This window comes from Homalodisca vitripennis, chromosome 5 (assembly GCF_021130785.1).
Source record: "Homalodisca vitripennis isolate AUS2020 chromosome 5, UT_GWSS_2.1, whole genome shotgun sequence".
Classification (NCBI taxonomy): domain Eukaryota; kingdom Metazoa; phylum Arthropoda; class Insecta; order Hemiptera; family Cicadellidae; genus Homalodisca; species Homalodisca vitripennis.
Window position 1 is genome coordinate 147,722,903 of NC_060211.1, and position 288,358 is coordinate 148,011,260.

At 33.5% G+C, this 288,358-nt stretch overlaps 5 protein-coding genes across 5 annotated transcripts in view; 4 read left to right on the plus strand and 1 right to left on the minus strand.

The window, feature by feature from the left end:
- The first annotated feature begins 2,321 nt into the window (after nucleotides 1-2,321).
- On the plus strand, nucleotides 2,322-3,731 carry LOC124363947. The gene is made up of 2 exons (XM_046819217.1): nucleotides 2,322-2,529; nucleotides 3,510-3,731. The coding sequence occupies exons 1-2, from the start codon at nucleotides 2,327-2,329 to the stop codon at nucleotides 3,628-3,630; spliced, it is 324 nt and encodes a 107-aa protein (XP_046675173.1). The 5' UTR covers nucleotides 2,322-2,326; the 3' UTR covers nucleotides 3,631-3,731.
- A 22,973-nt stretch (nucleotides 3,732-26,704) lies between these two features.
- LOC124363654 (spondin-1) lies at nucleotides 26,705-188,153 on the plus strand. The gene is made up of 21 exons (XM_046818915.1): nucleotides 26,705-26,862; nucleotides 116,001-116,191; nucleotides 160,656-160,932; nucleotides 161,841-161,985; nucleotides 163,103-163,215; nucleotides 164,317-164,410; nucleotides 164,923-165,046; nucleotides 165,845-165,975; nucleotides 166,884-166,977; nucleotides 167,151-167,240; nucleotides 168,876-169,038; nucleotides 173,460-173,706; nucleotides 175,313-175,468; nucleotides 176,819-177,060; nucleotides 177,193-177,208; nucleotides 178,918-179,128; nucleotides 182,774-182,841; nucleotides 184,088-184,228; nucleotides 185,598-185,679; nucleotides 187,015-187,050; nucleotides 187,198-188,153. Exons 2-21 carry the CDS (start codon nucleotides 116,008-116,010, stop codon nucleotides 187,356-187,358), a joined length of 2,775 nt encoding a protein of 924 aa, XP_046674871.1. The 5' UTR covers nucleotides 26,705-26,862; nucleotides 116,001-116,007; the 3' UTR covers nucleotides 187,359-188,153.
- Nucleotides 188,154-193,294: 5,141 nt separating this feature from the next.
- On the minus strand, nucleotides 193,295-231,376 carry LOC124363003 (general vesicular transport factor p115). The gene is made up of 17 exons (XM_046818042.1): nucleotides 231,164-231,376; nucleotides 229,334-229,562; nucleotides 227,546-227,714; nucleotides 224,093-224,189; nucleotides 219,339-219,540; nucleotides 217,198-217,301; nucleotides 215,006-215,235; nucleotides 214,193-214,347; nucleotides 212,412-212,617; nucleotides 210,635-210,757; nucleotides 209,852-209,962; nucleotides 209,151-209,331; nucleotides 205,071-205,324; nucleotides 200,777-200,866; nucleotides 199,824-199,907; nucleotides 198,036-198,212; nucleotides 193,295-195,892 (listed from the first exon to the last, which is right to left on the minus strand). The coding sequence occupies exons 1-17, from the start codon at nucleotides 231,239-231,241 to the stop codon at nucleotides 195,824-195,826; spliced, it is 2,559 nt and encodes an 852-aa protein (XP_046673998.1). The 5' UTR covers nucleotides 231,242-231,376; the 3' UTR covers nucleotides 193,295-195,823.
- Nucleotides 231,377-231,951: 575 nt separating this feature from the next.
- LOC124363004 (serine/threonine-protein kinase 16-like) lies at nucleotides 231,952-257,448 on the plus strand. The gene is made up of 6 exons (XM_046818043.1): nucleotides 231,952-232,261; nucleotides 237,097-237,331; nucleotides 239,792-239,996; nucleotides 243,084-243,238; nucleotides 244,050-244,184; nucleotides 256,103-257,448. The coding sequence occupies exons 1-6, from the start codon at nucleotides 232,152-232,154 to the stop codon at nucleotides 256,217-256,219; spliced, it is 957 nt and encodes a 318-aa protein (XP_046673999.1). The 5' UTR covers nucleotides 231,952-232,151; the 3' UTR covers nucleotides 256,220-257,448.
- Nucleotides 257,449-265,171: 7,723 nt separating this feature from the next.
- LOC124363005 (ATP-citrate synthase) overlaps nucleotides 265,172-288,358 on the plus strand; it is a 64,767-nt gene continuing 41,580 nt past the window's right edge. Inside the window, exon 1 of the mRNA XM_046818046.1 lies at nucleotides 265,172-265,373. The gene's annotated coding sequence lies outside the window, so the exon portion shown is untranslated. The remainder of the gene's footprint in view (nucleotides 265,374-288,358) is intronic.

Below are 288,358 nucleotides of genomic sequence, written 5' to 3' on the forward strand. Positions count from 1 at the left end.
AACGTCGTGTGGACCCCAGCGGAAGGATACGTTAGTCAGATTTCATCGCCTCAACCTGACTCGGATTATCTTGATTATCTCGTTTTATAAAACTGACCGGAAACAGCGTGTGGACCCTAGTAGAAAGATACGTTAGTCAAATTTCATCGCATCAACCTGACTTGGATTATCTTGATTATCTCGTTTGTTCAAACTGACCGGAAGCAGCATGTGGATACTACCGGAAGTGTCACATATTCAAATGTTATTGCCTTAATCATTCTCGGGGTAGTTGGATTATCCATTCAAGCCAGATTAATAACTACTAGATGAAAAACTGTAATAAAAATATTAGTTCAACGGTAGACTTTGTTTTGTTAGTTCTTTCATATACGAAGTACTTACTCAGAATAGGCATAATCTTCTTGAACATTCATGTCATCATGATGGATTGATAATTATGTTTTTTGTGATAAGGAACACATTGTCAGCACAGAGTCAAGTATTGTAGTGTCCGGTCATAGTACAAGAGTAGTCTACAAAGTGTGAAATAGGTGGGGTTTGGTCATATAAGAGAGTAACTGATTCTGTTGCATCGGATACCATATTTATCATATTACACGCACACGAAAAATCTTAGGATGGTTATGTATTTTAAAGTTTTTTAACCATTTTTAAAGTTTTTAACTGTTTTAAAGTGTTAACTATTTTAAAGTATTTATAATTTTACATTTTTAAGTATATAAAGTTGTATGAATACTGGTTAATTTGACCAAATTTAATTTAAAGTAACCTGTACTGATTTTGTATACTTGTATTTCAATAACATATGTCATGTTTTAAATAAATACTTGAATGTTGAATGTTATATTACATTTAGTTTTGTGCTCTAGACAATTAGCTTAGAATTAAGATGAAAGTGTCGCATGCTATACAATATGCGAGTTGTTTTACAGCAATAAAGAGATTTATTATTATTATTTAGCAATAAGGAAATACAAAACGGGAAACAAAGGGGCAATAATCATCCCGTGGTCGATAATTATAATGATTAAACGAATTAATTAATTTTATTATTTTTGTACCATTCGATACTGTGAATAATAATATTCTCGTACTAAGTAATGGATTAATAAACTAATTATCTTCAGACAGAGACACATACAGAACACAGAGAACAGAAGGACACATACAGTCGTGGTCTACAAATACAGTTTTGTTTTTAGGTTAAGCGTACTTGCTTCTAAGAAACTGCTAAACAAAAGACAAATATATATGTGCAAGGTTAACAAAAATGTTGTCTATACTCCCCTGTCAGGCCTTAGGATGATGCCTGTAATAGTTGACCTAAAAATATAATCATAAAGGATATTTAATATGGCATTTGAGTCTTTGTTATGACTGGTAGGACGCCAACAAACAACACATTTCTATTTCTTCGATTTACGTATATGCATGTACGTTCATTAATTATTACGATGGTTACTAACCGATCGCTATAACGTGTTTCTGTCACGCTGTATGTGAAAACTAAAAATTAGATGGGTAAAGTAAATGAAATATCCTGCTTTGCAAATAATATTAAACTTGAAGTACTGTACATATTTTCGATGTCTATACTTGATCGCATCTACGCGTAATGCACGCAGTGGATTTAAGCCGCTTAGTGGCGTTAAAAAAACACGCAATTAATAATCAGGTCTCAAAATTTGTGTAGTTGTATACGCAAAATATATCTTCTATATACAGAGTGTACCACGAGGAGATTTCAACGTTTGATTTTATATTACTTGCCCATTTATGCACCGAATAATTTTCTAACTCTACACAATTAATAAAGTAGAGTTAAAAATATTCTGTGAAAATTTCAGCTCAAACATACAATTATTAATATTATAAAACATTTTTCGTGCTCCCGTACACCAGCTTCACTGGGAGGTACTAAACATTTGTAGTGGTAACCTCCCCCATTCATAATTGAATCTAGTATCATCTACTATACCGTATCTAGTATTCATCGACCTATGAATCTAGGTAATTTTATGTATGTACGAGTAGTATGATGTAATGGCGGGGGGAGGGTAGCATTACCGGAATATCTAGGAAGTGTCTAGCCTATTCATTCCACCGGATTATGTTTAAATTATGTACTATTAAATATTTCAACACAAACAAAGTGTATTGTGTACATTTACTACGTGTAATGTGTTTACTCATAATGTTACAAGAAGAAGTAGCGTACTAATATGAAATATAAGTATAATGTAAGTATAATATTTTACTAATAATATTTTTCAATATAACTTCCATTTGAAACATACAGTTATAATTTTTAGGGATGGCATCAATGCCAAAGAAAGGTCGTCCATCAACTTTTGCAGTAGATGAAACTAGGCGTCTCATTTCAACACATAGGGACAAAATTGTGGTAGATGGAAATGAGAAGAAAAACCACATTTGGAATGACATATCTAGTGCCATCAATGCAATACCCGAGCTGAAAACCTCTGTATCTGCATCTAATGTTTATCTTGTGGTGAAGGAGAACAGGTAGGTTCAATGATTTTATAAGTTTTAAAATAAGATGTCTATTATGTATGTGTATCGATACCAGGCGCTCTATAGTGTTCCACTACAATAGGGTTATTCTCACGGTTTTTAACTTTCATAATCTTATTACTTTTTGCGGTATTAAGCTTTAATAAGATTAAACCTCCGCAATCTTTGGCAACCATTGGTACCGAGAACCTCCTTTTTGAGAACATTAGCGACATTTCATCTTTTCAGAGGGACAATATTTATTCTGTAACGTTAAAAGGAGTTTGAGATTTTTTCTGAACAAACTGTTATAATATTGGAAATTAAAATTAGTTTTAAGCACGTCTTAAAAAAGGGAAATCTTTCATGATTTGAAGGCACAAAATGGGATGGTAAGAATGCATAAGTTTGAACTTTATTTCTATTGGCCTACAGTCAAAATGGCTGCCAATAAATGAGAATATTCAGTATATTATATTTAATTTTTTATGGTGTTTTATGATCGAAGTTGGTTTTCATTCGTTTACATTTTCTCAATCAGAGCACGAGGCAAACTCGACGATGGTACTGGAAAAACCATAGACAGAAAGTGAATTTCAAACAGATGGAATTTGATTCTTTATAACCAAATTATGTTTCGAGACCTATCTATGTATATACAAGGAAATTACCTGACTGACTTATTGACTCATCAACGCATAGTACAATTATTAAAGTTAGAGACATGACGTGTGGTATATGCCTTAGGGTGGTCCGAAACAATGTTCATTAGACTTAAATCTAAAATGTATCAGGAGATTACAATAGCTTTAAGAGACTACGATTGTCTCAGAAGTGTTTAGAATATCATAGAAAAAGAATATGTCAATTATAGTGTCCTGTTTTTCAACAAGAACGGTATGAAGTCGTTATATATTCGTAATATATATTCATTACTACTTCATTGCAATCCTGCTACTTCTCTTATCCATTACTGATCTATGTTCTTAAAGGTACGGGCTCTTAACTACTCTTCTTCATTATGATGGATCTACCAGTTCTGTGGAATCCCCGAGAGAAGAACAAATATCCTCGTCCAGAACGAAGACAAATATTCGACGAAATTTCCAGTGATGAATTTGCAGGAGAAGTTAAAAACTTTAAAACTACTTTAAGCAGGAAAGGCTGAAAGACATGACACCAGATCAAGCCACATACAAGGACGGGAAGACTGTTAAGAGGACATATGTTCAATTAAGACGACACACATTATGGACACACATTTTCAATTCTTATTTATGGACATATACAAAAGTGCCATGTAAAGTTTCGTACTCCAGAGGGCGAGTTTTAATGTCGGGTGTTTTGCATGCTATTACGATTGATGGTCATTGCACTTTTTGCAAATCAAAACTTCATTCCTTCAGGTTCAAGTTGCCAGAAGAAGGGGAAACTGCTGAATTCGTCTGCAAATATGAAGGAAATTTTAATATTATACACCAAAAAAGTTAAAAAGAGATTTAGCTGGACATGTTTTAAAAGTAGCTTTCAATGGCGTTATAGACAAAAATGTAGCATCGACCGCGTACCAAAGGCTTCGAGCTGATAAACTGATGTGTTTTGGAAACCAGAACCTGCGAATTTGCCCTCTACAAGTCAGTTAAGACATGCAAAAGCCAAACATTGCGCTTTACGGGCAGACGAAAACTCCATTGTAGCTATGGTGAAAGCTATGCATGCTTCTAGATAAGTTAACATAATAAGACACGTTACTTACGACAAATTGTGAGTCGGGTATCATAGTTCTGCGCAAATTCAGGTATATAGACAACACTGAAGAATAACTTCCCTTTTCTGCATCAATTGATGCCACTGGAGGAGTAGTGAAGCGCTTAGAATGAGCTCCGGGAGTAAAGACAGGCAACTTACGTTTGCACAGATTTGTGGTTAGGGGAAAGGAATCACAGAAAATGTATCCAGTGTGCAGCCTTCTTTCGGAGAGTTATGACACATAAACATTGCGCCATTGGTAGCGTGCTTCCTCCACAACCATCATGTCAGCCTGCGTCCAAGCTTTTACTTCATTGCCGTCACTTAAAGCTTACTGTGGGCGCTGTGCACAACTCTTGGGTCTTGCAGATGAGATGAATGTTGTGTGCCTGACATTCCAAACTGTTTTGTTCGGAACGATGTAGCACATGTTAAACCAGTTATCACTTGGAAATGTTAAAAACATGCATTCAAAATAACAAAGCAGCTTTACGTCAGGTGTTTATGTCGAATTCTACAATCCGCCAGCATCAAAGACGTACAACATATTTTAAAACATGTAATTACAGTTGCTATATCACCTACGGAAGGCTCGGATATGACAGAAAATCATACACCATGTAAAGAAAGTAAACAATTTTCAATTAAAAAATTGGAGAATATACTACAACAGACGAGGATGTCACTGAACAGGAAGAAGTAACAAAAACGAGAAGTCCAAAAACATAGAGTATGAAATGTTCGGGGAAAGAAAACAACATATTTTATCGCATGGTAGTCTCAATTATTGAAAATGCTGAGTATAATAGAGTTGTTAGCAACCGAGGAACCCATACCTACTTGGACAAGTATTATAAATCCTATCTTTGAATACGGAGGAATTACGGCCAGTTCAGCTGCGGTCGAATCTGAATTCAATTTATTAAAAAAAAAAATAACTTTCAAACACATAAAATTACCTAGGAGAGTTGATGACTTTGTTTTTCACCATATATCGTCTATTGAAGGGGCTATAAACATTGCTGTTGCAAAGGAGAAAGATGATTTCAGCAAAGATATGCTTGATGTTACCTGTGATACAGAAGTAGAAAAATCCAAGAAAGAATTAGAGTCGAGAGCAAAAGAGAATTGGAGAGAACTAGTGACTGTCGTTGAAAGTGGGAAAAGAAAGCACAGCTCATATCTTCAACCCAACACGGAAATTACAATTGCTGATATGTTAAGTGCATGAGCCTTGGTTGGGATTGGTCTACTTAAAAATGGAAACCTATTTGGACTTAAATCATTGCAAGTTGGCAAAGAAAAGGTAAATATTATCAAACACTTGTACATTCATAGTCTAGCACATTGTTTTGTATACCATTTTCTGATAATGTGCAGTTCAGAAATTTGACAGAATTTTGAAAATAGATTTATGAAATTTGTTAAGTATATGGTACTGAAATGAATCTCAAGAAAGACATACTTGATAAGAAGTATAATTAATGGCTGAGTGTATAGAAATTGCCACTTTACTAGAGAGTACTAAAAGAGTACCATGTGAGGTATGTATTTCACCATTGGCCACACAGATGTTGCCTTCAGAACCTATGAACCAAATTCCGTTAATGAGCACAGTGTATGTACGACAACCTAAGAAAGGGATATACACCCCCCTACCTAGTGGGCGGGGAGGGGGGAGTTTTGGAATAGTACTTTTAACGGTTTATATAAATTATCAACTTGAAATTGGTTTGTTGCAACAATCAAATTAACTGACCACGAACTATGCACAAGAAAAGCTAATTGTTCATTCAGCTTGGAGGTTACAGAAGGTGTATCTTTTCGATGCCAAGGTCAGAGGATAATCACAATGAATCCAGCCGACTATCTTATTTTAGAATTAATAGAAACTGTTAGTAGCTCAAGTTTAGTACAGTGCTTACTTAAGGCACGAGACCTGCCACATTCATTAAAGGTCAATGAAAGACAATTTGTTTTACGTGGATGTATCGGTTTTATTGGTTCAGACAATATAAGAAATGTGGGACACTATGTAACCCATGCACAAAGGAATGATGGAAAATGGAAAACGTATGATGATTTACAGAATACAATAATTCCTACAGTAACCAAAGACAACATTAAATGCCAACTTATATTATACATCATATTAAATCAAAATTACGTAATAAAATACTAAGTAATGTATTACTAAAGGTTCTGCATTTTTATTGTGCTCTGTAGTTATTAATAAGTTAAAATATGTTGAACTAATATTTGTGTAGCCTATTATTTTTAAAGTTCAATAATATAATATTATGTTAAATAAATAATATTACAACTGTTCAATTAAATATACATAAGTAGTCTATCATTATAAAAATGGTATTATATAGTTAATTTTTAGTTAAGTTTACATTTATAATGTTTTAAAATTAATTTATAACATTATTATTATTATTATATCAATGTACGTTGAACAGACAAGGGTGTTAAATAGTTTTATTATGTTATAACATTATGTTTATAATGTTATTTGTTTATTCATTTATAAAATATTTAAATATGCAATACGAATAGATGATGGAGATAATAAAACTTGTATGTTGTTATTGTTTGTATTGCAAGAAATGTGGTAATTTATTTAATAATGTAACTCAATTCTCCAGCATGTTAAAATTATTAAAACTGTAAATGTTTATTGATAATCAAGGGAAAATGTCTTGTACACACCAAAAAGTGGTTAAAAGTTAATTTTTTTTGCTATTTTAAAACTACTGTATTATAAACATATTATAGTTTAAAAAGCGCAATGTATATTACCATCAATAAACTGTACAAAAATTAAAAACTGCGTAATGTTTTTTTAATCATATTTATCGACGTCAGATAGCGATCTCCATCTATTCACTGTCTCAAGCACTTCAACTATCTAGATTTTTACTACTTTAATAAAGTAAGTACAAAAACATTAATAGCTCGTATTGAATGTTATAAAAGTAGTATGATAACGCAATAATGTGTGGGCCAAGAATGTAAGTGTCCATTTGTTCTCTGTCTGAAGATTATTCATTTATTAATCCATTAGTTACTTAGTCAAAGAATATTTATTCACAGTATGGAATGGTACAAAAATAATAAAATAAATTAATTCGTTTAATGACTCTTATTATCGACCACGGGTTAAGTGCCCTTTTGGTTCCCTTCTTCTTTTCCTTATTGCTAAATATCTCTATGATGGTACAAAAACTTTATAATGTGGTACTCAATAGTACAGAAATGGTATTAAAATATGATGTAACTTTTAAATAAAAATATCAACGACGTTATTTGTTCATAAACGAGTCTGCTACAATATCATTCGTTGGTCTTACAAAAAGGTACAAACATATGGTATTGTATTAACATAAACTTATTAATGTCGTGTGCAAGTGTTCACCTGTTCCCCGGTTATATGTCACATTTCACGAATAAACTACTGTGGTACAAAAATATTAATGGGTAGTACGAAGTGCAAAGGTCGGGCGTGTGTTACATCATTATCTCTTGACACAGATCATTGCTGTAAAAATGTTAAGGGTGTTAAAATAATCTTAACAAACAACTTAAACATGTTTTATCTTGTTACTGGATTGAACAACTTATGAAACTCAAATGTTACCCAAAATAGTTGAGGACCTACCCTTTAACAAATAACTAAGAAAATTAAGTTCCAGAAATATTTCGATGTTATTTAAAAATCATTTAAAATTATTTTTAAAATAAAAGAATCGTACAGCTAAAAAATATTAAATATAACCTTATTGTAGGTATTACGCCAAATTAAAGATAGACTGGTAAAAAACAAAATGATGTCTACTTAAACTCTGGCTTCATCTCAAGCGGTTTTGGTTCTTTATGTGAAAATAACAATTCAATTGATTTATTACAATATGTTTTCAAACAAGCTTAACCATACAGTCAATATACTCTCTAAACAATGTTCTTATAAAATTCGTAAAATTGTTGCAAGTCCTCAAACTCTTATTATTCTCTAATACAAAATCCACTACCCCAATTTCAAAATCTGCCCATGAGGATGCAAAGCAATTTGTCATGTTCTTACGTTTTTAGCATCATTGAAATTTGACCGTCAAACTTTGTAAGCCGATAAGTTATGCATTGTTCTTTTCGTAAAAAGATAGTAATGCATGTTTTGTCACTTTTATAAAACCTAACCTGTTGTAATAATTTTGAAGCAGTCAATTCAGTATCGAACAAGAAAATAGTAGCTGAGAAGCATTATATTTGATTTTTATTACTCTTGCAACTGTTTTAACACTCAATTCCTGAAACTTACTCGCGGTAAAATTACAGTAGTCTTATTTCGTTTGTAATATTATTAGTTAAGTTAAAATATGGCTCACGCCAGTGCTGAGGTGTTTGATGAGTGCATGGTTTTGGGCTAGTGTTATCATACTTAACTGCAGCAGTTGCATTTTACGCTGAACGCTTTCCTGAAAGACATCACGATTAACGAAAAGTGAGAAGCTGAGCTGGTCGTGTTCGAGAAACTGGAAGTGTGCATTGTGGTCACAACAAAGGCAAGAAGGCCTGCTAGAAGAAAAAAATTCGCCGATGCTTTAGCGGCTGCTCTACAAAACCCACAGAACTTAAGCCGAAGTATCTGGGTGAGTCAAACGACAATTGCGAAAATCCTTCACGAAAACAGGTTGTCGTTACATCTAGAGCTTATCGAAGACTTTATCGTATCAACTTTTGTGTTTGGGTCCAAAAGAGAATCAATGAGAACCCTAACTTTAATGGTGTCCTCTGGTGTGATGAGGCGATATAACGTACATTATTCGGTCATTCGAGAATCCACATTAGATGCGTGCAGTAGACAACCAAAGCTAAGGTCCCTGAACACGTTTTTGGCTTAATTGAACAGAATAATTGGTTCTCACTTATTTGCAGGAAATTAAAATGGAGTGTGTACAATTATTTCCTTAACAATGTCTCGCCTAACCTACTGATGGATCTTCCGAACGAAGTTAGGCAAAGAATGTGGTTGCAGCAAGATGGTACCCCTCCACATTATGCTATCATTGTTCGTAATACACTTCATGAACAGTTTCGTGATAAATGGATAGGATGGGATGCAACAGTCAAAACCTTTATGGGAAGTTGAAGTTTGTGGTTTATGCTACAAGACCAACTGCCAGGAAGAATAATGGTGGTAAAATATGAAGTATCTTCATTTCTTCAGAACAAATTTAGCGTTCAGTAGACAGCTTCACTGGGCGGTTGGAGCTTTGCTTTGGCAACGACGGGAAACAGTTTGAGCACTCGTAAGCACCAACACGTAAGCGTGATAAAGGCCTTTACAAAGTATAAGTTGTGTGTTCAACTGTCCTATTATAAACTATTGCCTGGATAAAAATATTTAAATTATTTGAAACTGTTATTTTGCCTACAGAATCGAAACCTCGAAATAAAGCTAAAGTTTAAATACTTTTTTTGTTTTTTACTACCTTTAATTTGCTAGTTGAAATTAAGTTACTACCAAATTAGAGGTCGTGAAAAATTCTTTTTCTATTTAAACTTTGCCTTTATGTAAAGAGGTTTTGGTTTTGTAGGTCAAAATAACATTTTCAATTGATTTATTCCAATATGTTATCAAACCCAAACAATCAACTAACGGTTGTATTTAATACCTATATGATTTAGTTATAAACATTTTTTAATTTTAAAAATGTAAATAATTTTAAATGGAGAAATGTTTGGGAACTGATCTTTCTTAGTTGTTTTCTGGAAGGGTGAATCCTCAAATATTTTGAGTAATATATGGAGTTTCATAAGTTGTTTGATAAAGAAATATAATAAGCCTGTTAAAGTTGTTTTTGTTTTTATTTTCGATACCTTGTAAATGTACAGCTAGATAAATTAAAAATTTTTAATAAAAGGTCTCCTCCTCAAATACCTCATACAGATTGGGAGGATTCAAAATAATTTTATCGAACTCTTTTATGACCACACTATAAGGGGGGTTTAGTTGAAACGGATATTCTATCTTCACTCGTACCGCTACAATCAGTGGCCCAGGGTGTACAATCAGGTAACCATGGTGACAACGAGAAGTATCAGAATGAACAAATGTGCACACAAATTGAGTACAGTCACAATGGCAGATTTTATATAGTAACACATTTAGCCTAACTCAACCAGAGAAAATATAATAAAGCGGAAAGTCAATGACAAAATTTGATTTCACCGCACTCTTGCTTTGTAGTAACCCCCCCCCCTCCACCTTTTCATCGGCACTTTTATATTTAAACACTGATATAAAACCTAAATTAATAGACCAAAATGTAAATGTATCATGGGACAAGATATCGCAAGAAAGATTTCATCTGCAGAGTTTCCAAACATCAGCGAAGCCTGTTACACTACACGTGTTGTGGCGTACTCCTGCCTTGTGTTACGCTACACGTGTTGTGGCGTACTCCTGCCTTGTGTTACGCTACACGTGTTGTGGCGTACTCCTGCCTTGTGTTACGCTACACTGTTGTGGCGTACTCCTGCCTTATGTAACGCTACACGTGTTGTGGCGTACTCCTGCCTTGTGTTACGCTACACGTGTTGTGGCGTACTCCTGCCTTGTGTTACGCTACACGTGTTGTGGCGTACTCCTGCCATGTGTTACGGCTTCCACATTTATATAATATTTGTTATAAGTTACTACCAAATTAGAGGTCGTGAAAAATTCTTTTTCTATTTAAACTTTGCCTTTATGTCAAGAGGTTTTGGTTTTATATGTCAAAATAACATTTTCAGTTGATTTATTCCAATATGTTATCAAACGCAAACAATCAACTAACGGTTGTATTTTAATACCTGTATGTTTTAGTTATAAACATTTTTTAATTTTAAAAATGTAAATAGTTTTAAATGGAGAAATGTTTGGGAACTGATCTATCTTAGTTACTTTCTGGAAGGGTGAATCCTCAAATATTTTGAGTAATATATGGAGTTTCTTAAGTTGTTTGATAAAGAAACATAATAAGCCTGTTAAAGTTGTTTTTGTTTTTATTTTCGATACCTTGTAAATGTACAGCTAGATAAATTAAAAATTTTTAATAAAAGGTCCCCTCCCCAAATACCTCATACAGATTGGGAGGATTCAAAATAATTTTATCGAACTCTTTTATGACCACACTATAAGGGGGGTTTAGTTGAAACGGATATTCTATCTTCACTCGTACCGCTACAATCAGTGGCCCAGGGTGTACAATCAGGTAACCATGGTGACAACGAGAAGTATCAGAATGAACAAATGTGCACACAAATTGAGTACAGTCACAATGGCAGATTTTATATAGTAACACATTTAGCCTAACTCAACCAGAGAAAATATAATAAAGCGGAAAGTCAATGACAAAATTTGATTTCACCGCACTCTTGCTTTGTAGTAACCCCCCCCCCCTCCACCTTTTCATCGGCACTTTTATATTTAAACACTGATATAAAACCTAAATTAATAGACCAAAATGTAAATGTATCATGGGACAAGATATCGCAAGAAAGATTTCATCTGCAGAGTTTCCAAACCTCAGAAACACACGTACGTGTTGTGGCGTACTCCTGCCTTGTGTTACGCTACACGTGTTGTGGCGTACTCCTGCCTTGTGTTACGCTACACGTGTTGTGGCGTACTCCTGCCTTGTGTTACGCTACACGTGTTGTGGCGCACTCCTGCCTTGTGTTACGCTACACGTGTTGTGGCGTACTCCTGCCTTGTGTTACGCTACACGTGTTGTGGCGTACTCCTGCCTTGTGTTACGCTACACGTTTTGTGGCGCACTCCTGCCTTGTGTTACGCTACACGTGTTGTGGCGTACTCCTGCCTTGTGTTACGCTACACGTGGTGTGGCGTACTCCTGCCTTGTGTTACGCTACACGTGTTGTGGCGTACTCCTGCCTTGTGTTACGGCTTCCACATTTATATAATATTTGTTTAACGAGACTTTGTTTTCTATACTTGTATTTTATGGACGACAATTGTTTTACTTATCTGGTACCTGCTGATTCTTCGAATTTCATCTGGACCTGTGAGACCTGCAATATTGTCTATGGTACTGTGTGCAACTTTAAAAGTGTTTAAAATATTTTGAAATTTGAAAATCACCCCTTAGAACATTTAAAAGAGAAAACGTTCACTATCCCTGCAATAATCCAAGTTGGGATTACTACACAGTAAGATTTTCCGTTATTAAATTTAATTAAAAATATGTACATACTGATCCATACATTTTTAACCTACTACATATAAGGCATCATGTAAGTTAACGCCAACCCATAAATGGATGTATCACATTAAAAAAGCGTCTACTGTCAACAGCTCGTAGCTTTGTGCGACCAAGGTTGTTATCTCTAATACTAATAAGTTACAGTTATAATTTGATACAATATTTATATTGGAATTTGTAGTTATATGACCCATTTACTGTGGAATATAAGCTAAATAAATTTTTTTATTGAACATAAGAATGATATATTTCAATGACGAAACTCGAACTGAAATCTTTTATATCCGTTAACAATTATATTGAATACCAAAGACAAACACTAAGTTTATGACTTGCTACTCTGAAATAGATTAATGTAAAAATGACAATTAAACATTTTGCACTAATACATCACACTGATTTTCGCGAATCCTGTTGCCAACGCGGATGTAGTTTTGAAAATGAAATGCCTGTAAACTGGCATAATTATCAAATGCCTCTACGGAAAAATGTTAAGATGAGTTTTTAAATTCCTTGGACGTTGTTCCTTTTTAGTGAAATGTGGCATTCTGTCGATAAAGTGAAAGACTGCCTGCGAGAGAAAGTGTTATGTCTCTTTTTCTGTAATTGTCTCTGTAACTAGTCTCACATCCATGTATGTCTCACCCCTTGAAACCTTACATCGCCGCTCGCACACCCACAGCAAACCAACATGGAAACGCGCGCCCATGGTGGCGAACGGGATGCCGGATCAAAATTAAACTAGGTAAAAAAAAAAAAAAAACCGTGGTCAGTATACTCAGGTTCATTTACTACGAAAACACAGGCCTATCCAGTCAATATAATTAAGTATATATATATATATATATATATATATATATATATATTATAAATAAAAAAAAATAAATAAAATAAAAAGTGCCTGCAGTAGTATATACCTCGAACAATTCTTGTCAGGTGCACCTGCATACAAAAAATTAGACACGCCATAATTTGAAACAAGAAATGCCAATTCCACCCGGTATCCTTCGGCTAAGGGCGGGCTCCTAATGAAATCCAAGAAATAACTAAATAATATCTAAAACTAACTTAAAATTAAATAACAAAATATAAACTATATAAATGGCAACAATAACAATAACAAATAAATAAAGAATGCAGGGTATCACAGATTTTGACTAGCAGAAATGTCCATCATGGTGGCCGTCCCTCAGCAGAGCGCAAAGTGAAGGTTCTCTGCGACCACGCATGATGGAGAGATGACAGGAGATAAACAGCTCATCAGTGAGGGGCCGTAAACCTAGCCGCACATGTTAGAAGGAATCAGCTCAGCAAATCTAACAAAATACTAAAATAAACCAAAATTTTAAACAGGAGCTACTCCTAACTAGTACACTACAGCTCAGAGTCTTTACGCCACTCTGCCGGAAAGGCCAAACGCCTTCAAAATCAGTCGCCTCTGCAGCCAATAAACCACACACACACTATATAAAACACACATGAGCCGGGGAGATATAGGTATTGAACCGGCTCAGACTCCCCCCCCAAAAGGAGGAACTCCCCTCTGTTAATTTCTTCAAAAAGAAGAACCGAACGAAATGCCTCTCCCCCCAAAGGTTGAAGAATTATAAACCGGAAACCCTGAAGTATGCAGAAGGGAAAACCAAGAAAATCCAGTTGGAGGCAAGAATCCCTCCAAGAGTAGCGTGGGTACAAAGAAGAAAACAGGAACCTTGATCAGGAAGAAGGAGCAGAGGTGATCAGGCCTCTGGACCTAAAACCCTTCTGCACAGACTAAAGAGAAATCACGGATGACTCCGGCAAGGCTTCAGATGGGATATGTGCGCCTTCCTGAAAATCTTCTCGGACTGAGGATCTCCCAGTCGGGCAGTCACCGGAGTCAGAAACTTCAAGATGCGGTGGGGACCAGTCCACCTGTAGCAAAGTTTAGCAGCTCTTTTGTCCACAGCCGAACTGACTGGGTGAGCCTTGCAGTAAACTAGATCCCCCACCTGGAAGGGATTGGCAATACGACCTCGGTTGTACTTCCTCCTTACTAACTCCCTAGCCCGAATGAGATTCCGCCTGGCTGCCTCCCAAGTGGCTTTCACATCGGGAGTACCAGGAGGTGGCAGAAGATCGCTAATTTTCCAAAGGTTCGCCAAAGGGTTGTTTGGCGGAAAGCCAAATAATAACTCGAAAGGTACCGCCTTGTGACTTTCATGCTGGGCCGTATTAAAGGCAAATTGGATCCAAGGTAGTTGTTGATCCCAGGTGGTCTGATTTTCCGCATGAAAGGCAATGAGAGCAGATCGAAGATTGCGATTAAACCGTTCGGCGTGAGAAGGCTGAGGATAGAAAGGGGAAGTAGTCACATGGCGGATTCCGTGCCCAAAGCACATTCTTTTAAAGATATTAGAGACAAATTGTGAACCATTATCGGAAACTAAGGTGGCGGGGATTCCAAAGTGTTGAAAAAAATGGTTACGAAGTGCTTGCACCGTGAGCTGCGCGGTAGCACTCCGCAATGGGAACAACCAAACAAACTTGGAGAAGGCATCCACACAAACAAGTAGGAACTTATTTCCGGACTTGCTACGCTGGAGAGGCCCAACATAGTCAATGAAAACCTTCTCCAAAGGTTTTTCCGCCACCTCAGATGACAAAAGACCCAACTTGGTATTTTGAGCGGGTTTGCTTAGCGAGCATAGTTCACAAGAACGTACTCGAGCTGCAATATCCCGGTCCATACCTTTCCAGATGAACTGATCCCTAATCTTCGCGATGGTCTTATGAATTCCTAGATGTCCACCCACAGGAGAAGAATGAAAATACTGAAAGACCATCGGTACAAGAAAGCTTGGCAGCACTAACTTAGGTTTTCTCCGCTGCTTGTCACGGCAGCATAGAGCACCTCGGTACAGAAAATAAGGAGGGTGGGCACCTCCGTTTTTAAGCTCATTGATGATAGCAGTCAGCTCGGGATCCTTAAGTTGGTGTGGAACAATGTCCGAAAATGCCAGAGGAAAGTCTAGGAGCACGCCACAACATGGCGGCTCTGATAAATTCTGGTGGTCGTTGGGTAAGTGATACATGCGTGACAGAGTGTCCGCTATGATATTTTGGGTGCCTCGCACGTGCTGCACTGTGAACTTAAGGGCAGAAATTTGGACTACCCAGCGACCAATCTTCCCGAGCTGACGGGGGTGGGCAAGGAGCCAAGAAAGTGCCTGGTTGTCGGTTTCCAACAAAAATTCTTTATGTTCTAGGTAACGCCTGAACTTGTTAATTCCAAACACGACAGCCAAACATTCCAGCTCATAAACAGAACAACTCTTCTTCTCACAAGGGGTTAACGTGCGTGAAGCATAAGCTATGGGCTGCCGGATACCATCTACTTCTTGGGATAAAACAGCAGCAACGGCTAAGGAGGAAGCATCAGTTTGCAAGACGAACCTACGACTGAAATCAGGCATAGCCAAGACTGGAGGCTGCATCACTGCCTCTTTCAGCTGCTCAAAAGCAGTCTTCACCCCACTCAAACTTGGCACCCTTTTTCCTAAGAGAGTTCAGAGGGGCCGCCACTTCAGCAACATTGGGGATGAAACGACGATAAAAATTTATCATTCCCACAAAACGGCCAATCCCCTTGGCATCCTTAGGAGGAGGAAACTCCCTGATTGCCTGGGTTCTCTCTAGATCAAAACAAACCTCGAGAAGAGACAAGATGACCCAGAAAACGATATTTCAGGCTGAGCAAAACTCACCTTTTCAGGATTGACGGTAAGGCCAGACTCTCGCAGCCTAGTTAGAACTTCCTCCAGATGAGTCAAGTGCTCCTCATAACTCTCACTGTACACAAGCAGGTCATCCAGATAGTTGAACACGAACTTAAATTTGACATCATGAAAGATAGAATCCAGGAGTCTGGTGAGTGTTTGGGCCCCCACAGCCAAGCCCATTGGCACTCGGGTGAACTGGTACAAATTCCAAGGCACACAAAAGGCAGTGAGAGGTCGAGACTCGTGTTTTAGAGGAATCTGATGGTATGCCTGATTAAGATCAAAAATGGAGAAATACTTGGCCTTACCAAACCAGTCGAAAGCAGAATGCAAATCGGGGAGAGGCACGGAGTCAATTTCTATCTGAGCATTGAGCTTTCGATAATCCAGGACCAATCTGGACTTCCCATTAGGTTTCGGCACTAGAAACGCTGGACTGGAAAAATTTGAGCAAGACGGCTCGATTACCCCACTCTTAAGTAAATCATCGATCATATTTCTCAGAATTTCCATCTTGGGCGGAGCAAGCTTGTATGGATGGGAACGTACAGGACGGGTGTCTGTAAGACGAATCTCGTATTCCAAGAGATTGGTCGTGCCCAGTTTGTCAGTGAGGACTTCAGGAAAACTGGAACAAATCTGCCTTATGTCCTCAGCCTCTTTCGGCGTAAGATGTCCTAGTTGGTCAGGAGGAGTCAAGCTCTTATCTTCCATCTCTAAGGCAGCAGTCCCACGAGACTCGACATCAGAAAAGGGAACGAGCACCCGCCTGGCGAAAGCAAAGAAAACATGACTGGAGGCCAAATCCAAAATCATGCCAGTTTTTCCGATAAAATCTGCTCCCAAGATGAAAGGAAAAGTCAGGTCCTTAGCCACCAAAAAGCTCCAATCCCAAGAGAAATAATTAATTTTGATGTGAATCTGGGCACTACAGATAATAGGTAAAGGTGTGCGTGAAGCAGTCCAGCAGATAAGTGAACTAGGCTCAACCTGCCGTATTAGCCCAGAGGATTTTAGATCTTCAAAAAACGACAAAGAAATCAGGCTGCGTGCTGACCCAGAATCAACCAGGGCCTTCTGCACCACATTCCCCACAAGCACATCCAGTTGTGGGCAGGTTGAGCGGGCAGCCCTTACTCCCTGCGCGGCCAGAGCAGCAACCTCCCCTCTCGGCCAACGATGATATCTGTCCCCAAGTCTATTTCTTTCTGTTTTCTTTCTGTTCTGTATTAAACCAGCTACCCTTTTACCATCAAAATTATGTACATTTTTGCCCTCAAAATTACCTTTACGGCACGAGTCGGGCTTACTCGTCCGCAAGCTTACTAGTTTTTTTTATTAAGTGGACAAAACGGTCTAATATGTCCCACTTGCTTGCAGCCATAACAGGTAGGAGGCTGCCTACGGGAAGGAGCAGCTGCTGGCTCAGACCGCACCGGAGCATGGACCGGCCCCGGAGGCAAGATGCCTCGACATGGCCTCCCTTTGATCATGCATCCTGAACCCCTCTAGAGATGATGGAGAGGCGGTCCAAATCCGCAAAAGATGCGGGACGGCTACAAAAAATCAAACGGGAGCGTTCTTCAGGTTTAATGCCCTCCAAAATAAGGCTCACCAACTCTGTTTCGCTCAAGCTCAAGCGCAACACCCGGGCTACATCCCGTATCTCCCCGACAAAATGGCTCAACGTCTCGTCTGGTGCCTGAGGACGGTAAACGCGTTCCACCCGCAAGCGCTCCCTAACCCGAGCAGGTACAAAGAACTCCAAGATCTCGGCGTGGAACTGGTCAAAAGTGGCACCTCTCTTAAGGCAGTCTAGAAGGCGATCAAAAAGCGGCCTTAAGGAAAACTGCGCTAAAATCTGCATAAGCATGGCATCTGTCATACCAGGAAATTCTCTCAGCTTAAAAAACTTCCAGAAGGAAATGGATAAGTAAATTAGTGTCAAGCCCATCAACTCTGGGGAAGTGTTGTAAAACACTCCCCAAAGGATGGGGCAATTTGCCAAAGCTAGAAAAGGAAGGCACAACTATAGATGATGCCTCACCAGCCGCTTCAGGAGGGCCACTACCCATCGGAGACATAGTAACTCTGGGAGGCTCGAAAGAAAGAGCCGGAGGACGGTTAGCAAAGGTAATGGTAGTGGGAACCTCCGTTGGAGTGACAGCGGTAAATAGTACCCCCTTCTCTTTCACCGAGCGCACCTCACTCAAACCATCTAAGGCTTGTTTTAATTTGTTACTGGCCGAAAAGGCCCAACTTTTAATATCAGAGTCTAAACTAGGAGCTGACATAAGTAAAACTATTCTGTCACGCCAATGTAAAAGTTGAGATGCCAATCTAGCCTTTGCTGACCCGGACATGGGAAGTGACTCAAAATTAATATCGTCTTCTAACTCTTCCATTCGGGTTTTACAAAACTCAAATTCAGTATTAATTTGGAACTCTGCATTCCAGCTGCGGTCCAACGCTATACAATCCCGTAATTGAGCTCTTAATGCCCTCACATCTCCCTCGGGCTTCTGTCCTCTCGCCAGGACCTCAAAAACCAACTCGGGCTTGCGCAGATGTTCAGGCACCAGGGAAAACGCCATACCAAACAATTAAGACAAAATAAATACAACAAAGCGTACGCAACAATTACTTAGTAAACTAAGTGGACTCAACTCACAAAGGGCTTACACTGACGAGGTCCAAGTGAAGAACTTAATACCTGCTACCTAATAGAAGGATACCCTGCAAATATACACTAACCACAACCTACAAACACAGAAGCAATAAATATAACAAAACAACACATTGATAGGGGAGAAGTAGAGTACAGTTAGGTAAATTTAGCGGTTAAGCAATTTAGAGTCCCCTGCTCCCTGCAAAGGGTAAGTCTGCAGGAAGCAAGACACTAAACCAATTCCACCCGGTATCCTGTGCTAGGGCGAGCTCCTAATAAAAAAAAAAAATGTGTACTCTAACCTCCCCCTACCTAACACTAACCTACACCAACAAACAAAACCAGAACTGAGAGACAGCTGAGAGAGCAGGTAACCACGATCTGCTACCATTGAAACCTTACATCGCCGCTCGCACACCCACAGCAAACCAACAGGGAAACGCGCGCCCATGGTGGCGAACGGGATGCCGGATCAAAATTAAACTAGGTAAAAAAAAAAAAAAAAAAAACACCGTGGTCAGTATACTCAGGTTCATTTACTACGAAAACACAGGCCTATCCAGTCAATATAATTAAGTATATATATATATATATATATATATATATATATATATATATATATATATATATATTATAAATAAAAAAAAAAAATAAAATAAAAAGTGCCTGCAGTAGTATATACCTCGAACAATTCTTGTCAGGTGCACCTGCATACAAAAAATTAGACACGCCATAATTTGAAACAAGAAATGCCAATTCCACCCGGTATCCTTCGGCTAAGGGCGGGCTCCTAATGAAATCCAAGAAATAACTAAATAATATCTAAAACTAACTTAAAATTAAATAACAAAATATAAACTATATAAATGGCAACAATAACAATAACAAATAAATAAAGAATGCAGGGTATCACAGATTTTGACTAGCAGAAATGTCCATCATGGTGGCCGTCCCTCAGCAGAGCGCAAAGTGAAGGTTCTCTGCGACCACGCATGATGGAGAGATGACAGGAGATAAACAGCTCATCCCTTGGACCTCATCAGTGAGGGGCCGTAAACCTAGCCGCACATGTTAGAAGGAATCAGCTCAGCAAATCTAACAAAATACTAAAATAAACCAAAATTTTAAACAGGAGCTACTCCTAACTAGTACACTACAGCTCAGAGTCTTTACGCCACTCTGCCGGAAAGGCCAAACGCCTTCAAAATCAGTCGCCTCTGCAGCCAATAAACCACACACACACTATATAAAACACACATGAGCCGGGGAGATATAGGTATTGAACCGGCTCACCCTTCATAGGACACATTTCCAAACATAAGGAATACAATTATTTAAACATTTAATTTCGTTTTACAGTCAACAGTTGTAACAGAGAAATAAGTTATGTACTCCCTTTTTTGTTCAGTAACGTGGAAAATTAAAAGAATAATTTTCGTAAAATGTAATGAAAGCTCTTATATTACTTAATACATGAAAGATATTTTATACAATTCTTGCGTTGCGATAAACGCAAAAATGGGTTTTTTGTACAAAACAATAAATGTAGGCAGAGAGCACCGATGGATGGTTTATATTCCAATAATAACATACCGTTCAAGAATAAACGTCAATACTTGTGTTTTGATTGACAGAAATTGCTAATGATGAAGACATTTATTTGGAAAAGATTTCTCTTGCTATACGTAAATTCATAGTGGTTTTCTAAAATACGTTGTTTCAATTCGGAATTTCTTATGACAGTCTAAGGCAATATAATAGTCTACCTGTAATTCCTGCAACGTTTTACATTACTATTTAACAGGGCAGTTGATGACTAATCTTTAATCTAAAAATCCAATTGTGTCTGAATGTGTTTTACTCAATCACGTAAATACTACTGGAGTGATTGTATTTAAATTGTATACAACATTTTACATTCTTGGGCTCCTGGTTAACCTATAGGTCTATTATTATTTCGAAAAATTCCTCGGTCTTGAAAACTCCCTTTTTGACTTTATCAGCGATGTGCAATCAGTAATTGTGATTTTGTAATAATGTATTCTTTGTAAACATTGTAATGTGGTAACGTACTAATATGTTTAATTAATTTATAAAGCGTACAGTTAGCATAGTAACAAAACTTCTTATTTTAACCTTCTCTGTAATCACTGATGAGCACAGAGGTTATCCAAATAATAAAATAGGAAGTTCTAGTAAAATTATATTTATGAATGAAAACTTCAACCAATATTAAGAATGCAGTGCTTGGTCATTAGTGTAATGCAGATATAAAAGACAAACTTACTTAGTTTAAGAAAAATCTAGGCTTATAGAAAATCTCAACTACGGCACCAGAAATATCTTTGAACGCAATAAACTACAATGGCCGTAGGGACAGAGCCGCAGCTACATATTGTTGCAGAGGGAGGATATCCTAAAAATGCCTCCTTTTTCCATTATATCCATATCCAATATCCATTAGATATATTTTCCGTCACATTTCGTCTTAACACTCCCCTGTTTATTCATGTACTATTACATACTATTACATTGACTTTGTTTTGAGTAACAAAAATTTGTTTAAACTTCGAAAACATAGCTCTAGCAATGCGTTAAAAAATAGAAAAAAAACATGAGTCTTGTGTTTTACTACATATTAGCTTTTATAGTTAAAATATTAAAACAAATAAAAACAAAACTAAACTGTGATACTCATATATTGTTCGACTACGATTATTCTTTCGGTTTAACGCAAGATAAAATTACGTTGAATATTTGTACTAGTGGAGAAGGGGTGGGGTTACGACCCCAAACTACCCCTGGATACGCCTATGGGTAGTATTAAAGCTATACGTTATAAATTGTAAAATTTTCTTTAGGGAAAACAATGCAGAATTAATTAAGATGCGATAATACTTATATCATACAGCTGTAATGAAAGTAATGACGAAAACACATTTGCAATTCTTAAAATATTTTCAATATTTCATAACTTCTTTAGATGAACGTATAAAATTGCTTAATGTGCTTTCCAATTTTACTGTTAAGGTTGAGGTTATCAGCTGCTAGCCTATATTTTAAGACGATAAATCTATCTTTACAAATTCCTCATTGATACATCACTAATTCTTCTAATTCTCTATATTGATGAAAAGCCGAAATTTAATAGATGTGCAGTTATACATTATGCATCTCACCTTTTTTACACCATTACTTTTTTAATATTACCAATTCAAATTTTTTTAAATAATACTTTAGTTTAATTTCCTACAGTATTTTATTAAATAATATTCGGATTACTATAAAAACTAACATTTTCGTACATTTTTTAACTGACATTCGATTTCTTCACAAAAAGTAGAAATTATTACATCAATATCTGGCATTAAACCATTATGGTTAGTTAAACAACATGTAGACAAGAGAGATATGAAATTTATTCAATCTGTATAATTTATGAATGCTTTTACATTGGGCGATAAGAGCCTGTAGTGATGATCACCCCTTAGTTCCAATAAGAACAATTTTAAAACTCGTGCACTTCTAGAACCATACTTAAACAAATTAATATTCAAATTAATATTTTGTTACGTTATTATCTAATAATACTAATAATATTACTTTTTATTTAGTAAAACAATATTATGCATTATCTCTAAAAGATGCAACAGAAAGTTAAAACAAAGCGGCATGAATTATACATATGAGTTGTAGCAACACAGTAACACAATATCAAGTTGATATGATAGCAATAGAAACACATGTGCTTTCTGTATTAAAAAAGTCCAAAATGTGTCTCTGTCGGAGCTCTTGTTGTGTCTTCTAGAAAACTGTCGCTTCAGAAAGTTTACTTCATGACCTGTCTGAAAATAGAATATGCAATACAGTGCTTTTGGTTACTTCATAAATGAAGGGCATTTTCAGGTTGTAATGTAATGTATGTTAAAATATGATGGAGCGCCGGTTATAAACATAATTGAATAGCTTAGAGTTTATGTTGCAACTTAACAATTTAACTCACAAACACAACACAAATGAGAATCCAATACTTAACCATCGCATATACTGAAAGAAAGAGAAAATATAGTGTTTGAAACGAGTTTATACTTGTACGGTATTATTCTGCCGATGCATAAACTTGTAGAGGATGAACATAATAAAACACAATTAAAAAATTAAATGATTTATGTTCAATAGAATTGGAATAGTATTCCATTCGAGACTGAACTATAACTACCCACAGCTTCACTTGCAATACCTTATAAACGGGGTGTCAAAGGAAACTTATGAAATAATGCTTAATAGTATTGTACCTTACATATATACAATAAATGTAAAACTATTAAGATGCATAGTATTTTACATAGTTTGAATGATAAATTGTTTATTTATAAACAATAAGTATATAGTACTGTACTGGTTTCATTTTTTTTTATTTGCAGAAATAATGTTTGTATTTATTAGAGCCTTCAATTGTTTATAAATAGTTATAAGGAAATGTTTAGTAGGTACTGAATGCTACACAGTGTTGCCATTTTCTCCGTGGAAAATCACGGAATTAATTATGATACAACAATACCACTTATAGAACACAGCTCTCATGAAACATGATGAAAACACGAACACGATTGTAATGTACATTCCATATCTTCAGTCTTTCATAACTTATTCAGCGGAATAGATAAGGTTGCTACATGCGCTTTCCAATTTCACTGTTGAGGTTGAGGTTATCAACATTAGTCTATTTTAAGACAAGAAATTTATTTCTCGCATGTCAAATTCTTCATTGATTCATCACTTATTTATTTACTTCCGGATGTAATAGGTCGTAGAAAGCTGAATCTTTTGTATACGTCTAGATTTTGCACCTAATTTGTTATATATAGATTTTTTTTTAGGTAGATTGCGATAAAAAGTCTGCTTTTGCAATCGTCCTCACGGTGAGAAATATTTCTACATAACTTCACCAAAGATGACTTTCAGAACTCAAAACTACCCCATGTTCAAAATATGTGTGCTATATAATGCGGCTTGTGGAAAAATAACTGTCCCAAAAGAGCCTCAACAAGTTTAAACTTGTTACAAACATTTACCTTGTAAATATCTCGTATCCCGGCTAACTTCTTTGGTCAGGTTGGTACGCCATTTCGTTTCAATATGGCAGTCATTAACACTTAAAATATTCACAACTCCGTTATTTATAAAGCTAGAGAACAGAAGAAAAATATTTCTGGAATGCTTATAACAATACTTAAACTGTTGTAATTAAAAACCTTTTTGTTAACCCAAATAGTTTTCGAAACACTAGGTGGATGTAAATCTCTTTGAAATAAATTAACAATATTGTAGCTGTCACAAAACCAACCTACTTATTTCGACCAAACCAGAAGGACTATTTATATTGCAAATTTAAATATCTTACACCTAACAATATTTGCTTTCGCATCAATCTGGAAATCTGAAAATTGCGCTGCCATATCTTGTGCTCTGAGCTGTTACCAGTATAAACAGTGACTCCTATTTGCCTGTTTACTGTTAAGAGCAATGTAGTAACAATAAACACTGGTTATGTCCACACTGCACTGGTTATGTCAACACTGCACTGGTTATGTCAACACTACACTGGTTATGTCAACACTACACTGGTTATGTCAACACTGCACTGGTTATGTCAACACTTCACTGGTTATGTCAACACTGCACTGGTTATGTCAACACTGCACTGGTTATGTCAACACTACACTGGTTATGTCAACACTGCACTGGTTATGTCAACACTTCACTGGTTATGTCCAACTACAAACACCGAGTCCCACAGACAGATTATGTTCTCAATAATTTTGATAATGTGAAGTTTTTACTGTTCGTTATTAAAAGAAAGAACAGATATATTTTTTTTTTATATCGCCTCCTTAGGATTTAAACATTATATTGATAGAAAATCTACCCTCCAGGTGAACATTTTCGACCTATTTGCAAATATACAATTAAATTGTAATAAAACGACGTAAAACCTATAAATATATACAGTCTTATATATGCCTAGATAAACACATTAATTGTGTAGTTAGTCTGCAAATATGTAAATAGTTTGTCTGCAGTGATGGCGGTGACCAATGCTATTTTAATGAAGCTATTGTTGTGATTTCCACAATATTTCCCCTAAATTGTAAATATAAATGAAAAGATATAAACAAATATAAACCAAGTTTATATAACATTAAAAAATGGCCAAGGTGTTACAGCTCTCATAAAAATTACTGAATACAAATATAAAATGTAACTTTCGGGAACTCATGTTTTACGTACCTTAAAAGTACATTTTGTCAGTGGTTTATTTACAATTTACAATTTGTCAGCCCATTCCAAATATACTCTAAAAACCTTTCAAACATCTATTTTCTTACTTATTTTATAGTAAAATTATTACGGTGGTAAATTAAACATTTTTTACTTTTTTATGCAATTTGTCTAAAACATGTTCCGCTGAATAAAGATATGATACCTTATAAACCTCATTATTTTTCAAAAATATATTTAGCATATTCCTAACTTCTCCTAAACGCCGCTTTACACAGCTCTCGTTCAGTGTAAAATTTAGACATGAATATATATCAGTAGGTATACAATTTTTACTCATTTTTAGTTTAGACCATAATGCTCTGTACCTTAATTTTCGACGTTATGATTTAACAATCCCAGATGATCTGTAATGTCGTTTACTTCGCAGTGGAGATTTGTTCTACTAGTAACTTATTCTGTGTAATCTATTCTATTTCATACTTAAATGATTAAATTTACATTTACACAAAAATATGTTTAAGTGACATGCACTGTTATCTTATAAATTTTTGGAAAATTGCTTGTGTTTTGTCAAAAATCTGTCTGTCGCCGAGAATTTTTTCAACTGATTTTGTAGGCAAGGACGTATATAAGGGGGACTCAGGGGCCCCAGGACCCCCTGAAAAGTTTGAGTCAAATTGCACTCAGTATTTTGATTTAAGCTAGAACACATTTATGAAGTCTTAAACATCATCAATTTTTTCGGGGAAAGATTCTCAAGCCCTTCCGGTTTTTGGAGGGTATTTCATACCTCCTAAACCAGTCAGTGTGACAGCCCCCTCTGAAATAAATGTCTATATACGCTACTGGCTGGAGGGTTTGATTATCTGGAAAAAAACATGTGGACAATTATTACTCAAAAATGTATTTTATGGGTTATGACACTTGAACCTCCCCCTCCTCCAAATGCACCGTTTTATACAGCCCTCGTCCAGTGTAACATTTAGTTATAAAGAGATAGATATTCAGTAGGTATACAAATTTTACTCATTTTTAGTGTAAACCTTAATCTTCGACTTAACAATCCCAGATGATCTGTAGTGTCGCTTACTTCGCAGTAGGGACGTTCTACTAGTAATCCCCGCCTTCATTGATCAGTAATAATAGTTAACTCACCTATAACTTGTTTACATTACGCATTTGTTTCGTATAATATAATTATCAGATACACAAAATACGAAAGTATCGCAACTGAAAAGCAGGGTTAACCTTGAAAGAATATAAAATTGCACCACCAAGAATACACTCGCACCCATTTTGTTGAGGCTCCCCACAAAAATGTAAACTGGTCCAATTGAACATGACGTGGTATCCTGTTTACAACAATTAAACAAATTGACCTTCGGCGCATGTGGCCAGTAAATTAGCCAGTATCTAGAACTGAACAATATTAATTCTTGTGTGCAGTTCCCCGCCGCGCCACCCCACCAAGTCCGGCGCTGGTGTCGCCTGTCGGACCCTATGGTCGTCAGTCGTAAGCTACCCTTGTAGGGAGAAGTGCGTTCTTTTCGTTTGGTTCCGAGACAGTCGAGTTTCCCGCTCTGAGCACAAATCGTCTTAACGGGACATTCAGGTATTGTGATTTTCGGTTTTATAAAATTCTATGTACATTATTTTTCCTACACAAAAATTAATTCGTCGAGAGTAAAATATATTTTTTATAAATTTATATATTAAGTCATAAGCATATATAGAATACGTATAACTTTTATATCAAAAAGTCTCTTTTGGGCTCTTTTAATGCCCTAAAACATTCAAAATATAATGTGAATTGCAGATTTTAAAACCAGTCCGGAACTTACTATCTATTTATTACTAGTTACTAATTTTAAGTATAATTTAGGCATTTATAACTTAATTAAGAAATAGTTACAGTGCATGTTGAGCTAAACACTCGGTAAAATAATTGGTTCCCAAACTAAATGACAGACATGCGGGACAAATGACAAATGATGCAGGAATTATTAATGTCACACCTGGACAAAAAGACTACAACTGGAAACTGCTGAAAAAATTAGAGGTTACTTGAGAAATTTCATTACATTAATAGTCTACTACACATATAATTAAAACGAGTTAGTACTGAACACAAATGTACATAACAAATAAACATAATTTTAAAACTATAAAAGTTAATTAAAGAAAAAAAAACCGCAGGTAAATTAAATGAGCTGATTTAATAGAATACCATAGAACGTACGCGTTTAAAAATCCATATAACATTTGATTGGCACTAGAGCTTCGCCGTCCCAGACAGCACAATGGTGAGCATATCGGCTTATTATCCCAAGGTCCTGGGTTCGAATTGCGGCTTGGGCATGGTGATTTTGCACACGATCAAATGATCATATTAGCCTAACTTGGAGTAGTAACGTGAAAATTGTTCTGGACTAGATCTTCAGACTATCCATAAAAAAGTGCCCATTATTTTAGTCAGTAGAGGATGATAAATCACTAATTTACCTTCCACCAATTCGTTTCAGGGAAAAAAATAAGGAATATAATTTTGAGTACTATTATTATTTTTAAAGTTATACGACAAAGGTTCACTTTCAATATCAATTTCATTCCCATAACAATATTTTACATAGGGCTTTAAGCCAGTTCTGAAAAAATCGACTTATACGCATTACGGACTTCGTTTGCATTCAATGTTTTGTTCAGAATGTACCAGCTCTTTGGGAGTTAGCATTATTTGATAGACAATCTACCCCTCCAGGTGAACAATTTCGACCTGACCTCAATTTATTTGCGCATTTACAATTTAAAGTACTAAGGTGACGTAAAAACTATAAATGTGTATACAAATATTTTAGTAATAGTCTAAATACATACAGTCGTATTTATGCCTACATAAATAAACTAATTGTGTAGTTCAATAAATGTAAATAGTTTCTCTGCAGTGATGGCGGTGATGGTACTTCACTGAAGCTTTTATTTTGCTTTTCACAATATTTACCCTAAATGTTAAATATCGGCGAAAAGCTATAAACACACAAAAAACAGATTCGTATGCCCAAACTTTTTAACGTAACAACAGTGATCGGATTTAGTGAATAGATGTAAAAATGAAAAAAATGTAAATTTCGGGAACCAATGTGTTACGTACTTTAAAGATAGTTTTCGTCATTGATTTATTTACAAATTTATCCACACAAAGCAAATTTAATTCAACCGACCCAAAATTAAATATTTTAATTTTGAAAATCTGACAGTTGGAGTGTACTTCAGACACGAAGGATGTGTGCCTGAAGGGGGGGGGGGTTACCACAATAGGAAAATCATGTCTAATGCTGATGCTCAAGTTGCTAATTTATCGAGTTACTCGTGAGGAAACTCGGCAGACAGGACAGGCTTACCTACAATAACACCTCACACGTTCGTGCATGACAGGTCTGTTCTCCTTCCCCGCCAACAGTAGTGATATTCAGAAAAGCAGATTTTTTTTCTACCTTTAGAACTTTGAAACTATTCTGTATTATCGATAACAATATGCTCTTATTAGATAGTAAGATATTATATGTTTAAAACCATGGTATTTCTTTGTTTAAAGTTTGTTATTGACGACGGTTTGAAAGGATAATTGGATTTCGGACATTCATCATCGTTATATGTTACAAAATGTATAAGATAACGTTTTCGAGGATTTAAATCCACCCTCTTCTTCAAGTGTGAGATAGTTCTTATCTGGCATTTATTCTCACGAGACTGTGGCAACTATTGTTTTTGACATTTTAAATCTCAATTTTATGTAATATTAATTATTAACAGACTCTGATAACTTCAAAAACCAAGAAATACAAATTTAAGCTTTCTCTAAAAGTCTGCTTATGAAAATACGTTTTATTATATACCGAGGAGAACCGCAGGGAAATTAAACAAAATACTGATTGGCGTCTTAAATTTTACGTATTTTTTAACTTTTAATTGAACGAAAATTAATAATTTGTCTTGTATCGGATATTAGCATACGCATGTGTTTAAATTCTGAAACGTCTATCAATGTATTAATCTTAGATAGGGATGGAAACTTTTAGTAAATTATTTATAATATACTGCATTCTTAAAGCGCTGTGTATTGTACATGTGTTGCAATACAATATTATTTAAATTTAAATAATGTTCAGCTAACCTTTATTCCTACATTTTTTAATGTTCGGCCTTTCTACAACTACCTAAGTAGGTAGAAAGTGAATAGGGCCAAATTCACTAAACGAGAGTGATCAAAATGTATTGCGTGAATGCTAACAAATTTATGATCAGTTCAGTTATTTCTATTTTTAAAAGGGTATCATAAAACAAGGATTGAAAATTATATGCAAGCGAATTTGAATTACCACGATTCGATTTTTTGAGAAAAGTTGTTAGTTTTCTGTAGGCTAGGAATCAAATTTCACACCCTGGAAGATCATGTAAATCTCTCCACACAAGCATATGTTACACATTTATGTATAGAGAGACATATTATGAGTATTGTGGGGAAACTGTGTTGGAAGATTTAATAGACATTTTCTGGGAAATGTACGCCTCAAGGAATGTTTTTATTTACCAATTTGAACAAATGCCATACAAATTATAGTACAAACTAATTAAGGATTTAGATAAACTTACATAATTTACATCGTTTCAGATATTGCACTAATATCTTAACCTCCGCATAAAATTAAACCGATTGATTCAGCTAATAACTATGATTAATTTAACCTTGATTATTCATTTGAACCTATTAGTACAGTGGTATAACATCGTATCGTACTGTAGAAAGGTACCGTTCCATATTCACCACTCTCCGAAAATATCTTCTTGGTAAGTTATTAAGAGGTAAATAATGTATTATTTGGACATACCGGAAGTATATTTATGTCCTACTATTTCAGAGAAGGTTTTCAGTAAAAGTTTAAGTAAAAATGCAACACCTAAATTTGCACCTTGGTTTATTGATTCATTATTCTATTCTTAATTTCCCGCGTTATAGTCTGGATTATAGAAAATCCCGGATTATAGAGATTAGGGATTAGTTTGCCCAAATGTTAAACGGAATCGAAATGAGATTGTAAATAACAAATGAACAGAATTAAATGAGAAAACGGGATACGGATTATCTCATTAAAATTAATATTGTACTCAGAAGGAAAATGTTCAGGATAACATTCTTTTAAAGGTAATTTTGTGGTATTATAATAGATGTGTAGTTCGTACATCTGTTCAAATATAATAAGCTATATATAAGAGTGAAACTACTGAAAATATAAATAAATTTTAATTCATTAATGAGTACAAAAATAATATAACAAGCCGAGGCCAAATACAAATTATGAATTCTTGAATTGTGATTTAGAGACTTTATAAAAATAAGAGAAAAATGTTCATATTGCATTATTATAAATAAAAAACAAATCTTGTTCTATCTCAAGATGATGGAGTTGACGGTGTTACCAGTGTACGAGTATGTCTCATGCAAGTAATGAGCAAGAACTTTGTAACACCTTTAATTACTGTGCCTCCCTATTTGTCTCGATCTGTTATGCGGCTTAGTAATGTAAAAATACCATCTTTTGTGGACAGGTTGCCAATGAATAAGACTTTCTCTTGCACGTAGTTAACTAAAACCCCGTAGTATATTCAATTAAGCATGGCGCACACTGCAGACGCGCCGCGCCGCGCCGAACCGCGCCGCCTTTTGGAAAATTCCGCTGACCGTCGCACATACTGGGCGCGCTGGGCGCGCCGAACTCCTTCCCTCACCACAGCTGCAGTGCTATCAATAATTAGTGTGCAGTCGTATGGTTATGTTGTGTCGTTTTGTTTAATAATTTACACGATGAGCAGCTCTGAAGATGAAGATCTGTTTTTATTTTGTTTTCTTCAATCATAGGAGGAGAAGAGCCAAAAAGAATGTGGGTTCATCCTATAAATGAGAAAAGGAAAAAAATACGGGGAATTTCACCACCTTTTCCCCGATTTATTAAAGGACAAACGTACATTTTTCCAATATTTTAGAATGTCCCCCGAAAAGTTTTATGAGCTATTGAACATGCTTAGGCCTTTCATTGAAAAACAAGACACATATTTTAGACCAGTACAAACAAGACCAGTTTCACCTGAAGAAAGGCTTGCGGTTTGTTTAAGGTAAGTTATTAACTAAGTCTTTATTAAATACAAAAATATGGATAAACTTACAATAAAGTCGTTTTTATTAAATATATGCAAATAATGTTTTGTAAATTTTTATATTTTCTGAAACCACAATTTACTCATTAATTTTTTTTTCTTCTTCGGTTAGAAAACATAACATCAAATGTGTTTTCAGCAATAAATTATTATTTAACAATGTATCGCTGGTCAGGGCTTTTTTAATAAGGAATAGGCTATTTGTTTCAAAAATGTAATGTATTTTATCTGTAAGAAAGCATAGTTTCAAAAATAACACACAAATTATGCATACAGTACTTCCTACATATTACAATAAGTTTTATCATGTGATGTTGTATCACTTGACCCTGCTGAGTTTGAGGTGTATGGACAGTTACTGGATCCATCAGGTGAAACAGCAAACCGTCCCTCTTGTGCCCCTGGGTATTGTCCCATCTGACCAATAGGAGTTGGTAGTTGCGGCATATATTGGGTACTCTGAAAAGGAACTAGTGCTGTGGGTTTAGGATCTGAGCGTAGAAATGAATGAGCGGTGTTATATGACCCAGAAATGGCCTCTAGCTTTGCATCATGAATTATTCTGGAAATGTTAGATTTTTACGTCGACTGCTATACCTCACCGACGATGGCCGAGGTAGTACGAAGACAGCCGAAGGTAACCGCGGCTAAGTTGAACACATGCAAACTATTAAGCCGGAATTATTTCCAAATGGTACTGTGCCTCCCCTATTTGTTTCGATCTGTTATGTAGATTAGTAACGTAAAGGGAACATATTTTGCGGTCAGGTTACCAATGTATAAGACTTTCTCTTGCACGTAGTTAACTAAAACCCCGTAGTATATTCAATTACTGTGCCTCCCCTATTTGTTTCGATCTGTTATGTAGATTAGTAACGTAAAGGGAACATATTTTGCAGTCAGGTTACCAATGTATAAGACTTTCTCTTGCACGTAGTTAACTAAACCCCCGTAGTATATTCAATTACTGTGCCTCCCCTATTTGTTTCGATCTGTTATGTAGATTAGTAACGTAAAGAGAACATATTTTGCGGTCAGGTTGCCAATGTATAAGACTTTCTCTTGCACGTAGTTAACTAAAGCCCAGTAGTATCTTCAATTACTGTGCCTCCCCTATTTGTTTCGATCTGTTATGTAGATTAGTAACGTAAAGAGAACATATTTTGCGGTCAGGTTGCCAATGTATAAGACTTTCTCTTGCACGTAGTTAACTAAAGCCCCGTAGTATCTTCAATTACTGTGCCACCCCTATTTGTCTCGATCTGTTATGTAGATTAGTAACGTAAAGAGAACATATTTTGCGGTCAGGTTGCCAATGTATAAGACTTTCTCTTGCACGTAGTTAACTAAAGCCCCGTAGTATCTTCAATTACTGTGGCCTCCCCTATTTGTTTCGATCTGTTATGTAGATTAGTAACGTAAAGAGAACATATTTTGCGGTCAGGTTGCCAATGTATAAGACTTTCTCTTGCACGTAGTTAACTAAAGCCCCGTAGTATATTCAATTACTGTGCCTCCCCTATTTGTTTCGATCTGTTATGTAGATTAGTAACGTAAAGAGAACATATTTTGCGGTCAGGTTGCCAATGTATAAGACTTTCTCTTGCACGTAGTTAACTAAAGCCCCGTAGTATCTTCAATTACTGTGCCTTCCCTATTTGTTTCGATCTGTTATGTAGATTAGTAACGTAAAGAGAACATATTTTGCGGTCAGGTTGCCAATGTATAAGACTTTCTCTTGCACGTAGTTAACTAAAGCCCCGTAGTATCTTCAATTACTGTGCCACCCCTATTTGTTTCGATCTGTTATGTAGATTAGTAACGTAAAGAGAACATATTTTGCGGTCAGGTTGCCAATGTATAAGACTTTCTCTTGCACGTAGTTAACTAAAGCCCCGTAGTATCTTCAATTACTGTGCCTCCCCTATTTGTCTCGATCTGTTATGTAGATTAGTAACGTAAAGAGAACATATTTTGCGGTCAGGTTGCCAATGTATAAGACTTTCTCTTGCACGTAGTTAACTAAAGCCCCGTAGTATCTTCAATTACTGTGCCTCCCCTATTTGTCTCGATCTGTTATGTAGATTAGTAACGTAAAGAGAACATATTTTGCGGTCAGGTTGCCAATGTATAAGACTTTCTCTTGCACGTAGTTAACTAAAGCCAAGTAGTATATTCAATTACTGTGCCTTTCCTATTTGTTTCGATCTGTTATGTAGATTAGTAACGTAAAGAGAACATATTTTGCGGTCAGGTTACCAATGTATAAGACTTTCTCTTGCACGTAGTTAACTAAAAACCCCGTAGTATCTTCAATTACTGTGCCTCCTCTATTTGTCTCGATCTGTTATGTAGATTAGTAACCTAAAGAGAACATATTTTGCGGTCAGGTTGCCAATGTATAAGACTTTCTCTTGCACGTAGTTTACTAAAAACCCCGTAGTATATTCAATTACTGTACCTCCCCTATTTGTTTTATCTGTTATGTAGATTAGTAACGTAAAGAGAACATATTTTGCGGTCAGGTTGCCAATGTATAAGACTTTCTCTTGCACGTAGTTAACTAAAGCCAAGTAGTACATTCAATTACTGTGCCTCCCCTATTTGTTTCGATCTGTTATGTAGATTAGTAACGTAAAGAGAACATATTTTGCGGTCAGGTTGCCAATGTATAAGACTTTCTCTTGCACGTAGTTAACTAAAGCCCCGTAGTATATTCAATTACTGTGCCTTTCCTATTTGTTTCGATCTGTTATGTAGATTAGTAACGTAAAGAGAACATATTTTGCGGTCAGGTTACCAATGTATAAGACTTTCTCTTGCACGTAGTTAACTAAAACCCCGTAGTATATCTTCAATTACTGTGCCTCCTCTATTTGTCTCGATCTGTTATGTAGATTAGTAACGTAAAGAGAACATAATTTGCGGTCAGGTTGCCAATGTATAAGACTTTCTCTTGCACGTAGTTTACTAAAAACCCCGTAGTATATTCTATTACTGTGCCTCCCCTATTTGTTTCGATCTGTTATGTAGATTCGTAAGGTATAGAGAACATTTTTTGTAGATATGTTTGGCAATGAGTTGCTCTTACACGTAATTAATTAAAATCCCGTAGGACCTTAAATTATTGTATCCTCTGTAATATTTTTTGTCTTATAATGTAGATCACTAACGTAAAGAGAACAGTTTTTTTTTTAAACAGTGTATGAGTGTCTCATTTGGACGTTATAAGGAAAACTCCTTAAACAATCATTTCTATGACTCATTAAACCTACAATCTTTTGTCTAGATTACTAACACAAATAGTTTTTATTAACGAGATGCCATAGTATAACAGTCGACGTTCTCATAATGGACCAAAACCCTTTCAGACCATCATTTGCTCAAACTGTCGTCTAGTTCACTCTAGGTCACCAATGTAAAGAAAACAGTTTTTGTTGACGTGTCGCCAGCTTATAAGTGTCTTTCTGTCATGTAATGGGCGAAAGCTCTTGAGACCATTAACTACTGCACCGCTTCCATCTTCTCGATCACTTTGTTATTGTCCAGATCAGTCGGAACTACTTAATTTAAAACGCCCACGTTATTATAATACTAAATTGTGTAATTATTATCGCTCTTAAGTTTAATGCCATGTTTATTTTTATATATGTACTGTTTCCTGTCTTTTAAAACCCTACTGTATTGGCGGCCAACTTGATTTTAACACTTTAAGAACAATTAATTGCAATCAAACAATAATGGAATATGCTTCGTTCTTGAGATATTATTACTAATATGCATCCATTTTATTTGTTTTTTTACATTTTTATTTTTTTATTCAGAAAACACTCTCAGACGTGCTTTTATACCATTGTTTAAATATTCAAAACGAAATAATTGCACAAGAAACAAACAAAACAAATATTTGCCATCGTTCAGTGAAATAAGAAATCAGTAACACTACGTTTCGAGATATGCAATCTGATCTCTTCTTCAGGTAGATAACTAACATAATACATAATTACAAACTAGGTTAAAATAAACTTATCGTACCAAAGCGTTGTGGCACGCCTAAGTCAGGAATCACAACCACCATGTTGTTTGTCAACTTCAGTAACTCTAAAAACATGCACTTAGTAAAAATCTATACACAACACTAATCATTAAAACTGAACTACAGAATACAGGTCACAATACGTCCGCATTCGTCTACTAACCTACGACAGAAACGTAGTGTTACTGATTTCTTGTTTCACTGAACGATGACAAATGTCCGGAAAAATCCTGTTTCCTTGACAATCCTTCCATCGCCAAAAATAACCTTCAAAAAAAAAAACAAAAAAAACAAATAGTTTGAATACGTATTTATCATTATTACTTTAAATTGAGACATTTATCATTACTTTACGACCAAACATAAGAATAAAAAAGTGTTTTAGGGTTAACATTGCTCCTATGTACTAAAATCAAGGTAGCTTCACTAGGGTTTGCTCTTAAAGGTAGGATATTTAAGGTTTGTATTGGAAAAATATTAGTGTGGTGTTATCCCACGAGAAGAACAATATATCACACCAAAAATGTGATTGAAATGCTGAAAATCCGAGTCTTCTAACAGGGACAGAGCTTGCTTTAAATAAATGGATTACAATCACTAATCACCAATCACTAAAACTTAAATAAATATACGGAACTTGTGTTGGAATTTATGTGTAACAATATGTATTTATTAATAATTATTATAGTTGTTAATCCAATAATAAACTACTCTAAATTTAAATATCATTAGAGTTTTTGTAAATATGGCGTTTGGTTCTAACTCGTTTATAAAATTCAAATTAGCCATTGGTTAAATATAAGTACTTCGAATGTTACAGTGAAGATTTGAAAGAATTAATTTTCAATTAGCTACGGAGGCTTTGGTAACAAAGTCCTGGAATTGAACAGTTTTCGATAATCGATTTCCTACTTTTACGAAGGAAAGTAATTTTGTTGCTCTAAACTTTATCGTTTTTTCATAGATTTCACGACTTTCCGGTGTTTTAATTATTTAAATCCTTTAGTTTTAAACAACCTAGTTAGATTTATATATTGTATTTACGATTAATGTTATGTGTGCACATATAACTGTAGTTTAATGTTATTACCATAGCATGGTATCGAATCGAAGCTTTGTATCGAATTTATGTTAACAGAGTAAAATAAATATTCAATTTTTTATTATTATTTATTATCGTTTGAACGTTGAATTTGGAAAAATATTCTTTACACTGTACAGTGTGTATAAAAATATGGCGCTTATCAACTTAAGTTTGTGCAAAGCCAATTAAATTCCCAAAGGTCGTGGGGGTATTGGTTGTATTGTTAGCAACTACGAATATATTCGCTTAGAGAGACTGAGTTCAATTAACTGAAGTGGAGATTCTAAGTTAATTTACCTTAATTGAACAGTGGCGTCAGTGTTTCAATCAAATAACAATCAAGCTGTCCACTCCAACAAGTCAGGTTATACCAGAGATATCCTCTTTCGGCTTAATAACACCTTAAGTAAATAATACGTACTCAAGATAATTAGTATTTTAAAAATTATATATTTAATTATTGTGATTGAGTAAGTTGCGAGCGATTTGTATTGAAGCTCAGTACAGAAAAGACGAAGCTAATTAAGAAGATTTAACTTTTTTTACCATCTGCTTCATTAATTTAAAGTATATAAACTGAGGTTTCGTCATAGATAATCTTTATTATAGCGGTATATCAAGAAATTATGAGATTAGCTATAATCGTTGGAATATTCCAAAACGAATCTGAGAGAGTCTATAGTGGATAGCCCTGAAGTTAGAGAGTGAGTTCGAGACAGTTTCTTGGTAACAAGTTCTGAGTTTACTCGTACTTTTTAACGTGAAATCAAAAATTTACCACACTTTGGGGGCCTAGGAGGTACATTATTTGAAAAATAATTATACAAGACAAAAGTATAAGCCTCTAGAATATGATCTGAAATTTTCACCTTGGATAGATATTCAAATGTTGCCATCTCTAATTGGGAAGCTGCCAAGTCCATTACACTAGATAACGATTTAGCGTGTGAGATCATGCAACTGCTTTTGCTACTGTTAACACATGAGTTGCAAATTCATGATAGCTTGACTTAAATTTTCCATCGTCTAATCTAACAGCGTGACTCTTGCAGGAGTATAATGAAAAGGCGCACCAACCGTCAAATCTTCCCCATCCCGCTTACATTCCTCGAAATTGCCTTAACGAATTTTAAAGAATATAGGATAGTAGTGATGAAGTTGAGGCTGGTGCCTACATATAGGCTAAGCGTTCTGTGCGCTCGGTCGAGGATGTACTAGTCTTCCACAAAACATTGGGCCACGGGTCTCGGAAAATACCGAATGGCTGGGTTCTAAGGAAAAAGCCCAATTTTCGTGGAAAAGGCGACCCTCTCCTCTTCCTGTTCATCAGGCGTCGCGCGCAGATCACATGGCCGATCTATAAGAAAGTTATTCTTTTCGAATTACCCCCCTCCTTTCATCCAACACGAGCGACGGCTTGATAAACTACCTAATCACGCAAAGTACATACAACTGCATTGTCATCATGTTCCATCTAAAAATACACGCGTAGATACCTTAAAGAAAACTCTCCTGGTAATGTCCTTACATAGACGAGTCAAGTGTGCCAAAGTTATTACCGTATGAGATGATCGTCCACAACAAATAGATGATACCATTAGCGTCAATTGAGCCAGTCTAAAGTACTGATCATACTAATAATCAATAAATATTTGCAGTGTTTAAATCACCACAGAACCTCTACTCAAGGTAGACGTACGGTACCCCACAGCGTAACAAGCTTCGCTAAGTTTCGAGGTCGTGGATGTTTTCTTGACGACATCCTCATGGGATGGTTTTATACCATTGTCCGATAAACTGCATCAAACTAACTACCACCAGAATTACTATAGATTGCGCTGTAATCAAGCTAGGAGAACATCCCCTTTGGATTCCCTAATGCTTGAGGTTATTGAATTTTTTCTCGGTTGTTAGTCCGGATGAGGGAGATCCCATAGATAGAACATGTACCGTCACGCAACGCGATTTCACTTGTTCTGAATTACTTCCATGTACCGTTCTTTACTCATAGTAATTATTTCACCGCTTTGATTGTCTAAATAATAAGGCCCAATAACACCAAAACGTGCAAACACACCATACGAGTACAGTCACTTTTCAATATGCAGAGGTCATTGATGGATTTTGCCTAGAATTCTATCTTAAACGGTAACGACAACGTGTTTACATTACCATAAACCTCAAAATGATCTTCATCAGACACTACTAAATACTGAAAAAAGTTTCCATGATTAACGAGGAGTAATAGTCTTTTGCTAAAAAAATACACGTGATTTAGTATCACCAGGATTGTGTTTTTGTATATCTGCTAATTTGTAGGGATCAAAATTCAAATTACGATTTAAAATTCATTGTAAAATTGTCTTTGGAATTCCTAATCCGGTAAATTGCTTCCGGGTTGATCGATTAGGGATTTGCAGAACAGACACACGCACATTTTCAACGTTGTCTGGAGTATGTACAGACCCTAGGGCCTACAAGGTGGTTTTCCTTTTCTTAAACTGTTCACCCACCTTTTAACAGTATTCCTGTAAGGAACGGCTCCCTGACGAGGAACATGTTATTTGTAACGAAATAACCGTTGCGTAGCTGTCATAGACTCATTATTTTTAAAGAAAGCTTCGACAACAAAAGCACGATATTGAACTGTCCACTACTCCATGATTATTGAAATGGCATCAGCTGTGTTTAATCGTTGCAACAAACAAGACTCTAAACATAATAACACTGGAGAAACAGCTGTTTAAAAAGGGTCCGATTTTATTGGACCACCCATTATTATTTACAGTTCTATTTAGAACTACTTTATTACATATAGTAGAACGTGTGTCAGCACATGTCCCAGTACCCTTGCACAACTTGATTGTCGTTTTAAAATTGTATTATTAAATAAACAATCATTAATATTATCTTTTCAGCAGTTATGCCTTTACATGCCTCAAACAAACCTTTACACCATCAACATTTTTTTATTCCATTACCTAATAAATTTTGTAATGTTATAGTTGCGTATGTAAAGATGTTCGTCTGTAAGTAAAAGTTCTGTGGTTTATAAATTGTAACGTTTAATTACTAAAACGCGTTTCTCTTAGAAGTACACGCCTCATTAACCGATATTTCTAATATAAATAATGAGGCTTCTGAGTATTTTAATACGAACTCTTTCGTTACGTTCTGCCGTATGCTTCGATGCTCTTTATATCAGTTTACTCTGTTTTATAAGATCCTTGTACAGGCCAATTGCCTGAGGACGAGATGAACAAGGATAAAAAATGAAGGCCTCTCTTTGAATTAATATTATTTAATGTCTAAACTAATCGCAGTTTTAAAAATCAACTGCAATTAAAAGAGGGTACCAGTTCGTTAAATGTAGTCAAAAACTAAGGTATGATTAACAAAGAGAACTTTTTATTTCAATATTTGGAAAAGCTTTGAAAGGCCCTTTAAACCATGATGAAGAGATGAGGGTGAGGGGTGCAACTCGAGCTAAGAGCAATCAAGGGCGGGTTAACAGCGAAATTAAGCAGCCCTTAATGTATGCTGCGGCCACTGATGTCTAGGGCTTTACAATTACTTAGGGAGAATTAACCTTGCATTAGTAAACACACAACTGATCCTTTGTGTACAGGAAAATCTGCGATCGTTTACTTACAATTTAATGAGTTGTATATGATTTAGGACTTAAATTCACCTGAATAGCTTATTTATACAGGGTGTACATAAAGTCCTGCACGGGTATAATATTTTCTGAACGATAACAGATAAAGAAACAAGATTTGGTACATCAATACTACACCTAAAAATCTACTTTTTTGAAGGAACTATCAGTTTTCTGTAATATCATGGGGACGTCCCCGCAAGGAGTCAGAAGGAAATCTTAAATAGGAGCATAGGTCAATATGGACATCATTGTAAAGGGCTTATCTAGCAGAGTTTAATGCCGCAAACCGCACTCAAAAAGATTGGATCCAGTAACAAAATGGCGCGCTGTTCAAAGATTTTACTTGGTTACATTTTATTAGTAGCCATAACCCCAGTAAAGCAAAACTGCAACCAAAACGAATACTGCAGCTAACTACTACATTATGCTTTGTCAGTTGTACAGAAGTGAATTATGACATTAGTTTATCCTCAAGGGTTACAGATTTGGTCCTAAATATATTGATAAACGGGGAAAACCTGATAACAGTAACGATTAGAAATCTCTTATCTTTGGGTCGCAGTTAGGACTTTCCTATTAGCCAGTCTATTCATAGTAGGCTATTCTAGTTTTCTTGTTTTAGTAGTGCTGTCCATCCATTTTATCAGTGCGCTTTTAGTACAAAAGAGTTTGTCGTATTGCTTGTAGTTCTTTCAACTACACTATGTCGCTTGACCCCCCCCCCCCCCCACCCCCCCCCCCCCCCACCCCCCCCCCCCCCCACCCCCCCCCCCCCCCACCCCCCCCCCCCCCCACCCCCCCCCCCCCCCACCCCAACGTTTTCCATTTAAGATATATCATCCAGACCTGTGTATCCAGCTAGCACAGTTAATAATTAGCCCTTTTACGGTAGCACGTATCTATTTAGATATATCATCCTGACTGTGTATCCAGCTAGCACAGTTAATAATTAGCCCTTTTACGTAGCACGTATCCTATTTAGATATATCATCCAGACTGTGTATCCAGCTAGCACAGTTAATAATTAGCCCTTTACGTAGCACGTATCTATTTAGATATATCATCCTGACTGTGTATCCAGCTAGCCACAGTTAATAATTAGCCCTTTGCGTAGCACTTATCCATTTTAGATATATCATCCTGACTGTGTAATTCAGCTAGCACAGTTAATAATTAGCCCTTTACGTAGAACGTATCCATTTAGATATATCGTCCACACTGTGTATCCAGCTAGCACAGTTAATAATTAGCCCTTTACGTAGCACGTATCCATTTAGATATACTATACTGACTGTGTATTCAGCTAGCACAGTTAATAATTAGCCCTTTGCGTAGCACGTATCCATTTAGATATATCATCCAGACTGTGTATCCAGCTAGCACAGTTAATAATTAGCCCTTTACGTAGCACGTATCCATTTAGATATATCATCCAGACTGTGTATCCAGCTAGCACAGTTAATAATTAGCCCTTTACGTAGCACGTATCCATTTAGATATACTATATCCTGACTGTGTATTCAGCTAGCACAGTTAATAATTAGCCCTTTACGTAGCACGTATCCATTTAGATAATATCATCCAGACTGTGTATCCAGCTAGCACAGTTAATAATTAGCCCTTTTACGTAGCACGTATCCATTTAGATATATCATCCAGACTGTGTATTCAGCTAGCACAGTTAATAAATTAGCCCTTTACGTAGAACGTATCCATTTAGATAATATCGTCCACACTGTGTATCCAGCTAGCACAGTTAATAATTAGCCCTTTAACGTAGCACGTATCCATTTAGATATACTATACTGACTGTGTATTCAGCTATAGCACAGTTAATAATTAGCCCTTTGCGTAGCACGTATCCATTTAGATATATCATCCAGACTGTGTATCCAGCTAGCACAGTTAATAATTAGCCCTTTACGTAGCACGTATCCATTTAGATATACTATACTGACTGTGTATTCAGCTAGCACAGTTAATAATTAGCCCTTTACGTAGCACGTATCCATTTAGATATATCATCCAGACTGTGTATCCAGCTAGCACAGTTTAATAATTAGCCCTTTACGTAGCACGTATCCATTTAAATATATCATCTAGACTGTGTATCCAACTAGCCACAGTTAATAAATAGCCCTTTGCGTAGCAACGTATCCATTTAGATATATCATCCTGACCGTGGTATTCAGCTAGCACAGTTAATAATTAGCCCTTTACGTAGCACGTATCCATTTAGATATATCATCCTGACTGTGTATCCAGCTAGCACAGTTAATAATTAGCCCTTTACGTAGCACGTATCCATATAGATATATCATCCTGACTGTGTATTCAGCTAGCACCAGTTAATAATTAGCCCTTTACGTAGCACGTATCCATTTAGATATATCATCCTGACCGTGTATTCAGCTAGCACAGTTAATAATTAGCCCTTTGCGTAGCACGTATCCATTTAGATATATCATCCTGACTGTGTATCCAACTAGCACAGTTAATAATTAGCCCTTTACGTAGCACGTACCCATTAAGATATACCATCCTGACTGTGTAATCCAGCTAGCACAGTTAATAATTAGCCCTTTACGTAGCACGTATCCATTTAGATATATCCATCCTGACTGTGTATCCAGCTAGCACAGTTAATAATTAGCCCTTTACGTAGCACGTATCTATTTAGATATATCATCCTGACTGTGTATCCAGCTAGCACAGTTAATAATTAGCCCTTTACGTAGCACGTATCTATTTAGATATATCATCCAGACTGTGTATCCAGCTAGCACAGTTAATAATTAGCCCTTTACGTAGCACGTATCTATTTAGATATATCATCCTGACTGTGTATCCAGCTAGCACAGTTAATAATTAGCCCTTTGCGTAGCACTTATCCATTTAGATATATCATCCTGACTGTGTATTCAGCTAGCACAGTTAATAAATTAGCCCTTTACGTAGAACGTATCCATTTAGATAAATCGTCCACACTGTGTATCCAGCTAGCACAGTTAATAATTAGCCCTTTACGTAGCACGTATCCATTTAGATATACTATACTGACTGTGTATTCAGCTAGCACAGTTAATAATTAGCCCTTTGCGTAGAACGTACCCATTTAGATATACCATCCTGACTGTGTATCCAGCTAGCACAGTTAATAATTAGCCCTTTACGTAGCACGTACCCATTTAAATATACCATCCTGACTGTGTATCCAGCTAGCACAGTTAATAATTAGCCCTTTGCGTAGCACGTACCCATTTAGATATACCATCCTGACTGTGTATCCAGCTAGCACAGTTAATAATTAGCCCTTTGCGTAGAACGTACCCATTTAGATATACCATCCTGACTGTGTATCCAACTAGCACAGTTAATAATTAGCCCTTTACGTAGAACGTACCCATTCAGATATACCGTCCTGACTGTGTATCCAGCTAGCACAGTTAATAATTAGCCCTTTACGTAGAACGTACCCATTAAGATATACCATCCTGACTGTGTATCCAGCTAGCACAGTTAATAATTAGCCCTATACGTAGAACGTACCCATTCAGATATACCATCCTGACTGTGTATCCAGCTAGCACAGTTAATAATTAGCCCTATACGTAGAACGTACCCATTTAGATATATCATCCTGACTGTGTATCCAGCTAGCACAGTTAATAATTAGCCCTATACGTAGAACGTACCCATTTAGATATACCATCCTGACTGTGTATTCAGCTAGCACAGTTAATAATTAGCCCTATACGTAGAACGTACCCATTTAGATATACCATCCTGACTGTGTATCCAGCTAGCACAGTTAATAATTAGCCCTATACGTAGAACGTACCCATTTAGATATACCATCCTGACTGTGTATCCAGCTAGCACAGTTAATAATTAGCCCTATACGTAGAACGTACCCATTTAGATATACCATCCTGACTGTGTATCCAGCTAGCACAGTTAATAATTAGCCCTATACGTAGAACGTACCCATTTAGATATACCATCCTGACTGTGTATCCAGCTAGCACAGTTAATAATTAGCCCTTTACGTAGCACGTATCCATTTAGATATACTATACTGACTGTGTATTCAGCTAGCACAGTTAATAATTAGCCCTTTGCGTAGCACGTATCCATTTAGATATATCATCCAGACTGTGTATCCAGCTAGCACAGTTAATAATTAGCCCTTTACGTAGCATGTATCCATTTAGATATATCATACTGACTGTGTATTCAGCTAGCACAGTTAATAATTAGCCCTTTAAGTAGCATGTATCCATTTAGATATACTATACTGACTGTGTATTCAGCTAGCACAGTTAATAATTAGCCCTTTAAGTAGCACGTATCCATTTAGATATACCATCCTGACTGTGTATCCAGCTAGCACAGTTAATAATTAGCCCTTTAAGTAGCATGTATCCATTTAGATATACTATACTGACTGTGTACCCCCAGTAATTACAGTTACCAATGATCTCTTTACATAGGTCTATTATCCTGAAATGTTTAAGGATAAGTAGGACATAACCACTTATTTATTGTCTAGTAAAGAGTTAAGTGTGTATTTTAATTTTCATATTTTATTTCTTAAAAGGCTCTAACAGTTAAATAAACTATTATAAAATTCATTTTTTGCTTTTACCTGAATATTTAATCCATTTCAAACTAAATTTACCATAGTAAGTCATTGGCAGATACGTCCTTTACATAACCATATTGTAGTAAATTATGGCTTAAGTCTTTATCAATTCAGAGTTTATAATAAGTAACACAAGATTATTTGCTGTTATTTGTAGAGGAGAATATAACGATGTTTACATCTGTCGGATCAGTCAGAGACAGATCTGTAAAAAATTACGGTACTACCGACAATTGATGGCAGACTGCGTGGGTCTGATGCGACTAGACCAGCGGTTTTGGCAGCTATGATTTATATCATATACGTTTCTAAAAGATTTACGTTGATGTGACTCAACCAAACATATACAAACTTCAACATTATTAACTATTGGAACATTTAATTCCAAAATTGCCTTGTAGTGGTGAATGATAAATAATGATAATTTGGTACTATTAACAAATTTTCTCTTAAATGCGTTTAAAGTAATGAAATGTAATTATTTGTAAATATATTAAATTATGGTTTTAGTTTTTTAAACCTGTAAGCTAAGGAAATATCAAAACTAGACACAATAATTTGTATGTTTTGTTTTCTAATTGTTACGGGCCAGTAAAAGATGACAATTAGTATGTCAAGTTATACAAACCCCAATTGTTTGATATATGTCACAGATGCTGCTACTAAAGCAGCCCGCACTAAAGTAGTCCGATTACATTTACAGCAGTGTTGCCATATCGCTGTTGACCACTAGCCGTTTCCGCAATGACGTGGGATATGGTCACTACTGTCTGTTTGATTTAGTACATGTTGTCTAAAAGGCATACGAATGCAATTAAACGTACGTATATTTGTTTGTAGTAAGGTTTAATGACGTAATATGTTTATTGCACCATATATTGAGACGGATCATTAATTTTTCATAAAGTTGGCAAAAGTGTTTGATACGGTGGTATAAAGGGGGGGGGGGGTTGAAACGTAACAGCCACCGCCCGACACTCAAATCTAGTCCAACTACCCTTTACGTCCTAGATCAAAGTATGTTATGAATTATGAATAACACTTAGATGTTTTCACGTCAGAATCAGAGGCAGTACTGTTGTACGCGAGGCGAGTCTCAAGCTTCTAATCTACGTAAAATATTGAGGAAATCTAGTTTTTATAATTTTTACAATATTTTAACACTGTATAATTCTTCATATAATAATAATAAAACCATTAACTATCCAATAATCATTAATTAACCATACCAATTATAAACCATCACCATTACCACCACCATTACCAACACCATTACCACAATTACCATTACCCATTAATGAATACCATTATTTACCATTACCTATACCATTATTTGACCATTAATTATAATAATAATTTGTTGTTTTAAATTTTCACTATTATTATAGTGAAAATTTGTGTACAATAGTATTAACACATACGACGATTTTGATATTACTGTCAACTAGATGTCTGTTATTGTTCATTTCAGGTATGAAAATTACTAAATAATTGTGACCACTACGATAACTACTAAATATAAAATCTTTGTTTGTTATATTATAGATGTTGTCATTTACTTAATAAGTACCAGAAGTAATTTTAACAATACCAAACTTTTTTACGACACCAATGCTGGGAACCTGTTATGAAATGTAATCACGAAAAAGTGGTACTGTTTGTGTCAGCGACTATCAGTATGTAAAACCTAGACTATCAAAACACCTTGAACTAATAAAATAAACTTTAAAAACAGATATGTTCAAATGTACAGTTAGAAATTAGTACCAAGATGGCGGCCGAAACTTACATGCCAGGTTTTCAAAAGGTTATATATAGTATATCTTCCAACTGACTGGCTATTGTTTATAGTAGAGTTTTTCGAAAACATTTGGAACATTATTTGTTTGATGTTTGTTCAAACTGACGATGGAAGCTTTGAAAGGATAATAGGATTTCTGACATTTTCCATCGTTGTATATAACAAAATGCATAACACAACGTTTCGAGGATTGAGATCTATCCTCTTCATCAGGTTAAAAAATAGTTAGTCCTTGTTTAGTTAGTCTATTTAGAAAATAGATGTAAATAAAGGGGTTAAAAACTAGTTTTACAACAATTAAAAATTAACTATCGTGTATGACGTATGATTAGACCACATAGTGGCGAGGACCTAGTTATACAACTGTCATGACGTACAATGTAAGGGGGTTATACATTGTTTGCCCTGTCTTTTGTATAACACTGGCCCAGAACGAAAGCAAAGTCTGTTGCCAACAGTTGCAGTACAAATGACATGTTGTGCTCCTAAACGGTAACGACAGGTATGACCCAGATAGGACTCTATCTGCAGCAAGGAAATTGTTGTTCTGAGTTTTTATTGTACAACTCCTACACACTTTGCTATCCACCGGCATTTAGACGCTGTTATACGTCTCCTCTGGAGTATGATAATGTGGATATCAAAATGTTCTTTGATCAATGTAAAATAGACAGTGGATGGTTTAAGTGCTTAAAAGCTAATTGTACTCGTTGGCCATCCTGATTTTAGCTAATTAAGAAAAATTTTATACTTCACGCTTTACGAGTATTTTTAGGTGTAGAATTATGGGAGATGTCTTATTTTAAAAATATTTTTCATACACTCCTAAACGACTTATTAGATTTTCTGTTAAAGTCTATAATTTTAAGTATTATAAAAAACATAGGAGTAAGTTGGATTTTTTTCTGAATTTTCTATAAAACTATAAAGTAGCTAAAATACTTTTAGATTCCGTACTTATCATATAATGCTCATTCAAATACTTTTTACTTTTTTAAATATTTTTATTACTTAATTTTTATAGCTTTTTATATTTGTTATAATTGTTTATATATTTTATTACAAAAAAATCACCTTTTTACTTCATAGATAAACAATTTTTAATAAAAGAACCGTTTTAATACGTGTTAATCACATAATTAAAATTAGAAATTCATAATAATTCTAAAACCAGAATTAAGATATTCAAATATATTTAAAGTTTAACATTGTTCTTATGGAGGAAAACTCTAACGTAGTCAAACTTATGCAGATTTAAAGTTTGGTGTATTGATTTGTATAGAACCTATTTCATTTCAAAATATTCATTTCGAAATAACAGCAATCTGGTTAGTAAATTTCTGGGTTTCCCATAAGCAGCCCATAATTTGAATCGAGTTTTGGAAAGAGGCTGCCCGTTGCTGCGTTGGGGCTGACAAAAAGATACTGTTTATAGGTTTGCTCTAAGACAATGTTTTCTCGAGAGTTTTACGGACCTCTGGCGGATGTCGATGTTATGGTTGGTAGATTGGTGTTGTGGGGGGGGGGGGGGGTGCGAGAGGGTGAGAGGAGCCGAAGATAGCGAGCGTGTTATTGTGGCAGCTGTTCAGTTTCTCAAGATTTACTGTCGTTGTTTCAAATATAAAACTAATCGCTCCTGACATTTTTTTATTACTTAGAACTAACCATATTAAAATATATAAAAATTTGAATTAATCTACATTAATATGACTCTCCGTCACAATAATCATATTTATTAGAGTTGTGCTTTTCATGTTATTCAATATTCATTTCGATCGTCAAATCACTCTTGTTTCCGAATTTTAACTAATTTTGCACGATTTAAGTCATACTATTGAAGTTACGGATTCTTACAAAACACAATTTTCAAATTTTTGACTATCTAGTGAACTGAGTGACTTTTAGCATTGTAGAAACCTAATATCCTTTACAGATCAGCTTCTAATAACATTTAAAAAATTCAGTAAATAATTTGAAGTTAAAAAACACCTAAAGTAGCTGCAAAATGCCTGTTATGCAACTTTTATGATTTTAAATTTCATTTACTCCAATAACATTTGTTCTGTAAAATAAAAGTATAAAAATTGCGCTCTGGTTGTGAAAATGTTACTGAAAAATTTTTTTGATAATCAAAGATAAATAATTGCGCTTCGCATCAAAATGGAGCAAATTTCTCACTTTGACTATCGTGAAACACCCTTAACTACACAACTAATTTTAATGGTGATTTTTAATAGTTAAATAAGTTATATTTTAATAATACAAATTTATCAGACCGTTAGTAATTATGATAACATTTAATATTTTGATTTATTATGTTATAACTATGATTTATAAACCCTTTCCATGAATCCACATTAAAATTAACCCTCGTACGGTAAAAGTTACAACACACCTTAGCAATTCCAAGAATCGGAATCAAATCCATAAAAGTTTTATAAACAATAAGTATTTGCACAACGTTGTATGTACAACGTACACATTTTTTTATCAAAACTTACGTATATAACCGGAAACAACTATTTTACTGTATTTTATAATTTGATTAAATCACCAGTTCTTTATACGGTGTGATATATTTTGAAAAACTCATGTTCCAACCCCAATTCTCCTAAAAATAGTACATCAATACTATAATATTATTAAATAATTAAATATTGCCGGCAAATAATTGTGGAATAATTTTTCTAATGTCGTGAAAACCGTGATACGTCAAAGTAAAATAAAACGATTTCACGGATATTCATTTTTGCAGAGCAAAGAAACAAAATAATGTCTTTAACTTAAAGAACAATAGCTATGCAAAAATATCTTGAAACATTAACCTCGATAACTAAACTCGAAAAACTAAACTACTGTAGATAAGAAATAAGTCACAATCTGTCTACGAGTGAGATCTGGGGTTGTACTTGCAGCTTCGCGCGACCTAGTCTTGTTTTTCTATCGTACTTTTTTGTTAGCTTCCCTGCTGTTTGGTTTGTTTATATATTCTGCAAGTGGAATAGGTGATAGATAGAAGAGAAGTAAAAACTTTACTTGATAAATGTCAATTCATCAAGGAAGTGTGGAGGGTAAAGAAACAAAATGACTGCTGCTGAGTTTAGCATCCATTGCGGTACGCTGTGAACAATAAAAAAACAATTTTTCCACATTAATTTTCTATAAAACATAAGTTGAATAAGTTAACGTTGTAGTACGGCTGTAACTAGAATTTTACTGTTGGTAATCTTGAAATAGTTTGGGACGTCTGTTAGTCTAGACGTCTGAGCAATCTCTTTCAATAATAGATGCAATAATTCATAAGTAGAAAAATACAGCATTAATTTCAGATTCGAATTTTACATGAATTAATCAGGTAATATTGAATTATTTTGTGACCTTCGTGAACCAAATTTTATTCTGAGCAATCTCTTTCAATCTGTTATATATAACTTGGAACATGCATAGCTTTTAGAAACATACATAAATAATTTTATCGAGCAAGTCAGTTGTCCTTAATTCGTTTGTGACCTTTGTAAGCACATCTTCACTCAGATCTTTTAATCGTATTATTCATAAATCGAACCATACGTTCAATATTCGAAGAGTTATCGTGAGTCGACTGTATTTAAATAAATAATGAAGCAAACGCGTTGAATCTACTTTCTTTAGAAAACGCAACTGGCGAGAGAGCGATACTACTGTAACTGCGCCATTCATGTTAGGACTTTGAAGCCGATATTGTTAGCAATACAGACAGGTTTACTGTTTCCACAATATACGTATGTGTTATGGTAATCTAGTGTTAAACAAGCCACATCACTCGCTGTGGTATTATTTGCTGTTAGTTTTGGTTAGATTGTCGTTTATGTCATTATGAGTGGAAGGTGTCAGTGCCAAAGGTTTGTTCGTACTGTTTATTCACTTTCATTTTCAAAACGTGTGAACTCGGCTTCCTGTTTATGGAAAAGTATTTTCTGTATCAATAAAGATGCACCCAATCTCGAAGCCACTATTCACCTAGAAACATAAATTTTGATAATTTCGGTAAGTATATCGTTTCTATTATTTAGTCACCTACTTTGAAAATACTTATCATCAGGCCCCAGATTTTAGTATTCGAGAGTTAATTTACATCATAGAAGCACAAAATCTGATTTTTATTTCAGTCAATACAGAAATTTCCTCTAAGAAAGAAATCGACTATCAGCCGCACTGGTTTTGGTGTGGTCGACATGGGTGGGTATCAAAAGGGTTAAAAATACAAAATGATAATTTTTTCTCAGATCGTTAATTTTTTTAGCTTGACACACTGAAAAAAACCATTAGACTTGTAAATAAATGGTAAACCAGCCCCACCTAACTATGTTTAGATCCGCATTTGAGGCATTCAGATTCTTTAACTAGTTGTCAAACAATGATACAATTATTATTCATGTGCCTAAGGGCGATTTTATGTGAACATGGTGGGATAAATATACTCGGAGAAAAAGATTTGTTACAAATGTCTAACCGTTTCGATACCTTTCTATTTAGATCTCTACCGAAATCAGCGCGGCTGAGTTCAGTTTCTTTCTTAGGTAAATTCCTTAGATGATTTAAAGAAAAACCACTTCGTGAGCTTAAACAATACAAATCGGCCCTCGAATCCTACACAATAACAACACGTTGTGGTGCATAGATGATGCCATGGATTAATTAAAATAACTTCGTATATTCAGAATGTCTACCAAACTAATTAACTATGTACCGCATCATTGACATTCTCGTAAACTCAAAGCTGCGGTTACCTGAGACACAGTAGCACTTTCCAACTGACGGATAGTATAAAACAAACTATAGTAACAATAACAATAACTGCCGTTAACTATGGAAATCATATAGAGACAATTATGCTGTCCGATTTCAGGGCTTCGCCCTACTGGGGTTTTTTGTTATGATAAATATTAAATATCATAAAATGCTAAAATAATGTCATTGCACGTTTCGCAGGCACTTCTCAAAAGTTTTCTCGTAGGCGTTCACTATAGAAACGGTTAAGGATGCCGAAGACGCCCCTGTTGTGATTACATCGAACGGAGTCACAAAGAAAAATGTTAATTTACAATAAATTTTAAAATAACATGGAAAACACTTTGGTACTAAAAATAAAAAGCAATGGAATTCAATATGTGGTGGTACAAGATAAGTATATGTTGTGTAAATGAAATAAGCGTCTCTTCGTACCACGGGTCTTACCATCGATCCAAAAATAAGTCAAGGACGATGATTGAGGGTTCTACTCGGTGGTGGCTGAGGGAACCACGTCAGAGAGTTGGTTTCCCGGGAGCATGGTCTACCCCGGACACTGCAGAGACCTACGGTGGTATATCACTATCCAAACACCGCTGCAACAATGACTGCTCACCCCATCCGATTATGCTCTCTCCTGAACTCCTCCCTCCAACCCCATCTTCAAGAGACTTCCTCAAGAAATTAAACTGTGAGCTAGGAGCATTAGCATTCCTCCAGCCATTGGAATTATTTCCCAGAAACTGTCCAAGAGAGGATTAACATCCCAGTCGACCAGCCTGGAGCCTGGAGAAATACAAGCGTCCCAAAAGAAACTTAATGCCTTGCCTTGTAACACAAGGTATGTACTTGCCTTAATTTACTTTTGGCTTTGCAATTAAACCTTCACTTTTCTAGTATCTGCTGTCCACCATTGACTTCGGACGTACTCAAGGACAGTTAACATGCGTAAGGATATCGGATCAGTACTTTTCCTTCCTCACCATGACCACCGGTTGGCAGTGTCGCCTTGGTCCTCTTACTGTTATGAAGCTGTACAAGTAATTGTGCCAATTGAGTGGCGCCGCGCCGCTATCTCAGTTAACCCCGCGCCTGACACAATTGTAGCAACTACCGCAGCGCGTGCTTGCTGTCTGACATTATCAATCATGCGCAATTGTTGCCGACACTGACGCGCGCACATTGTGTACAATTAGCACGAGCTCACTGGCATGTTCCATAGAACAAAGAGAAAGAGTCAGTTTTGGAATCTTTTAATTGACCATGAGCCACTTCTCAACCTGCTTTAATCAATAAACGGAAAATTTGGCCTAATTTATTAACATTATGACTAATATTTTAGCCATGGGGAGTTCCGATGGTCAAGCGGTCTAAGACGTTGGACTTTGGGTCTGATTTAGAGGTAGCGCAGATTAAAATCCTGTCTGTGACTAAAACACTTTTTATCAGTACCATCGACCTTGAATCGACTCTCCCTCTTATTCTGTTTGATAGGAACCTCGCACAGGCCAGTGGCCCATAAGGACGGGTAGGATATGGCTTAAAGGGGGATCGGCTTCTTCTTTTTTTTAATTAACTGTCTGGGTAATAAACTTTGGGATTATGCTTATCAAGTTATGAAATTCCCTGTAGGGCCCCAGCAGAATTGGTAATCAGCAGTTGGCGCTTGTTGGCCGAGCGTTAGCGAAGCCCATCACTAGTGGGGATGGAAAAATGTAATTTCTGTCTGTTTATCTATCAAAAGATATTTCGAAAACCAACTGACATATAGACTTGCAATTCTGCATGAAAATGGAAAACAGAGTTAGGTGGTGGTACATGTCACTCCATGGGATAGTTAGAGAATATGTTTACATTCGTATTGTGGGTAAATATGATAGGAACGAGAAAATAGCAGAGAAATAAATTTGTGAACAAACAAAGAATATTCGTAAGATATATGACATTCTTAACACATGCAACCTAACTATCCTATCACACCATTTGGCAAGATATATCGAGAATGATTTCATATGTAGTAAAATTTTCCATGAAACTTAATTTCTACATAGACAAGAATTGGTTCTATGGTGCATGTATGTTCAACCATGAAATTTGGCTGAGCGTCGTTGAAGCCTACCACCCAGTACTGGTGATGATTGATTGAAAATAATGATTCTGTCTAGCAAAAATATTCTTAACAATATTTACTGTGATAAGTGGTAGTGAAGTGTTTTGAAATCCTGGAGCTTGGACCTTATTTCTACAAGCTCATGAACTACCCCAGTTCTTCCCTCCCTTTTTTCATACATGTAAAATATATACATGTTGTCCACCCAGTTGCTGTATATTATTCTTTAAAAATTGAGCTCTGTTGATCTTTTAACTTCTACTGTAATTAAATTCAGTACAATAGCTTTAATTGTATTATTGTTTATTAATGGATTTGGAGTTAGTACCGTAGGGTTTATTTCAGACAAACGCTTCTCCCGTTTGTAGATACAGATTAGCCCTCAATGCGAAATTTCATGATTACCTCTAAAGATGGATTTTTCACTTTACTTGTTATTCCTTACTTTATGTAACTGTCCCCAATCAACAATCCAACAAAAATGTATTAGAGGAACACTGTACATTCTTTGAAATTACGTCACTCTAATTACGTCAACTGTGAGACAAATTATTGTATTGTAATTCAATATTGACTGTACGTAAAAATCATCATTCAATAGCTAATGACCAGGATAGCAAAATGAACCTTATGGTTCTTGTATTATATGACAGTAATCTTGAACAGTTACAATTTTCTGTTCATCATCCAAATTTATTAGTACTCTTAAGAAGTGATAATTTCTTTCTGAATTAAATTGGGTTTAAAACACTGTCATTATTCATAACATAATTACGTAATATTACTTAGTTAGGCATTTAACTTCCTTTCCCTACACCCGCTGAAGTTTACTAACTTAGACAATATTAATGAAGACGTTTCTAGGTTACACGAGTGATAGAGTTTACAAACTTCGACACTGTCGGTTTTAATTCAGCTGCAGTTGACTCGTCTCCAGTAGAGTGCGATGACCTTTTCTGTGCAAGCCTTTTAGTGCACATTTTACAAGTATATCATAATGCAGTATTTATCATCAGAATCGCTAAAATACAGCGAATAATAACCCAAAGGAAATTTGAAGATGTTTTGTTTTCAGGAGAAAAGTGCACTTCAAATTTTGCACTGTTCCGTAATTAAACATAACGAAATTGATAGTATGTACATTGCGGATTAAATCCATGACGACCTCGGTGCTAAGCCTTTTTACACCTTTGTGACTTGGACCTAATCCAGTCTTATAATCCATGAACCATGGGAACGCCCGATCATCATCCTTCCCAGTCACAAGGAACTGGCATTCACACAGAGTTTAGGCACTTCCATAGATTAAAGCCGTCTACGGCTTCTATCAACTCTGATGAGGGGGTTGATGAAGGGAGCTGCCATATGTACTCCAAAGGCGCAAGCGGCCTTAGATATCAATGGTAAACTTATGAATGGACTGACTGTATAGCTGCTTACAACAGGAAATACGTCTTTTCCATTGGGATGATTTGGCGTATATGTGAGGTTATACATAATTTAAAACCTCATTACTAACCTTTTTACCATTTTACAGACTATTATACAGAAATTAATTAGTTCTAAACTAGAAACAATTGGAAATTCATAAGACGACACTAAAAAAGAAAAACTTTGTTTAATAAAATATCACATGCTTGACATTAAAAAATATAGTAATTTAATCCTCGAAATATTCTTAAATCCTCAAATGAACTGAAATAGTATTACAATATAGTATTAAACACTATAGTATTAAAAGAATTTTTACGAAAAAATTTTTATTTTCGCCCATAATCTATTCGTTGTAAGAAGCTGCTAAAAAAATGAATACACTACATTTTTACAGAAGATTGTATTGCGTAATTATTATAAATTAGTTACGAATTGATGACTTGTAGACAAATATATAATTTACTTGCATGGACTTTCAAGTGTCACTGTAAATGTGTAAATATTACAAACATATTTTAAAATTAAGCAGCAGTAACTAAGTAATTTTAGTTCTCATACTGTGTTTGACACAAGAATCGTCAGTTTAAAGAGCAAGTGTAATTCTGAGAATAACTTAAGAATTGCAAATATATTAAATTATTAATTCTGAGGATTGTAATGTATTCCATATTTATTAACAGATACAACATTTCATGCATTCGTTTATGAGAGAGAAGAATCCATCTGATTTATTTTAGTTAGGAAAATAATTACAAGTGAAATTTCAATACGTTTTGTGATAACATTTATAATTAGAAAATACTTAATAAACTTTATATATTTTCTAATGAAACTTGTTTTTATCTCATTATTACGTATAACTATTATCAACACAACAATTAATTGTTTCACGCATTAGAGTACAATCGTAAGAAGAATAATTATTCAAAAGAAATGCAGTAAAATGTTTCAAATGAACCTTACAAATGAGAATATGATGCGGAACTTACAAGGTAGATGAATGTAACTGTGCAGCGGCACCAGTGAGTTGAGAAGTACTGGTCCAATATTGTCGCTGCCCAGTGTTTGAACAGTTAGAGCGCAATATTCTCTACAAAAGCAAGTCTCTTATTGGCCTAGTTGTGGGTCAAACTGTTATTAGTTTTTTGACATCCTCTAGAACTCATACTCTTAACTTTACGAGTACATTACGAACTGAACAACACGTCTTGAATAAGTAATGTTGAGTAGTAAACTGGTAATACAATTATTTATCAAATGAAGTAACTTTGTGGTGAATGACACGTTCAGTAACCATACTCTAAATACTGTAAACCAGAATACTTGCGAATATACAGGGTGTGCCAGAAAAAAATCTATCACTACATATTTTCGCCCAAACGACTTGAAATAGAATATTTGTTCCAACTTTGTCCCCGCATATCCGAAGCCAGTGGGAAATTACTTTCAACTCTGCTAAAATTCCCAGACCGAAAAATACTCAGCCGTTTTACACCTTATGTTAAAGGCCTCTAAAGCCTGATTAATTTATCATATTTTTCAATTACGGTTAACCATATGTACAGGTTGTATTAACACGTTTACAAAGTTTTGCATTTCATTGTTTTGTAAATCTTTCATAGATTATAGAAAAATATTTCCCCCCTAGAGTTCATAATAAATATTTTAGATAATTATAAGTCAAAAGCATTTTTCTTCATATTTTTCAAATTAGAAAAAAAAGAAGCTTGCTAAGAAGCAAGTTAAGTGGACTTTATTATACAAACAGTGATTAAAGAGTTAAACAAAAGTCTACTGCCGCCCCCTCCTTTACAGGAATGTAACTCTAGGTACACATTCCTAAAGTTAATCCACGTGACACTTTTATGTACTATCAGAATTATACATATAACGTTACTAAACTTATAAATTGTGTTTTTATGTGTGTTTTTTTTAATTTAAACATTTTCTGAATATTTCATAGTGATTGTTAGGCAATATGAAACAAAGTGACAATACTGTAATAGAGATTTTAGTCCCCTAGAACTGAACCTAAACACTAATACTTATAATGATGATTACTATACTATTGAAATCTGGATAAGAGGTTTGACTCTAATAAAAGAACTATGTATGATAGCTGAATTTTCATTAATTTTATTTGTTATATTAGTTTTATTACAACTTAGCAATTAATTAATGGCTAAGCTTTATCGAAACCTATCACTCGTGAGGCTGGAAAAATTTCATTTCTGTCTGTCTGTCTGTCTATGTGTCCACACGATATATCGAAAACCTGCAGACTTCAAAAATTGTCCATGGCGCTTTATTTCCATACGATAAACACTGAGTTCGATGATGGTGAATATCTTGGTGCATGGTGATTTGGCTCAGCGTTAGTGAATATGTTTACATTTGTCGTATGGGTATCCATTATGGCAACGAGAAAATAGCTGAAAAATACATTTTTAAACAAACTCAGTACGCTCATAAGAGATTCAAACATGTGAAATATTAACACATGTAGCCTAACTATACCAACACATACAGCACCGTTTTATAGTGACTTGGTCATTTAGGTTTTCATTATTTAAACATTGATATGAAACCCAATTTAATGTACCAAAATGTGAATGTAATATCTGGCACGATATGTAGTCACATATATCATAATATGTAGACTTTAAATTTTGTATTTGTACAAGAATGAGTTTTATGATGAATAAATGCCTAAGTGTCAGCAGGACATGTCGAGAATTAAATGGCTATAGATTTTGCATACAACCTCAGCGAAGCCTGTTACGACACGCGTTGTAGTGTATCTTGTATCAGTACAAACTTACATACAGTATTACTCCAGGATACATATTTTAAAACATATGAAACCGCTTTACTTCTAAACCTTTAGGAGTAAAACTAGTTTTAAAAGTCCCAAGAGATGGCTGAGATCCTATTTCAGCTCTTGCAAGGTGAATAGAGAAAGTTCGCAAGTTGAAGAACTCCTTACACTTCCCGGAGTTATTGAAAACCCAACTGATCAGCTGATATTAATATTCCGCAGACACTGGCGGAGAGGAAGTTCTGAATTGGGGGAACTTCAGTTTGTTATTCTTGAAAAACTCGTCTCGTCTGCGATTCATTTGTTCCATTGTTTACTGACAGGGAGACGCGAGATACAGATTGAACTTGGTATTTTGTTTCTAGTACGACGTCTTGTTTAATTGCAGACTTCCAAAACTGTTTCTATTCAAAACTAGATATTTGGTACAGCTGGTATAGATAAAATATATAGAGTAATACATTTAATGTATTAAAACTTTTGCACTGGCGATAGTGTCAAATATACCGTAAAAGTAAAACTTACGGTTTTATGTTTGTGTAAAAACAAACTTTGTTTGTAGACGAGTTATAGAGCGTTGCTTAGTAAAGGAAGGTTTAAAGAGGCAAGTAATGAGTGTACTGGCACATACCAGTCAGTTACACTCAATATTACCGTAAACCTTCCAGTGCTTTAATCTATCTCCCGTGTAACGAAGTAGAGGGGATGCACACTAATACAAGAAAGTGTTTATCCTTTCAAGGTTTATAATATTAGTTTATTATACCGCACTAACTTTTATCAAGTATTGGTATAAGTATAGTTACTATACTACTCGCCTTCGGCTCGCTGAAGGCCATGCCTATAATAAATAAGATAAGAGGAAACGTATTTTTGTTTAATCTTCTGAATTTAACCAAAGTTTTGATTGTGAGGGCGTTTTGTGGCTTAATCGTTGGAGATACGACAAAAAGTAACAACCTTTTTTGTAGGAAATCTTAAATTCTTAAACGATTCTGCCATTGGATTTAACATGACTGGGGGAAGGGGGGGGGCAAAATTTACCTGTGTTTGAAAGAACAGGTGCTTTATCTTAGATAGATTTGTGTGTTAATAGACGAGTTTCTGACTGATTTTCTGATCTGATGAAACGTTCCAGTTTTATCCTTCAACACAGTCCTAACCATAGTCTTACTAAACCAGCACTTCCTATCGTCTCCTTCTAAGGGGTGGCTTATCGCCATGACCCTCAGCCTCAGGGCCTTTTGATCACCCCACTTCCTTTCTTACGTTTCAAAGTTCCCTAATAATGTTGTAATTGAAACACTTCCTCTTAACTGGATAATTCCAATCCTTCCTCTGTGATCTCTGATCGTCCTATGATGGTGATTCTCCTTCTAGAGGAATACATCTAAGGTGAGATCTCATGCTCTAGTGTTGGGAGAGGGTTGGCAACAGTATCGAGTGTGTTGTGATGCAGGACTAACCCATCTCATTCCCTTAATGTACTGAGCGCTCAGGTGTTAAGTTTGATTTTTAGTTTTGAAGGGTTGTAAATATCCTGATATAGCTAGTGATATTTGAAAAAGAAATATTTTCATACCGGTTTGCAATTTGCTGCATGTAATAACAAGGTATTCAATATTTTTGTTGGACTCGTAGGATTTCAATTGGTTTTACCTTTGATTGTATTGGTTTCACAAGAGATAACTCATCCAATGCTCTAAATTGAGGTACGGGAAAAGTGAGCGCTGCAGCAGGACCGCCCTTTGTGGAGTAAAATGTCAGGCAGCAAATATTTGAATGGTATCAATCAAAGTTGCGTGGCGCAGCAATCAAAGTTCGGATCCGGAACTAACTGAAATAATCGCCCACACCTCAGCACACCATGTCCGTATCAATGATTTGTCTTCTGGGCAACTAATACAATCAAAGGTTTTACGGAGAATGGAGAATTTGTTTTAGTGATAATTTTATGGTTTAACTAATTTGTACAGTATTCGTGGATTCTTATTACCATTCGATTTAGTTCGCATATATAAAACATTCTATTGATAAATTCTCGTATTAAATAACTTTTCAACAGCCTCAGTAAATTTGTGTTAAAAACAACATAATTACCCATATACTTTTTCGCTTACTTTGAAGAAGTCCAAACTTTACAACAGATAGCCTATGTCACAAAAGTGGAGGGAACATGAACAAATGTTTAAACGTTGCAGAAAGTACCAACTCTCGACTTGTCTAATTCTTGGCAATGTAGCAGTCCCTCGGTCCTTCACCCTTCCCTAGCCCTTGCTCGAAGCTGCTTCACTTCCAATCTCACACCCGATTACACAATCATTATATCACCTCTTGTTATCTTCTTTCTAGCCTTTATATGACACGTAAAATATGCTCCTAAGAGGGTGTTCTTTAATAGAATATATTATTAGCTTAGAGTTATATTTCAGTTTTAATTAAAGTTTTTTTTACAATTTTATACCAGAAGTTAGAATTGGAACCAATCTTATTTTGTCAAATTGGTCCTTAGAGTTTTTCGACCGTTGGTTAGTTTGGTTATATTTTTATTCGTGTAACTCTTCAATCTTTTAGATTTTTCAAACTTATTAAAATCTTATTAACTTCGGCTTGTCGATTCAGTCAACAAGATTGTTCTTGTATTCACAAGATGTTCTTCTGCACTAGAATCAAAATTGACCACATTCTTTGTGAAACTGTAGAAGAACCCCATAGGCAATATCACAAGGATCATTTTAATATCCTATACCATCTGTGTTCATGGATTCAATTGAATATTTTGTGATGTAAACTTAATCCCAAATGTGTCTGTCTATTAAATCCAGGAATGATTTATCAAGATAAATACTAGCAGGTGGAAATGTTTTCTGTACTTGTGTTCGGTTTTATCCATTAACATTATTCATAATTATTTCATTATACTGCCATTATATTCGGGGCAAAACTGTGAGTATGCTGTTCGTCCAATAAATGAAACTATAGTACTCAAATGGCTTCATGTATGTATTGTGCTCTATTTGTATTTTTTTATAGTTTTCGAAATTAAATTGACCAGGAAATTGGATTGAAAGTTTTATTTCTAAAACCATAATATAAGGAACCCAGACAGCAAATTACAGACATGGTGTTTTCTTTAAAATTATTACAACTTACCTCAAAAATTTCAGAAAACATTTGGTGTTTGGCTTTGGAATGACGTTCATATTTGAGGAAACATAAAAAATTGTACTAGAGCAACAGGGTTAGAATGATTGCTGAAGTTGGAATTTTCCAAGTCACTATCTAATAATCTAATTGGTTTCCCATGAACACTAAAAAACTGAAAGACTCTTACATAAGTCTTGTGCCAAAATATAAACTCGCCAACTCGCCAAAATATAAACTCGCTCATAATAAATATGCAAGTTTGTACTGCAGCAATTTTTTTATCATGCCTACAAGATACTTTTTGCTCTTTATTAAAACATATTTATAAAACATCTATACGAGTATATTCCAGCTTTTTGTAATTTCGCCGTACTCGTGGATTTAATTTTACTGTGAAGTAAAGTATAACAATTGTTTTTAAAGATACTACACCCTAATATGATTTTCAAAAACTGTTATAAAAATGTCCACAAAAGCAGAATAAATAAGTGACAACATATAATACTAAAACAACTAAAACCCATCATATGTCATGTTATATTTTCCTTCAAAAATTCGTTTTTAAGATAAGATAGTGCAACCCCTAAATTTTTAGGGTAGTTGTGGGATTATTCTATTCAGGTATTGTATTAATGAAACTATAACAGAAATCCTAGTTTATTATGTTAATAAAATAATCTTTAACAAAGAAATAACATTTGCCATTTTTTAATCTATACAAATACAAAAATATACTATAATACGTATTTAATACTAGACTAATAGTACACAATAAAACACGAAATGTTCTAAGGTACCTGTACAAATGAAGGTTTAAATTTGAATACACACTGATTATACCACGTAGTCTTGTTGCTATGTTGAAAACACCAAATTAATTATCGAGATACAATATAGTTAAGTTAACGGAGGGCGAGAACTTAAGAACAACATTGTCTTAGGATGTTGCCAAACTTCCTGCTCGCTTGGAAAGTGACTGTGGATGGATGTTTGATATTTTGATACAGTTTAAATTATTCGCACAATTAAATACTGTTAAGGCAGTTTTTACTGTTTTTATAAAGGAACGATTCTTTGTCCATCTATAGTATATAGTAAGACAACGTAGTAAGTAAGACTTTGTTATTCTGGCATACATTAAGATCGATAAATTAAATAAATAGGGTTATAGACAATTCGTGTATAGCTTGTAAGATACTCTATGCATAAGATATTCCAGTTCAACCCAACCAAATGCTAAGGAACGCGGATTTTCTATCTTCTTGTCGTTTTTTAGAATAATGCTGAATTTATACATACGGAAGAAATGAAAAAATGTTGAATATACTGCCGAATTCTTTGTTTAAATTTTGTTAATGGCGACGGAATTTTGGAAAAAATAATAGGATTTCGGACATTTGTCATCATTATGTTACAAAATGTATAACGCAACTTTTCCAGGATTTATATCTATCCTCTTCGTCAGGTGCGAATATAATTTCTGTAATTCATGAAAAAATGAAGGAAAAATAAGGGGTAAAAATATACCTGTAAACTACTTGGAGTCCAGACAGAATAAAAAACCCAAACGTTTTCACTGAAAAGGATGCAAGTCACGATCACGAGAATTTAAGAACACTGTCCCAAGTCACACCAGCACAGGTGAAAATAGAATACTAACAAGAAAATTAATGACGGCACTGTTGAAAATCAAACAATTCACACCTGAAGAAGACGACAGACTTCAATCCTCGAAACGTTGCGTTATACATTTAGTAACATATAACGATGGAAAATGCCTGAAATGATATTATTCTGTCATACTGCCAAGAACAAAGCCAGATATTGCTTTGTAAGACAAAACTTTTTACTGATTGATCACAGGGGTGACTAATTGTAACATTTACTAAAAATTCACTCGTTCATACGGTCAACATTAGATTGTTTATTTACCATATATTCTTTGGTTTTGTGGTAATTTTGACCGGGGGTGTCGATTTTTCGAGCGGTATACCGTAATCAGATTGATGCCAAAATTTTCCATATTTACAATTATCGAAATAAAGCGTTACCTTTCAGTACGTATGTTTTGAATCCGTTGTCTTTATCAGCTATAGAACACATAAATTATCTGACACATAAGATATTACAAGGAAAAGTATATATATTTCGTAAGAATTGCAATTTTATCATTAAAGTTTTTTAATCTGTCTTGGATTGCGTTTTTTAAATACATCTAACGTTAGAAAATATTCGTTATAACATAATTAAAATTCAACAGTATGATCTATTTTTAATTGACTCCTTTTACATAATTAAGCTAACTAATGCTTAGTGCTGGAACCAAATATACTTGACGTCAGAACCTTTCCTAATCCGAGCACATTAGTACACCAAATATTTCGATGTCACATTCTATTGTTTTATTGACAGAATATCTATGTTTTTATTACCTATACATTATAGCTATGCGAGTTGTAAGTATTATTTCATTTTATTTGAAAAGCCGATTATTTGTTCTTGATTTAATGCATCAACTCTGGCCATGCCCATCTCCCATGTCTGTTTCCGGTATGCCTATGGCACAGTGTAGCGAGTCAAGCAACGCTGAGAGTGGGTACACACCCCTTGGATGGGTGACCGCTGAGTGAGCCTGTCCTTACAAACGGTTCGTCTGCACGACCATTGGTGGTGGTTCAGAAGTCTGTTAATCTCAGGCTATGTGTTGGAGAGTGATTTTTAACCCTAACTTCGCTTGTAAAAATAAGACATGCTTTATCTTTTGTAAATTTTACATTTTCCGATATGTTACAAGGATGGACACCCCTCATCGATTAGGAGCTAAATTATTGATTAGGTTACAAAAAATACATTTAAGGCATTCCTATTAAATTTTACCGTATCACCTACATCTGCTTGCAACTTTCAGGAAATATTACTTACCTGTGACAGTTAACTGTCTAGAATTATTCTATCTGCAGTTTAATAGAGCAAATACCTCCAGAAAAGCGAACAAAACCAACCACGGACACATTGACCCAGTCGGCCGGTTTCTGTTATGAAACTTCATAATTGTGTCAATTGAGTGGCGCCGTTGTCTCAGTTAACCTTCTGGCTGACACAATTGTCTCAATTGTTGCTGCAGCGATTAAACTTTCCTACATAGAAGTGCATTACAACCTATATTTTAGAGGACGAACTTATCAAGCCTGTGCTGTCTAGACGTCGTCAAAGTTTAAGTGTTGTTCGTTTACACATTTTACTCATCATAAGTATTAATTTATATAATAAATTCAAGTTACTATGCATTGTGAGTAGATTGAGTGCGTGTTCACTGAGTAGTCATGTTTACTCCTCTGTAGAAAAGGTCCTTGGGCTTATGTTCCACTGATAAAAAAAAGGACAAACAGTAAAATTCAATTATAGACTAGGATCCATGAGCCGATTGCCGATTTGAATTGTATAAACACACAACCTGGTGCACTCAACCGAGGACTGAAATTGATCATCGGTCTCGTAGTTTCATCGAGATAGGAATGGGAGGGTATGAGAAGGGTTTAAAATATGATACAATATTTTTCTCAAATCATAATTTTCCTACCTTCAAACAATTAAAACCAGGCATGTAAATTAACTTTAAATACGCGTCAGATAACCATGTACAGATCGACTAATCGGATAAAAATGGCGACTTTTACATGGTTCTCCGCTGGTGTGGTTTAACCCTTTTGATGCCTTTCCATTTCGACCTCCACCAAAATTATCGCGACTAACGATTTATTTCTATCTTAGGGGAGATTTATTCAACGATTCTAGGAAAAAAAACGTTTGTGTGCTTATTTATACAACGCAAATCGGCTCTCTGCTCGTTATCTATGAGGGGTTCAAACCACTTTTATATTGGTCAGATCGTCTTTGATTAATCTGATTCTCATGTCGGTTGAAATCCTATTGACGTTCCCTGGACAGGTGAATATAAAAATTACTCAAGGGTTCAATAGAAGTAGATAGATAATATTTAGATTCTATTTCGAAAATATTTTGATACTTTAAATCCATCAATCAGTTGAAGAAAGAAACTTTGCATAACCCTAATAATAAAGGTGTCCGTAAGCATTCAAATGTGTTATATATGGAACTTATATCCAGATTGAACATGTCTTTGAACATATGTCGTTATTTTAAAGTAATAATTCACATTATTAAAGTTCAATGCTTTTCGGGATGACTATGAAAAATCTAATTTTCCAATTTGTGTTAAATTAAGTTGTAGCATTTTCTACAAGACAAACTTTATTGGATTTACGACATAACAGAATTCTATTCAAAAATAACCCGTACGGCAATTTGCTTCCCTTGATTCTCTACTCGCTGTGATAGAAGCGACTTTAATATTTTGGTCTCGGAAATTGGCGTAAGCATGAGTAGTGGGAACGAATTGCTTGAAATACTTTATCTGACAAACAAATTTGTTTCGTTGAATCTTTGCACTATGTGACAGTTTGTTAGTAGGCCATTAGAAATGGAGACATACTTTTCCATTACTGGTGCTGCTTTAAGTGGAACAAGGTCGAATTAACAAGCTCAGCTATCATTTTAATGGTCCTCCAAAAATAAATTTCTTGCAAATGTTTGAAGATGAATTAAGATTTCTCTATTTTTTTATTTGTTATTATGGTATTTATTGATATTGTTATAGACATTTTCGTATCAAAACGTGGAAAGTTTACTGATGTGATTTGATCCAAACTAAACTATGTACGTTCTAAGTTCACATATAAAAATAAGAATTCTTCACATTCAAAGCTTGTTTTGCCATATTCGTAATCTTATTTACTATGAATTTTTGTATATTTTTATTTGAAAATCACCAAAATATTTTGTAGTACATATTTTTAAAATAAAAGTTTAGTGTGTAATTAAACGGTGTTTTCCAAAACAACCATTTATTTTAAAAGACAGCCGATGAGAGCCATAAAAGGCATACGGAGGTACAGTACCCTCAGTTCCAACAATACTAGTCCTCGCTGGTATCACATCTTCTCCTACAAGAGCCCTGCACCACGATCTCTGTTGAACAGCCGCTTTTGTAATCGTAGGGAGGGGGGAGGATGGTCGATCGGATTTCTCGTTCAGTTTTATTGCTGTTTGCTAGTCCTCCATTCATGTCCTTTTTATATGATAACTTCTTGAAGTGAGATTTTTATTCTTGTGTTTTATTTCTAATATGATTATAGTCCGGTAAAATAAGGATGCAACCTCGGAATAAAAGATAATAAGCTAAAAGTTTGCATACGTCTTTATTTTTATGGTATAAAACTTACCTCAAAAGTCTCATATAATCACGTGTACGCGACTTAAGATATTTAAGGTCAAAGGTCACGAAAATCAGTTTTTTGCAAATATCTCGTTTCCCTTACGCTAAATGACTTTGAAGGTTGTTAGAGAAATTGTAGAACGGAAAATTCTCTTCAACTTTTGTCTGAAGTAATTTTATGTACGTTCAACCCTTTTTGAGATACAGCGCAAAGAGTAGGGGACCGCTTACCTGTATATACGATAATGCGAGGTCAGCCAGTAGAATACAATAAATAAATTAGTTATATTGTTAATTATTCACTTACTATTATTAATTATTATTATTATTATTATTACTTAATACTGTTATTTTTGTTATTAGTATTATCATTATTATTGAATTTGTATTATTATTTATTATTTAATACAACATATTTATAGATATTAATTATAAATTATATATTGTCTAAACAATACTTATTTTATTTTTACCAAACATACAATATTAAAAGAAATATTTCAAATGAATTTTAATTATATATTTATTTATTGATCCAATAATCAATTTATTAAAATTACAAATATAAAATATTTTTTATTATTAATGATTAATATTTTTGTTTTAATATTCTTCTTGTTCATCGTCGTCTTCTTCTTCTTCTGGCTGTTCAATGAGAAGATATTGATTTACTAGTTATCTTGATAGGACGTGCTCAATCACATCAACAAGAAATTTTTTTCAAAAAAATGGGTAAGGGTAATGTGAAGACAAAACTGTATTCATCGAAAAGTTTTGATAAATACCCTCATTCTAAGAAACACATATTATTTTTACACGTGTTTAGTGGATGTGATACAACTTCTGCGATTTATAAAAAAGGTAAAATATCGTTTATTAAAATGTTCGAAAAAAATCACGATTTAAATCAATCAGCTCAACTATTTAAACAAAAAAAACTGCTCTGTACAAGAATTATTTGAAAATGGAGTACGTATTTTCTTAGCAACGTATAATGCTCCGAAATCAGAAGACTCTTTTCGATACACCCAGTTCATCAAATCAACAAACTCAACAAACCAGTGCAGTTGGCCCAAAAACACAATTATACTAGACTAGGAGCCGAGTTCAAATTTACTCTGTATAAGCATACAACTTGTGTTTTAAAAATCGATCGTGAACCACCCTAGTTTTGGTGGAAGGTCGTAATGGAAGGGTATCGAAAGAGTTAAACATACGAAACAATACTTTTTCTCAGATTATACAGGATTTAAAAAAGTCCTGCATGGGCTTGGTAATTCCCGAACGACTACAGGTAAAGCAATAAAACTTTGTACATTATTACTGCACCTATAAAACTACTACCATTTTTTTTTTTGTCAGGGGATGCTCCGTCAGGAGTCAAAAGGAAATCTTAAATAAGAGCATAGGTCGAGTAGTACATAACATTAAAGGTCTCTGTTCTTATATTACAATGCCGCAAATCCGACCTGAAAACTCACTCACACTCTTTAAAAAATTACGCTGTATTAAAGTTTGAAACATTTACAATGTAGGTCCTGTTATAGGTGGTTTAATATTCATATCTTGGTTCAAGTTGTGAAAGTTATAGTTTATAAATGAATACTGGACTTAAGAAATTGCTTGAAGGTAGTTATTGACTCTTTACCATTACGATTTATTGACCATTATCTAATGGAGGATGGATGGTCTATAAGGAGTTCGGAAAAAAATTTAACACAAGCATAGCCCAAGATGTACATTATTTAAACGAACAATATTTTATGTTCTACCTTTAATTTGATGTACTCCTCAACCATTGCTCTAATTTAAGATTTCTGGATTTTTTACACCCTGTATAGCTTGATACACTTAAAACGGACTGTCAGACATATAAATAATAGTTATATAACCGCCAGACAACGAGCTACAGAGACTGAAAGTAGCTACTTTAACACTGAGTACTTTAGTTCATCCAGTATTGCTATATAACACTATCAGCCCCAGACATCTCTGTTATTATATTCTACAGTAAGTGTAATCATCGTCATGAATATTTACTTGGGGCTGAGAGTGTTAAGGCTCTGCATACAGTTAACTGATTCTGATTGAACAACGATTTACGTGTCATAGTAGGCTATTTTAAATTTGTAATGATAAGAAAAATATATTTTCTTTCTAAAATCATATTTTACTTATCATATAAATGTTTTCACATTTATCATAATTTTATATCTTTAACCCTTTTTATACCCTTTCATTTCGACCTACACCAAAACTGCGGACTTCTTTCTTAGAGAAAATTTTCTTATCGATTAAGAAACAGTTTATGTGCTTATACCTGTATTGCAAATTTGCTTTAGGCTCTCGGACTATATGTGTGTAATAGTTTGTCTTGGAAAATTATTTACAACAATATTACAAACTAATGTCATTCTTTGAAATTTAAATATGGCTTAAACGATTTTGTAAGAGACACCATAAGTAAATGAAAAATTATAATGCTCTTATACAACCAGATTATTTTATTAAAAACAATGATATGTTTGTAATTTAAAATTTTTAAATTACAATCTGAAATTGAGTATGTCTGTTTTTTATTTATAGGCAAGAAAGATAGTAAATATTTTTTTATGAAAAATAATGAAGATTTCTTTTTCCCGAATTATGTTGCTTATAAAGACATTTAAAATTATGTATAGTATAACATATATTTAGATTTAGAAACATTTAGAATTAAACAACGATCCTATGGACTTAAAAAACTCATGATAATAGTGATTTTATACAGAAACCGTTTCTTTCATTATTTCATAATAAAACATTCTTTGACTTTCGATTTGAGATGTGTCTCAAATAAAACACTGTAAATATTCGTAAATTATATATTTGTAATTAAAGGTGATCAATATCTCAAACCCCAGTCCCCCCTCCCCACAGAATTACCACCCTCAAACTCACCCGCAGCTGCTAGCCTCAATCTCACGGGTGATTACCCTTACTGAATCCCTCCAGACGTTTTAGGATCTTTAGATCCTACAATGGTAAAACATGCAGCAGCTCTTGTATCGAGTACGGTTACCCCTACTAAACACACTAAGATCGATATTTTTGCAACTTTATTTGTCCGTGCTTAAGTTCCAAATTATTATCTATTGATCTGGTTTGTGTCATAAATGAATTGTGTCGCTTGATCGTATATTTCTGTATAGAATTGAATACTATTAAACAATTCAAGGCTAATGTTTGTATCTTTACAAATTCTTTAACGTATTGATTGAGTACAAAATGAGGTTTACTAGTTGTGGTCAAAATCCTTACCAAATCGCCAATAGCCTTAAACAATTTATAAAGTTAATGGCCATATAGTAGTTTACATTAAAGTGGCAACAAATAAGCGTTCACCTTGTATAGATATAGGAGTAGTTAAGTTAACCTTTTCTACTTACAACAGGTTGACCATGTATTATAAAAAATTTTAATTTTTACAAGCTAATAAATACAATGATAAGGATAAAGTCATTTAACATGGAGGAGCACTGATGCTAGGGCCCTTATCAAAAAATGCTAATTTGCACTTTTTTTTACTTTAAAATAAAATTTATTGTAACGGTTTACCGTGTAAAGGTCGGTAGGTAGGTTCAAGAAGAGTCTAAATATAATTTGAGAAAAACAACATTTCCATAATTTTGTCTTGAAAAGTGGATCGGTCAAAAACATTCAAGTAATTAATATCACACGCAATAATTTAGAAAACATAATAATATACATCGGAGAGCTAAAAAAATCCTAGCACAAAATAAATTACTCAAAGTATTAATTTTATGTGAAACAATTTTTTCCCGTTTTATAACGTAATTATAATTACATTGTTAATTAAATTAATATTGTATAATGTCATATTCATTTTGCACACTAAATTCCGAGTTATATTTTTTTTAATTTTTAAAAATTTTTTTTAACTGAGGACATCGTCCTTTTTTTCTAAATTCGTTAATTTAGTTTTATTTGAGCTTTGAGCAATACTATCATCAATTTCTGCAAGCATTTACTGGGAACAATGTTAACTCTATACACAACTATTATAAATTCACGTTTTAGACGAGTTTCCAGTGAAAAATACACAATAATAAAAACTTTTTATATATTTTTATTGTACAATGTACATTTCGAATTCAAAGAATTCATCATCAGGTACTTGTTTGTTAAAGTAAATGAAGTAAATAAATAATTGAAAGCAAATTGTCATATTTTTAACTACCTTGGTAGCTAAATATTTGTATTTAATTTATATGTTATCAATTAATATCGTCTAAAATCGTATCGTCTATCAAATAATACATTTTTTGTTAGAAAATATTTGTCATTTAATAGTACATTAGGATTAATTTTGGCACTTTTGTAAATTTCAAAATGTTCTAAAGTTGTCAATAGGTGACTTTTTTGCATGTGTGTCAAATTTCAAGATTGTTTTCGATGTTTGTGTATGTATGGCCGGTTTTATTTAAATGGTCAGCATATTTGGAATTTGATGATATCTCCATTGCTTTCATATGTTCATTAAATCTAATTTTGAAGGATCGGCCGGTTTGTCCAATATAGTGGTTTTGACAATCATTGTAATTTAATTTGTACAATACCCTATTGTTAAATTTTGGATTTTGATTTTGGTTTGTTGAATTACTTTTGTTTTTGATTATAAGGTCGAGGTTGTTAGTTTTTGAAAGCCAATTGATATCCATGTTTATAAAATGATTTGTTAATTTTGTGGCAATGTTTACCAAAGTAGTCTGATCGAATGTATTTGATATCTCATTATATAAAATAAACATTGTACCTCCATGGACTTACTTACATGCTTTTGATGCCGGAAATGTATCACGTTTCACCGGAAAAGCACAAACATAAGCTGGAAGTTAAGCTTCAGCAGTTAAGCTGGCAGCGACCGAGGCACGCGCTGTTGCACTTAAGCTGAGAATTAAAACAAAGCAGGAAAGCTTGTCAGGAATTATAAACAGTTTAACTTCAAAATAAGTCGACAACTGTGTTTTCTTCGAGAATTGCTTCATCGCATGAAATATTATTATTTTGTTAATGATGGTACGATTCAATACATGTTGCTAAAAATTAGTACGAAAAAAAATCTTATTAATCTATAGCATTAATTTAGTCTTATATAAACATGTACAATAATTAGTTTATTAGTTTTCAGATAGAAATCATTTTTTATCTATTAAATGATTGTGCCAAAAATAACACCATAGAGATTCTTAAATCAAATTCAAGATATTATATTAACAGTAATAGTCGTTTCTTTGAAATTGTAATGAACGATATTACAAATGTAGCCTATAATCCCGTTACAGTTAGATTAAACTATCTCGTCGGTCAACACTGTCCCTTTAAATAGACGTATTCGATCAGCTGTTACCATCTGGATACAGTAAAAATCACTCTTATACCACAAACTTTTTTAAAATCTGTGATAACTGCCTCGTTAATGCTCAACCACTATCTTAATATTTAAAAATTTCATAGGTTAACCATTCGACAAGCAGGTAGTGTACTAAATCTTTAATTGCTTAAAGAACAAGTATACGCATTATATGAAGACAATCAATAGCTAAAGGAGCTAAGAGCCAAAATTATCATTTTCGAGTTATTGATACCTAAGGGATGTATGAACGGATGCCCATGCATGGCTAAAAGAGCTAAGGTCCAACGCCATTATAAACAGGGGGAAACAACGTGCGCAAATGGATGCGCAGTAAGAACCATGGCTTTGGGGCGCGCTAAAGGAGCTAAGAAACCAATCAGCTGAGGTGGTGTATTTCGACATCACTGTTGCATTGTAGAGCTTGTTTACATCTCAGATGTTCTTATTGTAGTTTAATAAGATGAATGTTGATCCTAATGATTCAGCTGCTTTTGAGATTGAACATAAAAACAGCTCCTTTTAGAGAAGGATGAGGAAAGCGAGATTAAGAGGAGAACCATACGTAACTCAGAAGAAGAAATTGAAGCCTGGAAGACTGCCACCGACCAATGAGGTTAGTTTATAAAAAATTTAAACTATATTATGGATATTATTATTGAAGCTTTTTAGGCTTACATATTATTAAAGCATAATGTATAACTTTTAACTATAACTTAAAACTTATATGTTTAAAAATACAATAACCTTAAATCTAACCTCACTTTACTTCAAGCCTAACATGTTATAGCCTAATCCTATGACTTCTAACGTTGCTTTATAGTGCTTAATCGTACTTCCTCTATCTCATATAAAAGCGTGTACCCACATAAATTACTTTTCATATTATTATTAAGCCTAATGATTATTGTTTGTTCCAGACAATATGCAAATGCAAGTTATCATGGCCGGGATATTTCTCACATGAAGATAAAGCTCCACCAAGAGTTCAGTCAGCTCGATGGAAACGCCCAAGGAAATTATTTATTCGGCCTTGTTGATGTTTTACATATTGGTAGACGAAGATTTAAGACGGTATGAAGAAGCTGGACAGAGTAGGAGACAAGTTACTGTAAGTTACACAGTGCCGAACGGTGAAGGAGGATTTCATAAGGTATGTAAACAGACTTTTATGAACATTATTTGGTATTCAATCAAGCAAGAGGCTTGAGAATATAGTAAAAAAGAAAAAAGCAGGTGAAACTACTTTCAAAGATAATCGAGGAGGTTTGAAGACCTACAAATACACTTTCCAAGACCGTAAAATTGTGTTAGAGCTCATGTAAACAGTTTTCCAAGAGATGAGAGCCACTATGGGCGGAAAAAAGTCCAATAAGGAGTATTTGAGCAGTGATTTAAATGTACCTAAGATGTACAAAAGCTTTCTTGATCAATTTCCTGACTCTCAAATTAAAATTGAGTTTTATCGCAAAGTCTTTAGGAAAGATTTTAATCTCTCTTTCAGGTCCCCACGAGTAGATACTTGTAAAACATGCGACTTGCTCAACATTCAGTCCAAATCTCTTGATGCTGTGGAAGCAAATAAAGCAAAAAGAGATTTAAAACTGCATCATTACAAGCTGAAAGTGCATTTGAAGCAATGAAAAAAGATGCTTTGGATAGTGCTTTGCCTAGTAGCACGAAAGTCCAATGTCGTAATGGATTTGCAAAAAGTATTTCCCATTGCCAAAACTAACCCACAGTGAAATGTATTATTCGAGGCAGCTTTCGTGCTTCAACTTTGGTATTCACGTATCCAATACTGGAGATGGTATCATGTGCTTGTGGCACGAGGGCATATCCGGGAGAGGTGGAAACCAGATGGCGTCATGTCTGCTAGAAGCGATCAATTCTGGTACTTTGGATTCCAACAAAAAACATTTGACTGTTTGGAGTGATAACTGTGGGGGGCAGTTAAAAAATCGCATGCTTGTTTTCCTTTACATGATGCTGACAAACTCAGGTTTCTTTGATACAATTCAACATAACTACCTTGTAGTGGGTCACAGTTTTTCATCTGCAGACAGAGACTTTGCTATAATCGAGAAAAGGGCTAGGGCTAGGTGTGCAAGATGCAAGTTGTGGAAGATGTAAAAGAAGTTATTTTGTCATCTAGATCAGCAAAGCCATTCAAAGTTTTGGACATGAAAGAGAGATTTTTCGATTTTGATAGTGCCTCATCAGAATATCTCGACACAAAGGCATTGAAAATTTCTAAGATAAGTAGCATGAAGTTTACCAACAGAAAGCAAGGTACTGTGTACTACAAGAACAACTTCGGTGAGTTGCAAAACGTGGAATGAAGTCAACGTTTTTGAAGGCTGGGGTCAAAATAGAAGACATTGCATCCTTTTGTCTAAGAAAAACTTGATGATGGCGTTGAAACTAACTCAAAGCAAGAAAACTGACCTTTCCAAAATGATACCGTATCTAGATGAGAAAAACAAACACTTTTTTTCGTCAGCTTGTTCGATAAATTGTTAAAAATAAACAAATTAACAATCTAAGTAAAAAAATGAAATAAAAAAAAAAAAAAATAAAATTGAAACTTTTTATTTAATGGTAACAAGAGTTTGCAAAGATGTGTACTTTACTTCAAACTTGTAAAAAAATACTTTTGTAAAATAAAATTACTTTATTTAAGAAAGTTGCAGTGTTTTTTTTTTAATTACCAACAATTTACATTTTGGCTCTTAGCTCCTTTAGCTATTGATGTCTTCATATGACATAGATGAACTGCGATCTTTTGTGTCCTCGGCAATTAAATAAACGGCTGCATAACAGTTCAAACAATGCAGAGGTCGAGAGGCAATGCCACTTTGGTGCATTTGTAGGCAAGGCACGCCGTGTACTGCAGCAGAGTAATTGCCTACTCGACGCCTTGCTAATTAAATACTTAACACAGAAAACTGTGGTCGTAGATTTAACTATTAATTAACACAACTCGATTTTTTATTCACATATTTTCTTTCTGTATACAAATATATTTCGTTGGTTTAAAGCTCAATAACAATTTTAATTTTGACGATTGTAATAATGAGTACTAAACCTATAGTATTTATTGCTATAACGATAGGAGTAAATACTAGCTGAAATAACGAATTCACGATTTTATACTGATTAATAACAGATTATTATCTCTTTAAATTTAATCCCAAATATTAATTTCAGGAAATTTTCCTTCATACATAATATTGTACTTAAAATTCTTTTTAATCACGTCCAAAAAAAGGTTTAGATATGTACACACGACATATTACTACTAGCAGTATCACGAATCAAATCATTATTAATTATACAAGCTGTAATAAATACATACAAGCACAATTAATACTTTAAATATTTATACATTACAGAGACTGAACTACATTTGTTTGTATGTGAATTTTTATGTTTTACTCAGAAAATATATAACACTATAACTACCACCCTAGAACATGAGAGGACTTTTTTGTAAAATCTAACCATTTTCTCTATTTAATAACTCCTTGATTCGATATTATTTTAAAATAAGAACATATTTTCTTATGTCTATATTGTTAGTGCTATTAGTCAATGAAAAATGATGAAAGAATAATAGAGCATTGAATAATAAAAAAACTTGACTACGGATACACGTGCTTTAGAGAGGTTATTCTTATAGGTTAGAAAGTTTATTGATTTTTTCGTATAACATACAAGCTGTATGTGCACGCGATACAACGTTAAGATGGTTTTATTACACTGTGTTCGAATAACAATACTGTAAATGTTGTATTACTATACACAATAATTGCATTGTACTAATACATTTCAGACCGCTGACCTCATTAACTGTTCCTCAAGTCCTGCTGAAGGCTATAAATGTACAACCGACCAAGTAGGCCTATTAGACTATTGATTGATTTAATTTAAATTGACAAAAATATTTAGAGACCGGGTTAATAGTATTTTGGGCAAGTCTGGATGTGAAAGAATAATCTTTTCTTTGTTCAAAATTGTATAAGAGATCTAAATAGGAAAGAGATTACAATTTCCTTCTACAAAAGTAGAAGTGCTGTAAATTAGTACACATGCACATGAAAGGGTAATACTATATCGAAAGATCTAGATAGAACCACTCTGCTGCTTGATACCCTAGAGAAGCCTTTGATGAGAAAGATAATCTCTGGAAAGTGCTATAGGTGGTGCACTCTCTTTAAGTTTTTAGGTGATGTACTAAATCAATAATTGGCTAAAGAAAAAGTATAATAATTGAGATGTTAAAAATATTTAAAAAAATTGAAGAATGACTTTGAAAAAGGAAAACTACTCTCAGATATAAACCGATTGGCGGTATCCTGTGAGATTTAAAATGTTCTGCAAGATTGAACCACTATCACTGCTTAGTTGCAATAAGGAGATAGGACTTGATGATTTCATAGTCTCCTAAAAGAACGCCATGTATATATTCGCCAACATGTGACTTCTGGTGTATATTTGCTACAACACGTGTAGGAAAAGTGAACTGTAAACTAGGGTAACAGTCGGGTAACAAATCAGCTAATCCTTCCCAGAAATCCCACCCCTCTCTCTGGGGTCGAGTTTCACGCACAATTTGTTCGTGTAGGGTCTTTGCTAAGTATCCTCTCCCCCACCATCAATCCCCTAAGTAAGTAAGTCTATGTGGGGGTTTAACCAAAAGTCCAATTGTATCTTGGAGACGCATTAAGATTAAAAACAGAGATACGAGGAGATACTAGACGTGCGGATTGTGTTTTGACCCAATTAAGATATTTTTATAGCATAAAGAGTACTTCCACGTACATAAAACATCTATCTTTTAGCGGAATCCCTATAGTAGTATATTTAAGCAGCCACAAATGATTACCAAATTATAAATTAAATAGAATTTTATATTTTAAAATATCAAATAAAGTTTTTATCATTTTAAACATCATGTTCAATAGCATTTTGGACCAAAGGCTTAAGGGATTTAGTCACCAATGTTTTAATTTTTTATTACAACCTTTTGTTTGTACCACCTAGGAAACAAAATTAATTTAAAGTATATATTCAATTAATTCTTCTATAGCGGTTGCTATTTTTCTTCTTTCTATAATTTCTTTCAAATTATCTGTCATTTGCAAGGAGTTCCTATTTTAAAATGTTGACTTACCCCAAACTACCCCATTATAGGGGAGGGGGCCAAAAATATTTATACATAAAAAATCCTGATTTGGTCATATAAACATGCTCCAAATTAAATCACTTCATCTCTACTCGTAAGGAAGTTAGTAGAGGGAGTGGGACTTTTAGACACTCTTTTATATATACAATTTTTAATAGAGATTGGCTTTGGATTCTAGGGGTCATCTTTGGTGAATTGATGTAGAATTTTCCTCGAGTGCAACCATGAGTACAATTGCAATAGGCTGATTTTGTATACAAAATCTACCTAAAAGATACTGAGTAGAGCAATGTCAGAATATAGGGTAGTTTTCATCACGTGATCATATATCAGTATTAAAACGCAATAGCATTGACATAGACAATCCTCCTAATAGTTTTTCAGTTGTATGAACATTAAAAAGGATTAAAACCAGGAAGAAGAGATTAATTGCACTATAAAGATAAATGTGCCATGGTAAGCAATAAAAGAGTGTTACGAGTTGTGATTTGCTATTATTTTTAGTGTAGTACAATAAAATGTGTCGATTTGCAATAACTTCAAGTACAATTGCAATAACAAGCAAGCGTAATTTTATCTTGTTAATACTAATGTGTGATTTATGTTCACTTTAGTAAAATTATTTAAAGTATTTAATTGATAAATTACGATATGCGAAGAACATGATTTACGAATTGCAATACAAATCAGAAAAATTACGAATATAAAATTCATCTATCTACTAATTACGCGATCGAGGATTTAATATCCTTCTTTGAGTTATCTATTTCTTTATCTTCGGTTGTAAAATCTCAATCTAGCCGTATAGTAATCTCCACCCCATTTTCGACTGTTCCGCTGTATATTGTTCCGGTGTTATTTTTATTGGCCGCCATCTCGCATCGCTATTTCAAAGTCGTCGTGTGGGGAGAATAAGGAATTGTCTTTCCGTTTTACATAATCGATAGAAAAATCTATATAAACGATAATCGCAGGGCATCGAGTGGTTTATCTACACCTTTTACATTTTACACGAATATCACAATTCACACAAGGACTATTATAAAATTTGGACGTATTAGCTCCTATAAAAGATAGCTTTTAATGAAGAAATCTCTGTTAATACCTTGTGTCTTAAAAGTCCTCCCTCATTTCAACTTTTTTATGAATAGAGATGGAGGGATTTATTTTGTGGGATGTTTATAGGTCCCACTGAAGAGTTTTTTTATGTATGAAAATTGTTGGCTCCTCCTCAAAATGGTGCTATTTTTGTGGTAAGTCAAAATGTTTAAATAGGAACCCCTATCAAGTGGCACCTCGCTTTTTTAAAGTATTATAACAAGAAGAATAATGACACACACGAGAGGACTCTATCAGATTTGGTGGCCAATTAAAGTTTAAATTGTTTTATAAAAACCCCACAATTTAAGTTACATTTAAATTTGTATAAGGCAAACAAAGCATTCACTCACTAGTTATTTTGAGAACTTACGACACAAAATCATAAAACAAGTCATTACAAGAATTAACAAACATAAAAAACCATGATTAACACAACATTTGTTGGGTTTTGTTTTGTCTGACCGAAGCCCATTACAAATACCAGTAGCTGGTATTGCCATGACATATCCTATTGGTTACCAGTTAGTATTTGAGACATATTCTGTTGATTTTGACAGAGTAACTGGACTGTGTGTATAATAGTTTTCCTATTTTACAATGACTAATACTTTGTTCACAGTTTATTGTTGGCAATGGATGATTTGAATGGTTAATTGGATTTTGAACATTTACCATCGTTATATGTTACAAAAAGTATAACAAACGGTTCAAAGATTGAAATCTACATGTCCCACCTTCGATGTTGCGTTTATGGCGCTTGGCTCTTGTGCAGTAACATCGCTTGGGTTCATTCTCTCCTGGGTTTTGGAATTCAAGATGTTGGTGTATGAGTCTGGTAGCACCTGAACCTTCGAGTGATCCTCCATTGCCGCACTTAAAACACTTAACACTAATATATCGTCGTACTAATTAGCAAACCTCCTAAGTCCATTTTTTTTGTTATTTTGACTTTTAATACCAACATTTCAAGAAAAAAAAATATCTTTTCTGTAATTGCAAACCTCCTATGTGAGAAAAATCCCTTTAAATAATAAAAGTGAATACAGAAAACCTCCTAAGTCCTTGATTCCATTTTGTGAATTGGCACAACCTGCTAATTCCCAGTTGATCCATTGTTGGTGACCCAGGAAACGTGGTGCTGTGTTTAACATTAATTGTTAAATGTGTTCCTGTGTTAATTTCACATACTCACATGGAGAGATTTACAAAAAGTAAGTATTAAATTTTATTTATTTACTGTAGTATAGTAGTTATTTTTTACATTACTTACTTAAATGGTGTAAACTTTTGTCTGGCACTTAGGAGGTATGCTAATATTCAGAATTTAGGTTATGCCAGTTGACTTTATGGAGTTAAGAGGTTTTCTGTTTGACATCAGTATGTTGTTTAACCTTATTATTTGGCTAATAATTATTACTCCCAAAATTAATTCTTGTATAATTCATTATTAGTGATGAATAATCTAAATTATATTTAGCTAATCGTTAACCTCGACTAGTTAGGCCTACTATATTATTCCCAGGACTAAATACAAAAGCAAAGGTCAATAACTACTTTTTGCATTGGAGATAGGTTTAAAAAATTAAAAACATTATCTTCAACAACTGTATTTATATTACAGAACATCAAGAAGACGGTGAAACTTCTTCGTCATCCTCGATTATTGACCTATCTACTTTGTCAAGAGGGGAAAGACTAGTGAAATTAGCTACAAACGTGTAACATTGTGAAGGGACTTTCGTGGTTAATAGTGATAGTGAACACGATAATAAACAGTTGATTTTAGATGTAAACTTCAAATGTAGATGATGCTGAAACCAACTTAGGCCTAAGTAATAATGACATTCATTTGAACTTACTAAGTAGTGATATATTAATATCGGTTCCTTCTCCTCTCCCAAATGAACCCAGATGATTTTTTAATGTACATTGCTACTACTGGTAATATCTCTATTGACCCTGATACGATACAAAATATCAGTGGTTTGTTGGATCACATTGAAAATGAAGATGAGGAGCAATATAATGTAAATGATGAATCAAAAATATGCAGAGAAATAATTGTGAAGAAAAAAATTGTTGAAAAAATACAAGAAAAAAACCTATGTCTGGAGTTGATGGATATTTAGAGGATTTGACAAATAAGCTTGGTGATTCTGATGATCAAATGGAAGTCGAAGATACACCAGACCGATGATTACCAACCAAATGAGAGTGATCTAGAAGAAGATAGGGATGACAGAATATTAGAGAATGATCCGCAGTTAAAAACACGCAAGAAGAGCGGCACCAGTAAAACCAGAAGATTGGAAAATCAATATATCTAAAACAGGAAGAAAATTAGGACAAGAATATTTAGAAAAAAAGAAGCTTAATGATGGAAAGTGGAAGTATGACATAAAAAAAACACCAAGAGAAATGAAGCCAGATGTTTATGCAAAAGTAAGAAAAACGGGCAAATACAGTGCTCTTCAATTACAGAAAATGACAGAAAACGAAATTTTGATGAGTTTTGGAGCCTAGATTGGCAAGCGAAAAAGATTTTTGTTCAGTTCTTAACAAAGAAATAGAAAAGAAGTTGACGAGAGCAAAAGAAAGTTTTCAAGTATGTATTTTCTAAAAAAGGAAATTCTACAGTTCGTGTTTGTAAAAAACACTTTTTTTTAAACACTTTTAGCTATTGGATCTTGGACAGCACAAAAATTGGCAAAAGGCGCCTAATGAAGACTCAGAAGATGGTAACATTGATGAGCCAGAAGATGGAATCTTTTACGGCAGGGATCAAGAGAATGACAATGTAAAAGTTTCAAGGCCAAAGAAAACAAGAAAATTCGAAAGAAATTGAAAATCTGGAAGACTTCTTCTCAACATTGCCAAAAGTTGAGTCGCGTTTACTGCAGACAGTCATCTAAAAAAATTATATGTCGAGCCTAATTGGACATCAAAGAGGGAATTGTATATGTTCTACAAGAGTGATTGGTGCCAAAAGAAAAATGTAGGCCCAGTTTCTATTTGTACCTTTTCCAATAAAATTTGATGATAATAATCTGGGATTATTTCGACCAAAAAAAGATTTATGTGACAGATGTGAGTCTTTTAAAAACAGGAAACTTAGAGGTGACAAAATATGAAGCTCACATTATAAGAAAAGAAGAGAGTAGAATGGAAAAGGAAGAAGACAAAAAGAACAGTAAATATCTTACTTTTTACCATGGACTTACAATCACTATTGATGAGTCCCCAAATCAAATGTTTCATCTTTATACTACAAAATGAAACTATCCATTTCACAACCTAACCTTTTTTAATTTAGAGACAAAGGATGATTTCTGTTTCCTTTGGAATGAATCAGAAGGAAGCTTAATCATCAAATGAATTTGCAAGTATTACATCAAGCTTTGTTCTCTCGCTCCTTCCTTTGCCAGAAGGTAAGGAGAAGATAATCCTATACAGTGACGGCTGCCCATATCAGAACCGGGAGCACTAATATATCAAAATGCCTTGCTCCACAGTTAAGAAGCAAATTGTCATAGAACAAAAAGTACCTCGAAGTTGGCCATACGCAAATGGAGGCTGACTCCATCCACTCTACGATCGAGCGAAGGCTACGACATAAAAAACATCAACGTGCCAGCGGAGTACATTGCAGTGGTCAAGGAGGCTCGAATAGCTCAACCGTACTCCGTAGAGTACATTGAACATGGATTTTTCAAGTCCTTTGATGAACATTTGTTCTATAAAAGTGTCCGACCAGGAGTGGGCACAGGATCATCCTGTGTTACTGATATAAGAGCGTTCCTGTACCTGCCAGAGGGAATTATTAAATTCAAACTCAACTTTTCTGAGGATTGGACTGAGCTTCCGCAGCGAAAAAATCTCGCAGTGTTGCCGATGGATTTTGAAAAATTACCACGTCTCCACAAAACCAGACTCAAAAATTAAAAAACGAAAGTACAACGATCTTCAGGACTTGAAAGCCATCGTACCCACTGATTACCATCGATTTTATGATGACCTTCCTTTCATTGACAAGTAAAATCAGCTGTTTATATATATATACGTCTATAATTCCTGTTCAAAGGAGTTAATTATATATAAATAAAAAATGTTTGTGTATAAAGTGTAACTTTTGTTTCCTAATATAATCCTCTAGTCCAATAGTTTAGTAAATATGTTACAGTATGAAAACCTCATATCTCCAATGCAAACTGTAGGAAAACCTCTTAACTCCTAGGAAATATATATAAAATATCTAAAATGTATTGAAGATTAATCAAATCAGGTTTAAATTGTATTAAATAAAATACTGTATAAATACCATTAGTAACAACTATAACATTTTCTACGCGGTTTATAGTTCACCCTGTAAATATGCCATTTTGGACTTAGGAGGTTTGCTAATTAGTACGACGATATACTATGATTTGTGACACCTGAAAAAGAGGGTAGATTGCAATAATCGAAACGCAGTGTTATACCTTTTGTAACATATAACGATGGAAAATTTCTGAAATTCTATTAACTCTGATTATTGTAACAAGAGGCAATCACCACAATGATTGAAGTATAAATTAAAGGTATTTAATAAGTATAAAGTAATAACATTGAGTTAATATTGCAGTACAAATAGTATTGAAACATGCATTTCAAAATACATTGTATCCGGAGATGGAACCTATGAGTTGACAAGATATTCATTAGGTTGATTGCATAAAATTACTATAAAATCTATAATAGATTACTATAAAATCTATAATAGATTACTTTAAAATCTATAATGATTACTATAAATTCTAGAATACGTTACTATAAAATCTGTACTAGATTACTATAAAATCTATTAAAGATTACTATAAAATATGTTATAAATTACTATATAATATAACAGAATAGATTGAACTGAGTGACACTACGATTTCAGATTGCTCTAAATACGTTCTTTACAAAAACTCAATGCAAAGCCATAGTGCAACGTGGGTGAAATATTCAGCGAATTAAAACTTTTAAACTGTGCAATGATTTCATTGATTATTTTGTCGAAGGACGAAGAAAACTCTTTACATAAATTGAACTATTTATTAATGCAAATTGGTTTCTTATTCAAATGAAATTTCCACTAATAAAAGTTTATTTGTTTCTAAAGTCAATAATATTTTACGTTTGTTTGTGATTCCGGCTTACGATTTGAACAGGAAGTATTGGCTGAAATGACCTATGTACTATTTTTAACAGATTATTAAATATGTAAACTTATTCTGTATACAAAAATCTTTAAAAAAAAAAATGGTTAATAATGAAATTAATTCCATATTTTTAATTAAAAATATAAAAATGGAGGTAACAAGCATTCTATTTAAAAGTGGAATTTCTACCAGTACATTCAAGGACAAAAAATTCTTTTACTAACCGTAAGAATACTTTATTTTTCATTCACTTTACTTGAAAGATGTATTGTTGGAATAATAATTAAATTTTCTGAAAAAAAAAAAAGTTATTCTTGTAAATATTGGTCTAATGATTCATGTGAAAATACGGAGCTAAACTCAACATTCGTATTGTGCTAAACTTGTAAAACCTTACATTTTAAGATACTCTTAGTAAAACTATCTAAAATGCTGGATCTTAAAATGGTTAAATATAAAATATTAAATTGAACTTATTTAATAAACATTATTGCTGTTAATATTGTATGCAAATTTGCACTATGGATGTGTAATGGGTTTCATAAAAAGGATTTTATTAAAAGAAAAACATACAGACATACTATTAAAACTTAAAATCCAACAAAAATTTAGAATTAGTTATCTATTAACATAAAAACGATTCTCAAAAATGAAGTACCAAAATTATCTTTCTGGAGGTACCGTAAAAATGTTTACTATAAATCCACATAGAGTAGCACTTCCCTAATGCACGTTCATTATCACTTTTTACTAGTAATATGTAATACTTCTACTAGTAGTGTGATACTTCTAATAAGAGTATTAGACACTTACTAGAATACAGGATGCACACAGGATGTACACTGACTAGGCCCCGGTAGTCTAAGTGTTAAGGTCTTCATGAAAAAAATGAACTGTAAAATAGAGATTTTTAAACCCATTATAGAAAAAAAATGGTGGTAAATTCAAATATTATATATAACTTTTATTGGGTTTTAGACGACGTTGTGATATAAAAATAATGCAAACACGTTATAATTTTGTTACTAAATATACACATTTAAGTACGGTAATACTGTATTTATTGGATTTGCTAACCATAGTATATTGTAGCATATGATAAAATCAATAACCTTAAGGTTAAGTAGGAGGCACGACTTTATAATCCTAACTAAGCAATCATTAAAGAGACATTTCATTCCAGCTATTTCATAAAACCCCTCACCTTTTCTTCGATATGCTCACAAAGTATAAACTGTAAAATTTAGAAACGGAAAATATAATATATTTCTGTGTAACTGTTTAAATTTATTGTACAATTCGGTATTACAAATAGTTAAAATTAAAGAAAGGCAATCAGGCCAGGGAGACAATCAAGCAGAAGTAATTTGTCTAAGATTTGTAATTGAACAATGATAAAAATTGAGATTACAATAGAATTTCGGACATTTACCATCGTTATATGTTACAAAATGTATAACACAACGTTTCGAGAATTGAAATCTATCCTCTTCATCACGTGAAAAAAATCGTCAGTACATTCAAAAGAAATATAAACAGAAGAGAGAGATAATTGGTCAAACATACCCGAGAACTGCTTGCATCTCTACATATATAAAAGGGTCATATACAGATGTTTGGAATGATTAGTTGACTTGAGGTGCAAGTTATTTTCCTATTCTATCTTTTGTAGGGTAGATTTCAAGCCTTGAAACGTGTTATATATTTTGTAACATATAACGATGCCTAATTACCAAAATCCTACTATCCTTTCAAGTAGAACAAGGATTCATCTCAGTAACTTCTTATGCTAAATGATAAAATAATGATAAATTTAGAATCATATAATAAAATAAATGGACACAATGTGCAACAATTACAATAATGAGCAATCAGCTACGGAACCTGTTGCAATTATTCATTGGTTCGTTAAATACTGATTCTAATTGAATATTTTACACGGATGAATTGTAAATTAGGCTCACAACTGTTTGGCTCTCAGATAATAATCGTCAATGTTCGTCAGTTTCAAAGTACTGTGTTACTAGTTTAATTTCAGATGTAGCCAAAGCTAAAAAACTCGTGATTAAATATCGCGGTTTGCGGGGGTTCCGTTGTTGACGTTGCTAGAGGGAAATTGTGCAAAATCAAATAGTTCTCCACTATATTAAAACCACCCTTGAATTAGTTTTTAATGTGAATTTAATATTAATACCATATGCTATAAAATTTTGTGATGTCCAGGACTAACAAAATTGTGTGTGTGTGTGTGTGTGTGTGTGTGTGTGTGTGTGTGTGTGTGTGTGTGTGTGTGTGTGTGTGTGTGTGTGTGTGTGTGTGTGTGTGTGTGTGTGTGTGTGTCAAATGAGTCTTTTTACACATATTCGTTTTATCCCTTAGGCGCTCTTTAAGAAACTGTTTTGAAACTTTCTAAGCACAGAAATTCCCTCAAAAAACCCGTGATATTTTTGTAGCAATGTTTATCACATTCAGAATTGTTAAAACATAAAGATAGCTATTAGGGGCACAAATTCAATCTATAAATATAAATATAACGTTTTTTCCATTTTTTGTATAAACCCCGCGAAAAATCGTTGTATACCGCGATATTACTCACGTGCACTTTTCGTAAATTTTGGAAACCGAGGCTTGAATTCATAGAAAATTGAAAACGATAGCTTATAATGATCTATTTAATGTGCCCGACAATATCCATATTTGAGTTATGGTGCATGGTGAGAGTTAGGGTGCAAAAATGGATATTCGACGACTATATCAGATTTTAATGGTGTTTGGAGCAAGTTGACGCTAACTTAAATATTCCTACCAATCGTGCAGTTCGAACTGGAATGGACCTCAAGTAAATTATAAAATTAAATTATTTTTGAACTAAATAAAGTTAGTAGTATTTAGCTTTTTTATTAACTTAAAATGAGTGGTCTGTGATCTTAATAACTCTTTTGTAAAAGAGCTTTAGTAATACAATAGAATAACTAATATAAAGAGGGCGTACTCAATAAACTACTATCTTTGATGTATTCAAGCTAATCAAACGTCAAGATTTATTGTTACATAACTATCATTTAATCCCTAACATTTTCTTGTCAACAGAAAAAAATAAAAGCGAATAAAACAAATGTTAAGGAAATAATCAAAGATTGTCAGGTGCAGGAAAATTTGTATGACGAGATTGAATGTTACAGAGGCGGAGCAAGAAGGTAAAGATTTTTACTAGACCTTTATCTTACATTGTGGTTTATTGGAGAGACGAAACGCGACATTTTCTGCAGTATGCGTTGTAAAATCCTAGGATTAAGTTTTATTTATGTCCAAATTACGTGGAAAGAATGGATTGTAATGGAACTTGAAAATTGTCATGGAATTTTCAATCTGGATGAATCGTTTTAGCCGTACTTTAAAGTCTCATAACCGCTAAATTGATTTATTAAGGTACAGAAACTCACAGTAGAACTGCTTTAGTGACATATTTAAAAATCTTTATAAAATCTGAATCTGTAGCGACAAGTTGCAGTTCCCACTGATGGGTTCTGTTATATTGTTAAAGGCGTGAAAAATAAAGAAAAATTTATGATTATCTTTGAGGAAGGTTGAGAGAAGTTAATGAAAATTTGAAGTGCTTAGTTGATGAATACTTGGTTTGATTTCTTTTACTTTTTCTCGGTAAAAGATACAATCTAAGTAAAAATAATGATTTATTTTCAAATTTCGATATTTACTTTCTCAGATGAAATTTACATATTTTATTAAAATGTCACTTTGAAGATGTTGAGACCAAATTTATTTGCCACGACGAATAATAACTATAGCGTTTGGAACACTGGCACGGGCCTAACTACATAAAAAGGGGGAGGGGGAGAGGGAGGGGGGGAGGGGGGGGCGGGCGGGGCGGGGGGGGGAGGGGGGAGCGAGGGGAGGTAACATACTATGCCATGTATGCATATTTGGTCTGTCTGTCCACACGATATCTTGAAAACAGACTGACCCTGTAGACTTTTTTGTGCAACACTCAGGACTTCATTTTTAAATGGACAATACTGATTTCGATGATTTTGTACTTTGGTGTATGTTTGTCATTCTATGTGATATAGCTTTTAGCTGAGCATTTTTTAATTGACCTTTTGTGTAACCATGATGGTGACTAAATCATAATCGAATCATAAGAGAAAAGTGATACAGTGAAAATTAAATAAAAAAATATCGGTAATAAAAGTTTATTTCAAAAGCAACCTTGCGTTTGTAGTATACTCCCTAGCTTACCGGAACCGTATTTTTCGAATGCTGCGTATGGAACCTAACTCTTCGAAAAAATGTATGTATCATGTAGCAAGATGTTTCGAGTATGATTCCATCTTTACACTTTAAATGTTTCATAAACATTTTAATTATATATAGATCCAGAATGAGATTTTATAATAGTTGTATTTCCTACCATATATCTTGTCGAAGCGAAATTGAAAAGAAGATATTAAATAGCCTGCCACAATTTCCCTTTTCTATGTCGGTTGATGTGGGGTTTGTAACGGTTAGTGCATAGGATATCTAGAAAATAAAAATGAGCTATAGATTTAGAAATTTTGAATTTTTGCAAGGAACCTCAGAGACGCGCGCGCCCCTTGCGTGACTTGTGGTATGTTGTATTACTACCCTATATAATAACACCCTTTCCTTAAAATAAGTAAAATAAATTTCCAAGAAAAATAGCTAATGGACTTTTTTCTTTCTATTCAGAATATTAAAGCGTAGAAAAAACAATTCATCTTCTATAAATAGGTTTTAAAAACTCAATTTTCGAGAGCACTAAGCTGTGAAAAAGTTAAATTCTATCATACCCTCTATTGTAATTTAAAGGTATTACATGTCATGGACATTAGGTACAATATATTTAACTATTTTCCTGTACAAGAACGAGATAGCATTTGAACTTAGCGGCTGAAAGTTGGTACGGAAAAAAGCGCTAATTTACTGTCGGAAAATGTCAAGGAAATATGTTTTACTTATATAGTAAAGCAAGTATAATACTATATACCTTAACTACTCTTAGAATACAGAGAAGCTGGAAAAGAACTAAGCAAAGTGTAGATTACATAATACCAACAGTTGACAATACTGTGTTGCTTTCTCCAGAGTATTCCCTTTACATAGATCCGAAGTACTACGCAACCTGCTCAATTGATTAGATACTAAGTAACAGAAAGCCTCACATGGAGATCTTATCGATAAGAAAGTACTCAAGAAATTATCGATAAGAATAAAAATTGAATGATTTATTATTAAAATTGTGTGTTAATCGACCAGACATCTGATATAATCCCGTTGCTATCTTCCTTTGTAGATAAAACATGCGGCATTATAGTTCAGATTACAAATTGTAACATCCAATCAAAGATTACATGAAAGCTTATTCTATCTGCAGATAGATATAACTTAATACGTGACTACGGCTCTCAAAGCGAAAATGAATGTAACAAGTATTTCACAAGAGAGAACCAATGTAGTTGAATTTTGCAAAATGTATGTACGTATATTTTGTGTCTTCGCATTTTTTTTTTTTATAAATTTTTTTACGACCCCCGCTGTATTGTGGATAAATTACATTTCTATCTGGATTAAATAAATAAAATATGCAATTAAAAATTATATTCCAGCTTATTATCGTATTCTCTATCTTCATCAAGAGATAATTGAGAGGAAGTATGATGCTCCTTCAACAACTTTCACGCAATGTATGCATATCACAGCCGCACAACGGTTGCATTCCTGAGCCGATATGGTTTCCTAAATTAATTAACGCGGTCTTATATATTATCGTGAATTAATTTCGTCCTGATAATCTTGCATATATTTCATATTACCTTTTTTCTCTAGGCTTTAATTTACCTGACTAGAGAGCCATCGTAGTTCGGTTGTGTTTACAAGTCATCCCCATTGTTTTTTTTGTGTGCAAAATCCTGTTTTTGAGCATAAGCTGTTTGTTGATTTTCATGACGAACGTATAAACTTGTGTAAGCATTGAAGGTCAATTGAAAGTTACTGATAAAGTTAATGGAAGATAGTGGTGCGTTTTTGAAGAATATGTAGTGTTAGATATTGTACTAGAGTAAACATATAAGTATGCTTTTTCAAACACACATAAGGAAAGAAATTAATTCGAGTTCATTAATATGGACTTAATATGGACTAATATGGACAATAATCAGTTCATTAACTGATTTACTGTCATTCGGTAAGAAAGGAACATCAATGTAGGCGACCTTTCAATTATATACCTTCCTCTCTTGTGACCCGTTCTCAGGTTCCCGTGTGCGTCACAATGTGAAGCCAATGGATTTACCTCACGAACTTTGCATCCTAAAATGTAATAAATCCTAATTGTTGATGCACACAATAAATGAATGAATGCACTGTGCAACAATTACAATTACGAGCAATTACCTTTGAACCAATTGCAATTATTCATTGGATCGTAAATACTGATACTGATTGTATATTTTACATGAATGAATTTTAAATTAGACACACAACTGTTTAGCTCCCAGATAATAACCGTCACTGTTTGTCAGTTTCGAAGTACTGTGTTACGAGTTTAATTTCAGATGTAGACAAAGCTAAAAGCTCGTTATTAAATGTCGCGGTTTGCGGGGGCGTGGTTGTTGACCGTGGAAGAGGGAAATTGTGCAAAATCAAATCGTATTCCACTATAAAGTTTAATCGCTCTTGTATTTTTTTAAATAAACATTTTATATTAACTATTTTATGCATAATTTTGAGATGTATTACTAATTTAAATTTTTATCGTATATTATTGATTTAATGCTTTGGAATATTTGTGTAACACAGTCTACTGGTAAAAACATGGAAAATCTTATTTGTATAAAGCCAAAATTCACTGATTGTTTCGTCACAAAATCGCCGAAACTACCAAACGGAGTTACATTCAGCTTTGTACACATGTTCATTTTTTCCCCTTGGGGCGGCCTACTGCCATGCACTTAAGCCTCAAGGGCTTTTTGCGCACCCCGGAAACACCATGAGGCCTACCAGTCTACAACCTCAGCAGTTGAACAAACCGCCGAAAACAACCTATCAAGTCCTCCTGGGAAAATTCACCACCCCTGTCCAAGCTACCAAAGATGGCATACCGCTCTCTTGCTATTGCAGGGCAATCAAAGAGAAGGTGCTCAGCAGTCTCCTCCTGCTTATTACACCTTCCACAGAGCGGATCCTCCTGAAGGATGCCAACTCTGTGTAGATGCTTCCTCAGGTGACCATGCCCCGTAATGAGACCAATGACCTTAGAAGACATTGATCTGTTTAATGAGAGAAGGTCCGAAGCCACCTTGGAGGAAGGTGACTGTAATACCATTCTACTCACTCTCAAACCCGGATGCAACCTCCACCTTCTCCCATGCTCCGCGCGAATCCATTTCGAGACAACCCTAGTGGATTCACACCTTGGAACACCGCAGAACGGTTGAGGGCCCGTCATAATTGTTGCTGAGCCCTGGTTGGCTAGGGCATCAGATCTTTCGTTCCCAAGAATCCCCTCATGACCAGGAACCCAACAAACGATTACATTGTTCATTCTGGCAAGGGAGGAAACGGTCTGATAGCAATCCCAAACCAGTTTGGATTTGATTGCGCAAGAATCCAGCGCCATCAGCGCTGCCTGACTGTCCGTGAAAATGTTAATCGTCTTGCCACTATATCGTAGACGAAGATTCTCACGAGCACATTCCATAACCGCTTGAAAGACTGTCGGATATGGACCCATAGCAACCACCAGCTCCCTATGGTCTCACTCCCAGAATTCCAGCGCCTGTGCCACTTTTTGTTTTGGAGCCGTCTGTGTACCATTCGAGCTCCGCTGGTTCGTTTTACCTCTTAGGTGCTTGTTAGGAAACGGTTTTCAAAATACCTGTCTAACCACGGTAATAAGTGAAAAACCGTGGTACTTTTATTGGAAATTTTTATCTCATTCATAATTTTAAGAACGTAACCAATACACATATCACAGTCTTGTAAATAATCTCAAGACAAGGATTTTGCATTACCAATCGCGAAAACTCTCTGTAAACCGCAATATCTCTCATGTAAACTTAATACCTCTTGTAAATTTTGGAAAACATAAGCTTAAAATGATCAATACAATGGTGGTAGATAGTATCTACATTTGAACCCACGATATTATGAGACTGGTTCTAAAACTATTAAAGATTCTAGACATGTTTGGGAATAGGTTGACACTAACGTAAATGTTCCATTCAATCCTACAGTTAGAACTCCAACTCAAATTAAATCATAAAATGAAGTTTTTTATCCAAAATAAAATTATTAATATTTGATTTTTGTGATTAATTTCTAAATGAGCGTTCTGTGCTTGTATGAACCCCTACGTAAATAGACGTATCAGAATATAATAACTAATATTTAAAAGGGCGTTCCCATCCTTGAGATTGTAACAAGCTAATTTGATGCTCAATTCTTGCTAAGTAGCTATAATTTAATCCTAATATTTTCTTGTCATCAAATCACAGAAAGTCGAATAAAAGAAATTTGAGAGAAATAATCAAAGATTGTCAGGTGCAGGAAAAGTTGTATGACGAGATTGAATGTTACAGAGGCGGAGGAACGACATTTTACTAGACCTTTATCCTGCATTGTATCTGGAGAGGAGAAACACGAGCTTGATAATCCTTTTTTATATAAAAACTCAACAATTTTATTTACCTACAAATTTTACTAAAGGTTAGTTAAAAATCCGAGGGTTAATTTTTACAAGTACAAACTACGTGGGCAGAATGGATTGAGATGGATCTTTATCATTGGCATGGAACTTTTATTAAAGGTTATTTAATTCAAGTTTATTCGTGTGTTGTATCGAAATTCCAGTTATGATTTATCAGGTCAGCCCGGACGCAAGTGCTAAGGTAATTGTTGTTTGATCGCAGGGACTATTATTGACTTTTCCGCTTGAATGCATGACGTAATAAACACGATAGATTTATATATCAAAAATAAAATATTATTTTAAAAGTAATATTCACAAGTTCCTTCGAAATTTTAATGAGCGATATTGCATATGTAGCCTATAATAGCGTTACACTTAGATTGAGCTGTCTCGTCGGTCAACACTGATCCTTCAAATAGACATGTGGTGGGACCGGGCCGGGCCCCCTTGAGAGCTCAGGCCCCGGTAAAATTGTCCGAAAAAACCGGTCTGAGTATGGGCCTTATTATTGCACCGAACCATGTGGCACTATTGCCACACTGTTATGAGTTTTTAGTAAATACAAGAGTAATAAAGTACCTAGTGAAAAAACTCAACCTCCATTGAGCATGACAGTCATCCAATTCGATTAGCTGTTACCATGTGCATGCAGTAAAAATCATTCCGACACCATCTATAATTGTTTAAAGAACAAGTATATGCATTATGTGACATACAAGTATAACTGCGAATTTTTGTGTCCTCGGCAATTAAATAAAACTGCATAAGCAGTTCAAACAATGCAGAGGTCGAGAGGCAATGCCACTTTGGTACATTTGTAGGCAAGGCACGCCGTGTACTGCAGCAGAGTAATTGCCTACTCGACGCCTTGCTAATTAAATACTTAACACAGAAAACTGTTGTCGTAGATTTAACTATTAATTAATACAACTCGGTTTTTATTCACATATTTTCATTCCTTAAACTCATATTTGTTTTGGTATAAAGCTTAATAACAATTTTACATTTTTCAGTAGTAATATTTATAGTATTCATTACTATAAAGATAGGAGTTGAATACTAGCTGAAATAAAGAATTGACGAAAAAACTGATTGGTAACAGATAATTAATTCTTTGCATTTAATCCCTAATATTAATTTTAGTAAATCTTCTTTCATACATAACTTTGTGTTAAATATTGTATTGAATTACATCCGAAAAAGACCTTTTTTGTAGCTTTGCTACACGAAAAAATATTACTGTTAGCAGTTATCACGAATCAAATCATTATTAAAACAAGCTTTAATATTACATAAAAGCACAACAACAATTAATACGTTAAATACTTATTTATTACAGAGACTGAACTTATAATTTTTTTTTATGTGAATTTTGGTGTTCCCCTCCCTGAGAAAATATATAACATTATAACTACTAGCATAGAACACGAGAGGATTGATTTTTTATGTAAAAGCTAACCATTTTCTTGATTTAATAACATTGATTCGTTATTCTTTTCAAATAAGAACAGATTTCCTTATGAATTTTTTTTAGTGTTATTGTCCCACTCTAATAAGATGAAAGATGAAAAGAGCATTAAATAACTCAATAAAATACTTGACTATGGATACAGTGGTTTGGAGAGGCTATTCTTATAGGTTAGAAAGTTTATTGATTGTTCGTATCACATTTAAGCTGTATGTGCACGCGATACAACCGTAAGATGGTTTTATTACATTGTGTTTGAATAACAATACAGTAAATGTTGTATTACTATACACAATACTTGCATCGTACTAATACATGTCAGACAGATGACCTCATTAATTGTTCCTCAAGTCCTGCAATAGGCTATAATTCCGACCAAGTAGGCCTATTAGACTTGATTGATTTAATTTAAATTGTTAAACAAATTATAAAGACCGGGTTTAGAGTATTTTTGGATAGTAAAAAGTAGGAATGTAATAGAATAATCTTACCTCTGTTCAAAATTGTATAACTGGTCGAAAATAGGAAAGAGATTACAATTTTCTTAATACAGGTAAAAAGTGTGGTAAACTAGTAACTTTACAAATGAAAGGGTAACACTATATCGAACGGATTTCTGCAACCACCCTGCTAACTAATGCCTCAGAGTTAGTCTCATTTGAAGAAAAAGTTAATCTCCGGAAAGTGCTAAAGGTGGAGCACTCTCTTTAAGTTTTAAGGTGATATAAATCAATAATTTACTAAAAAAAACAAGTATTGAGATGTTAAAAATAAAAAAAATTATTGAAGAATTACTTCGAAAAAGGAAAAACTACTCTCAGATATAAAACCAATAGGCGATGTGCTGTGAGATTTAAAAATGTTCTACAAGATTGAACCACTATCACTGCTTAGTTTCAATAGGTTAAGGACATAAGACTTGATGTTTTCATAGTCTCCTAAAAGAAAGCCATGTGAATATAATACAAATGCTAAATATTCGCCAAAATGTAGTAAGAATTACTTGGATATCTGCTGTATATTTGCTACAACACGTGTAGGAAAAGTGAGCTGTAAACTAGGGTAACAGTCGGGTAACAAATCAGCTAATCCTTCCCAGAAATCCCACCCCTCTCTCTGGAGTCGAGTTTCACGCACAATTTGTTCGTGTAGGGTCTTTGCTGAGTATCTTACCCCACCATCAATCCCCTAAGTAAGTAAGTCTATGTGGGGGTTTTAACCCAAAATCCAATTGTATCTTGGAGACACATTAAGATTGAAAACAGAGATATGAGGAGATAATGGGCGTGTGGATTGTGTTTTGACCCAATTAAGATATTTTTACAGCATAAAGAGTACTTCCAAGTACATAAAACACTTATCTTTTATTGGAATCCCTATAGTAGTATATTTAAGCAGCCACAAATTGCTTACCAAATTATAAATTAAATAGAATTTTATATTTTTAAATTATCAAATTAAAGTTTTTTATCATTTTAAGCACCATGATCAATAGCATTTTGGACAAAGGGTTTAAGGGATTTAGTCACCAGTGTTTTCATTTCTTATCATTTCGAAAAAGTAATATTCACAAGTTCCTTCGAAATTTTTAATGAGCAATATTGCAAATGTGGCCTATAATAGCGTTACACTTAGATTGAGCTATCTCGTCGGTCAACACTGATCCTTCAAATAGACATGTGGTGGGACCGGGCCGCGCCCCCTTGAGAGCTTCAGGCCCCGGTAAAATTGTCCGAAAAAAACCGATCTGAGTATGGGCCTTATTATTGCATCGAACCATGTGGCACTATTGCCACACTGTTATGTTTTTAGTAAATACAAGAGTAATAAAAGTACCTAGTGAAAAAAAAACTCAACCTCCATTGAGCATGACAGTCACCCAATTCGATCGGCTGTTACCATGTGCATACAGTAAAAATCACTCCGACACCACAAACTTTTGAAAATCGGTGATAACGGCCTCGTTGATAACCAGCCAATATCTTAATGTTTAAAAGTTTCATCGGTTAACCATTTGACAAGCAGGTGGTATACTACATCTATAATTGCTAAAGAACAAGTATATGCATTATGTGACTTACACTTATAACTGCGACCTTTTGTGTCCTCGGCAATTAAATAAAACTGCATAAGCAGTTCAAACAATGCAGAGGTCGAGAGGCAATGCCACTTTGGTACATTTGTAGGCAAGGCACGCCGTGTACTGCAGCAGAGTAATTGCCTACTCGACGCCTTGCTAATTAAATACTTAACACAGAAAACTATTGTCTTAGATTTAACTATTAATTAATAAAACTCGGTTTTTATTCACATATTTTCATTCCTTAAACTCATATTTGTTTGGTCTAAAGCTTAATAACAATTTTACATTTTTCGGTAGTAATATTATAGTATTCATTACTATAACGATAGGAGTGAATACTAGCTGAAATAACGAATTCACGATTAAAACTGATTGGTAACAGATAATTAACTCTTTACATTTAATCCCTAATATTAATTTTAGTAAATCTTCTTTCATACATAACTTTGTATTAAATATTGTATTGAATTACATCCGAAAAGACCTTTTTTTGTAGCTTTGCTACACGAAAAAATATTACTGTTAGCAGTATCACGAATCAAATCATTATTAAAACAAGCTTAAATATTACATAAAATCACAACAACAATTAATACGTTAGATACTTATTTATTACAGAGACTGAACTTAAGTTTTTTTTATGTGAATTTTGGTGTTCCCCTGAGAAAATATATAACATTATAACTACTACCATAGAACACGAGAGGATTTGTTTATGTAAAAGCTAACCATTTTCTTGATTTAATAACATTGATTCGTTATTCTTTTCAAATAAGAACAGATTTCCTTATGAGTATTTTTTAGTGTTATTGTCCACTCTAATAAGATGAAAGATGAAAGAGCATTAAATAACTCAATAAAATACTTGACTATGGATACACGTGGTTTGGAGAGGTTATTCTTATAGGTTAGAAAGTTTATTGATTGTTCGTATCACATTTAAGCTGTATGTGCACGCGATACAACCGTAATATGGTTTTATTCATTGCATTTAAATAACAATACTGTAAATTTTGTATCATTATACACAATACTTGCATTGTACTAATACATGTCAAACATCTGACGTCATTAATTGTTCCTCAAGTCCTGCAGTAGGCTATAATTCCGACCAAGTAGGCCTATTAGACTTGATTGATTTAATTTAAATTGTTAAACAAATTATAAAGACCGGGTTTAGAGTATTTTTGGATAGTAAAAGTAGGAATGTAATAGAATAATCTTACCTCTGTTCAAAATTGTATAACTGGTCGAAAATAGGAAAGAGATTACAATTTTCTTAATACAGGTAAAAGTGTGGTAAACTAGTAACTTACAAATGAAAGGGTAACACTATATCGAACGGATTTCTGCAACCACCCTGCTAACTAATGCCTCAGAGTAGTCTCATTTGAAGAAAAAGATAATCTCTGGAAATTGCTATAGGTGGTGCATCCTCTTTAAGTTTTAAGGCGTCGTACTAAATATATAATTGCTTAAAGAACTAGTATTATTATTGAGAAGTTAAAAATTAATAATATAAGAATTTCTTTGGAGAAAAAACTACTCTCAGATATAAACCAATAGGCGATGTGCTGTGAGATTTAAAAATATTCTGCAAAGTTGAACCACTATCACTGCTTAGTTGCAATGGGATAAGGAGATCAGACGATGTTTTCATTGTGTCCTAAAAGAAAGCCATGCGAATATAATACAAATGTTAAATATTCGCCCACATGTAGTAAGAATTACTTGGATATCTGCTGTATATTTGCTACAACACGTGTAGGAAAAGTTAACTGTAAACTAGGGTAACAGTCGGGTAACAAATCAGCTAATCCTTCACAGAAATCCCACCCCTCTCTCTGGGGTCGAGTTTCACGCACAATTTGTTCGTGTAGGGTCTTTGCTGAGTATCTTACCCCACCATCAATCCCCTAAGTAAGTAAGTCTATGTGGGGGTTTCAACCCAAAATCCAATTGTATCTTGGAGACACATTAAGATTAAAAACAGAGATACGAGGAGATACTAGACGTGCGGATTGTGTTTTGACCCAATTAAGATATTTTTACAGCATAAAGAGTACTTCCACGTACATAACAAATCTATCTTTTATATGAATAACTATAGCAGTATAACTATGCAGCCAATAATGATTACTAAATCAAAATTAAATTGAATTTTATATTTTAAAATATCAAATTAAAGTTTTTATCATTTTAAGGATCATGATCAACAGCATTTTGGGCAAAGAGTTTAAGGGATTTAGTCACCAGTGTTTTCATTTCTTATTAAAATCTCCATCTTGTAGTTCATGTTGTTGTTCTTGTAGTTTGTACCATCTAGGACTCAAATTTAATTTAAAGTATATATTCAATTAATTTTTCTCTATCGGTTGCTATTTTTCTTCTTTTTATAATTCCTTTCACATTATCTGTCATTTGCAAGGAGTTCCTATTTTAAAATGTTGGCTTATCCCAAACTACCCCATTGGAGGGGAGGGGGCCAAAAATATTGATACACAAAAAGTCCTGATTTGGTCATATAAACATGCTCCAAATTAAATCACCATCTCTACTCATAAGAAAATTAATAGAAGGGGTGGGTCTTTTAAGGCAATCTTTTATATATAACATTTTAATACAGCATGGCTTTTGAATCTAGGGACCATGTTTGGTGAAGTTATGTAGAATGTTTCTCAATTAATTGCAACCGTGAGTACAATTGCAATGGGCTGCTTTTGTATACAAAATCTACCAAAAACACACTGAGTAGAGCAATGTGAGAATATAGGGTAGTTTTCATCACGTGATCATATATCAGTGTTAAAACGCAATAGCAGTGACATAGACAATCCTCCTAATAGTGTTTCAGTTGTATGAACATTAAAAAGAATTAAAACAAGGAAGAAGAGATTAATTGCACTATAAAGATAAATGTGCAATGGTAAGCAATAAAATAGTGTTACGAGTTGTTATTTGATATTATTTTTAGGGTAGTACAATAAAATGTATCGATTTGCAATAACTTCAAGTACAATATTGCAGTAACAAGCAAGCGTAATTTTATCTTGTTAATACTAATGTGTGATTTATGTTTATTTTAACAACATTACTTAAAGTATTTAATTGATAAATTACTATATGCGAAGGACATGATTTACGGATTGCAACACAAATCAGTAAAATTACGAATATAAAATTTATCTATCTAATAATTAAGCGATCGAAGGATTTAATATCCTTCTTTGAATGATCTATATCTTTATCTTCGGTTGCAAAATCTCAATCTAGCCGTGAAGAATTTCCACCCCATTTTCGACTATTCCGCTGTATATTGTTCCGGTGTTATTTTTATTGGCCGCCATCTCGCATCGCTATTCCAAAGTCGTCGTGTGGAAAGAATAAGGAATTGTCATTCCGTTTTTTTTACTCGATAGAAAAATCGATATAAATGTAATCGCAGGGCATCGAGTGGTTTATCTACGAAATTTACATTTTAAACCAATACCACAATTCACACAAGGAGTACTACACTTTTTGGAAGTATTAGCTCCAAGGAAAGATAGCTTTTAATGAAGAAATCTGTGTTAATACCTGGTGTCTTAAAAGACCTCCCCTATTTAACTTTTTTATAAAATATAGATGGAGGGATTTACTTTGGGAGATGTTTATATGTTATAATAAAGAGCTTTTTATGTATGAAAATTGTTGACTCCTCTGCAAAATGGGATATTTTTGGGGTAAGTCAACATTTTTAAATAGCAACTCCTAGCAAGCAACTCCTCGTTTTAAAGGTATTGTAAAAAAAGGAAGAAAAATAGCATAAACGAGATGACTGTAATGTTTCTTTATCAGATTTGGTGGCCAATTAAATTTTAAATAGTTTTATAAAATCTCCACAACTTAGGTTATATTCAAAATTATTGTAAAGCTAACAAAACATTCACTCACTAGTAGTTTTGAGAACTTACGACACGAAATCATAAAACAAGTTCTTCCAAGAATTAACAAACATAAAAAACCATGATTAACGGAGTATTTGTTAGGTTTTATTTTGTCTGACCGAAGCCCATTAGGTAGTCCTGGGAATACCAATAGCTGGTTTTGCCATGTCATCTCTTATTAATTACCAGTCAGTATTTGAGACAAATTCAATTGATTTTGTTACAGTACGTCACACACTGTGTATAATTTTACAATTCTTCATTTTGTGTTTACAGTTTCTTGTTTGCATTGGATAAATTGAAAGGACAATAGGATTTTGGAGATTGAACCTATGGGTTAATGAGATATTCATTGAGTCGATTGCATAAAATTACTATAACATCTATAATATATTACTATAAAATATAACAGAATAGATGAAACTGTGTGAGACTATGATTTCAGATCGCTCTAAATACGTTCTTTACAAAAACGCAATGCAAAGCCATAGTGCAACGTGGGTGAAATATTCAGTGAATTAAAACTTATCAACTGTGCAATGATTTCATTGATTCTTTTTTGAAGGACGAAAACTATTTACATAAATTGAACTATTTATTAATGCAAATCGATTTCTTATTCAAATGAAATTTCTACTAATACAAGTTTATTTGTTTCTAAAGTCAATAATATTTTACATTTGTTTGTGATTCCAGCTTACGATTTGAACAGGAAGTATTGGCTGAAATTACCAACATACTTTTTTTAACAGATTATGAAATATTTAAACTCATTTTTTTTTGTATAATTATCTTAAAAAACAATAATGAAATTAAAAAATATAAAAATGGAGGGAACATGCATTCTATTTAAAAGTGGAATTTCTACCTGTACATTCAAAGACAAATAATTCTTTACTAACCGTAAGAATACTTTATTTTTCACTCACTTTACTTTAAAGATATTTTGTTGGAATGATAATTAAATTTTCTGAATAAAAGTTAGCCTTGTAAATATTGGTTTAATGATCCGTGTGATAAAACGGAGCTAAACTCAAAATTCGCCTCGTGCCAAACTTGTAAAACCTTATATTTTAAGATACTTTTAGTAAAACTATCTAGAACTCTGGATCTTAAAATGGTTAAATATAAAATTGAACTTATTTAATAAACATTATTGCTGTTCCTGTATTTATGCAAATTTTATTATGTATGTGTAATGGACTTTATAGAAAAAACATACGGACACACTATTATAAATTTAAAATCCAACTAAAACTTAGAACTAGTAATCTATAAACATTAAAACGATTCCCTAAACATGAAGTACCAAAAGTATCTTTCTGATATTTAATGTAAATCCACATAGAGTAGCACTTCCACAATGCACGCCCACTTTAACTTTTTTCTGTAATATGTAATATTTTCAATAATAGTGAGTGATAATCCTAATGAGAGAATTATAACTAGAATACAGGATGCACACAGGATACACTGACTAGGCCCTGGTAGCCTAAGTGTTAAAAGTCTTCATGAAAGAAAATGGAATGTGAAAAGTAGAGATCTTTAACGGTGGTACATTAAAATTTGATATACCTGTTATGGCGTTTCAGGTGATTACGTGATATAAATAATGCAACCACGTTATAATTTTGTATTCAATATACATATTTAAGTACATTAAAATTTATTGGGTTTGCTAACCGCAGGATATTATAGCAAATGAAATGAAATGAAAAAATGAAATATTTCTGTATTTGAGGCGAAATTAGGGCCTCATGGCCCTTTCTTACATTTAACCTCATATACAAACTAGAAGAAATTATTTTTATTTTTAAATAATAATAAAACTAAATATTTTATTGTAAACATTTTCAATATGAACAAAAGGTACAACTTTATTTAAGAATATAAAATAAAAAATATATAACGATAAAAAGGTATATAAACATATTTATAGTCGCATACTCACACGTAAAATAATAACATGTAATTGTATATAATGAATATAAGAAACACAACTCACACACTCACACATCTCACACTAGCGAAGAGACCTATGCCGACCCCGCCCCAACCATCCGCCCCAGATAGTGCTCTCTCAGCGACGCCACGAACCGAGGACGACTCTCCAATGATGTAATACTACGAGGAAGGGAATTCCACAGACGACATGTCGTTACTACAAAAGACTTGTCATATACAGCAGTTCTGTGCAACGGCATGCGGAGCACAGACGAACCAGAGCGAGTTCTATCCACACCACTTCGAGAGACAAATTGGAAATCGTTTAAGAAATAATTTGGAAAGCCAGAATTTAAAATTGAATGGACCAATGTTAAGATTTTTATTGATCTGAGGTCATTCAACTTCAACATCTTTGAATTAATATAATAGGGTGTTATATGCTCATCTCTCCTGAGATCAAATGCATATCTCATACAATAATTTTGGGTTCTCTGGAGTTTTTCACCCAAAGCCACAGTCATGTCGTTCATCAAACTGTTACAGTAAGAAACATGAGGCAGTATGAGTACTTTAACCAACAACAGTTTTATGTGAAGTGGCAAAAACCTCTCCAGTTTTTTCAGTGAATGCATTGATGCAAAAACTTTCTTACAGGTCTCTGTCACTGCATCAGTCCAGCTAAGAGTACAGTTTATTGTCAGCCCTAAGTTCCTAAATTTATCGTAATAAGGTAGTACAGTTCCATTCACAGTAACGTTACCTATAGATGTAAAATCGATCAAAGATCGAGAGCGGTAATGAGATATCACAATTGGTCCGTGTTTACTAGTCCAGTCCAGTACATTTTTTATGTTAGAGTTGATCATGGTAATGCCATCATCGATTTGGTGTATGTTAACATGGAGATATATCTGGAGGTCATCAGCATACATGTGGGACTTGCAGTGTACCAGTACCGTGCTCAAGTCATTAACGTACAACACAAACAAAAGAGGACCAAGTACGGAACCCTGAGGAACACCACACTCAACACTCAACCAGTCGGATGTTATGTCACCTACTTGTACACACTGCCTTCTGCCAGACAGATAAGACCTAAGCCATTGCAGGACATTTTCTGAAAAACCAACTATTCTCAATTTAGCCAATAGTAGTCAGTATTGTGCTTAGTTTTTGGTCCATTGCGAATCGTATATCGTCAGATGACCAAATCAATAACCTTAAGGTAAGTAGAAGACAGAGTTTTTTAGTCCTAACTAAGCAATCATTAATAGCACATTTCATTACAGCTATGTCGTAAAACCCCTCACCTTACCTTGGATAGACTCGTAAAGTGTAAACTGTTGTACAATTTAGAAACGGAAAGTAGAATAAATTTCCGTGTTGCTGTTTAAAGTTATTGCACAATTTGGTTTTACAAATAGTTAAACATTAAAAAGGGCAGCCTGTTCAGAAGGAGGATGAAGCAGAAGTACTGTACTTTCTTCAAAGTTATTGATGATAGAAGAATTAAAATTATAACAGAATTTCGGGCATTTTTCATCGTTATATGTTACAAAATGTATAACTCAACGTTTCGAGTATTAAAATCTATCCTCTTCATCAGGTGAAACAATCGTCGTTACATTCAAAAGAAGGGTAAACTGAAGAGAAAGAAAATTGGTCATACATAACCGAAATGTGCTTGCATCTCTACATTTATGGGCAAAGGTTAGATCCAGAAGGTTTGAAGTGCTTAAGGTGCAAGTTTTCAAGTTATCTTTCTTTTATATCGTTTGAAATGTATTTTCTCACCTGATGAAGAGGGTAGATTTCAAGCCTTGAAACGTTGTGTTGTACATTTTTGTAACATATAACGATAGCTAATTACCGATATCCTATTATCCTTTCAAGTAGAAAAAGGTATACTTTTCTGTATATTAAGTGTTACAAGTAGCTACTGGTTTGCAAATTGGAACCACGTACGTTATTCTGTTGATAAAGGAGCAATGTATGCGATCTTTCAGTTGTATTATCTTCCTCTCTTGGCCCCTATTCCTCTGGTTCCACGGAGTGGCACAATTTTAAGTCAAAGGATTCATCTCAGTAACTTCCTATCCTAAACGATAAAATAATGATAAATTTAGAACCATATAATAAAAAATGGACACAATGTGCAACAATTACAATAATGGGCAATCAGCTCCGGTACCTGTTGCAATTATTCATTGGTTCATTAAATACTGATTCTAATTGAATATTTTACATGGATGAATTGTAAATTAGGCTCACAACTGTTTGGCTCTCAGATAATAATCGTCAATGTTCGTCAGTTTCAAAGTACTGTGTTACGAGTTTAATTTCAGATGTAGCCAAAGCTAAAACCTCGTGATTAAATATCGCGGTTTGCGGGGTTCCGTTGTTGACGTTGCTAGAGGGAAATTGTGCAAAATCAAATAGTATTCCACTATATTAAAACCACCCTTGAATTAGTTTTTAATGTGAATTTTATATTAATACCATATTCAGTAAAAGTTTTTTGATGTCTTAGTAAACTAATTTAGTATTGTTTACTATTGATTTACTATATTTGAAATATTTATGGATCACACTGTATTATAAATAAAATACGTCATATATATATATATATATATATATATATATATATATATATATATGTGTGTGTGTGTGTATATATATATGACGTATATATATATATATATGACGTGTATATATATATGACGTATATATATATATATATATAAGTCAAATAAGTCTTTGTATACATGTTCGTTTTACTTCTTAGTCGCACTATAAAAAACGGGTTTGAACATTTCTCAGCATAACCACGGTAATTCGCCAAAAACCCTTAATACTTTTCGTAGCAATGTTTATCACATTCAGAATTTTAAAACCATAAAAATAGCTATTATGGACACAAATTCAATCTATAAATATGCTCGGAACGTAAATTTTGGAAGCCGAGGAGTGAATCCATAGAAAATTGAAAACGTTAGCTTAGAATGATCTATTTATGGTTCCCGACAATATCCATATTTGAACATATGAGATTATGGTGCATGGAGAGAGTTAGGGTGTGAAAATGGATATTCGAAGACTATGTCAGATTTTAACGGTGTTAAAGTTGTAGTTTTAATTTTTCCAGACTTCTAAACGCAATAGACCTTTAGTAAATCATAAAATCAAGTTATTTTTTAACTAATTAAAGTTAGTAGTATTTACTTTTGTGGTATTTAAAATGAGTGATTTAGAACCATAATAAATCTTATGTAAAAGAGTTTTAGTACAATAAAATAACTAATATAAAGAGGGCGTACTCAATAAACTACTATCTTTGATGTATCAAGCTAATCAAACGTCAAGTATTGTTACATAACTATCATTTAATCCTAACATTTTCTTGTCAACAGAAAAAATAAAAGCGAATAAAACAAATGTTAAGGAAATAATCAAAGATTGTCAGGTGCAGGAAAATTTGTATGACGAGATTGAATGTTACAGAGGCGGAGCAACGACATTTTACTAGACCTTTATCTTACATTGTGTCTGGAGAGACGAAACGCGACATTTTCTGCAGTATGGTTGTAAAATCCTAGGATTAATTTTTATTATGTCCAAATTACGTGGAAAGAATGGATTGTAATGGAACTTGAAAATTTTCATGGAATTTTCAATCTGGATGAATCGTTTTAGCCGTACTTTAAAGTCTCATAACCGCTAAATTGATTTATTAAGGTACAGAAACTCACAGTAGAACTGCTTTAGTGACATATTAAAAATCTTTATAAAATCTGAATCTGTAGCGACAAGTTGCAGTTCCACTGATGGGGTCTGTTATATTGTTAAAGGCGTGAAAAATAAAGAAAAATTATGATTATCTTTGAGGAAGGTTGAGGGAAAGTAATGAAAATTTGAAGTGCTTATTGATGAAATTGGTTTGATTTTTTTTACTTTTTCTCGGTAAAAGATACAATCTAAGTAAATAATGATTTATTTTCAAATTTCGATATTTACTTTCTCAGATGAAATTTACATATTTTATTAAAATGTCACTTGAAGATGTTGAGACCAAATTATTTGCCACGCAAATAATAACTATAGCGTTTGGAACACTGGCACGGCCTAACTACAAAAAGGGGAGGACAAATTGCATGTATGCTTATTTGTCTGTCTGTCCACACGATATCTTGAAAACAGACTGACCTGTAGACTTTTTGTGCAACACTTCATTTTTAAATGGACAATACTGAGTTCGATGATTTTGTACTTTGGTGTATGTTTATGTCATTCTATGTGATTTAGCTGAGCATTTTTATATTGACCTTATGTGTAACCATGATGGTGACTAAATCATATCGAATCATAAGAGAAAAGTGATACAGTGAAAATTAAATAAAAAATATCGGTAATAAAAGTTTATTTCAAAGCAACCTTGCGTTGTAGTATACTCCCTAGCTTACCGGAACCGTATTTTTCGAATGCTGCTATGGAACCTAACTCTTCGAAAAAATGTATGTATCATGTAGCAAGATGTTTCGAGTATGATTCCATCTTTACACTTTAAATGTTTCATAAACATTTAATTATATATATAGACCAGAATGAGATCTATAATAGTGTATTTCCTACCATATATCTTGTCGAAGCGTAATTGAAAAAGAATTCAATAGCCTGCCACAATTTCCCTTTTCTATGTCGGTTGATGTGGGGATTTGTAACGGTTAGTGCATAGGATATCTAGAAAATAAAATGAGCTATAGATTAGAAATTTTGAATTTTGCAAGGAACCTCAGAGACACCTCTTGCGTGACTTGTGGTATGTTGTATTACTACCCTATATAATAACAGCCTTTTCTTAAAATAAGTAAAATACATTTCCAAGAAAATAGCTAAGGGACTATTTTTCTTTCTATTCAGAATAGTAAAGCGTAGAAAAACAATTCATTTCTATAAATAGGTTTAAAAACTCAATTTTCGAGAGCCAGAAGCTGTGAAAAAGTAATATTCTATCATACCCTCTATTGTAATTTAAAGGTATTACACGTCATGGAAATTAGGTGCATATTTTAACTATTTTCCTGTACAAGAACGAGATAGCATTTGAACTTAGCCACCGAAAGTTGGTGCGGAAAAAAAGCGCTAATTTACTGTTGGAAATGCCAAGGAAATATGTTTTACTTATATAGTAAAGCAAGTATACTATATACCTTAACTACTCTTAGAATACAGAAGCTGGAAAAGAACTAAGCATAGATTACATAATACCAACAGTTGACAATACTATGTTGCTTTCTCCAGAGTATTCTCTTACATAGATACGAAGTATTACGCAACCTGCTCAGATTGATTAGATACCAAGTAACAGAAAGCCTCACATGGAGATCTTATCGATAAGAAAGTACTAAGAAATTATCGATAAGAATGAAAAATTGAATGAGCATGTGTATTATAAAATTGTGTGTTAATCAACCAGACATCTGATATATCCCGTTGCTTTCTTCCTTTGTAGATAAACTGCGGCATTATAGTTCAGATTACAAATTGTACAACAATCAAAGATACATGAAAGCTTATTCTATCTGCAGATAAATATAACTTAATACGTGACTACGGCTCTCAAGCGAAAATGAATGTAAGTATTTCACAAGAGAACCAATGTAGTTGAATTTTGCAAAATGTATGTACGTATATTTTGTCTTCGCATTTACGACCCGCTGTATTGTGGATAATTACATTTCTATCTGGATTAAATAAATAAAATATGCAATTAAAAATTATATTCCACCTTATTATCGTATTCTCTATCTTCATCAAGAGATAAAGGAGGAAGTATGATGCTCCTTCAAGAACTTGCAGGCAATGTATGCATATCACAGCCGCACCACGGTTGCATTCCTGAGCCGATATGGTTTCCTAAATTAATTAACGCGGGCTTAATTATTATCGTGAATTAATTTCGTCCTGATAATCTTACGTACATTTCATATTATCTTTTTTGTCTCTAGGCATTAGTTTACCTGACTAGAGAGCCAAAGTTGTTCGGTTGTGTTTACAAGTCATCCCCATTGTTTTTTTTTTGTGTGCAAAATCCTGTTTTTGAGTATCACCTGTTTGTTGATTTTCATGACAAATGTATAAACTTGAGTAAGCATTGAAGGTCAATTGAAAGTTACTGATAAAGTTAATGCAAGATAGCGGTGTGTTTTTGAAGAATATGTAGTGTTAGATGTTGTACTAGAGTAAACATATAACTATGCTTTTTCAAACACACATAAGGAAAGAAAGTTAATTCGAGTTCATTAATATGTCTACGCTAGCTAGCGTCATAATTTATTGAGTGATTTACTTTCATTCGGTAAGAAAGTAACATCAATGTAGGCGACCTTTCAATTATATATCTTCCTCTTTTGTGACCCGTTCTCAGGTTCCCGTGTGCGTCAAATTGTGAAGCCAATGGATTTACCTCACGAACTTTGCATCCTAAAATGTAATAAATCCTAATTGTTGATGCACACAATAAATGAATGAATGCACTGTGCAACAATTACAATTACGAGCAATTACCTTTGAACCAATTGCAATTATTCATTGAATCGTAAATACTGATACTGATTGTATATTTTACATGAATGAATTGTAAATTAGACACACAACTGTTTAGCTCCCAGATAATAACCGTCACTGTTTGTCAGTTTCGAAGTACTGTGTTACGAGTTTAATTTCAGATGTAGACAAAGCTAAAAGCTCGTTATTAAATGTCGCGGTTTGCGGGGGCGTGGTTGTTGACCGTGGCAGAGGGAAATTGTGCAAAATCAAATCGTATTCCACTATAAAGTTTAATGACTCTTGTATTCTTTTTAAATAAACATTTTATATTAACTATTTTATGTATAATTTTGAGATGTATAACTAATTTAAATTTTTATCGTATACTATTGATTTAATACTTTGGAATATTTGTGAAACACAGTCTGTTGGTAAAAACATGGACAATCCTATTTTATAAAGCCAAAAGTCACTGACTGTTTCGTCAAAAAATCGCCGAAACTACCAAACGGAGTTACATTCAACTTTGTACACGTATTCATTTTATCTCTTAGGTGCTCGTTAATAAACGGTTTTCAAAATACCCCTCTAACCACGATAATAAGTGAAAAACCGTGGTACTTTTAATGGAAATTGTTATCTCATTCATAATAACCCCCCCCCCATCAGGCTCATTTCCCGAGGACAATGTTTTATACATGATGTTATTTTTATGATGTTTATTTTATGATGATTATTTCTTATGATATTTATTTTTTGTTCTCATTTCAAACTCCGTTCGGTAAATTAATAAAAATTTTTTAGAAGTTAATTGTACAGTTTGGATTGTAATATTGTACATATATTTGGGAAATAAAATCAATTCATTCATTCATTTTTTCATTCAATTTAAGAACATAACCAATACACATATCACAGTCTTGTAAATAATCTCAAGACAAGGATTTTGCAAGACCAATCGCGAAAACTCTCTGTAAACCGCAATATCTCTCATGTAAACTTAATACCTCTTGTAAATTTTGGAAAACATTAGCTTAAAATGATCAATACAATGAAATGAAATGAAATGAAAAATGTCTTTATTAGAGGCGAAGGACTATAAAGTCCTCTCTACCACTTAATGGTGATAGATAGTATCGATATTTGAACCCACAATATTATGAGACAGGTTCTAAGACTATTAAAGATTCTAGAGATGTTTGGGAACAGGTTGACACTAACGTAAATGTTCCTTCCAATCCTACAGTTAGAACTCCAACTTCAATTAAATCATAAAATGAAGTTTTTTATCCAAAATAAAATTATTAATGTTTAATTTTTGTGATTAATTTCTAAATGAGCGATCTGTGCTCGTACGAACCCCTACGTAAAAAGACGTAGCTGAATATAATAACTATCATTAAGAGGGCGTTCCCATCCTAGAGATAGTACCAAGGTAATTGAGCATCAATTTTGCAACGTAGCTATATTTTAACCTAATATTTTCTTGTCATCAAATCAAAGAAAAGCGAATAAAAGAAATTTGAGAGAAATAATCAAAGATTGTCAGGTGCAGGAAAAGTTGTATGACGAGATTGAATGTTACAGAGGCGGAGGAACGACATTTTACTAGACCTTTATCCTGCATTGTATCTGGAGAGGTGAAACACGAGCATGATAATCCTTTGTGTGTATATATATATATATATATATATATATATATATATATATACACTCAAGAATTGGATGTACCTATGAATTTTACTAAAGGTTAGTTGTAAAATCCAAGGGTTATTGGATTTTTACAAGCAACCATTACGTGGGCAGAATGGAATGTGATGGAACTTTAAAATTGTACACTCTGCACTAATTTTTAAATTAGACCTAAAGTCACGGGCGTATTACACTTTCAAAAAACCAATTAGCCACTAGATTAAGTTTGAAAGTACCGAAACGTATATCAGAACTGCATTATTAACATATTCAAATACCTTATAAAATGCTTGTTTATATATCTGAGCGACAAAATTGATGGTCACAGTTTCACTGTTTGGATTTAGTAGGTTATCGAAAGTTTGAAGAATAAATAAATATTCGGGGAAAAGGATAGGAAGTTTTTGAAATGCTTAATGATGACATTATGGGGCATTTATTGTACTCAGTACTCAATTCGTTAATTGCCAGAATCATAATATGCACAGGTATTCGTCAAGAGATCCTATTACTAGTCTACGCACTATTTTTAAAGTAACAAAGATTTAAATTAAGCATAAATAGTTATTTACAGATAAAAATTTTTAAAAAATTACAGATTGCTACATTTTTATCTACGTATCCCTAATACTGAAAAGTGAAAAGATCGAAGCGGGAATGTAAACAAATTTGTTTTGTGTCGAGGTAAGACCAAGTAATTTCCATTTCTTAAAAATAATTTTGAATAACGTTATTAGTATCAGTGAAGATTTCGGGATTTTTTTTAGAAGGAACGGCACTGAAGAATGTAAATAGAGGGGAACTTCAGAATATTATTTTGGTTAAAATTACTTCTACATGGCTGATCACGATTTAATTTTTAAATAATCATTATGGCACTGGTCTGCTGAAGATGAGTTGTAATGCTCTCAGATTCCGAAATTGGCAATTTATAATTGAGATAAAAACAACCATTGTAAGAGAGCAAAGGGATTTTCCCACTGGGGAAACAAGACAATTTGTACATTAAAAATAAGCAGCTGCTAAGTGTTTTAGCAACATTGACAATATGATTAAGGAAATTTATTTGAGGTTCAAGTACGATTCTTCATAGTTAATATTTAAGAGAAGGCTATCATAATATTGGTAGATTCAGTTAAAGTTTCTGATGATTTTCTTAAAGGAAAATTCAAAAGATTAGTTTTATTAGTGCTGGCAGAGTTTTCATTTAACCATTGTAACAAAGATTTATGGACATTGCGATGCATATTTAGTCTATTTTCTCGTAGGAGACAAAGTTTAAGCGTAGCGATCCCAAATTTGGTACAGAAAAGGTGCTGATTTATGGAACATTAAAGGAAATAATATGTCTCACATTCTCCTTCAAAATACATTATTTCTAAAAGAGCTCTACAACCACAGGACCTAAGCATAGATGACACAGATGACTGTACAGTCACAGTAGACAGTACAGTGTTGCTTTCTCAGGAGTACTCTCTTACACAGATTCAAAGTATTACACAACTAGATCAGATTGAATAGATACTAAGTAACATAAAGAGTTACGTGGAAACCTTATCGATAAGAAAGAACAGATTGAATACACATGTTTGCTAGAATTGTGTATTAATCTGTCAGATATTTTATCTCTACCATTTCACTTAAGAGAAACTACGATATTAAAGTTAAGATTCAAAACTTTACGTTAGTAGAAGATACAGACAAAAGTACATTCCATCAGCAGCATCTTGCCAGATAAATATAACTTAACACGTGACTACGACTCTTAAGCAAAAATGACTGTTAGTATGCTTTATGTAACATTTATGTACGTATATTAAATCATAAGCACAAAACTGAGCTCTACATTGACAACCTGTGTATTACAGATCAATACACTTTTTTCTGATTTAAATAAAAATGAAAGCTGGTGTTGAAAAGTTATATCTCGGATATATTACTATCATATTCTCCAATCTTCAACGAGAGAGAATTAAGAAAGTGTGATACGCCTTCAAGAGCTTGTACGCAATGTACGTATAACACAGCCGCACCTCAATTGCATTCCTGAACCGATATGGTTTAATCTTAAATTAATCGCGGTCTGAATTATTAACGAAAATCAATTTCGATCTGATCAAGTTGGCATAATGTTCCTGAAAATAGAGCCAATGTAGTTATGAGTAGGTTACATTAGGATGTCAGTGTTTTGTGTATACTATCCTGTTTTTGAGCACTGACTTTTTGTTTCTTTCCATGTGGAACGTACAAACTTGAGTGAGAGTTGAAGGTCACTTGAAAGACACCTTTAATATTAATTTAATGTAGTGTTGTTTCTCATTGAAGAATATAAACGTGAGACATTGTACAAAAGTAAACATATAAGTAAGCATTCTGAAATATGCATAAGGGACGAAAGTAATTCGTGTTAATACTAGCCAGCATTATTTAATTCAGAATTAAACAGTAACGTCCCTTGAATACAATTCAGGTGCTCCTGTGTTGTGCGTGTATTGCGCACAACTGTTGAAGGCGTACTTCCTAGATTCTCTATAGTTGAAAATTAAATACTATGATAGTAAAGTAGAAAAAAACGTTTTAATACTTATTTAAATGATTTAATTCGTTTTGATGCAAATTAAATCTTGAAATTTATTAAATTATCACTTTGTCAACATATGTATCCTGCTTTTTGTGTCGTTTTATTGAATTGTAGTGCGTTTTTTATGAACTTTGATACAGGTGAGTGTTAAACCTTAATATTATTGTGAGTGAGCAATGTACTGTAGTCGTCAAGGAAGGGGATACACTCGCCTTTGTTTTAATTTAACTTTTTTCATTTTTGAAATCTGCGAAAACTTGAGATGTAATTCTAAAAAGCTCTAAATTTAAAGCTAGTACAAAATATTCGACATCTTCAATACCAGTAAAAACTAATACTACCTCTTCATCTCCATGCTACTACTCAGAGAATTACAATAGTAAACACGAATATTGCTGTGAAGGAAGTTTACTACGGAATGAGATCAGAGCCAAGGTCACGCACGTGACACGAGGAACTACAGCTCTGACAAGTGGCTCTAGAGATAAGTCACGTTTCTCGTCAGCCGCTACAGACGGAAATGAAGGAGAGGCGCTTCCGCCACTTGTCGCCGTTTGGCTCATTTCCGTCATTGACCTTTTAGTTCTGTATTGTCTCGGAATAGTTTTTTTTTTTTCAACTTCCTAGGTCAATAGAGAACTTTTTTCTGTTATTTAGTAAAAACCCTGAGTTACAGTTTTTTCTCAAACGAGAATAATCCAAGTGCTAAAATTACACAGTAATTTGCCAATAGGTTCAGGCAAGCGCTAAAATATTTTAATAGTGGTAACGGGAATGCCAATTGCAGAATTTCTCTTTTTTATTTGTGTACTGTAATACTACTGTTTACTCATCCGATATTGTATGCTGTGGCTGTGGACATGTTATAAAAACGAGCGTTGTACAAATCAGAGATATTACTATAATATTAAGCTGTAAAATCAAACCATCATCAACATAAATTATTTATATATAATTTTATCCATCAGTTCCATTAAAATAAAATTGTACCGTACTCAAATTAAATATTTAATTTATTGTTTTGAATTTTGATGGATAAGTATGAAAGCTATGAGGATGAAAATTGCACAATAGTACATCTCTACTCAACACTCTACATCAATACAAGCAATGAATACAAACCTTATAATAAGGTTTATATTCATTGATAAAAGACGGTACAGAAAATAATATTATACGCAACATACAGTTGTCTCACTAACAGATACAATATTCTACTTTGCATGATAGTACAGAAAATAATTCTATAGACAATTGTCTCGCTGAGATCTAGAAATTTATATTCTACATGACAATACCTGTACAGATTCTATTGCTGTACACACCAGACAGCTGTCTCGCTAACATCTATAATATTATACTCTACAAGATGATCGTAACATAATACTACAGACAACTGTTCAGATAAAGTCTACACACATTTGCTCCACAAGATATTACAGAATATACTTCTATAGACAACTTTCTCCATGAAAGCTACAAAACTGTCCAGACTACTCTTTTTAACAGTATTAAATACGAGATATGATCATTATCATAATTAATTATATAAGTCAACAGTTTTATAGTATTCCGATACAAACATGCGAGATAATACATCAGTTGTATACCAATGGTTCCTTTAAATATTATTATATGCAGTATCTTAATATATATATATATATATAAAATTTGTTTAAATGGTAATAGCCGAATTTAATTTCAATAAACATTGAATCACAAAAGGTACTTCCTCCGGGCTCGAGTCCTGGCGGAGTAGGTACTTTTTGTGATTAAATCTTTATTTAAATTATATACAAATGAAAATATATATATATATAGTCATATAATTTAAATAAAGATATATATATATATATATATATTATTAATAATTATGAATAATTGTAAAAATTGAATAAAAGTATGAATACACTCTATTATTTACTATTTTCTCTTACTTGTTTAATGAATATTCGAACATATTTTACATGATCAGACATATCTTAGAATTTTAGAATTTTGTAGTGTTTGTTAGCTGTACACTATTGTGAATTTATGTATATTTTATAGAGGCTGATGTTAAGAGGCATGTGGAGTATAAAATGTGTGAAAATAGTTTTAGGAAAATTAATGATGGTTCGTAGTTTCGAATGAAGGATATAAATCGATTCTCCAGTCCAAAACTGTAAACCAAGACTATTATGAGAGTTGTGTGTGATAGGTGCTTAGCGATATGGCAAGAGCGTTTCATTTCAGAGTCGATTACAAAACTCTTTGACCTTAATGATCTACACTAATTAGGCTTCTATTGCTTCAGTCTAACCAAAGTTGGTTGTGTGTTTATTCATTTACTTCTTCAGTAACACCTCTAAGAAACAAAGGCCTTTCTTTAAAAATGTGGCATAACGAGAAATCTGCTAAAAATGCATCTGGATTTACAATCTCCGAATCAGAGAAGACAGTAATAGTGCAAGTGTTTGTGGCCGAACAATTGAAAATGGGTGGGATGTACCACATATGATAATTTCTGATGAGAGCCCAATCAATGAATGGTTTCAGTAGAAAAGTCATTAAGTGGAAAAGTTGTTCAGGGTGCCTGGTTTTAACATATTCAGTCTTCAACCCTTGGTGTGGTGGAAGACGGGAGAGGGTTCGAAGTTCGAAGATCTTTTTTAGTTTTCTGCCTATATATCAATAGGGCTTGGCCCTATCTAAAATGTACACGTCTAAAAATTGATAAAAGTTGATAAAATATTCTAAATATTGTGTTCCTATATATAGTGTTTTATATTTGTTACTGTTAACTACATATATTTTTTCATAATTTGTAATTTTTGAAAACCTTATGTATGGTTACACGTTTTTCAGCAAACATCTGTCTCCAGTGCTTCAAGTCTCCATTCTAAAGAAACTTTTACAAGAGGGGAGTTGTAGAAAATTACTGGTAAATTTAGTTCAATTTGAGGTTTTTTATTATTTTATATGAATTTAATCAAAGGTTAGAGAATCTAAAAGAATTTTACTTGAATGACTCGCATAAAACTGTGATATATTTTTACTGCAGAGAAAATATGACTAATTTTTTAAATAGTTCAGGTACGATATTACTTGATACAATTTTTAACGCCTTTTAACATATTTGAGTTTCCCACCAAGTACATGTTTCCTTTAAGTGTGTGTTTCTTTTATTTCTTCCGAGACCTCCAAATTATGAGGAAATCGATGACAGCATTGAAACCGACTATGATCTTTTTCAGGGAATATTACCTCACCAAAAATGCATTCTAAAATTTCATGTAATTTACTAGTATGTTTAGTTAAAACGGTTAGTATCAATAACCGTTGGAAGGGCTTGTTTAATATTACGAAAATATCGGAAAAGAAGAGGATTCTTTCCTGTATGGTTTTTAGGATACCTTTCAAGCATTCAATATTCGTCCTCTTTGTATACTTAAAATAAAAATATAAAATATATGTGTATGAACATACAAACATATATGTGATACTGCCAACGCAACTGACTGCTTGCTAGTCATTCAGGCGTGTTTAACAGATTGCTGCATGGACAGTTTGCAATTAGATTAATTATTATACCTAGTGTGAAGCACATATGGTGTTCACGGGAACAGATAAAGCATTCATTATCCATTTAACACTGATAATGTAGTTGATAATAACGTTTCTATCGCAAGAACCTAATCCTCCAGTGTCAAATATATCGCTTTACTTGTAAATGCATTATTATCACATACAAACAAAAATGTATGGTATAAATGCCGAACATCTTACAAGTATTTCAGCTTTTAAAAACAATGAACGAAATAGTTTGAAACGAGGTATATAATACGCTATTTGTACAGTTTTAAGTACGGCGAAGTAAGATTGGATTGTTTTCTGTTGCAGACACACTATGCGAGGAGGTATCCAGCTGACCATAGCTCTCGTGCTGACCGAACTGCTGAACCCATCATCTGCTATCCGTTGTGACCGAACTCCCGAGGGCCATGTCGCCCCCAAGATACCTGCCGACAACCGGTTCCAGCTCAAGATCAGCGGTTCGCCGGAGAAGTACGTGCCTGGTGAAGGATACACAAGTAAGTCCCCCATATACCGTACTGAAGATCAAAGTGTATAATCTTGGGTAAAAATACCTATATCACTCCAATGAGAGTACAGTTCTGACTGGTTCTTCCTACTCTCGGATAAAAAACCCCGATGTGTTACTAAAATGTTTTTAACTCAAAAGATACCCTGAAGTTGTACATCAAAACAGCATATGTTAATATATTGGGAAAAGCATGATCGATAGCTCTTGTTAGTAAACTAGGGATGAGTAAACAATTCCCTTTCAATTAGTTCAGGATAGTAAACAATTATCTCAGTATCGAGGATGGAGTGCGGACTCTCTTAGTGAGCTTTTGCATGACTGAAATGTCCGTCATGTGGTGCCTAGTTTTATACCTTAAAAGATTTTCTTCTTTTAAACTATTCATTTATCTCTGTGTTGCAAAACTGTTTAAATAATTGTTTCAAGTGGGAGATTTGAAACAGTTTTTTACTATTGAAAATAAATAATTACATAAATATTTTAGTATTAATGCTAGAAACTATTTTTCATGATGTGTATTTAATTATATGTCCTTTCAAATTTAGTAAAAAAATTATAAACAAGTCGTAACCATACAATATCTATAATCATTAATACATTATTTACATGATGAGCCACTGGGAAATTTATAAACAAAGAAAAACACTGGATCAGATGTTGGTATGGATGTGTCTGTATGAATTTATAAAATGTGTGTCTGACTGCTGGAAAACCTGTGCATTGTTTTTTTTTTTTTTTTTCACAAAAAGTACACAAAAAGTGACGATTGAAAACAATTTCAGAAATTGTTAAATGCAATAAAGCGTTTATAATTATTATTATTATAATTTTCTATTAAAGTGATTTTGGAAAATTGGCAACTCCACGGCGGCATACTTTGTCATGTCTATCTGCAAACGTGTATCCCTGTTACATTTTTCGGGTGATATTCATTATTCTTGACACATTTTTATCCTTTTTTACTTAGAGCAAAAAGGCGAGAAAACGCCTAATTATCTTTAGTCCTAAAAAAAACCTTTGCGCTGCCTCGGAAGTAACAAGATATTTAGGATAGGTTAGGTTGAAAGTAGGGGCCACCTCAGTCGAGATCTAATAAGCAGGGATAACTTATATATCTAAGTCATGTCATTTTGGAAGGAGGCTATCTCTGTCCCAGTCAGAGTGGTCAGAAGTGGGTGAGGGTGTGGACAATATTCCCTTGTGTTTATTGAATAAGTCGAGAGGTCAGCCCAACAGTAATCTAAAAAACGAAACCCTCTGAAAATGTAAGGAGGTGATTATTCTGCTTCTAATGAGTGACTACTCTGCATGAAGTGAGATGGTGAGGGATGAGGACCTCGCTGCACCCTGGCGAAAGAAGGGAGGGGGATGAAGGCTTTTGTACGGGACATTGTGGTGACAGTAGTGATAAAAAACGTAAAATCATATATTTAAAACGCAATAATGTGTAATAAAAAGTTTAAACTTCTATTAAATGTCCCGTACACATGCAAAAACCTTGCCCTAACAGATCTTGGACGAAGTAGAATTGCTACGTTTGCAAAAAGGAATTGTTTAATCAGAATTTCATGGGCACAGGATCAGTTTTTTTTTTAAACTATGCATCGATTCGAGGAACTGTTCAAAATATAAAATAATTAATCCTTTTGGCTATGTGAGCGATGAGTACAAAACTGCCACGACTAGCATGAGTCTGCACGGTATCAGGTTACGGACAAGACTGCAAATTCCTGCCAACATTAAACAGCCAGACCGTAGTGCTTTGAATGTTATCTCAATATCACATATGTACGCAAAAACAATAATATTTCTCGATTTCGGTAGGACAATCAATTGATATAAGATATCTGTTTTATATTATATAAAAATTGACAATACCTATCATATTGAAACATACATAATAGTATCATTATTTCTCTTATTCATTCATTACTATCATATGCAGATTTTGTGTGGATTTCTAATGTTCATTACAAAATGTCCCAGCCGTGAAGAAACTGTAAGTAATTCTGTCAGTAACTCTTCGTCAGAATAAAACACATATGACACGAAAAATCGTTATAGTCTAGCTTTAAATATTGTACTTGAAAATTATAATGTGTCTAAGCACTTAAAATATCACATTGATTAGTCTCAATCAAAATTGTTCTGTTAGCTGTGCAGAATTAGTTTATCTAAGACGTTGTAGCCATTAGTTGCTCCTACCCTTTACCTTGTAATTGTGAACCTTATATCCATCAACAAAGTACAATTTGAGAAGAAATACAGAATCACCTATATATACAGTTCATTTGTATGCTGACGACTCGCAGCTGCACTTGTCTTATGAGCCATCGCAGATGGTGTCAGCCATTGATATGATCAATGTCGACCTTGAAAAAATATTGGGGTGGTCAATGGCGAAAGGGCTGAAACTTAACATAGGCAAGTTCACTGTGTTGCATACGGCGCCACACAACATTGTGCAGTCCCTCAGTGAAAGAGGAGTGATGGTGAGGCTCGATGGCCAGAGTTTGGTTGTATTTAATAGGGCGAGGACTCTTGGCGTTGTGCTAGACAGCGGCCTCACGTTCTCTGACCATGTCACGCATGCCTGTCAACAAGCACTCGGTAAACTGAGGGGACTCTACAGATTTAGAGATCTTTTACCTGAGTCTGCGAAACTACGTATCATGCAGTCACTAGTCCTGTCCGTTTTCGCCTACTGTTTCCCAGCCTACGGGAATAACATTTCTGGAGAAGACATGCATCGCATTCAAAAGTTGCAAAAATCTGCAATCCATTTCATTTTTAATTTGAAACGATTTGAGCATGTCTCTCTTTACAGAGATGCCGCTGGGATGATGTCGGTAGAGATCGTCTGCAGGGTCATGACGTGCTGCATGGTCCACAAGGCTCTTGTTAATCAGGAGCCTCAGTACCTTAGTGAGAAGCTCTCATTTCGGGATGAGGTCTCAGCGCAGAACCCGCCATGGGAATCTTCTTCACTTTCCCAAAGTTAGGCTGGAGTTGGGAAGGAGGAGCTTCTCTTATTTCGGCCCGAAATTGTACAACGACCTCCCACCAAACGTGAAACAATGTTCAATAGCTACATTTAAGAATACGATGAGGCAGAATTTTCTTAATGTATAGATTTTCTTTATTATTTGTATTTCATTTTCAATGTATAATATGTTGTATGTGATGATAGTTGTTCTGAACAACTGTTGTTCTGTATGTAACTGAGAAACGCTTGATGAAAATTAAAGACAACATTATTATTATTATATCACCACCAAAAATATAGAAACTGGGCAAGTTCTGTAACTCGATCTCACTAAAAGCATTTCTAACGTGATTCTCTAAAACTTAGTGTTGAAATTATTCTTACAACTTTCTTTTGATCTCAAAAACTCTTTATAATTGTTGATGGCAGCAGCTTCTTCAGAGATGAATTCCGTCTAACAAGTGAGGGTAAATAAGGACAAAATAGGCAATTCTTAAAAAAGAGCACGTTTATTAAATATTACGCACTTACGCATTGATGCTTGATTTTACCTGTGAGGTCATTATTATTCCTGTGTTGTCATTCCAGATTAGACCTTGATCAAGATGCATGTCCAAGAATGTAGTAGAATTAGTCACTTCTATAAATAAATCATCCTTAAATATACATGGTTACACTATGCCTTCATGTTTGTTAAGAGATAATTTAATTCGAACTCGTTCGTTTTCAAATTTAATTTAGTTCGAGGAAGTTAATTTACAAATCTTGAGCGCTTTTCCAAAGGGAAACAGAGTCAAATGATGCCCTACTAAAAAACTCGTCCAATTTGGATTGTCAATTTTAGATCAATAACGTACATTAGAAAGAAGATTGCCCAAAGGATATACCCCTGAGGGACACCATAGGGCATACTGACTTTATTTGAGATAACATAGCGATCTGAAGAGTATGGTTTCTGTCTTTCAGATAAGATTAAAGCCAACTATGTGGCAAACCACGTATAACCACGTGAATTTAACTGCTACAATAGTGTTTCACGATGCATACAGAAAAAACTTGTAGACGGATCGAAAAATGTGCTTAACACATGTTCATGCTGTCTATTCCATCGACAACGAAATCCACAAGCTGCATACCTCCTGTTGTGAATTTGTTCTTCTTAAATCGAAACTGTTTCGGTCTTAAAATTTTCTCATTTTCTATAAATTGCCTCAATGTTTCTAGAATTGTTTTTGTTTGACTTTACTGAAAACTGGAATACTGAAATGTGACGATAATTGGTTGGCTGCAATGGATTTCCCTTCGAAACGATTGGAATGAGTTTAGTGGTTTTTAAAAGTGATAGGAAAAATTATTTTTCAAATGAAGAATGATGTTAAAATGTGCTTAAAACAGCAACTAAGCAACCACATAGACATTCCATTGATGTCAGGATGTTTCGCATTCAGTCAATGTACAACACGAGCTACTTCCACCTCGCTAACCTTCGCCGAGCCGTGCCCTAATGATGGCGTTGACAAATGAAGCAAATGACCGATGAAAAAATTATTAAACTCTTCGGCTACTTATTTTGGTTCTTTGGAAATTTCACCATTAACATCAATTTAGTTTTTGAGTTTTTTTTAATGTATGTACAATTTTTTTCACAGGTAAAAAATAAAGATTAAATTACTTCAACGTTCATTACAATGTTCAAAACATTGGGCTGCTGATATAAGTAACAAGCTTAAGAAGTTTCTGCAGTTAATACATAATTTATTTCAGAGACTTTCTATGAAACCAAAACAAAGCTGTTACTTAATACTGCAATAAAGAGTATACGAAATTTTGGTTCAATAGCTCCCGTTGTTTTTAGTTATAAAACCACGCATAAAAAACTAATAGCATTTTTACAAAGAGATAAACACAAGCAAATTCATGGTTTTATTTCTAAAACGTAGTACTGCATATACTGAAACATTGTACGAACAAGGTCAGGTTATAACCAGTGGATAAGTTAACCCTCAGATGCATCTAACTAGGTGGTAATATATCAGCCCCAAGCCCACGGTATTGTTAAACCCCATCCTCTGTTCTTGGCTGGTCGGACATTTGTACCTGTCGTTGCTTACACGCCAACCCTGCCTTGCTTCTTTACACTCCGCAGCACAGCGATGGTAACACGGTGGCTGGTGATCTTTATTCATTAGTCCATTCAATCTGCATTGACTCTCGAACTAGGAAATGGTCCAATTTTCTGTTACGATCGTGCTTTACATTGAGATTTGTATGTGCAGTAAACTTTCTGAAAGCAAAACCTACCGTTCGTATGTTTTCATCTTGAAAAATATAATTTATACAGAAATAATCAATGTATAAAATTAGTAGGTTGCACGAAAATAGTCCAATGGTGGCTGGTTGATATTAATCTCTCCTATACACCCAGCGCCCAACACTGCTGCCAGTTTAATGTGAAAGGAAAATTACTGATCCGTCTCAACTTCTATTGCAGTAAACAAACAGCAAACGTACTATATGTACGTTTGATTTTACTCATCTGTTAGACTTAAACGAAGCAGATGGTATGTGACCATAGCAGAAACAGGTGATGTTCGATATCGACATGGCAACACTGCTTCTAATATCGTCGGACTCTTTTGGTGTGGGCTACTCTAATTAGTAAAAGTATCATGACGTTTACAAAATGGCTGCCTGTATAGAGAGTTGCAGGCGATGGTATATAAATGGATACTCAATGTATTGTTCTGACCGCACGTGGTGATGCCAATCTCACAACAATAGCAATTCGCATGAACCAACATTGTTTATCAGATGTTAACGATGATATTTAAATAAATACTCATTGTATCAGAACAACAACCGCACAGAGGGATGGCAATCTCACAACAATAGAATCTCGCATAAACCAGCTCTGTATATCAGATGTCAGCGATGATATGTAAATGAATACTCAATGTATCAGAACAACAACCACACAGAGGGATGGCAATCTCACAACAATAGAATCTCGCATAAACCAGCTCTGTATATCAGATGTCAGCGATGATATGTAAATGAATACTCAATGTATCAAAACAACAACCGCACATGGGCATGGCAATCTCAAAACAATAGCATCTCGCATGAACCAACATTGTTTATCAGATGTTAACGATGATATGTAAATGAATACTCAATGTATCAGAACAACAACCACACAGAGGGATGGCAATCCAACAACAATAGCATCTCACACAAACCAACTCTGTATATCAGATGTCAGTGATGATATGTAAATGAATACTCAATGTATCAGAACAACAACCGCACAGAGGGATGGCAATCTCACAACAATAGAATCTCGCATAAACCAGCTCTGTATATCAGATGTCAGCGATGATGTGTAAATGAATACTCAATGTATCAAAACAACAACCGCACATGGGGATGGCAATCTCACAACAATAGCATCTCGCATAAACCAGGTCTGTATATCAGATGTCAGCGATGATATGTAAATGAATACTCAATGTATCAGAACAACAACCACACATGGGGATGGCAATATCACAACAATAGTATCTCGCATAAACCAGCTCTGTATATCAGATGTCAGCGATGATATGTAAATGAATACTCAATGTATCAGAACAACAACCGCACATGGGGATGGCAATCTCACAACAATAGAATCTCGCATAAACCAGCTCTGTATATCAGATGTCAGCGATGATATGTAAATGAATACTCAATGTATCAGAACAACAACCGCACAGAGGGATGGCAATCTCACAACAATAGTATCTCGCATAAACCAGCTCTGTATATCAGATGTCAGCGATGATATGTAAATGAATACTCAATGTATCAGAACAACAACCGCACATGGGGATGGCAATCTCACAACAATGGTATCTCGCATAAACCAGCTCTGTATATCAGATGTCAGCGATGATATGTAAATGAATACTCAATGTATCAGAACAACAACCGCACATGGGGATGGCAATATCACAACAATGGTATCTCGCATAAACCAGCTCTGTATATCAGATGTCAGCGATGATAGGTAAATGAATACTCAATGTATCAGAACAACAACCACACATGGGGATGGCAATCTCACAACAATGGTATCTCGCATAAACCAGGTCTGTATATCAGATGTCAGCGATGATATGTAAATGAATACTCAATGTATCAGAACAACAACCGCACAGAGGGATGGCAATCTCACAACAATAGAATCTCGCATAAACCAGCTCTGTATATCAGATGTCAGCGATGATATGTAAATGAATACTCAATGTATCAGAACAACAACCGCACAGGGAGATGAGTGATCGGTTACGGTCGCTCTGTTTGATTGAAACCGTTGTTACTAATCCAGGATTGATTGGCTGTCAGCCCCAACCAACTGGAATCCATTAATAGTGTTATTATTGCATAGTCGTCGATTTATGTGTTTCGTATGTGTCTGCAATAACAGTTGGTTTTTATAAACGACACTGTTATTATATCCATAGAATAATCAAATATACACATGTAGTTTTTAGTTCAATAATGTACTATTTACCCCTACCATCCATTGACCAACATATTTGTGAAAAATTACCATTGAAACATTGAAATGACATTGGTTTACACATGAGATAGAGTGTTCTGCATTGCATAAACATCATTTGTATCAACTTTTTACTTCTTGTACAATATTTGTGTTAAGTGAGAATGTTTTAGTTTTTAAAAGATTGATGAACAGGCATATTAATATAAAAAGTAATTATCGGGAGTTACATGTCATTCATAATTGTAAATTTTATTGCTTAGTTCGTTCAAAAACACAAAACACAACCTGCTTATGTTAATCAATTGTTGAAGTTTTCTTGTGATAGTTGTCAGTAGAATACTAATAAGGTAGTTTCTCTTGTGATTATTCTTATTAGAATAATAGGAAAAGTCCGTATGTTCTTGTCATTTTATTTAAATACGAATGTGCACCGGAGTAGAATATTAATACTTAACAGTGCTGTATTAAGATAATTTACTCAATTACTTGATTATGATCTATGATAAGGTCCAACACTTTTGTAACTAAGAAGTATAAACCACCTGTAACACTTGTATTGGTTTATATTTGTGCTATTCCCATTTCAAATTTAGGGAATTCATCTTCAGGCACTAGGGACTTAGTGTTGGTTTATACTTCTGGGGTGTATTTAACGCTCTTGGGGTATACGCTACTAATATGGATAAAAAAACCTTACTCATATTTGTGTATGGTTGAACCAGTAATATACATTTCTTATACAACTTTACGACATAAAACGTTACTACTTAAAAAGTCATAGTTTAAATCGTTAATCAATATACAAGTGTAACGTTGAAACATGACACAATCTAAATTATTTTTAAAAAGGTATAGAATATAATTTTATTTTTAGACATATTGTACTGTTTATTGTCAGAACAAAACAAGAAACATAATTTTTCGAGGGTAATAATTTTTGAATTTGAGCTTCATTATTATACATCTCATTCATTGTACGTGATGGTGTTTATAGTCAAAATTATCATTGCAATTTGTTAAACTTTTTATCAGATTCAAATTTGGACTGTATAACAACAACTCAATAAGGTGTTTCTAAAACAAATGTAATTTCGAAATCTTCCAAACAGACAAACTACGGCTAGTGACATTTTTGTCTGAAACGTCCCGTTGTTCTTCCACGCCAAGGAGTCGACCAGTCGAACAAATAACAGATAAATCCTGGACTTAGCCATCTTTGAACCGATCGGAACTTAAAGCTACGTCAGCCGAAAGTATGTTTTCTTCACAGTTACTTTTCAAAGTGGTTGCAAACAAACAAGTGATACACATTTGAAAACATCACCTTACTCATGTACATTTAAAACATTAGAAACCCTTAGACTCCTAATTTAATTTTTTATATTTAAGAAACATGCGAGGAAAGAAATATTAAAATATTTTGGACCCAACAAAGTGGAATCGTAATAATTTCCAATGGGACTGATACTAAATAGCCTCTATGCATCAAATTTGTCCAGAGTTTGAATAGATTCATTATGAAATAACTGTCTAGTATCATGATTGGGGTTTGCAAGAAGATAAATACCTACTGTGAGCCTGCATGATGAGTAATGGCAATAGTACAAAACTTATTATGAATTATGTTTAGATAAACAATATAAATTTATGTATTCTTAAGTATAACAAACTCGTTTGGATATTAATGTTTGAAATAAAGTAAATAGGGTTTTATAAAATATAAAATAAAATAAACCAAATTATTTGAAAATAATTTTAAAGATCGTATGTTTTAAAGTACATTACATTCACATTGACACTTGTACTTTGTTGAGTTCACTTCCTTTGTACATTCAATCTACACAGTTGTATACATGTCAAACATTGCTAAATACTTTGAGTGTAACTTCTAATCAAATCTATTAAATATTACAATACAGTTAATGTTTTCCTTTGTACTGAAATGAAATACCCAAACAACTGATTGTTGAATCAAATCCTAATCTAACGTAACCTTACATTAGTACATATGTTAAATACGGAATCAATTGTTCACTGTAATACTGGGCCAGTCAGTTGTCACGTGGTCTCAGCAGCGTCAGCAAGTGTCTGCAGAGCCATTAAACCTCAGCAAAACATCAGCAGAGAAACCTTGTTCGCTCGCCTCTTTATTGTAGGGCTAACTTAAATTATTTGACAATACACTTACATGTTCTCCTTTATACGTATGTTTTTGAGGGACAAATTATGTAATTTATTATAAGAAATATATACGGACAATTTCAAATTGTTATGACAACTAAATACTAAGCGATGCAAAGCAATATTTGGTGTTTAGATGCCATTTTGCTAATACGCTGCTAATAAACAAATTTATAACGTAATTTTTTGAATATTTTGATACAAAAGGAGCTAAAAATAAAAATTGTTCGCCGCCACAGCTTTCAAACCAGTTGAAATAGTTCACATCATATGTGAAATCTATCTTTTAATCAATAGAGGGAGATTTTCTATCTCCTAACAGTTGTTTCCGGTCAAACATACTACTAACTATGGCAGGTAACTAGAAGTGGCACTGTGGTAACAAAACTGTTACAACTAACTCAAGACCAATCGATGGCACAATAATTAGCGTAAACAATTTGCCAGCAATCTCCTGCGCTGTCGGGCTTCTAACAGTTGTTTCCGGTCAAACTTCTCAACTTCCTCTCGGTGAAATTTCCATTTGCTTATTTCTGTTCGTGGTTTCGTTACAATTTCAAAATGTATGTTTATTGTTGAATTTTTTAAATTCACATAATTATCAAAAATTATGCAACAGTTTTTGTATTATTTCTAAAATAAAAATGTTGGTTCACGTATAGTCTTCCTGTCCATCTCTATTTACTTGTTCTAGAATATTTATCTGTTCTAGTATAACTGGCGACTGTATATCGCCACCTGGAGTTCCTAAAAACCGAGAGACGGCGCGTAATAATTACTGGCATGTTTCTTTGTATTAGCTGGCGTTCCTAGACAACAATAGGTGGCGCCTAATAATTACTGACACGTTTCTTGGTGATAGTGCGCGCATGTATACTGCCATCTGACGCATTTATTTTGAAAATTAGAATTATTTTACACATTTTTAGGATGCAGGAGAAAACTGCAGAACGAATTGATAGATTAACTAATGCAGTCGAAGACCTCATAATGTGCTTGGAGCATTGCTTAATTGACATTAAATTGAGATTATTAAACCTTTTTGGTGGAAGCGGCTGAATGATTGTATCCACCTCTTCCTCAACGACCGTTATTATTGATGTTACTGGATTTTGTGTTTGAATGTGGTTTACTTGATGTGCTGATGGACGTGGCCCCTGAGCATAGGCTACCATAATTTCAAGAAACCTTTTGAAATACATTTTCCACCTCATTCGCATCATCTACAATTTTAATTTGGACTTATTTTGTATCTTTTACTTTACTGTTAAAAATGTCATGAATGGTTTTTAAATAATGTTTTAAATAAATAATCGAAATTAAGATATTTTCTTTTGCAGTTTAAATCAATTTTCTATTTCCGGAAAAACCTTCGGTGTTTTTTTATTTCAGAGAAAATTTTTAGTTTTTCTCTCGAAACAAGGTATCTTGACAGCTGTTGTAGGTAAGTATATATTTAAATGATAACTAAGACAATTGTAAAAAATTTACAAAATTTAATATACAACCAAAACCTCTTTAATTACATGAATCTAATTTTTACCACTTATTCTGTACATGTGAATGTAAATATTTAGGCAAATTTAGAAATGAATGTAGTTTTTGTGCGCAAAATACTAAATAAAAAGGTAAATTTACTGTATAAAGTAATTATATTAAAGGTTCAATAGCTTAAAAACTAATAAAGTTATTTTATTAATTCTATCTAAATTTGAAGTTTATGTAATTCATTACCTTTAAAATGATAACAAACTGAAAAAATGTACTGAGTACTTTTGTAGGATATAAATTTTGTTTAACCTCCGCAATTTATTGAAAAACTCTATACAAAATCACAAGGAATTTCCGTCATCAGAGAGTCGGACTTTCATTAAACTATTTGCAGGTTGGAAACAACCGATGGAAGAGTCTGTAACTAGCTGGTCTTGGGATCTGCTTTCTCTGGTTCTGATGGCAGCGAACGTGGAGCTTGAGTCAATTTATTGCTTCCGTTGGATTGAAGGCAAATCAACAGCAGACGCGCGAAGACTTTCTTCCAAACGAAGCATAAGATGCATAGCATGCTTTTGAAAATACCGTGTTAGGTTGCGAGTGAAATCGAAAAGCATACGATATATGCGTTTACAAGGAGAATTCGATTGGTCGAGTGGGATGCGATTTTTGGTTCTTGTATATTACCACCTAGTATTCTTAGACGAGAGGTGATACCTATTGATGACTGTCATATTCCCAGCAATAGCTGGTGCCTATATATTACCTCATGGTGTCACTATACAACAAGAGGTGACACTTAATAATGACTGATATGTTCCCAGCATTAGCTGGTGCCTATATATTACCTCATGGTGTCACTATACAACAAGAGGTGACACCTAATAATGACTGATATATTCCCAGCAATAGCTGGTGCCTATATATTACCTCATGGTGTCACTATACAACAAGAGGTGACACCTAATAATGACTGATATATTCCCAGCAATAGCTGGTGCCTATATATTACCTCATGGTGTCACTATACAACAAGAGGTGACACCTAATAATGACTGATATGTTCCCAGCAATAGCTGGTGCCTATATATTACCTCATGGTGTCACTATACAACAAGAGGTGACACCTAATAATGACTGATATATTCCCAGCAATAGCTGGTGCCTATATATTACCTCATGGTGTCACTATACAACAAGAGGTGACACCTAATAATGACTGATATATTCCCAGCAATAGCTGGTGCCTATATATTACCTCATGGTGTCACTATACAACAAGAGGTGACACCTAATAATGACTGATATGTTCCCAGCAATAGCTGGTGCCTATATATTACCTCATGGTGTCACTATACAACAAGAGGTGACACCTAATAATGACTGATATATTCCCAGCAATAGCTGGTGCCTATATATTACCTCATGGTGTCACTATACAACAAGAGGTGACACCTAATAATGACTGATATGTTCCCAGCAATAGCTGGTGCCTATATATTACCTCATGGTGTCACTATACAACAAGAGGTGACACCTAATAATGACTGATATATTCCCAGCAATAGCTGGTGCCTATATATTACCTCATGGTGTCACTATACAACAAGAGGTGACACCTAATAATGACTGATATATATTCCCAGCAATAGCTGGTGCCTATATATTACCTCATGGTGTCACTATACAACAAGAGGTGACACCTAATAATGACTGATATGTTCCCAGCAATAGCTGGTGCCTATATATTACCTCATGGTGTCACTATACAACAAGAGGTGACACCTAATGACTGATATATTCCCAGCAATAGCTGGTGCCTATATATTATCAGCTGTGACACCTAATAATGACTGATATTACTATATATTACCTCATGGTGTCACTATACAACAAGAGGTGACACCTAATAATGACTGATATATTCCCAGCAATAGCTGGTGCCTATATATTACCTCATGGTGTCACTATACAACAAGAGGTGACACTTAATAATGACTGATATATTCCCAGCAATAGCTGGTGCCTATATATTACCTCATGGTGTCACTATAAAACGAGAGGTGACACTTAATAATGACTGATATATTCCCAGCAATAGCTGTTGCCTATATATTACCTCATGGTGTCACTATACAACGAGAGGTGACACCTAATAATGACTGATATATTCCCAGCAATAGCTGGTGCCTATATATTACCTCATGGTGTCACTATACAACAAGAGGTGACACTTAATAATGACTGATATATTCCCAGCAATAGCTGGTGCCTATATATTACCTCATGGTGTCACTATACAACATGAGGTGGGCGCCTAATATTTATTGATATGATTCTAGGCGATAGTTGGCGCATGTATCGCCATCTGGTGTTCCTAGACAAGGAAAGGTGGCGCCTGAAACATACACAGCGATAGCAGGTGCCTGTATGTTTCTATCTTGTGTTAAATAAACAGAAAAAACGTAAGGAATGTAACAGGAAGGCAACGATAGGCGAGACCTAATAATTACTGACTGTTATTTCTTTGCGATAGTGCAGGTGTACCACCTGGTGCCCAAAGAATGAAATATGATAACGGTTGTGGGGTGCCTCTTTTCCAAAGTCCGCGTTAAGACGAGAACGGTAACTTTGAAACCTAGAGTCGAACTACCTCTAATAAAATGATAAATAGCAATAAATGAAAATTATCTAATATTAACTACAGCAATAATTAACCATATTTTTATATGAAATCTCTTTCTGAAAAATAAACTGTTTAAATTGATAATTTAGTTTTGTTCTATTTTACTGTAGTAATCTTTACCGAAACATTAAAGGTAGCTTAGAACCTAACTATAATAAAGTCTCCCAAGAGAAAGATCAAATTCATTGTCAAGTCGCCTCTCGGCTGTGATTGATACTGTAACTTTATTAAAGAGTACAGCCAGTAACCAAGTTTTGGGGTATTACAGTGAGTTGCTAGAAGTGTTATGAAAGAGAAGAGAGGGTTCAATTTAGACAAGAAAGTTTGAAAGTGTAAAGAAGGTTTTTGTACAGTGAGTCACCTTCAATTGAATATTGAGACAGAATTCAATATACAACCCTCCCTCCCACTACCCATCACCTCACCCCCCCCCCCGCCAGCCAGTAACTTCCAGATAAACTACGCTCTGTCTCTCCCAGGCGACATTTCACTTTAATGCTTCTTTTATACCTCAGTTTTGGTTCTCTTCAAGATCTGAAGAGGTAATTTTCTCCTTAAGCTGTTTTTATTATTGAGGGCTTCGATCTTTAATTACTTTCCACCCCAAATCATTGGTTAATTCAGCAAATTAAAAATCTGATACTTTCTAGACGGAATTGGATAAATGATCTGCGTCAAACATTTCTCCAAAAGTTTATAACTCTTGATTGCCGCACATCTTACAAAAATATACTTGTTTCTGTTTTAAAAACATTAAGTAACATTGATAAAGGTCAATTAGCAGTCAAGGAAATAACTGTCTTTGAAATTGAGAACACTGAAAATGTTGAAATCTAAAAAACTCTATTGATTACTTCTAAATGTGTTAATGTTTTGTAATAGATATTTACGTCTCAAAAACTTTGTGTAAAATATCGTTAGTAAAAGATAACGCTTGTAAATGAATATAAATAAAACTGTGATATATGTACTTCATAATAATATTGCTGATATTTAATGTATATTTATGTATGTAGGAAAATGGCTTCTGTACTATGTAATTTAAGGCGGCTTGTGAACACGGTAACTACCGAAATTTTTTATTGATTCAATTCGTACTTGTCAAAGAGACATTAAATACACAAATCTGAGATAATTTAGTAAGTCAGTCTCAAACAATACAAGTAATTATCGCGTGTTTATAAAATTATTTTCGTAATATTTAACAATACATGCAAAGCCTTTCACTTTTTAGAAACGTTTAGTAAATGCAATAAATGTTCCCACTTACACATTTTTTACATTTATTGTGGGTTTAATATGGCGGCTCTTCGAAGTTAGAGATATAAATGGTTATATCTGAGTTTAAGCATCGTATAGTAAAAAGAAACAGTGTATTCTTAGTTTTCAGGTACATCACTATTGTGTAGATAACGATCTAAAAAAAGTTTCTTATATTATTCTACATTGTTAATAATGGCTACTAATCAACTTAGCACGTTATCAGGGAACCTATTGAACGTCTTTTAGCTATAAAGATAACTTAAAAATTTGGGAGCTTCGATTGGAAATCCAATGATTCCCTATAGAATACATAAATGCAAATGAGTTTGCGATATTTAAAACCGCTATCAGCTATTTGCGACCAGACACTGTACTATTTTTCTGTTACGTGAAATGTATAATCTCTGGGGATATTTCTGTTAGTCGCCATCGACAGAGATGCTGCCGCAGTCCGCATTGATGGCCTCAGGCATTAGTGTCACACCGTTCGGAAACTAGAAAAACTTTCTCATCTTGTTCGGTCATAAAGACTGTTTTACTTGTTTAGAATTACTATTTCAGTTGTTCTAGATTATTATATGGCTGTATAGACCTGTGAGCCGACCATTACGAATAATTTTAAAAACTATATCAGAATTTTCTACTTTTTTGTACCATTTTTGTACTACAAAAATAAAATTTTGTGCCAATCACTGAAAAAAGTTATTAACCATTTAAAAGTCGGCTCATAGGTCTACGATTTGAAAACAAAACTTTGTCGTAAATTAAAATAAACTACACCATATGTTTGTACCAATTTTGTACCATTTTTTTACTACCAATTTATATTTTTGTACCAGTCAAATAACAGCTCAGGAAAATATTTAAGTTTTTTAACATGATGGAAGTGGACTAGACGTGCCGTTGCCTATGCACTGCTTTTTGCAGCTGATTAGTTGCAGGCGCGTTATGGACTTACCGCACTGTTTATTACTAGCCGTACTCTCTACATATAAAAGAGTATAAACGATTAATAGCACTAAAAATATTTACTTATATATTTAAATAACAAACCGTGTTAAAAATAAATAATCATCAAAACAACGAACAAGTAAGAAATATAAGTTAGTTAACAAGTAATCAACAAAAAGGTAAAAAAGAGAAAGACAATAATAGATAGTTAAATATTAAAACACAATAACTAACACAATAACAATAGTGTTAATAGTTCCTTACACAATTACAGTTGTATGGTTATCGAAACACTTATAAGTCATGTGGAAAATTTTGTGGTTGGAACCTGTCATTAACAAGTATTTTCGACTGCACTGTAATTTCTTACATTTAAAATAACATTAGACAAACTACGTAGTAACAACAAATAGGGCTATTTTAAATAAAATAAACCTTATTTTGCAATAGTTATATCTAATATCAAAATAATAGGTGACTAAAGCAATCGGTATTGTGTTTTCTTGACTGAACAACTTTGAAGTGAGAAACGTATATTTGCGTTAATGTTTACCTCAGTCGGTGGTTTCTCTCCGAATGCGAGCTGATACCGCCCGGAGGCCGCATCAATTCTCCGAGAAATAATTTCGCCGTCACCGACAACTCCTAAACAAAATCGGTATCTGCTTCGACGTTTTCGTTTTTAACTTTTAGTTGTCAACACAGGGTTTGTTTTGTATATTGATTTATGTGGGTTGGCAATACTTAGACATCGTTTTACTACATAATTATGTATTACAAATACGCAGTTTAGGAGCAAAGTATAAAGCTTTCCTTTCTGTATAGTGAAAAATAATACATTTAGTACACATCCACTATACTCATAACATTTTTATACTGTATTGTTTGCTATGTGTATTGTAACTATTGTTATTAGTATTTTAAAGCCAGTCAGTATTTTATAATTTTTATTTCCGAAAAAAGCTTTAGGATTTGTTTCCATAAACATGTATACATACTTCATACCCAACATTATTTTTTTATTTTCATTTTAATGATATTTCTGATGATAAATTAATTTGGTTACAAATAATATTGTATGTATTTTTATTGCCACAGGTTAAGTACAAGAAGTCATTGGGGTCGCGATAAGGGCATAGCAATAATTTTCAAAAAATAGTTAGAAAATATGTTTTTAATTTTCCTGTAGTGTTTAGCATTATTTAACTGAAAGAGGTTCCTCATTTGTGGTAGCCTATCATATAATGCATTGTCTTTTTTCGACAACTCATATTGAGAGTTATCCAATATCATATTTGTTTAAAGTCTGTACTCGAAAAAAACTTTATTAACACACTTATCAGTAGCTACTTTTACTTTTGATAGGTGAACTTTTTATATTTTAACTTAGAACAATTACTAATTCATTAAAACTGTATTACTTTGATTAATTGCCATGTTCAATTGGGGTAAAGCTAAATAATGTTTACTAACTATAATGACGATTGTGAATTACATAAAAACCACTTGATTGCAATACGTGTAAACCAAATCTCTAAAAGTGATCCGGGAGCTTTGGTGGTGAAGATTTGAAGAAGAGATCTGAAAGTGACACGGAGGTGATTGAAAAAGCGCTTTCAATAGCCGATTTATCACGAGATATTTCAAATAGACGGAGGTTGTAGATATGAACGATATTAAAGAGTCTATAAAAGTGCAAACTGTAATTAAAGTTAAGAATTATAACTCTACCAAGATCATTAACAAAAGTATTATTGCTATCGTTTCAAACAAAAGTGAAGGTTTTTAATAAGATTTCAGAACATGGAAATTTGGTTTCAAGCAGAAGTACAATAAGATATAATAATTTAATTATTTCAGATATAGCGCGTAATATAATGATAAGTATAAACAGAAACATCAGTATTCGGATTATGTTTTACGTAATCCATTTTGGTTTGATTCCGTAAAATTCTTAAACAAATTTCAAACTGCATAGTATTTGTATTTTTATGTACTGTATGTTACTTACTAATCAAACACTTCTGTAATGAAGTGTAACTTTAACTGTTAATATGGATTGGAGAGCTTGTCGTGTTTAACCATTCCCTTTAACTACTTAGTAGTTCTTATATTTATGCATTGGTAGATCAGCTTAAGTACTCATGCGGTATTTAAATTACCTTAATATTTACCCCCATATGACCAATTTTCGATTTTAAACATTTTTACGCTTATATTTTAAAGCAGATAACTATGATAAATATAAAATATAAGAGTCCAAATAATTGATTCTAGTGTTGCAGAATTCCCGTACTGAATAAAAAAAGGGTAGGATTGTTTTACTGAATAAGCAATAAAAATATAGAAAACTTTTGAAGTATGGTATCTTTAAAACGATATATATATTCTATAATTCTACGATTAAAAAAATTATAAGTGTGTGGAAGTGCTTAAAGCGTACAATTGTCCTTATGAAGGTAAAACCAAGATGGCCGCAAGTACCACCGGCTTTTAACGGCATATGATGTACTCGATTTCGAACATGCACAGAATGCTATGGGGTATTAAAAAAATGTATTTTTGCGTGCACTGTTTGGTCATGAGGTTGTCCATACACCAATACAACTATAATATGAATTGTAAAACAATTACAATTAATATTATATGGATTAAGTTCAACAATGGATGCCTATGACAGAATTCAATCCAAAATTGTTCATGGAATTATTTGTAAATTTTGTTTTTTCAACTCACAGTTTCCCATTTTTGAATTTGACCATTTCATTGATATGCGGTAGTTGAGAAGACGGAGATCCCGTTAAGTAATAGGGGTAATGGAGCTTCTTCTCGGGTCTTGCGTAATTCATGGAGCGTGGCTCTGAAAGCTTCATATACATAATGTACACCTTGAACATGACTAGAGCTTGTATTCAGATTACGTACTTGTTACTGCCTGCCAACCCTCCGGGGTTACTCAAGTGACTTACTTGGAACCTATTTCTTTCCTGATTATTATGTGAGCATTTTCTAGTTTTGGGTGACTTTTTCATTCGCCCTCTTTATGGCAAATTACAATATTTTTTAAATTATGCTATTATGACGAAAAAATGTAAAATTTTATAAATACAATATAAGTTAACGATAAGCAATTTTAAAATATTATAGGGTTAGTTTTGAGGTTTACTATTGTTTAAAAATAAAAGTTTAAATATTTTAAAACTATTTTGTGGTTTGCAATATAATTTTTCAGTTGAAAAGCTTGCAATTTTTAAATTTTAATTAATTTCCCAAATTACGTCAATTAATTGTTTTAAAAACTAAAATTATTGCTTAGCCTCATTTTCATTATTCCCTTCAGAAATTTTATGGATACACCTCACAATATTATTTGTGTACAAAGAGATTGTTTTAAATTATAAAGACATTCAGTGTAAAAAGTCTCTTAATTATTAAAATTATTTAATAATTACCTCGTTACTCATCATTGAAGAACTTCTTTTCCGAACTCTTACTTTTTATTATTGGCCTCTTCGTGAATGGAGATTGTAAATTTTTGTAAATTCAAACGTTTATTATGTGCAATACACTTACAATTGTTTTGTTCCTTTGCAATTTTTATGCAAGGCAATTACTTATCTCACTAGTACTAATATACGCAGTTAATCATAATATGGTGAAATTCAGTTTGAAACCCTCAGTTTCTATTCTACTCCCCACTACCCTCCCCTCACTCCCCAGGTAACTTGTCAATAACAATCGTATAGTCTTAACTTTGCTTGCCCTGTAGAGGTGTGACCCGATTCAGTAAACAGTCCAGGATATTAGCACCCAACGTGCGTTTCCTTTTTGAAATTGAGTTCTGTTCTTTTAAATTAAACAAATATCCAACTTCAGACACGAGTTAACTTTAATGTATTTATGGACGGAAGATATTAAGAAGTATAATAAATCTAATAGCAATAGTAGCTTGTTGGTTAAAATTTAGTGTTCCAGAAATTTATAGTTATTAATAAATATTTCAATAACAAATAAAGTTGTTTGTTACGTGGAGTGCGAACTACGGCCATTTCAATCCAGTTTCCAATTCAAAATTTCCCATCGCTTCATCTTTAAAATACAATTTAGGACATTCAATATCCTACAGGTAAATCATCCAAGGACTCTGTACGAGTGTAGAACATGATGGCGATTCATACACATCATAAACTCAAATCATTCTTGAAATTTTATCTCCTAAATACTCGGATTATAAGTATCAGCCCCAATTGTAAGAATATCGTGTTAAATAAGCTTCATTGATAGCCTTTTAATTTTAATAATAAATTAAATAATAATAAGATTTGAATTGTTGTATTAGTAAAATAAAGTTTAAAAAAACTAAAAATACGCAATGTTATTTCTTTTTTAACCTCATAGCGTTAAAAGAGAAAATTACATAAATGTCGTAATTTATTATGTTCCTCTCTTCGCCTTGAGGTTGTACTAAAGGTTTTTGTTTTTTATAAATTGCATTGTTTTAAAATCGTGTCCTCTTTAAAAAAAAACTCATTTGAACATTTTGGTAACTCCATAAAGAATTGTTGGTATTGAAAATGATAAATTTAGGCAATCAGGCCCAAATAAAATTGCTGATTATAATATGAGCTCCAAGCCATGTGTTTTATGATTTACTTACAGCTTAAGTAAATTACATACTTTTTAAAGTTTAACAATTAATTGTTTGCTTAGTAAATAATATTTATTGAAATTAAATCTTTCATAAATATAAAATATGTCACTCTCGCCAGTTATCTTGTATATACTTACGTACTGAAATATTCTATATCCTTTATTTAATTTATTTATTTATTATTATTTAACCGTTTATTTTTGAGCCTAATTATAAGATGTCACTAAATTCTCATTCAAATGTCACAAATTACTCATGAAATGATACATATTTTCCATTTGTATGACGTGTTGTATGTTTTGGTTAAAACCATCCCAACTAAAACATATTTTACCCACCTTACTACGAACGCATGTATTAATCATTTCATATTAATCATTTCTCATACTTACTAAATCCCATTTTTCAGTGTAAGTATAGTTCTAAATTAATTTTATTATACTGTTATAAATAACCAATAAGAATGAGAACACACATAACACACAAAAGCTATAAATGTTTATTCTGGCTAAATGTATTAGTCTAATTATGAATACGAATTAATCGTATATTCAAAAAACATATATTTAATTTTCCTCTCTTAAAAAGTAAAATAACTTATAATTATTTATGTTGCTTAATGGCTCGATATATTAAGATTTCTTCTCTATTGGAAGCTTTACATTTATTAAATGGGCTTGTAAAGGTGATGAAACGAATGATACAGTATATTTGTCTTAAGAGTCAATGTGGAAGAGACAGTAAACTGAAGATGTCAACGACTTTTGTTCAATACATTTGTTCTTTACTCCTACGCTAGCCGATTTTAACTTATTTCCCTCATCTCAATAACAACTAACCACACTATGTGTCTTCACTGACAGTTTGCCTTTCATTTTCTCCTTCTTTTATTTATGTTGTTGGTTTTAAGACACTGGCCAAACTATTTGACAACATTTATAAATATAGCAAGATATTAAACTTCGAAACTCTTCAAACTATTAATATATTAATAAATTTTAAGACCAGTATATAATAGGCTTGTACTCAGCGAGCAAAATGTATTGTATTTAGCACACGTAATGAGAAAAATAGAAGAACTATTCCTTTCTTAACGAATGACGTCTATTACATTTTCCCTCTATTCGGATGGTAAACGGTGATGACCATTCTTGGAAATAATATAATGGAATTAGCTTAGGGTAATATTGCATCTCCGCATTAATATTCGGAACACGAATTAAGTAGTTGTTTTGAACATACTTATAAGCCTGAGTTTGGAGATTATGAATATATGTTCTATGTTTCATAGCATTTGTTTAACTATTATCTGATATGTTATTAGCCTTTTAAAGCCTGATCAGAGAGCTCAGTAAGAATATAATAGGTATCATAAACTGTTGACATTTCATGGTTCGGTTATTTCTGAGATTTGTATAGTTTCCGTTTAAAATTTAAAGGGCTCTGGGATGAGGTATAAGTCAGAGAGAAACATTATTTTAGCGAACATTGAATAAAGAAACATGAATGCAAAATCCCTGAGATTTCTACGCAAATGTGTAGCAGTCCATTAGGCAAAAGCCAATTTGCATTCTATAGGAACATAACATATTATTTCGTAAAATTCTGAGTTTTATATAGATTTTCTATAATAATATTTTCACAGACTTGATTTAAGATTCACTCGATAACCGAATTTGGAGGTTCATATTGCCTAGAATTATTGGTAAATAAAAGTAATTTTGTAATAATAATTTTAATAATTTAGTTACTGTCGGCGATTTAGCTCGAGAGGATGTACAATCCATTATTATTATTATTATCATTATTATTACGACACCGTGCCGGAGAAAATAAAAATTGGTGAGGTATTCGTATGGTTTGAGCCTGAGGATGGCTGTTGGAGTTGGTGGGGTTTGTTCCCTTACCCCAGAGGCTCTTGTTAACCTCAACAAGGGTGTGCCACCCCCTGCCTACTTTGACTGGAGAGGCTGGTTCACAGCTGGCCTCCCTTCTTCCGGGGTGACTTTGAGATGTAGTGCCCTAATTCTTCCTCATGGATCTCGATAGGAGGCGGCCCCTACTCCCTAACCTTACCCATCCTGAATATCCTATCACTCCGGAAGCAGCGCAAAGGTCCTTACAGGACTAAGTGCAATTTATAAGCTTCTTGTCCTAAGAGAACAAAAAATGGATTGAGCCTACCCGGTTGAATTAATTTATATGGCAGCAACAAAAAGACAATCACTAATTTTTCTAGACCGTTCAGTTGCTAGATAACAGTTAAATTAGAGACGTACTCTTTTAAATTGTATGGATTCAGACGAACATAAATAGAATGTGTAACCGTTACAATGTTCAGTAATACAAATGTAATATACAAATCTCTACTAACAACGTAAGTTGAGAATCTCAGCTTATCAGGGACCTAGGTTCGAATTCCGGTTTGGGGACAAGTTTTAAACTTAACAAGTAATTATGTGAGTAGTGTGAGGTAATATGATTAATGGTTCCAAGCTTGAGTTTCAGATCATACAAAAACAACTACAAAGTATAAACCAATTTATAAAGACAAGACGAGTGCTTGGTTCCATCAATCCTGATGTCATTCTTCTCCTCCATAAACAAAGCTTTAATGGCACTGCTTTTATGTCCGCTGTAAATAACGAGCACACAGAAGCTTGATTGATCGACTTGTTGATATTGGCTATTTCGTGCTTTTCCTACTTCTTAGCAAATGAATACTCCTCCACATAATCATTTTTCGTTAAGTAAGTTTTTCGTAAGTTTTAACATTTCCCTACTATTAAAGCAGAGTTTTTGTACATAACTAGCTGTTTCCCACGTCTTCGCACGCTTTTCGTAAGCTTTGCCCGTAAATGCGCACTTCTGGATCAAGTGAATTATATTTCCAACGCCGATGTAGAGTTGGCCTCGTTGCCTTGATCAAGAAAATCTGTGTATGTTTATAGCCATTGTACAAGAACATGTTCTTTATTATAAAGTGGTCTAAGATTCAAGCTTTAAGTTCAACTAGAAATTTATGTTAAAGACAAATAATAACTTAGCGCCTGCAATTAATGTTTAGCTATTTAATATACGTAATTGTCTGGTAATTGCAGTTTACAGTGTGCAGGCGCTTTAAAACCTTTTATGTTTTGCAGCGCCGCGTGGTGGCGAGTTACATCATGGGCATAGCATATAAACCTTCTCCGTGGAAAAATACATAATCATTCACAATTTTCATAATGATTTTCAAATATTTTACGATTTGATAAGGAACACACACACGCGCGTGTTTTTCATATAAATTATTAGTTTACACACACACACACACACACACACATATAAAATATACCGGTGTAATTGATTACGATTTTCATTTCCCAATACATTCACATATAAAACTTTCAAATTCCGAATTTAAATACTAGAGAGTATCAATTGAACGAATACTTTTAATCTAAATAACATATGACGGAGAGTGTAAAACAATTGGACGAGGAATTTATTCTATTTGACGAGGAAAAATTGACTTTTTGACCATGTCTTTATGTTTAAAAGAACAGAGCCACGTTTAAACGCAGTTGAGAAATTGCCATAGAGCATAAAGAGCAAAATACATAGAGGAAGGATAGCTTGAGCAAGGCAGGTCAGCGAGACAAAGAATAAACTATAGCGCTAACCGACGGACGTGCACATTTGAAAAGCGAGAAAAATAGAAGAACTATTCATTTCTTAACGAATGACGTCTATTATATTTTCCCATATTCGGATGGTATACGGTGATGACCATTCTTGGAGGTAATATATATATATAATAAACTTGACTAAATCTCCACATTAGTATTCTGATCATTGTGTTGTACTATTGTATGTTTTTAACATATTTTCTATTGATATTTCACCATATTTTTTATCAATCGTTAATATCTGATAAAGACCATCACATAAACTCACCCCAATCTCTTCCATTTAATCATTTTTATTGAAACAGAAATTATATCCTCCATGGTATTAATGGCGAGGTTTTTTATCATGGCGCAGACCTTTTAAAACCCGTTTGATTGCATATTGTTTAATTATTCTAAAAGGAAACAATTAGAACTAAAACAAAATTAAATATTGGATGCCTCCCTAAGCTGGCCATCCAATAACAGTCTGTTCAGACAATGCAGAATATAGATGAACGGCCGATTTAGACTTTTTTTATCGTTAAGCCCCTCAAAAACATGCAGCTTGGAAATAAATAAATTCCTCTCATCCAAAACAATTGAGGAGATATAGATTTGGTGTATTTTTTAAGACTAAAGAACACAAGTTACATAGCGCAAAGGAAAAGAAAAGTCCATGGCGGAAGTCTAAGTATTTTTGAAATGAAATCGAAACATAAAAAACGAAGGAGAGGCCAGCAGAGTAAAAACAACTGAGGTTAAATTTAATCGGGTCCGACTTATGTAGGAGTAAAAAGGGAGAAAATTCTACGCATATTAAAGGTAACGTAGGGTAATTATAGGGTAAGGTATCATCTCTACTATGCTTTGTATTTCTTCTGATAACGACGATTTTGGTATATTCGTTGTCACAAAATGTTCTCTCAAAATGTTCATTTATTGTAAAATTCAGTGCAAAGCTGGTACAAAAGTGAGCGCAAATTCTCACTATTCGTGAGTAGACAATGAGCAAAGAATTTAACGTATTTTAAAGTCTGTGACACATTAATATTGGTTATTGGTATAAGTGAGAGAGTACGAAGACTGAAAAACACACATTTGAGAGATCTCTCGAGCAATCTCGGAGACTAAAATGACTCTTCCAATTGTACTCAAGTAATTTCACCTGCAATGCTCAACAATAATGTTTAGAGAGAACATAAACCAGGAAAGATAAGGTTCATTTCTTACAACGGTTATGCATGTTCTCGCTTATCAGAACTATACACTTATCTTTAGAGTTTATTCCCTTTTATTCCAAAAACTCTATCTTATTTATTTATAAAACCCCCACTGGCTGTTTTTAAAGTAATCCCTTCAAAATATTTGTAGAAAAATATAACGTGTTCAATGAATGCAATGTTTTATGTGATGGTAATTTTAAATCATAAAGGATAACGCTCATCTAATTGGATACTTTGAGATCGGACTTTTCTTTCTTAAGGTGATGTAATCAGTGATGATTAATGACTTTATAAATTATTATTTTACAATATAATGGTTACAGCCTTTAATTAAATTTTCTTAAGGACTAGAAAATTTGAAAAGAGGTTTTACCATTCCACAACTATTTATACGAATTTAAATCATTAATATACATCATCTTCAACAAATCACAGCCGCGAAAAATAATTAATGATAAGTATGTGTATTTTTACAGTATGTGAATGTTTATTTTAGCTCTATACGCCTTCCTCTTAATGCAGCGTCTGGAATTAATATTGCATGTCATATTAAATCATATGTGATGATCATATTGAATCATATTAAATCAACCCTTCCTACGATGGCTACGTTGTGTGTTCAAAACTTGGCTCCAACGAGCGCAATTGTGCACCCGATGAGACAATGAGAATGCTATTTCACGTGGATAACACTATATTGTATATTTTGTAATCTAGGTGTCTCTGATGTCGGAACGATGTAAATGTTTAGATTGGAGCTTCTTCGTTGTCCAAATTTTTTTGATCTCTTCAGACAACATGGCTCAAGATTCCCCGAGTCAATTCTATAACATATCTGATTCTAGACGCTGCATTAAGAGGAAGGTGAACGGGATCTAAACTCAACACTCATACTAAATTAACCCTTCCCACCACGGCTACATTTACAGTATTCATATACTAGACGAACGTAGGGAATGCCATGTTTTCATACGCATTAAATTATTGTCTTTAAGTGATTTTTAGTTTTTTATGACATTTTCATCAACCATAAAGTTACAGTTCATTTACATAGTGTAAAACATGCATACCCATAACTTATGTCGTGGATTGACTTTTAGACGTATTTTACATTTTTCTTGTCTTCTTAGAAGTTAGTTAAGCGGGCTGTGCCTGAAAATAAAACATTGAGAACGTAATAAACGTCTTATTAAATCCTTTAATAGGGGTAGCCTTCTAGCTTTGTTCACGGAATGAAAAATATTCTAGAACAAAGCTCATCAACCATTAGTAAAATAATAAAACTCTGCTTTTGTTTGCAATATAAACTCGTCTCTTGGGAAGAGAAAAGGACGGAGAGGATGTGAAGTACTTATTACAACGGCACCTTTCGTACGAGTCGCTGTGGGAAACACACAAGTGCCACTTAATTAGCACAACATTTATTTGCACACAATTCTATTTTATATATATTCTACAATATATATATATATATATATATATATATATATATATATATATATATATATTGAGAGATTGTTCATACAACCCTTGAATACATTTTTAAAAAGAGTAATCATAAATTATCCAAATTTATAGGTCAGGAGTTCGACTCTCAATTCTCAATTTTTTCAAATATAAACACGTATAATGTAATAATCCATTTTAAAGGACTTTGTAAACCAAATACTTATATGAAAGAAAACTGAATTATCATTTTCCATAACATATTAAACTGTATAAAGATAGATAACTTTTCTTTTCAGGTTTATTTTTACAATAAACTGAGTTTTATTTTGGTATGCAACAGGATATTTTTTCAATTTTGTTCAAACTCTAACGTATATAAATTACATTTTATCAAAATAACGTACTCGTTTATATGTGAACATGTTTACATCCATTAGTATTCACATCCTAATAAAAACAAATATATAGGCTATATATATAGCTATAGCTATATTCGACTCATGTGGTTAGTTTTAGTATTTCAATGAAAAATGTATGGGATGTACGGACAATACGGACAAACTGAAAAATCAGTTATTTTCAAACACGCATTAGAAACAAATCACACCTTTAAAAACTTCAAATTATTAAAACAAGTCCATAAACAAGAAGACCTCGATGCTTATGAAACTTTATACATAAAAATCATGTAGATAAAATACTAAACAATGATTTTGGACAGATTTAAAATTCACCCTTCCTTTAAAATATAAATAAATTTTTTTGACCAAAACTTTTATACATATATCAATATTTATTTTATTTTACTTCTAATTAAACTAATCTTGTATTAAGTTTTATTCAGCTGATAATATGTTTTAAATTGTAAAATATTTACACTATTTCAAATTGTTGATTAACACCTGACGATGGCATCTTTGAAGTCGAAAGGCCTCGTATGAAAAACTACATGTTCTTTATTATAAAGTGGTCTAACAGTCAAAATTTAAGTTCAATCAGAAATGTATTTTAAAGACAAATATACATAATAACTTAGCGCCTTCAAATACTGTTTGGCTATGTAATATACGTAACTGTCTCGTAATTGCAGTTTATAGTGTGCAGGCGCTTTGAAACCTTTTATCTTTTGAAGCGCCGCTTAGTGGTGAGTTACATCAATGGGCATAGCTTATAAACCTTCTCCGAGGAAGAACACGTATACATACAAATTTTCATAATGGTCTGTCTAATATTTTGCGATTCCATAAAGGACAAACACACAACCATTCATTTATATACATATACTAGCTGTTTCCCGCGGCTTTGCACGCTTTTCGTAAGCTTTGCCCGTGTATGTGAACTTCTGGTTTAATTGAATTATATTTACAACGCCGATGTAGAGTTTGCCTTGTTGCCACGATCAAGAAAATATGTTTATGTTTATAGCCATTGTGCACATACATGTACTTTATTATAAAGTGATCTAACACTCAAACTTTAAGTTCAATCAGAAATGTTTCTTAAAGACAAATATACATAATAACTTAGCGCCTTCAAATAGTGTTTGACTATGTAATATACGTAACTGTCTCGTAATTGCAGTTTATAGTGTGCAGGCGGTTTGAAACCTTTTATCTTTTGCAGCGCCGCTTGGTGGTGAGTTACATCAATGGGCATAGCTTATAAACCTTCTCCGTGGAAAAAAATTCGTATACATACAAATTTTCATAATGGTCTGTCTAATATTTTGCGATTCCATAAAGGACAAACACACAAACATTCATTTTTATATATATATATATATATATATATAGAATAGAAAGCTTATCCAATAAGAAGAGCTCCTCCTTCAGTGTATAGTATGGTTTTTAATACTGCAAATAAACAGATTACCCTAATTCATGTTTACAAATATGTGGTATAAATAGTAAAAATCTGTTTTTAAATCAGCTGTGTACAACTATACTGCAGCAAAGGAAAGGTCTTGAAAGACATAATGATTGTCAAATTTCATACTTTCAAGTGTCGTAGGTATATGTCTGTGTTTATGATTTCTTAGCGAGTAATATTTCCCTCTGCAACGATCCACGAGTGTTACCTAACAGAACAGTTACAGTCCTCGGAGACTTGATGTTATTAACGACTGAGAAGTAATTTACTGATTTTAAAAGTGCTCTGAGACCAATAACTCAGTCTCGCGCTTATCTTTCCTCTTGGTGTCCCTCTTTACTTTGCTCCCCACTCATTAGATAATTGCACATCTTTATTCCAGTTATCTGTTTGTTTCCAGATTTACTGTATGTTTACTAGGTAACCACACAATTGAATTAAAAATTACTTGTTAATATGTCATTTTAATGGTTTATGCAAATAACATGTTTTTCATAAAATATCTAAGCACATTTCCATCGTTCAGTGATACATAAAATCAGTAACACTACGTTTCGAGATCTGCAATCTGGTCTCTTTCTCAGGTGAACATCTAACCTAACACATAAAACTACAATCTAGGTTAAAATAAACAACATGGACGTTGTAATTCCTGACTTATGCTGTCACAACGCTCTTGTATAATTTGTTTATTTTAAGCTAGATTGTAGTTATGTGAGTTATTCACCTGAGGAAGAGATCAGATTGTAGATCATGAAACGTAGTGTTAATGAATTCGTGCATCATTGCACGATGGCAAATGTCCGGAAAAATCATGTTTCCTTTAAATATCCTTATTCTATACACTTTAAATTTAGGATGTTTTGTTACCACCTAGGGGATTGAGAAAATTTCTCTTCTCACTCGATGTCTCGAATACAAAATGGGCAATGGATTTGAAATTTTGCATCAGACTTCAACGAAAACTGTTACTCGAAGGGTTATTGGCGCACTCTTTCCTTCTTACTTTGAACTTAGATCTCATTCCCTTTTTAGTTTTATAGGACTCGAGATAAAAATTGCTTACAAGTTTTGATGTATATAACGACATTTCGCCTTAGGCGGATCACTTGACTGGATAAAAGAGTTTCCTAATTATTGTTAAATTATTAATTTTTCATAGCCCGGTTTTTTAGAGATGTAAGAAGGGTTCAATGGTGAAAGAAGAGAAATTAATAGTTACATGAATATTTTATAGAGACCTGGTAACAATAGTCAGATTAACACTTAAGTAATTCAAGAGTTTCATTATCGTCCTTTCTTCATCTTCTTACAGTTATTTAAACGGTTGAGCTGCTTCAGACTTGCCTGTTCATTTTTTAAAAGGCTTTGGGACTCCATTGTTAGTAGAGTAGTTAGAGGTAAGTTAATTTATCTTACCTCTAAACAAAATGTTACGTTGGAAAATGTAAGAAACTAGTGCGTAAAATCTTACATCAGTACTCGCATTGCAGACTTTTACCACAGACTATTTTACGTTCTTGGTGAACATCTATATCTCCTTAACCAACACTTTGTTCCCTCAATGTAATATAAATTTTCACTTAACTAAGAATTCAATTTATGTTTATCTCTTTTTCGTATTTCATCAATTAAACATTTGTATTTATCGCGTTCTGTTGCTAATTGCTAATTAGTTCCTCGATTTGAAAAAATATTCATTAAAGAAGTACTTTTATTTTGAGCAAAAGAAATAAATACCAGGGTTCTAAAGTATCCAACCTGATAATTTTGAATACTTTAATTTATTCAAATTAAGCTCCTAGGACAACATTGCGTATTTTATTCTCATACTGAAACCTCTTAGACGTTGTGTTAAAAAAAATCATATATGTAATTTAAATACTCTGAAAAAATCAAATATTGCCATTAAATACTTAGCTTTGAAACCAATGCCAACTTAAAAATAAAATAAACTCTCAAATCGGGAATTCTTTCTAGAATTCAACAAACGACCTCAGTGAATGCTCTTGAGACGAGTCTCCATAACTTCAGCAAAATGTATCCATTTTTTAACTGCTCCTATAAATTATAAAATCATAATCAATATCGTAGCAAATATATGGCTTCTGATGTGTTTTTGGTGTTAGTCTTACATACGACTACATCTACAAAATACTACCAATTTTAAAACTTCAAGAGTACGAAACGGTCAATATTTTAAATATTAAATTTCACAAAAATCTCTTCAATTTTTCATGCCCGAATACATAGAACAGTGGCAATGCATTATAGTCAGAGATCCCAGAACTAATTTTCACTGCGTAATTATACAACCTTTTTGTCTTAATTTCTTTTGAAAAATGTTTCTTAAGCAAGGAATCAATCGTTAGTTGGGCTAATGTTGGAGGAGGGTGTCAAAGTGGGAGATTATCTAAATGGTTAAATATTAAACGATAATATTAGAGATGTAGCCTCAAAAAGTGTTTGATGAAATTATATATAATAATGAACCTTTGAACACTTTTGATATTTTTTTTATGTCGTACGATGTACATTTCAAATTCTGTAAATTCATCTTTAGGTACATGTTTAGAATTGAACACAATTTACCTTAACAACATGTAACTAAAGATGAATTTACAGAATTTGAAATGTACATCGTACAAAATAAAAAAATATATATCAAAAGTGTTCAAACGTTCATTATTATATATAATAAATAAACGATAATGTTTAAAAAAAACATTAGCCATAGCTTTATTGACTATTGACCATCAGACTTATAAATAAACGAGTTATACTCGGATCTTAGTAATACAACGATACAAAAAGTCTGAAGGTCTGCACTTTAAGGGTTGGCATATGGTTAGTTGACGCTGCTTTAAAATTTATTTACACGTCTGGCCGTTAGTTTTAAAAGTTTCAAGCTGATAAATATGATTATTATTGTACATTTTTAACCCTTTTGTTACCCTCCCATTTCGACTTCTTCTAAAATTAGAGTGGCTGACTGACGACCGATTTCTTTCTTTAAAACAATTCTTTATCGATTTCAGAAAAACCTGATTGTGCGCTTATACAATTGTTCCTTTGCTCTTGGACTATTATCAACAAAGAATTACTTTTTATTAAGAACTTGGCAGGTTCTTTTTAAAATCATGACGTCTGTCTGTCTGTCTGTCTGTGTGATAACTATTGATAGAATGATACAAGAGACGAAACTTGGTTCGTATGTTCCTATTAGCTCAAGGAACTCTTTCGAATTTTGTGTCAACAGTCAGGAAGGTTAAAGGGCAACAGTCAGATTTGACAGAAGTTAGGTTAGTCAGGACATGCAATCATCACTGCCAGTCAGCCTCATAATATTTTGTTTATTTCAAGGACGTAGCGAGCAAGGGGGCTCATGGGGTCCGGACCCCCACAAATTTTCAATGTTTTCAATTACATTTTTAGTAATTATTATTATTACTTAAATAATTCAGTATTACTGAAATGTACTGCTGAAAGATCGTTCTCAACAAAGAAACGGGTCAAGAACTATTTAAGGAACAAAATGGGACCTTAATCTCTGTCCACTCCAGGAAAATATCAGTTGTCTGGACCTCCCCCCCCCAAAAAAAAAATAAAAGAATTCCTGGCTATGTTCTTAGTTTCTTTCATAGCCACAACCTGAAACCTTCCACAATTAATAAACATAAAAGGAGCATTTTGAGCTATGGGTAATTACGTGTTCAATAATCCGAGAAAAAAAGGTACAGTCAGTTTGGTAAATATTTTGTTTACATTTTGTGAACTCCTTCCATATTCCATTGCATATTATGTTTATTTGTTATGTTTGCTCGTAGGTAATAAATGTCAAGAGTTTTGTTTTCAAAATTATATGAATATAACCTCGACTTTTTAGGCATGTATGCATAAAATGTATTTATTCGACGGTTTCCCATGTTGTTCCTCTGAGACAGACCTTAGGCATGTGAGATTAATGTATTAGCGGTATCAGACTTAACAGACAATATACTGACACCGATGTAGACGCGACGGGGAGGGGGGTGTTATATAAAGCTTATTGTGTCTGGGGACTGTATCCCCACCTCCTCACCACTCCTACTTCCGCAATAACTCTTCTCATCATATTATATTCACTTTGGTTACCCTTGCACATCGACTGGCGTCTGCCAGACCCAACCGCAGAAGCTTCCAAGATGTTCATTTAATGCGTGTTGTCGAAATGTCGCATACTCATAACGAAGAATAATTGAAAGCCGTGCAATATTATCTAATTGGCTGAGCATTAGTAAACCTATCACTCGAAGGGCTAGAAATTGTCATGTATCGTTATATCTGAAAGTATGTCCGTTCGATATTTCTAGAACGAACTAACTTATAGATTTGAATGTTTGAATGAAGTTTAATTTATATACAGGCAATATTGAGTTCGATGATGTTACACGTTACTCCACAGGATTAGGCTGAGCGTTAGTGATTTTTTTTACATTGCTATTATGGGTAACCATGATGGCAACAAGAAAAGTACAGCAAAAGGTAAAAATCTGAGTACTATACTCACTTTTTAACATGTGACACATTATCACGTGTAGTCTAACTAGCCGTGGGTACGAGATATCAAGAACCGTTTTATCTGTAGACTTGAAATTTGTTATGAAACTTAGTTTCTACATAGACAATAATTAGTTCTATGATTGTGCAAGACCGTCCATGGGATTTGGCTCAGCGTCATTTGAAACACTTATTCATTTGGCTAACACAATTTATCTTTTGGGGATGTATTTTCTTTTCTGTATCATTGAATCTCTGTCCAAAGGTCACCTCAAGCGTTGAATGAGCTGCAAACTTCAATTTTGTGTGCAACCTCAGCGAAGCATGTTACGCAACATATGCAACATATGGTGTGGCGTAATCCTAACTTGTTATATATAACATAACACATTGATTCAACGAAAATGGCCAACAACTTTTAATAACCCTATTGAATAATATCGAGTTTTTATAAAGGAATACTTGATTATTAGCATTTATATGTACAATAATTTTTAAGAATAATTGCAAAATTCGTGTTGTATGAAATAGTAACGTCGCTAATTTGTATTGTAACCGGAAGCTTCTAGAAGGTGGAAGTTCCTCTCAGTAACTTTACCTTGAGTGAAGACAGCAACAATATTATCAATCTCATATATATTTTTAATGCCTAGTCTATACTAAGCAAAATGTATCCAAACTGTTATTTAATAAGCAAGTGCATGATCACAATACTAGGGCAAGCAAATTCAAGTACCATATAGGTTAAGTAGGTCTAAGTCGTCGTACTCGTCAGTTGGTAGGTACTAGGAAATCACTTGGTATATATAAAACATTATATGAGGCCCTTTTATTCGCCGCATGGATTTCATAATGCTGGTGCGAATAGTGTGTTATTTTACACTATTTTTTTCATACTAATATATAATATTTATGTATGTTTTATATTTGACTTTATCTCGTATTACATGTAAATATTTAATGGTCTAATCAATCAATTAATCTTGTGTATCAAATTTGATAAAAGCAGACAGCACAGGCACGTACACTCTGTCCTTCACAACGCCCTCTTTCCAAAATCGGATGGGGCAAGACCGAGTAGTCTTGACGTCGTCTTAAATAATCCCCGTCTTCGGTTCATGACGTCAAATCCAGTGCAGTGAGACAACGTCATTCAACCAATCTCGATGAGTGGCGGCGCCCCATCTTTTTGTCAAATAAAATTTCCTGGTTTATTTTACAGATAGGAAGAGCCACTCATGGAGCTACCAAGTTAAACAGATCCTGTGAAAATAAATTTAGATAAAAAGACCGATCCGTAAACTTGTTGTCCGGATACAACATAAAACACTTTAATATTTTGAAAGCTCTGGAAGGGTTTATTGAGATTTCCAGATCTCCAAAGTCTGAAATGTAGAGTTAGCCTTATCACTGAACTGTTGATCTATCACAAAGCACTCACTTCACCATGTGCTGTTCTAACGTTTCATTTTCCAATTATTTGAAGCAGAGTAGTCAGAAGGCTCTAAGCTTGTATCAGTTTTGCAATTAGAAATGCATTATAACCATTTTGAAGATAGTTCCTAACAGGCCTTTACAACTCCAAAAGACGGTTTAGGATTTAGGATATACACTCTTGTGCGATTGATATGTTCTTTAGGCACTTTTGTACGTCATTTGTTTAAACTTCAACGCTTGCAATTCCATCTAGTTGAAGCAACCCACTTTATGTCATCGGCGACTTTTAATGCTGAAATTTGAATATCAATGACATCTCCAACGGAATGCACGTTGAAAACACAAACTATTTTGTGACCAGTTTGTGTCATCTCTGTTATTGCTGTCACTAAAAGAAATTAAGAATAGCTCCCTACGTACATTTGTATGAATGGAACGGGTCTTGGTATTTTTTGTACACTCATAATCTGATAGTAGTTTCCAGCCCAATTACGTCAAATTATTGCTAAATCAATTACAAGCTGTATATATACCAACATTCCTGTGGAGAACAATTAAAGGATGTTCAATACAAACTGGCCGTGCCGGTAATGTCATCCGCTTATAAATAATGAGAATGGAAGGGGCAGAGTTGTACAGCGATTGGTCAATCAGCGATCATTGCTGCGATTCAGTACTGTAGTAAGCCTAATGAAATGCCTTTGTCATGGCATTTACTTATTTTGCATGTGTACATAGAAATTAAGTATTTGAATTATAATAAATTACTACTTTTTCTACACACGTGTTGTAGCATACCTAGTTTTCCTTATTAATACAGTTTATTTAGCTCGAAAATTATCTAAACTACACAAAATAATAACAATTATAGCAAAATTCGTAGAAAAATTTCTGCACAGCAATTAATTTTATAATAACTCGACTGAAGAATGTAGACGCGATAACAAATTACGTATCATAGCAAATAACATTTTAATTCACAATTAAACCATCTTAAGTCATGGAGATTAAAATTCGAAATCAAATTATGTTATTATTACAAAACGTTACATAGTTATAGCATTGCTAAAGTAACAGGCAATATTCTCAGTGACACCAGTTTTAAATTAAAATTAATAAACGAACATTATAACTAATTACTTAAAAGAAATTAGGGTCTGTAACGATGGACAGTTGAAACGATAAAAACCTCAGAAAGAATACATTATAATATGCTAACCCAAATAAAAGGAAGTTGAAATGTTACAATTAAGAAAATAATTTACAACATAATAATCAAAAAATATAATAAATGTTAACTAATATTTCATGAATTAAGTTATTTTAAATTGAACAAATCAACATCATTTATAACAAACACGAGCTTTATTTAGATCATTGAAGAAATACGTCCACAGAATAGTAGGTTCGATCCATTAGGAGCCCACGAGCGACCTTCTGAAGGTTTTGATTGATGGTTCATTTTGCAGATATAGTGGGAGCTTAGTAAAGAGCTCACTTATCATATGGTAAGGGGAATTTTCATATGGAGATGTTTTACGGAGTGAACTCGGATCATATTATGTTTGTGTCTGGTATAATATGATGATTGAGAGGAAATGTTGTGGAAAATTCAGTTATTACAGTCATAAATACTCGTATAACAACTATAATTCACAAAGTCGGAAGACATTCACGTCTGTATATGGGAATTTTATTCTGTTAATATGTTACTTTGAATGGCATAATTTTGTTAATGCTATAAATTGAATATAATACATTTCAATGAATTCCCGCACTTTGAGTTGCAAGAAGGTAGAACCGATCTGGGGAATAACAATTCATCTTATTTAACAAATATGTTTAAATAATCCTCAACTCGTAAATATTTTAGACTTTGATTTTTTTCTTTACTGTGTACTAAGTTGAAATCTAATTGAATAATTTATAGCCTTTTATAACATTGTTGGCCAAATATAAAACTCCTTATTTATGACAAAACCAATTTGGATAGTTCTACTCATGTGGGGCATCCTCGTAAGCAAGCCCAGCCTGCGTTTACGGCTCAATACAAAAACTTAAAATAAACCATTTTAAAATTTCATTAATTGACAAGACAAAAATACTAAACCTGTAAATGCAGTTTAGTATTCCTGAAATTTAACGTTAAATTTGAACCGTGGATATATTGATTTATTGTGTATGTAATAATCAATATTGTGCTAGATGAGGAATTTGTAATTTTACTTATTACAAGGTAAAACGTAGGGATGTTTTTAACGAGGAGAAATTGCTTAATAAATTGTAAAATTTATATTTATAGAATTCTTATTAAGCATATTAGTGAAAGAAGAGTGCTTAATATCCAAGGGTGAAATTTTATATTTATTATTTGTGTATTAAATAGCATTACCTCAAATGGCTCTTCATCAAAAGCTTATAAAAGAACTGAATGGTCTGCGGTTCTGGCGTGGTAAAACCCAGCAGCAAACTGTGCTGTTTAACATTCATAATCGTACAAAAAGATATTTTAAGATTTGTGATTCAATATAAATACATTTCTATGTGGTTGGTCGGCGAGTGCAGACCTATTGACCTATTCTGTAGTTCACTGACCTGTAATACGCTTAAAGATTTGAAATATTACTGCTCTACGATAAATTGCCGCTCTAAAGCGTAACTGAGCTTTATTTTGATTCATGACGTTGAGAATAATACGTAATTTAACAAATAATGAAAAAATTTATTTCGGTAATTGAGATTGAGAAGATGAAGGTTGTGGTTATTGGTCGGGAAAGTAGTTGGGAAAAACAAATCATCCTGTATTGTTTATCTAATTCTGAATTTATGCAATACTCTTATCTAATCAGTTTATGAGCGGTTTCTCCCAGAATTTCGAACAGTTCGCTTGAAACGTCTGGCTTATTCAGTTGGCAAAATTGAGTGCTTAGTGAGTTTAGTTGTAGTTTTTATTCAGACTTTGTCTGTGTTTGTGTGCACTTTTAAAAATTGAGTTTTTTGTGTATGTAAAATATGAGTTTTTCAATTGAGAACATTATGAACTACAATAAAGCTTAGTTACATTTGGGGCTACCATTTCTTGTAGAGTGGTCTGATTTCAATTCTTTAAGCGTATTCCTTTTGCCCAACCAAATCTTTTAAAATTATATGTTACAAGACTTTAAGTGCTGTTTGAAAATTTGAGTTACCCCCACTCCCATTTACGCTGTGTCAAAAATTTGAAAATTATCTTAGTATAGCCCTTTGTAGCTCCAAACAGATTTAACATATCTAAAATAACAAAAACGTTTAAGGGGGATCCAACTTACTTTTCAATCACCCTGTACATGTACTTGTAAAGCAAATTCTATCTACTAGCAATATCGTTGTATTGTTCTATGATACGTTGGGTGTACGATTCTAATTTAATATACTCACAAGAATATTACTTAACGTATTGTTCAGTTTCATATTTGTATGTCTGTATGTCTGTGTCTCTTCACGATATCTCGAAAACAAACTATACACTTGACATTTTGCATGAAACTTCCTCTGTACGAGGAACACTGAGTTAGATTATGGTGCATGTCACTCCATGGGGTTGGGCTGAGATTAGCGAATACTTTTACATTGGTTTTATGAATAACCATGATGGCAACGAGAAAATATCAGGATAAATAAATTTGTAAACAAACTCTGTACACTCATATGAAATATTTAACATGTGACACCATTAACATATATAGCCTAAGTATCCCAAGACGTACAACATAATTTTATGGGGACTTGGTTTGTAGACGTTTATAATTTGAACGATGCTATGTAACCTAACTTAATGAACAAATATCATGTGGCAAGCTATCTTGAAGAATATGTCATCTTTTAATTTTGCACGAAACTTCACTTCTACATAGACAAGAATGAGCTCTATGCTGGTACATATCCATCTATGGGACTGAAATCTATCACTCAGTGTTCTGGTACAATGTCTCTTTCGTGAGGGAGATGTAAAAATTATTTTCTCTAAGATCGTCTATTTTTCCACAGGACATCTCAAAAATGAAATGAGCTAAAGCTTTGAGATTTTGTATGAAGCGAAGTCTTCTACGCGACTCGTTGTGTAGTGTACTCTTTGTTAGTTAGGGCGAGAGGACTACGATATTCATCTTGACTTCAGTTCTTAAAACAACAATTATCTAACTTTAGTTTACTGTATATTCTATAAAGTCGAAAAGTTTTTAAGTGAAAGCATTCTGTTTGTTGCTATTTATTACTTGGGGAACGATTTTGGCTTGTAAATGGCCCTGTTTGTTCTGTCCGCTGCCTCGATCTGAAACGGCGATAAATATGAAAATAGCGGAACTAAATTGTTTACAGTCGGTTGCCGTCAACAACACTTTTATTTATTGCTGTTTTTCAAACACAAACTGAAAACTTGTTGATCGCTCTGCTTTCAACTTGTGGCTGAATGCCGTGTACCCGCGTCACTCATGTGGGTTTACGTTCACTTCCGCTTGCCGAAAATAAAGTATTGGTTGCATACTGTTCATTAAATTATGTTTTATTTAAAAACGCAATGTGAAAATAAAATTGTGAAAATCATTATAAAAATGTACCGTTAGTTAGTTCCATTTTATATAATGCAACATTTCACAACCTAGTTAGCCAGTACAACTTAATATTATTTTTTATCCAATGTTCCGGAACTAAATTATCGACGGACTAACTACCTATTTGGCACGCGTATGAATATTTTATTGTAACCCTTCGTAGCAGCCCAACTACGTGACCGATTTCACCTCGCGCGCTATGTCCGCGAGCTCACGTATTATTTGAGTAGATGGCTACCACTTTCATAACTTCATACACTTATGATAATTATGCCTCAATACTTTATTTTTTATGAAATGAACGTGGGACTAAATGTTCCTTCCACATTTTGTTCTGTAACTTTCTCGTTTTGTTATAATAAGAGTTGTGGCTGTAAAAAAATCTTTATTTTTGAACATTACTCCTCTTCTAGTAATTACCGACTAGAAATAACCCTTCTTAGACTACAGCTTCAATGTCTCGTGCCAAGACGCCGACGCCCGGGTTGTGAGTCTACATATTGCGAAGGGAAGTAAAATCTTAAAGTTTTATAAAGTAAAATATCGTAGGCATAATTCCATAGAACATTGGATATTTTAGGCCCACCTATCAGATATACATTTTTAGTTCTTGTACTCTAATTGGCAGCAACGTGGCAAGGCATACATTTAATTTACCAACTAAAAGTGGTGCTTGTAAGTTTCATTAATTAAATTGAACTTATAAGTAAACTTTGAAATTCGAGTATTTATTACTACGACCTCAGAAGTCACCACCCCCATGTGTTATCGTCATTCGGTACAAAAATACACTTATGATAATTATGCCTCAATACTTTATTTTTTATGAAATGAACGTGGGACTAAATGTTCCTTTCACATTTTGTTCTGTAACTTTCTCGTTTTGTTATAATAAGAGTTGTGGCTGTAAAAAATCTTTATTTTTGAACATTTTATTTTTATTTTCGAATAAGTGTCTCGTGCACAGCATCAGTATGTTATTACTACTTTGCCAAGTGAAAAGGTTAACGTGAGATCGTGGGACCTTAAGGTAACAGCCTCGTTAAGTTGATTAATACATTTAATGAGGTTAAATACCTTGGCTGCAGTTGAATATACAGTGAATTGAATGAAACTTATTGAGTTGAATGTTAATTACTTATCACAGGCTAAGGTGAGGCATATTAATATGGTGTTATTGTTTAACTCTAGTGTGATATATTTTAATACTGCTTGATTGTACATTAACTTCTTTAAAAAGAGGACTCTCGTTACAAAACGTTTTAACTTAAGTAAAGTGTGAGCTTGAAAGTATGAAAACCTTGTATATGTTTTATCCAAAACATGTATTACCTATTAAAAATTCATTATGAACAATAGAAATTTGTATCACGTATTTCTTCCTCTTTGGTATCCTTATAAAGTTCAACACAGTGGCGTAACTATGGTAGGAGATGAGGGGAATAGAACCTCCCCACCTAAGAATCTTAAATTTTAATAATGTTCGTATAACAACTATCAAACTTGTCTGGAATTCAAAGTTAAATTAATTACTTTAATTCTAACTAATGTATTCAAATTTAAATTTTTCGGATTTATTCCATATCTCCCGGTGTGGTGTGTTCTTTATTAAAATACATCTCCCCCTAAACCCGTCCTAGTTACGCCACTGGTCCAATCCAATAATATATATCAACAGTTGATACTGTAAGTATTAATATGAACGATCATAAATATGATTTTAAATGAATATACTCTATATAATATTTCAGATCTGAACGTTTTAATGTACCCATCCATAAATATGACTTAACAAATATTCTGTTGTTAAACTCCCTCCCCCTCCCTCCACCACGAGGATATTACATTTTAGAAAATTCAGCCCAATAAGGCGTTATACGAGTATTCCGTTACAACTGTAGCCTACGTTTCAACATAACCAATTAGAAATATAACTTCAATCAAATATTCTGTCTCTTCCGAGAGTACATGCCATCTGTAAACCTCAACCAACCTGCATGCATTTACTGTAAAAACTGTACCTTTTGACATTTGACATGAAAATGCAGAAATAAATCATTTTGATTCGTTGAAATTCGTTCAAAGAATCCTCCTAGTAGAGGATATTACATCTGTAAAATTTCAACTCAGTTAGACAGAATCTCCTGTACAATTTTAAGTTTTAACATTAACATTCAGAATATACGACTGAATATTTAGGCTACATAATCTAAATCTTTCCATGTTAATATCATTAGTTAATTCCAGTCTAATAGAAAAATATTTTCTGTTGTAAGTGTAACATATTTATAATATATGCAGAATGATGGAGTTGGACCCAATCAAATCATTTTTGGATTCAATCTCTCTCTCTCTCTCTCTCTCTCTCTCTCTCTCTCTCTCCCTCTCTCTCACACACACACACACACACACACACACACACACACACACATTAGACATTATTTTGAAATTTGTTATTTCTGAGTTGTCAGGCTGAAACTGAAATGTCATGGCTTGCAGTCCCAACAGAATATTTGGACTACAATAAAGGATCCGGCGTATTTCTCTAACCCTGTCGGAAATCCTCTTAGTGTTAGGTTAAGTTATACACGAGGAGGGGAAGCCTTTGCAAGTCCGCGCGCTTCTACTGAGCCTCCACACAATGTCTTAAAGATGCCTTGTCAAGTTTAATGTGCACCGACACAACACTCTGCTAGATCACTGTTGTCTGCATCGTGAATTCTGTCGTCTCAGTTTTTCTCTAACGTGTAATAATGACAGTTCTACAGTCTCCACCGCTCTACACAATGTTTTAAAATACCGTGTCAAGTTTCATGTGTAGCAGCACAACACCCTGCTCGGTTACTGTTTGCATAGTGTATGTTGTTTACCTGTAACGTTAAATAATAACAGTTATGCTGACCCTCTACACAATGTCTTAGAACGAAGTGACGAATGACTTGCAATTTTGCATTAAGCTTTCTATTTACCACAATTGAGTTAGATGAGAAATTCTCTTTTTTGGTTTTTTGGACACACGTTGTCTAATGAATGAGTTTGATGAGGGTGAATATCGTCCATGAGATCTGGCTTCGCGTAATTTAAACTTGTCACTCAGTAGGTTAGCACAACGTTTGTATTTTTTGCCACGAGGAGATACATATCTCCCTTCTGTATGGTTGTTTGTCTATCTGTCCGAAGAACATCTAAACAATTAAATGAGGTTTAGATTTGAAATTTTGCATGCAACCTTACGTAGACACGTGTGTGGTGTACTTCTACCTTGTATAAGACTAAACCACCTTGAAATGTAGCATAGTTATGAGCATCATCTCAGTATACCTACACACATCTGGTATAGTGTCCACTGATCATTAATAGTTCAGTAGGAGCTACTGAAATCGTAGGAATTATTCAACCAAATACTATGTACACTCTGTTGCCTCACATACTTTCACTGTATGTGAAATAACTGTACCCTGTTCTGCTTCAGGGCGCCTTTCCATCTACCTTTAAATATAGACATCCAGTGATTTGTAAACGATTCCTGAGATGTATTTTAGAGACAATCACACATCTCAGGAATGCGTAGGCTATCACGTATGGTTATACTGCGAGAATAGCGAAACCGTATGCAACTTCCAATGTGGAATATGTTTGCAAATTCGCTTTTATCTCGGTGGGATTTATGAGCGACGAAATATTTTCTCCATTGCCCCTTTCTAAGCCGTTATGAAGAAATAAACTATAAGTAGCTGTCTGCATTATAAATTTAATGTTCTATAGTCTTTTCTCTTAGCTTAATGGACCTTTAGGAAGACCGTCAGTTACTATCCAGGTGACCGATTTGTAAAGATTCATGATGCTTCTTAAACTTGCATCATAAAGATTCCGCCAGCTTAAACTTGTGTAGACCACAAATAGGCCTTGGTCACCTTGGTACTTGCGTTATGAGATGCCATCGGCGCAAAGTTTCAACTTTATAACAGATGGACTTCAGCGATAAATCGTGAGCCATAGATCAATTTGGTAGATTAAGACATCAAACCCTTGGCAAGAAATTGCATGAGGGATGAACTCTCTGTATGTTCACATAAATCTAACATGTTAGATGGGAGATAGTTCTACTGTAAATCCACTTGACTAAATAACCCATAAAGTAATAACCTCCAAGTAAGTGACGTAATTGTAGCATTTTTCGTACCTACAGTTCTGAATGACCTGCCGAAGGTGTAACCCATCGCCTCTAATGGTCTGTGTGTAGTTCGTTTTCCTCTTTGTTTGTGTTTGTTTTGTTTTTTTGTGAGTCAAAGTCAAAAATCTTTTATTCAACAAATTTTACAAAGCTTACAATTTTGCTAAACCCAAATACCCAAAAGGGCACGCGAGGGTTAGGATAATACAAATATCATGCACTATTTAAGCTCATGACAGTTACACTTTCTTATCCTCTCATTCATGTTTAATAATTGCACTAGCCATTTTTATTGTATTTAGTTTAGCAACTAGAAATTTTAATTTTTAACAAATATGCCAAATCTCAACTAACACAACAAAATTACAAATATCACCTTATTATAACAATTATAAATAAACACACAATCATAAAAATTTCAACACACAACGAGCTATAGAACAATTTTGCTTATAAAGTTAGCCTACATGATAATTTAGACAAGGTATAATAAATAACAAGGAAATATAATATAATAAAACAATACAACAAGACATAGACTATAAAGTAATAACATTATACAATTATTGATAAGTTATATAATTTATACTTTGTAACTGAACCAACATCCTGTTCCAGACCATGCTCTAGGAGTGTGATCCACTCTCTCTTAAAATAAGTTATATAAACAATATTGTAATCAAACTTTGTAATCAAACCTGCTTGAACATAATTTGAACAGAAAAGTGAGCAGAGTTCAAAACAATTGTAATTGTGTTACAGTCAGCCTCCACGGACAGCGCAATCACGGACAGGTGCCCCAGAAGTTCACGGGCTTTATGTTGGTCGTGGAGCCGCAGAACCCCTCGCCACTGAGGATACACTCTACCCGTGACGTCACACCTCGGCCTGTCGGCCTGTTCCAGCTGTACGGGGACACGCTCACCAAGTTCAGCCCCAACTGTCCCAATATGGTAACCCACACCAGCTCCATGCCCAAGCCCGAGATACAAGTACGCTGGACCGCTCCTCCTCCAGGCAGTGGATGCGTCATCTTCCGGTCAGTTCGCCAGTCTTACTTGTTTCTTTTGTTTAACCAAAAAAAATTATTTTAAAAGGTCATTTGTGTTACGATGTGTTACGATGATTCAAGAAGTGTGAAAAGTTATTGATTCGTATTAATTGTTAAGAAATGGTCGTCGCTCTGTTGAAGTACGAGGACTGTATGCTAATCCATAACTCCTGAGGATTATCAAAAACACATATGGATTGAAATCCTTTTTTAATGGATAGAAGTTCTGATGTGTACTCGGCGAATTGTGGCTGAACATTTAATCAATATCCATTAGAAGTATTCAGTTAAACAAATTAATGATACAAGACATATCGTTAGACCTCCTCATTTTCTTCTAACTTGTTCTTTGTTTTCCATAATCACTGTCTTGTTGTGGGTTCAACGATCAGTATGGTTGAGCGAGTCTGTACCTGCAATACCCTCTTTGACCATTGCTGGTGGTTCGGAAGTCAACCTAAAACGTTTGTTCACTCTACCTACTCAAAAAATGGGTAAAGTTGTAATGCAAGACAAATTTATCATTAGGCATCTTCCATCACGTAAAGCAAAATATTATTGTTTAACTTTTATGGAAGGGTTTCACATCCTTACATCATTTTCCAAACATGATACCGACTATACTACTACGCGCCTTGTCATATTATCAGCTTTTACCTATAGAACAATTTCATTTTTTTATCCACGGCTCAATCTATTTCTTGACTTTTTGACAAGACTTCCTTTATTCTTTATTCCTGTTATTCCTCCATTTTTAGACCTTTTTTATCTTATTACCCCACAACCTAATATTACATAAGGTTTAGACCTGTTAAAAGGTCAGCAAATTACTTTCTACTGATGCAATGCGACTAACCACTTAATGGAATGACTCAAGTAAGTGTTTCTGTGTGCAGGGCGACTGTGATAGAGCACCGAGATGTGTGGTACCAGGACGACGGTCCTCTGTCGAAGATGTTGTGTGAGGAGCAGCAGGAGAACCAGAACATGCAGCCCGAAGTGATGGAATATTGTTGTGCTTGCGACGAGGCCAAGTATGAGGTAACGTTTAGTGATATTGATAGTAGTATGGAGAATTTCCTGTCTTTAGTAGTGGGTTTATACCACTGTTCTCATTTATAGTTATATTGGGTGACATTTTGGGGAAATTCGGTAAACTCAACAAATGTTTTCAATTGCAAAAACGAATTATGAGTATAAGAATCGTGTTTAAGCTCCGATCCCGACAGTCGTGAAACCCATTTTTCATAAATACGAACATTTTGACCCTCCCATCTCCCTGTACATTTTTAAAGTTTAAAGTTTTTACAAATCTAATAGTGAACAGGTCTATAAAAATCAAGTATTTCACCCTTACAATGCAGGGAATCAGATACTACACTGTCCTGTTCATCGTTTAAAACTCTATAAACGCATAGTGTATTTTTCTGCATTAAAATATTACAATAAATTGCAAAAATCATTAAAAAATGAATATTCAATTCAGAAATTCAAAAACTTTACATGTTACCTCATGAACCGGGCATATTACTCTGTTGGAGATACTTAAATACTTAATTTATCTATTTATTTTTGTTATATGCCTTAAATAATATTGTTGAGCGAAAATGTAATTTGTACTTTTGAATTCTCATTCTTTTATTTGTTGTGTGTGTACTGTGACAATTCACATATTTATTTTAGCTCTGCCAAAGAATGAAACACGATGTGAAACTTTATTGAATAAATTAATAGTGGCTATTTTTTCTACCGCCGTAGTTTTACCAGTGCCTACTAATCTGCTTACTCGGATACTAGATCCTCGACTAGCACAAATTGGTTTTAAATTGATAAGAACTCAATAAATACACTGTTCTCACACAGTTTTATAGATGTTTCATATTTTGCCATCTAGAAAGAATAGCACTTTTTTAGACTTGTAATTTAATTTAATAAAATAGTAATTAAATAATAATACCGATAATAATTAAATAATAAGCAATAAAATAATGAAATAAAATTTAATTAAATTTTTTAAATTGTTCGCTAGGTTTTAAAAGTACTGAATATGCGTTTTATGTGTACAAATTGCAGTAAATTATCTCTCTTAATAGCATTTGAATGATTTTACATACATAATATTGTGGTATAACGCTACTGAGTCATGTAACTGTTGCAGGTGACTTTTGAAGGACTATGGTCAAGACACACTCACCCCAAGGACTTCCCCAGTAACAGTTGGCTCACGAGATTTAGTGACGTCATAGGAGCTTCTCACTCATTCAACTACAGGTATATTATTTACATCTCACTTCACCAATGGTTATATGATCAAGAATCTCAATCCACCGACTTTAGGTATAAGATGTATAATGAACTATTCTGTGCCCTATAAGAGTCCGGACAAAAATTGTTATCGAAGACGGCACACTCTTCTCCTCTAAAGTAAACCGAGTAGTAACGTCAATTGTTGTTGTCTTCTGATTAATTGACAGAGTTATTGCTTTTTATTTGTGTCGGAATTGCAATGCCATCTAAAATGTATTCTACTGAATATCTTTTGCCATTACAAATTTACTTGTCAGACCAATTCCAGGCTATTGGAAACGACCCTAATAGATCTTCAAGGGACTTGGAAGAAACAAAGTTATAGTGGTTCTGTAACAAGATGTCGAGGGTTAAAAGACTCAATTAAAAACAAACTTGTTTTTGAGAGGGCTAATGAAGATTCTCAGGCTGCCTCTAATAAAGCTACCTTTGCGGATTGGCAAAGAAAATCTTTTATCGTTTTAGAGGGCTTTGAAGGCACATTAACAAATATTTTTCATGAGACGAATATCATCAATCATGAGATATATTTTTAGGTAGAAACTAGTTTCTTTCTGCACGGAAGATAAATTTTCGACACGAGAGCTAACTTTCCACATGTTCTGGATAAGGCCAGTGACTAGATACTAGTGCTAGTAGGATACTCTCTTATTCGCCGAATTATCTTTTGCATGATGGGTGGATAGATTGCCTGACATCTCCTTCCGCCCCATTGGTCATCTGGTTCTATCTACTGATGTTTATCATGCCTCTTTTGTCTAGAAAATGAGATCAAAACTTAAGACAAAATGTCATACCAAGTGATCGGAATATGAGAAGATAATATAAAGAGCCTCAACGCCTGGCATCATGATGCAACTTTAGTACGATTTTCCCTGTTAATACCAAATGTCCAACTAATAATAATCAAATAATAAAACTATGCGTGTTTAGTTACAATAATAATGGATTGATCACATACTTCTAAAATAGCATTAAAGAGAGTTCCATATGCTTGTAAATAGGCATAGGTTTTTACTTGTTTGACGTCAAGTAATGGAAGTTTTATAAACTTGGCTTTTCTAGGTTTTGGGAGTACGGAGGGACTGCCTCCATAGGTCTGAAGCATGTTGCAGAAAGAGGTTCTACTCGAATGTTGGAATCTGAGCTCAAATCTGAAGTAAGTAATGGTGGAAGAAACCATTTCAAGAAACCTTACCAGTTCTCTCTGTTTCTCCGATTTGATTATTCTTAAAGATTTATTTTCGAAATTGCTTGTACAACTTTATTAGAGTTTTAATGACATAAAATATTTCTCATGTCTAGTTTTAGATCACTATCAATACCTTTTATAACCTAAGATGTACATGTTTATATGTCCTGCTTGAACCACGTTGAATTGAATTGAACTACAGAATAACATAGAATACTGATTAAAACTGTTCGTCTACTTTGATACGAAGAAATTAAAATTGATCTCAGCTATAATTCTGTATTGAACATAATGGTGATCTTTCAGAGTATATTTAAAAAGTATTTCATCTTATGCTTAGATATGAATTTGGGTTGCACTATCAAATTCAAATTCATTTCTTTATTATTTGTAATTAATAGATTTTCAAACATTTGGTAACTAATCATGATTAAAGTACATACTGTAATAATCGTATTGGTGGTTTTCTGTAATTCCAGAGCAGTAACATACGCACAATTATCAAAGCCAGAGGTATCAGCTACCCAAATGTGACAGGGAAGACGTTCGCAGTGTTCAGAGTGGACAAACAACATCACCTCATGTCACTTGTGTCGATGATAGGTAAGGACAATTACCTACGTTACACATAGATAGCAAATGTTTTATTATACAGTATAATCTATTGAGAAAGTATCTAAGTGCATATTCTGCTGTGTATAAAGCATCGCATTAATTATTTTAAATTTAGCTTAATAAAATTATGAAAAAGTAGAGAAGTTTTGTTTGATTAATGTTTTTGAAGGCTTTACAAAAAGGACGTTACATGAAAAGTTGTAAATGATTATATTACTCCAGACTAGATCGTAGGGGTCGGCCTTGGAGCTGTGCCTCACCAACTACAGTTGGGTGGAGTCCAAGGTTCATAACCTTTACCTCTGGGATGCTGACACTGATAGTGGAGTCTCACCTATTTTAAATTTTACAGACCCGTCTCCTGACTGGATCGTGGGAGTATCAGCTTTGGAGCTGTGCTTCACCAACTGCAGTTGGGTGGAGTCCAAGGTTCTTAACCTTTACCCCTGGGTTGCTGACACTGACAGTGGAGTCTCACCTATTTTGAATGTTACAGACCCTTTCCCCTGACTGGATCTTGGGGGTATCAGCTTTGGAGCTGTGCCTCGCCAACTGCAGTTGATTGGAATCCAAGGTTCTTAAGCTTTATCCCTGGGATGCTGACACTGACAGTTGAGTTTCACCTATTTTGAATGTTACAGACCCGTCTCCACACTGGATCGTGGGTGTTATCAGCTTTGGAGCTGTGCCTCACCAACTGCAGTTGGGTGGAGTCCAAGGTTCTTAACCTTTACCCCTGGGATGCTGACACTGACAGTTGAGTTTCACCTATTTTGAATGTTACAGACCCGTCTCCAGACTGGATCGTGGGTGTATCAGCTTTGGAGCTGTGCCTCACCAACTGCAGTTGGGTGGAGTCCAAGGTTCTTAACCTTTACCCCTGGGATGCTGGCACTGACAGTGGAGTCACTTACATTGTATGTTGCACTGTATTCTTCCAATGTCCTTAAAATCCTTGTGTTTTATTTTGAAAGGTTTTCTGATGAACTCTTGATAATGTAGTTGTTAATGAATCTGTGAGTTAATAATATTTTGTTTTGTACTATTAATGTAACATTCTTGCAATTCATGTCACCACTTGTGCATTTTCCAGAAACCAATATTCATAAATCTTGATAACTTTTAATGTGATAAACCTAAACATAAGAATCCTGCCATTTTTATATGAAACAAAGTTCTACTATTTATTCATAAATAACTTTTTTGTATACTGTACTTGAAAAATAAAATGTATTATTAACCAAATTCGGAATTGAGTAAAATTTTCTCTCCGATCTGTTTATGTACTCAATGGTATCATTCTTGAACTACGTTAGTATCAATGGTTATGAAGCAACAAAATTTTATTTTGATATATTGTTTAAGCTACTTTATTATTGAATTTAATTAATTAATTAAAAAAAAAATTCCAATATTAAATAAATGTTATTTGTGTGAGGCATTTTGTTGTCAATAATATTATTACGTGGATTTTACGATGTTTGTAAACGAAAGGCCTCATACACATAAAATGTAATTATTATTGGAGTGTTTGTTTTTAAATTTATTTTTTATGTGTATTACTTTATCTATAGATTTAAAAATTTTCTATCTTGCAATATATATTGTATCACAGTTAATATATTTTTATCAGCTTTAACAATCGCCAAACTTTGTTGTCTTTATAGTTTCTGAACATTGATTTTGGAGAAAGATTTTCCAAATATGAAGTATTTTTTAGATTACAATTAATCGTCCAAAAGAGAAATAAACTTTTGACACAACATATCTTCTGAGTTATAATTGAATAAATTGGTAAAGTGTGTTATATTTTACATGTTTGTAGTCTCCAGATCAGCAGACCTTCCCTCAGGACAAGATTCGCCGAATAACATCTTCCTTCCCCAACGATCCCCGCTCGCCTTTCTATGATTCTTCAGGTAAGAATTGGAATTTCTTACGTGCTGTGGTTTTGAGTGACAATGAATGAATGCCACTATTAAAATTGCTGAGTTTGATACCATTATTCTACATTATACAAAAGGTTATACTTAATAAAAGGTTATTAGATTAATAACTTCATAGATTAATTTTGTGTGACACCTACCTGCAGGTGCTGACATGAAGCCTTTGGCCAGACTGTACCTCACAAGGCAGAGACTGTATGAGAAAACTTGCGAGGAGGAGCCAATTACACAGATGGGTGAGTTTTTGGTAGCGATTAATCATGAAATCAATTTGCGATTTGAGTTGTGAATGAATAACGTCTTGATATGCGGCGACTGGCGGTGTTCGGGCAGCAGTGCTACAGACCACTGCAGCACCGCACTTAGTATTGCACTCGGCAATGTTACCCCAGGACACGCCCTCACTAGCCATCACGTACATAGACCGAGCACTGTTGACCGATAATCTTACTAATACTCACTAGGAACATGTCCTGAACTGCTGTAATACAAATGGGTGTGCAAACAGTTTCAGGTTCATTATCAAGTTTAAAAAAATTGAAAATCCTGTCGCCCATAAGAAAAACCTCAAGCCATGGATTTCAACCAACCTAATAAGCACTATACCGGGAAGAGATAAAATGAACAAAACTATTAAAAAATCAGATAATACACAGGCTGCTTGCCCATGTAGGCTAATTTCCAAACATTATGTATAATACTTTTCGTTTTTTATTGTATATGTAATAATTATAATTTCATATAAAAGTATATATGAATATTAATTTAATGGTATTGTAATTGTAACGGAAATAAACTTTCTTTCATTTCATTTCATAATTGAACATCAGTCGTGTGAGAAAAGCAATATCTTTAGCTTGGTTTTCCCTATGATTTCATCTTCATAATTATAGTTTCAGTCATTTTCAAAAGATGTCCTTGGCATCCTTTATTCGTAACTAGCACATAGTTCTTGGTAGAGGATGTCATCTGCTCCATTTAACTAACACCAAACCTCAGTTCTTTTTCTTTTTTTTTGAAAGAGAGGCCTTTCTCCTTTTAGCCTTTATTTGTCCATTCCAATTATATTCCATTCCATTATATATATAAATGGTAATAGCCTTATTTAATTTCAATAAACATTGAATCGCAAAAAGTACTTGCTCCGCCGGGATCGAGCCCGGATCTCGCACTTGCCGGGTGAATGTGGTACCATTCCACCACAGAGCCCCCACTTTTTACGATTCAATTATATTGTATTTGGCTGTATCTGTCACATATGATCGGATGACCAAATACCTGTCAAATGACTTTTATTTACATTCATATCATATCACATATGATCAAATGTTAGTTTGGTTATTTGGTTATTTAATATATATATATATATATATATATATATATATATATATATATATATATATATATATATATATATATATATATATATATATATATATATATATATATATACGAAGAAAACTACATGCAGAGTAATGTGGAAATTCGGTACACTCCTAAATGTACAATACTAATAAAAGTGCATCATTCCCATAATTTATTGTATTGTTTTAGGATTTAAACCCGCACCTCTCTGAATCAACCTCAAAATCCAATGCGATCTCTGCAACTATGAGTTGTGACCACCAGCTCTCCCTACATTTAATAACAGAATGTGAAGTCAAAAGTGCAAAATGACTATTATATACATAAGTATTGATACCTAATGTCTTTGTTTACTTAATCTATAGTGAATACTGTCAGTTTTGGTCCCACAGATATTTTTATCCATTCTTTGTTATATTAGAAACATGATCTCACCTTATATCCCCTGTATGTTCCACTCCTAATAGCTCATCTTTGTTCTACTATGTTTGCGGGAACTGTTGTAGGGTGTGCTCTGTCTAACTGGTCGGGCTGGGGACCTTGCTCGGCCACTTGCGGTGCTGGACAGATGTATCGTCAGCGTCACTTCCTCCATAGGGGTAACGCTCGCCACTGCCCCAAGAAAGTCAAACTATCTGACACGAGACATTGCAATTCTCGCCATTGCAGGCAAGTCTTTTCTCATATAATTCACAACAAGAGCTGAATTTGAAAATTACACTATACAGGAATATCAGGAAATAATGATATTAGGTACGAGTACTTGTCAATGTGAAACACAGAATTTATACTTTAAAACTGAGGCAAGGTTAGTGCAATCAATTTTAGTGCAATCAAACTAAAATTCTAATATTGTTTTTAAGTTGAAAATATACAATAATCTTAATTTTAATTCCAATAACATGTATCAAAATATTCCTGTCAGTTAAGGTATTTTTCAAACCGCTTGAAGCAATAATTACAAAAAAATCTTCTGCAGAGCATTATTAAATAACTTAAAATTAAAACGTAGCTCTCAACAATCTTCATAAATAATAATAATATATATATATATATATATATATATATATATATATATATATATATATATACATACATATATATATATATACTAGCTGTTTCCCGCGGCTTCGCACGCTTTTCGTAAGTTTTGTCCGCGTATGAGCATTTCTGGTTGAAGTAAATTATATTTCCAACCCCGATGTAGATTTTACCTTGATGTCACGATCAAGAAAATATGTCAAAAATGTATTGTACATGCATAATGTATTTTATTACAAAGTGGTCTACCACTCAACCTTTAAGTTCAACCAAAAATTTAGTTTAGACAATTATACATCATAACTTAGCGCCTTCAAATAGTGTTTCACTGTTTAATATACGTATCTATCTCGTAATTGCAGGTTATAATGTGCAGGCGCTTTGAAAACTTTTCTTCATTTTATTCGTTTATATTCACGACATAAGCGAATAATTCAGATAATAACTATCCTATCTTCTAAGTTAGACTAAATTACGGATACATGTGAAATTTGATTGAAATTGGTTCAGTCGTTTTGGAGTTTATTGGCAACATACATCGTGACTCAAGATTTTTATATATATAAGATATATACATATATATATATATATATATATATATATATATATATTTATATTATATTTATGAAGATATAAAATAATAAGATATAATAAGATAAAATTGCAAGAATGGGTTCATTCATACACATATATATATATATATATATATACATACATACATACATATATATATATATATATATATATATATATATATATATATATATTTATATTTATATTATATTTATGAAGATATAAAATAATAAGATATAATAAGATAAACTTGCAAGAATGGGTTCATTCAGCATTCCTCTTGCAATTAGATTGGTATCTGTTGCTTGGCTTTGTTAGTAGCTTAGCACCACGAAGTAATTTTCAAATAAGTTCTTTTTTTTGAGGTTACAATGGTTTTGAATGTGGTGGAAGCATTATTGAACTCTGAGTTCCCACAAATTGGTTCAAAATAAAACAAAAAATAAATTGTTACAAATAAAAAAAGCATATTGAGAAAGGTGTTAGATTCCAGATTATCTGTAGTTATGTGGCTCAGAAAGAAAGCCTTCTTAGAAAAATTATTGAAGTGAATACTTCTTTAGGCGCGTTTGAGCGTTTTTGGTAGAGAGTAAAATCCTCGGTTCGCGTCACCGACATGCTAAAGTGGTTTCCATGGAAACGTTAATAATCGTTGGAAAATTTGTTTTATTCTATTTTAGTCACTTTGTGCTATTTATGATATATTTAAACGCCTAATACTAAATCTAACGCAATGTAATATGCTAATGATAATAGTATATCTATAGCTATGGAGAGCCAGACTAGCGCACGCGCAGTAGCCTGTGTACACGTATACACTAATACATCGACTATTTCTGACAGTATTATGTGCGCGTTGGACGCTTTTTGGATAAGTATAATTTTGTGAGTCACGTCAACAATACGTTATAGTAGCAGTACATCTGTAATTGTAAATGTGAACGCGTTGTACATTAAGTATTAGAGTGTAGAATACATAAGTAAAGTTAAATTGACCACGTGGGGAAGTTCAACTTGTGTGTACTGGATTTTGTTTATTTAAGTGAATTTTTAATTTGACTATTATTGTAATTATTTAATTGAAGGATTACTGTTTATTTATTGAATTTTAAATTCATTGACTTCAGTATAAAAGTGAGTATGAAACATATTAATATTTTTATACAGATAAAGGAATAATGAAAACAACAAATATATTTTTTAAACGTTGATATTAAGCGGAGACTTTAATATTAACTTCGCAGATGACAAAAATTTATCATTAATTGAATTTTTGAATGAAACATTAGGTTTGACTATGTCTAATGATCGAAAAGTCAGTACAACAAAGTATAAAACGACTATCGATGCTGTTTTTATACGATATTTAGATAAATTTCAATCAAACATTTTTATTTCTTATTTCAGTTACCATAAACCTATTGTATCTTTTTGAGAATACAATGAAATGATTGAACGAACAGATAATCTAAGTATTGTCGAAATTAATGATGACAATGATGTAAATAATGAAAATAATGTTCAAACTTGAATTCATTGAAATTCGTGTAAATATAAATACTATGTATAATTAAGATAATTGTATAATTAATAATTTTTTCAAACCACTTTGTATTTATATTTTGTTCATGATTTGTTTAACCCATCATATGTAACTAATAAATAAAACATTAAAAAAAATACAGCAGTCGTGGGACTGCCGATAGAAGTGGAAAACGGAAACTATTAAGTTGAGAGTAATTAACAATACGTTATAGTAGCAGTACATCTGTAATTGTAAATGTGACACGTTTTTTAATTTTCCAATTTTAAAATCCACGAAAAAATATTATCAAATAACTAGAAATCTATTTTACCACGCTAGTAAGATAAATCTTATACCGTAATAATACTCATTTCATGATGAAGAGGTTAAATATTATTAAAAACATAATTAAAATGAATAATGCTAAATTTTAAATACAAATATTCGTACAAATATTAAAAATGTTTAAAAAATATATTCGTTGTTTTCATTATTCATTTTATAAGTGAGTAAACACCGAGTGAACAACAGTGAGTTGAAACACCGTTGTAAATAATACAGTTATTGCTACGGATAAAGTATATAATTGCAATAACAATTAAACCCACAATATTTTTAAAACTAATAAATTAGTTAAATTAATTTGGTTCTTTCGTAAAGGTATTTTTATTGCACAATAAACTAATTTATTGAGTTAATACGGTATCAGTGAGCCAATGCGCCAACTACAGTTCCGGCAGAAACGTTCACTCATCACTTCATACGCTACTACAGGCTAAACTAAACTTCCAATAAAAAAATGATAAATTACAAAAAAAAATATTCATCTATTTTCACACAACTTTCTCGCTGACAAATTTTGTCTGACCAAAAAATAAAAAAAAATCCTCGCTTACTACTTTTTTCTTGTCATTGTAAACGCTATGTAAAATGTAAAACAATAATAAAAATTATTTCGAAATTTTTTTAATATTTAAAAATGTAACCAATAGATTGCCAATATTAAGAGCTTTAATTTGACGCATCTTACAGAATTTTACGACATTGGCTTCACTTTTAAATCGCGAGAGGAAGCCGTAAAGGTCACTGATTTTCGCAGTCTGTTTTCATACTCCGCCGGGACAGTTTTAACACAGCAAGACTGACTTTTTCATGCAGGGGGTTAGTATCATTAGCATGTCGGTGACGCGAACCGAGGATTTTAAACCCTCTACCAAAAACGCTCAACGCGCCTAAAGAAGTTTTCACTTCAAAAATTTAATATAATTTTTTTTCAACCACTTTGTATTTATATTTTGTTCACGATTTGTTTTAAACCCATCATATGTAAACTAATAAATAAAACATAAAAAATTTCATATAATTTTTGCATATAGTTTTAATTACTCTCAACTTAATAGTTCCGTTTTCACTTCTATCGGCAGTCCCACGACTGCTGTTTTTTTTATCTTGTAAGTGTAAAGAAAAAAGGATTTTCCGGACATTTGCCATCGTTAAGTGAAACAAAAAATCAGTAGCACTACGTTTCGATATCTGCAATCTGATCTCTTCTTCAGGTAAATAACAAACCTAACACAAATGGTAGTTGTGATTTCTGACTTTCGCTCTGGTATGATTTGCTTATTTTAACCTAGTTTGTAACTATGTGTTAGGTTAATTATTTGCCTGAAGAAGAGATCAGATTGCACATCTTGAAACGTAGTGTTACTGATTTTTTTTGTTTCACTTAACGATGGCAAATGTCCGGAAAAAATCATGTTTCCTTGACAATCCTTCCATCGTCAAAAATAAACTTCAAACAAAGAATTTCAAGTGTAATGTGACTACAGCATATATATTTGCAGTGTGATTCTTATTAATTCCGTTTAACTTACTTGAAAATTCTGAGGTCAGAAGAGTAACTGTTAAATATTTGCAAAACATTATGTTAACCCTGTTGTGTCCTACACAGACCTACTTTATACCCTACTCCAGAGCCGATAGACTCCAACTGTGAGGTGCACGAGTGGACGGATTGGTCGCGCTGTGAGTCTGTAGACCAGAGCTGCAGGCGGGGCACCCAGAAGCGCTACCGGCTCGTAGAGTCACGTGACAACTACAGAAGTAAGCTGTGTGTGCGTGTGCCTAAAGTTGAGGAACGGGAGTGTCGCCTCAGCTCTTCACCCTCGGTCTGCCCGAAGAACGCCCGAGGAAGAAAGGTACGAACAAAATTTTCATACTTTGTTTACTAAACGCACAAAGTTAAAACCAATTTTAAATAATTATCTCCAATAACCATGTTTTTTTTTACATGTTACAAGTTGAATTTTGTTTCCTAAATTATGTGATGTCAGAATAATAAAGTGAGTGTGATAACATATGATAAGAGTGAAATAATAATAAAACAGGTGAGTTTTACTTGGTAAGATCGACTGTTTCTTGGAAGATGCTATCAATTATTAGCCCAATAGCTAATGACAACTAAGGAAATCATATAGATTTTTACAGAGTCATAACTAGGAATTATCTATCTACCACTTTTAAATATTCGCTAAAAAGCAACTCTGGAGATAAACTGATTAGACGAACACTTGGCGTTAGGTATCATACACCGTTGATGGAGCTCAGAAAAAAGTTTTGTTGGGATCACAGAAGTGTTTTTTTTTTTTTTTTTTTTTTTTTTTTTTTTTTATCAAGTAACAGAAAGAAGATAAACTGTCTGCACTGGGAAAAAACAATTATTTGAAGCTGAGGAATTTAAGGCAACAGGCAAATTACTAGCTTGAGAAATATATTTTAATTCCTCTAAAATATCAATCAAGGGTAAATCATAATCCTCTGTTAAATGAATAATATTTTTAAGGCAATTTTTAAAGAAGGGGAGGCCAGCTCTGTTCCTGCTTCTCTAGGCAGGGGGCAGCAACCCCTCATATTCCTCATGCCCTATCTAGTAACAGCTTTTACCACCAAGGGAGCTCCACCCACTCCTACAATCATCCTCTACAGTATACTGGATCTATCGATCCACCCTTCCACCTCAGTATCTCAACATTTGCGGCTAGCGATGTGCTACTCCTGGACATCTATAGAGTTGCCCAGATATAAATGACACTTTGACACATCAATTTTAACTGTACTCAACGTAGGTTCAGGAAGAAGGTATAAATTAGCCAGAAGGTTTACACCAGTGCCTTTCAAAGTGAGCACCAGGGAGCCCTAGGGAGCCACAAAATCTACCAGGGGCTTCTCAGCCGTGACAGTCATCAAATCAAAATACAGACCAAACTTAAAAATTTTAAAAGAAGTGAAACTTGCAATTTTGAGTATAGATCCAGATTTTTAGGTAATAATTAAAGGAAAGGAAAACAAGCCCATCCTTCTCACTAGACTTTTAGCAAATATGTCCGATTGGCCTCTGTAAAATTTTAAACATATGTTATGAACTGTAATGAATTTGAGTAAATATCATCTAATTAGCTAAATTGTAATTTGTATGAATAATTGAATTATTAAAACAATATTTTAAATGTAAAACGATTTTGAATTTTATTTAGTTCCCTCTATTTATTTATCTATTAGTACTACAAGTCCAACAATAAAACAGTAATAGTATTCTTTTTTTTAAAATAAATAGTGTATAGTACCTAGTTTTAAATAGTTGATCTTTTTACTTTTTTATATCGTTTGCAAAGTGTTGTTTTATTTTTAATTCAAATGCAAGCTATAAATTGATATCTTTGACAAGTTTTCTTAATGTTAGTTTACTTTTAATTTATGCCAAGTCGTGTTTTGGGACAACATAAAGACTGATAGGGTGCACTACAGATATACACAGACCCTCAGGGGTCCACTTGCTGTGAGCCAGAGGAGGGAGATGAGGAAGGGGATGACTATGGGGTCGAGGAAGAGGAGGGCAACGAGATCGAGTACAACGAGACCACAGGAGATTACCCTGAGGGCGAGGGTGATGGGGATGATTATGTAAGATTAAATTTGCACTTTCTTGCTGCAATTTACAAACCGCACTAACAAACTAATCTAGCACAATTGTTCTTCAATTCTTGGGCATGGATCTGTATCATATACAAACAGACTCATCAAAACTTGCAGCAGGAGTTTCTGTTTACAGTAATATTTTGGTTGTATTTATCTTGTCAATTAATAACTAATACATCACATCATCATCATTTAGGCTGTATTATTCTTGGGTAAACAATTTTTCTGTTTATCTTTTATATTAAAAAAGGACAGTTTTCAATTTTCTTTCTATGTGTTATATCTGTATTGAATATATTATGAAGTGTAAGTATTAATAAACTAACTTCACAAAGCTTTCGCAGAACTTTTGGGAGTTTAAAGTTTGTCTTAATTACCATTGGAAATTGTCAAAATATGTTCTGAACAACAGTTTCAAATTTATTATTTTATTAGTTTTGTAAATAAGACAGAAAATAATTTTAACTTACTCTCTAGAAAACATAATAATGTTAAATGTGCATGAGAAGCTTATAACATACTTGCAGATCATCCTTTAAAACTTATGTTTATCTATATTCTCAATCCAGTGAAATGTATTTTTCACTGGTAATTTAACTACAGTGCTTTATAAAGTAAGATTCAAGATTACTAAACAAAGGTTTGGTCAAAATGGGTTATAGTTCTTAACATAACTGGTTTTAACATTGTTCATTACTATAGCTTTCTTGCTTCTTAAAGCACTGATTTAATATTTAGTTTTATTAGAGACACTTTATTATGTATTAAAAATATTATACTTTTTAAACCATTAAAGGCTGTAATTACATTATGGATTATTTTAGCATTTTGCTAAGATGACCAAAATAAATTATGACTCTCATGGTTAAAATCAAATCACATGACGACTTTCTATATTATTTTTGTAAATTTAATAATAAAAACAACTTTTTGTATTGGTTTTTGACATGTAGTTTTATCAATTACTTTCTGGTTTTGGACATTCTGGTGGAATTTGGCTGTAACTTAAATTGTATTATCCTTCAGTCTTTCTTGAAAAATAATGCAGAACCGAACAAACATTTACAGAGCAGAATGTCAGCTAAAACTGATACTATTACAAAATTGTACCAACCATAATGAATTTATGAGGTGAGTTACTTTTTGGTTTTAGGAATCCTGGTGCAATTTGGATATAATTTTAAGTTTATTATTCCTCAATCTTTCTAGAAAAATAAAGCAAATTTGGACAAAAAAATTTACAGTGCAGAATGTCACCTAAAACTGATATTATTACAAAATTGTACCAACCATAACGAATTTATGAGGTGAGTTAACCAAAATGTGATGTCACAGAATGAGGAGCCAACGGGAGAGTGTGCGATGACACAATGGAGCGTGTGGAGTCCCTGCAGTGTATCATGTGGAGTGGGAGAGAGTCGACGGTCAAGACGGTTACTGAACCCCCCTGAGGAGGATGGGCCGAGGGCTGAGTACCAGAGAGCTGAAGAGGAAGGTGACTACGGCATGTATGACGAGGACGAGGGCCCCCCACGTCTGGCGAGTACGCAGAGGGTCCCTGCTCCATCTACAAAGTTGTAGAGGTGGAACCCTGCAATGGGACTTACCTCACATGTCAATTCTCTCCAGAAGATGCTCGAGGTATAGCAACATTTTCTTTTTGCTGCAAATGAATACAATAGTGGTTATTCTTTGCTTGTTCAATACAGCTCAACAATTCAAACAGTAAGATATCATTCCAACACCCTCAATGTTTGTTGGACAAGACTAATTACATTATTTTTTCATGTGTTACATAATCTTAAAATGTCTTCTATAGTTTTACTCTTATAATAAAATTACTTACCATAAAGATTTGAAAGTTGACTGTAGAGAAATAAACTTGAGTTTTACCTCATAAGAACACTCTTCAACTTAAAGCAGTGTTATGCACTTGTGTTTGATCTTAGAATTCTGGGAGATATGTCATTCTAAAGGTTCAATGAATATACGTCCTTTTAGTTTTTTTAGTTTAGTGAAGTGTGTACTTTTTGATTACTTAAATGATGAAATACAAAACATTTTGAGATTTTTTCTATATAACCAATAACTATATTGAAAAAGCTAAAATGCATTGATCAATACTAATCATATCTTTAAAATGAGTCATTTTCCATAATTTGATTCTACAATTTAAAAAATAAGTGCTCACATCTTTTTGAATTCTTTGTTTGAAGTTTGTTTTTGACGATTGAAGGACTGTGAAGGAAACAGGATTTTTCCGGACTTTCTGAAGTTTATCATTCTTCTAATGGGGATAAAATCAAATTGGTCATCAGTACAGCCAGTTCTCAAGAATGGTCAACAACAAGGACACAACAGGGTTTTTGGAAGTTTTTGAGATGTTTCACTTGACTACCTCAATATATTAACCAAAAAAGTATAAGTCATTCAAATCTGATCTTATGTATAAAGTATTCGGTTTAACTTTGACAATTTATCAGTATAAATGTATAATTGAGTCAGTACTGCCAGATATTAGACCCAAATGGAATTAAAAATGTATTATTTTACAGATATTTATTTTAAAATAAATGTGTATCCCCTTCGAGAAATGATTTAAGTGCCATTTTCTAAACCAGTAGTTTGAAAAATTCAGCTACTTTCAACTTATAAGTCATTTGATGGCTTGTGCTGAAGGGATATAGAATATAGCATATAATTGTGGATGGACAAAATTAGGAGTGAATAAGAAAGTTCTACAACTGCTTCGTTATGGAAGAATTAAATAAGATTTGAAGTACCTCTTCAGTATAGTGAAAGGAAGGTAGATATAGTATCCAGATGTCATCTCAAAATATCAAATAAAAGATGAATTACTAGTTTTAAAACTTATTTGTACAACGTTGATGTTATTAATTGTTTGTCCTTGGCTTATTAATATAAGTATAATACTCCTAAAAATATAGAAACTCAACCATCTTGAAACCTTACAGTATTTTACCCTTTAATAGCCTCGGAAATAAGAAAATGTTGTGCAACGTTAGTACAATTACCAATCACCCACCCCGATAAAAGCACCCAAAAAAAATGAAATATAGTACAAAAACTGATCTTGTACATATCTACGCTGTTTGTTGGCCAGCTCGTAATGCTAAAAGATTCATAGCTCTGTGATTTATGGACCTAGAGAACAAATAAAAAGTATCCTCTTTATAAAATTCTCTAAACTTTTTGTGATAAACAATTTTGTTGTACTTGAAACAGTTTTTTTAGATCAGTTACACATAAATCCCTTAAAAAATTAACTATTGATATTTCAGCTGTCACAAAATCTACCTACTTCTTCCAACTGAGCCGGAAGGACTATTTAATTAACTTAATGTCAATTGAGTAAAATGAGTGATGTTCGGTTAGTAATTAAATTACTGTTACGTATCTAAAACTTACATCAGAAGAAACAGTTTACACTGTCTCTGACCCCATCACCAGAAATCTGCGCTCTCCCTCCTCATGAGGGCCGGTGCCCTGGACCCTTCCTGTCCCGCTGGTACTACAACCCCAAGCAGGAGGACTGTGCCCAGTTCCAGTGGTCCGGTTGTCGCGGCAACAAGAACCGGTTTCTCTCCAGGGAGGAGTGCCGCACTGCATGTCAGGCCTACACCGGTGAGCTGTGTGTAGATGTCACCACCTTCCAGTGTCTCACCACCTTTCTACTTTTGTTTTATTTCTTTATAACATCAAATATTACAAAATGTTGGAAAACTATTCTTACTATAAAGACAGACTATTTTGCTCCCCCAAAACTCATCATCTTCTAAACTTGTTAAGAGGCCGTAGTAAAACAATTAGTTTACTTCAAAACAATAAATTAAGCATATGAGAATACAGTAATATATCCTAATAATAAAAAAATATATTGTTATAAAAATAGTTAATTTCCAAACAATAAACTAGTTTTTGATTAAGCATTTAAAATATACAACCTTGAAAAATGTTATTGTTAATTTGTCAATTCATTAGACTACAACCCCATGCGGCTCATAAAATTCACTTGAATAAAATAGAACAAAATATTAAACTTAACACCTCAAATTAGAAGCATCCTTCAATTTTTATTTGGCTTAATCTTTTTTTATTGGTGTTTCAACTTAAACACAGCAAATTTGTTAATTTTTCTGTATTTTCTCTTCAACATTTTTATGGATTAATGAATACAAGTTTTATTTTTTGAATCATCAATAGTATAAAATTGTTATACAGTATTATATTTCAATGTTAATTGAGATATAGAGGGGTAGAGTAGATACTAAAACTAGAGCAGTTATAAGGATGTATAAAACAGTGCATGAACCCTTCAATTTTGTGTTTTAATCATGTTTTGTTTTTAAAAATTATTAAGCATTTTATAAATGTCTAAATTATTATGTTTGTGTTTCATTTGTCGTAGTTTTGTTTGGATTGATTTTGGTGTATGTTGTTCTTGTATGTATTAGTGTATATTGTATTAATTTGTATTAGCAATAACAGTAAATAATTAACTACATCATTTTGTATCTACAAAAATGTATTTGTAGCTGTAGCTTATATATATAATGAATTGTACATAACAAACTTTAGTATTAGAACTAAAACTAAAAAGGGTTTTTGGAACCCTTGAAATTAGTCTATTATGTTTTATGCACAGATAAGTCATCACATGTTCTTAGTTATCCAAATGAATTTTTTTTTCATTTTATGGAAATGTTCATCCTTTTATGATGTCCAATACAAAAACCTTTTATAGTCTTTCCTTCTAATTTTAGGATGGTTACCCATAGAAAATGTAAACTTAAAAAATCTTTTTAGGTAAAGAGAATCTAAATGTTGGTGTGTTCAAAAATTTTAGAGGTCACTCCCATTAAAAGGGAGATAAATATTAAGTAGTAACACTTTCTTCAACAATCTTTGGAAAGGATGTAAAAATAAGCATTTTGGAGAAGCTTTGTGTTATACATCTATATCAGTTTTTTTAAGACCTGTGATTTATTTTTAGACAAGACTAAGATATTCTCCACTACTGTAGTTATGTGTGAAAATGTGACCTGTGAATGCAAAATTCTGGTACAATTTTACTTTGAGGTTATTTCAAAAGCGAGAAAAACCCTAATCACTATCTCCTAATCTCATTTGTAGCAAGCAACTATTAAAAGTACAATTTTAAGAATTATTTGATCCCTTGCTTAAAATTTGACAACCTCAGACTATCATAAACTCCTATCAGGCGCATGATAGCTTAATTTTGAAGGAACAAAATTTTGTAGGTATCCTTGGAGTGCACGTAACAACTTTGAAAAAAACACATTGAAATCACTTTTTGTGTGAAATTGCAAAGCCTACATACTTTACTCGTTATTATTAGTCATTTAACGTAAAAAAATTATTCCGGTTTTCCCATTATTACAGAAAAATTTGATGGCACATAGCAAAAGCCTGGAAATTAACCATCGTCATGAACATGCTAAGAGTTGTTTTCCCTTCCCACTCCAAATATAAAATTTTAAAATTTGACTGAAATAAAGAAAACTAAACTTACAACATATTCTCTGCTAGGCCTTGTACCTGTCAAAATGGCAATTATTCAACAAAACTAGTTATATATTTAACATATGTTAAACAAGTTAATTTGATGAAATATTTTGTCAGTTTTTTGTTAAAACAGAGATTGAATCTCTTTTATGCCTCTACCCTATTATATTTGCAAAGGGTTGAAAAGGACTTAAATACATTGATATTACATGGTCTGGTACAAGAACTAGAAAAAATAAGTTCACAATGGTGAAATACTGCTTTAAAAGAGCAAAACAAGATTTGTGTCTTATTATTTAAGACCGTAGAGCCAAAAACGATACCTCATAAGTTTAAAGATGACTTTTATAAGTAGTATTTTATAATTGTATACTTTATTTTGCCTATGTTATTTAGATTAATTTAATGTAATAATATTCTCTTAGCTCTATATTTAATTTAATAAAACGTTTTATTATTATTTGCTTTTATTTTCTAACAAAAAATATGTACATAATCCTTTTTATATTTATTTTCTCAGCCCAAAACAGACCTACAAAGCATCCAATTACTTAATATATTTCCAAAAGTTTAATTCTAAACTTTCAAGATTTGTAATGTTTGATTTTTTAATAATATGGAACTAACTTGTTTGTAAAATGTCTGTAATGCTGCGTAAAGAGGAGCTAATTGAGAAACGCGCTGAAGTTCTCAAGAAGTTTGGGGTCACACTTTCTGCCATTTTGAACTACAAGGTTGACCTGGTTGAGAACTGTGGTAAATTCATTTTTTAAATCATTTTAGTGGTTTTTTCGATTTTGTCAATTATAAAATTATATACCGTAACTATTAATTTAATAACTTTATTTTGTATGAGTGAAAGTTCTTGAGTTCTTTTTATTAAGTTTTTAAATAAATCTGGCTAAAAGTCAATGAAAATTACTTTCCTTAAATCAAAATCTTACACATATGTTAAATCTTTTTTATAACAAATTAAAACAATTCATTGGTTTGCTTGGAGGCTGAGATTGTAAATGTATAGTTCTCCCTTCCCCTTCCCATTTATTAATAATTTGTTTTACTTTTGTTTGCCTTATACTGTTGATTTTTATCATTTGTTTGAGTTGTGTTTATATTGAGTTGTGTTATTTTATATTGTCAGTACCAAATTTTTAGTACATTTAAGACTACTATAACTGTCAATACATATTATATAATATTGTTTTTTACAAACAATAGGGGAAAGTAGGACAATTTGAGTGCTTCATCTGTGATCTGTTATATATTATTTTTTATAATTACTAATGTTAAAAAAAGTAATTTAATATCTCTCTTATATTTAACAACATGACATTACACGTAACATAGCTATGGTGGAAAGGGTTGATTCAATATGAATGTTGAGTTTAACTCCAGTTCACCTTATTGCAGCGTCTGGAATCTGACGCTGTCACAGGCTTGACTACTGGAATCTGGAGTCATGTTCATCTGAAGAGATAGAAAAATAGTTGGTATTCTTTATGTCTTATCCACATGGTTTCTCAGATTTAACTGACACATCGGTTAGGTTAAACCTACCGTCCACTGCAGATTCAACTGGAAGGTATAAACCAGCCAGAAGTGAATCCTCTTAGGGTCACTGTTGATATACGAGAAGTACAAGAAGTACACTTAGTACGATACTTTAACTCGTCATCCGATTCTTTAGTGTATTTAAAAAATAATAAGTATTTTTGTCTAATAAACGCTAATGTATGTTTTCAGCAACAGAGCCAGATGAAGAGGTAACCACAGAAGACTTCACAACTCTCGATCCTGATTTACCCGTGAGAGTAAGCATATTTATAAGTATTGTTTGTGACAAATTTAGAAATACGATAACAGTAAATTGTTATAGAAAGAATATTAGAAAGGAACCGTTCTTATTTATTTCAGTAATACATATTATAAAATAATTTTGTAGTCCACTAAATCGATATAAATGTTAAACAATACTGTATAACAAGAGGTTAATTACTAGCTATATCAGTTCACATTTGATACTTTTATAAACAGTAATAATATTTTTATTCGATATTACAACAAAGGTAAAAATGATCACGCAGTAAAATAAGAAGGATTAACCTCTCACCGATATGGAATTTGAAGGTAATAATTTAATTTGTGAGATATAGTCGATTTTTGGGCTTTTTGGATTTATCCAGCCAAGAGCAATGTTTTCTTGTTCAGTCCAGCAACATTTAAAAACCTGTGGTAGTAACAGCTTCTGTGTTTGCCTTGAGTGAAGATCTTCCAATGTTTGCTTTTGGAGAATCTCATTATGGATATTATGGCCAAGTTTGGACCAATGAAGGTGGGTGAAAACACTCACTTTTGTATTGATCAGGTGGACAAGATTTCGTTTGAAATTATGGCAGCAACTCAAGATTCGGATTTGGTTCAGTTATGGCTGTGAATGTTGAAGGATATGTCTTGCGGATATTATCAATGCTACCCTGACTATAGGTAATATTATACTACTTGAATTTGAAACAGTAAAAATGTTTGTACAAAATAATAACCAATGTAGACTAATGGAAAAAACCTAGTCTGCTATGAGGCGCAAAACTGATTAATTAGTACTATCACATAATAAAGATAATTTTATATTAATCCCATTTTTATACTAAGTAATATCAGTTATAGCTGTAAATTGTTTATTATATTTTACTACAAGAATGAAGAATGTGGTTAGTAGATAATTTATAAACGATTTAATTCTTCATTTCAATGTTTAAATTATTTATTCGTACATCTTTAATAGTTAAGGAGAGTGTTCTATCATGTACTAATATTCTAGCAGTTTTCAAATTTCAATGGTTTCATAATACTTAAATCAGAACATGGAACCCTTTACTCTATCGTGGAGTCCGGCATTTGTTCTTGTGAGAGAAATCTCAGCCTTAGTCTTTTGAAAATCATGACCTGGTTCAAAATTTAGTTAAGATGTGTTAGAAAAACCCATGTAAGATGTGCTGATTCTGTACTATTGGGTAAAATGTCTGTTGCACTGTTTCAATGAGAGATGTACGGTTACAGAACCATATGGTTGATGGAGCAGAGATGGAGGGCACGGAGAGGCCGGTGCGGAACTGTAAGTTCAGCCGATGGTCTGAGTGGTCCGAGTGCGACGCTCCCTGCGGCCAGGAGGGCTTCAAAGTGCGCACTCGCTACATACAGGTACACTCAGGTTCTCAAAGGTGACCAATACTTTTTTTTTTAAGAAATATTTTAGGACTGAAAAGGATGGTAAAATGAGTTATTATAAGAAATAAATGTAGAAAACTTCCTTGACTAGATTTTTTCACATAAGGCTTTAATTTCTAAAATTATTTTGGACAAGCATTTGATAAAAAAAAAAAAAATAGTTACTATAAATATTGAACTAAAACATTAAAGCCACAATTGGTCTGAACACAGTTACACCAATCACTGACCAGGTTTTATTTTATCCACTGATTAGCGTTTGTTTTATTAAGTGCATATCTTATAGATAGTGTGCATGGAGTTGACACTCAACATGTTTATTTGATTCCTGACTCATATGTATCACAATGCTGTAAATAATATGTTTATTTTAATCTAAATTACAGTTATGTGCTAGGTTAGTTATCCACTTGAGGAAGAGATCAGATTGCAGATCTCAATACGTAGTGTTACTGCTTTTTTACATCTCTGAACAATGGTAAAATTACAAAAACGTCCTGTTATCTTAATTAAATTGCTAAAAATAATAATTTGCAAAGGATTTTAACTGTATAAAAATAAATTGTTTCATAAATATTTTAGTAAACCCTTGTGTTATGGCATTTTCAATTAAATCTGCCAAAAGAGATTAAAGAATGGATGCAGTTATTTATCTTCGGAGGGATGCACTTTGGTTTTAGTTTACAACAACAAAATACAACAAAGAATTTAGAAAACTTGTACTCAAAATTTAGTTTATTACGTTAACTTGATTTTATTTTTTAATGTTACAATATGACAGCATTACAATAGAGATCGTGTATCAGCTTATTTTTGTACTAAAAATTAAATTTATATTTGAACTTTGAATTTGAACTATTTGAATTCAATCAAATATACAAATTTAAACTTTATAACTATTTTAAATTACAAAATACATGGCTCTGCACATATAATAATTCAACTTTATTTAAAACGCTAAATATCTTAATTTCACCATCACGCACCAACTACGAAAGTGGAGTTAGTACCGACTATTATAGCTTTTACCTGTACTCAGTACTTCAGTAACTGAGTACAAAATATACTCCTATTGATTTAGAATCATACATTTCAGAATACTGCTAAAATGGTGCAGGTATATGTTCCTGTTACTGTTACTGCTAAACGAGTTAGAGTATTATTTTACTAAGAATGGCAGTAAATGTGTAAAGCAGATGTTTCGTAAAAGTACCTGTACCAGGTACTTAGGTATTGGTTTGTTACTGTAAACTTTATACACTCTGACCTAATCTTTGCCCCTCTTTTGTTACTTTAGAAGTACTATAAAATAATGATTTTTAACTGAATTTAATGTTTTAAGGTCCATGCCAGGAACGGGGGACGAGACTGTACTGGCAAGACAAGGAAGCAGAAGAAATGCGTACGCAAATGTAAATCCAACGGTGAGTTCTTTTATCCACTGAATGTTTATTCTGTTAATTCATTATTATTATTAATAATTAACTATAGTGAAACATCAAGGTTTTAAGCTCATGGAACCATTAACGCCTTTACGATGACGTGTATCCCATCGTGTACACACAATCTTTCACAACTGCCATTGTGTACCCGATCGGGTACACATAAAAAAATTCAAATTATTCAGAATTTTTAATTATGCTAATTTTATTATTATCATATAGGAATGTCAAGAGACCAGAAGAAAGATTAAAATTACATAATGTTGTATTAAAAGTATGTGAATTATCAATTTTTTACTATACTAAAAATGTTATAATTTCATAAATACATACTCCCATAACTGTCACTGGCTGACCATTTCAAATACATGAAATCCCTCTAACACTGAATCTGAACATTAAGCCCATTTTTAATATTCCTCCATCACAAACATTCAAGACTGTACATAAAAAGCGTCACCTATATTCCAATTTCAAACTGTAGGTTAACATAAAATGTTAGCTGTATGTTTATTAATGTAATTTTGTTCAATTATAAACACTTATAAACGATTTTTATTGCACTCTCCTCTCTCTCATATATTAATAACCAATTGATTATATTCAAATAAAGAATTAATTTTGTTGCCACACTGCTTTTTTTATTTAGATGACTTTCTTGATCTACTTGTAACATATTAATTCTCAGAGGTTTCTATCTCAATCAGCTATTTATTAACTTGTCCTTGGTTACAATAACAGCTAAAATTGCTTTGGTGAACACATCAGATATTTCTCAGCACTAAAAAAGCTTTTATTTAATCTAATCTTTGACTTCCAGTTAAAGTTCAATGGTGTCATTTATTAATAGCTGGCTATACAGGTGGTCATCTTGGTTTTGGTCCCATAAAAACAATGTTAAACCTCAAACGCTTTCATATCATTATTTTTTGTTGTATACTGATGGGATGGATATCATTTTAAAGATATAACTAATATGTATCTAAACACTTTTACAGATTTTTCAATTTATTAGTTTTTTGAAAAACTTTGATACTTTTTTTACTTTATCATTTGAATACACAAAAGGTATACACCTTATATAAAAAAAAAAAAAAAAAAATACTTTGGATGCATCAAAATGAGACATCAACCATGATTCTACAATCAAAATTAACATCATGTAAGTGTTTGATGTTTAACATTGATTTTAAAGGATAAAACTCAAGCCGGCTCTTAAATGTAGCAATCACAAAAACAACAAAATAACATGTAGAAGTCCCACGCTGTTTCACATTTTTCAACCAATGTCCAATTTAACTGGTTATATTGTTGCAGATGAAGATGAGAGGCAGCACCCAAAAAGAGAAGAGCGTAAGCAAATCTTTATATAATTTTTCAACTATATTTAAATTAAACTTCCAGACAGAGTAGTTCAAAAATAGATAAATAAAATTTATTTCATTCACATTTTTTAACATTAATATTTTAGGATACATGGATGAACTTGTTCTTTTGTAGGCTGTGAGTATTCCGAGTGGTCTGAGTGGACCGAGTGTACCGCCACATGTGGCTACCACGCAATGCGCCAGCGCACACGCCAGGTGATAGGCGGCAGCCCCGCCGAGTGTCACGAGCGACTACACAAGAGATTGTGCAATGTCGGACCGTGTCCTCTCTAGTGGCAGCTAGTCTTCGCACTCGTATCAACAACACCCTTCTAAAATTATGCTTCATTACTTTTTGCTCATTATCAAACTTGCATTGTAATTCAAATGGGGATTTTCACAATAATTTCATGCTTTGTAATTCTATAAACCATTTTAGAGGTAACATATATTAATATTTTGTTATAATTAGGCATCAATATAAATTAATCTTTCAAAAGCTATTTCAAAACCAAACTTTTACAACCAAACTTAATTATTTTTAAATTTCATTGAAGTATAATTTTAAAGGGTGGTTGGAAAAATGTACTGAGTAGTCTATAATTTAATCCATATAATAACACTATGATTAACTACTTATCATTTAAGGTTTTTCATGTACCTGTAAAAATTAAATATTATCGTTAAGTGATTTAGTTATTTATTTTCAACATTACTTTATTTATTTACCATTTAAGCAGAATTGAATATTTTAATCTGTTGATATTGTTTAAAAAAATCCATTTGAATAATTATATTTTCTCGTTTTGAAAAACCAACATAACATCCCTTACACATCTGACAATGGATGGTTCTATTTAATTTTCTTTATTTTTGTAAATAGCATTACAATATCTATTGAAGTGAACCTATAGTGATGTAAGACAAGGCACAATAATTCCATGTGGTTATCAGACTTACCTTTGAACAGAGGTGAATATATTTTTGTCTCGTAGTAGGAGAGGGTCCCATGTCATTGTATTGTAAACAGGATTGTATAAGTACTGTAATTTTAATACAATTTGTGATAAAAAATGTTTGAACTGTAAATATTGTTGTTTGTTACCCCACAGTTTCCATTCAAACTCAGTAATTTTATACAGAGGGAACAATACTTTATTTATCACAAAAAATTAATAATATGTATAAAGCTATATCACCTTGTTTTCTTCAATACTAGGGTGACTCTTTTTCCAAATTTTACATTTTTATAATTAGTTATACTGCAGAACACTGATATAAATTATACTGCATGTGAACTTTTCCAATTATAATGCAAATCTTATATTTCACCCAAATAACAATTATAGTAATTTTAGTGCAAAAAATCCTGTATTTAAAGCGCTTCTTGTAAATACGCAATGTGTACATAAATTTAGTCTTGCAAATACGAGGCATATGCAGAAAGTACTAAGGCCATACAAAAGTAAAGGAAAGTACAGCCGGAGGGATTATATTTTCAACATGTTGGCTAAATTGCCGTATAGTCTGATTTCTCCTCATCGCAATGAGACCAGTTCCAGGTCAGTAAGTTGAGACAATATGTTTTGTAAAAAACGTCAATCCAATCTCCTCCAAGTGCAAAATACGCAGCATTACCCGTTATCTCATTTGGAAGAGGAAAAACTTTGATTAAGGTTTATAATGAGGTAAAAACTACATATGGTGATAAAGCTATGAATCTTGCGAGAGTCTTCAAGTTTTCAACTCCATGGAGATACATTTCTTTGCTCCATTGTTTGAACTATGCAGTTCCAACAGGAGTTCTTTCCTTCCAAAAGAGACTTACATTTTTTACGAAACGCCTCTCACAGCAGTTTTCGTTGCTTAGTTTATTTACGAGTTTCTTTAGTAATGATTTCCATCTATACGAAAGCATTTTAAATCGCAAAAACACTCATTATGGACAAAAATGCTGGGAAGAATGGGCTGGTTAAATGTGATAACAAAGTTCCTCTGTATTTAAAAATGTATTGTCCAACATGAGAATATTCCTCCTGTAAACTTTTCAACCAACTTTCAAGACTTTTTCAAGACATTATCTTCTGTTAAAACTACATGGCTCAAACTTTTTAGTTTTGAGCCATGATTATTTCAAATCGGAAGCCCACTAGAAATGGTTAATTAGTGAAAGCTATAATAATGAAAGAAAAGATGGAATTTAATATAAAATTTTAGTCTGATTGAAAATCTATGAGTTTATAAATCATATCAATTAGAGTGAATTGAAATGGTAACCCACAAACTTCAGGTTTTTTCTTTTACCAGCACAAATACACTGAACCACTATGAGTTTTGTACATAGTATTTATTCTTGTGTACTGCTAAAAAAAAGTACAGTACAATTCACTAGGTTCCCTAAGGAACTTGGTATTTGGAACTGTCAAATTTGCAACTGGTTGTACTAACCAAAAAGTTCTAAAGCAACAATGTATACAAGGAAATCTATACAATAAGAAATTGGTCCCTTAAAATATTATAATAAGCTGATGGTTTATATAAATGTTTGTGACTTTTGCAAACCTTACTCATAACTTTTGATGTTCAATGTAATAATAGAGATGTTTCATTACAAATCTTAACATTTTCACTAATAGTAATGAACATGTCATGTGAAAAATTAGCCACTCACAGATGTGTTTTGGGAATTCGTGAATTCATTGTGTGATTTAAATAAAAACTGTTTCCAGATAGCTAATGCTTAGGTAGTAAAAAAAAAACCATTATTTTGTAATGAATAATGGTCTACTCAAGTCAAAGTTGGATGATAAGGTTTTATTTAAAAAGCAGGTCAACTGCTACAACTATTATACACTAATTGAACATGTAATAGATAAGCTGGAAGAAGGCTGGCTCCACATGACAAGCCTATACCTAGATTTTAGTACGGCAATCAATTGCTTAAATAATGACTGCCTATTTGGTAAGTTAAACGCTTTAGGAATTACTGGAACAGCATTAGTCTACTTCGACAGCTATCTAAACAATAGACAACAGATAATGGAAGTTCAATGTGTCTCTCATTGAACACTGAGGAAAGCACCTTATCAACACCAACACCCATTTTATCCACTAACCAAACTAAGGGATGGATGAATAAAACGGTTTCACACAAAAGTTGTTACATCAGTCAAATTGCTTTTAAAACAAAACATGCCCCAAAAGGCCTATTGATTATTGACAACTGCCCTGGACATCCCAATGAAGACGACTTAAAAGTCTAGGGATGGTCAAATCTGTGCATAATTCTTGCCCCTAAATGTACCTCCGTTGCTCCAGCCAATGGATCAGAATGTAATTCAAACTGTTAAAAACAATTTCAATAACAGCTTGTTGTACTGTGTCTTGTCAAAAGAGGAAAGTACTTTTCAAGCATTGAAGAAAATTAACCTCAAACATGTGTTCGTTAACCAAGCAAACACTTGGGAAAACCTTAAAAAACAAATGTTTGTTCTTTGTAAAAGACTGTTGCCCTCTCTGTCCTTTATTACAGGCTTTTAAACAATCAACAAGACAAAGATAAAGACATTGAAATAAATTACTTAAGCGACACAATTATTGAGCAGCTTGCGGATGATCCTGACTACAGCTGATGTAAGACACCTGGTTACCTGGAGAAATTATAGCAGGAATACTGGACAGTGACATAGAGAATGAGGTGGGTGCGCAGGGGGAACTGATTCTACATCTGTTCCCACACAACCACATGCAGTAAACAATGATAAAATTTCTGACGCTTTCACCACTGCTATCACTTGGGCTGAAGAAAATGGTGCCTCCACAACTGACATTCTTATACTTAATTTAATAAAGGACTACAGGAGAAAATGTTGAGGCTTTCTTTTTGTGCCGTGAAGCAAAAAACCATTATAAGTTTTCTACTGCTACGAATCATCTACTTACCATCACATTTTGCATTTTATTACGATATGTTTTCTCAATATGTATGGTTTAGTACGCTCTAGTTTTTATTGACTGTACAGAAGTTTTAATATATGTAGTTTTTTTTATTTAAATACTGTATGCATGTGTAACATATGTCAATTTTGTTTTGTTTTGCCTTACTTCCAATTATCCGTTAATTTTGATAACCCGGCACTACCGATCTTGATATAGGACCAGATGAGCAAGATCCTACTGCATCAAATGTAGTGGCACTATGCATAACAGAAACCAATCAACCTATCACCTTGCAGTTAGGACTAACCAAGATAGGCACAGAAATTTACACCAGCGTAACACCAGAAATGCAACTACTTTTGTACTACCAATTTATCATTTACTTTTTTTAACCCTCCATCAGGCGCTTAAAATTAGAAACACCATCAGGCGCTCACAGAGGTTTCCTCCAGGTTAGCGAATAATGGATATCATAGTCGTTTAAACTGTTTTTATTTGTTTAAATATTCATACTGATTTAATTACAATGCAATATATTCATTTTTAGAAATTAAATAAAAATTACTCTCTTATGTAATGAATTTTCCAAATAAGAAATTCAAAATTTTTTAAAATTTTATTGTATAATAACAACATGATTTATTTTAAGGAATAGTGCAATTAATTGTAAAAATGTTTAACCTACTGTAATAATATATGGAAATTAACTTAGTTTTTAACTTGTTACAAAAACAACTTACTTCAATTCTTGAGATATTATACAATTGTAATGTCAATTATTACTCTAAAATCAAAATTTATTCTTTACTAAAAATTTTTTTAACACTACACAAAGTTTCAAAACATTTTCCTTCTGGTTCTTATAACGACAATGTTCACTCCATAAACAGTACTGAAATGTTCCCTAGCACACGGGTACTGTACTGACAAGTCTCTCGTCTTCATTCTCCATTTCACAAAATTCAAATAAAATATATTGTAAAACTTAAAAAGAAACCATCACAGGTCACACATTTAGGCGCACACGGATTATTACTCCATAAAAACTAAACACTATAAGGCGCTCACGGAGATTTCGTCCAAGCACTACAAACACAACATCGGGTGCTCACGGAGGAATCGTCCAGTCTCGCACGGAAGTAGACCTCATACTGACAGATTTTGACAAAGATAAGCGGGAGGCTATTGTTTCGCTTCCCCGAAAGATGCTCGTGAAGTACACTGTGGGAAACGACTGCCAACATCAGAAAAGTAGTACTATTTTTAATAATAAAAATACACAGAGGAAAACTCCGTTTAGCGCCCGATGTAGGGTTAAAAAAAAGCTCAGCTATAAAGTTTTAACAGTATAGCTGACCACCTCAAGAAGAAAATGGGCAGAGGTAAACTATAAAACTGACAACATGGTTGGCAGATGGACCTTTCTACACAAAGAAAGAATTCTTTGAGCTTGTTACTTGTTCAGATCAAGCCTTTAACAATAACAATAGTTTGTCTCTTTTCTAGAGTTATGTACATTATATTAATATGTTCACGCCGATGTGGGACTCAAGAGCCCCACTCACTCTTTTTTTAACCGGTATGGGGCTCTATAGAGAGGCCCATTGCTATATGGTGAGTAGCCGTATTTTCAGTAGACTTATCAAAAGTATCATATGACATTTTGGAATGGCTTTTAATGCTTTTTACAAAAAAAAAACATTTTAATAGTTTTTTTTAAATATATAGAGCAAAATACAAACAGCATATTAAACAAATCAATAACATTGTGGTCATTTCAAATGTGTTAACTGATAAAGAAAACCATATTGCTTTCTTCATTATTTAAAAATAATGAATTGTCATTATAAATTAAATAATACTTTATTTGTAATATCTGGAATAAGTAAAATGGATACTACTCATTTCACGACAACTAATTATTCTAACTTGCAATATATTATACAACCATGGGCATATATCATAGAGGACTCAGGGGGTTCAAGCACCCCCAAAATGTTGAATTTACATTACATTAAAACTGCACCCAGCAGTTACTTTCTAAACCACTCAGTGAATCTGTTCCCCCTTCCCTACCGAAATAATTTTCTATAAGTGCCATTGTATGGAACATGAATGTAATAGTATAGTTTTCTCAAACTAACCTACATTGCTTCATGTCTGTACGTAACCTATTACTTGTGCAGAATACATATTATATTTCTACATTAATAACGGGTTACTCATTAGATGCCCGATCAATTTTCATGGGATTTAAAAAATACTGGAAAAATAAAAATTCAACAACTTTAAACAGTCTAACACATTATTTTATTAACATATTCATCAATAATCATTCGTATAAAACAATAAATTAACGCCTCCCTACACACATATAATTCTGAAACTTTACAAATACAACAGAAGAAACTATAAAAGAAATAAAATAACCAGAAATGTTATGGTTATTTGGTAGTTGAAGAAGCTTTGACTTATATCGTTTATTTCAAAAGATTTTGAATAATAACGAATTGTTTGTAACTTGAAGTAACTTAATTACAAAATATTGTATATATCGAATAAACATAGTTTATCAAATACATGAGCATAGATATATATTATAGTATTATGTTCTCAAACAGTTATAAAAATCAATACAGTTGTAGCTATCCATTACAGGAATGTCAGAGTATTATTCTACATGAAAGAACCATGCACCTTTCAGTTCAGAAAGAGGTCACTGCCAAACATTTTTATCCCCCATGAGTCTTTAATTAAAGATCTTCTGAATCAAAATAGCCATTATCCAAGGATATGAAAATGGAGTATTTTACTGTAAAAAGTAAGAATGTTTGTTTATTCTACAGTATATTAGTATACAGGAGTGAAGTTTAAATTAGCCGTTTTGAAGATTTCTTCTTTGGCAATTTCTTCAACATTTATTTTAGTGTTCCACAATTTCAAAAACAGCACTAATGAGAATAAAGTTGAATTTATAGATTTATATTGTATCTTAAGCATATTTTATAAGATAAATATGATTAATATATGTCCAGTAGCATATCCAAGAGACATTTTGGCACAGGTACTAATGATTACATGATTTTTTTAATGTTTCTGCTCTTACACTTTATTGGGAGTTACACTATTTATGAGTTTGTATGGATGAGATGGTTTACAGACTTGGATAGACACTTTATATCCATGTACTGTTAAAACTTTAAGAATTTAATATACACTTAATTTAGTAAACAAGAAAAGAAATAATCTGTGAATTACCTAAAATAAAGAGTTTGATTTGATGGAACCATTGTAGCACGTCCTTCATGTCCAAGCAAAGTACTAATAAAGCCCTTTATAAAAGGTAATAAAAATTCAATCAAATGTAAGGAAAGTACTCAATGCCTACAAAAGTTAATTAATATTTGCGTGGGCACTATAAAAGAGGTGAAGTTGTAATTTTTTTTAATCTAGTTAGTAATCAGGCTGTATTACGTAATCAGAGCCGATGATTCTGACAAATGACAACTGATGGTCTGAGGTCTAAGGAATCATGGGATGGAAATCTGGGTTATGATTTAGCTTTCAAATTATGATAGGGAATTTATTAATACAATTTTTTTTTAGTTCAGATATGTAAAGAGGATGGGGCTCTTCAACTATCAGTTTTTGTGGCAACAGTTCTCCAATGCAATTATTTATCAATAGTTATAGAAATTCGTATTTATAAAATAAAAAAAGGAATAAAATGAATGTGAAGAAATAGTCAGTGCTTGAAATGTGTTAAAAAAACAGCTTATTACACAATGATCTTCACTCTCAACAGTTAGAGTAGAACACTCCGATTCAAAGGCATTTTCAATTCATTTACTACAAACCCTACCTTCTCATGAGTTGTCCTCATGAAGATTTTGATTCAGAAGCTTTTAAATCAAGTTTTACGAGAGATAAAGTTTTTGGAGGTAACCACTTTCTTATTTGAATTGTACTAGGTCCTTTCATAACAAGTGAAAATATGAATTCCCTATTGGGGATAAACTACCTGGTAGAAGCTAGGACTGCATTTGAGTATAGGTTTTATAATTCAAGTCAATAGGTGAAGTAATTACCTTAATACAGTATAAAGAATTATCTTTTTCTAGTATTAGTTAGAAAGTCAGAACCTTTCTAAAGTCAGAGTCTTAAATCGCTCAACCCTCACAAAATTTTGATGCAATAAGTGTTTTTAATGTGATAAAATAGTGGACATTTTTCTCTGAAACAAAATGTCAGTTATAAAACTATAACAAAATATTTCGTTACTTTTACTTCTCTAATATAATCTTGCATTCAAAATGTCTTGATTAAACACTCACAAAATACAAAATTTATTAAAATAGCACACAAATTTAATGTTGTGACTAAAGATAAATTACATTACTTAAAAACAAAAATAAAAAAATTATCCACAAACAAAACACCTAGGGAATGTTCAAAATAAACTATAAATAGTTACATATGGCATATTTGAATTCCAATTTACAATTATTCTAGTCAACAAAGGTTTTTGGCAAGTTCAGTTATCAGATATTATGTTAATTTCTGAGACAATTCAGTAGAAATGTCCACTAAGGCACAAAACAACAAATTAACTAGCAATCACGCAGTTTCAAACCCAACAACAAATAGTTATTGAAGTGATGTTGCACCACAAATGTATTTTCAGCTGCAACATTTTACATCAACATCAGTCTGTGGTACATGAAGTTGTGCTTGAATGTGCAACAGAGAGCCCAGGTCAAGGACTAACAACTTTTTCAAACTTAGTGAAACCCGATTTGTGTCAAATACTGTGCTGGCTTTTAACTTTGAGAGATTCGATCTTCATTTGGCGTGTCCACTTCATCATCTAAATCTTCATCTTCATCAACCTGGGCAGATCATATGAATTTTCAAACACCATTTATATAAATATTCACACACCTTTGTTAAACTAAATTTTCTCATTAATTAAATCATACTTTAAAGCTATCTTTTATGGCTTTAAATATAAGCATAGACCAAGATGGATTAACTTTTAAATTAAATTACTGCATACCAACATAGCCATCAATGATTTCTTGCAATGTTTTAAATGTAGGAAAGATCAAGTAATATCCTATTTTGATCTCAATGAGTAAGAATTTTCATTTCAATTCCCTTGAGGAGAGAATTAAGATGAAAGTTCTAATTAGGAACCAATAACCCACAAAGTGAGTGTTGGCAAACTTTAAATACAAGAATTTACCTAGTTGGATTTCATTTTTCAATCCTGATAAGACAAATTATGTTTTAGTAACTTTCCCACATAATATACAGTGTGGCGCAAAAAGAATGCATGGATTTGAGTAGCGTAGTATCAGTGAAGGAGAGCTGTCAGAGACCACCGAGTGACACCATTTTGTGAGTTTGATCGTTCAGTTTGACTAGCAATGGCGCCGCGGACCATGTAACATTGGTTGTTTACTGGTGAACAGTATTTAAAACAAAATGAATCTGTCATCAATGTTCAATGAAACTTCCGTTGAGAGTTTAATATCGAATGTAATGGTTCGATACATAATCGCAACCAAATACTTCATTGGGTAAACTCGTTTCCTACAACAGGATCAATTACAAAAAGTAAATGATCGTCCTCGTAAGGCGTTAGCTCTAAACAATTTTGACAGAGTTAGAACCTCTTCTTTATACTCTTCACCACTCTAAGCAGCGTGATTCGACCTTGGGCATACCACTTCCGTCGCTACAGCGCATCCTGTCATGTGAGTTAAAATTCCATCCTTACAAGATTATGATAGCAAGGATAATCTTGTATCAACCCACAAGTAAAGTAGCTTCACGAAAGTGATTTTGATCAATGAAGAATTTTTTGTGAGAGAATGCTTGATGTTGTTACAAATAACAATGATGTTTTAATGATCAGTGATATAGCTTACTCCATTTGAATGGATATGTAAACAAGCAGAATTGTCGCTATTGGGCAGCTAGCAATCCAAAAGAAATGCATCAAAAAATCACTGCAGTCTTAAAGTTACGGAGTGTTCTCGAAAATTGGTACCGCTAGACATTATTTTTTTGAAGAGGGAGGTGCAACTGTCAAATTTAATTCTCAACGTTATGAGGAAATGCTACACACATTTTTGCAGTCACAACTTGCAGCTTTGTAAATTAACAGGGCAGAAATATGCATGAATTAGGACTTTACTATGAATTAATGCATAAGGTCACTATCTTTCTGATATTATTAAAAAAAATTAAGTGCTTTGGAATTCTTAATGTCCAATTCTCAAATTTGTTTGTTTGCTGTTGTTTTGGTGTTTTATTAACCAAAAATGTTTCTGTGGTTAAATTAAAGTTACTTATAGCATTTTAAAATACATACTGTACGTCCTTTTAGGACTACTCTGTATATTCAGATTGTAAAAAGGACTTTGAGATTACGAGAGTTAAAACATTATGTATATTAGTTGGGATTTAATTCAAACATTATTTACAACTATACTAATGGCCAATCCCTGACAAGCATGTAAATAAGGGAATTCAGCTGTTATAAAAATTAAAACTGTTATACTGTTAGTGCCAATACTCTAGATTTATTTGCTGATTCACTTGTTTTTTGACATCCCTTGTTCAAAACTGTAATAAAATGGCTTACTCAGTTTCAAAAATTCAAAAACCTTAAAGTATCAAAATTTGTGTAATAGCTCTTACAAATTTTATTTTTATTTTATGGAATGTCATTGTTCTCATTTTATCAAGCATTGGAGATTTTGCTCAACTTAATTTATGCTTACCATAAAGATTTTCCACTGATTCGTCAGGATAATCAAGGAGCATATTACTTACTGAAACATGAACTCTGAGAACCTAAAGATCTCCCTATGCAACAAACTAACTTATCTAAACGAAAATAGTTAAATAAAAGTTGTTTAATGTTTTTTTTATTGAACAGGCAATATCAACAATCTTACTGTTTTTAGCTGTTACAGGTTGTTCTCAGACAATTTGTTATGGCAGATCACTAGTTTATGTTACCTTTTCTCCGAGTGCCCTCAAGCGCAGTTTGAAGTCACCCAGCTTGGCATCCTGGTCAGCCAGAAGTTCCAAAAGATCCTCCTGGTCTCGCTTGAGCCTGGCCAACTCCACAGAGTCCTCAGTAAGAGTCTCTATCCTCTTCTGAGCCTCTGTCACCTCCTGTCGTAGCCTCTCCACCTGGTACAGATTATACACTTTATGGCAAAAATAATCAAGGCTACGATGATTGGGTTTTTTCATTCCAACAAAACTCCTCCAAAGATTCTTGCTGATTTAATATCCTCCCGGGGATTCGCCTCTTACCGCCCCAATGGGAAGCATGGCACTAAAGTCTGATTCCCACCAACTGCGAAATACAATCCGTTATCCGGTTTTTGACAGCAAGGAACATTTCATCAGCGAATATTCGTAGATAGATAAGTGATGTGTAGCCCTAATGTGAAAGCAAAGTGCAAAAGTGGGTGAGAGCTTTCAAAGGTAGACAAAAAATATCCATGATGAACCGCAATCTGGCCGGCCATCAGTGATCACAGAAGATTTGGTCAGTGTCGTTGAAAAGATTTGTAATTGACCACCCTTTGTACTGTCCAGACTTGGCACCAAGCGACTTTCACTTGTTTTGCTACCTAAAGGAGTTTCTTGGCGTAAGTGCTGCAACACCGATGAAGAGATGAAAGAAACAGTTAAAATTGGTCATTCTCCCAGGTGACAAGACTTCTACAACATCGGCGTTCAAAAGCTCGTAGAAACGTTATGACAAATGGAAACTATATTGAAAAATAAAAAAGATGTCAGGAATCAAACAAAACACAAGATTTTTTAAATATGTTATTTTTTATAAAAAATGTTATCTTACTTTTCAGATGATCCTCTTAAGTAAATAGTGACAATAACAACATTAAGGTTTTCTATAATAGTATCCTATAGTCAGTGGAACCTAGTTCAACAAATATAACAGATCTTTGACATATAGATTATTATTTATGTTAATGATCTTAAATTCATATTTAATGTTTTATTTTTTATGTTAAAAAGTTAAATGAAAATTTGTAAGTTGAATAAAAACTATTCTAAGCTCTTCTTTAGAGTAAAAGAAGTCTCACACTAGAGCCTCTGGCGAAGACCCAGTAAGTTAACTGCTCTATTGTGCACAGAGCTTTAAAGTGCATGTAACGTTTAAATAACGGTACAATTTATAAAAATAAAATAATTTTAACATTTGTGTAGAAATAATTAAGGAAATCTTTGTCCTATCCGTGTTGAAGTCTTTAGTAATTAATCTTACACCGAAATTAGGGCTGGAATCCAGAAGATATTTTATCTTGGTCACATTTTTGTCCAAATTGAAGGACACAATGAAGGATGTTCTGATAGATAGTCAAGAACTTGTATGCAATTGTCTCCTGCCTGTTCTTAAAATCACTGTACCATTATAAACCTGAACCCTTGTCGGGACATAATCTTTCATGCACGTGTACTAGATTCTATTGTGAAGTGCTGTTCCAGTAAAAGCTCTATTTTTTATGTTTTAGGTAGGCCTTTTTGCAGCATCTGTTTTTCTAATTGCATCATAGCCCAAACAAAACTTGATAACTAGAGGAATTCTTAGTTTATGCAACCCATCAAAAGTAAATGACTGAAGTACTGTGCTCATTGCTTTACAAAAAAAAAACTGTATAGTACTATTTGATTAACACATCACTGCTGTTAAATATATTGTCTGCCCAATAAAATCCACAAATGTTAAATAATTAACCATTTATTTTGTTTACAACTTCCAGTACTGACCTCCTCACTTTGTTGACTACTGTTATCAATTACTGAGGTTTTCTGGAAACTGTTGTTCAGTCTTGCTTCAGTCAACTCTTCATTCTAGAAAAAGATCAATTGATTCAATAAACATATATATACTCTACAAGCTAAAATCATTTAAAAGTGGAATATGGTTATATACAATTTAATTGTTTTAACCTAAGCACCAACATCACAGCATTTTGAAGTAGAAATACAACACTATTCAGTGAATTTAAAGCAATGTTTTTATATAATAAATGAGTTTTTAATTGTGTACTGAAATAAAAAAGCACTGTAAGTCACTAGCATTTGCAAATCTATCTAGTCACTTCCCTATTTGTATCTTACATCCTGCCTTCTATTTCAGAGCTGGAACTATACAAAACAGATCAGTCAAGTGAAAATCTTAGCACTATCGTGTATATGATGCAAGTATTCAAATAAACTACAGCCTAAAGAAGGGAGTAGTATGTACTACAGTTTCTTCAAAAGCTTCCCACTGACTGTATAAGGTAGTTTCTCTTGAAAATATAGCACAACAACGGTTTTAGTGTCACAGAGGTAGCTTGTATAATCATTTAGAAACCCCGTTAAACAGTAAAAATAGTTATTTACTCAGTTAATATAACAATTTCTAGTAAAAATCAACAAATATGACAAAAGAATTATATACAGCCTCAATATAATAGGGTATTATACATAATCAATTATGCACACGACACAATTTGACATCCATGTGCTTTTTAGAAACAACTCAGGTATGCCATAAAAAATTACTGAACGTAGTAGCACACAAGATGGCATTTGATTTGAATAGATATCTTCAACTTGTCTAAACCATTTCAATACACCTTTTTTGTATGTAACCTATAATCAATTACAATCTTATATAATGAGTAAATGAAATGATAATAATTAGATTTCTACAGCAATAATGATGTACCTACCAGTCTCTTGATAATAGCATCTTTATTATCCAGCTCTGCTCTTAAATCAGCTGTTCCATCGCCTTCAATAGTTATACCTCCAGAGCTCACCTAAAATTTTAAAAAAATATATATTTCTATAACAAATTCAAATCAAGGTTATCATATGCTCGTCTCCGTCTGGAAGAATATATATGTTTTTCCTGGTAGTACATAGTGAGATAGTAACTGTCGGTATGACGTATCTAAATGGGTAAATACTAAGTAAAGGGTTAATCATGTAGATTTGATGTAGTCCAGGACACATCCAAAGCATTTTAAGTTCTATAAAATTATAGAAAAATGCAAAATGATGTTCAACATGTTGTTGAAATTTCTGTTCCATCTTATGCAATATTTACAAGAAAGGTGTCAGCATGGGTCTTGTAGACGAAATTAAATACTTAAAAGCTATTTACATGAACAGTTTTGGGACTAAAAACTTTACTCTGATGGCACTTTTTAAATTTAATTAGAAGGTTGAAACTGAAAATATTTGCACAGCATCAAGAATATTCTGTACCATTCCTCCTGTTAGTAAATTTTAATCAGAAGCACATCGAACTTTTTATCCCATTGAAGCAAATAAAAAATTATAATATTTCTAAAATTTAATATAGACCAGATTGACACTTCACCCTTCTTCCCTCCTCCAACACCAGTTTCCTGATTCATCGCAAACAGTTCTGTAATTTATAAATTATTATTACTTTTTCAATTGACTTCTCACACACACACACACACACACACAAACACACACACACACCACACGCGCGCGCACACACGCACGCACGCGCACACGCGCACACACACACACACACACACACACTACTTTGATTTTGTATAACGTGTGATCTGACAAGATCAATTGCTCAAAATTTACCATACCTGGAAAGTTCAGTCATTCCACAACTCAAGCATTGAAAGTTCTGCATGTTTATAAATAATAAATAGTTGACTAATTAAAAAATACTCATGCAGAATTAATAGTACAGTAGAGTCCCGTTAATCCGACCTAATTGGGACCGAGCCCTATTCGGATTATGTGATTGTTCGGATTAGCCAGAATTACAGAAAAATACGGTTTTAAACTTGAGAATGGGTCTATTTTGTTATAGAATTATCAACATTGTTTATTAAAACATGTTATCTGACTGTTGCATTGTATTTCTTGACAAATAAACGTGTTTGCGAATACTAAGCACATTTACTGTATTTAGTGTGAGAGTTCTATTGTTAAGCAATGTGAGCGTACTGGATATTGTACGGGTCCACGCGTTCAAATACGAAACTACGCGTCATCCAATAGACTCTCTTTAATGCGACAGAAGACAATAACTGAATTTATGTCTTTTAACAATTAATATTGTACTCAATAATAATATCAGTACTGTACATCCAATTTTTGTTTGATTTCACTTCTTAATACAGTAATTTAACTCATACTTAACCTATAAGTTTCAATTTGGTGCTGTATTTAACTTCATTATTTATGTACTGTACCGTACACAATTTGTCTTAAGAAAATACTGTATGTCTATTTAATTAAAGTTTTCTTTGTTTATGTACGAAATGATGCACCCATTTTCATTTTTTATGCAATTAGTTCCTATAACTGTTGATTATCGTTATAAATAATTCCTCCTGGACCTGTTCGGATTAACCGACGTTCGGATTACACGTGTTCGGATTAGCAGGACTCCACTGTTTTAGATTTAGTACTTGAAGAGGATTTGGACACATACTATTTGATTTGATACCAAACTTAACTTTTCGTACATTCCTAATGCATTGTTTGTCACAACGCTCAATCTTTTCATAAAAAAACTCAGTGGAATGGGCTTAAACCATTCATAGCCCAGGGGGCAGACAGGAATTTTTCCGCACTACTACAAAAAGGGGCAGATGTAGAATCTATGTGTCTTGTAACAACTTTTAGAGCAAGTTTCTATTTAGGTTATATCCCAAAGTCGTGAAGAAGAGCCTTACATGTGTTCATTAGGAAAAAGGGAAACAGAGACAACTCTTTACCCCAAACCTACAGACCAATAAGTCTCACCTGCTTTATGGTCAAAACAATGGAGAAAGTTCTGAACAGATATGTAAAAATGAGGTACTCAGAAACTCGTCCTTACTGATTAGTATTCAGCAGGCATTTACAGTTTGGAGATCCACATTAACAGCACTGCATAGTTTAGTTGGAAGTGTGAAAAAGGCCTTAGAAAATAAAGAAATCATAATGTGTGCTTTGAATAATATAAGCATAATACAAACTTTTCTTCCATAGAGAGTGTGGCGAGAAGGATAGTCTGAATCACTTTCACAATTCAGAATCACTTGGTTGATGAGTCTATTAGAAAACATATATATAATCATAACTTTAAATGAAGAATCAATCACTGCAGTGGTGCGGAGGGGATGCCCACAGGGAGTGCTCTCTCACCACTGCTGTGAGCCATGGAGATGGACGATCTAATTGAGGCTGAACGGGATGGTCTAATCTTGCAGACCTTTGCGGCTTATCTGGAGCTTGGCATAAGATCAAAGAATGGTTTATCATTGAAAAGGAAGTTGGAAGAAGAAATAACTTTTATAGAAAACTGGTGTAAGAAAAAAGTAAAATCCCAGATAAAACTGTAGTGGTTCCATTTACCAATAGAATGAAGCTTCATTTGGAAGTGAGTGGTGAATGGAATTATAATAAAGTATACAACGGAAGTTATATATCTGACAGTAATGTTGGACCAGAAACTTACCTGGAATTTACGTCAAGAAATGGTACTATCAAAAGCCACTGGAGCACTTGGGGCCTGTAGGAGGCTTTTCTTGAAGACTTGAGACCTCTAGCCTGAACTTATCTTCAGGTTACATCAGGTTGTGTTAAACCTATGGTGACATATAGCTTTGGTGTGGTGGCCTACAGTAAAGAAGCAAACCGCAACCAGGGCATTACAGTCATTGCAGAGGCTGGCATGCTTGGGAGTAAGTGGAGAAATGAACTCGTGTCCAGAACTGGCACTAGAGGCCATATTTGGCCTTCTACCTTTAGGGACAGAAGTCAAGAAAAGAGGCAGTTTAAGTGGTATTAAACTTATGAGCAAAAATAAAATACAAAAACGAATAAATAAGACACATGGCCACTCTAATAGAAATAAAGGGAATAGAAATGATGACTGTACACAGTCTCGACATAAAAACCAAAAGTTTTGATTTTGAATAACCATACAAGATTACTATAGGAAATGAAACGGAGTGGCAGGAGAAAATTAGAGATCCCCAGGACAGAGGCCGGTTGTGTTCTATACAGATGGCTCGGATTCGGTACTGGAAATCCTTGAACCAGGTGTAAGACATACTGAGGCCCTAGGCTCCAAAAAGTTTGAGCCATAGAAATATGTGCACAGCTAATGATAATCAAGAAATATAATGAGCAAAAATTCTTATTCTTTCAGACAGTCTGGCAGCTCTTAAGGCGTTAAGAGACTACGAGTTTGATTCAAGGCTGGTGTTTAGCTGTCACCAAATGCTAAAGGAACTACCGGTAGCAAAATTTAACCAGGTAGAACTGGTGTGGGTATTAGGTCATGAAAGATTAGCAAGAAAGAGGGCAGAATCCACATTGACAGGTACGGAACCTCACTTTGAAATGATTAATTACGGAAAAGGGTTCATAACGAAATGGCAAAGAAAATTTGAACTTTCAAGTGACATAACCCCCAAGGATTAAGAATGTCAAATCTATTCATAGACCCGCTACGGAAATGTAATAAAATGGCTTTGACCTTACAAAAAAAGAATTCTGATAGGAATGTTAACAGACCATGGACCTCTCCTGAAACACCTTATGAGACTAGGACTGAGTGACTCAGAAGTCTATATTCTGCGCTGAGGATGAGGAGTCAGCAGACCGTCACTGGCTGAACTGTCCAGCCATCTCAAAACATCAACTCAGGTAGATAGGAAAGGCCTTTTCTGAGCCCTGTGATAACAGAGAGGTGAACCCCAGTAATTTAGCAGAGTTTTGTTATAGTTTGCAGCTTGATGGTAATTAATAGTTATGGGAGCACAAAAGACCTCTGGTAACAATGCATTGGGCTTGTTAGCCATACCTCACCAGGAAAAAAAGAAAAATATACATAACTTTCTACAAACTATTAAAAGTACTGTATTTAAATATCTGCTAAAATTATGAAAGATAATGGTAACGTTTTCTATACTATCAATTCCTATTCTTCAAACTAGCTAAATACTACTGTAGATTGAGTCAGAATGATACCTGAGCTCTAAGAACCATATTCTGATCTCTCAACTGCCCCAGGGAATTGTTCAACTCCTCGTTCTGAGCAGTCAACATATTGATCTCGTGTCGGAGACTGTCTACAGTCAGTTTTAAATCGTTCAGTCTCTTATCTTGCTCCCGGATCAGGTCCTTATATTGCATCACCATTGCACTTTCTGTCGGCGTCAACTCCATGTCCCCGTTCATCAGGTCCGCCACCGCCTTTGCTGTCACTGTCTTGATTATCATACCTTAAAACATATTAATTGTGTGTTTAAAAAAAGTATATTAATAAAAATGTATAACTTTTCATGGCTCTTAAAAGTGAGTTAAAATTAAGATTTTAAATATTAACTATTGTGAATTTATTGTAGCCTGCACTGTAGTTTCAGCAACAGGAAAACATTGTTCAACAATTCTTCTTTATAACTCTACAAAACTTCTATCACAAGATTTTATTAAAGCGACTAGCTTCAGCTAGAGATAAATTACTTTTCAGGTAACAAATTGAAAATTAATACATTCATTCATCAATTATTGTTGTCAAAGTATTTTCCTATTTCTAAATGCAACAAAACGAGTCATTTTACTTTATAGAGACTGTGACTCAAGATTCTCAGTTCATTTGTTTAATTCCTTATTGGCAAGTGAGTGTTTAGTTTATTAGCTAATTAGCTAAACAATCTGATATACTGTACTGAGTTTTACAATGGATGAAGGGTAGGGGTGTCAATGATAACCAATTTTACTTGAGTTTTGTGCGAGTGAACTATACAAGATTACTATAGGAAATAAAACGGAGTGGCTGGAGAAAGTTAGAGATCCTCAGGACAGAGGCCGGTTATATGCTATACAGATGGCTCGCGAATGGCAACGGATTCTGTACTGGGAATCCTTGAACCAAGCATAAGACATACTGAGGCCCTAGGCTCCAAGAAGTTGGAGCCATTGAAATATGCGCACAGTTAATGATAATCAAGAAATATAATGAGCATAACAAGATTACAAATAGTATGTACCTGGTATTACCATTTTTGATGCTATCATTATCCATACATTGCCTTTGAAATACTGATCTTTATACAGACAGTTCTTTTAAGTATTAAAGAGCAGGATGAGCTGATATCGCCTCTAGCAGCTTTTCACCCTCTTCAGTAGTTTCGTAGTCTCTTAAGACATTATGATGAACGTGTGCACATTCCACCCAAATCGCTCATAACTGCGGCTAAGTTTGCCCCCAGACCATACTCGCTACAATTACTAACTATAGCCAGTCCAGTTGCAGTCGTGTTAGGGACAATGGTCCGATTTAAAACAGCTAACCAGTACTCAGCTCCTATTGCTAGTGTCACTTCAAGGACAGTGCCACTTAACCCTCTAAGTTCCTAGTGACATTATGATGTACAATGAGGAGGACATTTACCATACAGTGAAATTGTTGCAAAGATCTAAAGTATTAAAGAGATATTGAGACCTATACAACATTGGTTTAGAAGCAGCCAAACATCTTTAGTTCAGCTCTTGTAACAAGCTGCTCATTACTTTAGCTAAACACTTTGTGAATATTATTTACAAACCACGTAGAAAATCTTGTTTTCACACATGGTTAGTGAAAATATTTCTGTTTAGATTACTAGTAGTAGCTATTACTGGAGATTACTTGATTCAAAATTGATCTTTAAAGGGGATTGCAGTTGGCATTGTGCAGCTGACAATTTTTTTCTACTGAGATAAATCCAGTTAATTACGGTTCTAAATTAACTAAAAAAATACAAGATAGTACATTTTTATAAAAATACAAAAGTATTTTAAAAATCTGAACAAAATTTAGAAATGTTAATGAGAATGAGACCTTGAGATGAAAACAGAAATTAGAAATGAGTGTAAGGTCTTTGTATTCATATCAGCCCTTTAACCCTTATAACGTCACAGACGCCGTATGGCGCATCGACAAACTATCTCCAAACGGCAAAGATGCGGTACGGCGCATCGACACAAAACTGCGTGTATAGCAAATTTAAGTTCCTTTTAAATCCGATCAATGTCACTAACGGTATGCGTCAACCATGTGTGTGGGTTATTGACCTATGTTGTAACAGGTCAAATTACGACATTTGAATATTCGCAGGGAATTGGCAGACTGTGACGTCAGTGAATCGGCAGACTGTGACGTCAGTGAATCACATGTTGTCGGAATTGAGATTTATTTAATTAATAACAAAGAAATATATTAAACTTTATACGGGAAAAGATTTAATTAATTAAAATGAATTAAACATAACAAAAATTCGTGTTTTACAAAAGTACTAAATAAAATTATGCAGAAAAGCCAATTGTGGGATAAATGACTTGTATATTGATGACGTCATAAAGCACATGGGACTCGTAACAAAATGGCGCACAACTACATGGGGCGTCAACAACACTAAAAAAACCGACACGCAGCAATGTCAAGCGTCAAAATATAGCTGTCGCGTTACATTGTTTGAAACAATAGACGCGGTGTCTAGACACTCTCCCCGCCACACGGCACAGACGCCGTACAGCGCGCGCGCTTTTGTTTGCAGTTTGGCTTCAGGTAGTGCGTGTCTAACCATCGCTGAGTCGGTTTCCTTCGTCGTGTTTTCTGTTTATATGGTTTTTATTTATTTGTTAAATGTATTGATATCTTAGTTTTAGTATTCATTTAGTGTTTTTAGTGTCATTTTAGTGTTTTGTGTCACCTATTTAGTGTTCAGGTACTTTGGGATTATACCGACCACACCAGTATGAAGAACACAAAAATATAAATTTATAGCTAAACAAACATGATAGAACGAAAAAACAACTCTTTAATTACAAAATTACAAACTTACAAGCATTTCCAGGCATTGTGATCGGTATTGTTCTCGCTGTTATCTTATCTTTCTCGAGAATCCCGATTACGACAGGCCACGCGGCATCACATGATTTGCGCGGTACATAATTGCCTTTCCATTACAATTCAATTTATATTTCTGATCAGATCCTCTAGAATTTGATATTTTACTGATAGGTACTATCTCGAGGGATGTTTTTCTTTCGTTGACATCAGCGAGAAGGCATAGCACTCACATTTTGGGTGGCGGAATATGATCAAGGATAAAAACAAGTTTTGAGTGTTTTTTCAATAAAGAGTTTAGTTTTAGTTTGATCATGTTTGTTTTTATTGAATTTTTGTGTTTGGAGAAATGTATAGGTAAAAACACGGAAGTACAACAAAGCGACGCACCAGCTGAACGGGTGGCGAGACTCTGCAATCACGTTATCTACTAGACCGCTCGACTTTGACCTCTGTCTGAGGATGGGGAGGGGTTTGCGATAAGACAATTCCTGTTTTATATTGACGAAATATTGTTCTACGCTAATCTAGTAATCAGTAAAAGCAAAATGTCAAATAACGATTCATGTCTGGGTGTGGTCGGTATAATCCCAAAGTACCGTGTTCATTATTAGTGATAAATAACATGTCTCGTAACATTGACGATCCTGAGTACAGTGACTTTATAATTTTAAAATTTTTACTTTTTTATACTTACCATAATTATAGAAAGTAAAAATAAAAATGAACTTTACACATTAAAATTTTTTTTTTTTTTATATTGTGCCGTTTGCTGTAAGTCCTGAAAAGATATACTGACGTTATAAGGGTTAAAAGCACCATGTTGAAAAAGAATGATCTTAAACCACCGAAATTATAATTAATGTCTTTATTATGTAAACATATTACAAAATAAGCTTTTTAAACTAAAACATTGATTCAAACATTGTTTAGTACATGTAAGACACTTCAAGGAACTAGTAAGAGATGTACTTAGAGTGGTTAATGCAGAGACTAAATAACAGCTGAGACTAATAACAGTTGAGGATGGTGGAACATGTTTATACTTACACATTAGCTACTTGACATTGCACATCTCTACAGCAGTTTCTTCATCCAACCTGAAATATTTTCATTGAAATGTGTCCAACTGAAATAATATATGAATGCTTCAATGCTCTGAAATTATATTTTATAGCCTTTTTATCAAATTCTCTGAAGAGGGAACATAAAAGTACCTTCGAGAGCCTTGAAGAGCTTGCAGAACTCATGGTCCAGAAGGAGTTCCGAGGGAGTGTGGGGTCTCAGCTCCGGGTGTTTGGCAGCCTTGCTGTACTGCTCGTGACGACTCACTTCTCCCAGCTTGGACAGGAACACCTCATGGCCGATCCGTTTTTCTATCAGGTGTCTCAGGTTTTCCTGCAATACAGCCCTAAACTAGCTAACGTACAAGACAAACTATGATATATCAAAGTTCTTCTTAGGATTAAATTTTTTGTGAAAAGAAGTTAAAGTGGTGTGTTATGTTGCAATCCAGAGCCACAGAACAAATTCCATCAATGAAGACATACAGGACTACAACACTATATTGGGCTGAGTTACTGATAGTACTTGATTAAATCCTTCCTTGATCTTTTATATCATTTTACTCTAGTTCTCTTGTTATTTTACATAACTCACATCTTCAAATCGTTGTCACATGGGAAACAACTAAAAAAGGGATAAAACTATTCTTCCATTACATACAAGGCTGCAAAAATGTATAACCAAATCCAAAGTCACAGCTAAATCTCAAATCAATTCTGATTCAACGACTGAAATCCAAATCCAAATAGCAATCCTGAGATTTGGATGTTGAAATTGGCGAGGAAAATTTTAAAATAGTAATACTGTAGTAGTACTCCAACAGTTCTCTACTCTTGATTGAGGGGATGGTTACCTTAGTCGAGGAGGTTACCGAGTCATCGTTGAACTGTACACAGATGCCAAGCAGGAAAGCACACAGACCCTGCACCAGCTCTTCATTGTCATCTCGCTCTGTGCTGCCAGCCTGGGGAAGAAGAGCAGAGTTGAAGCAAGATTTGTAAACAACTAGATTTTTTTATATTGAATCTCTTTTGCAATATTTCAAAGTGAAGCTATAAAAAAAATCTATTAAACACATTATTTATTACATAATGTCAACTACTTTTCTCGTACGCGCCCTGTGAGGCGCATTGGGATCTGTGTATCTATGTATTGATATGTTTACTTGAATAAAGAGTTTTGAACTTAAACTATTAGTAACTAACGTGTTAAATTTACTATTCCCATATCCATGCTTACAGAACTACAAAAATATCAGAAGATGGCATGCACTATTCTTCCCCAATTTTACTGAACCAATTAGAACTCAAAATAGCTTTTACAATATGAGCACTGCAAAAGAGATCTTTTACTTTAATGGAAGTGATGTTATAACGGATAATTAGAGTAGTTTATATAGTACCAGCCATGAAAATAGCCAATTGAGAGCAACATTGTGATCTTGCCAAACTTACAAAATTGGCTAATATTTTACCAGTAAGTGTGTGATACATGAAACAAAATCATGCTCTCAATTATTGTGGAAAACTAAGAGTCTACAGTTTATTTGTTTCATACTAAAATGATAAAATACCCTTTTTTGCAAGATACATTGAATTTCATCAACTGGCCACCTCCTTGAACTAACAATACTGACCTGAGCAGTAAGGTACGGGATGCTGGAGGAGATGCTGACAAACTGCCTGACTGCTGATGGACAGTGGGATAGCCAAGTACTCAGCAGCATCAGCAGGCCCAGCTTGCTCTGTACTTTGCTGTTCTGCAATATTCATGTACTGTGTGAGACTTTAATGAGTTAAACCCAGCCCTCTTTCATTACAAAATTCTATTTAATCCATATTCTAACTGACTTGTAGCTAGCGTATTTGGAGAGTTTTGTCAAATGAGTGCTACAAGATTGCATAGACCAGAAGCAGTAGAAAAAAAATTGATTTAACAAACTGACATGTCTACTTCACATATTTACATGAATTACTATGTCGGTAAAAAATAATTAATTAAATCTACATTGGTTGTACTGATAGCTCGCATCAGAATGTACTGTCTTGACAATAGGACATCAGTGAGTTAATGCACATGACACGCTGGCTCTCCATGGGACCCAAAGGCTAACTAAAGAAAGAGGATAACTAAAAAATCTTGATGTAGTTTTGGTATAAATGGCTTAAAACTTAAAATTCTATTTTGTGGTATTCACACAGGAATGAAAGAAAGGTTACGCCAGTTATGAAGCACCATTTACTAATTTTATGTTCTTGTATTTTTTATGTTTTTTAAACAAATCATAAATTTTTAAGAATCAATCTTTAGCTTGACCAATATGATTTCTGTGAGCCATTGCTAACAATGATGTCCCACACCTATACAGGTTTTTTGTTGAAGTAGTGAAAGATTGCAATGGTATGAATCTGTTCATAATAACTGAATGAATGAACGAATTAGTTTATTTCCATAAAGATTTTACAATACACACAGGAACAGAAAAGATACACGAAATAATTATTATTACTCTAAAGGAACAAATAAAATTAACTAAACAAGTTTCTTGTAAAAAATTCTTATCTTATCTGCCTGAGGAAAAGTTGCTCTAAGAAAATGGGTCTACATCAGCAATGTGCCCTGTGTCTAGACCTGAGTTGCTCAAGTAAAAACAATAATTGCAACAATCATTCCAAAAACGATGAGTTTGAACTATTATTGTTTGGTTTAATCGACTAAAGCCACAACCCCAACTATATGCAGCCAATGCCAATGTATACGTCTTGAGTCAATGTGACGGAGTGTGTCCGGAGGCGGAGAGGGGTGGCGGAAAAGTAGGGGTCGTCCATAGTTGGTCACTATCAGTGACTCAGCTTTCAATACAGTTAAATTAAAAATTATGTTATTTATGTGTTTTTTTTAAATAAAAATTGAAGGCGCAGAAAAAATATTACTACAGTAGAACCCCTCATATCCGGCCTCGGTTTTACCGCACCTCGGTTTATCCGGCCACTTCCCGGAAGCCAATATCGAAATTTATTTACCACGGCTTGCAGACGCGCAGTTGCACGCACTAATCTCCCACGACTCTTGCGTTATTTTGGTGTATCTATTTTTTTACATTTTCCTGTGTTGTCCTCAGTTGAGGTAATAGGTTTTACCTGTAAACAGTTCGTTGATTATTTCCAGTGCGATTAGTGTACAGTACAGTACAATTGTTTTTGTTTCGTCAAGTGTTGTGTACTGTAGGTTGGTTTATCCGGCCGAATCGTTATCCGGCCAGGGGCTCGGTCCCGTGGTGGCCGGATATGAGGGGTTCTACTGTATTGTTAAAATTTGAAGTAATATTTTGATATAAAATATCGAAATTAAACTACTTTAATTGTTTGAATGTTCAAGTTTTCCGTGGAACTTTTTTGTCTAATGTGACACACCTGTTGGAGCAGCAGTGTGACCTGCTGTAGCAGACTGACGGGAGTGTTGCCAGTGTTGGCAGCCAGCAGCACTCTCAGAAGCTCCTCTCTCTGCTCAGGATTCTCTATGAGAGCATGGGACAGAGCCACCGAGGAGAACCAGTTGGACAGAGGATCATGGCTGAACAGACCCCCACACAGTAGTTGTCCGCTTGACAGCATCACAGCTACACAAGCATCATTGTCTTTATATTTGTCTATCATGAATGAAGATGGTGTTATTTGTAATTAAAGAATAGTTCTGGAACTAAACTCTCTGAGGCATTTGTTTTAGTGTTCATGTTGTTGTGGTGTGTGTGATCACTGCAGCAGGACCTTTTTTTTAAAGAAGCTAGAATAAAAAGGCAGTTTTAGTAAAGCCTCAATATCTTAGCTGATTTTGGTCAGATCTTTATGATTTTTTCACTAGAATACTTATTATGTAACCTACAGTACACCTAAAATAATATTTTCACTAGTCTGTCCGTCTATTTACTTCTTTTCTTGATTACCTACATTCACTGGTAAGAATATTAACTTACTGCGTCACTTATAACTTATGCTGTGTTTTTCGTCTTGACCACTACGATCTTCATTTATAAGATCTTTTGCTCAGTTCTGGTAATTTAATTTTGATATGCTTTTTAAAAAAGACATTTTTGAAACATCACATTTCCCTAATAAAGTTATTTTGAATTAATGGGATTCATTCTCTCACACACAGGTGTAGTGCATCTGTGTGAGGAATTATTTCTACATATTTTTAGAGTACCTATCAATACACGAAACTCCTATTTTCAAATCTAAGATTACTTAAAAGTAGTAAATCAATTATATAATATACTTGGGAAAATTGTGCTCCTATGATATATCTGTAAAATGATGATGGAAATAAAGATGTTTTTTATCTGATTTCATTAATTATTTGTGTATGCTAGAAATTATTGATTACTATTCGATTACAAAGAAACATTGTCCACCCAGTGATCAACTTCACCGTTCTAATCTGTTTTTTTTTAACTTATTACAGCTTTGAGAGAATATACCACAATTTCAAACATCTTTCTAAAAAAAAAACTATCAATTTCAGTGATTAAAAAAAACCAAGAAGTACGTCTCAGGAAACAAATTTTGATATTATGTATATTTACTTTAATCTGTCATTCAAGATGAATTCAAGGATTGACTGCAAGTTAGAACCACATGCTTGGCTAATGACACATGCTACATGGATGTCAAACCACATAATGAGGTCATCCATTCAATGTCAAACCACGTTGAGGGGTAAGACACTCCAATTACTAGGTGACTCCAACAGAATCCTTACAAATTATGGTGTTTTAAGGTACCCATACCATTGACAAATACTCTTGCGCCACTTTCCAATCAAGAGTCGAAGAGTGGTTTGTGTTGTATGCTGGAGTTAACATGTCACACTTCTGCGATTGTTTTTAGAAACTTAATGCAGTTCTTATTTTCTCATTGTCATTTATTTAAAGAAACTTTAAAATTTGTTTTGATCAAAGTATGATACAAGAGAAATTTTGGAACTCAAAAAAATGTGTGTTAAGCACTTCGGCAGAATAAACTTATAACCTAGATTTTGTAAAAACAATTGTATTGTACATACATCCAACATTACAACATAGAAAAAAACTTCTAGTGGCCAGAAATAAAGGCGCATCACTCACTGAGCACAAAGTATCCAGGAAATTCCAGTTCTGTTTTTGAAAAGATTTCATAGATTACAAAAAGTTACCAACCTTCAGCAGTGCTGGGCAACAGTGTCTTGACAAGCTGTCTTTGGCCTTCCTCATTCTGGAAGAGGAAGCACTGGAAGCAGTAGAGCACAGCACATCGCAGCAAGAATGGCTGTTTCTCATTCACCATTGACATCAAAAGGATCACTATGGCTTCTCTAAAACATTGGAAACATTAAAATCTTAGTTTTCAAATTAAATGTTCTTCATTATTTTCTTACTGCTTGACTTATTTTCCAAAGTTCTTAACAAAAGTTTGTTATACTTTAGTAACTCAGGGTATTTTGGGGAGGGGTAAACTTGTCTCATCTGCTATTCTATGGAAACAAAGCAACACAGATATTATGGAAAGAGGTTAACTCTGCAGCAAGCAGCTAGAAAGTTACAGAAGTATTTCTAGCCACAATAACCAGTACAGTTTTGCAGGCACAACATCTTTGGAATCACAGACGCTATTTAATCTGAAGCTAGTTCATAATACAATTTGGAAAAGAGATGGCCATGCAGCCATGACACATCTTCAGCTGATAATACACTATTGTGAACATGACTGGAGTAAAGCTCATTTGCCCAGATATACTTCTCAGTTTGATACTTGATTAGTAAAATATTCTAATGTTACCAAGATCTCCTTGTGCTGTTTGCGGTTAATACAGGCATCACCAGATCAGTTTAAAATTAAATAGAGGTTAAGCCCAAAATGAGGGTTGAAATGTGGCCATTACAACAAGATTGCTTTCTTGATTCTGTTGGTACTACAGTTTCTCCAAGTGTCACTTGCAGAGGGTCTTCAGGGAACAGAACGTAGTGACCTACCTGGGAGGGGTGGAGGGGGCTAGCACAGAGGAGAAGTAGACCTGGTTGCCCAGGTTGCCCCTGATAGCCTCTGCCAGGGCACTTATAGTCTCCGTGAGGATGTCAACAGGCACTCCTCCAGCCATGAGCATGTGACAGAGAGCCTCCAGGATCCCACTTCCATGTAATGACCGCTGACACGATGCTGTTACTTGCGCAGGGTTTCCAGGTGACACTAGAGTACGAAGGATCTGAAAATCAAACCAAAATATAAATCAATGTTTATGTAACACATATTTCTCCCTAAATCAAAACCTACAAACCACCCAACCTACTTACATATCTAAATTTAAATCAAACTCTTAAAGCAACATAGAAAAGGTAAACAATAATACACCTGTACTCCGTTTTGTGCGTAACCATCACATTCGAAACACTCCTTGCTATGTACAGGAGAAAATGGTAATCAGAAGGCAAGATCTGAGCCCTACCGTGTGTGAGTGAACCGCTCCAAACTGAATTGTTCAATTAACCTACTAGTGTCACCAGCACATGAGACCAACCATCATCATGCAGCAAAACTATTACTCTATTAAGCGTTCAATACATTTCATTTTTATTGAGTACCTAAGTTTCCTTACAGTAACATGTCACATTAATGGTTCCACCAATAATGGTTAAAATTTCAACAAGCCAATCTCTTTTCCTACATCAGAATAAAGTATACATGATATTTTTCTACATTTCTTTGATTCTGGAGTAATATAGTGAATCCAAATTTCATCAACAATTGGAATTCGGTTCCATTATAGTAATAGTAAAAAAGTTTTTGAACATGCTTTTGGAAGCCAGTGGGAACATAGTTTACTACGTCTACATTAAACTTACATTAACCTTACTACATCTCATACAAAGCAGTTCTTATGGAAATTCATGTGAAAGCATTGTCATTGTGAATTATCTGTTCTCCAATTGTTTTATCCACTCTTCTAACCAAATAATCATTCACAACAGAAGACCTTCCACTTTGTGTTTCATCGTGGACAATTGTCCATTAATTGCGGACACTGAACCGCTTAATTCATATAATTCCGTCACGGAATGCCAATAATAGCGCTATGACGACATTACAACGAAATGGTACTTATTTTTTGGATGCATATTTAATTTCAACAAAAAGTTTTCTAAAGATTTGATAAGTGTGGTTAACACATGAATAACAAATAAATGGAAAAAAGGAATAATCTGGAAAGAAACAAAAGTTAATTTTCATATATTAGTTGTTGGTGAATATACTGGGTGTCCCACAAAGAGGTTTAAAACGTTTGATTTTATATTAATTGCCCATTTATGCACCGAACAATTTCAAACTTTACACAATTAATAATGTAATATAAAATCAAACGTTTAAACCTCTTCGTGGGACACTCTGTATACAAGAAAAATTATTATTATTCTCTATAATATTGTGTTATAAATATATTTTTATATAGATAACACCTAATTTAAGACTAAGAGTTCACATCCGACTTAAGAACCTACCGAGTTCCATAAATTCCAGTTATTTTTACAGGCATTACATTTCACTGGAAATAGTTTGGGTTTTACCCCTTTTAGGACCAACTGTCACTATATCACTAGTTTAGTAGGGTCCACCAAGTTTTATTTTATCTCTTCAGATGAACGTCGACTTCAGACTCCAAGAGTCAAGTCTGTGATATTTTTAGTCAAGTGTCAGATTTCAGATACTGCTATTAGCCGAAGGTGAAATGGAGTTAAACTCAACATTCGCATTGAATTGACTCTTCTCACCATAGCTGTGTGATGTGTAAAACCAAAAAGGTCATTTTCTCATAAGTTCATTTTCGTTGACTTCATATTCTAATTGTCTGCAAATAAATATAACAGAATATGCCTAAACTGCTTTCAAACTAAAACTTCATTTGAATTTTAAATTTGTTTGTTTTATTGCATTTATATGTTTCATGCAGTAAAAATTATTACATTTTTGGAAAGAAGTATTATATTTTTTACCAAAGGCAATGCACATCTGTAAATTGTTGCACTATAAACAGGTTCCTGTTTTTATTAGGCTGTGGTTTTTTTACACCTCTAAAAAACACTTACTAATAAGGCCTAAACAGTTTTTAGACATATTTATTACTAGTAATTTGTTGGTCTTGGCCCCAAAAGTGTTTTTTTTTCTTAATTACCTGCAGGACAGAATGGATGTTGGCAACTTTCTGAGGTGACCAGCCAGCCTCGTCTCCCTCTGGCGGCAAAGTGAACATGGGCGACAGTCTTTGTATGTAACTGCCTGCAAAGTCACACTTACTGTTATAACTTATAACATACATTTTAGAAGTGAATATCTGCAGAACAGAAAGAATGCTGTCATCCTCCACAAGACAAATGTATTATATTTATGGTATGATTCATGTTTCAATTTATGTTTTTATTTAGTTTGTTCAATGGTAATAAAACTAAATTATACTTTAGTTTGTTTTTTGAACTTTTATACAAAAATAAAATGCATTTAAAAGTGACATTTTAAACATAAATGTGAGGATTTCCTACATCATAAATTATGCAAACAATTTCAAAATTGGCTTATGAGACAAATTTTCTTAAGAACCAGGTTACTTAATTTTATTGCAAATTTGTTTTTTGAATAAAAATTTTAAGCTAAACATGTCATTTGCAATATTTCCTCTGTACATCTCTCACATATTCAGTATAACAAGAAGTGATACTGTTTGAATGATAATATCATTTTTACAAACAAGTCAAATAGATTTAAAAATAATCTTATAAAAACATTATCTAACCACCAGAGGCAGATAAACTAATCAAGTGATTAGAGGAATTTACTTTTTAAAATGGAAAACAACAAGAAGGAATGGAAGAATACAGCACATCCTTCTAAGTTTTCCTACAACAAACAGTTTCTACTCTGGCAACAAGCAAATCAAAAATCCTCTATCAGAATATACTACAGATTCCAACAAAACAAACACTAGTACCTTTCTATAAACATTAGAAAACCCTCCTGACATGTTAATCTTGAGTGAGAATGGCTTGATAAAACCATTTGAAATTAAGAACATACATCCAATACCAGAACATTTTCCGAAAGCAGATTTCAGTAGAGAACATTTTCTTTGAGAGTCATATAAAAATTATTCCTTTGTCTACAAAACTAACTTTTACAGCAACTTAAATGTACGATTACACGATGGTGTAACTTAAAGAAGGGGATCAGGGGATAGAATACCCTAAAAACCCTAAAATATAAAACAAATACAAACATATATATATAACATCAATCCAACTTGTTTGAAATGCAGCAGTTAAATGTTTAACATTGATTTAGACCCATCTAATTTATTCAAAACTCCTGGTATGGTGTGGTCTTCAAACATATTCATCCCATTCCCAAAAAACTGAGTTCTAGTTACACCACTGCAATTATGTATATATATTACATGCAGTAAAAAATTATACAATTTTTTTTTTTGGACTGTCAATTATGGATCCAGAATAACCCTGGAGCTGCCAGTCAGTCCGACCATTGGTACCGACTCCATCCTTTCGTAAATGTCATCCGTACCGTGTGGTATCGACTCACGGTTTTATTATTTATTCAAACGTAAGTCGGAATGTCTCAAAAATTTCATATATCTCTCAGAAACATAATTTATAGCCCACTTCTGTCCGAGTTGTTATTCTGCTGTTTATGACATGAGTTTCGTGTTTACGAGTTCCGCTTTGAGGTTTTAAGTACTGGAATAAGCTAAATATTATATACATTGTCTTACTGTAATAAATATGTATTTTAAATCTTTAGAACGTAAAATAAAGTGAAGTAAAAAGTAATTTTTTACTTCTTGCTTTACTTTTACAAGTGTGCTTAAAACTTATTTTTGTTGCTGAAAAACGTACCATGGAAAATTGTTTTTCATTTGTATAAAAGAGTAATACGCTTTTAATTTATCCGAAAAAGGACATAACATTTACTACATTTTTGTTTATCTTGGATTTTTGTGTTTTCAGATTTTTAATATCCAGCTAACCAAAAACAAAAACAAAACAATGTTTTAATACAAAAATTACATTATACTTTTTTGAAAAATAATTTTAACATTTTTTTGGTTGGAGACAAACACCATTACAATCCATGTATTTAGATGAAACCCCCATATAAAAAATTATTAAAATATCAAATGACATTTTTAATGAATTTTTTAAAATAAGTGAAATAGCAGCGAAAATCCCTTGGTATTTTTGAATAAATTACCAGCAGTTTTAGGGTTTGAAATAAAAGGAATCAGTAAAACGTGACGTGGATATACACCTTCCTTGAAGAAATTTTGGTTGGAGGTATTGTTCCTCAGCAAGTTCAGCATGAGCAGAAGGCAGTCCTCAACCACAATGCCACCGTCCGCACCTCCTTCCTCCTTGATCACGTCGAACAGTCGGTCGAATGCGTTTTCAAACGCCACAATCTTCTGTATGTTGGCATTACCTTTTGTCAACTGGATCAGGAGCAGCAAGGCCTGCCAACAATTTAACATTAGGCTGTTAGAAAACCGAAGTTTTTAGTACTTCTAGGTCATAATCCTCTCATCTGCTTTATCTCTAAACAATTACAAACAGAACACATAAATCTGGACAATATTTGTAGGACAAAAATACCCTCTTTCTGGTGAACACATAATTTTAAAGAGATGGCATGGGAGGAGGAATCACATCTTAAAAGTAACGTATTTATGGTAACCTCTCTTTCCAATACATAGGAAAAAAAGAAATAAAAACCAAGAATAAAATTAATAAAATCATAGTTTATAATATATTAATTTGTTTACTTCAGTAAAAAGAAAAAAACAAAGATCCTATTGAAATATTTGGAAAAAGATAATCTATGAATAAAAAGTGCAAAAGCAAGAGTAAGTTTATCTAAATGCAAATATGTTTAGAATACAGTAGAACTTCAACTATATGATCAAATAATCTGAATCACTAATTATCCAATTCAGTTTTAGGAAAAAATGTAATTTTAATACACCTAATTATTCTGTAAACAATGAATATTAAGTAGTCAGCTTAGTAATAGCTTCTCTTACAGTAAAGTTAGTAAAGTGATAGTGAACAAATGCTTGTAGCAATGACTCATGTTCTTGCTCTCATAGTCTGCCACTGCAAATACCGGTGGCCTTGACAACATTGCTTGTTTGTCAACAGCTATGTGAACCCAGAAGATGAGAACATTGTGTAGTAATATTGAACAATTGTAATGTGGCAATGACTCATGTTGTTGCTCTCATAGTCTGCCACTGCAAATATCAGTTGCTTGAATAACATTGCTTGTTTATCAACAGCTATGTGAACCCAGAAGATGGGAACATTGTGTAGTAATATTGAACAATTGTAATGTAGCAATGACTCATCTTGTTGCTCTCATAGTCTGCCACTGCAAATAGCGGTGGCCTTGACAACATTGCTTGTTTGTCAACAGCTATGTGAACCCAGAAGATGGGAACATTGTGTAGTGATATTGAACAATTGTAATGTAGCAATGACTCATGTTGTTGCTCTCATAGTCTGCCACTGCAAATACCGGTGGCCTTGACAACATTGCTTGTTTGTCAACAGCTATGCAATGCCAAAACATGACAACAACTCATGTTCTTGCTTTTATTGTCTGCCACTCCAAATATAGGTAGCCTTGACAACATTGTTACTATGCAACAAGCATTGCATTATTTGGTTGTATTTACAATCCTGGCTACACTTCACTCATAGTCTACTTTTATTTAACACTTAAAATACACTGAGAACCTTTTTAATAAATCAACTTGATATTTTGATCTTGAATAAATATAAAACAAGAAGTAGGAGCTTAGATGTATTTGTGCTTAAACATTAGCAGAGGACGGATATAACGATGTTTATGTTATTGCAATATACATAGGGAAATTTCAGGAGCAGGGATCAGTAAACAGTAAAAACAACAGGTCTGGAAAGTACCTGATGTTAAGCTGTGGCCTGAAGATATATCACTCTGTTATAACAGTGACCTTGTATCTTTCCACCACTTCTCTACAAAGCACGCATTCTTCAGCACTCCTTCCAGAACTTCCAGAATTAAATTACTAGCCGACTTGTTTTAGAATAGTTAATAGAACTTCTATCATAATGTATTTGATTTGTTCAACTCTTCCATTATGTTGCCATGATAAGAGTTATTTATTTCAAAGAGGAAAAATTACACAGATTCAATACTTTAGGAAGACAGGTAATGAAGGAAACAGGATTTTTTCGGACAAGTCATCTGATTTTTTGTATCATTGAATAATGGCAAATGTCTGGGAAAATCCTGTTTCCTTCACAATACTTCCATCATCATAAACAAATTTCAAACTAATAATGAAGTTGTTTCATGCCAGCCTGCTTTAAGATATGTTGAATGAGATTGGCTTAAGGAGCCAGTGCTTGTCATTGTGAAATACAGTCACAATCTTTCCAAAATTTAGGCAATCTTTATTGCATCTCAAAACTGCCTTTAAGCTTGGGGCATATTCATGAAGTAAATTACTATACTGGTCAAAAAAGCTGTGAATATTGCCTTAACATAAATCTTACAATAGATGTTTCAATGCTTTTTACAAATCTTCCAAAGAAAAAACATTTGGAAGAGTATCCAATTTTCTGGAAAAAGAACTTAATACAAATGCTTTGATCAATCAGTTTGTCCTCATGCAACATTACTAAGTGCATAGCTGCCAAGCCAAGACAGGGCACTGCAGGTAGATAGAACATTGATATCACGTGTTGGAGATAATTGCGTACTACTCTAAGAATACCTGTCTAAATTGAATGTTTGCTCCAAAAACAAGAAATAACTAGATGTTGGATACTCTCCAGACAAACCTGGTATATTGGATAATAAGTTTTCATAGTCGTTCCATTTAAAAATGTTCTTTATAAATTATACATGACTTATCAAAAAGCATTGCTTTAACATGATTGGTAGAAAAATTCTTTCTATTATGGAAGAACTTTAGTAATGAAGGATATTAACTTTGGTATTGCACACAGTTTTGTATTTTTTTCTGTTTTTAATATCTGACACTGATTCCTAAAATTGTAAATAATATATCTAATAATGGTTATAAGAACACTGATCACTAGTGGTGAAGTCTTAAATTCTCTTTGCAAGAAAACTAAAGAAAATTCAGCAAAAAATTTAACAAACTTGGTTTATTACCAACCAATTATTCTTAAATAAAACGAACGTAAGCACATAAATAAACCTCTAATCAGTTATGATTGTAGGACAACCAGTTGAACTTATGAATATTAATTTAGATATAAATTTATTTGGAATTGTCATATACAAGAAGGTTTGAAATATATACAAATCGTTTCCAATTTTTAAACGAGTTTTACAAAAAATCCTTTTTACTTTGCTCCTTTGGAGGCAGGTAACTAGAGATAATGAAGTGTTCATTCCTTAAAAAAGTGTTACTATTATGTCTGGGTCAGGGCTCTGGAGTTACATAAGTTCTTGTTTAAAGACAATAGAATTCTTATAATTAATGACCTGAATTATGTATAATATGTTAATACAGGAAATTCATAAAAACTCACAACAGGTGGCATCCATTAATATAATACAAGAAATAATAACAATTAAGGTGTACAATAATCCAGGATATTAAAATCTATTATCAACAATTATTGACTTAATAACTTAATATCATTTAACAAATTAAAAACAATTCAAAATATTCTATGGCTGTTTCTTCATTTGCAATTCTTAGCTTCTGGGAGAGTAAATTATATGATTACCAGATGTTTTTTTTCTTTTTTTTTTAAAGTGATGAGTTGGGCTTGTCGTGTTATATTTGGTCTGTGTCCCAAAAGGTATGTCTATGTGTGTGTATTTCTTTATAGTTTTAATGTGTATATGTGTTGTTTATAATGATGACAGATAGTGTTGCCATACTGTTCTTAGAAATTCACAAGTTGAATGGCCCTGTTTTACGCCTTCCAATGAACAGTCTAATCAGCAATTTGTTTACACAGAGCTAGATGTTTGCTTTTCTATCGATGTTTGCACTTGTTCGCTTAGGCTATTTTATTTTTATTATTTGCATTCTCCTTGTTTGTACAATAATATCTAGTAAATATCTGTGATATTTGGAATTAAACTTGTATTTTCAACAATTTTTTACAATTTATTTTATTTTAGGTAAATTTTTACTTTAAAATTTTAACAAACTTTACATAAAAATTGTACGATAACTAAAAATTTTATGAATGAAAATAAGACAATTTTACTACATTATATTATAGGAAAAATATTTTGCAACGGTTTAACTATACTTGCCAATATTAATTGATTAGTGCCATATTTTTAGGACATCTAGTTGGTTAAAAAGCTTTATTCACCTCAAAACAAAACAATTTAACACATACTTTAGTTAAACTACACATTTTTATACATTTTTGAACCTTTTTTTGTATTTAATTGTACCAAATTAAAATTTCAAGCGCATTTATTCATTTCATACTTTTTTTAATTTTTGGTTACTCATATTATTTTTACTATAAACCACTACTTTGGTTTACAAAAAATACAATAATTAATTTTTTATAAGTACTGGCATTATAATAAATGGTTATGGTACAGTAGAAGTCTGATTACCCGCGCTAATCCAAACCAGGACTGCCTTGGATATTGGTAAACTTGAACAATATGGAGATTGCAATAAAATATTCTAATTTACATAACACTCAACATGGATGAATAAAAGTAGTTTATTCATACAATAAATTACGTGAATTATTACACTGCTGCAAGCAGTGTGGAGCTACCACACTGTTCCACACTCCTGTATATCAAAAAAGGTCCTGGAATTTTCAGTGTAATTTTTATACACTTCTTAGTGTTAAATTTTTTTAATGCCCTCAGTCTCAAGTGTTTTAGTGTGCAGTAAAATTTTATATATTTGTCAGTTTTGCACATGTTTTATACTGTTAGTAATTAAATTTCAAGAATATTCATAAATAGTGAAAGACACATGGGTTAATAATACAACTTACTTCGTTCCGTATAACATCTCGACTGTCACCAAGAAGGTCCATCATCTTGGAAACTCCCATTGGACTGACCAGGATGATGTCTTGGATATCCCTTGGTCTGGGAAAAAAATAAATCTCTTTAATATTGTTAGTAATTAATTTTAATTATTTTTGGTAGAATGGAATACAAAAATCTGTATTGTGACTTCTTACTTAATTAAGGAAACTAACATAAATATTGACAAAAAGGAAAACTTTGTATCATATCACAATGTAATCAAAAATTAAAAGTTAAATTTTTATACATATTTTAATCATTGATAATGTTCTTGCAGTGAGTTCTTAAAAGATTAAGTAAGTCAACATAAATATAACAATAGAAGAAATACATCCTCCTAATATACCGAACACAGTAGGAAATGCGAGACCATATGCTATATAATAGGCTCCACTGAGATTGCATTCAATATTTAAAATTTATAGCTTATTTTATTGTCGAGATATTCAGTCGATAAACAATCAGACTAAAAAGGATTTTTACAACTCCTAGACAGGAATCAGAGAAATTTACCAGCCTTCTCAGTGATAGCAAAATGTACATAATCTCAAATCTTTAACCCATTCATTTATGGGATATTTCTTTGATTTATAGGCTTTGCTAATGTTTTGCTAAACTCCATAGAAGGACAAGCACCATCATTAAATAACATCTCAACATAGAAGCGATATTTATGTTCTGAACATGTAACATATTTGTGATTTTTCAATGAACTTCGATAGTTGCATACAATGTATTTTCACATTTTACACAAGTATAATATATGTACTTATATAACATGTTCATTGCCAATAGTCATAAGAGCAGTCTTGTGATGTGCCTTCCAACATTAAACACTGTGCTCGGTAGTCAAACTATTAATTTAATAAGTACAAATTAAATGTAATATTGGCCCCTGAAGGGGCCAATACATACTGCATTGATAAAACTACTGTACCAAAAGTCACTCTATCTTGTAATATCATGTGCTCGAAATAAAACCACCATGCTGGTTGAGTAGGCCAGTCCAACATCACTATGAGTCATCAGCATCCATCACCCTACTCAGACCCGCAACCATAATGTGGTTTTTAATAATAATAATGTGTTACTTATAATCTTAATCTAGTATGCTGTACAGACTGTCCTACTTCATATATAAAGATTTACATGCAAATATAAAACCACATCTAATTTATTAAAGTGCTTTTTAGGCAATGCAAGCAAGGCACAAACATGCCCATGCTTGGCAGTGAATGTGTTAATTGATCAAAAAACAAGATAGATTTGCCATTTAAAAATGTTGAGTGCCTCTTTCCCTTTTAACCTTGGAGCTGGCAGCTAAAAATCCTGTATTGGAGGACTATTTTTGCTCCACTTACAAGAACTTATTCTAAATTACTCTACACTTCAAATACTGTGTTTTTACACTGATTTTATATGTTGTTTTATTCAGTAATGTTTGTAGTGTAATATAACATACTAATAAGTATAACTCATTGACATACATTTATTTTTTAACATTAGACGAAACTTGAAATTAAAAAATTCAATTTACGTAATTTTAGGGGAGACCATGCATAGCAAACGAATATAAACTTGGAAATTTATAATTCTAAAATAATTAAACAATAGAAAAAAATGTCCAGTTTCAGAAAATATACAGTTATATGAAGTTTTTACAAATGTTACACTAACCTAGGTCTATTTCAAAATATGGGTTAGGTTCAAAACAAGTCATTAATACGCTTACTGGCAAAATACTAATACTTCTGTCTCAAAAATTTCCAATATCCAGTAAATAACTAGTACAAAAAAGTGATAAGATAGACTGAAGACAAAACTATTTACATCAACATATGAAAACACAGGTTAGTGATATAGACTTTGATAAGCTTACCGGCAAAACAACAAAACTTTCAAAAAGTTGAAACAAAAATAAACAATAACATAATTATATGTTGTCACCCACACGGTCATACTGAACTATATTTATTGCTCTTCAGGTAATAAATATATCAAATTCAACCACTGAAATAATTTTTTTACCAAAGGACAATAACAACACAGTAACTTATAGACTCAGTAGGCAGATGAGTATGGTGACTCTTAAGAAACAATGACAAACGATCATGAAACAGCAGTTTATAAGGGAGAATATGAATAAAAAACATTTTTTGTTGATAAAACAACTCTTTACAACTCAAAGGCCTTCGACACAGTATCTCATGATATCTTATTAATGAAACTTGAAGCTCTTGGTTTTGATTGCAAGTCGATTAATTTTATAAAATCTTATCTTACTGATAGATCACAGGCAGTTTATTTTAAAGGCAATTTATCTAATTTTAGAAATGTTGACCAGGGTGTCCCACAGGGTTCAATTTTAGGGCCTCTGCTTTTTTTAGTATATGTAAATGACTTGCCTTGTAATATTGAAGATAATAATACTACTTGTTTTCTGTATGCCGACGATATTTGTGCTAGCATGAAATCTCAAAATGCTAATATTGATGATGTTTTTGCTTCAAAAGTTGATGCTTTGGCTAAGTGGTGTGATGTAAATAAATTATCTATTAATTTGACTAAAACTCAAGATCTTGTTATATCTTTAAGGAATAATATTTATCAAACAATTAAATTTCTTGGCATAATGGTCCAGTCAAATCTTAAATGGCAATCTCATGCTAAATATATTGCTCCAAAAGTGTCTAAAGGAATTTTTATGATTAGAAGGTTAAGTTTAATCGTCAGCTCTCAAGTACTTCTTTTAATTTAACTATAGCTTTGTACATACATATCTTTCTTATGGTAACATCTTGTGGGCAAACAGTTCAGTGTCTCAGTGTTTGTTTGTATTACAAAAAAGAGCTATCAGACTAGTATGTGGTGCTAGGCCTAGAGCACATTGTAAATCATTATTTAAAGAGTTGAAAGTTTTATCCTTACCTAGTCTATATGTTTATAATTGTTTGCTATATGTTAAAAAATACATTGATAATTTACATAATATACATAAGTCATTCTGAGGTGCACTGCTATAATACAAGATTCAAGGATAATTTAAGGAAGGAGCAATGTAAATTCTCAACAAAGTTTTAAGTCCAATGCCATAAATTTTTTCAATCATCTGCCTTTAAATGTTAGAAGTTTAGAATATAATATATTTAAATTGTATGTAAAGAATGTAATTATTGAGCATTGTTTGTATAGTACTGTAAATGAGTTTTATGACATAAGAATGTAGATAATACTCACTTTAAAAATACTTGACTATGCTAATACAAAATGTTTTTTGTCCTTGGCAATAAATTATTTGATTTGAGAAATAAAACTACTCCTCTCTTTTGGTCATTACATTTGTGGAAAACAAAGGAACCTCCAACATACATTAGTGTTCTGAACATGTCCAGCAACACACAGTTGTGTTTATTAACCTGTTAGCCAGAAGAGTAGTGAGGAGTTTGACGGCCGGCCAGCGAACCTGGAACTCATACTCCTCCATGAAGCCGAGGATAAGCCCAACGTTCTCTGGTTTTTTTATGAAGATCTCAGTGAACTGTTCCCCAACATGTAAAAGTGATTCATGGCCGAGATCTGGTCTCTCTAAAAATTTGTACACCACAATAATGTATCAATGTGCTGTATAAACAAGATGTAACTTTTACAAGGAACGATTAATTTCTAGTAGTTTTTGGTATAAAAACACATTAATTTATTGCTTGTAATATAATAAGAAAAAATATTCATTCAGGTAAGTCAGGAATGTCACACATTCAACCGTCCCTTATTTAAATAGTATAATTTCAAAAAAAAGCTTCTTTTGAGGTGTGAAAAAGCTGGCAGAAATATATTGTGAACAACTCTAGTTGTCATATTCTGTAAAAGTTATTAAGGCTTCATTGTGGAATTTATTTGATTCCTGACAAAATTTACAGATTTTCAGGTTTAATCAGGAATATGTTGTGAAATTCTAGACACAGATACTTTAGACTACAGAAAAATGGGTACTTTGGGATTATACCGACCACACCCAGACATGAATCGTTATTTCACATTTCGTTTCTACTGATTACTAGATTAGCGTTAGAACAATATTTCGTCAATATAAAACAGGAATTGTCTTATCGCAAACCCCTCCCCATCCTCAGACAGAGGTCAAAGTCGAGCGTCTAGTAGATAACGTGATTGCAGTCTCGCCGCCCGTTCAGCTGGTGCATCGCTTTGTTGTACTTCCGTGTTTTACCTCTACATTTCTCCAAACACAAAAAATTCAACAAAAACAATCATTTACCAAACTAAACTCTTTATTAAAAAAACACTAAAAACTTGTTTTTATTCTTGATCACATTCCGCCACCCAAAATGCGAGTGCCTCCGGCCATCAGCCTTTGGTGCTGCCGAAGCCCGCGCTGATGTCGACGAAAGAAAAACATCCCTCGAGATAGTACCTATCAGTAAAATATCAAATTCTAGAGGGGCTAATCAGAAATATAAATTGAATTGTAATGGAAAGGCAATTATGTACCGTGTAAATCACGTGATGCCGCGCGGCCTGCCGTAATCAGGATTCTCGAGAAAGATAAGATAACAGCGACAACAATACCGATCACAATACCTGGAAATGCTTGTAAGTTTGTAATTTTGTAATTGAAGAGTTGTTTTTTCGTTCTATCATGTTTGTTTCTATAAATTTCTATTTTTGTGTTCTTCATACTAGTGTGGTCGGTATAATCCCAAAGTACCGAAAAATGTAAACAATTAATTCATTTAAAATATTTTATTTCCCAAAATCCTTTGCACAACAGTCCATGTATAGTATAAAAATACAGTAAATAAAAAACTGTTTAAATTTCACTAAAAAAGTTACATGTGATTTTTACTATAGGAACCTTAACAATCCACACAAAATTAAATTTTTTTATATCAATTGTATTCGTTTATATATAGTAGTCACATTAACGACATTTGTATGTCTACTTTAATACAAATACCCATATATTATATCCTTAATATTACAGCATCTTGAAAAAATTTTAAATAGTCAAAAAAAAACCAACAGTAGGTTTTAAATACACAATTATTGTATAATTGGATATTCGTAACACAGTATTGTTGTTAAATATTTAAATCAAAGTAATTTTATTATTTTTTAAAGTAAAAATCTTTACTTATAAATAAATTGGATTTTACTAGCTTTTTTATGTATTTGACAATACATCTTACCTTCCTCTTCAAATACCTCTGGAGATGTGATATTACACAGTGTGTCTAAAACGTATCCAACAATCTCACAGTCATTGTGGTCCATTTCCAGCACCTGACGGAGTGCGTCCATGCCCTGCGCTCCGACCTCCACGCGATACTTGCGTGACAGAGCCTTGAGTGCGCGGCAGGCATCTCGTCGATCATCCAACAACGTTGAAGACTGCACTCTGTCAACCAAGCGCTCCACCTTAAAAATAAAACCAACAATGGATATAATATTGTTTGCTGATTAAATAGTAGATAGGGAAAGAGTGGCCTCCTCGATGACACCGCTTCCTTTAGGGAGGTAGAAAACAAGAACCGATCATCATAATGACATGTATTTTTCACAATAAATAAAATGAAGTCTGTTTTTCTACTAATGTTTCAGACTTCTTTAAGAAAAATTCTTCCAAAAATAGCAGTGTCTGGATAATACAAAGTACTTAACAAAGTAACAAAACTAACTACAGCTTAGACCTACATATCAGAAAAAGCCACATTGAAGAGATATCTCACATAATTTCCTCATTATATGTAAAAGTAATAATTTAATGATTAATTTTTAAAAATCTAATGTAGGCCTATTACGTTGTAGGCTATTAGATGTAACAAACAAAATAGTGTAAAACTTATTTACTTCGTAGCGCTATTATGAAGGATAAACTTAACATGTCTGATAGCTTGTGTTCAAAAATACCACATGTTCACTGCTATTGTACTTATTACAAAGATAAAATTAAATGTTCAAATTAATTTATCAGTGTCTGTGGATTATATCAAACAGTGTAACTATACAATATCTATATAAAAACTAAATCCACTTATTGTACTCTACCCTTTTGTATTATTGCACTTATTGTTGCTTATTTACCCGCTCATCCCTTGGTCACACAAGCCGTAAACACTGTAGCATTTAAAAGACTGTTGAGAAGCCTTCTCTGTACACACTGTTGGGTTATTAGCATTTGATATGGATTACATAGATAGTGAGTGTTTATTTTGGAGGTGGAACAAAACCCCAGAGTGTACAATCCTAAACATAAAGATTTTAAAAATCAGGAACTAAGGAGGAATGCCTGTAGTGAACAACTATCAATGCACATTATAGCATTCACTGTATTTTTGTTTTAATCTATTACATTGGTTCATGCCTGCTGCTATGAACGTTCATGTAACAAAGTTAATATGTGAATACTCCGGTTTTCCATGTGTTGTGTGGGGCTGGAACCTATAACGGGATTTCAAGCAGCAGGAACACAAGCTACTTTACCACGGAAAAAAAACGCTTGTAGTCTAATCGTGTTTATGAGAAATGGTCTAAATCCAGTGGCATATTTTATTGACCAACTAAGAATTAAACCTGTGAATTCTCAGTTACAGTCGTGGCCTTAACCCTATGCTACAGTGAAGGTTATCTGTAAGAATTTGTGTATAAACATTGTAATCTGTCAAGGCCTCTATCCTATTATGTCGAGTAACTGGAGTCTCTTGGCTTTATCTTGACAAAATGGTAGGTCTGAATACAAATTAAGTATTAAATTTAGGTATTTTTAGGTTGTTTATTTACTTCAAAGCTTTTTTATACAAACATCTTTTGAATTCGAGAAATAAAAATTATGTATATAAATTCAATTTGATTGCATAAAAAAGCATAACGAAGTTTTCAAAAGTGTATTGCTTGGCAGGCATATATTTTAATTTATCACCTACATTACTTGTAAAATATTCATATGTAACTTACAGAGCTTAACTAGTGACTAAAATAGTAATGAGCCTACCATATTTTACATAAAATTTTGTACTTACAGTTTCAGCTCCAGTTGGTTGGACGCCTGGCTGTGGGGCTCCTAAGACAGACTTCAAACCACTTTTAAAGTATTCCATGGTTGTTGCTCGTAAGTGACTTTAAAATGAAAATTTTTAATCTACACGTCGATTTAGCCAAACCCCTCTCCTGCACAAACTAAATAAACATTGCTCTTCTACTTTTTTGCTTTCTACTAGATTTCTCGATTGCAGACGGACACAGACTGTCAGAAAAGAATACAGTCTAAAGACAGACAATGTAAAATATATCAACTGATAACGATTAAAATCATAAGTTATACAACGAAAGATTAGTTTGGTTCTCTGTAGCTATCAGCTTTCATCCTCAATTTATAGGAGTATTTCAGTAAAACTATTTGACAATAGTTCTATAAATGCACTTTTCTGCATAAAAATGTATTCTTAAAGACAGTAACTTACCACTTCTGACTTTCAGCAATATTCGCAACCTCCAAGTCTTAGACTACAGCTTAGAAATTCTTCATTGAAATTCTAAAATACTTCTTATTAAGGCCAGTATACAATTATGAGTCACGATTATCTCACTGGAGTAATTGCTTTTCATTTTTATATATGAAAAGAACTATTGATGATCCAGAACAAATCCTTTCATGTATTGCTTTAATAATAAATTAATTGTTCTTAAATTAATTCAATCTATTCAAATCAGATGATTATATTGTTTAGATAGTAGTTGCTTTAGTACTTTATTTTGGTCTGCCTGCAGACCACAGGGCTGTTGTAATCTTCAGATCAGTCGGACAGTTGCTTACTTCAGTTTTCAGTTCAGTCGGTTCAATTTGTCAATTAGTCATAAGGAACGATCTGTCATAGTCATTTGCTTGCACTCGTTTCGTCTGTTGGTGTCGGTGTTTAGTTGGAGATGTTAATAGTAGTATGACATGGATGGAATGTAGTAATCTAAAATTGTTAAAATTTTGATAAAGAAGAAACCTTTGTGATAGACATGAATACGATAGGACTAAGTCTTATAATGAGAATGGGATGTTTGTGCACTAAAGAAGTAATCACAATAAATTCCCAGAAATTTTATGTTGTTGAATCCTTGGGGGAAGGGTAAGTATGAATGATAAATACATGTTAGAAAGTTCATAGTCTAGTCTTAATATTTATCCTTGATGGTATTTTTTTTGGTATTTATTTACAATACCGTGACCATGAAAAATGGACTTTTTTTCATGGGTTGGGCATTTATAGCCAAGTATTATTATCACAGGTGCATATAAACTGGGGGGAAAGTATATTATTGTATTATATTGATGCCTTTCGGGCATTATTGCGTTAAAAATGGAAAATAACCAACAAAATTTTGTCGAACAACACTTGGAGGGTTAAGGATCAGGGGCATCACGTGATCTGGGATTCGACTTTTGCAAGCTCGAGTTAATTTTTTGAAGTGAAAACTTCTTTAGGCGCGTTGAGCGTTTTGGTAGAGGGTAAAATCCTCGGTTCGCGTCACCGACATGCTAATGATACTAACCTGCATGAAAAAGTCAGTCTCGCTGTGTGTTTTTTAACCGTAGACTTGGCCGCGGACTACTAACCTGCATGAAAAAGTCAGTCTCGCTGTGTTAAAACTGTCCCGGCGGAGTATGAAAACAGACTGCGAAAATCAGTGACCTTTACGGCTTTCTCTCGCGATTTAAAAGTGAAGCCAATGTCGTACAATTCTGTAAGATGCGTCAAATTAAAGCTCTTAATATTGGTTACATTTTTAAATATTAAAAAATTTTCGAAATAATTTTGATTATTGTTTACATTTTACATAGCGTTTACAATGACAAGAAAAAAGTAGTAAGCGAGGATTTTTTTTATTTTTTGGTCAGACAAAATTTGTCAGCGAGAAAGTTGTGTGAAAATAGATGAATATTCTTTTTGTAATTTATCATTTTTTTATTGGAAGTTTAGTTTAGCCTGTAGTAGCGTATGAAGTGATGAGTGAACGTTTCTGCCGGAACTGTAGTTGGCGCATTGGCTCACTGATACCGTATTAACTCAATAAATTAGTTTATTGTGCAATAAAAATACCTTTACGAAAGAACCAAGTTAATTTAACTAATTTATTAGTTTTAAAAATATTGTGGGTATAATTGTTATTGCAATTATATACTTTATCCGTAGCAATAACTGTATTATTTACAACGGTGTTCAACTCACTGTTGATCACTCGGTGTTTACTCACTTGTATTCTATGTTTAACTAACTATTAATATTGAGCAATTACAACAAGTATAATGATTGCATTGAACTTTTTTTCATTAAAATAATATTCTTTAATACTTACAGTACTTTTTTATTAAGATATTGTTAAGATAATTGTATATTAATTATTTTTCAACCACTTTGTATTTATATTTTGTTCATGATTCGTTTAACCCATCATATGTAGCCTAACTAATAAATAAAACATAAAAAATTTCATATAATTTTTGCATATAGTTTTTAATTACTCTCAACTTAATAGTTCCGTTTTCACTTCTATCGGCAGTCCCACGACTGCTACTGTTTTTTTTTTCTAAAAGAGCAAGCAGTGCGCAGCACTGCGCAGCGGGCAGGCATCGTTGACAGAATTAACGTACTTGTCAGCATCATTTCAGTAAAATTGCCAGAGATACTGTCAAAAACAGAGTTTTCAAAAAATCGTAACTCCTTTGATTTTCGTTGCCGACGAATTTTTTCTTCACTATTGTTTTCAGGAAAAATTGTAGTTTTCAGGGGAAAAAAATGAACATACCTTTCCATGGTCACGTTATTGTAAATTGATACCTTTTTTTTTAATCTTGGATTATTATGGTGTTGGAAAGAGTTTGATTATATTTATCACATGCATTGATGTCATACAAAGTAATTTATTTATATGATAGAAATAAATTAACACTGAATTCAGAATCCAGGAAATAATTTATTTTCATTTAAATTTGCAACCCCAAGCTTGAAATCTTTACACATACATCTAACGGCCTTGTCAAAGGATTCCAACCTTGAAATGTTGCTTCAGCTTAAAAAAATCTTGCTCTTAAATTTTGAAAAAAACTATTATCATCTTATTTCGGGAGACTTTAATAAGCGGCCTACACTCGTTATTCGATTGCTGTTATCGAACAATCCGATATACTATCCCACTTCGATATGTAAAAATTATATACAATAAGAGTTATAAATAACCATAACAAGGTGAATCTCGTAAATTACAATTTTAAAACATAAATTTAACAATAACATAACAAAACCAACTATGGCCTAGACTTAGATATCAAAGAAATTTTGCAATATTACAACTTGCCCACCTTGATATCTACGAGTAACCACTTTTGTGAAATGGAGGAAAGAATTCGGGTATGGTACGATAAGCGGACCCGGTTTTTTTATATCGAAATTGGCAAACAATATTACTTAATCATAACCATCGATATAATCAATCGATACTGATGAATTATTTTAAACCATTAACTTAAGTAATCTATATAAACAGCCGTAAACACTTTAAAATAATACTCGTAATGTAATATTTAAATTTTATATAAGTAACATTTGATTATTAAAAATGGCAGTCAATTTAAAAAAAAAAAACTACACAACATTGCTTTGAAAGATGATAAGACATGTTTTGGTACTTTGGGATTATACCGATCACACCCAGACATGAATCGTTATTTGACATGTTGCTTCTACTGATTACTAGATTAGCGTAGAACAATATTTCATCAATATAAAACAGGAATTGTCTTATCGCAAACCCCTCCCCATCCTCAGACAGAGGTCAAAGTCGAGCGGTCTAGTAGATAACGTGATTGCAGAGTCTCGCCGCCCGTTCAGCTGGTGCATCGCTTTGTTGTACTTCCGTGTTTTACCTCTACATTTCTCCAAACACAAAAATTCAACAAAAACAAACATTACCAAACTAAAACTAAACTCTTTATTGAAAAAACACTCAAAACTTGTTTTTATTCTTGATCACACTCCGCCAACCAAAATGCGAGTGCCTCCGGCCATCAGCCTTTGGTGCTGCCGAAGCCCGCGCTGATGTCGACGAAAGAAAAACATCCCTCGAGATAGTACCTATCAGTAAAATATCAAATTCTAGAGGGGCTGATCAGAAATATAAATTGAATTGTAATGGAAAGGCAATTATGTACCATGCAAATCATGTGATGCCGTGCGGCCTGCCGTAATCGGGATTCTCGAGAAAGACAAGATAACAGTGACAACAATACCGATCACAATACCTGGAAATGCTTGTAAGTTTGTAATTAATTAAACAGTTGTTTTTTCGTCCTATCATGTTTGTTTCTATAAATTTTTATTTTTATGTTCTTCATATTGGTGTGGTCGATATAATCCCAAAGTACCCATGTTTTTCGTGACTTCAACATGGTGGACTCGTACCGAAAAACCAATTATATGAAATTTGTGGGAAAGAAACAACTGTAACTAAGAGGAGCAAATATGGTCGTCTTTGGTTTTCCTAATTTTGGTTATAATAATTTGTTTGATCACTGTAAATATTAAATTCATATTTTAATTCAAAACATATGATTGTTATTGAGGACTATCGATACTCTTATATCGATTGATAGCGTAGGATTTGAGATGCGAATATTAGGTATCGATCATTACATTCTTCGATATAAAAAACCGGGTCCGCTTATCGTACCCTACCCAAGAATTCTCCCCATGGGTTACCAGGAGCCAAATCCTAATGTTGAAGCCACTTAAAAAGTCACTTGTGAGAAATATCTCACATATTTTCCTCATATTCATCGCTATTTTCAAAGTTTACAAATATTTGTTACTTATTGCTGTTTATTGTTAATATTAAAATTACTATAACTAATAAGTTCAAATCGTATGCAACTAAATTAAAACAATTGTAATATCGAATTATTCTTTCAGATAAAAACAATCGAACCATTCAATAATAGCGATTGAATAACGAGTGTAGGCCGCTTACTGTAAAATCTAGGCTAAGGAGGGTCATGATTGGTTATTTTTCCTTTAAAATATACCAAGGAATAAAAACTGTGTAGAAAAAAGTTTCAATTCATTTTTGAGTGACTTCAATTCTGGGATCCTATTTCTAATGAGAGAGCCTGGTTTATCTTGATTCCAGTAGGAGGTATATGGGTTATGAGTCTGTGACTGTCAGGAAAACTATCTCTAAATTTGATGTTTTATCAAGCTATGGTTGGTGTATGTAGTTAGGTGTGACACTTCATGTAAACATATGTTTCTAATGAATTGTATAAAAGCCGGTTATAGTTAAAATGTTTAATTGCTTAAAAATAGCCTTCAATGTGACAATTGAGATAAACTGATAATACAAGGAATTGCCAAACAAAATTCCAGTAAATTTGTTTCATTAGCTCCCCACAGATTTAGGCTATTGAGTAAGAAATGTGAGACTCAAGCGAACAGTAGGCTGATTTTAAAATAATTTTGTTTTGGGCATTTTTTACAAATTCTGGAGCAAAAGCACTCCCATGGTCACGTTTTCCTCATTCTTTTCCTCTTGTCACCCCAGTCCAAATCCACCCACAATCTTACTCTTGGAAAATCAGCCAATTCACTCGTGATTCTTTTGGTTTCTCCTATGAAAAGTCGGATTTCTGAAAATACTCAAGAGTACTTTTTTTTACTTGTTTGAATGGAAACTGACAATATTCTGTAAGCTAAGAAATATTGGGAGAGCCATAATACACCTTACACTTTTACAATAATGTCCAATTCAAATTTATTACAAATTTTGTGTAGTGTGATGTAACAATTATATAAAAGTTAAAAAAATTGATCATTTAGAATTTGAGCTAATTATACAGATGTAAATGATATACATATAAGTAGAGTTCATTCAAAAGTAAGGTGTTGAAAAGCAATTAACCACTTGTTATCAGAGGCTTCAGCGTGGTGTTACTTGTTGAAAATACACGAACTAGAAAGAGATATGCTGTGAAGAAGATTGTATGTCATAGCGTAGAAGATCAGAAGTTAGCCATGGAGGAGATAGCCTACCACAAGCAGTTTGACCACCCTAACATAATCAAATGTTTAGACTCCTGCTATGAAGGTACTCCTGATCCTGTGGTCAATTCCACCAGTGAGGTGTTGTTACTGCTGCCATACTATGCTGTGAGTAGCCATAATTCTAACTTTACAGTGTTGTTACTGCTTCTACAATAATATGAGTACCTAAGTATAACTCTATATGTTAGATGTTGTTACTCCTGATATTATAATATGAATGCCCACAACTATACGTGTGAGATGTTACTGCTGCAACTATACTGTGAGTATACACACCTGCACCAGTGAGGTGTTGTTATTGCTGCCATACTTTGCTGTGAGTAGCCATAATTCTAACTTTACAGTGTTGTTACTGCTTGTACAATAATATGAGTACCTATAACTCTATATGTTAGATGTTGTTACTCCTGATATTATAATATGAATACCCACAACTATATGTGTGAGATGTTACTGCTGCAACTATACTGTGAGTATACACACCTGCACCAGTGAGGTGTTGTTACTGCTGCCATACTATGCTGTGAGTAGCCATAATTCTAACTTTACAGTGTTGTTACTGCTTCTACAATAATATGAGTACCTATAACTCTATATGTTAGAAGTTGTTACTCCTGATATTATAACATGAGTACCCACAACCGTACATGTGAGATTTTACTGCTGCTACCAGGCTCGTTTTTGCCCCTGCCAGCGCCGTAGGCAGAACTAATAGTCCGATAGGAATGTGGGTGACGTACCTTATGGACCATCCACCCTCCCTTTTTTATCATTCGGTTGTATTTACAATATTTACATTATTTGTCTAAATTAGTTTTCTTTAAATTATTTTTGGTCTGTTAGAACTAATTTCCCATACACTATAGACTCATATAATAGCATTTTTTTTCTGGTTTGTCATGTTGCAAAGTCGTCAATAATGTTTTTGTAGTCTAATTTCAAAGTAATGTCATTTTTGGTTGCACATCAACAATAAACGATTAAGCTTTTTATCAACCATCGACGATCTAATTTCTGATTTTTGAAAGCTGAAAAGCTTTATTGTTCTGTGCAGTTTGTCACAAGTAGGGTTAGATATATTCTGAGGGCAACTTCCAAATTGAGGAAAGTGCTCTCTAATCGGTTTAATTTTATGTAGGTATACATTTCTTTTATCTTTGTAATGTCCAAAATCATGTATTGTGTAAAACGGTTATATTCCTGGACAAAGTCCTGGAAAGATATTTTACATCAATATCTTTCGCCTAACAGTTTAGCTTTACATGCCACCTCTTTGGAATTGTTGTCTTGCAAATTCCGGAAGATCTTAAATCTTATCTCAAGATTTATATGAGTCTCTCTTCTTTTGTCTAGTTCCACTGTAAGTTTGCCAACTATTGCAACAAATACCCCAGTGCTGAATCTCTCTCGAGGAAATGTTTGTTCAATGCTAGTGTCCTTGTTTTCGTCAGGAAATAATTTTCTTCTTTTTTTCTTTGTCATATACAGGTTCTTCTTTATCTGCAGGTTTCAAAGTTTCTATATTAAAGTTTCAACATCCTCGCTGTTGTATCTCTTTATATCCGAGGAGTAATCCTCCATGCAATCACACAGAGAGATCTACATCTCTAGCTTAACGCTACCACTTCATCATTTAAGTCTTTTTGAAAAAAATAAAGGATCATCATCCTGTAAAGAGCTTCAACAGCACTTCAAGAGGATGCTGAGACAGTGGCTGCAAGCAAGACCCTTCTACAGTGAAAAAGAATATATTAACCGTAAAAGAAGATGTTCACTATAATAAATAAATATATTTTATTATCACACTAACGCGCAATGTACTGTTCTCCAAGATCATTTCAATAAAGAATATTGTCTATTTTTTACTTTTAACTGGTATATGCTTGTTAATTGTAATAGCATATTTTAAACATTTCTTAAGATATGGTATGAATTTACTCATACGGATACAATTCTATTATCAAGTGGCAGATATTGATAAAATCATACTCCTAGTCCTGTATATGTTAGCTGTTATGTATGTTGGCATAACTCTGTTTAATGAAACTTTAGTAGATTCTCTATACAATTATATCTCATTTTAAACTTGATAAAATTTCTATTTTTCTTTACCTGCATTAGACTCAAACACACAGTGTGAAGAAAGCACATTCTTTTTTTCGTTCATATTTTCTAAGTCAATAACCTATTTATTAAAAAGTTCTGAAACATTTTCTTTGAATACTTCAAGTATTATTTTTATATAGGATCAAATGCTAGCGTAATATATAATCAGCAACAATGTTTTATTGTGTAATTAACTCATCTATTTAATGTTTGTAAATCAGAACTCAGATAAATGATTATTCTGCATTACAATTTTATTAATTCTCAATATTAAATTTATTGCTTTGTTAATTTGTATTACTATTTATTTTAACTGTACGCTTTAATAGTACTTATAATTTTGCCTTTTACAAAAGTGGTATTGGATGTGTACAGCCTACCAGGCTAATATTATTCAACGAAATAAGTCCTTGTATCTATTCAACAGAGAGCTGGAATAACAAATTTGCCTGTTTGCAGAAAGGAACGCTGGCGGGGGAGCTGGAGCGGAGACAGAGTAGACGGCAGCATCTAGAGACCACTGAAGTGCTGAGGATATTCCTGCAGGTGTGTGAGGCAGTGAGAGCCTTCCACGAGGCAGAACCCACGCCTCTTGCTCACCGGGACCTCAAGACTGCCAACATCCTCTTAGATGTGGACAATTCACCTGTCATCATGGACCTTGGTAAGTGACACATTTCAGAACATATGGGCTTTGACCCTGCAATGCAAACAATCACTTGGCTATAGATGTTAATTTATTTTTAAAAATATTTGTTAGTCTAATAACCTTTAATTAATTGCCGTGTAATACTACAGGCTACAATTTTGTTTGTTGAAGATAAAATTTAAACTTCAAGCCCAGCTTAAGATAGGAGGACGACACTCCTAAGTTCCAAACTTTGTTTGGGTAATTGTATTTTGTTTTCATTGTAAATGCTAAATGTATTGAATGTTATGAAAATTGTTTTCATATGGTATCAAAAATAGTACAGTAATCTGCTAAATAATGGGTAAAGTACCATAGAAACTGACTAGGATTCAATTGGCATATATACTGATGATTTATGCTTGCTGAATTTACCCAAAACAATGTAATACATAAGTGATATCATTCATACTGACTGTAACATGCTTATGGCGCATTCATCACTCCTGTCCTGAAGAGATTAATATTAAAGTTTAGTGAATGCTGTATACTGGTTGAGAAAGATTACAGAGTAATCAAAAATGTCTAATCATGTGAAAAAATGTACACTTTATGTGTTTTTTTCAATCAGTGGACCCCAGAAGGTAGTTTTCAAGGTAAGCCTACTGATTTTCCTATAAATTAGTAACAATAATATAAAAGTTTGGTTTTTATTTTGTCTCTTAAATTTTGGAGTGGTTTGTAATTATGAATTTTTTGTAAAAAACTAGACAGTGTATCCACATACAGTATGTACCCAACAAGTGAGTACATGCATTCATTATTAACTAATCAAGTCTAATGATTTCTGTATGATGTACTGTAAACTGTAACGAGATCATCTCATTGCTCATTAGAATCATTTTCTGTAGCACTCAAGAGATTTAACCCTTTGGATGCCAAGCAAATTTCAAGATTCGTCTTGAGTAATGCCATGCATGTGAGCTGTGGGTGTTTCCTGAGTGCCAGTGGTAAATGGCCTATAACAGCCAAGTGTGCCAAGCACAAAACAGCTATTTTGTTATGTTAGACTAAAAATTGTATAACTCCTATCCTAATACTGATAAATGGACAATTTTTGTTTTGTTTTGTAGGTTATGAAATATACTGTTATGTAATAACAAAGTTTTACGATAATATCCAAAAATATAAATAAGTAAACTAAAAAAAAATTAATAAAAAAAATTTTATTTATTTTTTTTTTTAATTAGAAAACTTATATTATTTTACTATTTATGTAAACATATGTTACATTTTACATTAGTATGTATAATTATGAACCAATATAGAAAATTTCAGAAAGAAATATTGAGAAATAAAAGTTTTATAAGATTTTTAATAAAACTTTTCATTTGGACTAAAATGCTAAAATATTGACAATGTAATGTAAGGGCATGTTATTGTAAGGACTTTTCTAAACAAAACTATATTATTAAACTAGCATTGAGATGGTTGAAAAACATTGGTTAGGACCCTAATGCATGTTCACAAAAAATAAAATCATGACAAATAGCCTATTTATAAAAAGTCCAATCTTCAATCACTCACTATTTTTTAGTGCCTATAGTCTATAGCATAGGCCTATTGAAAAATGTTACTAAGTCTATAAAAAACTATGAAAAGAAATTTCTCTATATAAAATATATACATTGTTACATAAACGTTCAGTCTATTTACACTCGTGGCGGGGGAGACAGTCAAGGTGGCAACCCCGGGTGCACTTGACACATACTGTCCTGGACCGTTATATATATATATATATCCTGTCCGACAAATTATATATTAATTTGTTAAGTAACTCTTCCCCTTTCGTTTGATGTATCTGTTATGAACATTCGCTTACTATTTGATTTAAAACAATAATATAATCGCAAAGCCGAAAATATCGGCCCGCGGCACACTTCGGTTAAACGTAATGGGCCGAAAACATCGGCTCTCGGCACACTTCGGTTAAACGTAACGGGCCGAAAATATCGGCTTTCGGCACGCTTTGGTTAAATATAGTGAGCCGATAATATCGGCCCTTGGCACCCAAAGGGTTAATAGTGCGTATGCTGTACATGTGCAGACCAAGATAAAAACATTATAGTCTCTGATAGTTAAGCTTGATTTAAATTGTCAGATAACATATGTAATAAACTGATAAAATAAAGTATCGAAGGACCTGACAGAACGTAATGAAAGAGTTATTACATAGATGGATTAACAGATCGACGGACTGCCATTTAACCTTTTGACCCTAGAACCAATAAGGTTCTTCCTTGGACCAAGATAAATCAATGTACCAATTTCCTAGCACCTTTTTATCACATCTAAGAGCCCTTTTATGCATGCGTTTTCGTACGGACGTTAAAAAAACGGACCATAAATTTTGTAATGTGCGTTTCAGTTTTATATTGTGCGTCTTGAATTTTCTGTCGTGCGTATGCAAAAGATTGATGGTGGGGGTAGCAGTGCTACCACAATAATATTATTATTTTATAGAGATTTAAGGTGGCAATAATTAATAAAATTACTTGGAGTGGGGAACGCGCGTTTGACGTGCGTCTGCATAAATGCGGCCATATACTACCGTGTACTTTGAGCAAACGTCCGTCCCTGCGTTTGACGTCCGTTTCTAAAACACTGCGACATGTTTTAGAAACGAACGTCAAACGCAAGAGCTGTAAAAACGGACGACAGTGCATAAAGTCGCTCATATGGTCCAATGTATTTAAAAACATGCGTTTTTTTATCGTCCGTACAAAAACGCATGCATAAAAGGGCTCTAAGGTTGTCAAGAGTTATCACACATAAAGACGCACAAACGAACAGACTACTCTTTTAACTTGTGACACTAAAACCAGTATGGTTTTTTTTGGACTAGGAAAGACCTATGTTGCACGTCTCTAGATCTTTCTATCTAGGATTATCACACAGAAGGACAGACAACAACATGATTTTAAGAAGGTCCTGTTGGATCCTTAATAACAGTTGCAAATTTGTAAAAGTATAAGTTTTTTCTAGCTTGCCTTAATAAAATTTCTAGAAACTTTCTTAGACAGAGATTGAGATTAAGTGATCTAAAAGAATGATATCTTGCAGGCTCAGTTGCCCCAGCGGGAGTTAAGGTTGCAGGAGGCAGCGAAGCGCAGCAGCTGCAGGACTTGGCTAGCGAACGTTGTTCCATGCCTTACAGAGCACCAGAACTGTTTCATGTAGAAAGCTACTGTATGATAGATCAGCGCACGGATATTTGGGTGAGTCTAGTTTATATAGAGCACAGTAGTGTGGATATATTGCAGATTTCATAGAAAGGGTTGAAAGTAATGCAGTGCTGTCCAGGAGCAGGAGGCAGCTGCTGTGTATTCAGACTCGACTTTGAATTATTTGATGGTGGTATTGCTGAAAATTCCCAACATTGGTTCTATTGGATGTTCAATATTTATTTGTCCCTAGTGGCAAATATTATTTAATAGAGCTGAAATCCTGTAAGATCCTTCTCAAGATATTGATTTAAATGAATAAATATTCAACTTCTACTAAACCGTCACTTCTCTTTGTTATTTCAAAAGATAAAGCAGGTGTTTCCCACCAGTCGGTCGTTACCAGCTTTTTGTCAGTTTGTCATATATACTTGTGCCTGCATCTACCTCTAATTTTCAGTTTTTACTAAAATCATTTTAATAGGCTGACTTGAAACAATATCCATATACGATGTGCTACTACAAATGTGGCCTGTTGCAGTCGCTGGGCTATGTCCTGTATGCCATGTGCTACTGCAAGTGTGGTCTATTACGGTCGTTGGGCTGTGTCCTGGTAGCCATGTACTAATACAAGTGTGGTTTGTTATAGTCGCTGGGCTGTGTCCTGTATGCCATGTGCTACTGCAAGTGTGGTCTATTACGGTCGTTGGGCTGTGTCCTGGTAGCCATGTACTAATACAAGTGTGGTTTGTTATAGTCGCTGGGCTGTGTCCTGTATGCCATGTCGTACTGCAAGTGTGGTCTATTACAGTCATTGGGCTGTGTCCTGTTAGCCATGTGCTAATACAAGAGTGGTTTGTTACAGTCGCTGGGCTGTGTCCTATATGCCATGTGTTACTACAAATCTCCTTTTGATGCAGTCTATGAGCGAGGAGACTCTGTAGCCCTGGCTGTTATCAGTGCCAATGTCACATTCCCGGAAATTACTCCTTACCCTGAGGTAATCTTCAGCACACATTTCGTTACTGAATATATAATTTAACCTTTTAAGGTGATATCTATTTTATTTTGCTATTGTTACTCTTTAAGTCAATTTGAGACAGTGTTACTTAGGTCTTGTGATTAAGGTTATTTTTAATTATTAATCTATATCTTGTATATGTCTTTTATATATATATATATATATATATATATATATATATATATAGTTTTTATTCTGCTCGTCTTGCTTCCCAATATTATAAAATTTCTAAAATCGGTATCATAGAATTCTGCAATCAGGATAATCAAATCATTTATTGTCAAGATGTAATGTACATACATATAACAACGTCAAATAATTAGGCTAAAATAGTCTATTCTAAATTTTCTCTTAATACGTTATAAAAATCATTGACACTGTACAGGCAAGATTTGAGTAACAATTTTTTTACACAGTTCTTAAAATTAGTTCTACTTAATTCTTTTATATCTGAAGGCAATGCATTGTACAGTTTAATTCCTTGATACTTAAAACTGGATTGGGTGCTTGAAATATTAAATTTTGTTATTACTAGGTTATTTCTATTACGTGTATAGTAACTATGGATATTACTATGATTAGAGAGGTAGTTAAAATTATCTTTTACACACAGGAGCACATTTAATATATAATGACAGAGTAAAAACAATGTGTATATTTGCATTATAAATTAAATATCAACATACAATTTTATTTTAACTATGTTTTATTTTAACTCTAATGTATCTGTATGTCTCCATAAAATGTAAATTGTATCAATATGCTCACAGGGTTCAAATATTTCTTAAACAAAAAATATTTATTAAATTTCGTAACATTGAATGTAGCTTAGTAACATGTTGAGTTAGGAAATAAGTAATGCAGTTTTAATTATTCATAAATCATCTCTATACTTATTTAATTTAAGAATTTTATCATGCCAATTGTTTAAAACAATTGTCGTAGACTATTGTATCTCATGTCTGCTTGTACGCTATTGCGTGTTTGAGGACAAAACACAGCTTGCATAAGTAGGCTCAAGGCCAGTAAGATGATGTAGGTTAAAGAAATGTAACTTTTTAACAATTAGATTTGGAATATACCCTCTAGGTATTATAAATACCACTTCCTTCCATATCTCCCAACTATTTTTTACATTTCTTTAGGTATTGATATCGAACCACACCAATCATCTCTTGAGAGTAAATCATTTATTTTGACATAATTCATATTTTTAGGTTTCATCTTGAATCTGTCATTATTGAACTACAAATATATCTTAACATAGTTTTCATGCTATTTTACTTTTTTATGCTAAATACACTACCACAAACATTTATCTTTTTTGTTCTTGACATAAGTATTTCACAACAGAATTAAAAATTGTTTATTGTGTATGATTACTTGTGAGATGTTTTCTATCAAAATTTATTAATTAAACAAATTGTAATAATTGAAATGTATCTTTTTTCCTTGTAGTATTATTTTCTTGTTTTACTACTATTTTCACCCATGAACTCCTATCAAAGAAATGTCTTGTGTTTTTGAATGATAAGTTTAGGAATTTAAAAGTGATATTAACAAATGATTTTAATATAAATATAATCAACTTTTCAATTGAAACAGAACATTTTTTAAATTTGCTTCGCTCATTTGATTTATTTTGTTTAAACCAGACAGAGACTAGAGAAAAGGCATGTCTAGATAATATTATTACTAATCTTGACAAGAATATTGTAGAATGCGAGGTGGTAGAACCAAACCTTTCAGACCATGCTGGTGTCTTTGCTACTTTTCATGAACAGGGACAAGAAGACAACCAGACAAGCTCTTTGATACTTGTCAGAAATATAAGGCCGCAATCAATTATGAATTTAAGAGAAATGTTATCTCAAAAAAACTGGCTACAATTAATTTCATTTTAAAACATTGAACAAGCATTTGAGCACTTTTATTATTTACTGACAACCTCTTTGGAAGAAAACTGTAAAATGAGAGAACTGAATAGTAAAAAGCATAAAACGTCAAATAGAAAATGGTTCACATCAGAGTTAAACAAATTTAGGGATCTGGTAATGATACTGTATGAACGATTCAAACAAAGTAAAGGTTCGGCCAATGAAAATGTATGTAGAAATATATATAAAGAATATAAAAAAAGTATAAACAAAAAGTAGATGAAGAGAAAAGAAAGTTTAACGAAAACTATATAAAAAATTCAAGTAATAGATGCAAGGCAGCTTGAAATATAATTAGGTCTGAGTCCAACAATAAAAAAGAATATTCTGATATTAATATAAAAGCCAATGATTTTAATGAGTACTTTGTAGGCTCTGTTGCAACACTGACTCAAGGAATGTCAAGTGATGAAGCAGATTATTATTTAAACAAATACTTAATGAATTGTAATAGAGAGATTAGACCTTTTACCTGGAAGAGAATTACCGAAGGCAATATATTAAAATGTGTTTCAGCACTGAGTACATCAAAGAGTGAGGATTTCTATGGATTTTCTAACAAAATAGTAAAAGAAATAATCAATCTAATTATTGAACCACTCCTTCTACTTTTTAACAGAATTTTGGATGAAGGAATTTTTCCCCAAAGCTTAAAAATAACAAAAATTGTTCCAGTGTATAAAAAGGGTGAAAAATGTAACCCCTGAAGTTACCGGCCGATTTCTCTTATTCCTATTTTTAGTAAAATATTTGAATGGTGCATCAAAGAGCAACTAAATGATTATTTTTATGAAAACGAGTACATTTGCAAAGAACAATTTGGATTTATAAAAGGTCTTAACACAATCAAGGCTCTAGAAAATATTGTAGAAAAGGTATTAGAAAACTTTGAAAATAAACTAATCTCCTCTGCTACCTTGATTGACTTAACAAAAGCATTCGATTGTATTTCACATATCCTACTCATTGATAAATTACAAAACTATGGAATTAAAAATAAAGAAATCAATTTAATAAAATCATATTTAAGTGGAAGAAAACAAATGGTAACAATAAATAATGAAAAATCAGATTTTAAAATTACAGAGAAAGGAGTTCCACAAGGATCAGTATTAGGACCTTTCCTTTTTATAGTTGCTATGAACGATTTATCATTTAACATGCCAAGTCCAACTGTATTATATGCGGATGATACAACACTTTTAAACTGTGAACTTTAGATAATTTGATAACTAAACAAAATAATTCTATGGGTATGGCTCTGGAATGGTTTAAATCAAATGGATTGATGGTAAATAATAGTAAAACTGAAAAAATAATTTTCTCTCTGAATTGGGAAGTAGTTCAAAGTAGTAAGCCTGTTAAATTACTTGGCATTCATCTGGACAGCAGGTTAAGTTGGAGCTCACATATTAATAGTATCTGTAAAAAGTTATCTAGGGTTATCTACCTGTTAAGAAAACTAAAACATTTTGTTAACTTGTCCATGTTGATTACAGCCTACTATGCCTTTTTTAATTCTCATCTCTGTATGGAATTACACTTTGGGGTAATAGCAGTCATGCAGATAGAATTTTTATTTGGCAAAAGAAAGCTCTAAGGACAATTAAATCTATACCAGAAAGAGAGTCATGTTTGCCCATTTTTAAAGAACTTCAAATAATTACATTTCCTAGTATGTATATTTATTCTTGTTTAGTTAGTGTTATGGAAAATTTGTACCATTTTAAATTTAGGCAAGATATTCATACCCTCAATACAAGGAATAACTACTTACTTAATCAAGTTTCAGTAAGGTTAAAAAAATCAAAAAGTAGCCACATCTTCATGAAGATTAAATTATTTAATAAACTACCTCAGAAAGCTTTTAGTGTAGAAATGAATAGATTTAAGTTAGTGTTAGGTAAATGGTTAAAAATGAATGCTTTCTACTCTGTTGACGAATATTTAACATGTGATATTAATACCCTGATTTTTTAATTATTTTATAATTTTTATTTACTATTTATACTTAGTTTGTATGTGTCATGTTTATTTATTAAGTTTTAGTTATGAATTTTAATTAATTATTTATTTATGCTTTTAAATATACTATTGTTTTAGGGTAAACGGTTAAATATTGCTGCTATGACTTTGTCTATTGCATGTAAATTGCTTAATGACAATAAAATATCTTGAATCTTGAATCTTGAAAGTTATCAGTAACATGTGCACTTAAATGGTCTGAAGAAAATTAGTTTAAAAGTCATAAAGAGGTACTTATCATTGTTTACTGTAGTTGATAAGATATATTTTAAATCAGCATTTGTATTAAAAACACTATGGCCTGAGGCTTTTATACGGAATTTTATTTAAAAAAAGTAATATAAAGGAAAGTTTATTTGTGAATATAGTTTTATTTTATTATAAACAATTATAGTATTATTATTAAGTTATATTTATTCAAACTACTGTAAATTCTTGTTGTCTATTCATAAAATGTATGAATAAAATTGTTTTCTTGAGCTTTAATCTTCTTGTCTTTAGACATTAGTGAGACTTCAAAATAAAAATTATCCACCAGCCTTTACATATTTAACAGTATAATGCCAGAGATGGTGCGATGTTAGGTCTTGTTACAATGAGTGAAGTAAATAAAAAGAATTTGGTAGTGCTTGAATACTTTTCAGTTATATTTAGGTTTGGCATGAATCATAGTAGTAACTACCCCTTTAGTTGTACCTAATATGTTCGTGTTGGCCTTGGTTTCAATTTAAATTTTAAGGAAAGAAGGAGCAGCTGCTTATTAATCTAGTTACAAATTAAAATGTTTAAAACTTTGGTCAGACAGATGCAAGACACACTAATGCATTTTTCTTGGTATCTAACAGATTTAACCATTTCTATGTTCTTGTAAGTGAAAGGGGAACAAATTTATCACAGTAAAAATAGGTGTGAATATCTATAACGAAAATATTTATCCAGCCCAGTAAAATTTAACTCCACCGTAGTTAGGGATAAGGCTACGTCTCTCTAACCGAGAGGTCACAGGTTCGATTCCCAGAGAGGTAAATAAATATTTGTAAGGAAAAAAGGACTTAAAAAGGAGTTGAAGTGGTAAGTTCTAGCGTAATGTTTGTTGTTTTGCGTTTTCGTGGTTGCTGAACACTTATTTGATGTTTTCAAACAAAAGTTATGTCTTCAAATACAGTAGAGTCCCGCCAATCCGAACTAATTGGGACCGAACCTTGTTCGGATTGACGGAAATTCGGACTAGGCGGATTTTTGTTAAATAGTACCATTTATCAACTTTCAAGTGCAATTTACGTGGTTTTTAAAACAATTAAATGCATACAATAATCAAAATGCAATAAACAATAGTAAGTACGTATTAAACGTAATAATAATATTACAGCTTCCTGTCTTTGTACGGTAACATCGCGTGGTCGAAACTGAGTGCCATTGTTTGTGCGTAATGAATCTAGTAGAAGCCACCTGTCTGTGGTGGGCGGGGCGAGTTGGTCGGTGACCTTGAAACAGTGTGGCGCGCAAACTACTATTGGGACTGCCACTACCTCACCCTATCCCCTCCACCACCCACCCCGGTGACGAGTGGCGAGACGACAGTTTAGTGCAATCTTCCATACGCGCAACACGTGCTCTTACTGTGTATTCTGTAGTTTTGTGGTTTGCAGTTTTGTTTGTTCTTTGCTCTGCTCTGTGCGTATATCCGATATCATTATGGCTAGTAAACGTAAACACAACTCGTGTACGTTAAAAGAAAAACTCGAAGTTCTCAAAAGACTAGACAATGGTGAAAGTGCTACTCAACTTTCAATTGAATTTGGTGTCGGTAAAGCGACGATCAGTGACTGGAAAAAGAAGCGGGGCAAAAATCGAAACAATTTTGCTCTGTTACAAGTGAAAACACTCTAGAAAAACGTCAAACTACTACTGTGTCATCGTATGACAAACTCGATGAAGCACTTTACTTGTGGTTTTCTCAAGAGAGACAAAAAGGCATTCCCATTACCGGCCCTCTTATTAAAGAAAAGGCGCTTCTACTAAAATCCTTATGGGAGGCGATCCGTCATTTTCGGCTAGTTGCGGTTTTTTTAGATCGGTGGGAAAAAAAAGGCACGGTATCAGGCAACTGGACTGTAACTGGCGAAAAGATGTCTGCAGACAGCAAACGCAGCCGCAGAGTATCTTCAGGAGTTCAAAGAAATTACATCCTCCTACTCACCCCAGCAAGTGTACAACGCTGATGAAACGGGGCTAAATGTCAAAGCGTTGCCAACAAAGAGCCTAGCTTCAAGAGAAGAAAAAGTTCCGCTCCAGGATTTAAAATGGATAAGCAACGACTAACCGTATTAGCATGCAGCAACGCTTCCGCCACCAATAAGATACCTTTGATGGTTATCGGTAAAATCCAAAAAACCTCGATGTTTTAAAAACATGAATATGAACGCTCTGCCGGTTTACTATAAAAACCAAAAGAAAGCTTGGATGGATCGTGCTTTGTTTCAAGAAATGGTTTGAGAAACAATTTGTGCCCAACGTGAGAGCCTACAATGAAGAAAATGGACTGCCTGATAGAGCGTTGTTACTCATAGATAACTCTCCGTCCCATCCGGATGACTTAGAGCTGGTTATTGGTGATATAAAGCCATTTTTCTACCACCGAACGTTACTTCGATCATACAACCAATGGACCAAGGAGTTCTACAAGCGTTGAAGCAAAATTAATCGGAAAAAGCTGCTCCGAAGCCTGCTTGAGGAAAATGAAGACCTCACAATTCTCCAAAAGCTTAAGAAAATCACGATCAAAGATGTAATTTTCTGGGTGGCAGAGGCTTGGGAGAAACACAAGCGTAGGAGCTCTGCAGAAATCTTGGAAAAATCTTTGGCCTGATCTGCAGTTTGTTGAAGAGGTTGTTCCACCGGTAAAATGAATGCGAACTTCTTCCTCTTGTAAAAAAAATACCGGGATGCGAAAATGTAGAGAAGGAGTGTGTTGAATGAGTGGACGGCTGTAGATGACAAAGGCTTCGAGGAGTACACAGACGAAGACATCGTGGCACAGGTGCAAGGAGTCCCAGCTGATGACTCATGTAGCAGTGAGGATGAGGGAGACGCCCAAACTACCGATATTGTTTCCACACAGCGCAGCTGCAAGTGCCTTTGACCTCGCTCTACGCTACGTCGAGCAACATGCCGCTGCTACTCCCAATGACGTAATGTTCATTCGGCGTTGGCGAAACAATTGCATCGTCCAGTCGTTTTAGTGTGTTGCGTCAAAAGAAAGATCACTGACTTTAGGTCTTAAGAAAGTGTTGGGTTTTGCAGTGTTTTGTTTTACGTTTTTATCCCTTATTGTGTCCATGTTAAAGTACAAATTATTTGCTAAGCCTTGCGTAGGGGTTTGTACATTTATAAATACAGTACAGTACAGTACTATGTTTCATTTATTAACAGTATAAATTCCGTACAATGTATGTATCATCTAACGTTTCAAATGTAATTTCAGTTTCTATATGTCAGTAAGTAAATGCTTTGAGAAATAAAACTTACGTTTTACTATAATAACTGGTTTTTAATTTATTTTCCTGCCTTTTTAGCAATTTTATATTTTCTCCTAGCCGTGTTCGGATTAGGCGGATTTTCGGATTGGCGGGGTTCGGATCGGCGGGACTCTACTGTATAAAATATTTTTTAATACACTAAAAACCGTAATTAGGTCCAGTTTTTAGCTTATTACTTTGCATATTAGAATTTAGCCGAAACAGGACCCTTTAGTAAAATAAATAGCATAAAACTTTCTACAATATTTATGTCTTTAAATTAATTGTTGTAAGACCTATATTAACAATAGACGCATTGAATATAAGAAAATAAGTGTAAAATCAAAACCTGCAATTTATTCAGCAAATTGTTTCAATTAGTATTCATTTAGGCGTATGTTGTACATACATTAAATGTGCAAAATTTGTTTTTTTGCGTGTCCCTCTAGCAGGTGTTGTGTAGGCCTACAGTTATGTGATGGGGAGGGGGTCACCACGGCAAGTAGGTCGTGAAGACTCTACGTGTTGTTCCGTTGACTCACGTGTCTCACTGCTACTTTAGTCAGTACTCACTTGTATTTGTTCCCATCACCGTATTTCTGTTGTAGTGCAGTGTCATTGTTTGTGTAGTAATGTAATATGATGGTGCTGTCATGATGTGTAGAGTGATAAGTGTTTTATTTGTGACGAAGGTTATTGTAATGGTGCAGTATCATGGACAATAGAAATGTCTTGTGAGTAGTGTAAGAAGAGAAATGATAGAAAGAGACCTGCTTTGGCGGGGAGAAATGAATTTGTTTTCATGACAAGTTGGCAGACAAGATACACCAATGAATGTATGATAACTTCTTACATAAAAAGCTGCTAAAATAAGCACTTTTTGAACAGTTTCCTCGTCTTTTTAATCCTAAGATTTTAAACCCTACATATTGTCACAACATAAAAAACAAAACCTGGAACTCTCAAGTCTACAAAACAGATGTAGGTACTTTTGTCTTTTATTAACAATCCAAGGTTCAAACTTACTTATTCGCAATGTAACATTTTCAGCTTCTTGTATATGTCAGTTGAGTAAAAAACATAACTAATTCAGTACAGGCAAACTTTTCCTTACACCTAGAATACATTTTGTTAGAGTCTGCATTCCAGTTCAAACACTTAGAACCAGTTGAAGGATAGCATTTTTTTTTAATTGCTAAAAGTGCCATTGCTAGCCCGATAAGTGGCCATGCACATGTTACAAGAATTTTGTAAATAATGTTAACACGAATAAAATACTTTCATGGCACGTAATTTGTACTAATTTTGAAGTTGTGTGTAACTTTAAGGGCTTCAAGGAAAATTTCATCTACACGTTTAGTTTTCATCTTTATTGTCAAAAGTCATAGTAATTACTAAAAACACAGATAAAAACCAATATTAATAACTTACAACTTAACTTCTGCTGTTTACTAAGTATTTCTATTAAGTCACTACACTCTAAGAGATCTGCCACAGTCAACTTGTTAGCTAATGTTGTTTTATAATACTGAAGTTTAAACATTTTCCAAATATAGTAATTAAAATTCAATAATGTACAAATGTATTTAAATTTAAGTAAGAAAACATGAACTTTTATTTAGAACAAAAAGTAAACTGAATAGGACAGACACAACAACCATATTCTATTAACCAAAATGTAAAAACAATTTTATACTGTAAATGTAGGTAGACTACAATGACAAGTGCATTGACCATTTCGAAATAAACCATTTTCAAACCAATTTAGATAAAATGTGAGAACACAAAAGCTAAATATATGTTACAATACAAATTATATGGACATTTGTATATTATTATCTGAAATATAATATAGAGCAAAAGATATGTCATGATCACTTAAGGTAATTTTTGTCATTACTGCTACATAATCTTTGAAATTGTACTTCCAGTTTTGTCTAGAAAATGATGAATCTTTCCTATGTTGTTATATAGATACAAAACTACAAATTTATTAAACAGTCATTTGGTTGTTATTTGATTGAAACCAACCAATTACACAGTGTGATAATTGCACTGGGAGGGTTAATATAATGCTATTTTGAAGTCAGCAAGAGGCAGGAAAACAATTTTTCTAGATTGGCGATAGAATTAGTTCTTCCATTCCCAGGCTCTAAAAGACATTTTTTTCTTAACTAATATCAGATATAGTAATTGACTGAATACAGTGTAATATATTTTATAATAAAATTATGTATACAATAAAATTGGGCTTAAAATATTAACATTTCTATTATTAATTATAACACTTGAAAATGATTATTCACCACTTTGAATATGGTAAATGTTCCTCCTTTACTCTTGAACTGAAGACTCATAGTCGTAGAAAGAAATGTGCAACAAAGTGATGGACGACATTTTGCATAACATTCACTTAAACCTTTTAATATGACCTGTAAATGTCTTTGCACAGGAGGTGTACCAAGGGCACACACGTGTATTTATGAAGGTGTATTTGAAAACTTTCTTTAAGTCATAATTAAGTCATCTTAAATAATTACTTTTTTAACATTCCATTGAAAAAATGTGCACTCTGAGATTAGTTTGTTTTATTTGCAGAAGATGGCTTACTAACTATAAAAAAAGAGTTTCTGAAACTTTTGAATCATACTGTCTGTGCTCCTAGCAAATAAGTTGTAGTTGAATAACTTTCTGTTTATAAAATGTATCCAAATATCAACTTGACTAAGGAAATTTTTAATTTAATAATGTAATTCTGATAATCCAGAAATATGGATAACTGCATTCTGGATAATCACATCCCTACTGTATTATGATAAAGCAAGTTTACATGACAAAAAATTAAGTTACAGTTAGACTGAAGAAATAACAATTACTTTTTTCGACTTCAAATTGAAATTGTATCTAGCCCAATTGGAGAAATGAAACTACAACTACAGTGGCAGCTTCTACTATGTTTATTCACGTCAAACTAAGTGATACATTTTTATTGGTTAAATTAATACTAAAAATTTGTCAGTTCAGTTTTGTGCTATAACCCAAGATGTAACCCGCATATTAGAGATTTTATTTTGTTATTAGTAAATAACACAATATATTGTAATACTGTGGGCCAGATTAGAACTAATACTTAGAATCAAAACGTATGAACGTTGGTAGAATCAGAGGTTGATTCACCTCAAATATATTTATTGCAAGATCTAGACACTGTTTTGTTGGGTCAGTTCTACTTCAATTTGCTTCATTATAATTATATATTTCAAATATTACGTATAGTTTATTAACAATATTAAATATTGTGTTAAAATATCAGTACTACATATACAGAGTGTCCCATGAAGAGGTTTAAACGTTTGATTTTATATTACTACCCCAGTTATGCACAGAACATTTTTAAACTCTACACAATTAATAAAGTAGGTTTTAAATATATTCTGTGAAAATTAAAGCTCCTTAACAATTGTAGAAACTAAATGGAGACATTGAAAATGTTACCATTTTACTTCCTATAAAAATTCATTTCTTGAATTACCTGATTTGATTTGATTACAATGACTGGGAATAGGTATGAACAGGTTTTAAATGAACAAGACTTGTCTCATTTTACGGTTTCAGAAATGGATCAAGCAATCTTCCAACAAGATGGTGCTCCTTTTTATTTAGAAAATCCTGTCAAGCGATTACTCTTATGGCCGTTGGAAGTGATTTTTTAGATTGGCCACCCCGATCTCCAGATTTAACTGTGTGTGATTTCTTTCTATGAGGTTACTTAAAGGAACAAGTTTACACTCGTAGCTTTAATAATGATGAGAAATTAAAACAATCAATTGAAAAGGAACTTCTCAGGATACCGCAGAATTTCTTTGTAAGAGCTTACCATTCATTTCATTTGTTAAGCGTTGTTATCAGTGTGTTGCTGTGGATGGATTACAGTACGAATAATTGTGGACTGTATTGTAGGATTTTTAATAGACTATGTTCTAATTTTCTGATTGAAATGCTTTATTTCTCTAGAATATGACAATGAATAATTTTACAAAACCAAAAATACTGTTTTTTTTTTACTGCTATTAAAGTGTAATTTTTTTAAATGCCACCATTTTGTTTCAATAATTGCTGGAGACCTGAAATGCTTACAGAATATTTTAAAAACCTATTTAATGAATTGTGTAGAGTTTAAAAATGTTCGGTGCATAAATGGGCAAGTAATATAAATTCAAATGTTCAAACCTCTTTGTGGAACACTCGGTATACTATATACTGGTAAGGGACAGTATAACAATATCTATGGTAACTAGTTAGACTAAAAGTTTTCACCAAAAACTGATTTTTCTGGAACTGTTCCTTACTATTAAAAATCTCCTTTTCTACTGTAATATCTTATTATTGTTGTTATATTTACTTGAAATGATTATAGGAGATGCACCAGCTGATATCTCTAATGCTCAAAGTGAACCCAATGGAGCGGCCGTACATCTACACTGTGATAGAGAAGACGCAGGACTTGCTGACCAAGTACAGAGCGACAGCCTAGGGCCTGACCAAGGACCTGGATGAGATTATTTCTTTTAGATAATTATTTATAGCAATTCATTAGTTAGGGAGTTTGGTGAACATTATTTTTGTCAGTTGAGTCTTGAAATGTAAATAAAGTTAACACTCAAAGCTGGTGACCATTGGTAGGTGGATAGATCAGTGTGAAAGTCTAAATGTGTTCAGGCTATTACCTGAGATAGGAGTACGCTAGACTATTACATGAGATAGGAGTACGCTAGACCATGTATCGCAAAACAGACTAGCTTAGACTGTTGAGTTTGTCCTAACCAGATGGTAGTCATCCTATCTTCGAATTCAATCTTGTAAAATGAAGATTCGTGCAAAATTTCAAATCTATAGATCAATTTGTTGTCAAGGTATTCTACCAACAGACAAACGTGAAATTGGTCGAGTGATAAGGCTGATTAAGTAATAATACTTAGTCAACATTATAAATTTTCCACTCATAATACTGATGATGAACCTGCACTAATTTCAATTGCATCTAATTTATCTTCAATTTTTCTTCATTTTCAAATAATTTTAATGCTTTTAGTATTAATTTTAGTGTAAATAAAATATAAAGGTTGCTTACAATATTTGTGTTAAAAGTATTATAAAATTTTTTATTAAAATAAATAAAAAGGTACTTAATTACAAGTCTTTTTACATACTTGTTAAAAGACTTACTAGTCATATTTGAATAATTACCAATAAAATGGTAAAACAAAATGGCTGTTCCAATTTTTTTAGTTGTGTGTGTGTTATTTATCTTTAAGTGAACGCTCAATTTTTAAAACTAAAATTTTAAAATCTTTTAGCAGAATTCATTGTTTAATTTACAGGTAATTTTGTAAAACAGTATATAAATCAAATAGTTAAACAATTTAATTTGTGTAAGTGGCAACATCCTAATGTAATATAAAATTGTAACTCACTTGCCAGTCAAATATGCTATACACTAATACACTCTGGCCTTTACTTTTTATGAATCAGTTTTTCAGATTTGGCTGTTTCTGCTGTACACGTAATGTTTACATAATATATATTTATATATAATTAAAAGTTGTTATAACTGAAATAACCAGAATTGGGTCACCAGCTTGAGTTAATATGTGTATAGCATTGAAGGTAAGATGAGTCGAGTTCTGAGTGGTTGTTCCTGTGATAATATTATACAACAAAACTATTTAATTGGATTTAAAAACATAATGTTGTATACTATGATAAATTTGTTGATATCTCTAAAACTTTGTCATTACGAAACAATCTTGTCCTATCAAACGTACACTTTCAATGTGTGAGTAATGAATATGTCTAATAAAACCATTCAACTTATACTTTAGAGTTTTGAGATCTATGGAAATGAGTCTTCTGCTCAGGATTGCGCTTTAATGTACTCAGCATATTCTGAGCACAATCCTGTTATGATATGGCTATTCGTATATATACATGCACAAATTACCAATCAATACATGGGACTTCAAGAATGCAAGGCTATGCTACGTGGAGCGTGTTGTTGGTTTTGCGTTGATGTTATTTGCTGATACTTTGAGTATGTATATCATTATAGTTCATACACTTCCACATTGTTTCAGTGATTTTTAATTTGAGTTTTATTAGTGGATATGTTATATTATGAAATGTTAAACAAAAATCTGATTTAAAATTTAAAGGCATTTAACTATCATATTAATTTTAATACATTTTTAGGTTATGTTGCATTTATTATTACTAAATAATTCAAGGAAGTACATGCAATAAAGAGTAGGATCAAAGTGAATTTAAACACATGGAAGAGATTAATAAATAAACAAATATTTAGAACAACAGCAATAGAATATCCAGAACTTTCTAAGGTGTTAACGTTTCAGAAATCTCTGTGTTGTTAATGTTACTAATTATAGCCTATTGTTATTTTTATTGATTATAAAGCAATAAGAATGAACGTTTACCAAATCTGGAGTAAATAACTATTTCCTTTATAGTTGTATTTGTAACATACAAGATAAACATTTCAGTTTTTGAAAAAAAAATTGTATACATAAAATAGAAGACATTGTAACATAATCGGGGTCAAAATTTGGACAGTTGAAATTCTTAATAGCTTTTGGATCTTATTATTCTGTAGAATTTATGATACATAAGAAAATTAAAATAATAAGTCACTCAAACTATGAAAGAATAAGAGCATTTTTTGTTGTGAGAGTACAAACTTCTCAGCAATCACAATGTATTGGTTAAGATTGTTTGAATTGTAAGCAAATGTGTATTGTATACGAGGTATGGCTATTAAATAACGGGACTGACGCTGCAGTGGAACGAGTGCGGATGCGCCAACCAACAATGACCAACAGCTGTGTAGTTTGAGACTTCCTCTTCAGAATGCAGTTAGTCTCGTTTCTGTAAACAACATCGTTGTGTCGTAACCTTCATTTATGTAAGTGTTGTTATTTTGTTTTGCCGGAAAAATGGTTAGCGTAATAATAGAGCAACAAATTGTTATTAAATTTCACGTTAAACTTGGAAAAACCGCTACCGAAACCTATAATTTACTAAAAGAAGTGTATGTCAGTGAATGTTTATCGCGGACTCGTGTTTTTGAATGGTTTAAGCGTTTTCAAGATGGTCGACAAGACGTGGAAGATGATTCGCGGCCAGGTCGTCCTTCAACATCAAAAACGGAAGACAATGTCGAAAAAGTTACTAATTTGATTCGGTCTGACCGACGATTAAGCATTCGTGCAGTTGCTGAATCTGTAGGCATTGATAAAGAATGTGTATGGCAAATTTTACATGACAATTTGAACATGCGAAAAGTGTGTGCAAAAATGGTACCAAAAATTCTTACGATTGATCAACAAGCAGCTTGTAAAAATGTTTGTAAACTGACACTTTGAATGCCATTGAAAATGACCCAAATTTATTGGAAAGAATAATAACATGTGATGAATCGTGGTTTTTTACTTATGATCCGGAAACGAAGGGCCAATCCATGCATTGGAAGACCTCAACTTCACTGAGAGCCAAAAAAGCAAGAATGAGCAAGTCAAAATTTAAAGCAATGATGATTATTTTTTTCGACATTCGTGGGATTGTGTACCGTCACTGGGTTCCTGAAGGTCAAACAATTAATCAACATTACTATCTTGAGGTACTTAATAAACTACGTGAAAGAGTAAGAAAAAAACGACCCGAAATGTGGAAGGACAAATCATGGATTTTGCACCAAGACAATGCGCCAGCTCATTCCGTGTTATCTGTCAAGCGGTTCCTGACCAAGTACAGCATCCCAGTGTTAGAACATCCACCTTACTCACCAGACCTAGCACCATGCGACTTTTATCTTTTCCCTAAGGTGAAATCTGCATTGAAAGGTACGAGATTTGAATCCGTAGAAGCTGTTCAAGAAAAAGCGGCAAGACTCCTGAAAGAGTTGACAGAAGATGACTTTCAGCATTGTTTCCAACAATGGAAAATTCGCATGGAGCGTTGCAGGGATAGAGAAGGGGTGTATATTGAAGGTCATAATAAGTAATTATGTTTAAAATGAAAATAAATATTTTTACAATATCAGTCCCGTTATTTAATAGCAATACATCGTACAATGCAAGTATCCTTGAATAACGTATGTATTTCAATGAAAATATAAAATGTTAATATATTATATTTTTAGACTTTTTATTTATGTGACTGAGATTAAATATTTACTTAGAAGGTATATATTACCACTAGTATTAGCATTGTATATAAAGCAACTCAAATATCAGTTTATTATGAGAGTTTATAAAAGAAAGCAATAAATTGGACATGGGTGTGATGAATACGTACAGAAATACATTACATGACAATTTATTCCTAAAATAGTTTCTAATATTTGCTGTTAACAGTTTGAATGTATTTTATTATATAAGCCTTCTGACTTGTTTCAAATCATAACGTTATGTTTTGCGTTGTTTATTTATGTATGCAGTTGTAGGTAACTATTTTATTAAGATTCATTTTGTTCCAATATAATGGCAGCAAAAGTATATAAAGAGCCTACTTAAAATATAGAAATAAATGTCAGTTGAAATTCAGTTTGAATATTTTTGTCTTATTATAATATATAATGTGTAACAGCCCGCTTTTGCAATTGGGACATGCCAGCAAACCCGTTTTCTTACCTGGTTGTTGCGAGGTATAATGCTTTATAAAAATAGTGTTGTAAACCGAATAATGAATATCACTATACACCATGCCAAAAATGAATTATAATTACATGCAATTGTGTAAAATCAGAGTGGTTTCTTAGTTCTGCTTGTTAAATGTCACTAACACTACATGGTTGTTTCCATTTTTATGATTTTTTCACTTAGAAGAAGCTGAGAAACCTCTCATTGCCCTTAGTCGTTAAAGGACCTTCGCGCTTGCTTCCAAGATCCATGAGAAGGAATGGTGGCCTATATCTCAGTCATTTCACCTTGGAAGAATGGAAGGACAGCTCAGTTCCAGCCAAAGCGGGTAGGGGGCAGCACTCCCCCTGTCCAGGTTATCAACACCCTTTGAAACCAAAGGAGCACGGCCCAATCTAACAGTATACTAAACTTATCGATCTACCCTTCCATCCTAATATCTCAAATTTGTGGTTAGTGATGTGTCGCTCCTGGACATCCCATATTTAAGGGACACTTTGATTTTTCTGTACCCAGTAGGTTCAACTGGAAGGTATAAACCATCCAGAACCTTGCTACAATTCTGCTAGTATCAGCTAGCGGACAAAAACTTACTTCCATGTTTCTCTGTTAAGTGCGCCGGTAACTTGCCTCTTGAAATAAAAATTGAACTGTAAAGGTTATCACTGTGTTCTAAGAACTGACTCAAGTAATAATTAAAGACATTTGAGCATGTGCTTTTGTTGTCAGTGTGTTTTTTTTTTCTTTCAATAAGAAATTTCAGGAAGTGTGTTCAAAGTCAGTGTGTTTCTGGACTGTTGCCCAAACACTGAGGTCACTTATTTGGGCTTGGGTAGTCAATGGTATTGTTTTACTCTTATATAAATTACCAAAAATATTCTGATTTGCTCGTTTTCTTTACTAAAAAAAATTAATTTTGGATCGTTTTCAGCAGTAAAGATTCTTAAACCCTAAACATGTTCCTTTTGATGACAACTACCTTGTCTGGATGGTTGTTACACAATGAAGTACCACCCTCTATGTGCATATGAGGCTTGTCTACGTCTACTGAACAAACCCACTATCAGCAGTTTTCATGTTACTAATGAAGCCCAATAAAACACTGCTGCTGGATATAACAGCTTATCCTATTTGTTTATATAACCATATTATATCTTAAACACAATAAATACAAAAGAATTAATTCAACAAGTAATTATTTTCATTGAACTCTACAACGTTAATTGGTCCACTGCTTGAATAGTGTTATAATCTGCCCTATAAACATTGTTTTTACTTATATTATGTTTATTTGTTAAATATGTTCTATGTTGAAGTAAAATTATGTTACTTTTATTGCAAAAAATAGACAATGGTTTTTAGCAATGTGTATAACACGTAATATGTTGTTGTTGATAGATATTTTGTATAATGTGTAACAATTTATTATATTATAATATTGTAATAAAATTTTATACAACTTTGCTACGTTGCACTTTGATTCTATCTCCTTATATTTCAGATATAATGAGATTGGCAACCATATGGAATTATGTGAGACTTAACAGCTCCAGGCACTACAGTCCTACTACACAACATCAGTCACTAGAAGAATGACTTCAGCATGACAGTGACGCAGAGCTGCGTACTGCATTACTGCCTCTCATACCTAATAAGTCCACCAATAATTCCCTCTCATTTTGCTTATTTCCCATCCAAATGCTTTTCTCGGCTTTTAAACATGTATTGACTGACAATAATTTTAGTTTTCCATACGATATGTATTATTTTGGGAATTTGAGTCTATCTTCATTTCACCTTCCATGTAGTGCAGTGTCTGAAATTCCACGCTGTCACAGATTTGGAAACTCTAGTCCACGTCCTTCTAAAGAGATCCAAATATTTTTTTCATATATCAATTAATTGGAAACTTATCAGCTAACAGGTTTTATCTCATTAAAATTTGTATGTGTCAATAGACGCCATAACTTACAAGTGTTTATTACACAATTTTTGTACAATCACCGCTTTAAGCTACAACATGTTTTTTTAATGACATGGAATTTAGATTAATCTTTGACATTTCTAAATGGCCAAGATTTTTCATAAGATCAAGTCTATAAACTTGAGGAACACTAATTTATAATAAAATTCTTACTTGTGGTGTACTCATAGATTATAAAACATGTATTATAGTTGCTTACCATAGTCTTGCACCATAGACACACACTTGAATCAATTGTTTTCAAACAGACAACTGACATTTTCCCATAGTAAACGGAGATTATTGGAAACAATCTTTCAGCAGTACATGTCAGTAATACTGAATTATTTAAATAATAATAATCGTTTACTATAAAAGTAATTGAAAATTTGGGGGAGTCCCCCTTGCTGGTTACGTCCTTAATTATGGCCATTTTAATTTACTTCATTCTTGGTATGTTTGGAAAATATAGTTACTTATTAGAACATTTACTTATTATAAATGTAAACAAATTGAAAATAATAAACAATGTTAACACAGAACAGTTTATTAAATTTGACAGGTTCATTCAATTAATATTACACAACTTTGGAGACCAAGATGTGATTTTTTGCTACTTTAAAGACTGAAAGGAATTTTGAAATAAGAACAGGGCTATATTCATCCCAAGGACCATAAGAATGTCCATGTAACATTTCAGTAGTTTACGTGTGAAAGAAAAACAAAGACACTTTTGCATTTATAATATTATTAGGCTTCACTACAAATTTCCAAACATTCCCTTTCATCATGGAGATAAAAGTTATGAACAGTGTTAGATAATCTTATCTCTGCATTCTAATCTGTCTGGTTGCTCAAAAATAGAAGTCTACCAGACAACAAGAGAAATCTTTACATAAACAAGGAAATGGTCTCTAACATATCCAAGGTAAAGTGATGGACACTGCCTCTATCTCTTCAGTCAGTTCTGTCTCACTGCTCCAGGATACACAATTGTTGATCTCCAAGATGGAGGTCACAGTGAACTATAACATAAACTGTAAAATGTTCCCTAAGATACGCTGTGAATTTCAATAGAAAAGCTCACTTTTGCATTACATTTTATGTATCCGGCTGTTTCAATACAGCTTACGCTTTGCCTTGATATGCCACATGGAATTATACTATTGACATTTTCTCCATTGATCCAATGGTCTATCATGAAATGAAACCGTACCAACAGTGAAATGTTCTCCAAAATCCCTGAAATAAATGACTGAACACAATGGCAAAAAAATAAAATAGATTTATATTTTGTCCATTTATATTCGTGTACGTTCTGTCACACGTTGTGCATGAAAACCCAAAATATCACAACCAAAGTAACGAAATATCGTGCTTTGTAAATGATATCTAACTTATAGTATACAGTATATTTGTTCATCGCCGAGCGTTTGCTACGTCCATGCGCAAGCACGTAGTGGACGTTAACCGCGGTGAAAACGCACACTATAATTAATTTCATCATCTACAAAAATACATATCGATCTATATCCCAATATTTTGTATTAGGCATGACATTGTTTGAAACTAAAAAAACATTTCAATATCAAATACATATTATTTAAGTAATACAAATATACGCTCATATTTTCAATTAAAATATATGTATATTGAAAGCCCGTATTATAACGTAAAAATTCTAGGTGCAGGATGTGCCTTTTAGTTCTTAAGATATAACCATTTTTCCTGAGAGTGTCATTCTCATTAATACAGCGTCATTTTCTTTAAATTCTTTTGGATTATCGGGTGGTCTCCAAAAGCGTACATTTCCGTCGATGTTATAGTCGTTCTTGTATAGTAATAAAATAAGAATAATAATAATGCTCTCAGACGGCAGTCAAACTTACGATATTTAATGTTATTAGCATTTAAAATATTCGGGGTGGGAGGGCTCCCGTACCCCATCTTACGTGGGAGGTATGGAAATTTTCTAATGGTAAATCCCCTTTTAGGTCATCCTAGATACGTCTATGCCCATGCTATAATGGATACATCAATATTTCCATTTGAGGAGAGGGTCCAACTACATCCTAGTTTAAGTTATTCAGTTGGTGACATTCTAATATCAGTGTGGAATCAAAACCAATATTATCAGTTTATTTTTTATGTAAAACGCTGTAATCTGTTGCCGCCTGAAACTATCAGGTTGCGCGCTAATTAATTAGCAGAAAATAAAACGGAATATCAAGTAAACCATTTTGTTATAGATAAAATTTTTAGCGTGACACTTAAAACCAACTATCAAATGGTAAATATTAGTTATAACAGTACCAGTCAACTAGATTGAGAAACTGTGATTTGCGAATTTCTATTTCTATCGTTGAACGACGCTTATACTACATACAGATCTACGAATCACGTAAATACTTTGCAACTTTAGACGACAGTTGATTTTGTTTAAAACTAAATCATTTGTTTACAAATGAAACTAATAAGCAATTGTGTAATTTAATTATGAAATCAGCACAGTTTAAATTCGATCTTTATATATCTTTATTTTCGGTCATATATTGAGAATAAATGTGTGTTTTGATCTATCTTAACGTGGAATGTGCGTCTAGAGGTCGGCGATCAGTAATCGACCACCTTATTGAGAATTACAACTGTTTTAAAAGTACACAGTACTAATCATTAATATAATGGGCTCCTAAGTTCTTCGATGTTATGCATCTCTATGCTTCAGCTAGTCTGTGTTTCCAAAGCAAGGGAAAGTTCCTTTCTCTTTGTAACACGTGTAAACTGCTGACAGCTCTCCAGCCAATGATATTCCGTCATTACGTTTCAGCGTCTGCTGTTGGGTTGTTGTACTCTTCCGTCTTTATCGCACCTGAAAGGTGTTCTGTTGTGATAAGTGGGTTTAGGTTTCCTAAATAATTAAGTGAGTTTTCGGGAATCTTTGGGAAGAATCTATAATATTTTGAAGGGATATAAAAGCTTCGTCGTATTCCAGCCCTGCTCCACTAAGAATAAAGGTAATATACGTATTGTATATTATTTTTATCATACCTTCTGTATGTTTTTACCGGAGAACCGGTATTATATGTGAATTAAGTTGGTATTAATTTCAGGTTATTGTTGCTACAAGATAATTTGAACATGAGAATTAGTATAATAGAATTTCAACATGAATCTAAGTAGGAATGCTGGTGAAAAGTTTATCTACTACATTTTAATTAACATGCTGAAACATGTAACATTTTAAGTTTTACAGTTTTTGTTGAATAGACGGTATAAATGAGAATTTAACTCTACTTGTGACAAGGGGTTATTTATACTCAGGTAGATTTGATAGTGAAGCACCAAAGGACATTTTCAAGCAGGTCACTACCACAATTTCATTTATATATCATAGGCCTATTACAGGGTTTAACTATATATTTCTATATAATCCCTGTATTACATTGTTGATGATTCTGCTATCAATGTTTATTATGGTTAGAGTACAATAGGATCCGGTTTTATATTGCTTATTACAATCAACATATATAAAATACTAAATTAAAGTCAATATGTTTCAAATTAATAAAAATAGTTTAAACAATTACTTAAATGTCATAAATAGTAAAGGAATCATAACTATTAATCGAAAGGTAAAATTAAGACATGTGAATTGAAAAATGTCATTTAAATACTAAAGAAAACCTAACAAAACAAACATCTTGAAACCAAGAAATACACAGTAAATAATTGATAATTGTTATTTTGTTATCTCATAGAACAAATTGTGTTTAGAATATGAAAATGTGTGTACAGATGGTTTATTTATTGTTCAAATTAATAATTACTATTGGTTGTTTATATCAATGGGTATAATAATTCAATATAGTTTGATAATTTCTGTATGAAAAACCGGGTCCGTTTATCGTACTCTTTCCTTTATTATCACTAAGATAGAGTATGCAAACATTAATGAAAATTATTATAAAGCACATTCAATGAATTAATGTTAAACCTTGACAAAACTTTTCAGTCATTCATCAGTAATTAAGAAGTAATGAATAAAATTAGTTGTAACTATACAATTGATATCCTAACCAGTTTAACTCATCACAGAGTTACATCCCAGATTAATATCAGTCAATAATCATGTACTGTAGGCTGCAGTATAATAAGTGGCCACCACAACAATCGAATCAGTGAACCAAATAATTGATTAAAAATATTGATTAATAAATTGAATTTAAAAAACATTGTAATTATAGTTATTTACAATTTTATCAGCCCTAGTTGATTTCTTTCTATTTATGTTTAAAACTAATTCAAAGAAAGTAAAATCATTGGTGTAGTATTTTAATTATGGCTGAAAGTACAATGGTGATGAACAAACGTTATTTGTCACAAGCTGTTAAGTCAGGTTTAACCTTTAAAATAGTAAGATGTAAACTTTATGCTGCTTTCTTTGTTACATTAATAAGTTAATTGTAAAGTATTATTAGATATAACGACATAGCTAAGTATACTATTATTTCAAATACCTTGACATAATTTGGTCCGAATTTTGGGTTGTTTATTGTTTGGCAGTTTATATAATCAGAATTATCGATGATTTGAATGATTCGATTGTTCTGGTGGCTGCTTATTTTAATACATTCGTTCTTGTAAGTACTATGAGTGCAACTGTGTCATATGGCTATACTAGGCTATTACGGGTTAACTTATTCAAAATAAATAGGCTAGTTATATAAAATTAAATCAGTCAAATAAATTTAATTAAAAAAAACTGTTTTGCAACAAGGCTCATTTTACAGGCTATATAGCAAATAGCCAAAGCCACTAAAGAACATGATTCTATTAATCACCTTTCCATGGCAAAGAGAACTTAAGTAGTGCAAGGCAGGATTTTTTTTACCTGGTTTGACAAACGTACATGTACTTAAATTACTGTAATTTCGCTAATTTTAATCTTAGGCTAGAATATTAATTTTTTCTTGATTTATAAGTATTGTTTCTCTATCTCTATATGTGACAACATTTAGAAGTATCTGAATATTTTTATTTAACCAGCCCAAACCCTTTTGTCTGAGCCATAATCAGTTTTATCAGTAAGCTTCTTTTATTCTGAACTGCTGTTTTATTTGTTCTCGTAGCTTTCTCAATTTGTCTTTCATAAATTGTGAAACATTAAAATTTGACTAGGAACAAAGTTACTGTGGTGGTGGCTCGTCAATAGAGCTCCCTCCCCACTAGTGAAAATAAGAAAAATAAAAGCTACAAATAATATTTATGTAATAAACTAACTATATATATAATGAAAATGTGTCTATAAGAATCAATTGAAACAAAAAATGTCAGTAATAAAATAAATCAGTAGTCTACTTCCAACGCAGTCTTTGCGGACACTGTCAGAGTTCCCACAAGCTTTAAATGTAAATCAAATGGTAAGCTCTCAACCAATGATAGTTAGGTAGTCTGTTTGTAAGCATAGGAGTTGGGGACACATTGCCCTTTTAACTAGGATATCTTGTTATCCTACAAAGTGGACCCGACTATGGTTATATGTCCCTATGACCAACTGTCACTTGTCTCTGGAGTGCCAGATGTACTGTTTTAGGATATTAAAAAATATAAATAAGATGTCCCTGTTAAATTGCAGCCGCCACTTGTAAACGTTGTAAACATGAAATATGAATGTTTACTTTTTGAACTTTACCCTATAAATTAAAAATCTAATTAGTTAAATTACAAAATCTTACTACTTTAAAATAACTGCAAGGCAGCTTTTTATTAGATATTTTACTTTTTTATTAATCTGTAGAGGATAATAAAACATGATTTCTCCTGTACTGAAGTGTTGTAAGCCAAACATGGTAATACTCTAGCAGCTCAGAGAGAAACAAATTGTGAATTATTTACAAAGTATTGTACCATCACGATTTTAAATTACCTTTATTCAAAAATAAAGGTAATACATTTTCTCCATAACAAGTGCACAGCTACCACAACTTAAAACAAACTAATTTTATTGATGTTAAATTCTTTTTTTAATCCAACATTTTTTAAATATATTAATTTTTTAACAATGTATGTTTGTTTGATTATTTTTATGAGTTTGTTTATCTATGTTGTATATAGTAAACAAACTGGTGCAATTTGAACAAAATTCTAAGCTTCTTGAAGAAATTAATTCCTAAAATATCTAAACGGATTTAAGTTGTAACCATAAAAAAATAACTAAATCTTCAAAATTTTTAGAATAATCTGAATTGTTCCTTTACATACCTTCCTTTAATATGAGAGTACTACGATATTGAAAATTATCTTACATTAACAATAACTTGCACTGTGCAGAATTTCACATTTTTTTACATTAGTACACAAAGCAAGAAGAAGGTAAGAGATAAGTATTGAATATTATCTTACAATAATATGAACGGGGGGGGGGGATCACAAATGGTTGCTTCAGGATTGTTTATGATTATATTCAGAAAAAGGTATATTATGAGAATAATGTTGACCTAGGTTTAGTACAAGGTTTTTTTTTGTCAGATTCGGATTATCAAACTGATTTAACAATAAGCAAAACAAATTTATGTGGTATAGATTAATACTCAGGGTATGTACAGAGTAGGTTTATACAAGGGAAGTTGAAACTGAAAGAGTGCAAGTCTGGTTGGAGAAAGTGGCCATGCAGACAGACAGACAGACGGACAGAAAAGAGAGTGGACAGATGGCCTTTCACTCTCACTTACAGGGCAGTGTTGCCTAGCTTACATAACTCAACTCTGCCTATGCTTGCATTACCCTGTAAACATTGTCACAACTCTCTTCTGTTTTCTTTTAATATTTAAAAATCCTTGGGAGGATTATTTTTTATCAATTTGTCTAAAGAATCAATGACATTTGCATTTTAGGATTTGGAATCGTGAAAGTTTTCTGTTTTCTTTTAAATGCCAAAGAGAAAATTTAGCTATTTTGTATATAAAGGCTGTAATTAGCATGTAAAGCCATCTTTATTTATTCATAAGTAAATTAAACTTGATGTTATTATAAATGTTTTACAACTTTGTAGCATTACATACTAGAAAAAATAACCCAAAACCTGTTATTTAAATAAAATCAAGCTAAACACCACATAGATATTTTATACATGAACATTTAATAAAATAGGTTATAAATTTATGATTGTATATTACAGAATAAAATAATAATATATTGATAATGGCGATGACTTTGAGGTTTAGTCCATAAAGCACAATGTTAAACTTTGGTACGATGGTGGAATCATAAAGATGACGTACCGTAATCACAGACAAAGGGGTTGTATGACATCACATGTTATTCCAGAATGTCTACCATATATGTATCTTATTAACTCACCAATTCTAAGAGAGCCTGAAAAGAAAAGAAGAAAGGGCCCTACAGCATAATCAACCCTCTCCAAATGACTCTATTGCTGATATTTAGATACAGTCAACTGTTATGGTGTGTTCTATGGTATAAAATTCTATTTGTTAATTTTTAGAAAGTGGAAAATTTTTAATTTTAAAATTGGAACTTACACCAATGTAGATTATGCCAGACATTGACATGCAATTGAGGTGTAGCTTGGTTCCTGTGGAACAAGTATTTCTAACCTGAAATCACTCCAATAGAGTGTAAAGAAGCACCATATTTTAACCTTTACAGCAACTTACTATCAACTGACTTTATGTTATATACTGTAGGCCAACTGTCATTAAACTTGTGATACCAACTAATCTCATGAGAATTTTAAGGGTTCACTTCCAAAAAATAGTAAAAATTAGCTAGTAAAATTCTCTTCCATAATTTAAAATGCTACAGATTACTTAGAATGAATGAATGATGAATTTGAGAAACCACTCCCACAATAGCTGAATGTTATAAAGTAGCTGGTCACTTCTTTGTTGAATTGGGAGTATGGGACTCAGTGTGCCAAAAGTGTGTGAACATTCACTGAACGCTCTACAGACCACACCAACCAGAGCGAGGGGTGGTTGACATGGTCACGAACCTCCCCTTGGTTTAAGCTTCGAGCTCTCTAATAAGGGAGGGTTAATGGCCATCGTTGCCCTCGTCCCATTTGTTCTACCACTCATAGAGTCTTCATTCTGGATCTATCATTACCTTTCATGTAATCTATTGGTGTTTAGAGATTGATAATATGTTTACCATTATCGAACAGATCGAGAGGAACAGCTCTAGCTCTCGTAACGACCATTGCTGTCCAAATGGCAAAAATTACCTAAGACTCCCGTATCTTTCAGCTAGCTAGTCATGACTACTGGTTTCCAATACTCTGAGCTTTCTTGTCACAAGCCCGTGTGACCTGTTACAAGGATCAAAATTTATATCCTCACAGGGGTCTCTTCACCATCACTCCTTGCTCAGAGTCATAACTTTGCTCTGTGTATTTTTACAGCTTTGTACTTTGTCAACTTAATCGCAGCCTTGGCTGATTCTGATTTTTATGCTCTTTTCGGATCATTTTCACGTATTCACTCCCGCATCTAGTTTGGTGATGATGACCTCGGTGAGATTTTAAGAAGCTTGTCGGAATAAGAAGCGCATTTGTAGTTTTCGAAAGTCTAAAAGAGACTACATATCCACTATGTCTGGGGACTCCGGTATGCAAAAACACAAACTTAATTTTTTCGTTATGAATAATTACCAATTTCTATGTCCTGCGATTCAGGTATTCATTCATAGAGTTGTCTCGTCTTTTTACAGTATGATGCAGTTGAACATGTCATCGTTCGCAGTGAACACTCCTCACTACCCCTTCCGTTAGCAAACGAGTTCACTCACCTATTGTCAGAGCATAGTTTGGTTTGGATTCATCGAAATAGGCCTTTGGAATTTCGGTGTTGAACCCTTGTTTGATAGTTCTAAGTCCACCGTTGAAACCATTTTACGATGTGTCTTTTCATTTCATATTTTTGGAATATACAATAAGCCCTTGATGATTCTGATTCAGTCTTCCAGCACCTCCAACCCTCGTTCCTGTACACCTATACAGAGTAGTTGAGGGAGAGGTACATAATAAAAATTGTGGTCATAAATGAAATTTTTCACACTTCTATGTTATGCTATTAATAATATCCCACAATGGTTTATACTAAAACTAACGAATGAAGTAACTGAAAGTTGCTTCAACTTTTGTAATCAATTTCCCACGAACTGTGTCAAACCATAAAGATGACAAATACAGTCACTAAAGGAAGAAAAGTTTAAAACAAGTAGATTTAGTCCAAAATTACAAGTTGCATGTAGGTTTAGGGTTTCTTTAATAATAATGACCTATGTTTTTTGAGCTATCTATTTATAATCCCTGAAACCTAGATTAGGCATGTATGTTTTCATGTATTTCTGCTTCATTTTCTTGCTTATTGAAGGGTGAGAACAAACATATCATCACATAAAAATTCAGGTATCATCATAGAAAGAAATGTTTAGTTGATCATAAAAAAAGCTGATAAGAAAAAGATATATTGGCTTAAAACTAATATCAGGACTGGTTTATTTAGAAGAAACTGTCTTGTTTCCAAGATATGGTCAGACTGTGGTAAGTTTTCTGAAAGTTACTTTGGAAAATTGCTGATTTTTGAACCAAGAACCAAGACCAAGTGTGTATTCTGCTATTTACACAGACTCTTAACAGATTACAATTCAAACAGCAATACATTGTAGATATCTAGTGTTGAAATTTGTACCTTCAAAGCAATTTCTTTAAAGATAGCACAAAGAACAATTATTTTGGTGCAATTTTAAGCAGTAAAAAGATCAACCAACTACAGATATGTAGTAATTTATATAAAACTGTGCTAAAGAAGATGGAGAAATGCAAATTGTGTCTGAATTATGTAGGAGAGTTAACTAGAAACTTCAAAGCAGATGATAATGTGTCTAAATTGGGTTCAAAAGGTTCTCTCTATTCTGTCAGAGCCAGATATCAAACACAATAGAAATACTTTGTAATGGGCTATGTTTTCAGAAAAGATAGACGTTTTGGAAGAATGTTTTTCAATCCAATGTATTTTATGTCAGTTGTTTAAAAAAGCAAATAAATATAATCAATAAAGGCTTTTAATGCTTACGTGTATCTCAACTTTTTTGAAATAATTTAATCATTTATAGTTGTATAAAGATAGAAAATGTGGTGTACTATTAATATAAATATTACATTTTTGTGAATCTTTTTCTCTAAATAATGTTGTTCAGAAGTCTAATAGTAAAATTGTTATTCAATTGTAAGTGTAAGTTGTTAGTTATTTTTCGCTATCAACGCTTAAAAAATTAATTCATCAATATAAATACATTTTTAAAATTATAATGGTAAACAGTTTGTAACAGGTGCACAATTTAAGTATGTCCAAAAACAACTAATATTTTGAGACATGTAAATCTTGCTGCAGAGAGCTATCTTTAAGTAACATTTGATAACCAAAAAGGCAGAACCACTTATAAACTTATCTTAGGGAGCTTGTATCTACTCGTATTTTGTGATTAACTGAGTAACAATCAATCAGCGATCGGCATGGCTTGTTCTATAGACTGCAGACTTTTTGATAGTTTGACATTGTCTCCTTCGTTGGAATTATTTTCTCCCTTGATTAATTGTAATGTTTATCTTATCTTTGAATAGCAGATTAGAATGTAGTCGTTATTTAGACGTTTGTTTCTCGCAAGCAACAGAATTTTTGAAAGAAAATTAATGGATGCCATAAACTTATAAAATGTTGTTGAAGATTATTTGTTATTGTTTATCTTTGTTAACTGGCACATGTGCAACCTATAAATTGCATCCATCACTTCCTTATTATTTGTTCGCTATAATTTAGCAGTGTTTGACCATGAATACTTTACTTATCTAAGCTTGGCTGTGCACAAGTACGTGGTCACAACAACGACAGCGGCCCATCACAAAAGTGTATCTAAAAAATAAAACAATAAAATAATCATTTATTAATACAGACAACAATAGTTATTAGCAAGGTAACCACTTAACTTCCCCCCATGTTTAGATACTTGCAAGATGTACAATCAGTACACCCATCAGTACATTTATTACACTATAAATGTATACATTTTAGACGAAAACCTGGCTGGTTTGGAGCCCCTTGAATTCATTCCTAGGTCCCTTCTTAGTTTGTCTAGTCACTGGAGCACAGCCCAAGCTCTATCTAAGGATCTGATGGCTAAGACCACATTCACGAGAATCCACGCTCACTCTACACACAGTTCATCTCGTGGTTTGATGCACAAGGTCAGAAAGGAATAAATAAATACATACTACTTGTTTAAAGATCGTTCTAAACTCATAGAATCTAACCCTTTATTTTGGAATAAGTTTTTCTGCTTAAAACATTGTAGATCCGTGGTCTTTGCCAGATGCAAGAAACAAGCTCCTCCCCTCGTGAAGTTCGCTCTGTCACTTCTGCCCCGACCAATAACTGGATGCAAGGATTGCTGTATGCAATCTGAGAAGAATATTGCAAGGACATAACAGCCTGAATAGAACTCATTTCTTGACAGCTGGTCGAGGGCCAAGAACCGAGTATAAGACTTGTTACAAAATGCTACACTTTCCATGTACTTAAATTGCACTGTATTCATATACTTTACGACACAGATAGCTCAAGCACAGATAGTGGTAATATCGTGCTAGTCGGTACTTTGTGATATACTGTAGTGTCTACTGTAGAAACACCAGCAACAAAGGAACTGCATTGTTTTTGTTGTTACTCAAGAGATAACAGTTTAAATGTACACGTTCGGAGGGATTTCACCAGTGCAAATTTTAATCGTAGTTTAGCAACGGTCTAATTAAGACAGTGTAATAGGCCTACATAATGCGTTATTTAACTTTTGAAATATAAATCGCCATTATTGAACTGCGGATCGTATTAAAAAATTATGTTAATTGTATAGTGTGGACTACAACCAGTGTCCACTGCTTTCCGAGTTTAGTGTCAATGACCTCATTATGCACACAGTCAATCACCTTGTAATTGTTAACACCGACTGCGATTAGGAAAAAGGAAAACCTAATTTTGAACCTAAACACGTTCCTCTGACATAATTTTCGCCCAGCAATTTTGTTGGAGAAGAACAACGGGTGTGGGAACTGTGTGAAAAGAAGCACAGCCGCATTCCATTGAGCGGGTCGAGGTCTTGAATGCATTATCGTATTTGACATACCAATACTCGTGATACAGACACAGTAACGAGCGGTGCGTAGACAACGCGATAGGTGGAGGGGTTAGTGTACACAGTGATAACACGATATTAACAGAGACAGCTAGCGTCTCCGTGGAAACAAACCGACAACTACGCAAAATACACGAGATTCGGCGAGAAAGAGCAGGGGACTCAATATGGATCCCTGAGGCCGCCGCGCCGCGTCCGATCGCAAGTCATCGCGGCCTGTCAAACTGACGTCAACTGCGATGATACGGTACTTTGCCGCGCAAGGTTCTCCGTGTGTACAGTGTACACGTGGAAATGTGAGTTTCAGATCACAGTTTGTCGTCATCATTTTATAAATTTTAGTCATAGCATAGTTGTATTATTCACGTGTAACAAATATCTGCAACTTAAACTGATACCGCAGTTTCTTAACTAATTTTCTTACTACTCTAAATAAAGCTACTAAACGGAGTCCATTTCGCATATTTGAAAATCTCCAAATAAAAAAAGTGTACAACTTCTCTAAAATTCCAGTAGCAGATTTGGATGTTGGCGTAACTGAGAATACCTGTGTAAATTCCACCAGTAACAAATAAACAATAGTAATTTTTCGCCATCGGAACCGTAACACAAATGGGTTTGTGTGAATTGTTCCCAATGAGCGGAGAATTGGCTTCATGTAATAAAAGGGGTGAACCAGAAAGTAATGTACAAGCTACAGAGTAGTCCATATTTACGTCATCATGTGAAATCACAGTACCTATTTTAGGACATCACTTACCTCTAAGACCCACGCTATGGGCTTGACTTGACAAATACATATTACATAATCTAGTCTGAACATAAAATAAAAAAGGCATAGTTAATCCGAGATTGATTGAGGAACTTTTCTATATTTACAAAGCATAAAATGTTTGCTCTTTAGTATACTTACAGTGCAGCATGAGTGTATGTATCCATATAGTTTATCCGCGTTAAAAACTTCAAGAATTCACAAAGGTCATGATAAAAATAAATAGTACCTGCAACCATTCATTGGAATTGTCTAAATGATATGTGAAGTGGCTCTGAATATTTTATCAGTGTACTTAAAGGTTATGTAACCAGTTCAGATGCGGTTTCATGCTTTGATTAAAACCCACGCTTGATAACCACAACCGGAGATTTTAGATTTTACCGAAAGAATGTTTAAAGTTAAAATTCTTATTTTCAGCATGATATGGTTAATCGAGAGATCTGTAACTATTTGAGCTATTAATTAGTTTTATCTGTGTTACGTCAGTGATGCGTATATGACTGGCCCAAATAAATAAGATTTGAACACAATAACAGTTGATAGCCTACTACACTACTAATTATAGTCCTCACACACACAGACATAATGTTCCATGTGCGTAATATAGTGTTGACAGCGGTGTGTATGCAGCTGCTCCAAATAAAAAAAAAACTGTAAAATTCATCACACTTCACTCTCTGCCGTCATCCAAGCGCACACTAAAAAAGGTTATTATAAGGCGGGAACCGAAGCGGGAAGATCTTCCCTGGAACGTGTTCCACATCGGAGCGGGAACATCTTCCTGGGGAAGTGTGTTCCACACCTGAGCGGGAACACATTCCCGGGAAAGTGTACTCCACACCGGAGCGGGAATATCTTGGAAAAGTGTGCTCCACACCGGATCGGGAACATGTAGGAAAAGTGTGGTCCACACCGGAGCGGGAAAATCTTGTGAAAGTGTGTTCCTCACCGGAGCGGGGACATCTAGGGAAAGTGTGTTCCTCACCGGATCGGGAACATCTTCCCGGGAAAGTGTGCCCCACATCTGAGCGGGAACATTTTCCCGGGAAAGTGTACTCCACACCAGAGCGGGAACATCTAGGGAAAGTGTACTCCACACCGGAGCGGGAAAATCTTGGGAAAGTGTGTTCCTCACAGGATCGGGAACATCTTCCCGGGAAAGTGTGCTCCACACCGTAGCGGGAACATCTTCCCGGGAAAGTGTGCTCCACACCGTAGCGGGAACATTTTCCCGGGAAAGTTTACTCCACACCGGAGCGGGAATATCTTGGGAAAGTGTGCCCCACATCTGAGCGGGAACATTTTCCCGGGAAAGTGTACTCCACACCGGAGCGGAAATATCTTGGAAAAGTGTGCTCCACACCGGAGCGGGAACATCTAGGGAAAGTGTAGTCCACACCGGAGTGGAAATATCTTGGAAAAGTGTGCTCCACACCGGAGCGGGAACATCTAGGGAAAGTGTGGTCCACACCGGAGCGGGAAAATCTTGGGAATGTGTGTTCCTCACCGGATCGGGAACATCTTCCCGGGAAAGTGTGCCCCACATCTGAGCGGGGAACATTTTCCCGGGAAAGTGTACTCCACACCGGAGCGGGAAATATCTTGGAAAAGGGAAAGTGTGTTCCTCACCAGGATCGGGAACATCTTCCCGGGAAAGTGTGCTCCACACCGGAGCAGGAACATTTCCCGGGAAAGTTTACTCCACACCGGAGCGGGAATATCTTGGGAAAGTGTGCTCCACGCCGGATCGGGAACATTTTCCTGGGAAAGTGTACTCCACACCGGAGCGGGAATATCTTGGGAAAGTGTGCTCCACACCGGAGCAATCCACAAATATTTACAGTTTACTTACGTTCCCATCTTCAAAAATAAAAAAATTCCAATACTATTTTAATGTTACTATATGTATGACACCCACATTTCACATACACACTCATTTAAATTGAATTAATATCATTAAATTTTAAATGGTTTCATTTGTCCGACACCAATGCCAAATTCTCATTACATTGTTGGGAAAACTAAACCAGTAACTATTTTCTGAAAATCATCTCTCCCCTCCTGACCTCACCACTAGCAGCAGGAGAGGATGATTTGTGTTGGCTTATTTTCCTGGCGCCATCCCAATAGTTTCATGACTTTCTTTATTAAGATGATTCTCAATGGCAAAGAAGCGTCTTTGGTGGTAAAGACTTTTCCTTATTTAAACTTTGCCATTGTGGACTTGTAAAAGTTAATCTTGAATTAAGCGTAGTTTAATATTTGTATAAACATTTAACCTACAATAATTGTATCCTCACTTAAAACTCAATTTAAAATTAAAAATATTTTTTTATAGTTTTAAGATTTGCATTTCAGCATGTGAACTTCATTGTGTTTAGTGTGCACGCTTGTAAAAAAGGTCTCATTGCACATTTGGTTTTTTACCAGCTCAATCAACCACCGCCTAAGATATTATCGTTCTTGTTATATTTTACAAATTTGATAAATCAATTTTCACCCCACTTTTCTGTATTCCCCTATCGTGTTTTTTTTCTTTTTTTCTTTATCTTTCAATTTTCAATATCTGTGAATTTAATATAATTATTATTTTTTCTTTTATTGTAACAGAATCAAACTTGCGTTTTCTTTGAACGTAGTTTTTTGTGTTTAACTGAGCATAATGTAAATATCTACAATATGAATTGTGACGAATTTATTATATACAGTATAATAAAAAAAACTTTTACGTTTCCTCGGGGAATGTTTTTGAATAAATGAACACTCACATAAAAGAGCATCTCCATAGTCGCAAGGAAACCAAGATACAGTGCTAACGTCACAATTGAATAGAATTCACCCACGTCTTTTGTTCTACCTGTAATATGGTGTTCATCCGTTACAGATAACGCATTATATACTATCGTCATCAATACGGTTATTATTAAAGGCCATTGTAAGGGCAGTGATAACCATTCAAGACAGTAATTAATACGAATAACAATGATCGCTATTTACCTATATAAAAGTATATGTGGTGTGTGGCAGATCATATATACATACACTGGTTCCCAGATATTACAGCACCTCGAGTACGGTATGTAATTAGTTATTACCGATACACAGTACATTGTGTGATAATATTGAGTTTCTGACCGTCATATTTACTTTACTGTACATCAGGTGTCACTAATTACTTTCATTTGGGATCCTTTTTTAGAAATAACATGACCGTCGTCGCGGTTCGAAAGGAACATACCCCCTATGGACTTGGACTATGGAATCAGATAATAAACTGTACTTTTTAAACGTGTGTGTATACAATATCAATGGATAAATTAAAAATGGGTCTGGGAACATTATTTTATTAATTAAAACTGTACAAAACAAAAGGAAGTACTATATGCGTTTTACAATATTAAAAAAAATGTTTACCTTGAAGTAGCCTTCCGAAGTTTGGACTAAGTTTTGCGGTGGCTATTGTCATTAAATCTTGGAGATGTTCGTCGGTAAGTCTGTTCCGGAATTTATTTTAAATGAGGTTTATCTTAGAAAATGCTGCTTAACAAACATTTAATGCTGCTTTATTAGCACAAATGAATTTTATCCAAAATTTTTGACAAAAACACTTTCCCCTCTTTTTGGTGTTTTAAAATTATATTTTCTTGGAAATCGATCATTTCCGTCTGGAGAACAGCTTTATTTCACACGAAAATATGTGCAGTTTTATTGCTCCACTCATCAGCAGGATCCAGAGAGTAAATGTAACTGAGGATGTCGAAGACATACTAAATTTTCATAAAACCCGTGAGTCTATATTCAAATTACGATTTAAGATCGCTAATGAACGTATTGTATTGGACGACGTCAAGCTCATTTTCACTGCTGATTTTTTTATTAGGAAAACGCAGGCATTAATTATCACGATCGATGTTGAAAAGATCTAGTTTGCGCAAAAAGCTTTTTACTTCTGTAAGGAGCTCCTATACATGCTTTTCTTTGCATCGAAGTTTATGGTTCAGATTATTGATGCCTTTAAACATATCTGATAAGAAATCAATGGCAGTTACACTTTCTTTATCGCTAAGAAAACTTAAGTAAGTGTTGGTTGATGTTTGATCAATGTTGAAAATGATGGCGTAAAGTCTTCTACAATCGTGAAGATTCGTTGTAAACCGCAGCTTTTGCTTAGCCATTTTGCATTATTATGCAACAATAGATCGTCAAATTGAGCGTCGCTTCGTCAAGAAACATTTTCAATTCACGATGTTTCAGTGCTGATTTTGCAAGAAAAAAGTTTTTTACTTTCACCACTTCTTGCATTATTCTCTCAAGATTAGGATTTAGTTTGCAGCAAAGCAGAGTTTGATGAATGATATAGTGGTAGGAAATCATATTTTCATTACTCTGCATTGGTTCTCAATAGGTGAACTAGTCTTTTTGTAGACCCAAGTATCGCTGGTTCACCTTCAGTAGGATAAATCCTTTTTATCTAACTCATATTTAACGAAATAATCCTTCACCGCTTCGATTGTATCATCTCCCGGATTCTTCTCCTTAAAAATAGTTTATCTCAATTTATCCAAGAAACGTAAAAATATAACCAATTGTGCTTTATCAGTAATGTCACATGATTCATCATAGATAAGTAGGAATTAATTAACTGCACTTGCACATCACAATGGGTCTGTTCTGCCAAAACGTGTGTTCGTGAGTAACTTCTCGCAGATAATGGAATCTGTTGAGTAGTTTCAACGAAATCTTGTCTTTTATGAAACAAAACATTATCTTCTACGTGCTACAGCACTCCTACACAAGCATAGTTAAGAGTCAAGAAATACTTATAGAAGCCTCTCACCACTCGGTTATTAAAGTACTCATGATTTGAGTCGAAGATACACGTAGCATGACAATATCTCGCGATTTTAGATTTACGCAGGTTAATGACAAGTGGAAAATTGTCGCCTTACGATTTGTGTTTGGTCTCGTAATGTCGTTTTATATTCGAGCTTTTACAGTAAATCGGTACAGCTCCAACACGATTTGGCGGGGCTAAACAATACAAATCTGTACATTCTGGAAAAAACTATATATTTTCGACTTCCGCCTTTCTTTTTTTTCGGTTCCATTGTACAGAATAACAGGTACCTCAACTCGTAGCGTAGCCGGGCAAACGTACTTAGCACACGTGGTGTTGCCGTCCGCTATTTGGCGATCTCTGCTGTACACAATGGGCGGGTCTACGTGTGTCGGTGTAACTGCAATCTTCCTGTCTGATGAAATACTCGCGGTTGTTACATTTGCCCAGCGCGTAGGTCTAATGTTTACTTACCATTTAATAAAGTCAGGTTCCATTGTTACCTACATAGCGACTCTGCTGATTAGTTCTCGTCTCCCGTGTATTACACTTTGCGTCGTGTTAGGGCGTAATCAAATTTGAATCTTTTATTTATATTAATTTATTAGGGTTGTGAAATCGGGTAATTCTGTTTGTGTTAAAATTTTTTAGCAATAAAAAATAACTTATTACAATTTAAAAAATAATTAAAAAGCGTATCTCCAGTAGGAATTATAATTAATTTAGTATTTCTTCACTTTGTAACGAGACCCAAGTATGGAAACAAAAAGGTAACATATAACGATAGCAAATGTCCGAAATCCTGTTATCCTGTCAAACCTTGCATTGTCAGTAGCAAACTTGAATCAATGTGAACGTTGAGTGTAATGGGAGATTTTAGGCGTTGCACTAAGCAAGGTGAACTGGAGCTAAACTCAACATTCACATTGATATTAAGAATTCGATTCTTTTTATAGTATGTCATGATTTATACCTTCAGATAGTGGTATATTTTAATTTATTTATGAATATGATATTCAAATGTTTTCGTGAAATACAACTTAATAAATTGAAATGAAATGAAAAATGTCTTTTTTTATTTCAGGTGAATTTAGAGTTGTTATAAATCAATGCTCTTTAATCAAACATGTCTTTAAATAAAACATTATTTTAAGAACATTACATCTTTTTATGAATAGAAACATGTAATTCCCTCTAGTCAACTTTCATTTACATATTGTAACATATGAATATCCTTATCTTCAGCCGGTTTCTTTCGAGCCTAATTGTAAAATGACCATATATTTCGCTTAACATACCTACAACTCGTCGTGGAATGATAAAGACGTTTTTGTTTTCCAGTCTTCAGAAAAGACATCACAGAGTTGGTGACCAAACCGAGGTTTTAAACTTTTATTAAATCCAACCGAAAACCTATTGAGCTATTTAAATAGATGTTCCAATTTCGCATATCAGCTTGCCGATCGTAATATTGAAATATGGAAGGGCGCACAGTTTTATGGTATTGCGTAATTGCCGGACGTTTTAAGTTGTCTGAAAACAGGAATCGTGACTGAACTGGTAGTGTATCAGACAGGGAAGGTTACAGGCGACCAGAACTGGAAACAGATACTTGCAACCAGAACCTGCTATTCTCCACTTCTTTACGTAGTAATGGAGAGTAGAAAGCTGACCTCGGAGAAGGGAGAGGAAACGGAACGCGCTACACAAGGGCAAGGCAAGGATAAGCTACCGGTCAAATATATTCCAGTCTGACAGTCCTTCGGGGAAGGTCGCCAACGTCAGGAGCGTGTCTAGGGTGGGATCAGGAGGGGGGATGTTTTTCAGTAAAGTTACATTCTGCCACAATTCTCAAGACTTCAATATGTGCCTTCATTAATGATATTGCCAAGCACATTTTATTGATTAATAAACCTCCCCTTCACTACGTCAATGCAGTAATCTACAAGACCTCGATTAGTCCGCTGTCATCCCATAACACGCTGTCATCGTCTAATCGTCTAGTGCAATAGACTTACTCGCGTCTGTCAGTGTCACCACTAGGCTAAACCTATGCTTTCATCAGTGAATTTAAAGATTATGCTTCCAAATTTAGTGTTTTGTGAGATATCATTTCAATGTAAAAAATAAAAATAGCTGAAATGTTTTACGTTCATTCTGTTTAGTGTGTATAGTTAGGAGCTTAAGATGTACAACGAAATTGCGAATTGCTATTATTTTATGTGCAGCATTATTTTCTGGTTCGAATGAATTACACTTCAGAGTTTGCTTTGTTGGCCCAATCAAGAAAGTACCTACATCCGTCAAAACACAACTAAAGTGGATTTTATAACAATCATTAAATCCGTAGCAAAAGTTATATTACGGTACTGGTCAAGCATTGCATACTCATTTGCAAAAATGTACAATTAAATTTATAGTTTTTCTGACAAGATTGTATTATCTGAGTAACTTCTGTGGTCAACATTGATTACAGAAAATGTTGAAATAGGAAGTGTTGTTACTTTTAAGCTTAATCCGGGCTCGCATGATTATAAATGTAAAGACATTTAAATGGACTTAAATTAATGAAACTTAGCCTAAGATTGTGTTGTCAAATTACAATGTTTTTGTAGAACAGGTGATAAATTTCAATTTAAGATCATTTTAATCAATAGCATGTGTTTACTACAGTTAATTTCTTACAGGAATTTTCGCAACTTTCGGAGGCCAGTGGGGCGTAGCCCGGAAGGATTTTTGAAATAGGAATATGCCTATATTCATACTAGGGGTTTTAAGGATATCCGTGTAAAATTTCATTACAATCGGTCCAGTAGTTTGTACGCGACTGAGCAAAAAAAAAAAAAAAAAAAAAAAAAAAAAAAAAAAAAAAAAAAAAAAAAAAAAAAAAAAAAAAAAAAAAAAAAACAGTGAGACGCCATTGGAAGTTTTTGATTTAATAGTATAAATTGTATGTTTAATATCGATTTTGATATGGTTTTGTTGAAAAGGAATTAGCTATAAATGACGCTTTCTATTAATACATTTCAACCGTGTACTTGCAATGCAGATCTTTTTTACGTTGGCTACAACTTTATTTTTGTAGTCTGATGTAATTTTAAGGATTAAATTATTTGAGATTGAACTTGGTTCAATTATTGGATTTTAAAATTTGTTTGCATTGTGGCTAACGATATCTTTTGTAATTAACATAAACGTGCAGTTATGCTTAGGATTACAATTTCCTATCTCTTTTTATTATCGCTTTTGAGAAATAGGATGAATATTTCATACAATTGCAATTCTATCAGAAACAATTCACATAAATTATATAATAATATATTGTGAGTTGTATGGTTTTTGTACAGTTCGCAATATTTGCAGCGTTTTCGATTATGTAGCCTTTTAGAACATTGTGTTTTGCGATAGACTCCTTTTTGAACAAAGTGTTGCTAGAGTTGTTTTTTTTTTTCAATTATGAAATTTAAAGAATTTTTAGCTAATTAATTAATTAGATTCCTATTGATGTTTGATACTGGTTGATATGGTGTATATCTATTGATTTTTCGCTCGTTTCTAGGCTTTTGGTATTCTGATAAGGGAATTAAACTTGCTGTTTACTGTCAGTGTTTATGGTTAGCGTGTAGAATATCATCATTTACTGCTGTTTGGATATTTTGATAGCCTGTTAAAACTCACCGTTTCTCTCATTGTGTACTCTCACTGTGTACTGTGAGTGTTTATATGCTGTGCGTTAAACTTTACTTTGTACTGTCAGCGTTTATGGTTAGCGTGTAGAATATCACCATTTACTGTTGTTTAGATATTTTGATTGCCTGTTAAAACTCACCGTTTCTCTCATTGTGTACTCCCACTGTGTACTGTGAGTGTTTATATGCTGCGCGTTAAACTTTACTTTGTACTGTCAGCGTTTATGGTTAGCGTGTAGAATATCACCATTTACTGTTGTTTAGATATTTTGATTGCCTGTTAAAAACTCACCGTTTCTCTCATTGTGTACTCCCACTGTGTACTGTGAGTGTTTATATACTGCGCGTTAAACTTTACTTTGTACTGTCAGCGTTTATGGTTAGCGTGTAGAATATCACCATTTACTGTTGTTTAGATATTTTGATTGCCTGTTTAAAACTCGCCGTTTCTCTCATTGTGTACTCTCACTGTGTACTGTGAGTGTTTATATGCTGCGCGTTAAACTTAAATTTGTACTGTCAGCGTTTATGGTTAGCGTGTAGAATATCACCATTTACTGTTGTTTGGATATTTTGATTGCCTGTTAAAACTCACTGTTTCTCTCATTGTGTACTCTCACTGTGTACTGTGAGTGTTTATATGCTGCGCGTTAAACTTTACTTTGTACTGTCAGCGTTTATGGTTAGCGTGTAGAATATCACCATTTACTGTTGTTTAGATATTTTGATTGCCTGTTAAAACTCACCGTTTCTCTCATTGTGTACTCTCACTGTGTACAGTGAGTGTTTATATGCTGCGCGTTAAACTTTACTTTGTACTGTCAGCGTTTATGGTTAGCGTGTAGAATATCACCATTTACTGTTGTTTGGATATTTTGATTGCCTGTTAAAACTCACTGTTTCTCTCATTGTATACTCCCACTGTGTACTGTGAGTGTTTATATGCTGCGCGTTAAACTTTACTTTGTACTGTCAGCGTTTATGGTTAGCGTGTAGAATATCACCATTTACTGTTGTTTATATATTTTGATTGCCTGTTAAAAATCACCTGTTTCTCTCATTGTGTACTCCCACTGTGTACTGTGAGTGTTTATATGCTGCGCGTTAAACTTTACTTTGTACTGTCAGCGTTTATGGTTAGCGTGTAGAATATCACCATTTACTGTTGTTTAGATATTTTGATTGCCTGTTAAAACTCACCGTTTCTCTCATTGTGTACTCCCACTGTGTACTGTGAGTGTTTATATGCTGCGCGTTAAACTTTACTTTGTACTGTCAGCGTTTATGGTTAGCGTGTAGAATATCACCATTTACTGTTGTTTAGATATTTTGATTGCCTGTTAAAACTCACCGTTTCTCTCATTGTGTACTCCCACTGTGTACTGTGAGTGTTTATATGCTGCGCGTTAAACTTTACTTTGTACTGTCAGCGTTTATGGTTAGCGTGTAGAATATCACCATTTACTGTTGTTTAGATATTTTGATTGCCTGTTAAAACTCACCGTTTCTCTCATTGTGTACTCTCACTGTGTACTGTGAGTGTTTATATGCTGCGCGTTAAACTTAAATTTGTACTGTCAGCGTTTATGGTTAGCGTGTAGAATATCACCATTTACTGTTGTTTAGATATTTTGATTGCCTGTTAAAACTCACCGTTTCTCTCATTGTGTACTCCCACTGTGTACTGTGAGTGTTTATATGCTGCGCGTTAAACTTTACTTTGTACTGTCAGCGTTTATGGTTAGCGTGTAGAATATCACCATTTACTGTTGTTTAGATATTTTGATTGCCTGTTAAAACTCACCGTTTCTCTCATTGTGTACTCCCACTGTGTACTGTGAGTGTTTATATGCTGTGCGTTAAACTTTACTTTGTACTGTCAGCGTTTATGATTTTCTGTTATACATCAAAGGTATACCGAAGTGTTTATGAGTTGCGCGTTAAACCACAAAGATATACTGAAGTGTTTATGGTTAGCGTGTAAATGTTAAAATGTGTACTGTGAGTGTTGTGATAACGAGCAAATTGCTTAGATATTCTGGTTTGAGTGTCAAATCCCACTATGTTCTTTCATAGCAATTGGAATATTAGAATAAGTTAGAGTTGAAAAAACGTACTGATTTTCCACTAGTGTATTTAATATTTTACGTCAGGTAACATTATTGTTTGGACATGATATACGTGTCCATTACTGTTTGGACATGATATACGTGTCCATTACTGTTTGGACATGATATACGTGTGATTAAAAAAAACACTGTTATTGTTGTTTAAATATGAATTAGTGTGGAATTTCACTTCGTGTTTGATTTTTTTTAAGTACTCATGAAACTTCGAATATTTACCACAGTTGAGCTGTATTTGGTGTGGGAACTGTAGCTCGGTTGATTGTTCTAGTTACTCGTGTAAACATAGTTGTGGCATTGAACAAAAGCAAGGTCGAGAGAAAGAGAGGCGCAGGCAGAGATGTCTCACTCTCGATAAAAAGAGATCGATGGTTCCTGCGCCCTTCAGCACCATCTCAGTGGGGGCCTCCTTCATGTCGCTCACCTCTATGTTCTCATCCACTCATTGCTCGAGTACAATACTGTAAACTAATACTAAAGTAATAATACAGTCAGTACTATCTAATCATGTGGCTCACATTGATTTATTATGTACAACAAAAAGTACGTTGTTTACTTGACTTTTATATTGCTGAAGATACATTAAAAAGAGGTTTCATCTACTCATCTGACATCATGTGTATACGCGCGCGCGCGCGTGTGTGTGTGTGTGTGTGTGTGTGTGTGTGTGTGTGTGTGTGCTGGTGAGAGCATACAAGTGTATGAACAATTATAAACTGCAATAACCGAAGTTTATTGTCACACAGATTTTTGCACAAATATTACTTGCTCTATCGCGGTTTTAATCTTATTACGTTTTCTATTGGGTTTTGGTGGTGGCGTTTGGTGATAATTGTGTCTAATCAAGTGGACAATCAAACCAGGGATTCAATTATGTTAGCCCACACCACACCTCGCTAATTCTTATAGTTATTAATGCCGTTGAACGATTTATGCGGAAGTATTAATTACCTCGTTTTACAAAAATGGGGCTCTAGTAACAATCCTATCTTATCTTATCGGTCATCAGTGCGGATCGTATCTGTAATACATCCGTCCATTAGTGCGGATCTTATCTGCAATACCTCCGTCCATCAGTGCGGATCTTATCTGCAATACCCCTGTCCATAAGTGCGGATCTTATCTGTAACACCTCCGTCCATAAGTGCGGATCTTATCTGTAACACATCCGTCCATCAGTGCGGATCTTATCTATAACACCTCCGTCCATCAGTGCGGATCTTATCTGTAACACCTCCGTCCATCAGTGCGGATCTTATCTGTAACACATCCGTCCATCAGTGCGGATCTTATCTGTAACACATCCGTCCATCAGTGCGGATCTTATCTGTAACACCTCCGTCCATCAGTGCGGATCTTATCTGTAACACCTCCGTCCATCAGTGCGGATCTTATCTGTAACACATCCGTCCATCAGTGCGGATCTTATCTGTAACACCTCCGTCCATCAGTGCGGATCTTATCTGTAACACATCCGTCCATCAGTGCGGATCTTATCTGTAACACCTCCGTCCATCAGTGCGGATCTTATCTGTAACACCTCCGTCCATCAGTGCGGATCTTATCTGTAACACCTCCGTCCATCAGTGCGGATCTTATCTGTAACATGTCTGTCCATCAGTGCGGATCTTATCTGTAACATGTCTGTCCATCAGTGCGGATCTTATCTGTAACACCTCCGTCCATCAGTGTGGAATGTGTGGTAGTATTTTCCGTGTCCGTTGATAACGGAAGAAAAACATTATTCAAGATAGTGCCTGTCACGGAACAGATAAAATTCTAGGTGATCTAATCGCAAATGACTGAGAGAGTAATCAAATATTACAACGTCTTTGACAAACCCATAGAAAGGTTTGAGTGGTTTGGAGTGGACTGACAAAAAACGCCCAGACCAGATGTTTAGTGTACATTTCGCCATCCTGTTGTTAAGATAGTAATCGACTACTTGCGCTGTAGTTGGGCTTGGCTTTGAACTTTCAAAAGACTACAAGGTCAGGTTTGAGGGAAGATTTCGTTACGCGAACTCCTGTACGTTGTGAGGCATGTACTAATTTTCTAGGATGTGTAGCAGGAATGTCGCTACTTTTATATTAAAACACATTAGGGGGCTAGGAACTTATCCCTCGGGTAGTCCATTATGACAATATCTTAGACGACTTCGGTCCTTGCCAAGCAGCCACTTTTAATAAAATCCAAGAACACGAAATAGATTAAAAAAAGAAAGGCCACAACTTACTAGTACCCCCTTTGATCCCAAAAAATATCTTAACCCATATTGTTGTATTTTATGTCTACGATTGTAAAGCCACCACAGAGATTCTTGTCTTGTATAAACAACTTTCATAATATCCTTTGCTGGTCT

Coding starts and splice junctions, on each gene's coding strand:
- LOC124363654 (XM_046818915.1), top strand. CDS start 116,008: ATGCGAGGAGGTATCCAGCTGACCATAGCTCTCGTGCTGACCGAACTG. Junction 164,411..164,922: donor AATCTGAGCTCAAATCTGAA/GTAAGTAATGGT, acceptor CTGTAATTCCAG/AGCAGTAACATACGCACAAT. Junction 173,707..175,312: donor AGAACGCCCGAGGAAGAAAG/GTACGAACAAAA, acceptor GGTGCACTACAG/ATATACACAGACCCTCAGGG.
- LOC124363004 (XM_046818043.1), top strand. CDS start 232,152: ATGAATACGATAGGACTAAGTCTTATAATGAGAATGGGATGTTTGTGC. Junction 232,262..237,096: donor GTTGAATCCTTGGGGGAAGG/GTAAGTATGAAT, acceptor ACTTGTTATCAG/AGGCTTCAGCGTGGTGTTAC. Junction 237,332..239,791: donor TACTGCTGCCATACTATGCT/GTGAGTAGCCAT, acceptor GCCTGTTTGCAG/AAAGGAACGCTGGCGGGGGA.
- LOC124363003 (XM_046818042.1), bottom strand. CDS start 231,241: ATGGAATACTTTAAAAGTGGTTTGAAGTCTGTCTTAGGAGCCCCACAG. Junction 209,332..209,851: donor CGGTAACCTCCTCGACTAAG/GTAACCATCCCC, acceptor GCTGTATTGCAG/GAAAACCTGAGACACCTGAT. Junction 198,213..199,823: donor GTAGTCAACAAAGTGAGGAG/GTCAGTACTGGA, acceptor AATCTGTACCAG/GTGGAGAGGCTACGACAGGA.
- LOC124363947 (XM_046819217.1), top strand. CDS start 2,327: ATGCCAAAGAAAGGTCGTCCATCAACTTTTGCAGTAGATGAAACTAGG. Junction 2,530..3,509: donor CTTGTGGTGAAGGAGAACAG/GTAGGTTCAATG, acceptor ATGTTCTTAAAG/GTACGGGCTCTTAACTACTC.